Source organism: Amblyomma americanum, chromosome 1, assembly GCF_052857255.1.
Source record: "Amblyomma americanum isolate KBUSLIRL-KWMA chromosome 1, ASM5285725v1, whole genome shotgun sequence".
NCBI classification, from domain to species: Eukaryota; Metazoa; Arthropoda; class Arachnida; order Ixodida; family Ixodidae; genus Amblyomma; species Amblyomma americanum.
In genome coordinates, this window is record NC_135497.1 from 51,354,063 (window position 1) to 51,612,804 (window position 258,742).

The 258,742-nt window shown below is 46.8% G+C and overlaps 6 protein-coding genes and 1 long non-coding RNA gene across 8 annotated transcripts; 2 read left to right on the forward strand and 5 right to left on the reverse strand.

Moving 5' to 3' along the window:
* Window positions 1-4,851: 4,851 nt before the first annotated feature.
* Window positions 4,852-53,925, reverse strand: LOC144112811 (WD repeat-containing protein 91). 2 transcript variants are annotated; one of them, XM_077645626.1, is made up of 17 exons: window positions 53,502-53,862; window positions 48,492-48,756; window positions 47,359-47,481; window positions 46,622-46,704; window positions 45,746-45,834; window positions 40,800-40,933; window positions 39,419-39,507; window positions 39,231-39,306; window positions 39,094-39,125; window positions 38,923-39,014; window positions 38,727-38,826; window positions 36,086-36,192; window positions 34,453-34,585; window positions 32,158-32,257; window positions 30,053-30,165; window positions 18,769-18,936; window positions 4,852-7,843 (listed from the first exon to the last, which is right to left on the reverse strand). In XM_077645626.1, exons 1-17 carry the CDS (start codon window positions 53,619-53,621, stop codon window positions 7,688-7,690), a joined length of 1,980 nt encoding a protein of 659 aa, XP_077501752.1. In that variant the 5' UTR covers window positions 53,622-53,862; the 3' UTR covers window positions 4,852-7,687. The 2 variants fall into 2 exon arrangements, with proteins under 2 accessions (XP_077501752.1, XP_077501753.1); XM_077645627.1 differs by having other exon boundaries at window positions 7,405-7,843; window positions 53,841-53,925.
* On the reverse strand, window positions 50,980-53,255 carry LOC144112809 (propionyl-CoA carboxylase alpha chain, mitochondrial-like). The gene has a single exon (XM_077645625.1). The coding sequence runs from the start codon at window positions 53,182-53,184 to the stop codon at window positions 51,043-51,045; it is 2,142 nt and encodes a 713-aa protein (XP_077501751.1). The 5' UTR covers window positions 53,185-53,255; the 3' UTR covers window positions 50,980-51,042.
* A 649-nt stretch (window positions 53,926-54,574) lies between the features above and the next one.
* LOC144112808 (zinc metalloproteinase-disintegrin-like protein F1) lies at window positions 54,575-184,468 on the forward strand. Its single transcript, XM_077645624.1, has 21 exons — window positions 54,575-54,764; window positions 124,779-124,873; window positions 125,095-125,244; window positions 125,327-125,409; window positions 126,535-126,638; window positions 126,821-126,864; window positions 126,970-127,059; window positions 127,158-127,229; window positions 127,477-127,646; window positions 130,105-130,189; window positions 137,429-137,565; window positions 139,886-140,057; window positions 143,101-143,196; window positions 145,480-145,611; window positions 146,779-146,951; window positions 153,678-153,879; window positions 158,949-159,026; window positions 159,360-159,471; window positions 160,347-160,488; window positions 163,904-164,267; window positions 179,021-184,468. The coding sequence occupies exons 1-21, from the start codon at window positions 54,665-54,667 to the stop codon at window positions 179,435-179,437; spliced, it is 3,018 nt and encodes a 1,005-aa protein (XP_077501750.1). The 5' UTR covers window positions 54,575-54,664; the 3' UTR covers window positions 179,438-184,468.
* Window positions 166,455-177,072, reverse strand: LOC144115539 (uncharacterized). The gene is made up of 5 exons (XM_077649968.1): window positions 177,037-177,072; window positions 174,351-174,917; window positions 172,917-174,263; window positions 167,730-167,810; window positions 166,455-166,484 (listed from the first exon to the last, which is right to left on the reverse strand). The coding sequence occupies exons 1-5, from the start codon at window positions 177,070-177,072 to the stop codon at window positions 166,455-166,457; spliced, it is 2,061 nt and encodes a 686-aa protein (XP_077506094.1).
* Window positions 184,469-193,968: 9,500 nt separating the features above from the next.
* Window positions 193,969-196,747, reverse strand: LOC144112812 (tyrosine--tRNA ligase, cytoplasmic-like). Its single transcript, XM_077645628.1, has 2 exons — window positions 195,247-196,747; window positions 193,969-194,658 (listed from the first exon to the last, which is right to left on the reverse strand). The coding sequence occupies exons 1-2, from the start codon at window positions 196,617-196,619 to the stop codon at window positions 194,442-194,444; spliced, it is 1,590 nt and encodes a 529-aa protein (XP_077501754.1). The 5' UTR covers window positions 196,620-196,747; the 3' UTR covers window positions 193,969-194,441.
* A 15,841-nt stretch (window positions 196,748-212,588) lies between these two features.
* LOC144132724 (uncharacterized) lies at window positions 212,589-213,602 on the forward strand. Its single transcript, XR_013314919.1, has 2 exons — window positions 212,589-213,313; window positions 213,405-213,602. It is a non-coding gene; the product is annotated as an uncharacterized LOC144132724 (long non-coding RNA).
* Window positions 213,603-227,714: 14,112 nt separating this feature from the next.
* LOC144112813 (uncharacterized) lies at window positions 227,715-229,057 on the reverse strand. Its single transcript, XM_077645629.1, has 2 exons — window positions 228,485-229,057; window positions 227,715-228,401 (listed from the first exon to the last, which is right to left on the reverse strand). Exons 1-2 carry the CDS (start codon window positions 228,671-228,673, stop codon window positions 228,021-228,023), a joined length of 570 nt encoding a protein of 189 aa, XP_077501755.1. The 5' UTR covers window positions 228,674-229,057; the 3' UTR covers window positions 227,715-228,020.
* Window positions 229,058-258,742: the final 29,685 nt, after the last annotated feature.

Consider the following 258,742-nt stretch of genomic DNA (forward strand, 5'->3'; position numbering starts at 1 on the left):
GGCTGACTTCCGGGACATGCTGCCCAACTTCCGGTGGCTTCACTTTCGGGCGCCCGATGCGGCATCCAGCCCCCTAGCGGAGATCAGTGCGTTTGATGGACGTCGCTCTGCACCCTCCCGCAAGCGCGGGGTTTTCGAACGGCGCGAGAAACAGCCCAAATTACTTGAGCCACAGCGGCGAGGGTAACCGCGTTTTCTAAATTCTAAAAAACTGATATGGCTATTGCTAACGGCTGGCTACAAACCTCTAATTGCGATCAGGCACCTCTCAGTAACAGTTAATAATTAAGTGGCCAAATTTAAAGCGATAATTTGCTGGTGGTTTAGCATTACCAGAGTCCTTCAATGAGCATTGAAGGACTGTGGCATTACTAAGCACTAAATACTGTGCGAAAGTCCGGTTTTTTTGCGGGTGACACCTGTCAGTAACAGTTAATAATTAAGTTCACTATTGTACTAGATAACATGATTTGCCTGTTTTTCGAAGCCCGCGAACACTGGTGTACTATGCCGCAAAAAGCTTCTCTTTACGTGAAAAGCCCAATTTTTAAAAATTAGTGGCGAGCTTCCCTGAAAAACCTTCCCTGAAGCCCTGTGCGGTTAATTGAGATGCATCCGGGGTCACGAAAATCCGGTTTCTGCCGGCCACTTTTAATTGTCCTATGTTTTGCCTAAGTGCATGACTTAAAATCTCAAAGGGAGTACTGCGAATTTTTAATAAGAGATTCACTCAGCGCCGAAGTTATGTACTGCAAATTCCGCTCTTATTCGCAATATTTATTTTCAGTCGCGCAAAAGTGCCCTGCATGGTGTTCTGCTGCACCGGTGGTTTACTTTCAGGCCAGCGGCGCCGATATCTTTGGTTGCAGTCGAAAGCACAAGTTTGAACTTTATTTTTTCCTGCATTCACGCAAAAGGTGCAGCTGTGATAAGCCCCTCACGGATATGGGTGTGAGTTGTTGCATGCGTGCCGCGCGGACCAAGATGCTTGAGCAGTAGCCGCTCGTTGCGCTCATGCACCTAAAATAAAGATTGTGCTTAAGAATTTTGGAGAACTCGCGAAAAGGAAAGAAAGAGAAAAAAATATGGAGCCAGGTACTGATCGGGGTGCGTATACGTCAAGCATGCAGGCCCCCAAGATTCCACTGCGCAGAGCGGCTGGGGGCTTCCGAGGCTTGCTTACCGGTTTGGCCACGCATGCGGCGCTCGAGGTGAACCGGAAAACACGGGCGTCGTTTCCGCGGGCCATTTGTAATTTATACGGACCAGAGAGATGTCCGCGCTTTCCATGCAGAACACGCACCGTTATGTGCGCGCAGCGTGCACAGGTCCTCCAGCGAACGCGCCCTTGCAAACGTGTACATAGTTTCATGCGGGGGTTCGATGTTGTATACCAAGCACGCAAGTAAAGAATTTCTTTTTAAAGTGATACTCATATTCGGGCACATATTTCGCGTATGTCCTCACAAATGCATTTCAGTGCGAAAGCACTGCTAGCCGCACTCTCTGGGTTTCAGCGGTGTCCGTCTGCGTGAAGCCTGCAGGCCAAGTGAAACCGGGGAAAGAAGGCCAGCACCGCCAACAATTAAACACACAACGGCGCAGCGTGTGGGACGCGCTGCAGAAACCGACGAAGAACGTCAGCAGACAACTCAATCATGCTGTGAGTAGGTGGCGTCCACCTACAAATTGAGGCAGTTATGCGCCTTTCCTTTTCTCAAAACCAGTGGAAGGTTCGACTCCACAGCCACGTATGCTTTGATGTACGTGTCGGTGGTGTCCACCAGCAAAAAACCGTACTTTCGCACAGTATTTAGTGCCAGAGTCCTTCAATGCTCATTGAAGACCTCTGGTAATGCTAAACCACCAGCCAATTATCGCTTTAAATTTGGCCACTGACGACCGCAGGCATCACCGAAACTGCAGTCTAGAATTGCTTCCTGAGCTGAACGCACCGCACCGCCTGGATTTTTGCTAGCAGAAATGAACGAAAAAAAAAAGAATGCTGTTTCATTCTCGAAGCTCAGAGAAGACAATGCTCGATCAGTGACAGTTTGCCCCCACAGGCCTTTCTATCCAAGCAGAGTGGGAGGATACGGCGACCAGCTGATAACTTCAAACCCAACAGGGGGCCATGCATCGGACTTTGTAAGTTGCATGCCACTTCACCAATCCCCAACTACAGGATGATACCACTCGAAGATCTTGCGTACAAATGATTGACTGCTGATGAAATAAGGTTTTACCATCATGCCCAACGTCCAGCACCTTTTGCCCATATTACAGAGTAACGTGCAGTAATTCATGCCGTCATTTTTTTCCTTCATGTCCACGCCGCGGACGCTTTTGTATCACCAGTTTGGAGGTTAACCTGTTTCGTGAGTCATGTATGGCAGTTTTAGTCTGCAGTATACCCCGTATTCACAAACGGACTTATCTTTTCCTTTCCGTCACTTTACAGTACCTTGACGTGTTTCAGAAACCAACCTGGAACGTGCTCTCTCCCCGCTCGCCGCTACCAGTCGGGTGCTGCGAAAGGAGCGCGTGGCATCCTGTTTGACACGGGCTTGTAGGCATGGCTAGTGCTCTTTCTGCAGCCGCACGGTTTCGCAATTTCCCCGTGTGCGGCCCCAAAACTGCTTACGCTGCAGCGGCGACGAAAACTGCATTTCCGAAACTCTAAAAACTCATATGGAGATTACTTATGGTGGGCTACAAGCCTCATAGCCTCAGTAAATAAGGTGACTAACAGTAAAAGTTAACTATATGTATTCAATATTACAGTTTACCAGCCTGCTAGTATGTTACAACCATGTCTTAGCTGTATTCTGATGCACTGCATTGCTGCCATGCTGTGCAAAGATGCCTTTGAGCTGGTTTACTACATGGCCACTAGTAGTAACTGTAAAACGAGCAACGTCTGGATACCGCAACAACCAGATAGTGCACAACTTTGATTTGGCAAGGTTCAATGCCAACTTTCTGCCAGGGCAGCTTTGGGGAGTAGGAGGATGAGATCACTGCTTCTGCAGCCTTTTCGTCCGACATACAGCACTCTCGGTAGTTTGTTACCGACTTTGAAAGTTCCGAGCTTAGTCCCGACCACCACACGAACTCGCACGCATGCTCTGGGTATTCAGTGGTGTCTTGGTGACCATCATGTAGGTAACATTGCGGTATAACATAGCGCACGTCTTTCATCAAAACACCATTGCAAAGTGTAATTCTTGCTCTAGCTTTCTAGTATGGTTGCATGCACACTGGAAGAGAGAGATATTGTGGCCACCTGTTGCGACAGAAGCGAACCAAAGCTTTACAGACGTTATCCGCTGCCTGACCCTGCTTCACCTTCTCGAAGCTGCCAACTTCGGCAACGGTACCAAAGCAGCCTTCAACAATGAGTTCGACTTCACATACAGACAGTGCTTCAGGACCTCGATCCTGCCTCAATCAGAGGGGAGCCCTCGACAAGCATCTGCAATGGCAAGGCTTTTGCTGGGCACATACACAACCCTGAACAAGAAGTGCACTAGCCTCGTCCAGAAGTACTCAATATGCGGGGGAAGCAAATGAAACGGTGCTTCACCCAGCAACGTTACTAGTGGTTTGTGATCAGTCTCAAAGTGTACTTCAAGTCCTCTAAGATACCCCTCAAACCTCTCCACTGCCCATGTCACGGCTACTGGAGCTTCCTTCAGTGCGCTTGCCCCGACATGAAGGCAGCAATGCAACATAATGCTTGTGACATTCTACATTGCCAGCTGGAAATACGCTTCAAGTGCCGTCACCCAGTTTAGCGCTTAAAATTTCTCCTTCTATCAATATTTTATTTAGGGGATATGCTGCCTTTTTTCTGTATAGGAGACGAATTATGGAATGATCAAATCACAAACCTATCACAAACATATCAATTAGCCCCATTCCTATGGTCGATATGTCCGCCAGAGCACATATAAAACTTTGTGGGATTCATCGTGCTTACTGATGAATATGACGAGGTCATGAAAGAGCACTCCAGAAAGACTCCAGAGGTCTGATGGCGAGTTCTTGACATTCCGAGTGCTGGATATTCCTTCCACGTGTGATGTTGCTGTACATGACGCGTGTGAGCATATATTTCGCCCTTGTGCACAACACGGATATAAAGTTCATCGGTGATTTTATTTTTCTTGTCTCCATACTGTACACAGGGAGTCGGCGAAATTTAGTTTCAGGTCTTGGTGGCTAGTGGTGCTTGGAGATTTGTTTTTGTGGATTTGTGTTCGCCATATGTATTGTAGATTGATTTTCATATGTTGCACCGACATGCAAGCCACAGATCACGTGCTAAGGGCAAAACAAGCTCTTATGAACAATAAATGGCTGCGAACAAACTTATTAGTGAGGTGTTGATGCTAGTGAGCAGGATTTGATCTGGTACAGTAGCAGCAGCAATTTACTGTACTCCATTAACGAGACCATGAGCGCGACGATGGGGCTGCTTTAATTTTTCTTGAAGGGGCATGTGAATATAGTGCATTTTCCAAACCGAACCGAATATGAATAATTTAGCTAAAAACTGAATCATATATTAGTGCTAATATTCGCTACTTATGCATGTATGTGAATGTGCATTTTGCAGAGTGGCTTCCTGTTATCATTTAACATATGTAGCGTGTTGCTATGTGCCCCTTACAGTGTATGACGTGCACTTGCGCCTCATTTATATGCATTACATGATGCCTGGTATGGATCATATTTCTTGTATAATTACCTCATTCAACATATATAATCATACTACACCATGTCACCCCCCTGGAGACTTAACTTGTAGAACCAAGCAAATAGAAAATTTTGATACAGGGATTTTGTGACTTATTTGAAGCCATGTCTGTATTTGTTCTATAAACGCTGTGATAAACGATACCCGACATGGAGCATGTTTAATGCACAATGACCTCATTCATTACTAGTACACAATGAATCTTAATTCAGACCATAAGTTACACTCACATTTTCGCATGTGCCTTTCAAGGTAGCAGTTGCAACCACTACTGCAACTTCGGTTTCCACAGGAGTTTTCAACATGTAGGAGAACACCATGCAGCTGACATCTTTACCCTCAAGATTGTTGGCATAAATCCCTCTAGAGGAATAGCTCGTAGTCACTTGCCTCAGTGTTTGGCTTCTTAAAAAAAACAAAAAAACATTAGCTTTAGGGCTTGCAACTGGCAGGAAGAAACAGAGCAGTACTCTCGGTCACCACCACCTCTCATTTGCCGCGAAGCAGTGAGCACGGGCGAACAAATTTTGTTGTCTGGTACAACCATCTGCAAATTCTTCTTAAGCAAAGCAATGGTTTAAATTTATTTTTCTTGTGACGCAGGGAAAACATTTAAAAGAGCAAAGCCCTGCACTTTCTTTCTATGTGATGGTAAATTGAGTGCCTGAGTAAGTGTCATTTGCCAGTAACAGGAGGGAGGGTGATGACTGGAGAGTCGGCCCATACCTTGCCTGCCAGGCTGGCTCGGCGCCCGACCTGTTGGCCTTTACATGAGCTCGACAGCCTTAGCATGCAATGTGTGATTGACAGCAGCGCGTGAAAAGTATCCACTGCAATTGTAGGAATAATGAATGCTAGTTCATGCGTGTAATACCATACTGAGCCTGCCCAACACCGGATGTCCGTAGGATGTCAGATTCAGAACACTGCAGCCTTCCATGAATGAACATTTGCAGGACTTCTGATGGAGCAAACAAACCAGACACCAAAAAATATGTCCGATGTTAGCGCCATTGGTGTCCCGTTTGGGACGTACACATTCAGACCTTCACCAGACATCCGCCAGAAATCTGTGGTCCAAATTGGCATAAGATGCCCGTGTGCTGTGCAATGTCACAAAAACCTGTTAATGAACCTTGGATAGTCGAAATTAATCTGGAGCCTTCCACTACGAAGCCTCTTCCTTCTTACAGTCGCTCTTTCGTCCTTTCCCTAACAGTGCATTTCAGGTGTCCACTGAGAAGTGAGACAGTTTACTACGCCTTTCCATTCCTCAAGAACAAATTTCATTTTATGTGCACGGTCTGCACGCACGTGGTGGTCACCTGACCGCTTGTCAAGAGCTGTGTGTGGTCGGCGGCTGTGAAAAGTAGCACATCGTGTTAAGTGCTTCAGAAAAAGCTTCAAGGATGTAATATGCCACAGAAAAAAGTTTAGAAGAGTGAGCTGGCGGGCTAGTTGGTTCTTTTGCATGGTGAGGGAATAGCACAAGGACGAGACACAAGGAACATTGAGAGACACATGCGGACGCAGTGCCCGTGTGTGTCTTTCAATGTTCCTTGTGTCTCGCCCTGTGCTGTTCCCTCACTATGCAAGAAAACAGTTCTTTAAAACAAGGTAGTGTACAATGGAGAAAGCAGGTACCATGCAGTCTTTGAAACATGCCAACATTTATCAAATTATAGCTATGGCTGTTTATGGCACATAGCACAGCTTTCATATACAAGTAGCTAATGCACGTAACAGTGTATACTGTTGGAAAATGATATTATATTTCAAGTGTAACATGGGCACTGAAATGAAGTAGATTCTGCTAACATTATTCTGTCTAGAATGATCAGTGCGACTCAAATAGCTGCTTAAACGTAACAACACTCAGTGACAAACTGGTTTTCATCATAAGAGGGCATACTTCCAACAAAACGGCTACACTGACTGTGTTACCCATATTAAACGCAAGGTAATATTTCTGGATGTTTCAAGAAGTGGTATACAGTACTGAAAAAGGAATATATGCATCAGGGCACATACATGAGTTGAATGTAGTACCTTCTGCACAGACATGAAACTCCACATCATTCACTCTAAAAGGGAACATCTCATCTAAGTGCCTTCTTAACAAGGACAACAGTGTATGTGATTTTGAGTATCAAAGAAAACTTCTGAAAATGCGACTGATAGTATGGCGGACCCTTGCCACAATAACATAAATAGATATCGCAAAGTGTGCCTCTCCACCCCTCGCAGAGGTTAACAGTGTCACTGATTTAGGCACAACTTAGCATGGGAGAGATTTTCTTTATGACACTGCACTGCAAAATGAAATGCAGAGACTGAAGGTAGCAATGTGCTCACTTGCTCAACTTTGATGATAAGAAGGTCAGAGGTAACTATTAACAGAAATTAAAAAACTAACATGCATGAAGCTTCCAGAGGGTTTTGTACTGCGAGACTCCAAGGTATAGAACTTGGCACAATGAGGCACAGTGCTGGTCAACTTAAATCTGACAAAAATGAAAATTGATCAGAATAGCCGAGCTGGTACAGCCGAAACCATCTCTGTATGAAGTTGCTTTGACAGTTCACACTATACACCAGATTAGAATGGCCTGTCCCATGATATAAACAACAACACAGCATTTACCAAAGTAACTTTATACATGAGAATTTATACAGGTGCGCAGTACATCACTGCTGTACACTTGGCAATAATGCCTACTAAATCGCACAGTGAGCACTGCTGAAAACAGGACCACTCTTTTGGGAAGAGCCCATAGTAAGTAGTTGGCCATACAGTGCTCAAGTTGGAGGATGGCAGCAGTGGTAGTGATACAAAAAGAGGTCATGCTATGTAAAAGTTATATGCTGGTACATTTTCTGCCATCTGTGTTCATGTCTAACACTCAGCAGTTGCGAAGACCAGTGTCAAACATGGCTGAACAGTGTAGCCACTGTAATGGACCCATCCAGTGAAGCAGTAGCACAAGTGCTGCAGTCCACAGCCAGCGACCAGTCCACAGTGACAACATGGCTCTTGTGGTTGCCAACACACAGGACATTAGTGAAGCTGCCATTTTCTTCCTGCAGTTAAGTGAGGATGTGAACACATGTGCGAGAAAACTGAATTTTACAACCATAAAGATACAAATATAAAATTAAATATGAAACTAAATTGTGTTTAAGTTACCCAAGCTACCACATGTATGCTACAGTAGTTGCATGCGGTGTCTCACCAACGATGGCCAGAAGCTCGATGCTTAGGTGTTGAAACCGTTTTTAATGTTATGATTAAAGGTTGAATGATTAGGTGCTAAAACGATCTGTAATACTTTTTCCACTGGGCAGCTGAAGTGGACAGTCTGAATGGCACTTCAGGCACCAAACACAGGCAGGTTCAGCAAATTGATAAGAAATTGCTGAAGGGCATGATAGTTCAGAAAAATGCACATGCTCTTCCATGATACTGATATGCAAACTTGCCAAACAGATGATACATGTGCTCTTAGTTGATATAACAGAAATTAGGGCAATAAATGAAGCAAAGGCATTGCAAGAATGAAATTAATCCATGCAAACAATGGCCTGTAAACAGGGTTTGCAGAACTATGGATGCCACAGCAAATCATGAACCAACTTGCTAAAAATCTCTCAGCATGTAAATGCTTACAAAGCACCTTTTTATGAGCCATATGAATTAGACTGTGCTTCTGTGAAATGTATGCATCTCTGTAATCATAAACATATGTACTATCGGCAGCAAAAGTTTGCGGGACGCAAATTCTCAGAACAACATTTATTATAGCTCTGTCTAGCAACAAAATCGCCTGGTATTATTACCAGAGGAAGGAACATGTACGTTTTTTTATATGTGCATACATTTCAGGCGGTTGGTTTGGGTTACTGCACCAAAATAATTTTTTTTCCGCATACATACTTCCCGTAAACTTTTGCTGCCAGCCAGTGCAAGATGCAGTTGAAATACTGTTCAGCTAGCTTATGCACATACTGACAAGCTATGTCTGGCCTTCTGATGCAGAAGTTATCGCACTTCATATTAGCGAGTGGGGATTATCCTGTTTGTAGCATACTGTCATGGTTAAAGGGGCTCTGAAACACCTTCTGCTCCGATGAAGATTTCACAAGTGGGACCACTTAAACTGGGTTATTTAAAAGGGGCAACTTGGCAAAGTGGGACCATTTAAATGGAACCACTTGACAAACGGGACCATTTGGAGCTTCCCAGTTTGAAAAAAAAAAAATTGGAAATTTCAATTAGAACCATGCGATTGGATATTTCAGATGGTTCCGAAAGGATTTTGAAACAGGTTCAGATTATGCCTTTAATCAATTTGCATATTATTAAGGTTCAAAAGGAAAATTGATTTATGAGGACTGCAGGGCAATGCTGAGCCTGGTGCCAACATTTTCAAAGGAGAATTGAAACTGTGAGAATTGTATATATCAAGAAACACACACAAGCATACATCACATGCAAGAAACACATACTATAGTCAAACACTAATAACATTAGCTCATGTATACACGTCCACAGAACACACTTCTGCTCCCATATATATGCCCCACTTATGAGACTCTCCTATTGGGGTCAGTGGCACTTGCTATTGAGTGCAGTTATTTCATATAATTTCGACTGCAGTGATTGATCAAATGATGAATACAATTTAGTAGGTTAAGCTGCTGACAGCTCTTATTTTAAGCATCATATTATAGTTCTGCTTTGTATGCATGTTGAATATGCAAATGTTCACATGAATTGTGCCTCCACTTAATGCCCAGCTGTGACCACTTGCAGTCTAGTGGTCCCACTATGCAAACCACTTGCTTTCGAATGGCCCCACTTGAAAGCAAGTGGGACCACTTGTAAGAACCACTTGCTTAAATGGCACCACTTGAAAGCAAGTGGGACCATTTGTAAAACCTATTTGCTTTCAAATAGCACCACTTGAAAACAAGTGCGACTATTTGGAATCCCACTTCATATTTTCACCTGGGTGAGGAGAGTATATAAACTCACTCAATCTCTAGATTCTCTCGTCATGAACACTTGAGCCATACAATACACTTCTAGATGCAGCAGAGAAGCCATAATTTCGCATGAAAGTTGGAGAGTTCTTTCCAGCAATTTTTTCATGCTCTCCTCCAACTGTGCGCTCCTGCGTAATTCTGTTCAGAGATAGTTATTGATTAGATTCTTTCAGACATCACACAGCTACCATGGTCGCGGCTAGTCAGGAAGCTACCCCCCCCCTTCCCAAGCACTATGGAATTCTGGTGGGTGCCGGTGGTGGGCCGGCAGAGTGTGAAAAAAGTGATGAGAGGTGAGGGAAAGGTGCGAAGATGCTGAAATTAAAATTTTGACTAAAAATAACTCGGCTACTATAAAATGCATTAAAAAATTCTTGCTGGAAGATATTCATGAAGCAGCCTCCTTTAACATCCCATGAATACCACACCTTTATAAGTTCCCAGGAAAATGCACCCATGGCCAGAGCCAAACCCAGTTAAGAAAAAAACATTGGAAATTTCAACTGGAACCAACTGGACATTCCAATTGGTTCCATTGGACCAACCAATTGGACCCATTAGGCCCTAGGCAGTTACTGCATCCAGAAAATATTCACAAAATATACCTCACAATTAAGTTGCACAAAATACACAATGTGAAAAATATTTCTACAACATAACATATTATTAATGTACAAGAGGAAAACTGATGTGTGAGGACTGCAGGGAAACACTCTGCCTAGTGTCAATCAACATTTTTATTAGAGAATTGAAATTCACATGCTTTTACGAAAATCAAGGCTAACAATTCACGCATACGTCACACACAAGAAACACTACACATTCAGACACCAGTCGCATATATTAGCTCAATATGTCCATCTAGAGAATGCAGTTCTGCTCGAGCTTATATTTCTCATTTATGAGGCTCTCATGCTGGGGCCAGTGGCACTTGCACACTGAGCACAGTTATTTTATTTAATTTCGACGGCAGTGGTGGTGCAAATTATGAATACAATTTAGTAGGTTAAGCTGCTGATAGCTCTTATTATAAGAACCATATATTAGTTCTGCCTTGTTTATCAAATATGTAGCCATTCACATAGATACACTGGATGCAGTTGGACAGACCAAATGGATGCAATTGATACCAATTGGGCTTACCAGTTGGAAACTCAATTAGTCCCCTTTGGACTATCCAATTGAAACACGATTCCAATTGGAACCAGTTGGAAATTGAGCTGGTTCAATTGGAACCAGTTGCAAACAAAATTGGTTCAATTGAAGCCAGTTGGAAATCCAAGTAGTTCCAAATGTTTTTTCTGACTGGGAAGTGCAGGCATCTCTTGGAAAAACAGTTGCACTGAGGTGTTCCCTCAAGCTTAAATTAACCCTTTGAAGGTGCACTAAAGAGGAATCTGAACTCGTCTTTTTACAGCAGGAACTCCACCTACAAGCTCCAAGCAATCTTAGAAACATCAAATTATTGTCCTTTGCAGCCGATTTCCCCATTAAATTGAATTAAACGTCCAGGCTCCCGCCATTTTTTTTTAACCCACCTTCGACAGTAGGAGGAGTCAACCAATGCGTGGAGTGCCTTTCAGCCAGTCGTTTGGCGGCTTCGCTTTCGCTTTTATTTTGTTTTTTAGGTTTCCGTGAATAAATAGTTTCTGTCGCAGACAACATAGATGCAAATTAGGCCCGCGGAAATAAAATCATGCGTGGACTCTGCTTTACGTATCACTCCGGCAATGGCAGACACGCAAGCCGCCACCTGACTGACTGGAAGGCACTCCACGCGTTGGTTGACTCCTCCTACTTTCGGAGGTGAGTTCAAAAATAAAGGCTGCTCGGGGCATCTAATCTGATTTAATAGGGAAATCAGCCACACAGGCCAAAAACTCGAATTTTGTAAGAATGCTTGGAGAGTGTAGATCGAGTTTCTCCGGTAAAAAAGACGAGCTCAGAATCATCAGTAATAAGAATAATAACTCGGTTACGTAATATTTTTTTGTCAATGTCAAAAGTTTTGTGAATCTCCAAAACAGAAAGCGATTCCATGATCCCTCGGTGCCTACTTGACAAATCCTTTTATTTCAATGTTACTTTTTTCAAAAATTATGCCACAAGTAAGAGCTTTTGCACATCCTTGTCACAAATTTACGACTGGTAGTTTGCACTGGAAAACTAAAGAATTGTCTGGAGGCCTGAATATACTATTTAGGTGAAAAAATAATTGTTTTAGATGGAAAGAAAAAATAGTGCCTGAAAGGGTTAAATGAGTAAAGACACAAAATTTTTGCTTACATGTTTTCTTTTTTCAAACTAGTATACATCGATCACCCTGTGGTATTCCCCTACGGCCACTATACTCTGTTCCATACATAGCAGACAATGCTCCCAAAGCCAGTTCGCCTGTTCGTGCAGGCTAAGTCTGCGCCCAAAAAGTAGTTCACCATACAACTAAAGTGAACACGAGCATATTTCATTGTAGCAGATCTTAAGTACCGTGAATGGTAATTCTCCTCCAGATTGTTTTACCTCTTGCCACATTTCCATCCTGCAACTCAACGAGATTTTGAGAAGTATGAATGACATGTGCCGATATGATATGCGGCTCATAGGGCGAATCACTCTTACTCCATCTGCGCCTAAAAAGTAGTCCACATTCTGTGAAAATTATAGCCAGAGGGCCCCAACACTGAGTGCCTCACAATTTTGACTGCAATTTTCAAAGCTGCCACTTTGTTTTGTACCGCTCTTTGTTTTCGCCAAACCGCTCACCGAAGCTTCGAGAAGAACAAATGATATGTGGCGGAGTATTATGGTTTCGTGGGTGCATTACTTCTGCAGCGTCCACAGCGTTGCCTGTTATGTATGAAACGGAGTGTAAACAATGAATAATTGAATTTCTTGATGCTGTTTTGGTTTTGGCATCAACAATCGAATGATGGCTGTGACATGCAAGGTGTGTTCAGGTCATGCGATGCATGAAAAATACTGCAATATAATCTTTGATACTTAGTTTTAATTCACTGAAATGCTTAAGGCAACCTGCTTCGAGAGCTCGAATGACAATAAGTAACGTATCAGCGGTTATAATGCACTTTTTACATGCCTCATGTTAGCTAAACACATCTTACATGTCGTAACCGTCGTTCGGTTGTTGAATCCAGAACTGCAACAGCATCAAGGAGAAATTAAATTCTACAATACTTAGCAGCCATGAGGGAATACCATGGGGTGATCCATGTAGTATACTAATGTCTAATGTATCGTTACAGAGAAGAAGCTATGCAACTAAAATGAGATGTCTATAGTCCTTTAAGAGCTTATGGGAATAGTAATTCATCACCTTTATTAGCTGTATAACCAGCAAGTGGCACAGCTCAAAGGGACATTGTCGGAGACCAGCATAAAAATATTGGCATATTCTAGTAGATCTAACCACATAGCAGCATACGAGGGCAGAGCTCGCAGTTTAGGCAGGAATTTATATTTTAAATTCGCAAAGAAAGTTAAGTGTCAAGTTTGAGCAGATGGTAGAGCCATGCTGTGTTCTCTCGTAGTGGCTAACATGGCAGATGCCTGGAGTGGCCTGGAGTGAGTACACAGCATTTTATAACTACGCCCCATTATCATACAGGCAATTATTTTTGTTCATATCAATTTAAAGGTGCACTAAAGAGGAATCTGAACTCGCCCTTTTTACCGCGAGAACTCTAACTGCACGTTCCGGGCATTCTTAGAAACTTTGAATTATTGTCCTGTGCGGCCTATCACCCTAATTAGATTGGATTAAACGTCCCAGCTCCCACTTTTTTTTTAACTCAACGCAGTAGGTAGGCGGAGTCAACCAATGTGTGGAGTGCCTTTTAGCCAGTCCCGTGGCAGCTTTGCTTTTATTTTGTTTTTTAGGTTTCTGTGAACAAACAGTTCCAGCCACAGACAATACAGCTGCAAATTAGGCCCATGGAAATCAAAATACACGTGGACTCTTTGATTTACATATCACTCTGCCGATAGCAGAGCGGCAAGCCGCCGTGGGACTGGCTGATGCGTTGGTTGACTCCTCCTACCTACCGTGTTGAGTTAAAAAAAAAAAGGTGGGAGCCGAGACGTTTAATCCGATTTAATTAGGGCAATCGGCCACCCAGGGCAATAATTCGAAGTTTCTAAGAATGCCCGGAATGTGCAGATAGAGTTCCCGCAGTAAAAAGACGAGTTCAGATTCCTCTTTAGTGAACCTTTAAGACAGCCTACTTTTTGCTCTTTCAATAAATTACAGCTGCCTTTATAGTTTAACCTTGCTTGATCATCTTTTAAACTGTCTTCAAAAAAGGAATCACTCAACTTATGTTGCCGATATACTTGTGACGGCACTGCCATCAGCAGCACTGCTGCCAGCAAAAGCGGTTGCTGGCACCTGTGATAGATATCACCTGTACTATTTTGTAGATATTTCTAAAATTCACCTTAATGATCTCAACTATAGATTTAATAAAACATACGCATCTCGGTTCATGATACTCTCACTGCCATTGCATGCTGCCTAGGCGATACAGCAGTCGTCACATCTAAAGAGTTGCATAGAGTTACTATGCTATATTTCGTGTCCTTGATGTAACGGTTCACAGACGCCATCTACCATGAGAGAGCAACACTAACATATGGAAAAAATTACGTATTAAATTGTTCTGCTGTGTTTCTCAGCACCAAAGCCTGGTATTTGTTAAAAAAGGATAGGAGGTTTTATTTATTTATTTTTTTCAGTACTCTCAGAGCCCGGAGGCATTACAGAGAGGAAGGGAATATAAAATCTGTGGCAATTTTCTTGAATTCTTCAATGTCGGTAATAGTAGAGGTGAAGGCAGGAAGGCGGTTTCATTTTGCAGTGCATGAAATAAATGAATTAATACAAGGTTGGTTTGGCAGTGTAGGATCCCTACCTTGCAGCTGTGGTCAATGCACGAAAGTATATGAGATGGAGGAGGGAATAGGTGATTTTTGAGAATAGGGGTGATATAATAAATTTCGTGAAAAAGGCATAAGCGAAAATATCTGCAGCACTGAGAAAGAACTGAAAGACCAAGGGTTGAATTTACTGCATATATGCTTGCTGTTCAAGCATAATTTGAAACAATAAAACAGGCAGCACAGCTTTGGGTTGACTCCAAAGTGGTGTGAGCCACAATCACTAACTGAGACATATTGGATTCGACTGGGAAGAAAACATTTAATCCAGACTAATACCCAATCGTTAGTATAAAGAGCACTTAGTTCGAAAAACAGCAAGTCATATGAAGCAGTGTCAAATGCCTTAGCAAAATGTAAAAAAATGCAGTAAACAAGAACGTTAGCACACACAGCACGAAATAAATAATTTCTGAAGGATAGGAATTGTTTCTTGCATGAAAAAAATTTTCTGAAGCCGTGTTGGCAAGAATGGAAAAATTTGTTAGATTTGAAAAAAGCAACACTGTGAGAGTAAATTATGTGCTCAAGGAGTTTGCAGGGTACACTGGACAATAAAATGAGCTAAGAGTTGAGTGCTGAAACAGTACCGCCTGATTTATGCACCGGAACCACCTTACCAACTCTCCAGTCATGGGGGATGGAGCAACTCTGTAATGACTGTATAAAGATTTCATGAAGAATCAATGATGAGCAGACAGATGTACTGTTCAAGAACTTAATTATTATGCCGTCGATACCTAAAGAAACTGAAATATTCTGCCTTTAAACTGAACCTGACACACCAACGGAATGAATGATTATTGGATCCTTGGGAAGTATAAGGATCAGGGTAAAAGGATGACATTGTGGGTGACCAACACAAGGCAAAAAATTCATTGAACACTTTGCAAGAGTGACTCTCGTGTATTGAAGTGTTACTACCATCGGAGAGATATACCATATTCACCTTACTCTTGCTGATAAAATTCCAAAATTTTCTCTGGTTATCTCGGGTTAAGATACAGGAGTGTGTGCTGATAGAATTCCTTCCGAGTACAATTTTTTTGTACTCAGCATTGGCAGTAGAGCAAGCGTTCCAGCGTTTGGCTATTTGTGCTCCCTTGGCCTGCCAAAACAGCTTCTCTTTCTGTTCAGCAGGCATTGCAGGTGCGCATTAAACCATGCTGCACGAGCATTAGACATAATGCGTTTCCGAGATATGATTTTATTAATTAAAAATCAATGGTTTCTTTCAACAAGGCCCAATTTTCTTCAACACAGCGAGTTTAGAAACTTGGAATGAAGTCGGCGATGAAATTCATTGACAAGGTGATGGTTCGGGCTAGTGGGTATGCGTTATGATCCATAGCGCAGCAACAAAACAGGGAACAAACACAAGCGCTTGTGTTTGTCCCCTGTTTTGTTGCTGCGCTATGGATCATAAATTCATTGATTCAAAGGTTATAGAGTCGAAGTCCACGTTTTTATGGTCATGGATAACTTTTACCATTTTGGTAGTGGGAACAGAAGTGTGCAGTTCAAAATAAATGAGGCAGTGATCACTTAAACAAGGCATGCATTTTAAACAGGAAACAAGCTGAGGTGTGGTAGTTAGAATAAGGTCAAGGATGTTAGCAGACTGATGTATAGATTGTGTAGGTTGAAGAGCAAGCTGCTTAAGATTAAAATCTAGGCAGAGGTCAATGTCAGTAAGAGCACTCGGATGAAACACCAAAGGAGGGAGGAGAGTGATGGCAGTTAACTGCAAGAAAATTAAAATCACCAAAAAGAAAGAGTGGACTTGAAGGGAACCGGACAACTAACTCGTCCAATACAACATGTAGCTGGGAACTAATCGTCATGAACGAATTAGGTGGTTGATAACACGCAAAAAATAAAATCATGATATCCTAGAGTGACACATGCACACACTATTTCTAACTGCGAAGCAATGTCTAAAACATAAGAACTCAAACTTTATCACGTACAGCGATCAGCACACTGCCACCGGTACGCAAGACATGGTCACAGCGAAAAAACTTGAACACATTTTTACATTAAAAGATTTCATTATCGGCAATATCACTCAAAAGCCGAGTTTCTGTCAAGATAACAATGTCAGCTGAACACGTACCATTAACTGCAGACAAGTCATTACATTCGTTACGCACACTGTGCACATTGGAAAAAAAGAAAAGAAACTGGCTTTGCAACCGGGCATTCAGAGAGCTATTGCAAAGAATTGCTAGCCCAGGCCATCTCTACGCCATGATAACACGTATTGCAATGCCTTGTCAGTTGAAAATTCGGCTCCCAAGTGTTTAAGCCCTAAATCAACAAGCGGCTGCACTCTGCGCCTACGCAACTTTAAGTCCGCTGGTGGCAAAGCGCAGCACGTGACACAAGCATGATTCCAAGATCTCTGTCCCTTGCACAGGCAGGAGTGAAGATGCCCTGCCTTTTCTGCATCGGCAAGAAATCTTCCCCGCAGGGAAGAGCACCTCTCCAATGAAGGTTCCCTGCACAATTGTGCAAAGTTGCACGGAAGCTATTTTGTTAGGGTGTGCTTTCTTGCGTAGAAGCATTTTATATACTTTTCCATTGCTCTACAGAGCCGTGCAGAGACCCCGTTAGTGTCGTTGCGTGGGTTCGCCGGGGTTTGCAGTTACTGCGAAAGTTCTCGTCTTAACTGAATCACACGCAAAGCAGTTCTTCTTAAACAAAGTTTTTTAACACTGCATCCTATGGGGAACCAACCAAATTGTCTCACACTGTTCATCTTTTAAGACGAGAATCTGTCTTAATAGGAGTCTACTGTAGAAGGTGTATCTAGGTTTATTTTTGTGAGAGAGAGCTGTGGCACATTTCCATGCTTAAACTAGCAGTGAGCAAAATTTATGATGCTTTCTCTGTCTTAGTGACCAGATATTGGCCAAATAATCCACAGAATGGGATTCTTATTTCCTCCAGTGGGTATGGAATAATTAGGTCATAATTTATTTAAACTGGCTTTAGCTTCGATTGCAAAGCACATCAAGTATATTGTAACTTGTAACAGTGTACTTGAAAGAAGGCACCTTGGAAAACACAGATGGTGATTACGTGGACTCACAAACTACTGATATGCCAGCTATGTACCAACATCAAAGACGAGTTACTAGGTGTAGTTCAGTCCCTGATCTCAGCACCTGTCACAGAATGTGCTGAAAGCCTGTGGATGTCATAATGTGTACTGAGTAAAAAGCCTTCATTACAATGACAACAGTGTCACAAAGTGCTGCTTTTTAAACACGATCACAAACTATCTTTAAAGTGCGTGTTCTAAGCTATGTTCGATGGTAATACTTTGTGGAACATAAGTATATGTACACAAAAATCAGTTTAGTTTAGTTTAGTTTATGCGGGTTTAACGTCCCAAAGCACCTCAGGCTATGAGGGACGCCATAGTGAAGGTCTCCAGAAATTTCGACCACCTGGGTTCTTTAACGTGCACTGACATCGCACAGTACACGGGCCTCTAGAATTTCGCCTTCATCGAAATTCGGCCGCCGCAGCCGGGATCGAACCCGCGTATTTCGGGTCAGCAGCCGAGCGCCATAACCATTGCGCCACCGCGGCGATGTACACAAAAATCAGACTACACAGATATCTCAACTTAGAGATTTATGTCAGTGCTCCTTTAGGTGCATTGCATTTAAATTAAGAGCTTATGGATTCAGCAGGACTCCAGTGGTGATCCACCTCTTAATCACTGGTTCTGATGAATGTACCTGACAAGTGCAGGAACTTTGGTTTTGATTACCACATTGTGTAAAAAAAAAAAGCAACACATATTGAACATTTCTTCCTACTCTTAGGATGCGTGCACAGCTTGTTAGCCTGAATTACTGTTGCATAAGTAACACAACTATACTGAGATCATTGTGCAGGCTTCTTCTAGCCGAACTTACCAGAAAACTTCTCACTGCAAGGCACCACAGATTAGCAAGTAATCAAAACAAAACTCTAAATTAACTGTTACGAACCTTGTATACAATCCCAGAGCTAGGTGCACAGGTCAAAATATGCTCACTGTCAGCACCCAGTGAAAAGAGTTTTCCAACTGGCCGGAATCCTGATGGTCCCATACAGCCAGCATGGAGAGGGAATTCAGCCACTTTTTGACCTGTCTTGTACACATTCCATTGCCTCAGCTGCGAAGAGAGAAACAAAAACGTACTTGCAGTGACACTTTCAGATTTTATTCACAGGTCACCGAGTAAAGACCTAGTAATGATGACCAGAAATATGTCAGTCCAAGAGCTGCATACATCTGCATCAACGCTTTGTGAAGGGATGCAGTTTCATTTTGAACAAGTGTGTGTACCCTTTAGCCTCGCTGAATTATCAAATAGCTGCCCCCTGCCACACGAAAAGATAACTCACAGAAAAAATCCCTGGCTTCAGATGCATATAGCCAAGTACTATTGCACTCAGTATGACATCAAATGTATAAACACTGACCGAAATTCATTCTAGAAAAAACTCATAGCAGCTGCGTGTGGTGTGCCTGAGAATGGAAAAAGTGGGGAACCCCAGAGTGATACTAACGATGCCCTACAGTGATAGTTGCAAGAAACCCTTTGGGATTTCTCTGGTAACTGCTGTTTAACCTTCCTTGGGAGATGATGAAAGGCAGGGTAAATGCCATGCAAAGCCTAGCCCCCACCTCCTGAGGCACCTCCCCTCTGTCCCGCAGCCTGATGGCATTGCAAAAAGACTCGGCCACTATGCGTGCATGCACCTCACCTGTCCTGGACTCACTGGATATTTTTTTTAGAGCACTACATTCTTTCTTTCCATGCTGCCAGATTTGGAAGGGATATGGCTGCCACCAGTTAGTGTTTGATATAAAGCATGCTTCACGTAATTTGAACCAAGGATTTAGAAAGTGGGAAATCACAGCTGGGTGAAACCAACTGCACATTAATTGCTGTTATGAGGCACTCCTCAGAGTATTTTTATATTTTCGTAATTAATTACCTAATTAACTGAGATTAATTATGCAAAAATTTTAATATGCACTTTAGGGCCAAGTGCATTTGGTTGAGTTGTGGAGGGGGTTAAGAAACAACTGATCTAAGTTTTTTTTACAAATGTACCTTCTGCGTGATCCTTTTTTTACGTCTTTTAAAGGAAGCCTGCAAAATATGAAAAAATGCCATGTGGCTTTGCTCATGCACTACCATATTGAAGCGCTCCCAACTGTGGTTCGAACAAACAAACGCATGCTGACCGTGCCCAAGTGAGTGGCTGCCGCTCAGTTCGATGGGTTGCACAATGATACGGATAAAGAAAACAGAGGCTACTTCGAACTACGCAGCTTGACTGCTTTCCTTTCTTTTCTTTTTGTTTTGTCAGTTTGACTGCTCATAAAGGCTCCACCTGAATTGTCTCTCGGTGGACTTCCTATCGCTTATCGCAGATCACAGTGCATGCTTTCCATATTCCAGGAAAATGTGCTAACACACTTACAAACTACGCGGACAGCAGCGTCAGCCACTCACTTCACGACGGTGGGCGCACACACTTCGTTCATTCAAAGCGCATTTGGCAGCGCGACAATACATTAACACAAAAGCAGTCACTTTTTTTTAATTTCTCAGGCTTTATATGCCGAAAAAAAAGACCCATGTATGAGATACATTGGTAGAAGGAATTGGATCGGATGTTTCTTAATTCCCTCTACTACCTCATGAAACTCGCTTGGCTCTAAAGTGAATATTAAAAGTTTTGCGAAAATAATCTTGGCCAATGAACTAAGCTCAATTTAAAAAATACTCCGAGGAACACCATACAGCAGGAAACAACGTGTCATTGTTTTCACCCAGCTGCGGTGCACCGCTTTATTTTAAATCCTTGGTTCAAGTTACATGAAACACTGTGTATAACACACTAGGTACCTTCACAGTAGTCTGTCTCTGCATTTGCAGTGCCATTATTGTTGTGGTAAACATAGGGACTAGCATAGATGGTAAGGTAAACTTCTGTTAAATTATTTACCATCAGCATTCATACAGAAGTGGGAACAGGAGTTCTGCGCCTCGTGTAAACAGCAACTTGTGCACCAATGTGTGTTCTACACGATAGAATAGATGTGCTAAAAAGCTTTTGCTAGTGGAGAGGGAAATGGGCTACAGTGGCTAGCATGTGATCATCGTTACTATAGCACATGCCGTGGCTTGGATGCGTGTCTAAACTTTTCTTCTTATTTCATTTGTTGCTCTTTTTGCTCGCCCTCTCCTTTATGCATGTTGCAGTGGTAGTGGCCCAATTGGCACCATTTGAAAGGAATGCCTACTTTCCCCTTCATTTTCTTTTACCGACCTACTACTACTACTGCTACTACTACTACTACTACTACTACTTGGCAGGGGGGTTAAGGTGTGGCGGAATGCATGCAATCATCATTATTGTGACATGCAAGGTAGCTACAATGTGAGTCTAATCCTTTTCTCCTCTTTCTTATTCTATTCCAGCCGCCGCGGTGGCTGAGTGGTTACGGCGCTCGGCTGCCGGCCCGAAAGACGCGGGTTCGATCCCGGCCGCGGCGGTCGAATTTTGATGGAGGCGAAATTCTAGAGGCCCGTGTACTGTGCGATGTCAGTGCACGTTAAAGAACCCCAGGTGGTCGAAATTTCCGGAGGCCTTCACTACGGCGTCTCTCATAGCCTGAGTCGCTTTGGGACGTTAAACCCCCATAAACCAAACCATCTTTCTTATTCTCTCTACTCTCCTTCTTCTACCTGCATGCGGCAGAGACACTGGTCCAGCTGATGCCAGTCAACAAGCCACAGTCTTCCCTCATTTGATTGAAGGACAGCGCAGAGAAAGAGGAGACACTTGAAGGAACTTGAAGAACGAGCTCGTTGTGTGCTCCTTCAAATGTCGAAGGAACTTGAAGGAACTTGAAGAAAGAGCTCATGTGTTCCTTCAAGTGTCTCGTCTTTTTCTGCGCTGTCCTTCAATCAAGACGAAACAGTGCCACACGCCCAACTTCTCGCTCTGCTTCCCTCACTTGGTGGTTTGTGACATGCACACTAGCAAGTGCTGCAGTTTTGCACCCAGACGCCAGACACAAAACCCCAGGAGTGCAGGACATGTAGCTACAGCTTCAAGAAAGTGGCATACGCCCATTATAAAGATGCTCATTCATTCCCTGGGCTTCCCTCCCTCTCTTCCTCCTTCCCTTGAACTTATGGGAGATTACTGCAGCCTCCATACTTTGTGCACTTTAAAGCTTCATATTAAGGTCTGTTTACATATTGCAGCAAACCGTAAGTGCTTCTTTAATAATTCTTACGTGCCCACTGTTTGGCATTCTGGACTTTGCTGCATTAGGTGCAAGTGCTGTGAGCTTTGTGTAACTTCTACTGTTCACAGCCTCGCTCACAAATCATCTACTTATCTTATCACGTGACAGCAGTGTTGCTTTTTATTTGCTCCTTTTGAAATGAAGCCAGTAATTGGCAAAGACTGAAAAGACAGATAGCAGACCATCGTGTCAATTCGAACTGTGTTGACCATGTGAAGCATGCTTATCAGTGTGCACGTGTCCAATACTGCTTGATTGAATGTTCGCTGTGCCTTCAAGGCACGGACAAAGTGAAGAAAAAAGCTCAGGAATTGATCTGCATCTTTGCATTGGGAAGGTTCTCCTTTACAGTGCGAACTGCGCTGCATGTCGGCACCACTAGCTCACCCATAGCATGCAGCGGCCGTCATGCGCATGCTGCAAGCCATGCTGAATGTGATAGTACATCTCCACCATTCAATTCTGCAAAATAATTTAGCGGTGTTATGACATTATTCGGCAGAAATATTCACTGTACACATGCAAACACCTAATACATGTGCAACTATACACTGAGATGCTTTTGTTACTGTATAATTCAGGACTGACATTTTGCAAAGGACATTCTCTATTCATATTAAGCATCTTCTTAATCTCCATTTGAAACATCTTTATTAGTGATTGCAGATGCTTCCTCGAGAAAAAAATTAAGAAAAGAATTACCACCATGATCCGAATATTTTTGGATATGCTCTCCTTTTATCTGAAAGCAACCGTCATGCATTTCAGAGAGATGACTCTTTTATTCAGAAGAATGAAATTTGTATCAGATCCTGTTTAGCTCCAATTCTTACTAATATATTTTTAGCATGTTATGACAAGTGCATTGCTGAGTGTTTAGATAAGAGTGTTGTAAAATGTTTTAGATATGCACGTGATTTTCTGGTTAGGTATTCTAAAGCTAAACAGCCTCCAGGAAAGTGTCTGCACTGTTTCTAGTATTTTAGAGGTTTTAACAGGTGTTCAGATGGGCTTTGGTTCACTCATGATTCACGAACTTCTGGCGAATGGCACTATATAGTTTTTAGCATTGTCCCCCAGCATCACAGACGAGTGCACATGCTGGGCCTATGAGCTGCGATATAAAAAAGATGTTCTAAACCATGCTTCAGCTCATTCTAAGCTAGAGAAGCGCGGCACTGTGATGAACAGCCTGCATGCAGCATTGCAAAAGTCGTGCCCGCATAACACAGAAGCCAGTCTGCGAGAGGAAGCAGAAAGTTTGGCCAAAGCGAACTACTCCCAGAAAACGGTGACTGCGGTGGTTCCAAAAAAATAATAAGGGACCTTAATGATGACCTTGCTGCTGCCAAAGTGAACGCATTTGAAGAAAGGCAGAAGTGGCGGGTCACAATCCCTTGTCTCTACCGTCTATCCCATCGCCTCAAAAAAGTGGCAAAGAAGCTTGTGGTCTTAGTGTTTTGTTCACAGCTCCTGATAAGTTGGTACAGCGATGCTCAGCAGTCATAGAAACAAAGCACTGCAGCAACAAACTAAGTTTGTGGCTTGCAGAACAAGAGTTGTGCACACCATTCCACTAGCCTGTGGCAAAGTTTACATAGGCCAAATGAGAAGGTGAATAAATGACCGGATAAGAGATCACCGAAGGGCTGTTTCATCACTGGCCGGAGGCATGGAATTGGTGAAGAATTGCAAAAGATGCAAAAAATCTTCCCCAGTACATGACGTTACATCTGTGATGCACGATGCATGAGAGAGCACAGCAAAAGGAAAGGAAAATTAAAGAAGCCTTTGAAATTCACAAGGTGGACGACATGTATGATAGCACCTCTTCCCTGGAAGTGGCAGTGAAAGAAATCGATTATCTGCGCAATCACATGCCACGCACGAGGGTGAAGACAGCAGTTAGGCCTGTTGTGAATGGGGAGGCACCTATGTGCTATGTATGCCGTGTATGCGTCCAGTAAAAGGTACTAGTTGAAGTCTAGCGGGTGTCCCTTGCGTGTTGTCTTGGATGTAGTGTCTGTGTTTTAAAAAGAGCTAAGGAAATGAATTCAGTAAGATATGAATAAAATATAGCACTGTACACAAACTACACCATGTATACAGTTCTTACGGCAACACTACATTATGAACAGCAGTGTTACATTGTGTTCTGGTGGTAATAGCCTTGTTGTGTGTCATAGCATTGGCCATTTACTGCAATAACACTTCCTGTAGAGGAGCCCCCTTACACTACATTTGCTTGCAAATGGCATGTGAAACTGCGACTAAGCTACACAGACAAACTGGCTTTTCGTGAACACAAAGTGCTTAAAGGTCAGTACCCATAACAGCTGCAATTTTCTTTGAATTTTCTTTGACTAGAGAATGCTTGAATTCTCTAGAATACACATGTTGTTGTAGAAGTACATGTTGTTAGCTAAGCCATTGCCAAATCAAGCGAAAGAAATGAATTCTAGCATACAGTGAAAGCTCGTTAATTCGAAATTTTGGATAATTTGAAATAGTCATCGTGGTCCGGTCTGCAGTGCATAGAAGTCTATGCGCATAACAGCTCGTTAATTCACTCAAAAATTGGCGCCGCCACCCATAATTCGAACTGCGCGCCATCGTTGGAAGCTTTCACGGCAGAACGATAGATGGCACAACCATCGGGGTGCCGCCGCTAGGGTGCTGGAACAAGTACTAACCAGTCTTTCCTGCCGCGACTGCTTCGAGAAACGACGTTTTAGTGTTTTAGCCCTCGTTTTGCACGCCGCCTGCTGTAAGCTTGTGTCCGCGAGATGTATTCGTGTGAGAAATACTGCGCCAAGACGGTGGAGGAGAAAGTGGCGATTTTACGCGAGGTGGACGAACGGAAGGCCAGCAAAGTGGAAATCGCGAAAAAGCACTGGATTCCACCAAGCACGTTGTCGACCTACGTCCGAAATAGGAAGGCCATCGAGGATGCCTACGAAGCCGAAGATTTTGCCAGCAACAGAAAAAGGCTCCGATTAGCCAAGTATCTGGAAATTGAGACCGCTGTGATCACGTGGGTGAAGGAAATGAGAAGCGCAGACATTCCACTGAGCGGCCCAATTATCATGGCGAAGGCGGCCAATTTCGCCCTGCGCATGAATGTGGAAGATTTTGTCGCCTCCGAAGGATGGTTTCACCGCTTTCGAGACAGACATAATCTTGTCTTCGGGGTGTTGTCCGGAGAAGCCAAAGAAGTGGACGCAGAAACTTGTGCCACGTGGCGAAGCGGTGCTCTGCAGCAGTACTTAGAAAGCTACTCGGCACAAGATATATTCAATGCTGATGAGACGGCTTTGTTTTATAAGCTCCAGCCCGACAGAACAGTAACATTTAAAGGAAACAGCTGCGCTGGCGGCAAGCGAAGCAAAGAGCGGATTACTGTTCTGGTCGCCGCTAATATGACCGGGACGGAGAAGGTCCCTCTTTTTGTTGTCGGAAAGGCACAGAAGCCTCGGTGTTTCAAGAACATTAGGACACTGCCGACAGATTACGCCACCAACAGCAAGGCGTGGATGACGGGCGAATTGTTTAAAAAATGACTCCTGAAATTCGATCGGAGGATGGAGCTAGGGAAGCGTCAAGTTCTCCTCATTGTGGATAACTGCTCGGCACACAAAGTCGACACCGAGCTGAAAGCCACAAGGCTAGTATTTTTGCCCGCCAACACGACTGCGGCCTTGCAGCCAAAGGATCAGGGGGTGATCAGAAACATTAAATGTTTCTATAGGCGCCACATGATCGAGCGCAAGATTTTGTGCACTGGAAACCAGAAGACCAGCACCATCACATTGCTCACAGCAATGCACATGTTGGTGCGTGCATGGGAGCAGGTCATGCCGTCCACAAGTGCAAACTGCTTCCACCACTGTGGCTTTGCTGCCAAAAGTATGGAAGAAAGTGGCGACGATGGGAGTCCAGAGCCTCTGCCTGTGGCTGTGCATGCTGTACTGCAGGACATTAGTTTTGATGATTACGTTGAAGTAGACAGCGATGCAGCAGTGTGTGGTGCCCGAAGTGATGAGGACATTGTCGCTGAAATTGTTGGGGAGCAATCTGTCCCAGAAGAGGCAGAAGACGAGGACAACGACGAGGAGCAAGAGCCTGTGCGTCCGTCCGCGGCAGAAGTTATGGGAACGCTGAATGTCGCGCGCCTTTTCTTCAGCTTCGAAGAGGGGGAAGAAGACTCCCTGCGTCGCATTCGCGCGCTAGAAGACCGAGTGACTACGGTAGCCCCCAGAAAGAAGAAGCAGAAGATGATAACAGATTGTTTTGCTAAATAAATATTTTTCGTGCCCTCCGGGCATCAAACGCGTCCATTTTTGCTCACTTTCATTAGTTCGAATTTTGGTTAATTCGAACTGGCCTGGCAGCCCCGTGGAATTTGAATTAACGAGCTTTGACTGTAATAAACTCCACCACAAACTCACTCATCAGGAGTTTTTATATGATGCCAAAGGATATGCCATCAACAGAACTGAGAGCATAGGAAGCACAAACCACCTCCTTGGAGGCACAATGCTCATTGAAACATACACCTCAAGTGCATGTAACATGCAAGGGATTATGGCCTAGAAACCCTGAACTCCACTTTATGAAAAAAAAAAAAAAACGGATCTTCTGCAAAATTTTCTTCACTGTGTCTTCAATTGAACACACTGAATGCATTAATCCAACAACAAAATCCAGGCAGCTAAGTGCAAAAAATTTTCTATCTCCAAGAGGCAACAGCATTATTTAGAAAATACTAGAGATGTGCGAATATTGAAAAATAAATTTTGAATACAAGTTGAAAGTTGCACATTTAATGTATGTATTCAATCTGAAACCTGTCTCTTGTCGATTTAAAATGTTTGAAGGGACCTAAATAGTCCTGACAAATCAAATATCCTGGAATGCATTCATGAACATTAGTTTTCTTGTTTGTGAACAACGCTTGGCGAGTTTTGCTGATGGCATCAAAAGAAGGCGGCTCCATGCACCGTGGAAAGGTAAAGGCACAGTGTACCTTATGCCTTCCAGAGCTCCTTTGAGAATTGGGGACAATATGATGTTAAAACAAAATGGCCACTATGGTAGCACTTAGATTTGTACAATAGTCTTGGCTTCACAATACCTGTGACCGATTCCGTTGCTATCACTTTTAACTGAACTCCGCACTTGCATGTGCGTTTATACCGTGCATGTATGGTGAGCAGCAAAAGGAGATGGAAGCATATATAAGCCGGGCCTCTGAAGACTGCTACATACAACTGCTGTTTTTACCAGCAGCATGTGAACATCACATGCTAATGAAAGTTATACGAGTTTCCTCTCCTCTCTTCTCACTGCCCAAGACTTAAGAAACAGCTCACATAGCCATTAGTTATTGCGCTTATCTGTTAAAACTGCTATTCTCTTCGATAAGATGTGCAATTAGAAAAAAACTGCCTAAACTCAAAAAGTTCAGAGCAACAGATAACCATAACATCATTGTAGTAGTCAGGGGGGTTCTATGGATTAAAAAAGCCCTCTTTTCACATACTCTACTCCTTACTGCTGATGACAAGATCCTTGTATGGCAGCCACTATCATCTGTGCAAGAAGGCAAGACAGATTCTGGACTGCCACAAGCACAGTTCATCAGTACAGATGAGAATGGAGGAGTACAACAGGAAAATCAAGCATTAAATGCTACATGTGCTGCAAGCCGTGGAGACTAAATGGAAAAGGCAATACCTAATCTTGGCTCATTCTTTAGATTTCAAAGAGGTGGAAAGAGCAGAGTTTACTCCAGACTGTAGTGCCTATGGTCTAGTCCAATTGGAGATATGTACCTTAGAATAAGCAGAATCACTGAAGCCAGTACTGCTTAATGCTACTCTTGCTACCAGCACTCAGAAATATCCGTCGCTGTCTTCCTTACGTCTAGTGATCTTTGACAGGGTGTTACCACATAGGTAAACTGGGGAAAACCATCATCATCATCAGCCTGACTGCACCCACTGTAGGGCAAAGGCCTCTCCCATGTCTCTACAATCAACCCTGTCCTGTGCCAGCTGCAGCCACCTTATCCCCACAAACCAGCTGCAACCTGCCAACTATGGCAGGCAGCAAAGTGGAGAGAGAGAGAGAGAGAGAGAGAAATCCCTCCCTCTGCTTGTAGGAGAGAGGAGGGGTGAGGCCGGAAGGTGGCTACCGTGGAAGGAGGAGGTTCTGATGTGGACAGAGGAATGCGCTACCTAAGGGTGGTTGGCATGCTGACAAGGTTCTTATGCTATCGCACTGTCACAACCAATGGTAGTTCACTATCTTCCAAGTTTTTTGCTTAAACCTGCAGCCTTACTAATTCAAACCATACCTTCAGTATTGAGGCTTACCAGTACATTCTTTAACAAATTTCGATGTCCCAGCATGTAAAAATAAATATAAATAATAAAGGATCACGCTTAATTATTTGGTATTCAATTCAAATTTTCGAGCTAACAGTATTCAAATCATGTTTGAAATTTTGATATTCAAACACCCCTACAAGATACCATTTGAAAAAAAAAAGATATTCAATAACAACAGCTGTATGCTTTTCAACTATGAGTTGAGAAATAATTGCCTTGCATGCCATAAGCTTTTTTTGACAATGATCATCTTTTCATGCACCTTTATCGATGCAACAAGGGCTGTCTTCATTTTCCTTTCACTTTAATGAATCTGCACGCTACCTTATACAGTGAAAGTAAGCCATTCTTTGTAGGGGATATCGTTACGTCACATGTGACAAAGTTCTATGTCACAGAATGAAACTATTTCTATTACGATTGCGATCGTGCTTGCTGATTATGTAATATCTCACTTAGTGCCTCACCCATGGCCAGAAAAATAAGTAGGAAAGAGCATTCAGCTGATTTCAAGAAGATTAACCAGCACAAATTAAGCCAACTGACAACCGGCCTACTGGCGATGAAGCTCAATTAGTAGTAAACAGGCTACAACTAGTAGTTATACTAGTTTAGTAAAAATTTATGGCTGAACATTTGCCATTCAGTGCTTGTCTCCTTTTCATGAGTTTTTGCTACGAAGCAGCGTGCAACAACGACAGACAAGAAAGGAGAGGCCACGCAATTTTCCTTTCTTGTCTGCCGTCACTGCGCGCTGCTCCCTAGCAATGAATCCATACCAACTTACCCAAATAAGCCATTCTAGCATTTTTCATGACTCTGTTCTCTTGATCTTACAATTCTTATGCATATGCTTGAAATGCAGGCTTTCTGTTTGATTTTAAAAACAACGTCTGTGTTCAAGTGGCTCAAAAAAACTGACTGTTTCAAGGTTGAATTCAAAAGCTTCAACCAGAAAGCTTTCTTAACACAACGATAGAGCACTGCAATCTGCACCATATGTCTTTAAAGGGGTACAGACACAAAGTTCTTGGGTGTCCGTTTTTTTTTGCCTTGAAAGAGGCCTATGGGCATAGTAGACATGAAAATCAGCTCAAAACACCAGAGCACAGCATTAATAATTCATTAAAAACGATTTTGTAGCAGCTGTTTCGGTCTCGGTCGGCACCAGCTCTAAAGAGCACCTTGATGTCATGGCCAACCGCAAACCTGGACTACCACATTCCTGATGACATTGGTGCCGCCGGCAAGCACTAATTGTTCCTGTGAACAATCACTAGATTTGGTGACATCGCAATAATTGGGGCAAGTGCACCTTGACGTCACTTGATGCAGGTGGAAATGCCGAGCGCCTCCTCGGACAACATTCAAAATCATATTAAATTATATTTCACTCAATGCCTGCGACTGAAACTTGCTAGAAAGTTTCTCCTTACATCCATAAAACAAATCATATCATTTATTTACGTTCAAAACTTTGTGTCTGTACTCCTTTAATGCAGTGAACAAAGACAGACAGCTACAACGGATGCCAAAAATTTCATGCATAGAATTGATACGTACAGTGCCCTCTGCTCCTATTGTAAAGCATGTGGCTTCATCACCACTGAACTGCACAGAAAAAGTTTCCGTCTCATGGGCCACCCAGTTTGTGATACATTCATGAGTTCTGACATCTGCAAAAAATCAATTGAGAGCCGCGTAAAAATATGGAAATAGAAAAGGCTATGAACCATACAAAGTCTGTACACTGGCTTAGAAATAGCCAAATAGAGACAATGAGCTAGAGGTGTATTTTTGCTTCTACAGGTTGAGTCTAATCATCCATACACATTGCACTGAAAAACTTTTATGAGTGAAAGTTCCATTTTCTTATGAGCCATGTGCAAAATATTTATGTCAGATATAATGGCAGATATAATGACACATGTGCTTACATAACTGACTATTTAGCAAACTGAAGGTCTAACCTTAATAATAATGTTCACTTTGTCAAGAAAGGCCCACTGAAATGGAAAGACAAACAACTTGTTCCATTTTTACTAGAATGTCAAGTAGCTCCAATATGAAACAGAACAGCCAGTTTGCATAAAAGAACTAATTCTGTTGTTACTTGGCCACTGAAGTTTATACTAACCGCCCAGAGGAAAGCTATTTAGGACAAAAGAAAAAATGAAAGAAGCTACAAAAAAGGCATGAAAGAGACAATGAATAGGACAGGTATCCACTGCCTCATTCATGTCTTTTTTGTGTAGTTTATTTCTTAATGATGAACAATGCCCAACAACATCCTATCTTGTACCTTTCGCTCATACTCAAGGTGTAATCCAAGACTGAATGCGGTTAATATGTTCCCTTTCACAGTAACGCTACCTGTGCATGACCTACAAAGACGGCATAATAGTTATGGTGCTTCCCTCTGCATCACATGGTAGTCAAAGGTATTTATGCATTAATGCACATAGTATGGCTTGCAATGCATGCACAGCAGCCAGACAATGCCATGAGACAAGATTGTGGCACCAATTTATGCGATGCGCCTGAGAACACAAACGAGATGGCAAATATGGGCTCAAAATGAATGAATTAATGAATCAGAATGACAGGGTTCTGCCATTCCAAAAGATATGAATTACTTACTGAGCTTTCTTCACCACCTTCTCCTTTTTTTTTTAACTTTGTGTGGTTTAGAGTTTCACATTCCAATCGCTTGTAGTTTGGCAACAACTGCCTAGTCAAGAGCTCATGCACTCTCTTTTGGGACAATGACTCACATATATAGTAACTAACATTTAAAAGAACAAAGAAAGAGAAAAAGGGCAGTGCTGTGCCCTATGTTAGAAAATGTTGGTGCACTCAGAGTTAGTGCTTCGCGTTACTTCGCATAAATAAGAAATTACACAAGCACCATGAGCACCAAGGTCCCTCCAAGTTCACTATGGACAAGTCAAGCATGGAAACACTTTACATGTTTCTGCATTATGCTTGCACTGTAACCGTGCCAATGACACACCACATAGCGCAGGAAATAAAGAACAGAAAGCATAGACAATGAACCCCACAAAGCACTCCAAATACTAGAGGACAGGCACAGGATACAGGAACAAGTAAGTAAACATGAAAATCAAACCACAAACAAACACTCATCTCTGCACAAAAGCCTGGCAGTTGTGTGAGACATTAGACTTGTCAAGATATGCTATTATTGCTCCTGTGCTCATGTGCTCCTGTGATACATGCGTTGGTCATGCAACCAAGTTTTTTACGTAGAAACGGAAGTCTTTTAGTTAGGGCATGTAACTTTCCTCACATTCTCTGGCGATGGACTGCCCACTGGTGACAATGTAAACAAAGGTCCTTAAGATCTCCTGATTTCTCATAGGAGCATACCGTGCTCTTGCACTTTCTTTGTGTAAGCCATGTCAAGATGTACCATTGTTTTTTCAACACTGAACCCTACAAAGTGGCTGCTTTTGTGTTGTTAAACAATGAAGCACCAATATGTTGTTAGCATGTGCCTTCTGAAATAATACCTTCACTGTAATTCTGAGACCAACAATATGACAAAACATGTTGACATGGTTGATTTCTCATCCAAGGCACTTTCATTATTGCAGTAATGGCAACTTTAATGGTCGTAATTCCTTCAGAAATGAGTCACAGCTCACCAAAAAGACATATGTCACCTCCTGATGTGCCACAGAGTAGAAGCTGGCCATTGTGACTGAACACACAACAGTTGACAGATGAGCTGCATTTGAGGTGCCCCTGCAAAACAATGCAAGGATAACGAATATTACTGCAAAAGCACTATTCTGATGGGTAAGCCCTGAGCAAGATTTTGTGATATTTGTCAGTTTGTGCCAAGTATCTTGAGATGTTTGTGGGTTTGTGCAAAGAGAAATTAAATAAATAAAAATAAATGAAACAAACATTGCCATGACTGGGATTTGAATCCGCAGCGGCGCGAACAGATCAGCTTCACTGGCCAGAGCTCGAGAGCACTAAGCTATCACCGCAGCCGAGCACGCCTCATGTTAAACTGCAACACACTCTCGCACTGTGCATTGCACATCGTCATCTTCAACTTCCATATGCGGCGTGTAGACACAGAATTCTCTGTCTTCGTCGTCATTAGCGTTCATGCAATTCTGCTTTTGCTCGTTTATAAAATTTAGGCAAAAATTCTCTGCCATTTTTTGTTCCAGGTCAATCTTTGCACATCAAAATGCAAATTTTGCAAAATTACAGCATGTATAGCCCACCAAATCTTTAGCTATTGTGTGCGATGGCTGCCTTTTCTGCGCTCCTGCACCTTACGACAAAGGAAATTCGCGGAAAGCTCATTATTAAGCACAGGACTGGTAAGCGTGTGCTTAGATTTGATCCTTTTGCACGTTTGCTACTCCGTCATAAGGTGCAGGAGAATAGAAACAGCAGTCGTCACACATAACAGCTAAGAATTTGGCCGGCTATACACCTGACTAACACTGCTGTACACCTGACTAACACTACAACACTCCCCATTTTCCCATGCAGCCAGTATGAAAGACACCACCTGAATTCATTAAACCATACAAATTCAAAAATATAAATTAAGGTACAGTTTTTCAAGGCTCTTTAGTCTTTCGGTGCTATATATTTACCACCACACTGTATTACTTGAATGACTAACTGCCATTTTGTCTCTTTGCTTGTTGGCTCAATTATATACTTACCTTCTAAATCAATACATTTCTTTCAGTGCATGCAGTGTATTCATAAGTGGGAAACAATAAGAAATGCTGATTTACACTGAACATAACACACAATTGAAGTTGCAGTGAACCTGCATGATATCATTCATGTGTTTTTATATACAGTACAGAAAAGCTGTATAATCAGCCAAAGCACACAGCACAGTCTGACAAACTATTAAACTGTCATACTTAGGCTTAATGCATTCAGATGTACTGAACTACTGCCTACAATGAGAGCTGTAAGTAAAAAGTAAAGCTTTCTTAAAAATCACTTTGAAGTCAGCTAGCTCCCATATACAAATTTGCACAAACAGCCCAGCTTGAAAAGGAACAGTAGACTCCCTTTGATATGAACATAATGGAACTCGTAAATGCATTCAACCTATAGCAGAAGTTCAGCTTAACACAAGTGTCCACAACGTAAGGTCGTGTGGGAATACATAGACCCTATTAAAAAATCCAGGAACCATACAAACATAAATGAAGAGGATTTCACAAGAAAATATTAATCTGGCACTTTGAAAAAGAAAGAATTTTCATAAGACTAACACATCACTGCAATCAGTCATTCAATCGTGAACTTTAGGCTTTTCTGTGACAACCACTTTTTTTTTATGTCACAGAGAAAAATAGAACATCAGCCGAATGTTTGCTAAAGACTGTTCACATATTCTCATGCTCGTCCACATGTGGAGGACATGAGCTTGGCTCCAGCAGGTGCAGTGTTATCTTTTCTTCTACACCGTTGCATTATCTGCAATCCAAAAGTATTCAATAGCCTTTCTTTGCTAACAAAAAACAGAAAACAATAAAAGTAATATTCCATATGCCTTCCTTGGTATCAAAGACTGTTGGCTGCTTTCGTATATGTAACAAGCCCCTCATGCCCACTGTTCTTTCATCTTGCTGCTTCCCTTGGCAGAAGTGTTGAGTGATACTGTGCGGTAGGGAGACAGTGAAGCTGAACTTCAAAAGCAAATAAGTGACAACGACACTTATAGCTAGATCATTTATAATCTATGAAGTTTCCACAGTTCCCATGAAGGATGAACGACTGCTCCATAAAATGAGGCTTCATGGATAAAACTCTTCACCTTGTAATATCGCATAGACACACAGACAGACAGTTGCCTGTAGGCTCTAACTTGAAGCTTTTCAGCATATGTCTCCCGTTTTTGTTTCAAAGAGTCTAGTTTCAATACAAAGCAATAGGTGTCTACTCACTTGCAACTGCTTGCTTTTCAGGTCCCATAGGAGCAGTTTCCCAGGGACCGGTGCAGTTGACATCACTGAAGGCTCCGAGTGGAGAGAACTAACCACCACAGGTTCCACTGGACTGCACGCTAGACAGGCAACGCTACAAACAATAGCAATTTTTTAGATATGCTCACATTCTAAAGAGAAGAAAATGTGTGCTGAAGGATGAAATCACTAAAAACACATTCATGCTTATGAACACAATTAGAAAAGCGACATTTCCTATGAAGCCCTGATATGACTTGAATGTGCTTAAGTTATGATGGCACGTAACATTTTTTGTCAAAAAACTGAAAGTGAAAAAGCAGAATGTTCAAAAGCACTCACTCACTATCTTCGAAGATAATTTTCTGCTTTCCCATTCTTTTCCTCATACATGATAAGCCTGTACTAATCATGTAGCATGTCAAAAAAATTTAACATTGAATGTGGTGTTATGTGTATGCTTTTTTTTTATGTGTATGCCAATATAATGTACTTTTTTTTTTTCCTTGGAACATCTAGGGCTTATTTTGTTTTAAATAAAATAATATTCAGCTGAAGTCAGCTAATGAAGAAGTATCATTAATAATGCAGTGCAACGGCTCGAATTTTAAACATCTATAGTAGGTTATTTGCGACAGACACTGCACCCACTAGCCAATTCCCCTTCCTGCCCTACTCCCAGTAGAGTTGGATTGCTCCATCTGTGGACCTCCATTTGATCCTATGGTCAGTGCTGGTGGCCACTGCCAAGCACAATAAAATTATATTACCAAGTAGATACAACACGACAGCAAGAGATAACAACGTAAAGTGTGTGTCAGTCTTGTGAAGAGTGCTCAAGACATGCACTGCGCAGCAAACAAAAAGATGTCTGGTTGCAGCTGCTAGCTTCCATAGATGACATTTGCTTCAAGGCACAGCCACATGCATCTACCAGCCAGACAAACATGAGCACCTAACCTAGGGCCCAACACTTGCAGTCTAATTTAACTTTTTAATTGTGTGCAGTAGAGTGCTTGAGCACTCTGCACAAGGATGATGTGCACTGTACTCAAGACTAGTTTTGAAATAAGTGCTGCCTCTCTCCTAGGCGACACAATTTTTAGTTGAAACACTGGCCAAGAGGCAGAGTTGAGCAGACTGCGTAAAATAGTAAATAAAAATTCTGAAGCTGTAAGATTTCTTTTACCTCGAGTTTGTACTAAGGGGACATTTCTGGCTAGTGCAGAACCATATTTTGCAACAGTGCTCGCTAGTTCTGTTAGCAACATTGAATCATTATAGTCTTGTTTGACGCAAAGAGCAGTAGTTTAGAAGCCATGAATTCTCACTGCTGCAAAAACTACTGTAAATTTCTTTGCACTGCATAAGCCAGCCAACTGACCTCAATTGATACAGCATTTCACTTTACACCAAACAACTGCACAACAGTTACCTCTGCTGAAAGCTTGAGAGCAACTAAACCGTTTTTTACTTAGTTTTTCGAAGACAATTTGTACTAAAAAACAAGAAAGAAAAAATGGTGGCAGTTAGAGTAGTCGAGGATCTTCAAGAATCTTGAGCACCAAATTTCACTGTTTCACAAGAAATTACTACCCACAAAGACTACACTAACCTGTGCTCTTTAAGAACTGATGCAGACTCTGGCACAATATCAAACAGGGGTCTCCGCTCCTTGGTGTCGTACAACCTCAGGTTGCCCTGCTTAAGCCCGTAAACCAACTGAAAAGAAGACAGTAACAGTGCAGGGGCACATTATTTTCTCAAAATTTAAAAGACTACTCTAATTTTGCATTTCAAACAGAAAACTGTGCCAGCAAAATTGCAATAGTTAAAATTTTCAGCTGAAAACTAAAAACCATCGCTCATGTTCAAAAGCCGCTATACTGCATTACACTTTTACTCAATTTATTATTTTTTTTTTCCTGTTTTTCTCACCCCTTAGCATCTATCAGAACCCTTCTGCAACACATTACCAAGATACCTAGAACAGTATCAGTGAAGTGTTCAGCCTTGCAATCCTACTGCTTCAGTAGAGGTCAGTTATCTCACTCTATGAGAACTACATGTTCTGCAAGGTCTTATCTTTGCCATGATAAAACACCAAGATAAAAGAAGCTCCGCATTAATACGCAGTGCTTGAGATCCCAGTCTCAGGTAGCGTAAGCCAAAGCTTTCTCTCTCTCTCTATTTAAAGAAAACCTTCACTGCAAAACTGATTGTTCTATAACAGAGCAGTAATTGAATTGGGAAGTTTACCCCACATCTTGCCATTCTGTCGCAACCAGCATATGATTGTGGCAAAGCAACTTATGAGTATTTATTTTCTTTCATGCTTTGCCTCCACTCAGCGAAACAGCACAAGCTGCTAAATCTCCCTTTCACTGCAGCCATCAACAAGGAGTTTCTGCTGTGCCAGTGTTGAAAGTATTTATTTGGCTGACGCTTACCTATGAAGGGTTGATAATGCAACAAATTTTTTGACTAAACCAAAGCACGTCATAATAATGTAAGATCCCGCAGGTCCTTTGAGCCTCTCACAAAAAGAATTGCCCAATTGCACAAGCCTCTCCCCACCTCCTGAAATGAACAAATATCCCTTAGCATATTTGTCCTTTAGCCCTCCTTCAGGCTGGTCAGTGCCTCACCAAAAACATATTCCCTAAGGATATGTGCATTTTATTTTACCACTATTAAGACGTCAACGTGACATGCAGTGTAATTTGTAATTTTATTATTTCATCAAATAGCACATCACAGTGTGTACCTGTCCGCTACAGCATGCAGCGTATCCATGTGATACACTGGAAACAACTAATGCTACCTGTGGCAGCAAAACGAAATGGACCGGTACCGGTGCCTTCCACGTGACAATACTGTATACCATTTTGCGCCACTACATTTTTTAGAAATCATCCTTGCTACAGTCAATGGTTTCTTTTGCTTGGATTGAGTAGCTACAAGAGCACTGAAGCAGGAATGCAAATACCCCAAAAGTTTAAACCTGCACTCCAGCAGTGACTCTGAACCTGTTCCATTTTGCTCTTGAACAAAATGCTTCAGAATTTAAGTTCCAAAATTGATGAAGCATTTCATTCAAGGACAAATTTTAAACAGGATATCTCTGCACCTTTTGCACGGCACAAGCACGGGCTTGTATTGTCCTCATGGCTGTTGGCATACCTTATATATATTATAGCTTGTTCCAACAGAAGAAATTGTGTCAGGCAATATTATTCCTTTCATGAGTTTTTTTTTTTTTTTTGGACTGCACAATAAATTTCAGCCTCTGCTTCTGCATACTGCTGCTACCAGCAACTCAGTGCAGTTCCATTTTAGTCACTAGTCTACAGCCCATTTTCTTAGTATGTATGTTACCTTAGGCCCTGCAGATGCAAATTCTCAAAGTTTGGGAAAACATTAAAATTTTCAGACTTCATTGAGAAGCACGCCAAAATTAAAATTGCACAGAAAAAGTTTCCACCCACCCAGATGCTTAATTATGCAGAGTCTGATGAAACTTCGTATCTACACGTCGTGACTCAACACTGGTTTCGGGGTCTCAATTATACTGCCTTTGACTTATTCCAGTCAAAAGAACTTATGTAAACAAGTGAGCACATTTTAAGCATTTTAAAAATCACTCATCCTTGCAAAAAAAAAAAAAAATGCACTGGCAGGAGCTCTGCCAGAGGCACCATGAAACTTGAAGGCACTCATTTAAAAATGATTTTTTGCGTTCATTTTGCATGCTTGGCTTGATATGGTTCTGTAGACAATTTTGCACATTTCGACACTTTATTTTAGTGCCCACATTCTGCACACTGAGCCTTATATACGGGAATTTGACAGCATTTAGGATATGTGCACAAATGTATAGGTGCCAAAGGTTATTGCAGGCACTGCATGTACAAATGTTCACGCAGTGCTTGAAGGGGTTATCGTGGTGTCATTCGTGTACAAAAGACATATGCTGTGTGGATCAGCCAGCTGCCGCAGTCCACAGCACGACTGCTTGAACACTGACCAGCAAAGACAAAACCAATTCCACTTCAGCCAACCGTTTGCAAGAAAACATCAAGGACTTTGTCCCTGTTGGCATGCACTAACCACGCACACAAAGTTCTGCCCGACGCAGAGCTGCGAACCGTGCAGTCTTTGGGTGCCAAGCCAGAGAAATGGTTTAGTGCAGCACTACCGATTATTGTACACTTGTGGATGCAACAACAGAGCACTTGAACATAATCGCCACTTGCCAAGTGATCATGCTTGTGCACCCACTCCAGGGCTGTCACACTAGACTTGGATGACACAATAGTGGCCAGTGTTCTTGGAGAGGGGTTGGAACTCCAGACCCTACAGTGCAGATGGGAAAAGACTAGCATTTGGAGTCTCCAATGGTGCATGCAAGGAAAGCTTAAGTAAAAATTCGGTTTTGAAATCATAGCCCACTTTATTACGCCAGCTGTGTCAGCACTGGCCAGCGTGCCCGAATTGCTGAACTTGCAGTGGGTGATGCATGACTGGTGTTCATTGTACTCCTCCTAGAAATCGGGAAGAGTTATTCTGCATGGTGGCGGCACAACCTGGCTGACACACACAAAAATGTAACACGAGACTCACTTGATTAAGCAAGAGTAACTTGTCCTCCTCACCTGCCAGCAGGGAGTAGAGTCAAGGCATGGGTGGCATTATGATAAAAACTGGTTTTATTCACAAATGACAAGCTTTTTTTATATACAAGGAAAGTCAGCTTTTACCAGAGGAGCTCTTCAAGAAAAAAGTTGACGCAGTTGCTCGTTCCAGCTTCTCTGCAAGCCGACTTAATGCTACATCCTGAAATAGGCGCATGCTGTAGCAGTTCATTCCAGTGCTAGGTAAAAGATGCATTATGCACATGCAACTCAGTATACTCGCGACATTCTTACAATGGCAGTGCATTACGCACCTTCAGTTGTAAAGAAGTTGCTGCAGGGGAGTCTTGGGAAAATGTTTGGTTTTCAGAAGTGCTATTGGCTGGGGGTCGTTTTGTTTTGTCTGCCAGAAAAAAAAAAAGAAAGGAAGTGGCAACATTCAACAAATAAAGAACTTGAAGGCATCTCCTTTACACATGCTGATGCAACTTGGCTACCAAATATCATATGCATCTGGTAAAACAAATAACATCAATCTATACATATATACATATACATATATACATTTGTCTATCATTGTAAAGTTCTGTTGCATGGAAGTGTTGCTACTTTGATTGGTTAGTCAGTGTGCAAGCACTTTAGCGGCTGCTGCATGAGCAATCAATCACTGCTGCACTGATCATAATGAGCATAAATGAAATTGGCCTGGCCCATTGCACTGACCACACACTATCAGGGCCCATATTCTACCTTCAGTCCCTTGGACTCCAACAGCTCACCGATTGGTTGAAGCAGTGGAAGCGGTTCTTGCTCCCAGATGCTATGAAAAGAGCAGTGGTGCAGTCACGTCATCTGCATCCATGGCATTTGTGGGTTAAAAAATCTGAACAGTCTGCTATGCAACTGCTGCCACAAGCGATTGTTCCAGAACTGGCGTGTCTTCGAGGCCATCAACACTGTAACCCAAACTACAGTGTTAGAAGCCATGCAGCAACAAATAGGGTTGCCAAATTAAACTGTTTCGGTAGCGACGCGCACCTCGCTATCGTCATGGCTGATCCAATGATGCTCTGCATGCAGTGCAGCTGAATGCCACATCCATTTCCACTGCCTCAGCCAATTGGTAAGTGCTTCGAGGAATTGATCCCTTGAGAAATCAAAGTTAGAATATGGGGCCAAGTTGGAAAATCTACACCTAAAACGACATCAAGAGTTAAAAACAAAAGCCTGCTGGGGATGAATATGTGACAAGATCAGCCTGAAAAGAAATTAAAGTGTAAAAAAATTTATCATAATAAACAACAGAATCCACATCTTTCAGACAAGGTGTACCAACCAACAAGGTTATTCACAAAAGCATACTGTGTGCCTTGCATTAACTCCATAGGCTCTACAGTGTGACCAAAAAAGGCCCACAATAACAATGTACACATGGCACTTAACAAAGGTTCATAAAAAGCATGAAACGTTACCACAAAAGCCACACCGCCACTCATGTAAGCCATTCACAATTGGCCAATGTGTATTTCACTCCAGATGATGGATACTATTGCAAACAAATGCATACCATTGCACACCAAAGAACAAGAGGATAAGTTTAACCGTCACTTCCAGAGATCCCAACACAGTAAAAAAAAATGTGACAAGAAAGCCTGAATACAGCATCTCAGCACACACCATAAAAGCACCACTAACTTTGTTCTTCTAAAGGCGGCTTTTTGGGCTCTGTCTGCAGTTTGCGGCCTGTGACAGGTGACGTCTGAATGTTGCCAAATGTCCGCATCAGTGCAGGTAGAATCCTTCTGCCCCCCTCTGCAACTGGAGCCTCTCTGGAAAATAATGCAGCATGCAAAGTAATCAACAAAAACATTTCATTCATTACGTTCACAACTAAAGAACGAACACAGCAAGCATGGCCATAAACCAAGTAGCTAATCAAGTTTCCTGCCAATGGCACACTGTCATTTGCAGTGCCAGTAAATTTGTTCCAGGTTGTGCTAGAATGGCAGGAAATGGTTTAGCAAGCTAAAATAAGAAACACAGTATTACTTCCTTTTTAGAAGATGCCCGACAATCATTCCATACTGGTGCTGTTAATACACTTTGGGTAAGGTTTAGGTCTCTTTGCCACTACTGCTTGCACAGATTTGTTCCAGATAGAAAAAAGAAGGTAGACAAGACTAATCCTTGGATAACTAGAGAAATAATCGATGTTAAATGTAAGCTAGAACGTTACTGGAGACAAAAAAGTGATGCCACTGTTATCATTAACCACCTAAAATCAAAGCTTCCCTTTCGTCAAAGTTGCATAAATCATGACAGCGCTACTTTGGTTAGACGCTTGGTCGCTTCGTTACTGAAAATCAGAGCAAATTTTGGCAGTTTCTGTCGAATAAAGGAGATCGAAAACTTGACAAGATAATCGTTAATGACTCTGGCAAAAATGAGATTGCTGATGCTTTTAATAGTCACTTCCAAAGCGTGTTTACCAACTCTAATGTGACGTTCAACAATCATTTCCTGACCAGTCCCCACAGAAGTATTACTATTAGCAGAGAAGGGATCGTAGAGCTACTCTTGCGGCTAGACCCAAAGAAATCCCCCAGCCCAGGCAATATTCCCACTACCTTTCTTAAGACGTACGCTCAAATAATAGCCCAGTTTATGATAATACTATTTAATAAGTCTTTTGAATCAGGTATTGTACCAGACAAATGAAAAATTTCCAGTGTGGTTCCCATTTTTAAAAATGGCAGCCGATTGGAAGTTGGTAATTACAACTTGACCTCATTGATTTCTACTTGCTATAAAGTGATAGAACAAGCACTCACGAACTAAGTCAACAACTTTTTAGTGCAATCAAAAATAATAACTAGTGCTCATAATGGTTTCCGACGAGGGTTCTCAACTACAACACAGCTCGTGGTCACTGTAGATGAACTCGCCAAAGTGATTGATGGTTGTGGTGAGGTCGATATGATTTTTTAGACTACTTCAAAGCTTCTCATTGATTCAAAGCTTCTCACATAATAAACTAATAACAAAAGTGAAAATGATAGGCATTACGGATGATACAATTAATTGGGTCCCTTCATGTTTATCAAAACGGAAGCAGTTCGTCGACATCGATGGAGCCCATTCACGTTTCTTAGAGGTTTACTCAGGTGTGCATCAGGAATAAGTTTTGGGTCCAGCACTGTTTAATAATTATATAAATGACCTTACAGAAGCTCTTGAACCCTCTGTTTCTATTAAGCTGTTTGCTGATGACTGTATTATTTTTAACACTCATATCAGTGAATGATCAGCTTATTTTGAACGCAAATCTGCAACTACTAGCAAAACAGTGTGAGAAATGGGAAATGGTCATTAGCTTCGATAAAACAGTCACTCTGGGCATCAGTAAAATTAAGCAATTTAATTATGCATACAACATAAATAATGACTTGATTAGAGATGTTAGAGAATATAAGTATCTAGGTGTCACAATAACTTCCCGGCTGAAATGGACAAAACACATTAATGACATATGCTCCTCTGCCTGCAAAAACTCGGCTTACTTAAGTTTCGGGTAGGCAGTTGCCCTAGTGCACAAAGTATGGAGGCATATAAACCCACTGTAAGGCCCAGCCTCGAATATGCCTGCATTGCATGGCACAGCAGATGACAAGCAAAAACTCGACAAAATCCAGAGTCTAGTGGCCCACTTCATCTCCAACCTCTATAGGCACGTAGACTCTCCTTCTGCCATGTTGAACCTTGAAAATTTCATTCCACTGGTAGACAGAAGAAAGAAAGCCTGTCTCAAGTTCTTACAGTCATTACATTCCTCCTGACTTGGTATATGACCCGAAAACCCCGTCATCAAAGATTCCACACGAGCCTCCCGCCATAAGCATAGCTTCAGCCTTAAACCTATTTTTGCGCGCACCAATGCATACAAGTTTTCATTTTTTCAAGGACCCCATTCCACAGAAAATCCAGCGTCGGCGTTGTTGGCATTGTGAGCGAAAAATCATGAGCATGACTCTGGCAGGTAGTCGTTGTGGTCTATGAGAGAGGCCGTAGTGGAGGGCTCGATATTATCCATTCCTATGCTGCAGATCTTGAGCTTTTTTCTTCAAAGGCACTAGGGCTAGGCCATCATGTTTACATTTCAACATGAGAGTGTTTAAGGCCCTGTTGTCCAGAAAATCCGGTGTCGGCATTGTGAGCGAAAAATTATGAGCACGACTAAGGCAGGTGGTGCCGAGAGCAACCTAGGAGGCAGGCGGGCCACCTAGGCCATGTGACCTTGCGGCGTCATCACAGCCTGCCCACCGGATAGCGAGCAAACTTCCCACCGCGGCAGGTGGCCGTTAAATCAATGATTGGTCGCTCGGAAAGTGCAACCTGGATCGCACAAGGCCCACCGCTTGGAAGCACGTGCCATCTCGGGGCCGTGTCACAGCACTGTTCCGCTGCACCACTGCGCCAGGAGTGGTATGGGGACTCCAAGGGATCTATGAATGTAAACTAGAGAATGACCTTCTGCATATATAAGAATTAACCCATTGCGCTATCGCATCACATCCTAAAGGCAGAGCTTAAGTGTCCCCTCCAATTTTCATTGTAGTGTTTATCTGCCATGTTGTTCCGTGTGGCTGTATGGATTGTACAAATGTAGCAGTTGCAGTTTTTTTTTCTTCTGTTGTACGATGCCATAATCACTGGTATTCATTTATGCATTTTTTTTTCCTCTCCTGCTTGAACATGCAAAACGTACGCAGTATTGAATAAATAAATAAATAAATAAATAAATAAAATTCTTCTGCCCAACTGCAAGGATTACCTATCATGTCCTCAATGATATGTAAATTTACCATACGTGTAGTTAAAATAGATCAGCCAAAAAAAAAATGTCTTTGGCCAGAATTTGAGGTCAGTAGCCATCAGCATTATCTTGTTATTCTGTAGAGCATCACTTTGGGCTTAAGAGATTTTTAAGTGCCAAAGTAGGCTATAAGGCACACCATAATGAAGGCCTCTGGATTCACTTTCACCACACCAGCCTTCAGGGTGCTCCAAAATCTTGAAACACAAGTATTTTGCATTTCACTTTCAATGAAAAGTGCCATGGTCAGGATCAAACTTCTGATCTCATGTTCATACTTAACGCCATAACCACTGAGCTGCAGCAGGTGAGCATGACCTTACAGACCCACCATGGTGGCTCAGTGGCTTTAACATTTGGGTGCACAGCGCGGAGTTGCACAATTGAATTCCAGCCATGACAGCTGCATTTTGATACCAATGGATGTTTAAAAACCCTGGACTGTTGAAATTCATCTGAAACCCTCCACTATGGTGTCCCCATTAGCTCATTATGCAGCTTTTAGATGTTAAATCCCACGTACTATCAAACATCACATTATGAAAAGCCTTAAAAAAGGGTATTTTTTCAGGATTTTTGTAAATTGGTGACCACTTCTGATCATTGGTGATATAATAAACATGTGGCGCACCACATCTGTAATAAATCAATATACTAAGGTATTTTGCACAACACTAAGAACCAGAAGAAAATGGGCTGTCTGAAGCTGTCTAGAAAAAGAACTGTGGCATCACCCAACACCAAGAAACAAAGTAAGACACCAAGCGTATATAAATTCTCAGTATATGGCCGCCACCACTCCTTATTTTTTCCCCCGAGTGTTTCAATGCATGATTATTTCTGCCCTTCCATATCTAATCATGCACTGTAGATATTGAAACTGCTTACTATCATTATGCAAGCTACCCAAGAAAATAGGCAGGAGAGCTTCCCAAGAATGCACTAGTTAATGTTACATTAGGATAAAAAATGCTTTTAAAAGTGTCATCATACCTATGGAGTGCAGCACTGACAACATATGCACCTACAGCTAAAAAACTATCCTAATCTATGGCCCCACAGAATTTGGAAAAAGCAACGTCACAATACAAGAATTTTCCTTTCAGTTCTCCATGTCGGTCATGAAACAAATTCCTAATTTCCTGAGAGGTGCTAAATGGTTTCATTCACATTAATAGGAAGTCCAAAATTTAAATATAAAAATATATTTACATAAGCTCAAATGTTTGGTTTATGGTTTGGTTTATATGGGTTTAACGTCCCAAAGTGACTCGGTCTAGTGACTCGGCCATAGTGAAGGGCTCCGGAAATTTCGACCACCTGGGGTTCTTTAACGTGCACCGACATCGCACCGTACACGGGCCTCTAGAATTTCGCCTCCATCGAAATTCCACCGCCGCGGCCGGGATCGAATCCGCGTCTTTCGGGCAGCAGCCGAGCGCCACAACCACTCAGCCACCGCGGCGACTTATAAGCTCAAATGTATAAACTTACATCATAACATATAAACTTAAAAATATAAACTTAAATAAAAAATTTTTTAAGACAGCATGAAAAACCAAAACATCTCATATGGGTCCTGACAAATATTGGTACAATTACAGTGATTAAAGGGCTGCCGGCAGTTTTAAGTACAACACACTACAATGGCTGCTATACATAACCACTAGAGATGTGCTCATCACCGCTGCTTTCAATCCGTCCAGCAGGCATTTTGAGGGCTACAAGCATCGCATGACATGCAGGTAATGAACACAACTGAACTCACTGTGCTATCACATAAAAGTCATCCATAGGCTCTTCAGGAGCAACGAGAACATCTGCTGCTTCGCATGCTTCTGGCCTGCCAGCTGCCAGCTGCATCAAAAATACAAAGGATAGTCGTTTAACAACTCTGCATCCCAAAAAGAAAATGGAATAAAAATGCAATTCATCAGTGCATGCCTTTGTGCTTTGCATTATTCTTTCAGTTCACTATACTATGAATTAAATAGTTTTCCAGTAACAAATAAAATGAAATTCTGCGCATCTGATCAGACATTCAAAGGGCATTGTCTATAACATAGGCAGAGGTCAAATTAACCTTGCTATGTCGTAGGAGCAGGCATACACTGTAAATAAATTAAAGCAATTGACCAATACCACTGCGGTCTTCCAGCATTTGCTTAAATTTGTGACGAAATACTTCTGTCTTTTTTTATATGGAAGTTGAAAGCTTACATGCAAAAAAGCAAGTTAAATGTACTAACATTAAAGGCTAACGACAGTAATGATGTCTCCAGCCACAGCACTGTGGAGTTCTAAGAAATTCGATCTTTTTTCACACATTTATGACATTAAATTTACTTACTTCTAAACAACCAGAAATAAGCAATCAAGTATATCACTTTTGGTTTGTATTATAAAGCAAGCACGATAATGCTGAAAGTAGAGGTTTGCTTAACGTTTGCATGACTAAAAACCAGAAATTGAGGTAACAGAAGGTAACCATACTCTAAATGATGAGAAACATTTGTCAAGACACAAACTATACCAGGCTGGTTTATATGCAAGATGCAAAACATCTGACCGTATATTTTTCTAAACATATGCACCTTGGTGGCAAAATCATATAGTATCAAAGGGATGCTTGGAGGGCACTGACCTGTTGCTTCAGAGATTCATTTTCCTCTTGCAAGAACTGCATCTTGTTCATGTCCTCATCATAGCTCAGAAGTGTTGGAAGAGCTAAGTATACAAAAAGAAATATCAATAGCTCTGTGAACACACTGCTTCCAATAGCGAAAATAGAGCCACTGACAGACAACAGAAACAGAGTTTCAGCCTTCAGTGAGTCAAGTCTGTGTATTACATGCCTTTTTCTAGCACTAATTTTTGAAACTTCTCGATATTGTGATATCAAGAAGTGTCATGGTAATCAATGTCCTACAATCATGTCACACAAATACTATCAGGAAGTATGATAACAATGATAACCAATGCTACCAACATGACACCAAAGCAACCAGCAATTAAATGAGTGCTTCACAATGTAGCCAATAGATTCAAAACTGCAAGTCAAACCCCCATCAAGTGCGCTCCATGAATAAGCTGACGTAGTTATTCCAAACACTTAGCAAGATGTAATCACCATAATAAAGCGAAGTTGGAATGACTTACGTACATAGGTTGTTATGTTTTTTGTTTTCTTTGCATTAAGTTACTGCATAAGTACATCTACAAGGCAAAGAATGTTACATACTAGATAATTCTTGATTTCAGAGAACTCTGAACTGACACTGTACAGACAGCATCTATGCATTTGTTTCACAAACAAACAAACAAACGAACAGCAAGCATTGGCATAAACACTAGACACAGGACTATGGTCGACAGACTAACCCATGCTTTGATACACGACACTTAAGAAATTCCTTAAAGAGATTATCATCATCTCTTGCCACTGGCGTGTGAAGTAGACTTGAAAATTCGGGTTGTCTTCCACACTCTTCAGAAATGGGAGAGCTGAAAAAAAAAATGCACCAAAAGCTCAAATTCTCAGAAAACGTGAACAAAAAATAAGCATGGCCACCATACCAAATACGACATTATGTCCTTGTGACAGCAATGTTTGAGCACACTTAACCAGACAAATTGCTAAATGTATATGGCAATTTGCTACCTTTTTGTACCCCCACTGCAAAACTACATCTATGCTTAGCTCAAATTTTTTCTGTATTCTGCACGTTATTACTTCTGTTACTTTAATAGCCTTTTTCTTTATTTCTGGTCTCCAAACAAATAAACTTTGAATGCCAATCAGCCCTGAAAGGTAAGACATACAACTGAAAATTTTCTGGGCAGAAAGGTACAACATGGGTTGGGCCAGCAATCTATTATGCACTCATTTTTCACACTAGTACATGTATATTATGTGCCACAACTCAATTGGGGCATGCAAAGCTCCCTACAGGTATTACTGCTTTGTGTGATTGCAGCTGTGAAAATTCGCAACAGCTTTAGTGTTAGTAAAATGAAGACAAGACAAATTCTGGCCTGATGCCGTACAGTTAATTCATAGCAGTTAACCATCAAAGTTCCTTCCTAACAAAGTTAACAAAGCAGTTAATTATCAAGACAGAACTAAAACTGATGGCAATTCATGTGAAAGGCTGGAAATCAGAGAGAAAACACAAGTGACACAAAACGCTCATCCTGCTCTTTTGTGCAAGGTGCAACAGTTGCTCCAGTGGGCAAATACCCTGGGACAAATAACATGACCTAGGATATTCTAGCAGGTGTGAATCTGAAGGTTTTAGTCTACCCAAGTGGCGAAGGAAGGCGCATCACTAAACTGCTGCACTGCAACACTTTACTCTTTCAAGTTGTTGGCACGAAAATGAACAGTAATACATTCAGCTGTCATCCTTCCATTTCTGCTCAAATGCGCAGAATTTCTTGCAACAACTGTCACTGACCACTACCACGCAACATCCATAATCTCATTCAAGCTTCATGCATCAGAGGTTACGCACCAAACCATTCTTTCCACTCAGCCTGGCCATGCAATTCAGGAGCCATCTTGTCGAAGAACTCTGTAAGCTTGTCTTGTCGGCTATTGGTGACACATGTGACAACATAAATGCGCAGTAGGGCCATCTCCAGCTTCCTCACAGTAGGAATAAAAGACTGCTCAAGGCGCCGAAAAATGTGGCTGTCTAAGTGGCTCCAGGTGTCTCGCAGACCTACCAAGTCCATTGATTCTATGCAGCTGCTCAAGTGTTCCACTACACGGTCAGGCTGCAAAGAACAAACATGATCATGTACTAATGCTGAAAGAATGAATGCGATAACAATTCAATGGTATAAAACAAAAATCCCAGGCCAGAAAATTTTCAGTACAGCTGACCAACTTCAGTGAACTAGGTAGCTCTGAAGTTGTGGTGATTAACAAAACTGCCAATGACATTCACATTACTGAAATAAGTCAGAGTACTCAATGGTGAGTGTACAGTACAGATAAGGGAGTGTAGTGTACAGATAGCAGGGCATGAGATGGAGTGATAAGTTAAACAAAATCAAGGCACAAGAGCGGCAGCAGTCAGCACACGTTAAGGGCGACCAAAATTCATGAGGATGTCTCTTTAAGGTGTCTTTTTGACATTGGCGATGGCGACAGTGATGACTATGGTGGTGAAATGGATGACGTTTACAACTATTAACGCATCTGCAAACCTCACTTGAGGGTCTTTACTCAAAGAGGTATTATGAAAAAAAAAAAAGCCAGAATGCCTGACATTAACACAAAAAGCACAATCACACATTGATTTTCTTATTGCTTGCAACATTCAAAATTCTTCAGCACTCTGTGTTCACACAACACACCCCTGTAAACCTTTTCATGCCATTCCATCGCAGTAATCAAAGTCCTGAAAATGCTTCCAAAAAGTATCAGTGCTGCATTTTATTTTGCAGCAATGCAGAAATGGACAAAAAAACAGTTAAAAAATAAAAGTTAAAAAATTATGGAAATTAGTCAAAATTATGGAATTAGTTAAAAAAGCATTGTCTCATCCTGAGCTCCATTACAAGGTTCATCAAAGATTCCTTTCTAATGACACACCTGTTCATTAGCATACAGTTGTAAGGAAACGCATACACTAGGTTCACCTTTATTCACCAAGAAGTATCACAATTTTGTGGCCTATGGGTTGCACGCTTGCCTCATAATCTGAAGATCCTTTATTCAATTCCCTACACCTTTGGAAGAAATTTTTTTTCTTCTTTGCTGTAGACGTCGCTACCTTATGGCCTATTGCCGACATCATGCGAGAGCATGGCGACGTCACTGAGGAATTTCCTGCCACGGACGGCGATGGATGCCGGTTTTTGTGCTAATGGGCCATACAGTACTTTCACATTAAAAAGTGAAAGAGAGTATGAAAACAGCAGAGCAATGGATGCAAACAGATGCAGCATTGTATATGTGCATCTCTCTTACTTTATCCCATTTTTCCCTCAGGCTTCTACTATTCCAGCTATGTAGTAGAAGGTGGAATAGTAGAAGCCCGAGTGAAAAATGGGATAAAGCAAGAGAGATGCACATATACAGATGCGGGTTCGATCCCAGCCGCGGCAGTCGAATTTCGATGGAGGCGAAATTCTAGAGGCCCGTGTACTGTGCAATGTCAATGCACGTTAAAGAACCATAGCTGGTCGAAATTTTCGGCGTCTCTCAAAGCCCGAGTCACTTTGGGATGTTAAACTCCCTAAATCAAATTCCAGCTATGTGCCAAATGGCCAAGTCAAGAATCAAGATTTTTAAATGAATCTAGTGCAAAATGCTTCTCTGAACATAAAAATTCAAGGAACCACTTCGAGATTAAGATTCCCAGAGTTCTACCATGCAATCTATTGCTACTGCTGCGTTACTGTTTCATCACCAAATCTCTGCACTTACATGGAAGCTAATGGTACAAAGCTAGACCACTTCAGTCCTACAATTGCACCATAGCTCTGCACATAATGTTCTGCAGTTTGAAAAGTAAACATTGTATTCCAGACTCATGAGTTCGAGAGACAACAGGCATATGTGGCCCTCTAATTATGCAGAACCAAAGCATTCGCTGTAAGAAAACGCACTTGGGACAACAAATCGCAGCCCCATGCCATGCTCCATTTGGCATGTAATGACAAGTGCAAGCATGCTCCTGGGACGTGCATGGCTAGCAATAAGCATGAATGCCCCAGAAAAACAATTGCAGTTCTTGACAGACTCGGCAGAAAGCATAAAGCCTGCACAGCTGCTCTGAGGCAGTTGCGTGAATGTGCAATAAACGAAAGCAGATGATGGAACAGCTTGCATGAAGAATGCAGTCTACTATGACTATGCAATTCACCGTAGCGTACTTCCTTACAGAAGTTTTAGTGTTGATCTAACAAGTAGAACTGAAATGATTTACAGTGTAGTAAATGCACAGAAGCCTCTGTAGCCATTAAGAAACATTACAAACAGGAACAAAATAGAAATTTTGATATCTTTATTACAAAAATGCCCTGCCAAGCAAGGATAAACTGCAATGCACATCACTCCAGCTCAACTAGCAGCTGGCCCTCATCAACAGTCTGGCCTGGCTTGACGAACACACTTTTGATTTTGCCCATGGCGGCAGACACCAAGCTGTTCTGCATTTTCATTGCTTCAATGACACACACCTCTTGATGCTCTGCAACCACATCGCCCACTTTCACAGTCACGTGCTTGACCACACCAGGCATTGGTGCCTCCACAATCTTGCTTGTGTCAGCTTTGGGCTTTTCAGGCATTTTGCTCAAAAAGTCAGCAGCCTCTTGTAAAAGCACTTTTGCATTCAGCGATGTGCCTTCAAAGGAGATCTTGAAGTTGCCCGAGAAGTCACGCTGAAGAATCTGCAGGATGTACTCAGCACCAGAGACTGAAGCCTTCACCAGAGGCTGGGAAAGATCAGCTGGAAGAATGACGTCAAACTTGCTGCCCCCAACATGAACACAGTAGTTGCCGTTACCTTGGTGATTGAGCATAACGGAGGTCTTCTTGCCATCCACCATCACTTCCACATCCCAGAGGTCAAGCCTCTCTGCAGTTGCAACCTTATGTCCATTCAAGAACTTGCGAGCAAGCAATTCATCCTGTAAAAACAGAGCTGCTGCCAAGCACGAGAAGTGAGTGGCCTCTTTTTCAGATAGTTCTTTGCCCTTGAAGCCATCAGGATAGATTCGTGGCAGGTATCCAGTGTCAATGTCACCTTTTATAAAATGAGGCTCTGAAAGAACTGCCCTCAGCAGGCTAATGTTATGAGTCACACCTCGAATGACATAAGCATCCAATGCCTTCAGCATTGTGTGCCGTGCAGCCTCTCTGTCATCTCCGTAAGTGACCAATTTGCAGATCATTGGATCATAGTAGATGCTGATTTCACTGCCTTCAATGATACCACTGTCACAGCGCACATTTGGAATGTGGTTTGGCTCAATATACCGATGCAACCGACCTATTGAGGGCAGGCCAAAATGCTTGAAAGGATCTTCTGCATAAACTCTACACTCAAATGACCAGCCACGGAGAGGAATGTCCTTTTGAGAGATTCGCAGTGGATGACCTTTGGCAACCCGGATCATCTGATGCACAATGTCCACGCCTGTAACACACTCTGTGATTGGGTGCTCCACCTGAAGACGAGTGTTCATCTCAAGGAAGTAGAAGTTCTTCTTCGAATCCACAAGAAACTCGACAGTACCTGCAGAATCGTAGCCCACCGCCAATGCTAGCTGCACAGCTTGCTCGCCCATGGCCTTGCGTGTGTCTGCGTCTAGGAACGTGCTCGGGCACTCTTCAATAACCTTTTGGTTCCTTCTCTGAATGGAGCATTCTCGTTCGTTCAGGTAAACAGCATTTCCATGCTTATCGCACATCAGCTGCACCTCGATATGGCGCGGCTTGTCAATGAACTTTTCCACCAGCAGTCTGTCATCCCCAAAGCTTGACTTGGCCTCTTCAGATGAGAAGCGAAATCCGTCGATGGCTTCCTTGTCATTCCAGGCGATACGCATTCCTTTCCCTCCGCCGCCGGCGGAAGCCTTGATCATGACTGGATAGCCAATCGTTTGCGCAATCTTGACGCACTCCTCGGGTGTCTGGACCACTCCGTCAAATCCTGGGATGCAATTCACTTTTGCGGCATTTGCTATGCGCTTGCTTTCGATCTTGTCGCCCATCATGCTAATGGCTTTAGAATTAGGGCCAATGAATGTGACACCGGCCTCGGTGAGCTTTGCGGCGAAGTCCATGTTCTCGGACAGGAAACCATACCCAGGATGAACAGCATCGGCGCCGGACTTTTTGACAACGTCGAGGATTGCGTCGACACGCAGGTAGCTCTGACTAGTAGGCGCAGGCCCGATGCAGTATGCTTCGTCGGCGAGCTTCACGTGCAAGTTGCGCGAATCAACATCGCTGTGCACGGCTACGGTCTTAATGCCCATCATCTTGCAAGTGTGAATCACTCGGCAGGCTATCTCGCCTCGGTTCGCAATTAGGATTTTCTTGAACTTGTCCTCTTTTGGATCTATCGGGTCTGTCGTGTAAATAGACGTCCATGACTGATTCCTCACCAGCGGCGCGCAGAGCCGCAGCCTGTGCCTTCCAAGCAGCGACAACAAATTTGACGTGACGACGCTGCAAGGAGCCATATTGCCGTCTACCAGCGTCGCCGGCGGTCTAGGCTAGGCGAACATGCAGCTCACAACAAACCGGATTAGCTAACCGCGCATGCGCATCGGCGTGGCAACCACTGCACGAACATGACACATGAAAACGCCCCCCCTCCCTCCTCCCCAATTACTTTCCCGCGAATTAGTACAACTCAAAAGGTTTTCAACTGCACATCCCAGGCATTCAACCGCGATTGAAGACAGTAACATAGCACAGTAGTACTCAATACAGTGTCATCGCGAAAATAACAGGAACCGTCCTGAGACGGCTTATTATATGCAGTGAAGTTACTTACTCGGAACCCTTTATCTTTGTCAGCCTTAACTTCGGAGTCAAACGCTTTAAGGGACGTGAAAAAGCCACGGTAGCGCAAATAATCCCGGACTAAATCATCTGCGAATTGTGACGCCGCCATAACAGTACACGCACAAGCATAAACCGACGCACAACTGCTCAGTACTCCGTGGGACGCAGTGCGTGTGCTGGATGTGCGCCGACATATGAACGGTATACAGTTATGAGGCGACACGTGAGTTCCTGAAAGGCGGACTGCGTTGCCGCACGCACACAATACGCCCCAGACAAGGCAATCGATATTTGTACTCTCAGGAGAAATCTACTGCTCCCTACTCACGTTACGTTTCTCTTTCCTTTATTCTGAGAGCACCAAGTACACACCATAATCACCGTGATAACATGTGCACCTGGGGAGCAGAGATAATACTGACGACATTTTTGTTTTTTGTGCTTTTAAAATATTGTGGGAAAAGGTAGAACCTATAAAGATAACGGCTGTGAGCGAAAATTTAGTCTTGCCACTGCTCAGTAGAGGACGCATGAAGCGCACCGACTACTTTTTTTGTTTGTTTGAGCTAGCACAATTAGTGAACTAGAATACTTCCAGTTAACTAGCAGAATGCGCAGAGTCGAACCGTTCACTGGCCTCAATATACTGCATTAAACATTTTTGTGAACCACGTGTGGAGTTAGGTATGGACTTTTAATTTGTATGAAATCGCCTTAATTATGCTGATATGTGCAGTTGTTGGACCGTTCGTCAAGCTTTAAAAAAACGATCGAAAGGGCAATTTTCTTTTGCATGGAAACATTTAACGTATGGAAACAACCTGTAACGTTTTCCCAGGAGATCCATAATATTCCTAATATTGGCATGACTTGATTTGCGTCCACACAGTGGCGCCACAGACACAGCGCGCGAACGTGCGTATGGCGCGCGTAAAGTACGCGCGCGCGAGTGGTGTGGCTAGCCAGGCGTTTTCAGCGCCAGTCATCTGGCCACACTGCTACACAGGAAGTGATGTTTAAAACGGGTGTGATGTCAAGATCTGTGAACACGCCTGGTGGCGCCGTTGGCGACTCGCGAGTGTTTTCCTAATAATGGCTGGGATGTCGGCGATGTGCTGGTGAGGTCGGTGGTGAAGTGTCTTGTGAGGCACGATGTGGGGACGCTTGAAGTCATCTTGGAACAGTAGCTTCATCGTGCTTTTAGCGGTGTTGGACTTTGCCGTATGTGCAGTACTGGAAGAGGAGACGGCAGGTAAGGAGCAGTACATTTCTTTCTCTGGATTTTTCTCCACGCACTGACGGGAGCATCCTTGCGCGTCCCACTGGAAAAAAAGTTTAAATATCCGGAACGTCAAATGACTTGACATTGTCACACCCGCTCCTGTCGCAGTAGTAGTGCTAATCACAATCATATAGTACCACTAGAGAAAGAAGCGAATAACTTTCCAGTCATTTTCTCGATCATTTTTCAGCATAGCCTTCCAGAGCATGTCTCTTTTGTCAGCAGCCGATCATCCCAATTCCTGAATGAAGTCGTTGGTCATTCGGTAATAATCATTTGAGCGCTTATTTGCGTCGCGGCTTCAGGTACGGCGAAGCTCAAGGAAGGCGTATTGCTATAATACCCGATGTAGCATATAGGAGTGTCGTGTAGCGCTTGTGTCCTCAGAGAAATTAGTTGGCTTAAATTTGTCGTTTTGTGGGCAATGAAAAGTGCTACGTTGCGGACTTGCGTTTACAGTAATAAGTAGGACTGCTTGAGCCAGGTAGCTCGAAAAGCGTCTGTGGCGTGTGAACTTTTATGCACGAAAATTTGCCGAACTGGGTTTGATGGTTATGCATTTCGCCGGAAAGTAGTACACAGACATTTATGATGTGATTCTCCTTTTATATTGATGGTAGCGATGCAAATGCAAAATACGTACGTGATACTCAAGATTTCAATGCTGGTTATTGAACGGGCCACCACTCTGTTATCTGATGTGTGTGGTGCGGCTCTTGCTTGAACTTAATTGATCCAGGCGTGTGAGGTCGCTTACAGTAGGTGTTCACTTGTTCAGTGTGCGAACGTGTCATCCTAATTGATGTGTACAGTACGCTGCGCATGACGACCACCACACAACGTCGCTGCTCGTGGCGGGTCGCCCGTGATGACATGGTGTCCCGTCTGTAGAACGGTCGATCGTTTCTCATCGCGGTAATGTTCGCTCTTGTTCATTCTGCCGTGAGATGCTGCGCGCACGGAAGGGAGCAGGAAGGGAAAGCCGATGGCAAGCGTATTAATCACGGCGTCTGTCACGGAGGAGTGATGCTCCGGAGAGAGGCCTTCCCTTGTTCTCCGTTCTGTTGCGGCAGCTCGCGCATCACGGTGCTGCGCGCCGCGGGCGGCTTGTTCGCCGACTCCTCTCGGCGAGCAAAGGCGCGTGCGCGCGATAGCCATGCGTGCGCGTTCGACCGTGCCGCGCGGGGTAGCGCCCCTGGTCTTCCAGGTGAACGTGACTCATCATCCGGATGGTGGCCGCTGCCCCCCCCCCCCCCCATCCCCCCCCCCCCCATCCCCCTGTCGACCGGCTGTGCGCTTCTTTGACGCATGCCTCTCTTATGGTGCAGAGGCCGGTTATCTCGCTTTGCTTGTAGCCTCGCGGCTGAATCACCGCGCCTTGAGGGCGTGCGCGAGTGAGATCAGCGCGATAACGACGAAATCGTGGGCGAAAGGGTAGGGTTGAAATTTGCTCCTCGCGACGTGTCGGTCGTCGTTTGGAAGCTGGACGAGGAAGTCTCGACATGCGGCTCTGAGCAGTGATTTGAGGCCGGTTACAGCAGTTTACCAAATGCTCACGCCACTATCCTTAGTCTGGATACGTTCGCGCGGTGGAAATTCATTCTCGCTCTACTTCCATCTCTAAATTAATGTCGGATGTTGACACCTGTCGAAAATGGGCAATTTGTTTCGGAGAGCTCGCGATGTTCTGAAGTTTTCACCAGGTTTTAGCTTCCTGAATATGTTTGTGTGTTCGCTTTCACCGCAAAGGCGCCTGCATTCAGTAAAATTGCCATCCGACGTTACTCGACTTGTAAGCCACTCACCGGCCCATACCAGTTCGGATCGTCGACTTCGATTTATCTCACGCAGTTATCGTGGGTTGTAAACACCTGCCTCCTGATTCCAAATATTTTAAAGCAGGTAGTTAAAGTCGAATGTATTCGGGTTGTATTACATGATACTAGTCGCTAGCGTGACGTGAACGCAGTGTCAATGTGCGACCACCGCATTTGTTCCCAGACCGTGACTCATTTCGTTCGCGCTTCACAGGCCAGGGGACTCCCAGACCGCTGAAGCTTTATTGTCTGTTCTTTCCTGCGTTCAGCAAAAGCCGTGTTCTTTGACAATACAAGGAAAAACAAAAGTATACTGTAGTACAGTTAGTGTCCCTTACTAGACTCTCCGTGACATGACGCCGCGGTCATTCCCCCCCACCGAGACAAGTTACGCTTTCTTAACCAAGCGGCACTTACGCTCTGCGCGCCGCCGACAGCACAGCACTTGCAGGCACGTTAGTGATACAGCTCGCTGTTAAGGGCCCCTTGCTTGCTTATACCAGATAGAGCGCGGGTTCAATGTAGCGCCTACATCAAAACTTCTTTGGTTTGTCTTAACAACATTATTTATCTCCCTACCGGGCCTGCCTAGAAAATACGCTTGTGCATATTACGGGCCGGGCAGCAGTAAATGCTTGCTATTGCGGGTAAGTTCCAAGCAAGACCAGGTCTTTAGTACCAAGCAGCCGGTGCATTTAGGCATAACCAGATACCATTCCGTGATGGTCTGTCAGGACCGACTAGTCTTTTATGAAAACATAAATCTCGCTTTAAAAAAAATATTCACGTCCTGGCATTGAAACAGAGTGCAGATAAGTATCTCAACTGGATATAGGAAGAGATTGTCTATTTACTAACAGATAGGTTAAACCATGATTGTCTGACTTGCTACAGAACGAAACAAATGGAGCGGGTACTCCAAGTGGGCACCATGTTAAAAAAAAAAGAGAGAAATGCCTTCTTTTACGCCTTCAGGCTAGGCGCCAATGCAAGAAAGTAATATAAACAACGACGTGTAGCGCTGGTTCATTGAACCATGTGATGACCGGCTAGACAAACTTGTCACAGAGAAAAGCAAAAGGCTTATCAAGTTCTGCCCATATAGAAGAAAAAGATTAGAGGCTGTTTTTTTTTTTTTTTCACTTGAATGTAGTGTTCTCCCGTATGTATTGTTATGGGTTTGGCGCACTTGGCACTTGCTATTCTGTCTGATGTGTTTTTGGTGTGGTGCATATTTGTTGCCTTGCCGTATTCACGAGCCTGACCTAAATGACGCGGTCGTGCCTTGGAGCTGTGCCTGGCGATGTTTGACGCAAACAGAGCACATCGCGAGCCTGATTGACGTAACCGTTTTGTTTTCAGTTGAAGGGGCATTGCTCTGTACATTTCCGAAAATCTGCTTGCTCGTTGGTTACCAGACGTCCTGGGGCTGTTTCGAAGTTCTTTGCGTTGGAATGGGACATGTGCCCACTGTTGAAACTTCGTTTCAAATGTCAGGCGCTTGAGCGGCTGTACGCCCCCAACTGCTTCGCGCTCTCGGCCAGCACACGTTGCTTGCTTCTGGGCCTTTTATACGTTGTGGAATAAAGGCCTAGCCATAGGCTGCATTTGTGTTAACTTGGGCATTGCGTATGTATAACGCGTACTCAGTTGGACAAATTCAGGAGGAGTGCTGTTTTGCGATGCTCGCGCTGCCGTTGGTGACGCAGGTGTGAAGTCTACACTCAGCACATCGCGCTGCAACGATGCCTTGACGCACTTCTCTCAAGCCCTAGGTTAGCTGTCACGGCGTCAGCAGATTAATGCGCGGCTCATCCCTAACGCTTAATTCGGCAGAGGCACGCCACCGAAACGCGTTGTCGTCGGGGAAAATGTGGTTCTAGGCAAAACTGACTGAAATAAATAGACGGGAAAGGTGGGCATTCATAATTAATTTTTTTTATTGAACAAAACTTAGCGACGCCACTTGCGTGGTAAATGCGTCGTGTATTTGTATTGCGGGGGCAGCTCGTTTTTTTTTTTTTTTGTCAATCGTTCTGTAAGCGCTAGCTAAACTTTCCGTTTATATGTTTAGCCTCTCGCAATGTTCAGTTTGTGGCGAGTTTTCAAGGACTTTCTTGGAGAAACGAAAAGGAGAAAGCGCTCGGGCATCCTTCAGTCCCGGCTGCGACTTCGTTTTTCGCCCCACATTTTTTGTCTTTTTTTTGCGCGCGCGAGGCGTGTCTACGCGTTAATGTTCTACGGTGCCAAACCTAGGCTTTCTGGACCTCGGCTGTGTTGTACGAATATCGGCTTCCGAAAGCAAATCGAACGCGTGAACTTTCTTGGTCATAACATTGTGGCTCGTGTTGATATTTAGCGGCCATGTCGATGCTGGCACCGCTGGGCAGGTGGGACCATTCTGCTTTCCGTCCTGGTGATGTGGTAGACATATTCGTTCGAAAGCTGGCGAGGTGAGTGCTTAATACTCGCTGGCCTGTAATGCTGCGTGTCCTGAACTCCCCTGTGTCCATTAAAGTTTTCACCACCGCCTATAATGCTGGGAGAAAGAAAACTGTCGGTGCATTCCGTCATACTCAAGTCCCCTGGTAGGCACTACAGGGAGTTTTACGTCATGCGAGCAGTTCGCGTGCGGGAACGGGCCGCCAATCTATTTGATGAGGTTCGAACCTCGCAAGGTTGCGTGTCCGGTTCGGTGACCTGTTTGCAAAGGTCTTTACGCCTCATTTGTGTGCTGAAAAAAAAAAAAAGATTGAGAGGGCACTTAAGACTTCTGACGTGCTGTGAAGTCGAAAGCATTAATTAATGTCTTCGTGAGCGTTCGACCTCGACGCAGTTTGCGCACTGAGAAACGAAAGGAAGACCCGTCGCGGTGGCTCAGTGGTCAGGGCGCTCGGCTACTAATCCGGAGTTCCAGGGTTCGAACCCGACCGCGGCGGCTGCGTTTTTATGGAGGCAAAACGCGAAAGGCGCCCGTGTGCTGTGCGTTTCAGTGCACGTCAAAGATCCCTAGGTGGTCGAAATTATTCCGGAGCCCTCCACTACAGCACCTCTTATTCTTCCTTTCTTCTTTCACTCCCTCCTTTCTCCCTTCCCTTACGGCGCGGTTGAGGTGTCCGCCGACATATGAGACAGATACTGCGCCATTTCCTTTCCCCCCCAAAAATTATTATTATTATTACGCGCCTCCCAACGCTGATTCCACAAAGGTCCGAGTGCAGCACTCGATTCGGACACCTGTGGCGAGCTAGCCTCCAACCTATGGAAGGAGATACCGTATGACACCGCTCGCAACGGTGTACGACGAACGGTTCGAAGATTGGTTTTGAGGAAAGGAAATGGCGTCCTAACTCTACGATACCAGTTGTTATGGGCGAGTTGGCGTTCACGGTGACCCATAACCACAGCGCGACAGACGGGACAGAGAAGGGCCACCACACAGAGCGCTGACTCACAACTAAAACGTTTTATTGGCCGCCAGCCAGTATAAATACTGCCCCATGGTGGTGCTTGACTTGCGTGAGACTCAAAATCGCCAGTACATCAGGCACGTGTCAACAGGCAAGTGTCATGCGTGGGAAATGTCACCGCTACAGCAGGCACAAGTGAACATTCACAATCAAGGTAACGGTGTTCCTTATCTGACAGTGCTACAGAGGGAGTACTGATACATTGGTCTGAGGTCCTAGCTATCAGGTGGGCTTCGATTATTTCCCTTGCTAGCGAGACGCGGTTCTTTGCTATCACAGAGCATTCCTTGTACAATGGAAAACAGACTTTAGTGTCGTCTTCGTCATTTTTGCAGTGTCTGCAGTGTTTCGCTACGTGGCCTAGCTGTGATAGCGACACGAGCGACATATTCGTGCTCCTTTCGTCTTTCGTTAACACATCGGCCAGTTTGGCCGATGTAACACTGGCCACATGACAGAGGCAGAGAATAAATTATTCCTTCCTGGCAAGGCGCCAGTTGTTTCGCGTGCCTTATCAAGCAGCTGCGTGCTTATCTTTCCTCTTATTTTACTCTTTTGACCAGGCTAGACAGTTGCTTAGGCGCCGAGAAGACACTTCGACCCCCAGCACGTTTATAATAATTGGTTTTTGGTGGAAAGGAAATGGCGCAGTATCTGTCTCATATATCGTTGGGCACCTGAACCGCGCCGTAAGGGAAGGGATAAAGGAGGGAGTGAAAGAAGAAAGGAAGAAGAGGTGCCGTAGTGGAGGGCTCCGGAATAATTTCGACCACCTGGGGATCTTTAACGTGCACTGACATCGCACAGCACACGGGCGCCTTAGCGTTTTTCCTCCATAAAAACGCAGCCGCCGCGGTCGGGTTCGAACCCGGGAACTCCGGATCAGTAGCCGAGCGCCCTAACCACTGAGCCACCGCGGCGGGGCCCCAGCACGTTTCCAAATTCTTTTTTCAAGTTGTGCTAGACTTGGTGCAGATACGGTACCACGGCAATCTTCTTTCTTTTCCCCTTTTCTCGCTTGACCTGTGTCCTATCAAATCTGAGATTTTTCTGCAACGGAATCTAAAACGTCTGAGAGGTATAGCCAGCCTTTGTCAGGCGGTTTAGTTGGTTGCAGAAGCTGTGCTCCAACCTGTGCGCACAAGATTTCTTTACAGCGTCGTGTAGCACAGAATAAACAATTGCTCTCTTCACCAGCTTTGAATGAGCTGATGAAAAGGGCTTTGCACCACGGGGCTTAAAAGGCTTTTGAGCCCAGTGGGGCTCAAACGCATTTGCAAAAAAAGCCATTGCATGGGTCCAGTAAAATGTTTGTGGGTGACGAACCGGATGTAGCGGCTCGCCGTCGATCTGCGACGCTTACACTGCGCATGCGGCAGAGCTGCCATACAGGGGGACCCCGGCTAAAAAGATTCATTCTCAAGTATCGACCACGTAAGCGCGCGCGTAGGGACAACGTGAATGCGTACTCGTGGTGTTAGTTTTTTTTTTCTTTCGTAGTAAGCTGGGCACATTCTGCGGCGGCGGCACTCTCGGCCTCGACGGATGTGCACGATATGTATTCAGGACGCGCTACGAGGCGTGTGTGTACGTCGCCCCTTTCCGCAGCTTCTTGGCGGCTCGCACGATATGTCGTCGCCAGGAAACGGAGTGACGGGAAGTGTCGGGAGCGGTGGGCCAGGTAGAGCCGTCTAGCGCTCCTACGTCCGGTGTCTGCGACGACGAGATAGTTGCGGGGTCGTGGTGACACCGTCGGACAGTTTAGCGCTGGCGAAAGCCCAGGTACTCGCTGCTGCCTCTCGATGCTGAGGTTCCTGAGAACTGTCGGAAACCGTGCCGTTCTGGAAATTTGCCGGCGCGTAGCCATTTTCTGGGAGGAAAACCTGCGCTCTGATACTGAGCTGTGCCGCGACGGGCCTTGCGCAGGTAATTTTAAGCGCGACGTTTGGGCCGTTCGGTCTGTGGGGAAGGGGGGGGGGGGGGTGGCAGCTGCGGTCGCTGCATTCCGTTCCTCTCGGAGCTGCGCAGTGCCCAGCTGTGCTGCGCGGGTCGCCCTGGGCGTGAGGGACCTCCCAGTCATGCGCCGCTCTTCGGGGCACACGGAAGCCGCGCGCTTTGGCTGAGCGTGACTTCTGGGATGCGCAAGCTGCTTCTCCCTGCGCGAAGGGTGTTACGCAAGCGCAAGGCACGTGCAGGTCGACCGCGCGGGGGGGCCGGGAGTTGCGTTGACCGGCCTTGTTGCGCGGCGTTTTATCTTTTCTTTTCCTTCCCTTCACGACGCGGACGCTTTTGCCCCGCTGCCTGCTTCAGCGGACCTTGCGAAAGTGCGGCGTCTGAAACCAGGGCCGGGAGTGTGCTTGCTTCCGTCGCGGTGAATTCGGGCTGGAAGGCGCAAAAGTGGGCATCTGTGCCAGTCGCATTGGGCCTAGGTCGCTGGTATATAGTGCGAAGGTGATGCAAATGCGAGGCGGCAAGTAGTATGTTTGAAAAAAAAAATGTAGCTCAAAAGAGACGAGCACGGGAGGGAGACACAAGGACGAACGCTACTAACAACTGGCTTTATTTCCCGTAACACATGTCTATATATACGTGTACACATCGCATGCGCACATGACACTAGGGCGGCTCTGGGCTTCTTGGCAGAAAAAAGAGAGTGGAAATTTGATTACATATCTACAATCGAAGAAAGAACGAGTACCAAAATGTATCATCTGCGAGAAAGGGGGAGGGGGGGGGGAGGGGAAGGCAAACAGGCAGTGAATATGCACCTACAGAAAAAACGAAAGAAAAACCAGCACACACTTTTTTAGGCGGTGTGCTTCTTGCAGAAACCTTTCCGGAAAAGCGCGCTCGGATGAGAACAAACTTATTGACGCGTCGCTGATGCAATCACTCGAGTTTTTGTTAATGTAGAAATCCTCCAGCAAATGTCTGGCTTTTGTGCTTGCGCTCCTGCCCATAATCTTTGCTTCTTTAAAGCGGGATTCGCACTTGAACGTCACAACGTGCGAAACTAAATTCGCGAGCTAATCTTGTAGTATTAAGTTTTGAGCATGCTCCCTTAAACGGTCGTTGAGACAGCGCCCCGTCTGCCCTATATAGCATTTTGCGCAGGACAGGGGAAGAATGATGTAGACCACTCCCAAGGCAGATTTGATGAAGGATTCTTGATGTTGCATCTTGCAACCGCGCTCAACAACCCCGCAGATACGGGGAAGTTGAGCGCGTTTTTTTTTTTTTGTCGAACATGTGTCACCAACTCGCCCAGCAACAAGTTTTATTGAAGTATTAAAGATTTGTGCGGTGGGGCTACGCGAAGTTGGATGTGGCTTCTATATTTTATTTCGTGTACCCTCAGGGCCGGAGGCATTATTGCGGGGTGTGGTTGCACAAAGTTGCAAAAAACAACGTGCTGTGCAGTAAAGTACTTAGTATAGTACAGAAATGATGGCTCCTAGTCATACAATATTCGCCGCCGCGGTGGCTCAGTTGTTACGGCGCTCGGCTGCTGGCCCGAGAGACGCGGGCTCGATCCCGGCTGCGGCAGTCGAATTTCGATGAAGGCAGAATGCTAGAGACCCGTGTACTGTGCGATGTCAGTGCACGTTAAAGAACCCCAGGTGGTCGAAATTTCCGGAGCTCTTCACTACGGCGTCCCTCATAGACTGAGTCACTTTGAGACGTTAAACCCCCATAAACTAAATCTGTTATACAACATCTAATGGGTTCTTGATGCGATGGTTGATAAAATATAATACAGTGCAGTAATACAGTATAGAAATTGACAGTACAAATGAAATAGATGCTCCTGAGGTCTCGGATCGCTGCTAATAATGCTTCCTTTTCTTTTCTTTTTTTTAAGGAAAGATCGAGTAGTAGTAGTAGTGCGAAAGCACTACATCCCGATGGGCAAACCCCGAAAACCCCGATCAAGATCTTTCGATGTTTGTGGGTTTGTGCCAAGTGAAATAAATTAGTAAAAATAAATATCCGTGAGTGGGATTCGAACACGCGGCGACGCGAACAGATCAGCTTCATTGGCCACTAGCCGCTGACTGAAAGCGCTATGCTATCGCCGCTGTTTTTTTTTATCTTATTGCATGGAAATAGTGCCTAAAACAAAAGTCTGAGCATGCTTACGCAACCATACCCCTGCACGACCCCACCTTCCAAAACACCGAACATGGCTCGTGTTAAACTGCAACACACTCTCGCGCTATTCTTCTTCTTCTTCTTCTCCTCAAGTAATATGGCACATACCCACGTGGGGGGGATTGGCCAAGGTATAGGGTAGAATGCCAATGAAGCATTTGCGCGGGGAAGGAAACGTCAGAAGACTGAATCAAGATAAAAAAAAAAATTGGGAAAAATAAAATGAATTCAAGAGGTATGAGTCATCCGGAATAGAATCAATCTAGCCTTTTTTGGACATGCGAAAGAATTTTGTGTATAGCTAACAAGATAATCGATTAGTTGCACTTATGTAATCGTGAAGGTAGCCGCATACACTGCTTAACGGGAATCCCTTGGCACTCGCACCGAACGATAGAAGAACTGTAAGAGACAGAGGCAGTCCTAGTCTCGAAAGAGGAACCTCCAGATATTGCTTTCTCTGAACCGCGAACCGCCGGCAAGAGAGGAGAAAATGATCGATTGATTCAACTTGCCCACATGATACACAAAGGTTTGTCGCAGCGAACCCGCACCTGCATAAGTACAAGTTTAAGTGAGGGATTATACATCGCAGGAGCGTCATGGACACTTCACAAAGCCTTGACTTACACCACCGGATATTCGATGGGTACTTTAGGTGTTGAAAGTCCACGGTATTCAGCAACGGATCACTCAAAGTGGCTGAAATATGTTGGAACCGCCGGAAACGTGAAGCTGCTAACAGAATGAGGTGAGGGACGGGATATATTACAGGTACGCTGAGAGCTGACCTTGCCAATAAATCAGCCACCTCGTTAAAATAGACGCCTGAATGCCCAGGTACCCAGACCAAACGGATCTCGCGCACTGTGCTCGGAACAAAAAACCTAAGTGAACGAGTCAAGAAAGATTTTTCCGAATTTTGGAGAGAGACAATAACTGAAAGGCAGTCTGTGAGAATAAGAACCCGTGCGACATGTCTGGGAATTTTGAGAAGAGCCAAACCAATGGCCAAAAACTCTGCGAAGAATATAGGAGTATAATCAGGGATACGAACGGAGTAGCTCCAATCTAGATCCTGCGAATATATGCCAATCGCCGCCTTCTCACAGCTGCCGGAGGCATCAGTGGAGAGAACAGTATGATGTGGAAAATTCTGTAGGTGTTCAGAAAGAAGACCATTTAGGGTATGTGCGGGCATATGCTTCGCATGGGACGGGAAAATAAAGTCGTAATAGAAGACGGGATCAGCCTGCGTGTCAGCAACTCGTTGCAAGGAGATCAGATCAACCTGAAGCGGAGCTAACAGATTCTGCGTGAACCTAACTTGCGGAAGCTGATAACGTGGCCAGTGATTAGTCAAAAAAAGGTGTGGTTTGGATACAAAAATTGGAATACTAACGCCTGGGGCCGGGTCAAAAGACTTGAGGAAAGTACGCACTGTTAGAAGTTGGAAGCGGGAATAGAGGTTGGGGATACGCGCTTCCAGATAAAGGACAGCGTTGGAAGCTGATTTTGGGAGCCCGAGGCATAGCCGTAGGGCACGTCTTTCCAGTAAGGCTAATGGCTGCAGCTTGTAGTTCGCGCTACCAGAGAACAAGGGGCAACCAAATTCCAGAATCGGTCTCATATAAGCCTTATAGAGCAACAGTAGCGTGTCACGACGCATGCCAAACTTTTTATTGCCAACTCGGGTCAAACGGCCCAGTGCACGTTCCCCTTTAATAACATTATTCTTAATATGGTGTCGCCAATCCAAATTTTGGTCATAAGTAACACCTAGGTATTTAACCGACTCCACAGATACTGCGTCATTACCTTTCCTCAAAGAAAAAAAACAATTATTATTATTAAAGTAAATAGCGCAGTATCTATCTCAGACATATCTATCTCGCACTATTCATTGCATTGCACATCGTCTTCTTCATCAACTGATACAATTATCAAACTAATATTCGCGCTTTAAGCTATGTGACAATAGTGAGGTGTGCGCTGCATGCCTTGGCGTGGACAACGTTGTGGCAGAAACAAGGCACCACGGCAATACGCTTTGGCGTTGACAAGATTGCATCGATGTTGAAGCAGTTGAAGACTCGCATAACTGGCTCCCTGGGTCTGTGGACACCTCAGTCGCGCTTTCGGGCACGTGGCGAGGGTCTCCACCTGAAAAAAAAACTGTGCTTTCCTGCAATATTTTCGTGCTTAACAATGCCAAAGGGCCAGCAGTTTTTTTGCATAATTATCTTCGTCGAGTGTAACGTACGTACTCATCGTAACGCTAACGAAGCACTTAATAGAAGGCTTTTGTAGCTAGTCAGCGTGCTCATGGTCGCACGTAATTTTGCTTGCTGCGTAGGTACATTTTGGCGGGCTAGATGGTTAAGCGTTTGTAGACAGCAAAAACTGCGCAAAGAAACTTTCTTCTTTCACTCCCTCCTATATCCCTTCCCTTACGGCGCGGTTCAGGTGTCCAAAGATATATGAGACAGATACTGCGCCACTTCCTTTCCCCAAAAACCAATTATTATTATTATTAAAACCAGTGCGTACAGCAGCGTTTGCTTTTTTGGAGCTAGTTGGCTCATGGTTATAGATGAACGCACCGGTGGACAGGACGAGGCCACAAACATTATTTATTATTGGTTTTGCACCTCTCTCTTCCTCCCTTCTTTCACTCCCTCCTTTATCATTTCCCTTACGATTTCCCTTACGGCGCGGTTCAGGTGTCCAGCGAGGTGTGAGAGATACTGCGCTATTTACTTTAATAATAATAATTGTTTTTTTTGGAGGAAAGGAAATGGCGCAGTATCTGTCTCATATATCGGCGGACACCTGAACCGCGCCGTAAGGGAAGGGATAAAGGAGGGAGGGAAAGAAGAAAGGTGCCGTAGTGGAGGGCTCCGGAGTAATTTCGACCACCTGGGGATCTTTAACGTGCACTGACATCGCACAGCACACGGGCGCCTTTTCCTCCATAAAAACGCAGTCGCCGCGGTCGGGTTCGACCCCGGGAACTCCGTATCAGTAGTCGAGCGCCCTAACCACTGAGCCACCACGGCGGGGGAGTAGCGCTTGCTCCGTAGTTCTATAGCTCCTCTTCCGCCTGTCGTCTTTTGCACAGACGAGGTGCCTCTTTGTGCGTGCGAAGTAAAGAGGGCCCATTTCGGTTGACGCATGCCTCGCAGCGATGCGAAAGCTGCCGGAGTGATCTGGGCCAGGGGAAAATGCGGGCTACTAAATGAATACTGCGTAGAGCCGACCTCTCCGGGAGTGTGCACTGCCCTGGTACAGCACGAGCAGCCCTGCACTCTGTTCTTCTCAAGCGCCGTTGTGCAATGCGGCGCGCACGCGTCACGAGACGTCCGACCATGTCTCTCCGATCGTGCGACCTCCCATTGTTGCAGGGCTGCAGCAATCCCAGCAGCGAGCACTGTCGCCACGAGCGCGGCAGCTTTAGGCGCGTCGGCCTTGGGAAGTGCACGCGATGTTCCGAGCTTCATTGTTCTAATTGTCTTTTGGTGGCGCTTCTTGTCGTCGACGGTTTCATGACGCCGGCGCGGTCTCGTGTCGGCAGCCTCGTTCCCTTCGCGCCGCTCCTCGTGTGCGGTGTCTATAACGCAGTCAGCTGACGCGATGTCAGTCGGCGGCCTCTGGTGAATCACCGTATGCGCCGCGTCGTCGAATGGGCAGAGAGCGCCGTGCCGTCGTCAGTCGGCGCGCGATTATGCGAGCCGGAAGTGGCCTCGAAGAAAGTGGTTCGCGTATAGAGCGGCAGCCGTTTGACGCACAGGCGCAGGCTGTCCGTCGTCTTGGACATTCCTCGCTGCTGTGTCCGGTCTGGATGCCCGGCGGACCTATAGATTCATTCCGCGGGTCGTCTGGGGGAAAGCGGCCGACGGCTGAGCCTCCTTGTCAGCCTTGTCTGCGTCGGCTGGACCGGCGTGCTGGCGAACGGTTTGCGCAACCGGCTGTCGCCAATAAGCGCCTCGGCATCATTTTGACATCAGCTTCTTGATCGCGGCTTGTAAGCGTGGGCAAAATGTCGCCAGAGTGCGCCGTCTGATCGATATCTGCGACAACACCGTTGTGCCCCCGGGCTCCCAGCTTTCTGGGATCGCGCACTCGTTAAACAGGAGCTGAAGCATTCCGTTGTCAAGACTGCACATTGCAGGCAACAGTGGCGCTGAACTGGATTCGTGCTATAATTTTCTGTTGTTGCCGTTGAAATCGCGGTAGCTGCTGTAAGGCTGGTTCATATGCAAGCTATACTGAGCGATTGAGCGGGGCGTCGCAGCGGAAATTTATAATAATTGGTTTCTTTGGGGGGGGGGGGGAGGAAATGGCGCAGTATCTGTCTCATATATCGTTGGACACCTCAACCACGCCGTGAGGGAAGGAATAAAGGAGGAAGTGAAAGAAGAGAGGTGTAGTGGAGGGCTCCGGAATAATTTCGGCCACCTGGGGATCTTTAACGTGCACTGACATCGCACAGCACACGGGCGCCTTAGCGTTTTTCCTCCATAGAAACGCAGCCGCCGCGGTCGGGTTCGAACCCGGGAACTCCGGATCAGTAGTCGAGCGCCCTAACCACTGAGCCACCGCGGCGGGTGCGGAAATTTGTAACTTGGCGGACCTCGTCGCTGTTGCCGCCGCGGCGACTCGAGTGCTGCTTGTAGCATGTGTACACCTGTGCAGCGGAAATTGGATGGGACACTTAAACTCCGTCTTAAGGGTATGACGCGAGGGCGGTAATTAGTTAATCCCCATATATGCGGAGTTGGTCATTCTCAACTTTATATTCATAGGTCCCTCGGAGTCTTCGTGCCACTCCTTGCGAGCCGCCGCGGTGGCTGAGTGCTTATGGCGCTCGGCTGCTGGCCCGAAAGACGCGGGTTCGATCCCGGCCGCAGCGGTCGAATTTCGATGGAGGCGAAATTCTAGAGGCCCGTGTACTGTGCGATGTCAGTGCAAGTTACAGGACCCCAGGTGGTCGAAATTTCCGGAGCCCTTCACTACGACGTCCCTCATAGCCTGAGTCTCTTTGGGACGTTAAATCCGCATAAACCAAACCACTCCTTGCGCAATGGTGCAGCGGTTAAGGGATGCGCCACTGCACTGCAATGGCTGGTGATGTCCACCTATAGGTTGCTTAAAAAGCGAGGGGTGGCCACCTGCGCCACCCTGTTTTTCGCTCACAACGCCGCCGCCAGATTTTCTGCACAACAGGAGCCTTAACGCTGTTGCGTTAATGCCGCTGGAGAAACATGTATCGCGGTAACACACCACAGTTCTCGAGGTGCGCCCGGCCGGCGCGTTTATCGCCCCTCCCGGTATACAGCCTTCGCGTCTGTCTTGCGCCTCGCCGCGCATCCGCCAAGGGGGCCGCTTGTGCTGTGAGCTGCCATAAATCTGCTCGCCGAGGTACGCTTAGAGCGGCTCCTTTTACTGGCGTGCGTGCGTGCGTGCTTCAGTCTGCATACACAGCCGTCTTTTAACCGTTACTCTCTTGTCTCACCTCAAACTTTTTTTTTTTTTGCGTGTTCGGCGTTCGCTTTCCGCTAGCCGTGACCGTTTTTTGTAGTGCAATCTATTTGCAAGACCTGCTTTACTTGCCTTTTGCGCACCTCTGCAGCATGGGTTTTGTTCGCTGTGGCAGTGTTCAGCAGCAAGCAGTTGTTCCCGCGTTATAATCGTAGACTTTGTGCTAGCTCTGCACTTGTGGCAGAATAGTTAGCGTCATTGGCTTTGCGCAATGTGATTTGAATGGTAATGAGAATGGAAGTACTAAATCCAGCGCTACATCAATTTTTTCTACGAAGCTACAGACGCGCTGTAAAAACTTTCGCACCTCCACACACACACGCTTAAACTTTCTTGCCTTTTTTTTTACCTTGTTTAAAGTAGGCCATTTCTCTGTGTTCTCGTTCTACGGTCAGTGGACGCACGCACTGACGATGGCCGGTCCCACTGCCGAAACTTGAAATGTTGTTGTTGTTGTTGTTGTTAGGCTATCGTTCATACGGCGGTCTTCTTTTTCATCCTATTTGACCGTACCGATATCTCTCATTAGATAATATACCAGGTGGTTCAGGCATGCCCGCCACTAAATTTTGAAAATAGCTTTTGAGGTAGAGAAGTTTTTTGAGGCGTAGTAATAGCAGTGTTGGCGGACGTCAAAACACAGGCGAATCGTGTTAACTAGTAAAGTGATTAACTAAATTCTAATAGTGAACTTTTTGCCTATATATTGCCAGTGGGCGCTCGATTGCAATTAATGATTTGTAGCCGGCCGTTAATATTTGCCATGTAAGTTTTTACAATTTCGAAAAAGCGCTGTCCGCTATGGCTCAACTAATTACGGCCATTCGAAAACCGCGCGCCTGCGGAGAGCGCAAAGCTGACGTCAGTCCAAATCGCGTCACTCCGTGACGCACCTACGACTATGTGCCCCGCCCGCGCTGGAGCGGCGAGCACAGCAGCATGGGCGGGGCAGAGATTACTCAAGTCCCTTAAACTTGGTCTCAGGGGCATTACAGATTACCTACGTCTGAGAAACAGTTACCCCTAACCGCGAAACCAATGAGCATTTTTTGGTTAGTCTTTTCTCTAGTTCCGGTCAGTTTATCCCCATGTTTGTAAACGAAGCCATGCGTCATCCCCGCTCTTTGATGCAGGCGTTTGGAAAAGCCCAGACAAAAAGGCGGCCTCTATGCGCGTCACATGGGCGTCCTTTCTGCGAGGAACGGCCCTTCACCCCGGCGCACACGCTGCTTCTGCAGGGAGAGCGGTGCTTTCGCAGCCAGGGCACGCTCAAAGGAGGAAATGTGCGCGAGAAATGTGCCGGCCGCTTGACGGAACGCGAGGTGGCGAAGCGCGATTTCTTTCTCGCTGTCCCTCCCTTTTCTAATTCCAAGGCGGCCTTCGTTTCGCTGTTGCTGGTTGGCTTACAGCGCACCGGAAACTCCGTGCTCGATCCCCGGTCTAGCATGTCGTCTGTTGTATCTCAATGTTGTGTCCTCTTTCACCGCTTCGACCTGCACTTGTTTGTTCCGGGCCTATAGGTCACGTAAAGGACCGCCTGTCGGATCGATTCCGTCCTTCGCCGCATTGACGCGTCTGTGCCGAGTCGCGTCCGTCGGCCGCTTCCATACGCCGCACAAACGCCTGCGTTGTCGAGTGATTGCCGCCGTTGGAAATACTCGCTGCAGGCCACGAATACGATGCGGCGGCCGCCCGTGACGCATGCACCGTCTGTCGTGTAGTGGTCCCCTTTGCGCTTACGTGGCTGGACTGTTCCGAGTGCTCTTTGCTGCGCGCCCCCCGCCAACGCGCTCGCGTTCGCACTGACCCGTGCCGTTGTCTGGGTGGCGCGGGCAGTGCCAGCCCAGTCGGCGGGTCGCGCATGCGTGTTTTCCGGTCGAGTGACCTCGGCAGCGCCGCGGTCAGGGCTGAGCGGTGGATCTGTCGCCAGCGGTGGTGCGTGTTCATTCCTCTGCTATGTAAGCGCAGAAGGCTCTCCCGAGGCAGCAACGCATGTCACTATTATTCGGTAAACTGAATGTTTTTTTTTTGTGCAAAATTTGATGCTGTGAGAAAGCATTGTGTAACCTGATCGCACACGTCAAACGCGCCTCGCGTTCCGGATTTCGGCGGCCGCTGTGGTATGCCTGTTCGCTACAGCGTCTTTTAATTTCCGGCGCGCTCTCTTTAGGGGGCGAAACATCGAAAATGATAGCCCAGTCTCTTTCATCCGGTACCTCTTTGACCTCGTGGGAGCGCTGACCGCTGATGCTTGTGTATCAGCGCGCAGAAGCTGCCGCAGATGGACCGTACTACACTCTGCGTACTCTCGCCGTACTCCTTGCGCGGTAACCACCCTCTGAATACGCATTCCTACGCTCTTGCCATACCCTCCTCCTTCCAGTGTAACTACCCGATTCCCACGTCGACTGCTGCTTCTCCGCGAAACCCAGTAGCTTCGTCGCCCTTACACTCCGTGGCCCTGATCTCGGTCCCACAGCTGCACGGGAGAGGCGGCGGGGCTCGCGCATCCATTTTTTTCTAGGGCGGGGCGTCCGCTGCCGTGCGACACATGTGCCTCGGCTGCTGATGCACCGACACTTCTCGCGAGCCAAGGTCGGGAGGGCAGGCACCCGACGCGCTCTCCTAATCCTTTTGACCCTTCTTGCTTGTTTTCCCGCTGCGGGCGCCTGAGAATGATCCCTCCGTCGCAGGCTAGGGGGTGCACGAGGTTCTGTATATTTTAAGCCTTTCTCTGGGAACATTTACCCCTTCGCAGCGAAGGGGAAACCGAGCACTTGCGCGCGTGTGGCTTCCCGCCGGTCAGGCGTTGCCGGCGGGGCTGTGTGGCAAGTGACCGATTTCACTGGGCTGCGTTCGAGACGTCGCGCGTACGAGGCTCGGCGGCGCACTGCGCCACGACCTGGCTTTACAGTCGACATTCTTGGCTCTAATCTCGCTCTTATCAGCGCTCTCCCTCCCTCCCTTTGGGCCTCTTAGAAAAACTGCGTGTGTGGTACATTTACTGTCCTGTTAGGAATCTCTAGTCCAAGCGTACTTTATTGGTAGCGTTTTGTTCGTAATGCTGTCGGTAAGGTTTGTTAAATGTGTCAGGAGTCAGTGAATAGAAGGGGGGAACTACTCTTTCAATACTTGCTGCTGTCCGGCCGCCCGTCCTAAAACGCACTCTCAGACCAGAGTAGCCAGATCTTTGCGAGAGTGTCGCAGAGGTTAATCGATTGTGTATTGGCCACGGAGCAGTTGTGTTCGCCACCTTCGTGTTCATTAGGTCCCTGTACTGTCGCCAGCTATTCGACCTCCGCTTGTACGTAGTTCGCGGGAGCTACCTTTAATACAGAGTAAACTTCACCTGTCGCGTGTGAAAAGGGGCTCTCGGTGACTTCATGCACGCGGCATGGGCCATCATCGATCGTGGACCGTGCTGGGACACTTGTGAGGCGTGTGGATGGAGGGGATGACGAGGCCCAGGCGGCGGCCCTGAGTGGGCTGTTTGTTTCTCGAGGAGATCGCAATGGTGGAGAGGGGGAGCAGGATTGACGGCCGCAGGTGCAGCGCGTCAAGGCAGACGAGATTGGAAGCATAAGCAATGATATTGCAACGCTGCTTTATTCCCGAGCTCAGGATTCCGTGACGTGAACCGAAGTCTGGGCGGCGGAGCTTTTTCATTTAACGCTCGTGGGCGAACCAACCTCGTGTGCAGCCGTCCGGCGGTCCGTCCACTGCTGGCGCCCTCGGGTTCTGCTGGGCGCCCGCGTCTCCCGCGGCCTCCGATTTCATTTCCTCTGCCCGAGGGCGTGGAGCCGTGTTTAGTCTCGGCCGGCGCGGGTCCCAGATGTGTGACGCCGCCGCGGCTCGCGGGCCATCTTGAGGCCCCTCGTTTTTTGTTTTTTGTCGCTCGCGCTTCTTCAGCGCTCTCCCCTCGAGCCGCACAGTGCGCTCCGAAGAGGAGCTGGCGGCATGCAAGCGCTGCTGCCGCGTCGGCGACGACGGATGATTGACTCGCGGCGCGTGTGGCCGCCTTTGGGGTGGGGGACCATCTGGCGGTCCAGCACTCGAGGCACGCTTCGTCGTCTTTTGTTCGTTCGCCTTCCCGTGACGCGCCGCACGCATCACGATCAGGGGCCACGAAATCGGGCTTTCGGCCAGGTGGTGGCCCCGCAGCTGATTACGCCAAGGCGTTTACGGTGGCCGCGCGCAGAATAGGAGGACCGAGAGCGAGTATCGCGCAGCCCGCCTCTCTCGCGCGCGAGCAATTTTGTTCGGAAACCGGTTCGGGCGACCCAGGCGCCAATCACGCAGCCCCGAAAATTAGCGCTCCGGGTTGCTTTTTTTTTTCTTTTGGCGCCGATGAAAAGGCGGCAGCGGGCGCGCTGCTTCCCGGGCTCTTCGTTTATGATGGCCTGCCTCAGATTTCATTGTGCGGTCTTCGGCGAAGCCCTGTAGTCAACTCGTCCGGCCGCTGTCATCCTCGCAAGACCGCGACCGAGGTGCTCGTGACGGGCCTCGTCTGGTCTCTCTCCGTCAGTCACTGCTCCACTTTTCATCCCGGCCAGGATCGGGCGGGTCGTTCGCATCTTCAGAGGTTGCGAGCGTTTAGAACGGCGCCGACGACGTCTCCGGAGTTTGTGCGTTTTATACGGGTCAAATTTTCGCTGCCTGTGCGGGCGCTGTACGCGTTTGCTTCGAATTCGCCTGTGCCGCAGTTTTGCGCGTTGCGGACGACGCCGTGACGAAGGGTTTTTCTGACCCCCCCATGTTCTCCCCATTTTCGCCAAACTGTCGACAAAGGAGCGTTTACTTTCTGCCTTTTTTTTTTCCTTAAGGGGCCATCGGCCCCCTTAATACTTTACTAGTCTCATGCCTAGTGATGTGACCTGGTCACAGCTAGGTAGGTACAAAAAAAAAATCTTGAGGAGACAAGCTCCGCCCTAAAGGTATGATGCGGTAGCGTTAATGGGTCCCTTCAGCGGCCTGGGGTTCTCTGCGTATCACTTCCCAGATACGGACGCTATTATATATCTTTCACCATCAAATAACGCTTAACCTGCCCATCGGAGTGCAATGCGGTAGCATTTGAGATCCCTCCCGCACAAGTACTGCTTCTGTCGCCTGGTTTCTCCGTACATGTCAATATATGCGCATGGTCATTCTCTACATTACATTCATAGATCGCGCAGAGTCCTTACACGACTCCTGGCGCAGTGGTGCAGCGGCTAAGCGATGCGCCAGTATGCCCCGGCTGGTGGCTGCCACCGGTGGGGACTTGTGAGACTCAGGTTGCGCTTCCCGAGCAACCTCTCGCGTTAATTTAACTGTCACCTATCACGGTGGGCAGGTTGTGATGACATCATAAAGTCACGTGATCAGGGTGGCCGGTGGGCCACGTGCTTTCCTCGACACGCCGACGCCAGGGTTGTCGCTGGCCGGAACCATTAATGTTATCGCGTTGCAAGCACGTTGCGGCGAAGCCGGCTTTGTCTTTTGGTTTCGACGATATGCTCGTGAGACCGGTTCGCAAAAAGTGTCCATTTTATTGGGCCAAGTTCTGACCCTGCGGAATGTAGATGTAGTGCCAGTATAATATGGGATAGCGTGGTTTTTAAGTGCGCGCGCCAAATGCCACTTTAAATCTAGCCTTAATGTACGCTCGCTTAACGTAGGCTATATTTCCCGAGTTTATCGTGCGCCACTCTTGGATAGTGTTTCCAATATGTAGCAGAGCGCTTCGAGACGCTACCTCTTGCTTCGGGGCGAATTCTTTGTTACTGAGCTTTTCAGTGCGTTCACAGGTCATGAATGAAGCACCCGCGTTTGGTTTTGTCGCCTCTCACCTGCAGAAAATATCCATTGGTGAAAATCTGCTTTATTTTTTATTTTGAGCGACGAATTCTGCTCTTCCTAGGTTTAAACAACAGCCTAAGCAAGAACCTTGGTTTGCTGAGAAATGGTTTACGTTCTAAATATTAGATGGCGCCACTAGATTGAGGTTATCGTTTTTCTCCGTTTACATATGTGGCAAACAGCGTAACATCGCACGAAATGCTTGCTTTTAAGCGTATACGTAAGCGTTCATACGCAATTCTGAAGCAGCGTAATGTTCCTTTAGTGTTCGGTACGTAGACGGCGTCTATACCTATACTCTTTTCAAGCCATATATTCATACGCATGCGAGCATACAATCAGACGACGAGGCACGGAGGAACACGTTTAACGCACTCTCCTGATTGGCTGAGCTCGGAGCTTCCATAGTGCTGCAAGGAACTCGTGAGATGAGCGTAGTCACTCTGATTGCATTCGCGTCATTTTTTTTTTTCGGGAGTTCTTATAAAGGTAGGAGACAGTGCATGCGAGACGGTCGTGGTCGGAAAAAAAAAAAAAACTCTGGTGAATTCACGCGCATTCCAACATGCTCCAACGCTTTTTTGAGCACATAAATAGCACTCGTAACAGTGCAGCCAACGCATATATCAGCACGCGCGTCAACGAATATCTACGAATAGTATATAATTGGTTTTTTTTTGGGAAAAGAAATGGCGCAGTATCTGTCTCATGTATCGTTGGACACCTGAACCGCGCCGTATGGGAAGGGATAAGGGAGGGAGTGAAAGAAGAAAGGAAGAAATAGGTGCCGTAGTGGAGGGCTCCGGATTAATTTCGACCACCTGGTGATCTTTAACGTGCACTGACATCGCACAGCACACGGGCGCCTTAGCGTTTTTTCCTCCGTAAAAACGCAGCCGCCGCGGTCGGGTTCGAACCCGGGAACTCCGGCTCAGTAGTCGAGCGCCCTAACCACTGAGCCACCGCGGCGGGTAAACTCTACGAATAGGACATTTCCCCTTCGAAACGGAGAAGGGGATGTTTCATGCGTGTTTCGGAGCCTCAATTATCTTATCCTGAGCGTTTCCACAAAACCACTGTGCAACCGCGGCAGCTGTGCCTCCTCAGCTTCTGCACTGAGGCCTTGTCGTGGGCGAACGTTTTCCAGGGGCGCTGTAAACTTGGGTGCATGGATGAGCCGTGACGTAGCGGCTGCGTCAGCCGCCTTTTGGTGTGCACGCGGCGGCAGCCGCGGTAAATGCAAAAATACGCGACCTGTAGCGCTGAACGCGTGCTTGTTTACCTTGCGGGCCGTTGGGATCTGCTTGTATATGTATATGTCATGTGCCGGCTAAGTATAACAGCGCATGCTTTTGTTCAGCGCTTCGCTTGCGTACGGAATGTCACGGCGGCTGGGTTCCTGTGGGCGCGCTCAAATCCGCGTGTTTAGCACTGCCGGTCGTGATTGTTTACTGACCGCCTTACCTCTCCATACAAGTCGAGTTACACTTCTGTAAACGTATACGTACAGCTGCAGCTTCTGTATGCGGCACGCCGCGTGGAGGCCTGCTGCGCAATTTGCGACCCAAAGCCCCTTCCATGACGTTTTCTGCCGAGCAGGGAGAAAGCGCCAGTGACAATAGAGGGTCTTTATTCCCACCATTTGGGGCTCGTTCTAACGCGCACAGGAGTCGCGCGGTACACGAGAAATTTTTCATTTCGCCGAAGCCCTCCACTACGCCACCTTTCTTCCTTTCTTCTTTCACTCCCTCCCTTATCCCTTTCCTTACGGCGCGGTCCAGGTGTCCAACGATATGAGACAGATACTGTGCAATTTCCTTTCCCCTAAAAACCAATTATTATTATTACTCCGCCTCGACGCGGCGGCCATCGGTGCGTGCATTCCGTGTATCAAGCGAGCGTGCGCGTTCATTCTGTACCGAAAAACTAACAAAAAAGAAATCTGCAAGAATGGGTGAAAGGCGCTCCAAAAGCGCCTGGTCAGGGTTAATAACGTGCATTACTAAACTAGTTTGCGCGTTGTTAATAATAAACTGCAGTAGAGAAGAACAACGACAACGAAGGGACACACGGACAAGGACGGTGTTATAATAATAATAATAATTGGTTTTTGGGGAAAGGAAATGGCGCGGTATCTGTCTCATATATCGTTGTTCACCTGAACCGCGCCGTAAGGGAAGGGATAAGGGAGGGAGTGAAAGAAGAAAGGAAGAGAGAGAGAGGTGCCGTAGTGAAGGGCTCCGGAATAATTTCGACCACCTGGGGATCTTTAACTTGCACTGACATCGCACAGCACACGGGCGCCTTAGCGTTTTTCCTCCATAAAAACGCAGCCGCCGCGGTCGGGTTCGAACCCGGGAACTCCGGATCAGTAGTCGAGCGCCCTAACCACTGAGCCACCGCGGCGGGTACGTAGGACGATGTTGCACCGACAACCCAATTTTATTTAAAACCCCCGCTTACTTACACCCTAGATTCCCGCACTTTCTTGAGTTCATTTCCTTATATTTATCTGCCGGCATCCTCGCGCATGCAGGAAAGTCGCTAGACAGTTTTATTACGCAAAGGCTGTGCGTACTATGTGTAGCTCTTGCGGGTGAGCGGTGCGCATGCGCTGAATGCAATGGGCTTGCGTGAGTCTCAGGGACGTATACGTGAGATCCCGATGCTTGCGGGCGTATACTTAGCGCACGTATAGAGAGCTCCGCGGGAATTGTCTCGCGAGATCTCGAGCAAACGAGAGTGCGCCAAATGCAAGACGGCAGCCAAATCTTTGACATGAGTGGGGCAGCTCCGTGCCTTCGTTTCTTTTCGAAAAGCGACGATTTGGATTTGTTGCGCGATGTAAGGGTGCAACCGTTTCGATGACTGCATGCGACATGCTGGGCGGTAGTCTTGAAATCGCCGTGCGCCTCTCAGATGCGAGAAAAAAAAGCTCCTGCACTGTGCGGGACTGCACGGACCTGCATCTCGCGTCGTCCAGCGAGCATTTAAAAAGCTGTGGCTACTCCGTTGTCATCAGGAGACGTATTTCATCCCAAGACAGCGCTGACAGTAGATTACATATGGCACTTTCAAGTGTTGCGCGAAGCTCAGTCGGCACAAGCAATAACCACACGTCTCCCGCGCTAATGCAGCTCGACTGGCTTGGCTTAAGGACTCGTCTTGGATGATATTGGCTACAACAGTGTCGATACTCAGATGGCACGGAGAAGCATACGCGAGCAACTCCGTGCAGCCAGTGCAATAGGTCCAAATTGCCGCTTGCAGCATACGTCTTGTACGTGCAACTAAAAGCGTTACAGGCGACATGCGCGGAGCCCTCCACTACGGCACCTAATTCTTCCTTTCTTCTTCTTTCACTTCCTCCTTTATTCCTTCCCTTACGGCGCGGTTCTGGTGTCCAACGATATATGAGACAGACACTGCGCCATTTCCGTTCCCCCCAAAACCAATTATTGTTATTATTACGCTAGGGCCACTTTCTTTGCTCGCATGACATTGCCTCATTTTTTAAAGGGGTACTCGTGTTTGTGACATGGTGAAGCTTTTGCCCACTCTGGCCCACCGTCAGCCTGTTAGACACGATGTGCCGTGTTTTCTAAACTCGGGAAAATCTCGTGTTTTGTTGTGGCTGCGGTCAGCACGAAACTGCATTGCACGGCGCTTCTTGCTTGACCTTGCTGATTACTTAGCGCTCGTTCTTGCCGAGCGATTGTTTAGCGCTTAGTCATGTCCTTGTATGGGTTACGCGATAATTTTGATGTTATTTCTTAACGTTGTTTGTACGCTAAAGCTATGTTCAGCCTTGGTACATGGATTGACTGGAGAACATGTGGTGCCAGTAGCTGCCTGGTGACCGCTTGGTTGATAAGGCATTTTCCTCTGAATCGCTGTTGCACTGCGGTATCGGAGGAGGAGATTCTTGTCGAGGACCTCTTGTATAGACTGCGCGGATGGTGCTGCCGCCTTGTGGCAGCAGTGAGCGCGCGCGGCGATCTCCTCGGCCGTGGCAGCGCGCAAGGCAGCGTTCTGCTCTGGCGAGCATCCAGCGGCATTCCTCTCACGGTAGCCTGCAGTGTGCGGCGAGCGTGGCCTGGCCTCTGTCGGCCCTCCGCGGTGGTCTGGCCGTCGCAGTCATTGTGCCGCCGCCCCTTCTGCTCCGCATTCCCCGCGCGGTGCCGATCGTTCCGCAGCCGTAGCGTTTGGCCCCCAGAATGCTGCGGCAACCTCATTAGCGCCGCCGTCACCTTCCCGGCAGAAGGGAAAACGGCGCGCGACGCAGTCGAGCCGCTATGTTTGCGCCTCGTTGACGGCCACTTGACCCGCGGGAGCGCGATGCATGCACGAGGGATGCTTTTCTCGCGGGGAGGAGGAGAGCCCGCCAGCGGCATAGCTGGCGTGTTCGCTCGGGGTGCGCCAACGGCGGGTTTCCTTTCTCTGCCGCCTCGTCTGGCTGGACGGACGAGACGAGAGAAAGCATGAAAATGGACGCCTTCTGCAAATTTTCCTCTTCTCCCCCCCTTGCGCGGTGCGCTTGTTTGTTTGCCCGGCCGTTGTCTTCCTGGGCGATTTTTATGCGGTTCGACTGCATGGTGCCTTTGGACGGTCTGGGTGCTTTTGTTTGCTCTTGTTGCACCCGCGCCCCAACAGTTCCCTGAAGGAACTCAATCCCCCGCAGTGCATTTTGCGCGCCCGACGCAGAGGCTGCTATTCCGCCGGCCCGCGCGGCGGAATTGGTTCACTGGGGCTCCCACGAAGGACGCTGGCATAATCTGACGGCTGACCTGGGAAGCCGCGGCCCGACGCCGGACCGCATCATTTGGGGCGCTCCACTGAGCTGTCGTACCTCTTTTCTGGGTCGTGACAGAAACGTGAAGAAAAGGGCGCGCTCGAGCCAGCCGACTTTGCTGGCGGTCGCAGAAGAGGGTCGCGGCGGCGGCCCCGCTGCTGCTGCTGCTTCCGATGCTAATTGCCGTAATCGCGCCCAGGCGAAGACGCCGTGGCTCAGCTCGCTGTTTTTGGCCGCCTTTTGGGCATAGCGCGGCTTTTGTCCGGGCCCTCCGGCGAGCTGCGCCTGAGCCGCGCACAGCACGTCGCCGTTTGCGGCTGGTGTCAAGGGTCCGCTTTGTCACGGGTCGGGGAGGAGCGCCGTCGCGTGCGCCCTCCCTCTTTTGCGGTTTCGCTTTCTGGGAGTTTCCCCCGAGCCGTGTTTCACGCTTGCGGGTCCACGCGGGCCTGCTCGAGAATCCTCGCCGACACGTGGAGCAGCGGCTTCCGCCGTGGCCGGAAAGTTGGGCGCGCGTCGTCCTCTCTGACCGAGTTCCTGTTTATAGTCGAGGGAGCAGATGGCGGGCCTTCGCAACACGTCTTTCGGCCGAGTGGCGTTACGCGCCACCCCTTTGTTCGTGGCTGCCAACGAGAGCAGATCGGTTCGTCGATTCGCCGGCTTTCTCTCGTCGACGAGGCATGTGCTAACGAGAAAGCTTTCGCCTCGTGGCGAAATTGTCTCTGCCCCGGGGCCCAACTAACGAGGGGCCGCGTGCAGTTTTCCTTCGCGATATCGAGAGCAAGCTTGCCCAACGGCCGAGGGGTCTGCGTGCTTTCGTTGGTAGGAAACACGGAAGCCTTGCCATTACTATTAGGTCGCGTCTCGCTGAAAGAGAGCCGCACCTTCGCCTTCAGCGCGAACGTGTCTCGCAATATGCGCGTCGAGTACAGCCACGGCTGTGGCTGAAACGCGCCAGTGCGAGCGCATCGTGGTTGGAGCTTCGCACCCTGCCAAAAGTTGTCGGGTTTGACTAGTTGAGGTTTGTCTTTGCTGTGTCGGAATCTGCGCGTGACCGCCTTTTTTTTTTTCTTGTTAGGCGTTCCAGTGAGCTGCAGCGGTGATCTTACGTAGTGCGCGCTAGTCCTGCTCCGCGGATGTTTCCCACGCCCAGTTTCCGCCACTCGAGCACTCTGTTGCGTTTTGGTATCAAACATGGAAAATGTCTGAAGCGAGCTCCTCGGCTCGGTCCAGAGATTATTTTTTTTTCCTTTCCTATTTTTGTGACATTTTTCCTTGTGGATTCCGTGTGGATTGCGTAGCTAATGGCCAGTGACCACGGAGAACTTTGCCGCAGACTTTGTCGGCTGCTTTCGTTTCAGGAGGATAACACCAGTACACATGCACCTTCGTGACCTGACGATAACTTTCTCACGAAGGCCACATTGCATTTATTTTGTGAAGTTAAGAGCTTGAGCCGTGCTTGTGAGATCTGTTCACGCGTCTCTGGCGGGCGGGTGGTGTACTCGTTTTCATTGCTGCGCAAAGGGCACTGCTTATGACGCGCCTCAAGAGTCCGTATAGCATCTGAATCAGTTAACTTTTATTCCCCTTGCTGCTGTGTTTTTTTCGTCCCTTTCGTGTAAAGTGGCTGCCGCGCGATTCCTGGGACCCGTGTGTGGCCCCAATTACCTTTTGTCCTCTCCCACGTTGTGACTGAACGCAGCTGTTCTCCTGAACCCGATATGCGGGCGGCATTCCGGACGGTCGCGTTGTTTGCGCCTGCCGGGAATTCGGGATGAGTCAGGTATATCCGTCGTGCGCCGCTGCTTTACCGCCGTGTGTCGACCTTCGGCCGTGTTATGTTCGGTTCGCGCGGCCCCCCGCGCCCTCATGTATATTCCGCCCCGCGAGCACTGCGCGGAGCGTGTATATATTCTCGCTTTTTTTTTTTCTCACTTGGCCGCTTGGGGGCACTGCCTTGTGTTTTTGCCCCGCGCAGGATGCACGTGCGCGCTTTCCCTCGCTGTATTTGTTTTCATCTCGGCCCGTGTTTCTCCCAAGTCGGGGGAAGGAATGAAATACCGGCGCGATTCTCAGCCGGGACGGGTGGCTGAGACACAGTCTGTATCGCAGCATGCTGGCACGCACGCATTGCTGCTGCTCGGCAGGTTGATTGTTGGCGGGGGAAAGCCGAGCGCCTGCGGAACCATTAGTCACCGCGGCTGGCGTGTGATAGTTCAAATGGGAGGGAAACAGAAGTGCGCGCCGTCTCGCAGAAAGCCTCCGCTAATGATGGGTTCGTGTCGGCTGCGATGACAGTGCTGGATCCGATGAACGTGCTCGTCGGCCATGTTTGGCCTGTCGAGCAAAAGAAGCGCGGTCGTTCGGGGGCTGGCTCGTTCGGAGGAGGTGTCTTTGCAGTTGCTCGAAGGGTTGGCGGTGTTGTCGCCTCCTCATGCACCGACACGTTGGAAGCCGCGCAGGAAAACGCTCCCGCTCCATCCTGGGGCCTCGCGATTCGAGCTGCACGGTTCTCGCGCCATCGGTGGCATGTATTCCCGCTCCTCGTGCTCTTGGTCCGGATTGCTCCGCTTTGGGAAATTTTGGTCATTAATGCGGCTGCTGTGGGTGCGTGTCAGGCGCTGTCGCCGCCACTGCGGGGCGCGAACGGTGTACCCGCCCTGTCCAATCGCGCAATGACGAGCGCGTGCGGTCGCCGGCGCGGAACATCGGGCCTCTGCATCTTTGGCCCGGTGCAGAGCTATTCTGGTGCGGGCTGCATGCGCTACTTTTCCGCGCCTCACTTCACTGGAAGCGACGCAGTCTCTTCGGTTCGTGCGCGAGATGGGCGGGGTCGGCCAGCAGCGAAGTGGGCCAGCCGGCGGACGTCGCCGAGTGCGCGCACTTCGACGAGCAGCGCCGGGGACGCGGTGGCGGATGATAGGAGGCGTATTTCATGACGCGTGAGGTCTTATCGACCGCTGACCACGGAATGACCCTGCTGCAAGCTTTGTATCAAATTGGCCCGCGATTAGCGGACCCCGCCGTCCGCAACGGTGCAGTTTTTTTTTTTTTGTCGAGCGTGGGGTGGGTTCCCCCGGCGCTGTCGCCCAAGCAGGAAATGACCTCCCCGAAGAAGAGGGGGACGATCTTTGGCTGTTGGGGGTGGTGGTGGTTGTTGCTATGAAGGGAGGGGGGGTCCCGACCTATGTTGGCCGAGAGCGCGATTGGCGATGAAGAGAGTCTCCCCTTCCACTTTCCGTGCGCGGCCCAGTCTCCTCCTGTGTTTGTCCTTTTCTTTCTGCTCACTCTGGCCAAACCCTGCGGGCTGTTTCCGAGTGACGAATGGCCGCCTTCGCCGCGAGGGCGCGCTTCCCCCGCACGGGGGGATTACTGGCGCGCTATTTATTATTGTAACGAATGGCACTACTCGGGTGGGGGGGGGGGGGGCATAGTTTTGTACTTGTGGGCCCGCGGATCGTCTCTGTCGCAGCAGGACTGTGCAGCTGTGCTTGGGCGACAAGTGCACGCTAGGAGTCCGGAGTTTGATTCTTGGGCCGCCCGTGGTCAGTGCCTGATTTCCGCGGACGGGTTCCAGGTGCCATCGCTCGCAGACATCGTCGCTATCCTGCAATTATCTGCCATCGTTGCCAAAGTGTGGGTTAGAGATGGAGGCTTGGGTGACAGTTACCTCAAGCGTATGCTAAGAAATGCGCGTTTCTTTTTTTTACGTGGTCTCATCATGCGGGTCGAAATCTAAGCGTGCTGCCCGTGTTTCGGTCCGGGAGGAAAATCTCGAGAAATGTTTGCGGGTCCCGTGCTAAAGCGATGTGCCGAGTTTGACCCCGCTTGAATCTAGCCGTTTCTGCTTTCTACAACTAGCCCTCTATGCCTGCTCCGACGCCCCCCTCGGCCAGTCCGTGGCGGGGAGGCGAAGCGCTCCTCACGCATGCCGCGCGTGTCGCGTTTTGCCCCGGCGTGTCTGACCAACGCGCCAGGTGTCGCAGCGGGCGGCGCTGGGCGCGGTCGCGTGTCGTCGCTCCGACTCGGTCGCACGCTTCCTAACCAACGACTCGGCTTGGGCCAAACTCGCCACGGACAGAAGCCATTCGCGAAGGCGCTGGTGGCTTCCCCGCCTGCGGCGGTCCACGGCGCTGAAAGTTTGTTGACCGCACATGGCTCGTATCAGAAAGAGGGGAGGGGCCGGAGAGCGGACAGCTCGGGAAAGAGCGCGCCTCTTGACGACAGATCCATCGCGCCGGAGGAGGAGCCTGAAAACCGCCTCGGAAGGAGCAAAGTGCGCGCACAGCGTTTCTTGCGTGTACTCGGGTGGAAGGGCATTGGAGTCGAGCCACTCGGCTGGCGTTTATGCGTGTAGGGTCCCTGCGCTGTCATGGTTGTGACAGCTTGTTTCACAGGGCGTTTTGTTCTTTCGTGGTTGTTCCTGTACTGTAGTAGAGGTACACTTGATGCTTCGGTTAGATCGTTTTTCGGTGGCTGGCCGCCTCAGTTGCTTGCTGGGTAAAATATAAAAATGACGTTTCGCAATGCGGCTTTTGCCGGCTACGGTGGCTTGCAATGGAGACAGCTCGGCTGTCATTGAATGAAGCGACTAACATTTGTCCCGGTCCCGCGTGAGGTTTCTCTCCTTCCTCTTTTTTTTTTTTGTTGCGCATAGTGTCCAGAGAGCGCGTTTAATTGATTCGTCCGTTCCGCTCGCACTTTCCGCCGTCCACATAATCAAGTCAGTTTGGCCCAGCGACGGTTCCCCCCCCTCCGTACGGCACATGTTGAGCAGCGCGTGGTGTCCAGGGGACATCCCGATCACGTGAATCGGCTGCGCTGTTGACACCGGGAGCGCGGCCGCCTCGCCTATCGACCGCTGCCCTGCGGCCGCCGCAACAGGTCGGCCGGCGGGGGGCGCGGGGAGCGCTTCCTGGAAGGCAGCCAGCTGGCCTTGGTCGCTAGCTGCTGCGGCGGTATTGACCTGCGCCGATTCGATGGAAGGCACCCTCGGGCGGAGGCGAGCAGCGGCGATGTGACGAGGCGGGGAGGAGGACAGGTCGGGATAAATTACGCGCGAGCGCCGACTTCGTGGAAAGCTTGCTATGTTCTCGACTGCTTCGCCAACACCGTGTCTGCTGACTACCAGCGTTCGTCCTCCTGCTTCTTCGCAAAAGGAGCAACACGCCAGTCAGTTGTAGAGTAATTCTGAGCATTCTAACGTCCTGTTTCGTTTATTAACTTTAGCTCCCTCGGAATTGACGGCTCTTTAAATTTAGCGGCTTGTGCAAGAAGTTCGAACCGTTTTCGTTTAATAAAATGAACTCTCCTTAGACGTTGTCCTAAGTTATTTATTTGCACCCAAGGGGTGGAAATTTCTCTAGTCTTCCTCGGTAGTGCCCACGTAGAGTTCGGCGAATGGGAGGGCCTTCACGGCGGGTTGCCTGCTCCCGTTTCGCCCAAGTCTCTCGCAAGCCGGGCCCCGGCTGCGGTGTCTTGCGTTAGCGGGCGGGGTGCTAATTCTGGACTCCGCCGCAGGCCCGCTGTTCCCACTCCACAGCCGGTGTGCACCCGCATTCCGTAACCAGCCTTCGTTTTGAAAAAAAAAAAAAAAAAATTGACGGGCTGAAAAGAGGGCGCTCAGGTCGCTCTGCGGGAAGATTATACATTACTGGGACGAACAGTGGCCATACCAAAATTCTCGTATTACGACTCCAGTTTGCGCACCTTTTGATTCAAAACACGCCTCACTCCCACTTTTGATTTTTGACGCCTGTTAATAAGTGCCGCATTACCCCCCTCCCCGCCGCCGCAGTTTTAACGTCTGTGATTTTGGAATAAGAAGAAAGGAAACACGCAACTTTGTTCTTGATGTAGCAAGGGTGGGCGGAAAGTGGCAGTAAATGTTTTTTTAAAAACCTTTCCAGATAAAAGTGAGCGCTGCTTTACGCCAAGCTCAAGTGGACATAGTTTCTATGAAATTCCTGTGGAGGAAAAAAAAACGAATTATAACTGCTGATCTGTCGTTTGTTATCATTCCAGCTATTGAAGCAGGCTGGTTTAAGTGTTGTAGTGAATTAAAGCTACTATCAGCGTTTATATTGCAGGTTTTTCGTGCCTCACGTGACCAAAGTGTCATCAACACGTCACAGCCATCGTTCGCTCAATGACACCGACGCAGCATGAAAGAAGGAACTCAGTTATAAATTTTTTAGCAGTCGTAGGCGAATGCCATACGGTTATCCATGTGTTCTAAAGTCTATCGCAAGACGCAGCTAAAATTAGGTGTCTACTTAACCTTTCACCGCCAACCCCGAACTGTACTCGTCACGGGAGATTGTACCGACATTGCCAATGACGAGTGACCCTCGTCCGGTCCTGTGTTGCGCTGCACCCACCGCAAAGTCCATTTACGGCCGGGATTGGCGTTGTTTGCAATTTTCAACACTAGAAGGCGGTTGCCCTTGAAAAAAAAAATGACGTGTTTCCACCTGTTTCATGCCTGACAGCCATTTAATAATGACGTCACACATGAAGTTTGCTGGTGGCGGCGATGTCCCGAGAAAAAGGGCTGCTTCCTAGAGCAGTTGTGACAGCAGCGTGGCTGACGGTCTAGAATTTGTTTCCAACTGCGACTGACTTCGGTTGCGAGCTGGCGACTGCTTCGGATAACGACCAGCGCGACGACAACGATGGTGACACGCTTGGTAGTGCACGTGTACTAATGATGAAACTTTATTGTTTGTGTTAGGACGAAGCTTCACAGTGTGTTGCAGCGCGTCGTATCAGACAAATACGGCGCATTTCAGTACGGTGTGAACCATTACTACGGCAAGGGGAAAGCAGCCCTCAAGACCAACTTTTTCTTTTTAAAAAGTTTGTGTTAATTCTAACCAGAAACGAATGAAGTAATAGATTTTCTGAATCAAAATTACTTGGTAAAATTATGACCACTTAAAAAAATTTGGCGATTTTGTTACGTTTTTGGGTATTTTGGCGGTTAACGGGCTAATGGATCGACCACTGACCAAAAGGTGTAGTGAGGTTATGACGAAAATTAGTTTGTGCCTCATATTGTAAGCATTGATCTCTGCAGTATCGAAGAAACGAGGATTTATAACTTTAATTTGCCATTGAAAATTCCATAAAACAAACTAAAGTGTCATATTGAGGTCAAACCCTACCATTATCATTGTATATCACCACGTGACCACATTTTGGCAAAATATCGCTGATTTGTTTTAAGTTCGCAGCGTCTTTTTCATTCATTCATTAATTCATTCATTCAGGAGTGTTTTAGCTTGCGCTCTCTTCAGAGTGCCCTTCAATGGAAGAAACGCCCCCATCACATCGCCAACGATGTGCATTCAGCTTTTGCCACTAGATGGCGCCACTGTGTTTTCCATTTCTAGGATGGATTCGACAACCACGGTCCTCAGAAACATACATCGACGGGGCGTACATCACCGAGCCGCAACAGCTTTGAGTGTGGAAACTGTAATGGGCGCTACTGTATACTAAAAATATCTGTCTGGCGGGCGAGGTTTAGTTTCGTATTAGCTACATCATTTTTGCCGACGTGCAATCGCCATCGCGCTTGCTGATCATGGTATCCGGCGTCGGGATACATGAACACTAGCGCATGCACTGATCGAGCATTTCTCGATAAAAATATTTTACAGAGGTTCTAACAAAACCGTTGCAGAATCAACACCCTTAGACAGCAAGCTTTCCTGAGCCAGCAGTACTTTTGAAAAAAAAAAAAAAATAGGCCGCCGCGGTGGCTCAGTGGTTATGGCGCTGGGCTGCTGACCCGAAAGACGCCGGTTGGCAGGATAGAGCAAAATGCCCTTGGCTGTAGTTGCAACTAATCAACCCACGTCGGCTCCCTCGACAAAGAATACGCGTCGTGACATGATGGCTGCCATGAATGAATGCTGCTAATGGTTTGTAAATTTTGTCAGGATGCTATAGGGCAATTTCTAAAGCATATATATATAATCAGTTGCCCATGCATGACTTACAAATACAAAAGACATGCACGGTGCCGCGGTCGGGTTCGAACCCGGGAACTCCGGATCAGTACCCTGTCAGTACCCTGCCAAATTCAAAGACCGATTACTGTCTGTCTTTGAACATTGATTTTGTCTATATTTCTTTCCTCGCCCTTAGTTGGATGTGCTTGAGCAACTCGTTTGTAAATCCCCTTCTCTACTCGATTGTTTTTTTTTGTGTAACTGTTTTGTGTTCTCATTTGATGTTACTGATTGTATTCGTTGTCCTAATTGCCCTCATTGTATGTTTATATATGTTTTACTAGATTTGTTTTCCTTTTTTTCAACCTCTTTGGCTTTGTTCTTGTATTGTCCTACGTACCGCACCCCCCCCCCCCCCCCCCCCTTATGTAATACCCCGTGAAGGGTCCTTAAGATATCAATAAATGATGATGATGATGATCAGTAGCCGAGCGCTCGAACCACTGAGCCACCGCGGCGGGTCCATTTCCTTTCCCGAAAAACCAATTTCATTCATTTCAATTTCAACCAGAAAAATTGAGAGTGCCGACAGCGGAAACGGCCATAATTCCTCAGACACTTGACCTGCAGCCGGCTGAAAAGGCTGGGGTGAAAAATAGGCACTTGAAACAAGGTTAAGAGGGACGGTAAGAAAGTAATGCGGAATGGGTAATCTTTAAAAATATAACGAATGATTCTTCTTAATCTCCGCTGCTTTATATAAAAAAAAAAATAACGCTCATCGTTACGTGAATGCTGCCTTCCCTTCGTCTGAGTTGTGCTCGGGACACAGCTAACGAGATAGTGTTCACGGTTATGCTAATGATTAGCCTAAACTACTCCCCTAACTGTACTGATTCGAGACTAATCAAACTTTCATAAATTTCCAAAATAAAATAGGTATTGAGATATTCATCATTCAATTCCCTTCAATTGCCACTCAATTCCCGCGCCGGGGTTCAACAGCAATGCTGTGACGACCCACGCTTCATCGGCTCTCTCCCAAACTGAATTCGTCATAGGATAGGAGCCCCGCCGCGGTGGCTCAGTGGTTAGGACGTTCGACTACTGATCCGGAGTTCCCGGGTTCGAACCCGACCGCGGCGGCTGCGTTTTTATGGAGGCAAAACGCTAAGGCGCCCGTGTGCTGTGCGATGTCAGTGCACGTTAAAGATCCCCAGGTGGTCGAAATTATTCCGGAGCCCTCCACTACGGCACCTATTCTTCCTTTCTTCTTTCACTCCCTCCTTTATCCCTTCCCTTACGGCGCGGTTCAGGTGTACAACGATATATGAGACAGATACTGCGCCATTTCCTTTCCCCAAAAAACCAATTATTATTATAGGATAGGATAGGATAACTTTATTAAGCTCTAGCGCAGGTGCTTTTATGCGGTTCAGATGAGTCCATCTCCGCAACGGTCGGTTGCCCGTATTCCAGGGCCCCGCTGGATGCTGCCGTCAGCTGAGCTCGCCGTACCAGACCAATCTGGTCATCGCGGCAGTCGCTGGAGAGATACCCTCCCATTGCTGCGCACTTGGGTTTGGCATAATTGGAACGACGTCGACTTTTTGACATGCCCATGTTATGTGATATAGTTTAGGTTTTTCATGGCAACACGGACACTTGTTTTCGTAAAGTGTGGGGTGGATTTTACTTAGTGTGTTTAGGTTTGGATAAGACGCCGTTTGTAGCTGTCTCCATGCGACAGCCTCTTCTTTGTTTAAAGATTTGTGCGGTGGTGGGTACCGCACCCTGCCTTCTTTGTAGCTGTTTCGTATGGCCGAGTATTCCTGAGGTATACTGGCAGGGACAGCGGTTCCCGACCACGTGGGTTTTTAATTTAATTTTAATTGGTTTTGGGGGAAAGGAAATGGCGCAGTATCTGTCTCATATATCGTTGGACACCTGAACCGCACCGTAAGGGAAGGGATAAAGGAGGGAGTGAAAGACGAAAGGAAGAAAGGGGTGCCGTACTGGAGGGCTCCGGAATAATTTCGACCACCTGGGGATCTTTAACGTGCACTGACATCGCACAGCACACGGGCGCCTTAGCGTTTTTCCTCCATAAAAACGCAGCCGCCGCGGTCGGGTTCGAACCCGGGAACTCCGGATCAGTAGTCGAGCGCCCTAACCACTGAGCCACCGCGGCGGGGGACCACGTGTGTGCAAGATTGCTTCTCAGTGTAGCTCGGGAAGGGCACTGACAAGCCGCCCAGGGACTTGGCTACCGGTGTGTGCGCTTTTATTCCTGCTGCTTTTAAATTTTTCGGGCCGCAAGAAGGTGAGCCTAAATCCGTACTGAAAATGACAGCAAGTTAGGCGTTCGGCTACTGATCCGGTGTACCCGGGTTCGAACCCGACCGCGGCGGCAGCGTTTCGATTATTGACTGACTGATGTTTCTGAGAGGAAGAAGGAAAAGGAAAGTGCACGGGCCTGCCTACTGGCTCAAGCCGAGCCACGCTCGCTGCCACGTGCTGAAAGTAGGAGGGGTAAAGGATAGGAGAGCAAAGAGTGAAAGAAAAGACGCGCCGCGCTAATATGCCCCGGGTCGATCCCGGAGGCAGTGCAATACCGCGCCGACCCGCGCCAGAGTGCTTCAAGCCAAGCACTCCGCCATATTACAAAGATAAGTTTAATATCTTAGGTCCAAGGACCCGCTGCAGATACTAAAACAGGTATGGAGGCGAAACGCAAAGGCGTCTGTGTGCTGTGCGATGTCAAGTGCACGTTAAAGGTCCCCAGGTGGTCGAAATTATTCCGGAGCCCTCCACTACGGCACCCTCCTTCTTTCAATCCCTCCGTTATCCCTTCCCTTACGGCGCGGTTCATGTGTCCGCCGATATGTGATAGAGACCACTGCACCATTTCCTTTCCCCCAAAACCAATTTTCAATGCCGAAAGGAACTCGTCCCCCACGTGACCAAGAATAATAATAATAATTGGTTTTTGCGGAAAGGAAATGGCGCAGTATCTGTCTCATATGTCGTTGGACACCTGAACCGCGTCGTAAGGGAAGTGGGAAAGGAGGGAGTGAAAGAATAAAAGAGGTGCCGTAGTGGAGGGCTCCGGAATAATTTCGACCACCTGGGGATCTTTAACGTGCACTGACATCGCACAGCACACGGACGCCTTAGCTTTTTCCTCCATAAAAACGCAGCTGCCGCGGTCGGGTTCGAACGTGACCAAGAAGAAAAGACGAATCGGAGCGCGCAGGGGCGCGTGGTCACTTGTGCTTCGCCTGGCCCATCGTCACGTCACCTTTCCAGCGGGTATATAAGGAGGCGATCCTGCAACCCCCAATTCGTGAAGAAGTGTGGAGGCTGGGCCCTGCCCAAGCCTTCGATGAGGCAGCACAGCATCCGCCTCAATATATCAAAAACCAAAAGAAAGGTCCAAGCGTATTTGTGGCTACACTGACCGCAGTCTCAAGCCTTAGTCGATGTTTGTCCCAAGGCTAGGTCTTACCAGTGGTGCTCCAGGAGTGGCGTAGAAAGACCAATTGTGCATATTTTGATAAGTTGATAAAGCTGCAACGAACGCTTTATTTTCATCAGAACGCAAATTATAAACAGTTCGTTATAACGAATCGCGCTCTTGACAGGGCAACGCTTCGATTCATTGTTCATCGTACACTGATGCCACCGGGAAAGTGCGAGCGCCATTGTTTTTTAGGACGAGAGCGAAGGTGAAGGCAGCGACGGCGCTCGTGTCTCGCGGTTTCTTTCCTAGTGTCCTCGTCCTGTGTACGCTGTTCGATCCTGCAAAGTAATTAAGTGCACGTTAAAGATCCCCAGGTGGTCGAAATTATTCCGGAGCCCTCCACTACGGCACCTCCTTCTCTCTTTCTTCTTTCACTCCCTCCTTTATCCCTTCCCTTACGGCGCGGTTCAGGTGTCCAACGATATATGAGACAGATACTGCGCCATTTCCTTCCCCCCCAAAACCAATTATAATTATTATAATTAAGTTAATCTTCAGTACACACAGTACAGACTGCCAGAGCCGCTGTTTTGCAATCCATAGGCATACATAGATGCGAAACAAAAACCAAACTTAAAAGCACTGTAAAAAATACAATACATTAAGGCGTATCCAGCAGCACGGTAACGACTACCATTTCCCTTCAAATCGTTAATGCGTTCACTTCCTGGCACCATGCATGTCCAACATAGCACGCAAACTCTTACCGTTGTAAGACACCCATATGATGAACTCTGAGGTTATGTTTACTTTTATTTGGCTCCGTCTTTTTTCCTTTGGCTCGCTTCTTTTGCTGTCCTAATTTGTGATTAGCAAAAGTTCAAGTGACTAAATGGGCGAGGCACGTTTTCAAAGAATGCGCAAAGGATAATGAGGAATTAGGCTGCTCGATACTTCGTTCCAGCTTTCCTTCACTGCTTGCCTCTGTCATCGAAGTCGTTGTACATGCGGGCATAATTTAATTACAGATGCATTTAAAAATTTATTTGTGCTTCAACATTACAGATAGCGCCGCGTAATCGCAAGGCCAGAGCATGTGAATGATTTGACCGCAGAAATAGACAGTCACGAAAAGCACGAGCTGAAGAACATTGAGGGGCTTTACACTTGGCGGGCGTACAGTTTTTCTGAGAAGTTTAGAGCCCGGGTTGGGGGGTTAGAGGTGTATTTAAGCCATCTGGTAGGGATTCAGCAGCATCCGTGGAAGTCGTTGCCTTTACTGTCGTTACCAAACTGCCATTGCGAGTGTCGGATGTACTTTGTTCATTGTGACAACTACGTCTCGTTTGATTTATTTCTTCGTAAAATGCTAGAAAATAAAAAAAATCAACAGTTACTACTGTCAGCACACAACTCACAGGCAGTGGAAATAAAAAGTCGAACCGCTAAGAGCAGCTATATCGGCACTTTTTGGTGTACTCTTTCTTTTTGTTTTTCGACAAATACGAGAGTGAGTCAGATGAAAGTGAGCCAACCCACCTAGCGCAAGAATGGTTCGGTCCATTTTCTGCGGGGCATGCGGGGAGCACACAGGCATCTATTATTTTTGAAACGGACACTCAGGTGTGACGATCCATGTTTTTCAATGCTCACATACAGAGGGATGAGCACGGTTGTGCGACATAACGGACGCTCCAAAAGTTGAGGAGCATGGTGACGTGAGGTTTTTGACAGCTGAAGGTGTTTCCCAAGAAGTGATTAGTCGCCGTGGTGTTGCCTTGATCGGCGAAGATTGCATTTCATTGGCCACTGTGAAACGTTTGGTAAACGGTTTAAAAAAATAACGTGGAAGTTGCAAAGACAATCCAAGACCGTGCAATCACCCCCGACAAAGTTGCAAAAATTTATGAGCTGATGAGCCGTCATATTCGCGCAGAGGTTATGTTCACTTGTTTATTCGATCGTCAGGGACCATTACTGCTCGAATTTTGTAAACCTGCAGGCTACCAATCTTTTCCGATATTGTGAAAAGCTGCATCGGCCACAGGTCGCAATCAAGAACAAACGATGTGGAAAATTGACGAATGGGGTCATCTTGCTCCACGACAATTCCCGTCCCCATGTCGCTGATGTGGTTACCACAAAACTGGAAAACTCAAGTGGGAAACGCTGCAACATCCGCCATACGGCCCAGACCTGTCGCCTTGAGACTTCCACATTTTCGGGCGCTTGAAAAAACAGCTCAACGTAACCAGATTCGTGCCGGACGATGACGTGGAAGAGTCAGTTACAGACTTTTTTGAACCAGCAGTCAAATGAATATTATGAGACGGGAATCACGTGACTCGTTAGTCTGTGGGACAAAAGTCTAAATGCTCGTCGAGACTAGTTTTAAATAATGTACCCCGTTTGACATATCTTCGCATTGCCTCACTTTTATGACCCCCTTGCCCTCGTATTTGTAGCTCGTAAATAAATTATCATTCTGTACAAGCCATCGCTTTTTTTAAAACGAAAGCTTCACGGCGCTACCTCATAACGATTTCGTATTGCTTGTGGCTTTGGCCTTCAAGCGAGCCAGAGGTAAAGCCTCTTATGGCGCGGTTCGGGTGTCGCCGAATCAATCTTTTTCGAAAGCAAAGAAAAGGCGAATAACTGGCCCCCTGGGACGGTTGACACCTCAGTCGCGCTTTAAGCTATGTGGCGACAGATGTGCGCTTCATGCGTTGGCATTCACAACGTTGTAGCAGAAACGCGACACTGAAGCTATAGGCCGTCGGCGTTCTTTGTTCATTGGCGTTAGCGTCGACAACACTCATTGCACTTTGCTCGTTATGGCAAGTAATAATAATAATAATTGGTTTTTTGGGGAAAGGAAATGGCGCAGTATCTGTCTCATATATCGGACACCTGAACCGCGCTGTAAGGGAAGGGGTAAAGGAGGGACTGAAGGAAGAAAGGAAGAAGGAGGTGCCGTAGTGGAGGGCTCCGGAATAATTTCGACCACCTGGGGATCTTTAACGTGCACTGACATCGCACAGCACACGGGCGCCTTAGCGTTTTTCCTCCATAAAAACGCAGCCGCCGCGGTCGGGTTCGAACCCGGGGACTCCGGATCAGTAGTCGAGCGCCCTAACCACTGAGCCACCGCGGCGGGGTGGCAAGTACGTCTCAATTTATTTATTTCTTCCTAAAATGGTGGAAAAAAAAGTCACGAGTTCCTACTCTAAGCGCCCAATGTCCAGGCAGTGGAAGCAAAAATATCGAACCGCTAAGAGCAGCTATATCGGCGCTTGTTGTTATACTGTTTTTTTTAGACGAATACGAGGGCGAGTCAGATGAAAGTGAGCCAACTCACCTCAGTAATAGACCGCGTTAAAGATCCCCAGGCACCTCTTCATTTCTTTCACTCCCTCCTTTATCCCTTCCCTTAAAGCGCGGTTCAGGTGTCAGCCGAGATCTGAGACACATACTGCGCCATTTCATTTTTCCTAAACAACCAACCAATTTTCAACGTTGTGGCAGACGCACCACTGCAGCAAGAAGCTGGATCAGCGTTCATTGGGTGACCAACCTCTCGCGGTCAACCATTAATTTAACGGCCACCTGGCAGGGTGGGCGCGTTGTCCATGGTGCGGAAAGCACTCAGAGGCCAATGCGCGTCTACTTGCCGCATACACCACAGCTTTCGCTCTCTAACGTGGTTCAGCGTAAATGAACAGCCGCAATTTTTGCCTCCTTTCTTCCTTCACTCCCTCTTTTATCCCTTCCCTTACGACGCTGTTCGGGTGTCCACCAAGACTTGTGAGAGATTTACTGCGCCATTTCCTTTCCTCTAAACCAATTTCCTTTTTTTTTCACTGCCTCGCGCTCTGCGCAGAGATGGAGGCTCTGAGAAACGTCAACCTTCAAAGTACTGCAAAAGCAACAGCCTATATTAGTTTTGTTTCGTTGTGAGGTTCTCTGCCTAACCTCTGGATTAAAGACTAAGACCTTCTTTTACAAGCGATTCCGTTAAGTCTGCGGGATAATGTGTGTATTTTAAATACCACACGTAGTGAAGCTCAACTTAAGCTGGAATCCAGAGCGCCTTTGCGCTTTCCACAGAATGGCATGGCAGAGCAGCTGCCGTAACAGGCGTGGTTCAACATACAGTCAGCTTCTGCCTTTCGTAGTGCATACACTGAAGAGTGTATCTGTTCCGCTGCACATGCAAATGTAGTCTTTTCACGCGAACGTTTTCTACATCAATTTACACAAAAAAAGCTGCACCTATACCCCGTTTCAAACATCAAGTGCAACGCTGTGAAGGCTACGGAAGTTGTGTGTAAAATAAAAACAGAGAGAGGCGTATCACTCCGCGTTGTTCTGTGGCCGTGTGCTCCAGCCAGATACACCCTTGTTGCCAGATAAAATCACGGCATTTTTGTTGGTTTCGCCTCTGAGGCAGGAGATGTGTGATGGTAATTTATATTTAGTGCGTCACCGCTTTTTGCTGTCAACTGTGAAATTGTTGAAAATTTCTGTCTAGCTATAGCTATAGTCTACCTCAGCTTTATTGGGTCAGTAGCGCCTTCTGTCGTGGTGCGAAAGTGCCGATGTTTCGGTGATAGAAGGCATCAAGATTGTTCCAGCTGTTTGTCCGGTATAGAACGTATTTCGCGCGCGTCGGTGTGACATACGCGCGATATCCGGCCGCAGTTTTTTTTTTGTGTGTATGTGTGTGTGTGTGTGTGTGATGTGATTTCTGCGTGTAAGCGAGTGTGAGAGGTATGCACCTCCCACACTCGTCCATTGTAGTGTGCGTCGTGGTGCGCGAAGTCGTTTGTCGGACTGTCCGACGGGAGGGCAGCGTAGCTGACGAGTCTGGCGATTACCAGGATGGTCGTTCTTGTTGCAGCGTCGGGCCCCTCGAACGCATCGCGTCCCGCAGAGATGAAATGTGTGCAATTAGCCTAAATTTCCCCTCGAATGTGCGTCTTTAACGCTACGTGCGCTTATGCCGACCTTGGCGGAAATATTTCGGACGTGGTGAGGGGAATGCCGGCGGTTTCGCAGGAGGGGATCGTAAGGAAAATTCGTTGGGAGCGCTGCCGCGTTGCCGCGGCCGTCGAGTGTCGGCGGTTTTCCCCACGTTTTCCCTTCCTGACTTGGCTGTGGCGATCACGCGCAGCTGTGCTCGCGGAGGGCGGTTTTGTTTCTTCCCCTGAGTTGCCGTCGCAGCGGCCGGTGCTGGGTGAGGCCCTTCGTGCAGATGTATGGTAACTTTAATTACCATACAAGTGCGGACACTTTTGCGGAGAGCCTTTGTCTACAACTTCATCAAGTCCACGCCAACTTACTCATGAGCCAAGAAAGGCTTTCGCCTTAAAAGGCAACGAAGAGCACAGCACTAAAAGTGATTGCCAGTCCGGTTCGAACCCGGCCTGGGCATACACTTTTTTTAGTGAACAATCATTCTAAATGTTAATGAGTAACTCTTCCTTTCTGACGAGCCATTAGAAAGGGAGAGAAAATTTCGAAGGTATAATAATAATAATAATAATAATAACTTTATTTGCATCACACGTACATGATGCCGGAGGCCAGCAGAAAAAGCTGTCATTAAGGCAGCTTGACAAGGCCGCAGGCCCCCACACTGGCAACTACAGGTAGCGGTCAGCAACCACAAAACAAATGCATGAAAGTGTGAAACCGCAAACAAAAGCTATACATTGAAAAAAAGGAAGTTTCCACGAAAACCTGACTGCAACAAGAGGGCACACACTTTCAACAAATCTCATCGCCGGAGATATATAGACAACATAGCAAAATGAAAGTGACGCTATTAGAAATTAAAAGGTAATGAAAAACAATTCTTTCGCATTCAAAGCACATAAGTAGCCTGAAGTGCCCTCCGTAATTTTTTTTTTCTTACTGAGAGGGACCGCAAGGGTATACAGCGCGTCACTGAGAAATTACAGCGTCGCATTCTCTCTCTAGACGTCGCCTGGCCTACACGCTAGAGGAGGACTGAGTAAGTGGTGGTAGTGGTGGTAGTGGTTTTATTAAAAATAATAGTAAAAAGGAAGGAAAAGATTTTTGCTAGCCCCGGCATCTGCCATCGATACTGAAGCACCTGAGCTGGGGCAGCGGAAATAAAGGATAGCAGGCAGAATGGAGAAATGAAATGAAAGAGGTGAGGGGACAGGAAGAGAGGATAGGGGGAGAAGTAATATGTACAAACTATTTACACAATAAGAAATGTGTCCAGGTTGTCCGCGTGATTAGTTCATTTTAGAGGAATTAAATCACACACGCGCACAGCACTGTGTTGGTTACAACTGGAGTGGGGCGTCCAGTTATTAATCGTTCAAGGTAGAACTCGCGGAGCGTTCGGTCACTGCGTGTAACTACCTGACGGAGAACAGACGGGACGTCAAGCCCGTGTGTTCGAGGAATGCACAGAGGTCGCTCACGAGTGCGCGCACTGCCCTGCGGCCACAATAGCGCCTTGATGGAGTCTGGTAGTATGCCCTGCGCCCTATAGGCCGCGAGCACGTCGCGACGAGCATCGGCGAACGTAAGTCGGTTTGGTTTCTTCCGGCTGTGTTCTGGCGCTCCATCATATTCTCACGAGGAGGCGAAACTGAATGGATGCTCCTGACGTGACTGAGGAAGACTGATGCTGTGGGTTGTCACACCTGGAAGGGATGAATGGACCGGGTGTGGGGGGGGGGGGGGGGGGTGTGCATGTCTCGCTGCTCTTCGCCCATAGTTTCGTAATTTAATTACTCTCGCAGCCCTGCAGCATATGTGTGCGGAAATTTCTTTTTATCATTCTCATTCTAACCCGGCAACAACGCGATGGAAAACGCGTGAACAGTTTGCATCGGAAAAGAAGCATAAACAGGGTGGGGGTGAACGAAAGGCGCCGGCGTTTTATCGGACCGACGCGGGGCGCACATGCATTCGCACTTCCGGTTCCGCTGCGCCTTCCGAAAGGGGCGAGCTCCCATCGGAAGAGAAGGGAATGGAAAAGTTTTTAGGCCGGCCGTCTTAGGGTGCACGGAGAGTTGTGTTTGCTCGCTGTCTTCTCCGCGGTTCGTTTCATCCGCGCGGGACACCGTGTTATGTGCGGGGGTCGTCTCGGCGTCACGCCGCTTTTTCTTTCCGGCCCCGCCGTATTTACAGAGTTGTTTGTTTTGCTCCTTTTGGGCGCTGCCGGGGGCTCGCCTTCTATTCCGGGGCGTCTGTGCGAGAGCGGGCCCCATCTCCGCGGTCACCCGTGCGCGCACATTTGTTGCTCCGACGGAGGCCGACGAAGCGCAGAGCCCCCTTCCCGGCGCTGTCTTTCCCCTCACGTTGATCCGGAAATGCGTACGCCGTCAGCCGCGCGCTGCCTGATGGAGTCATCACCCGCCGCGGCGGCTGAGTGGCTACGGCGTTCGGCTGCTGAGCCCAAGATCGCGGCATCGAATCCCGGCGGCCGCATTTCGTTTGAGGCGGGGTGGAAAATGCGCCCGTTTGCTGTGCGATGTCAGGTGGTCGAAACTAATCTCCACTGCGGCCTCTTAGCGCATAACATGCGCAGAGCTTTCTGGGGTGCGGTGCTAATGGCATTCGATGGTAAAGTAGTTTGACGCAAAGTGGCATAAAGAAATGAGAAATTTTGACTATAATTTTTTAGTCATGTTGTACCAATTGTTTGAAGACTGGCATTCATTGTTTATTTCTCTTTTCATTTTTCTAAATTTTCCTCTCATTGCAACAGTATGCGTGATCATTGTTTTGCATGCTGGCGGTAAATGGCTGCAAGTTCTCCACCAGCTTTAAAAAGTCAGGACTGGCTGTAACCGCCGAATTCACAAACACGCCTCGACAAGAACTTCAGCTGCAAGCGTCCCTGGATGCCTATTCCGCGTTTCAGAAACCATCCTCCACTCGAATCGCTTCTTGTGTGTAGTAAAAATTCGAGGTTTCCGTCGAGACACGTCTCGAGAAGGAACGATATCGCTTTGGAGGAGCCCTAGCCTATCGCGGGGCCCCTCCTTTTTCAGAATGGCGCAAAGGGAAGTTGGCGTCGGTGATATTGTCAATAAAGAATGGTGCTAGGGCGCCATGCTCATTGCTAAAGATATCCTTGTCATAAAAACACCAAGCATTTTAGGTTCCTGTGAGAGCCTGCTGTTAGTGGGCCGGATACCACGGATAATGATAAATATTCAAACAAAAAGATTAGCGCGAACGTATGGAGACGGTGAGCAAGGCCGATGGCACTTCGCCAACAGAAGCCGCCGCGGTGGCTCAGTGGTTACGGCGTTCGGCTGCTGTCGCCGAAAGACGCGGGTTCGATCCCGGCCGCGGCGGTCGAACCTCGATGGAGGCGCAATTCTAGAGGCCCGTGTGCTGTGCGATGTCAGTGCACGTTAAAGAACCCCAGGTGGTCGACATTTCCGGAGCCCTTCACTACGGCGTCTCTCATACTTTGAGTCGCTTTGGGACATTAAACCCTCCCTAACTAAACTGTAATTACACTTCCCCAACAGAGGCGGGAGACATTTGGGACGCCCGCAGCTCTGCAACCTCTGTGAGGTAGGGGCGCTTGCTTGCGCGGGCACGTTATTTGAAGCTACACTCTTCCTCATGTTGGAACCCGCCGCGGTGGCTCAGTGCTTAGGGCGCTCGGCTACTTATCCGGAATTCCCGGGTTCGAACCCGACCGTGGCGGCTCCGTTTTTATGGAGGCAAAACGCTAAGGCGCCCGTGTGCTGTGCGATGTCAGTGCACGTTAAAGAACCCCAGGTGGTCGGCATTTCCGGAGTTCTTCACTACGGCGTCCCTCATAGCCTGGGTCGCTTTGGAACGTTAAACCCCCATAAACCAAACCAAACCATCTTTCCACAGCGAACGACCTGTATAGCTTCAGGTGGCCGAGTCAGAGCAGTTCAGTCATGCAAGCCTCAAGAGCCGCGCTGTGCTTGCAGTCTCGTGCGGCAAGCGACGCAGCATCAGCCGATTCGCGCGTCTTTTGTTTTTCAGAAAAGCCCGCACATTCACTCTGTCGACCTTGTTTCGCGTGGCTGTGAACGAGCTTCAAGGCTCTTCAACGGAAGCGGATCGCTCGTACAGCATCCGCCGCGCCTCGTTAGCGCCCCCTTTTTTGCTGGTCGCGATAGTGCGCGCTATCATCGCCAGTTGCGCGGAAGCGGGACGGTGGCCGACTGTGGTGCGTCGTCGTCCCGCCCGAGCTTGGCTGTTCGGAAGTTGGCTGCGCGGTCGGAGAAGCGCCAGGCCCTGCATCGGATGCCCTCGTGTGTCGCTCCCCGTCTATCGCGCTTTCCAAGGTTTCGGCGATAGCGCTTGGCACGGGTGCCACAATTTAGTTTGTGGTTCCGTCCTTCCGTAGTGTTTAGTTTCTGTTACTACTTTCGTAAATGCATTGTCTCGACCACAGGCGGGCATTTGACTCAAAAATCTGGACCTCACCTCAACCTCAAAAGGAATTGGCCTACCTTACTCAACCGCATGAGGTCTCCTTAGGCACCCTCACCTCACTTTTCCTGAGGCCACCGCTGACCTCACTCAACCTCAAATTGTGAGGCTGAGGTCGGCTGCTCGGCCTCAGAGAACAGAAACGAAAACAATACAAAGAGCGATTTAGAAGTTTTTCAGTTAAAAACAATTCAGAGTATTCTGTGAGACAGGAAACCCAAATTATGGTATTGTTTAATAAGGTGTGTACAGACACTATTGATGTGCACGTGATAGGAGAAGCTTATAATCTGGGATGAACCCTCAAGTATATGGCCTGCGGGCAGGGGTGTCCCATAGCGGTTACCACCAGTACGTCGGTGAGTACTTTTATGTGTCAGCCGCCGCGGTGGCTGAGTGGTTACGGCGCTCGGCTACTGGCCCGAAATACGCGGGTTCGATCCCGGCCGCGGCGGTCGAATTTCGATGGAGACGAAATTCTAGAGGCCCGTGTGCTGTGCGATGCGAGTGCACATTAAAGAACACCAGGTGGTCGACATTTCCGGAGCCCTTCACTACGGCGTCCCTCATAGCCTGGGTCGCTTTGGGACGTTAAACCACCATAAACCATAAAAACTTTATATGTGCCAATATTTGGGAGCCTGCTTCGTGTATACTAGTTCGTATTGGAAGCCTCTCGCTCATTCACGCACGAACCGGCAATTGACACAGTTCTTCTACACCATCTACCGGAAATTGGGAGGAGGGGGGACGTATATTCACGATACCGTTTTCAGGCTTGAGAAAAGTTACCGAAAGTAAAGAAATTAGTCGTCGATGTACTTTCCAATGCGACGGTTATGCAGACGCATATCAGTATATTTCGATTTTCTAGCTCTATCCGGCATAGCGAGAATGCTCTTTTCAATCCTCTGTATGTTGCCTTCGAAAACACTTAACAAGCTGCGACTGTAGTACACCAACAGAGGCACGTTGTATTTATGTCTGTGTAGAAGCAAGCGGCTTCTTTTATTAATGCAAAAGCATTAGATGGCTCACCTTCAAGGTCATATCCGGAAAAAGTGTCCGCAAGAAACGGCGCCATGCGACGCCACGAGCCGACGAGTCGCGCGAATGATGACGTCGCATAAATAATTATTGCTCATTAGTATAACTATGTAATAATAAGACTAATTAGTATAATTAGTGCTGACATCGTGTGCGTTTGACGTCATACCAGGTCACGTGGCAGCGATGTAATGTGCCATCAAACCTAGTAACGTGACGACGCTGTAATATGACATCACACCTACTCACGTGACAACGATGTAATTTCTCGTCATACCAGGCCCCCATCTACCACCCTTCCAACCCTATTTCAAGATCCATATGGATCCCACATTACTACACATGCGCGCATGACGCATTACAAAGAGTGCCCACAACCCGGTCCACATTAATGACATTCGGATTGTCCAGCAGGTAAACGCGCCAGTTCTCATGTGTGCATACTGCAAAGATCATGCAACGACACATGCCCTTGACTCTCGAGATGATGGCGATGATGATGATGCTAACAGTACATCCTCATGAGCCCGGGGAAGTCCGATATACCGCTACCAAGCTAAAAGTTGTCAGAATATTGATTAAATATTGTACATTACCCAGCAACCAAAGAAATTTATTTTGCGGGAAAATAGGAATACCTGTAGCTAATATTTAAGGATGATGATGTTGATGATTCTGGAAGGTCAAGACCCTCCCCCGTTTCCGCTACTTCCCTCCAGGTGGCGATATGGTAATGCGTTTGAAATCCTGGGACTTCATCGATGACTCGATGAACCCGCGGCATTTTGAAAGAAAGGGCTAGATTACGTTTTCGAACACTGTGCCAAGTATTAAAATCACACGGGTCAAAATAACTGGCCTAGAGTGGGTAGCGTGACCCGCTCTCTCTGTCAAGAGCACCATGGCTCTCCGCTCAAATTTCCCCGCAGCGATATCTTTTTCCAAGACCGCCCCAGGGGAAAAAAAAACCCGCCTAGGTACTCATACGCCTCAATAGAATTCTGGGTACCATTTCGTCAACCAGTCTGAGACAAGCTGCTTTAAGGCAACCACTTGTTTTCCTTCAAAACTGAACTAATGAATGGTACGTCAGCATCCTGGACGTTTTTTACCCACGAGCACCGCGCGAGCATTCTGCGTGGCCGTTTAAGGTGAACGATGGGTCTCTGCAAAATAGTTAAAGGAAAGATAACGGGTAGTGCCTGGTCGTCTGCAAGGCAGGCCGCAACCTAACACAGGCCGCCGCGGTGGCTGAGTGGTTATGGCGCTCGGCTGCTGGCCCGAAAGACGCGGGTTCGATCCCGGCCGCGGCGGTCGAATTTCGATGGAGGCGAAATTCTAGAGGCCCGTGTACTGTGCGCTGTCAGTGCACGTAAAAGAACCGCCAGGTGGTCGAAATTTCTGGAGCCCTTCACTACGGCGTCCCTCATAGCCTGAGTCGCTTTGGGACGTTAAACCCTGACAAACCAAACCAAACCAGCCAACCTAACTGGTACGATACGAGAAAAGAAAAAAATAAGCGAATGATTAGAAACATACAAAAAAAAATCGCACACTAAAAACAGAAGCGAACAACAGTTTGCCCCCATTAAACGTCATATTAGAAGGTTTGAAACAGCGACTCAGCAGCACAGCGCGAGCATGCAATCAGTTCCATGCACACATCTTCATTAAGAAAAGGAAAAGGAATCAGCTACCACATCATACATTCATTATAGTTTTGCATTTTTTCGCCGCTGCAACACAGCTATGCTGATGCGTTCGCCTCGTATTGCGGTGTTCCGGCATAAGCGAATTTCCGAGAACGAACAAGGAACCGGAGACTGAAGAGAGGGTACTCGGAAGGATAAAAAAGTGAAATTATATTTGCATCTGCTTGGACTACGGAACGGGAATATACAGAATTAGTGTGAGGCTCTAAAGGGGAAATCACCGATTTTTATCGGTGTTATACAGGTTCGACGATATTATACAGGTTTTTCTGGCTTCGTGCTTTTTTAATTAAATCAGCAGGTGTCCTTGTTAGATACAACCTGAACCACATTCTCTCGCCTTTGCCGACTACTGCAGTTTCTGTTAAGTCAGCTTGAAATGTACAGCAGGATCCCCTTTGTTCGACTGCAAGGCAAGAGCCATGACGTCAGTGCCGGCAACGAGCATGAACACGAAGCTGTCTTGCTTGGGGCCATCCGCGCTGCGACGAATTTATTGCGTGTTTGCTGGACTGTAGTTATTTGTTTGCGGCATCAAACAAGGGTACAGCGGGTCAACGTGAGTTGCGTGCTTTGCGCGCTCCCGGGAGTTTGAGCCGACCGGTAGGCAGCCGGATGCTACGCCAGCGGGGCAAGGGGGAGGGAGAGTGGCGTGCTGTGACAGTAACACTCCTTCCGGGAAGACCAGAAGGCTGCGTCTTTCTGTAGGCTCGGACTGAACGGACATTACGGCGCAGCACCGGAAGCTAAGAGGGAACTGTTGCATCGGGTTGTCGAAACAGGGGAAACCGAACACCAAGCGTCATTGCGGTGATGCGCTGCAACTCCGCTTCGGAAGCGGCACTCGTCGGAGTAAGACGTGGCAACTGCAAAAAGTCTCGACCTCAAAACTTCGACCTCACTGAATGACAACCTCACTCAACCTCAAACTGACGCGTGAGGTTGAGGTCTGATTTTCTTACCTCACTCACAAAATCTCGAGCCGTCGCCGACCTCACCTCAACCTCACCTCACGACGTGAGGTTGAGGTCGACCTCATGAGGTAGCCCACCTCTGGTCTTGTCCACTGTTGTGCTTCATTGCAGCTTGTTTTGCGTAAGGAGCAAGCGCATCGAAGTGCTGCCGTGTTTGAAGGGAACTTTCATAGGACTGCTTTGGTTGTCCCCGACGTAAAGTTGCAGCTCTTGCGGTGCGTCGCAACGCACGCGAGCGGTGTCTGCTCATGTGCCCATTTGCGTTTCTCTTCCGTTCCTTTCTGTTGCTTGCGCTGTGGCTCGTGTTTGGCCGAGCGCACTTCTCTTGCTCCCCCCCCCCCCCCCCCCTTCTGCATTCCTCGTCATTCGTTTCTTGCGACATCGCGAAATGTCCTCAGCTCGGCTGGCGTGTGACGCGACTGATGCGCATGCATGCATTCCAATGGGGTGTCCCGCTTTCAAATGTCGGGACGAGCTCTAAACATGCTTGGCCGCCAGCGGAAGCGCGCTTTGGTTTCGAAACCGCGCCACGTGCCTCTGGCGCTTTCCTCGTCGTTCCCCTTTCGCTGACGCCGAGTACGGGGCTCAGAAGGTGTCCTCACTTTGAAAACTCACCACGAATACATTCGGGACGACGGAAGAGTCGGTCCGTGAAGTTCCATTTCATCACTGGAGCAATTTCCAAGTCGCCAGTTGCACTTGAGCGACATTGACGCCAAATTAAGACGCGGTGATAGCAAAATGATGCGGCGCTCTTGCTTGCCCCTCTGGTCCAGGCTTCCGTCATTCCGCCGCTGCCGGGTGGTCCTCAAATGCATTCTGCGGCAGATTCAGCGGTAGCGTAGCGGAGGCAACTTTTTCGCGCGCTTAACTGGTAGCGAATAGTAGGAAGCGCGTGACCAGTGCCTATGCCGGATCGACGGCCGTATATTTATTGTGGTTTCGTCTCCATGGACTGGCTGCGTACCCCTGAATGCCACGTCTGTGAAAGACTCGTCACCCGAGTGGTCTCTCCCGCCCCCAACGCATTATACGTCACGTGTGGCGGTTCATGTGCGCCAACTGCCTCGACAGCCGCTTCTGTCGTGCACCGTACCGTATATAAGGTTTCGCTGGGTGCATGAGTCACGCGGCCTTCGGCGCTTTCTCTTGTCATTCTTGTTCGCTGATCGTTCGGGACGCGCACTTCTGCCCATTTCCTCCTTTCTTGTGCCGGAGTGCATGGGCCGACTCGGCACGGCGCTGACTGCTGCTGACTACAGTAAGCGCCCCGCTCCCCGCCCGGTCGAGACAGCCGCGCTTGCGGTTTCTGTTCGACCGCTGTATGAAGACGCAGGTTCGTCAGGCGGAAATGACGGCTCCGGTTCAATTAAGGGCATGTTGGTGGCAGCGTCCGTCTTATTTCATGTCGCGTCTCTCCGCTGTTACTTTTACCCCCCCCCCCCCCCCCCCGCTCCCGTCCTTTCTTTTTTGTTCGCCCAATCTTACGAATGTCGTTGAAAAATTTGTTTTGAGGAAAGTAAAATGACTATGTATACTGTCTCACATATCTCGGCGGACACCCGAACCGCGCCGTAAGGGAAGGGATAAAGGAGGGAGTGAAAGAAGAAAGGTGCCGTAGTGGAGGTCTCCAGATAATTTCGTCCACCTGAACTGCGATCTTTAACGTGCACTGACATCGCACAGCACACGGGCGCTCTAGCGTTTCGCCTCCACCGCAACGCGGCCGCCGCGGTCGGGTTCGAACCCGGGCATTCCGGGTCAGTAGACGAGCGCTTCAACCACTGAACCACCGCGGCGGGTGAATGTCGTTGCGCCAAGTTCCTTTCCAAAATGCATCTCGGGGATTCCGTTGCGTGCTTGGCTCCTAATTTTCGCCGCTTAACGGTCGCTCTTAGTTGCTTTGCAGGAATTATGGATACGTCAAACAGAACAGCCAAGGGACGCACACGTAATTTTTTTTCCCCCCCAGACGTTGGGGGATACCGCAGCGGTGGCCTAGTCGTTTGAGCATCCGCCTCGCATGCGGGAGGTGCGGGGTTCGATCCCCAGTGCCGCCGGGTACCCACCGGGGATACAATGGGTAAAGCTTTCCCCTGGTCTGGTGCTCGGCTAAAGTAGGGTGAAATGCTGGGGAAATGTGTCTTTGACCCGATCTTCAGTAATTATCCGCCGCGGTGGCTGAGTGGTTATGGCGCTCGGCTGCTGGCCCCAAAGACGCGGGTTCGATCCCGGCCGCGGTGGTCGAATTTCTATGGAGGCGAAATTCTAGAGGCCCGTTGCTGTGCGATGTCAGTGCACGTTTAAGAACCCCAGGTGGTCGAAATATCCGGAGCCCTCCACTACGGCGTCCCTCATAGCCTGAGTCGCTTTGGGACGTTAAACCACCAAAAAGTAAACTAAACTAAACCACCTTGAGTAATCGAAAAATACCTTGTGCCATGGCGTTCTTTGGCCATAGGCGCCGTTGCGCCATAAAAATTCATAATCATCATCATCACCTCAGACGTTGGAAATGCATGCGACGCGGTCGGAAGGGCGGTACCAGCGTTGCCGGTAGTGAAAACGAAAAGAAAATGCAAAAAAAAAACCGAGAGAGCGGGTGGGAGGGGGGCGATTGCAGCGGAGCCACGCGCGGAAAGGCACGAACTGGGGATGTGGAAAGCGCCGCGTGCTGCACGCTCTGCAGCGATTGCGTTCGTCGGATGAGAGCGGGGCGCCGCGCGCCAGCGGCAAACTCTGCGGCGTGGTCTCGCTGTGCGCGCCCCTTTGGCCGTCGCCAACGCACGACCTTCGTTCGCGGCGTCGGTGCCCCTCTGTGTCGCCAGCGGAACTCTTGCGTTGGAGGCGGGAGCCTCTGTATTCGGCCAGGCGGTGTTTGAGTCCAAAGAGAAGATGGGGGCTCAGCTGCCAGTGAATCTAAATTTTACTGCTACTATAGCCGTATAGAACTCGAGGGCGCAGCGGCAGATGCCGCGCCAAGGGCCAGCCAGTGGCGTCGACCGACTGTCACGACGCCGCGGTGCCAGTGACATCGCTAGCGGCTGCCAGGTGCAAGGAGATCAACTGCGACGTCGTGACGATCGCTCGACGCCACTGGCTGGAGGGCCTCCTTGGAGAGGCACTTGCCGCAGCGCTCTGAAGCTGTATCCGTGTAAAAGCCAGCACCAAAGGCACACGGGAAACTGTGCGCGCTCAAGGGCGAACAGGAAAGCACAGGCGATGCTTGCCAAGAGGTGACATTTCCTTTTGAGTAAAATACAGTTGTTAGCCCGGCAGTTAAATTATACGCTGGTGAGATTTGGTATGAACGGGCTCGGCAAATTATTATTTGCGACAACATGCTGGAACCTTTTTGCCGTGGTCATTTGTCGTGAGCGCTAATTGGCGTGCGTACGACCATCGGACCGGATAGGCTGGCAAAACCTGCTGCGCCGGTGGTGTCATGCAACTGGGGACAGTGATCGAAGCCGGCTCTCAGCGAATGGCGCAAAAAACGCTGCGTGCGTGAGCTGCTTGTGTCGGGATAAATGCGAAACATGACGGTGTCCTTTGCGAGAAGACGCGAGAGCCCGTTCAGTAACGTACAAAAACAGCGCCGCTAGCAAAGGGCGCTGTCAGGCTGTTTTAAGCTGAACACTTTACGAATCCTCAGTCATTGCGACGTCCGCGGCGTACAAATATCGCTGCATGAACGGGTTTTCGGAGGAGTGAGCACACTGAAACGACGAGAATAGAATGCGAAAAAAAGCCACGAAGGTCGCCGACTCTTCGCCTAAGTGAATTGTAGTAAAGCTCATCGAGGTAAGGGGGTATACATGATTGTTGGAGTGCGAGAGCGGCAACTATGGTCTCCCGTTTCTTGCTCTCTGGTTAGCCACCGAAATGGGCTTGCTGGGAGGGGCTTGCTACCGGAGTGCACGCCACTACGCGTGTTTCAATCAATCAATCAATCAATCAATCAATCAATCAATCTTTATTTTCATTCTGTCAGTGATACAGAAAGAAGGGCTGTGACAAAAAGCTCTTTTTCAGAACAGCTTGACTAGGCCACAGCCCCATGGAAAAATTTCGGAGCGGTAACAGCACTACCGTAAAATAAATCAAAAATTGAAACTTAACAGACTATAGGGCACACACTAAGTAAAGGAAATGCTAAGGTAATACAGAAGGCAGTTTTTACAGTCGTCAAAAATGAATACAAAACAGTTTCTTAGAAAAATGAATATCTTAAATGCTATCAAATTACAAAATGTGTAGAATAAATACAATATAGAAATCAATTTGTTACAGATAATTACATACAACCAGATGAAACAATTCAATACGGTTATGGATTTGATAAACGAGACAAAGTTTGTAGTATAACCAGTGTTAAGTAGTGGAAATATCAGAGCTATACATCACTGTGTATAACTGTGTATATTTGTGCTTTTAAATGCGACAGCACCATTGGTGGGCAAAGTCCCCGCAAGGGTGCGGGCTGGCTTCCGCCGACCATTTCGCTGCGTGGGAGGGGGCCAGAGCCGAGGGCCGAGTTCGAGCCCAGCGGTTTTCGAGAAGCGGCCCGGCTGGGAGTGATGGCGCGCCCGCGCGCGGTTTCGGGAATCGGCGTGTCCGCGCGTCGGAAGCGCCGCCATGCGCCGCTCCCGTGCGAATGATTGCGTGCGCGGACGGGCCTTCTCGGAGACAAGAGCACGGCTGCTGCGATGAGCGCAGAGCGCGGCGCGCGTGGTTTCCTCAGCGAGCAGTGAGATCGCACTGCGGCCTTAATTGTCGGGCGTGTTTCGTCCTGTGTTCGACCTTCCATCTTGTCTGCTGCTTGACGCCAGCGACCGAAACGTGTGTTTTTAGGTGTAAAAACTGCACTTAACGGGAGAGCTTAGAAAAGTTTTCATTTCAGCTCGGCTGTTACATGTGGGTGTAGTTAGAGTGCAGCGGGCTGCAATAATCTAGGAGTCGACCTCCCTGCAGAGCGATAGTTCCTTTGCCACGGTGGCCTGGCCTGTTGGAGCATCAATATAGTACGGAATGCCGCTCCTCTTTCCTGAACGCCCCTGTCGTGCGTTGCTGCCGCGATAAAGTGGTTAAGCGCAGCTCTGGCTGCCGAGATGCTGCTCGCCACTTGCATGCAGGGCTTGCAGTAGGTAGAAGTCTAAAGCACTGCACCCCGCTGGACGGGCAGCGCCGCCATGCGTGGGGAAGGCTTTTTTGCTTTGCACGGATGCTGACTTCGAGATTTTCGCTACCCGTCTATTGGCCTTACATCCATCTTAACCTCACTTTCGCTGCTAACAGCTGTAGTCACAAAATGATGCTGTGCTGGCGAACTCAAGGTTGTTCAAACCACCCAGGTTTCCAGTATGGCAGTGTCATGTCGTCCTGGCATAAGTTTTCGCAGATATCTCCGCCGTGGGAATGCAGTTTCTTATGCACATGGAGAGAGAAGCTTCCGGGCAACCTTGCTTCGCCAGCGACCTCTTTGCCAAGGTAGTGTTGCAGGCAGCCACCTGACGTACTTCGATTGCATTTTATTCTTCATATTTCAAAACTTTAGATTGGCAAAATATCGGTTCCAAAGTTGTGAAGCGTCGGAAGATATCACCAGCGACGTCATTATTTTAACGCAGGAATGCATTTAACGGCTACCTTTGCGCGTCTTTGTCCGCAAAATCTGTCCCTCTAGTCTCCATCCGTTCACCTAGAGTCCTCCTTTGAGACCTGCACAAGGCGCTGCCGGAAGGAGGTTAAAAAAAAAAAATCCTGTTTCCTGTAGACGTTTCCACTTCGAGTTATTGATCAATTCGCTCTCGCTATGCCATAAGCGTGCCGTACCGGTTAGCTCAGTTGGTAGAGTGACTGCTCCGGTGAAGCGGTGGTCCCGGGTTCGAACCCTGGACCAAGGAGAATTTTTCTTTAACTCCGAAGTTTCTGAGAAAGCTGTATAGCTTTCCTTTCCAGCCGTATGGCTGCGCTCGGGTGGATGCCAATGAGTAATTACTCCCCTATTACGAATCTACTCCACCGTCGGGGATTCCCCTAAAGCATTTGGCCAACCTGTATGCGTTATAGACTCACGCATATTGTCGATTTGAGCGGAGCGAAATACGCAGGTTTTTTAGATTATCACCTACAATAAAACGTTGCATATACGCGGTATCTGAAATGAAATTGTTGTAACGCAAGGCAGCGGCACACAAAAAGCGCCGTGAGGGCGCCAGATAGCGCCACGTGCCGGCGAGGTGGGCGCTCGCCTGCCGCGTTGGGACCAATTAGCGCGCGCGCGGCGCGAAAGTTTTTATCACCCGGCGCCTGAGATGGAGCGACCGATATGACTCGCCTCTGAACATTTCACTCGCTAACCGTACTGATATGACCCGGCACAATGGCGTCGACATCGGCGGAACCTTCCACAAAGGCAGCTGCCGAGCGCCGAGAACACGGATCGCTTTCGGAGTCGACAGGCGAGATCTTTAACCACGGAAGGGGACAGACAGATATGATCGCCTAAGGGAGCGCCGAGCGAGGACTTTGACAGCAGGCGAGGAACGTGAGCAAGAACGCCTTATGAGGCAACTGGCGTGTACATTGAACACACGAGAGCAACGTGAACAAGAATGCCTTCGCAAGCAACAAGAGATGAGCGCCAGGACCAACAAACATGCTCTTATACTTGCCGTCCTGGGCGACAGCACAAAACACGTACGCATGAATGAAAGTACATTTTCCCAAAAACCGTTCTTTCCTTATGGCAACGAAACACAGATCAGTAAGCATGCATTCCTGCATTGGGGGTTGTCTATAGGCGTAGCGCGGATTACAACGTTGCTTTCTTTTTTGTAGTGATAGCTACATTACGGTAGCATTTCGAGCCTTCAGCGTGGCTGCGCCGCCACGTTGTCACGTGGTGCGGAGCAGCTGCCGGCGCCGTGGCTGATCACGTGGTTCGTCACGTGACCAAGTACCCCTCGGCCAACCGTAGCTGTCGCGTCACTCCTGGTTTAACCAGAGCTAAACCACCGCCAATTTTTTTCCTGGTCGCCCGCGCTCGGAACAAAGTTAGCGATAACCACCGGCTACTTGCGCGTCTCCTGTGAAAATCCCTTGCATTGTCTGCTCGTCATGGTAAATCCAAGATGGCGCATCTGCAGAAACCGGCGTCACTGTCAGCAGACGCTGGTGACCGCGGTGTCTGGTGTCGTGGTGCCGGTCGTCATAGGGCCTGAGACGAGAGTAGCGAAGGCTAGCGAAGCGTTGAGGAATCACGGAGGCGAGGCGCTCTCTTAGTAGAAGCGGAATGAATTTCTTTACATGTCGGCGGAGGCAACCACGGTTTCTCACGCTGCGAAACCAGACTAGTGCTCGCGTAATGTCCGTTGGTCTTGGCGTGCACCTGTAGGCCGCCGTGTCTGCATGTTTATTTCAACCGGCGGGTTAGGGTAGACAGAGCCCCGTGCGGAGCCGGCGATGCTTTCGCCATTCTTTCGCCGCCGCGCCTTGGGTAGACCGCCGTTTCAAGGGTGGCCTCCTGTATAGCTTCTGCCGCATTCGGGTATCCGATACGACGCGAACTGGTGCACATCAGTGTACGGTCACGCGCGAGGTCAGCCCCCTCTTGAGGCGTGCTTGTTGCAAGGCCAGGGCTGCGATCCGCTTCTAAAGCTCTTCAAGGTGCCCTTGTCATCAAGGAGACCTCCAGAGTCGCACGCTCGGTGCAGTGCGCGAAAAAAGAAAGAAAACTCTATGCGCTGAGGCCGCTCTACACGGCACTGCTGAGCACTGCGAAGCCATACGTTGATGTATGCGACTTTCCTAGAAATTGCGTACTTTGTTTTTCTTTTTCTTTATTTTTTTCATACTTTACAGCCTCCTGCTTGAAACTTGACGCCTCACCTGTGGTTTAGAAATGTTCACGTTAAGAAGTGCTTTAGTTGACCGCCAAGGATCCCTCTCGAGTTTATCGCGAAACGAGCCATGGCTGCGCTCGGCGAATATTTATTTACATCTTTAGTTGACTCCGCCACGTGACTGTGGGTGATGCCTTCGTCGCACTGACTGCCGGCATCTTTGTCGGTCGAGCGCGCCTGCGCCATTCCCGCGTGCGCTCCTTGTGGTCTCGTCGGCTGAGCCGAGCGACCACACCTGCCCGGAATGCGCGGTCAGTTGGCGCGACATACGCATTGCGCTGTTTACGGCTTTGGCGGCCGCCTTCGGAAAGGTCACCGCGGCAGCTTCTTCCTGGTGCCCGCCTCCGCGTTGTCTGCCCCCTTGTTTCGTAACGGCAGATTGCGTGGGCGAAGCTGGGAGGCGTGGCCGTGGGTTAGAAACAGAGCCGTCGGTTCGGTTGGCGAGAATAACACCAAAGATGCAAAGTTTGCGCGCGTCCCAAGTTGGTGCCAAGAGTTTGGAGGCCGTGGCCACGGAGGAAGACTAAAAGGAGTGGAAATTCCGCCGTGTGCGGCGACCAGAAAAAGTCACAAGCCCGCGGCGCCACTATCCTGCTGGCGGCCTGGAAAGAAACTACTGAAATACAAAGTCACGGCGTGCCCGCTGAAGAAAACACCCGTGTCGTCTGCTTTGAGCGCCCGCCGCCGGAGCCGCCTGCCCGGGCGCTGCATTTCTTTTTTCCTGCTGCTTCTACGAAACGCCGCAAGGCACCGCCACTGCATGCGGCCCCGTCGGCGCATACAATTGTGACTTTATCTGGTCGCCTGCGCTCGCTCGCGCAGACGGGAGTTTTCACCTCTTGTGTAGTCTTGCTCCGTGGCTTTTCAAGCTTGCCTCGCTGCTCTTGGAAGCTGTACTATAGCGTGGCCAGGCCGACACTTTTTCCTGCATTTGTCTTTCGTAGCGGTTCCCATTTAAGGTAGATTATTACTTTTGCTTTTCCTCGTGTTAAAGTATGGCGCGACGTTGCTCTGCCGCTTCGGCGCATCAGTCAGCAGTGAGCATCTGGAGGCTGCGGGCGCACGGAAAGTCGCGCAAATGCATCCGGTTTTGCTGCCGTTCCTGGCGCCCGAATTCTACCGCCCCCTTTTTTTCCTTCCAACCGGGCTCTGAACTCCATGGCAGAGCTTGGCTTCTTATTAGACCGCTGGCAAGCTAGCTCTGAGCACTACAGATTGTTGTGCGTGCGAAACTATCTACGCAGGCTTTCTTTCCACGGCGATTCAGGCTGCGAACGGGCAACGGAAGTCGGGCGCGCGGTCTCGAAGAGGGAAGAATCCGAGCGCCTGGCCTGATAAGTCTTGACAGTCTTCACCCGCTCGTCTGGAGCGGATAAATGCTTAAATTATATAAACGTGCGAAAGCTGAATTGCATGAACTTTGACTTGTCTTGTTGCTTTACTGTTGGCTTATCATGCTGTTTATGTCGTAAATGATAGGGTGTTTAAGGTATTTAGGCCGATTAAATCAGTTGAGGCAACACCGCCTCAAACGCAACCGCATAAGACACGACACGAGCAGCGCGCGTCCATCGCCGCCACGCGGTTGCTCGCGTGATTCCGGCATCGATGGCTGTCGCGCGTCCTGAGCGGGGACGGTAGGAGCGCACCGGCGACGCAGTGTGGGCGCGATTATCGGCCAGGCTTGGTCGCTAAGAGTTTTAAGCGATGTTGTGGGATGGCGTCACTGTCGACACTGATGTCACAAACCCACAGACATCGCAAGATATTGCTCGGGGTTTACCCATCGAAATAGTTCTGTCAGAACATGGGCAGCTGATGTCTTTTTTTTTCCCCCGGCTTTCATTTTTCACACTTCAAATCTGTGCTCCGTATGACGTCACTGCCGTGAGCGCATTCGTTCGCGACTCGTGGGATACCCGCTGCTCCGAAACACTTGGCATCGTGACGGCCCGTAGTTCTGTTAATTAACGCCAGGCGTTAATGTGCGTGCAGTGGACGTGGAAACGCGCCAACTTCGCCGCCGAATGCGCGTTGCGCATCCGGCTGAGTGGCGCGGCAACAAAGCGCGAACGACCCGTCGCTAATTGCGCCCAGTTCTTCATCGTTTGCACTTTTGCTTTCTGCGGCTCGTTAAAGAGCGTACTTAGACGATCTAGTCGCGTCGTGCCGCGTGTCGGCATTGTGGTAATTATTGTTATCGGTGCCGGTAGCACCAAGAAGCAACTGTGGCATCTTACGCGTGGCATGCAGCGTGGGCGCAATTTTCGCGTCGAGATTTCACCCAGCTTCAAACGTTACTCGGGCCGTACGGAACAAAAAGCGGATGCGACTGAATCGAGTACCGCTGTCGTGTGGTTCGAAACAAGGTCGCCGGCCCTGCGTGCGGCCTCGAGCGTCTGACGCGCGCGCGGGAATTCACCTCTTCGCTTTCGCAGAGAGTGCACCGCGCTGTCTTCCGCTTTTTGTGCTGCTAGTCTTGGCTGCGTGTACGTGTTCGCTGTGGAAGACGTTGCCGCTGCCCGCCGTGTCGTCGCTTACTGTGCGGGCAGCTTCAGCGTCTGCTTGTTCCCGTCCGACGATCGTCGCCCGTCGCGTGCCGACTTCGTGCGCTGCGCTCGCCCCTTTCTCTGCACGGAGCTCGTCTGCCTGTCGTGTCAGCGCTCGGATGTGGCGTGCCCGATCGAGTCTCGTCTGCGCGGCCGATTGCGCATGCGCGGCTTTGCGCGCGCTCATCCCGACAGGGGAGAAACATCGTGTATCCATTACCGGAGGCGCGCGGCTGCTTGAAAGCGGAAGGGAATCTAGGTTGCGCGTTTTTTCGGCGTTCCTCGCTTTGGAGCCGTCGGCGGCGGCTCCGCGCGGGCCGCCAAAAGTCCTTCCGTCGGCTGCGTCTCCGGTGTCGTCGCGTGCGCACTTGTCGCCTTGCGCAAGCTTGACTGCGCGGCTGGTGCGTCTTGCGCCACTTGTTGACGTTGTAATGACTTCGGGCCGACCGCGTGCGCCAGCCTCGTCTCTCACTGACGCACTCTTTCTCGTCTCGCTGGCCGCCCACTATTTTGCGTTTGTTTGGTCTGGCTTTAGCGTGCACGGCGCGCGTCCTCTTGTTTTATCGTCCTATCTGGCCGCTTTTTTTTTTTCTTGGGAACTGTAGATGCGGTCCAGTACTATCTGTGCTTGTGAAGTGCATGCACTGAGCCTGGGGCACTTGGCGTTGTGAATTTCGCTACCGTGTCGCACGGTTCCAGTTGAGAGGGTAATGAAAGAGGAAGGCACCTGGGCAGCTCAATAAGGAGCGTAGAGCAAATTCAGTAAGCTATGCGACTGGCTGGTTTCGTTTCGCGACCACAGGCGCAACTTCTAAGACGCAATGATAGTTACTTCAACAGATACGCACCAAGTTTTGATATGAACCCGAGAACAAAGGAGCGTAATTTTTGCGTCATATCTTTGTGACACGCGCTGCTACCTCATGCTTTTGTCTGAGGTGGTCAGAGTCCGGTCTTTTGCAAAACTACCGCCATCACTGAGTCGTAGCAACCCGGCAAGGCTGTAGTACGGGATGAGGGGAACTACGACCAAGCTGTTCATTTTGTGGCTTATTTATCTGTTGTCTTGATATTGTTCTGAAAGTCGGCAACGGGCCACTTTAGTGCGTTGAATGCCGCCTCGCTAATTTTTATTGCTGCAGCTGCCCAACCAGCGGGACCACGTCCAACCCTGTGGTTTGTGGCCAATCGATGTTCTGCTTTGCTTGTCTTCAGACGCGCATAAAATTATGCGGCTGTCCATTACGAGAAGCTGCTCGGTTCTCTCTTTTTGTCGCCCGTGTACTTTAAAACCGGCTCGCGGGAGCCTCAGACGACAGTCTCCATGGTAGTCCAAGTCGATAAGTGCGGCGTTGTGCAGGTTTTCGGTTTTCGTGCAACTTGCAACTTGTTTGGTTGCGTTTGGTTTGATCAGCGTTCAGCTGAAGAACGTTTTGTTCATCTGATCTAACAATAATAATTGTTTTTTTTTTTGGGGGGGGGGGGAGGAAATGGCGCAGTATCTGTCTCATATATCGTTGGACACCTGAACCGCGCCGTTAGGGAAGGGATAAGGGAGGGAGGGAAAGAAGAAAGGAAGAAGGAGGTCCCGTAGTGGAGGGCTCCGGAGTAATTTCGACCACCTGGGGATCTTTAACGTGCACTGACATCGCACGGCACACGGGCGCCTTAGCGTTTTTCCTCCATAAAAACGCAGCCGCCGCGGTCGGGTTCGAACCCGGGAACTCCGGATCAGTAGTCGAGCGCCCTAACCACTGGGCCACCGCGGCGGGTCTCATCTGATCTCCCGATGAAAAAAAAAAACTGTGCCGCAGTTACTGGGCTTGTTCTGGAATAAATCCTAAATAAACCTTTTCTACGCTTTCCTGCATTTACCATCATTCGTATCGTTAGCCTGCCGTTCATTTAGTCAAGAAAATTAAGAATTTTAGAGCGTCAGAAAATAAAAATCAAAAGCAGAAGCAAAACGCTAAGGCGCCCGTGTGCTGTGCGATGTCAGTGCACGTTAAAGATCCCCAGGTGGTCGAAGTTATTCCGGAGCCCTCCACTACGGCACCTCTCTCTTCCTTTCTTCTTTTACTCTCCTTTATCCCTTACCTTACGGCGCGGTTCAGGTGTCCAACGATATATGAGACAAATACTGCGCCATTTCATTTCCCCCAAAACCAATTATTATTATTATTATTATTATTATTATTATTATTATTATTATTATTATTATTATTATTATTATTATTATTATTATTATTATTAAAAGCAGAAGCCGAACGAAAGGAGCGCTTCCTGTGCAACACTCGGCGTGGCACAACCTTCTAGAAGTCGGAGCCGTGGCTGTCGCTTTCTCCGCGTCTGGTTTGCTATCGCGCAACGGATTCGTTGTTATCGCTTGCGACGATAATTGGTTGCAACAAACGCGGAAAAGCTCCATCTGTGCGCCGCGAAAAACTTGGGCGTAGGGATGCAAGACAGCGGCGGCTTGTTTTTTTTTTTTTTTTTTGAAGCGCTTCACGCGTACTCCGTTTATTCCTTCGTTTTTTTTTGTGTGTGTGTGTCAGGAGGGGATGCAAACGAGTCGCAGGATCGTACTTGGCCATAGGATCATGCGACGTGAAATGAAGTGGCAAAGCCGAGGGAGGGCAATGTGCAAGCCAGCAAATCGGGATCTTTTGCCTGCACATCGGGAGCTCTGTCCGCGACACGCGGTGGACTGCACTATGGGGAGGGAACCTGCGCTGCCAAGATGGCACTGCAATTCTTCCATTCGGTGGCTCAAAACTGCTTTTGTCAGCCGCTTGGGGCGCTGCAAACGCGAGAACACATTCTGCGCGATTAGATACCCGCGTTTGGCTGACAGCATTCATCGCCTAGCTTCTCTCGGCCTAGCCCAGATAGCTGACGCACGGCACGTGCGCCTTCGACAGAGCGCGGAGGCTCACGCCAATAAGCGCCTGAAGGTGGCGCGGAAAAGTACTAGGAGTGCTACCCAAAACTGTTTGCTCTTCTCGCTAGGCAGTGTGTTATGGCGCTGCGATCGGCAGCGCAAACTTCAGCGCAAGTTCCCCATACAGCAGAACTAAGGGGCTCCGTCCGTGGCTTAGGTTTCTGTGCTCTTTTGATCGGTGTATCATTTAAGGAGCAATTTCCACCATCAGCGCTGCAAAAACAAAAAGCCTTCAGGGGCGTTGTTTATGTTGGTGCGTCCTTGTTGCAGTTTGAAGCGAGGTTTGGGGATTTCTGGCTTTTGCTCGCACACGGGTTTCGTCCTCTGAATGGGGAGAATGCGTTTGCGGAAGTTCATGCCGGTGTTTTGTCTGCTTCGAGAATCCACCGCAGCGTAGTACGCGAAGTGCGCGACAGACGAGTGAATCGCGCGTCTGCGGAGTAGCGTTCACGGGCGCCGGCCGGCAGTCAAGGAAGATCCTGCGTTCAATCGAGAGGCCGATGGACCGGCGTTCTTTTGGGCAAGCGGCGAGTCCTGCGTGGAGTCCCTTCTGGCTCGGAGGTTGCGGAGAAGCGCCGAAATAAACCACAGGAGAGAGAGAGAGAAGAAAGAGATAGAAAAAAAAATTCCTGGAAAAACGGAAACGAGGAAGCGTGAAAGCGCGGTGTAGCGGCTGATCGTGACACGCGCTCTATACGCGTGGCCCGGACTGTGGAGCCGGATAGCTGTGTTGCGCGAGTGCGCGCCGAGATGCTACTGTGTAAGTGCCCGGTCACGTAGTGAGCGTTATCGGATGATTGCGTTGCCCAGGTTGGCTACGCTTGTGCTGGGAGTATATTTCCGTTGCTTTTTGTTCTTTTTTTTTTCCGTCGCTGTCGTTGCGCTTTCCTGCGTTGCGTCCGTGCTCCGGCTGGCCGCTAATCTGGCGCTGTCGACAGCCTCCCATTGTGGAGAAGTGAAAGCGAGGCTGAGGTGAAGAAAGTGGCGCCACTTCAGGCAACCAACGTTCGCCGGTTGAATGGGAGCGAACGGATTCTACGCAACCGGGTCAGGAGAGGGGAAATTAACGAGGCAAACACCGCGAACGCTGCGAAAGAACTGATCGGGCGTTTGTCGTCTGGCCACTAAAAAATGTAACGTCAGGTTGCAACGCCACACCTCCGCACGCTTTCCTTATACGCGGATATTTGTGTATAGGTCGGTAGGTGCATCATCGGCAAAACGGCCGTAACGCCATCGCATGCGTAGCGGCGAGGACCTTAATGTTAACATTTTTAGCCCTTCTCGCTTAGCGCGTCCTTTTCTCCTTTTTTTTTTATTTCCTGCATCTCCCTCAAAGCCTACTTGTTTGTAGCGGTACGAGGGTAAATAAACGATCTTGGCGTCAGTGAACAAGAGTCTCTTTGTTCGTGGTTTCTGGAGGATTTAGAAACGGGAGGTGAAAGCAGTGTGTTGATACTGCAGGCAGTGCAATAAATAATGGGTAACCAGACATCGTGAAAGGCTGGGCATCCCATCGTAGAGATCTATCCTGCGGCCGTACCGGGCGACCTGCTTCCGCGAAGGCGGCTTCGTGGTGCGCGTTCATGCGCTGCAGTGAAGCGTCATGACCACGCTGCATAGATTCCAACCGTGAATACGGGGGCGCTAGTAATACGTAACAAAATGACTTAGTTCTGGTAGGTTACGTAACGCCACCGTTGCAGATTACAATTACCTGCGCAGAAGTTTTTTTGATATGAATATTGTGGAACCACGTTCGCGAAGTATGTTTTGCTGAGGGAAGCTGTGCTCTGACTCGACGGTTGTTGCTCAGTTCTCTAGTTCGCACTCGCCCATCATACAGCGTCTAACGACTGTCCGTCGCCTACGCGTCATAGTTCAGCGTATTCAGGGCCGTCAGAGTATTTGCTGTATATTATGTATATGAAAAAAAACTCAAGAGGAGCGCGCACGATTTCCCGCGCTGAAATGTCCCATCCTCTGGCCTGTATCCTGCTACCCGCGCGACCATCGAAAATAACTACAGAAAGAGCTGTTGACGGACACACTTAAAGAAGTGCGAACAAGAAAAGCACCGCGTCTCTTGAACCCGTCAAACGCGAAATATGCGAGCGGCGACCATTCCCCGATGCCTTTCCTGCCGCCACTGCTAGGACTACCCATTCAGTACGCACATTACGGGGGCGTGCCCGCGCACAAGACCGGCAATACTCGACACCCTTTGCCACCTGTCCCGAAACTTGCACCCTTCCTTTCGGAAAAGATGACTCTCCCCACCAACAAGGCAACTCCAGTGCCTCTTGCTGCCGCTCGTGCTTCATCGCGCTTACTGGGCGTAGGTAGCTCTGTGGTGTACGTACACTATACGTGGACGCTGCACTGCGTGTCGGGTACACTTCTCTCGCGCTTTTTCCTCTGGCGCGAACTGCAGTTGCAGAGCCTATGCTGTTAAAATTCCCAGAACGAAGGTTTTTTCGCGTTGTAGTGGCATTACGAGTTAAATTTAGCATTTGCAGCTGGCTAATGCTGGCTGCAGACATCACTCGTGCTCGCTGAGCCTCTGGTGAGAGTTCGGTGTCGGAGCGATGACAACAGGAAGTGCGTCTTTTTAACGTTTGTTTTGCGGCTGTCTTCATCACGGGTTCTGTGATATATTATACACGGTGTTTCGCCTGATTTTTAAAAATAGGCTTTTTGAATTAGAAGAGCGCTTTTTTTTTGTCGTCCTAGCGTTGTCAGCGGTGTACTACATCGGAATGCAGCGAAGACGTGCTGACTAGCAGGCTGGTTAATTAATATTGAATAGTTAACTTTTAGGCTCCTTAAACTATTGAGAGGCGTGAAGCCCACCGTAAATAATATCCGTATCAGTTTTTATAATTTCGAAAACGCAGTTACCCTCGGCGCTGTGGCCCAGGCAATTTTGGCTACTCCGACGAGTTACGTGCACTGGAGAGGTTGCTTTGCCTGCAAGCTTCTCGAAAGCGCACGCATTTTCTTATCTATTCAATATTAGTTAACCAGCCTGCGAGTTAGCACGCTATAGCTCTATTCTGATGTACTGCACCGCTGAAAACGCAAAGCCGAAAAAAGCGCTCTCCTAACTCAAAAAAGCCTATTTTTTTAAAGAATTGTGCGAAGTCTCATGGTGAAACGCGTATGGTGTGGTGGAAGCACACTTTCGGAATTCCGCGTGAGGCCTCTGTGCGCAGATAGTTACAGCGCGCAGCTCAAGTTCGTGAGCTGCAAAATGCTTGTTTCCGCTGTCTCCATCGTTACGTCTGGCGCCTGTGTCATTTACTGGCCCATCTTTCAGCGTGGGCTCGTACCCAACTGTACGCTTTGCGGCCTTGCAGTTTGTGGGTTCCCTGGTTGCCGTGGTGGCGACGTTTCTTCCACTTCGGTGCTCGAAAAAACAAAAAAAAAACAAAAGCAGGCGCCTTCTAATGTTTGTGCTAGAAATGGCGACTGGCTTTTTGTTGTTTTGCTGTTTGCTTTAATGTTCCCCTCCTGTAGTCAGCGCCGAGTACGTACCTCCCCCTCAACCCAAGTGCCTGCAGATGTGCGCATGTTTACCCTCGGCTTGTGTATACGTGTGGAATAAGTGCACTAAAAACCGGCCCTGGTTCAACGGTCTTATGGGGGGGGGGGGGGGGGGGGGGTTCCTGGTTTTGTAGCCGCCGCGACCGCCTCCCAGGTGCCAAGACGTTTTTTTTTTTTTAGTGATTGTAAATAACGAAATGAAAACAGGGATCTGGCAGAAAGTCAGCTGTGCTCACCCCTGCTCCCCCCGCGCCAGCTCTTCCATACGCTTGTGTCTCTAGACGGTCGTCTGTCATTTCTTTGGATTTGATGCTTTCTTTTCTCCCGCCTTCTGGGGCCTGTCAGTGGCGAGCTCAAAGCTCACGGGCGCCCGCGTGTTCTGGTTTTGTGGGCGCTCGCGCTGTAAGACACACTTAAACTTGAACCCTGCACATATATAGCTACGGCGTCCCAGCCTTCCGCTGACTGGTAAAACCGCTCGCACGTACGTTATCCCTTTAGTTTTTCGTTAAACCGCATGTTGAAAGGGACCAAGCTACTTCCTGCTTACTTTTATATCTGGGCTTTTCCAGAACAGAACTTCACCTGCAAGGATGAGCTGCAGGCGTGCAACACCCTAGCCGTGGCTACGCGACCTTTGCCCCCGATGCTTGAAACGCGTACGCGGATGTTTATTATTGCGTGGAAAACTGCTAGCCGATATTTCATGCACCATTATCTGACATGGCGACCAGAGGCCTGTTTACGATCAATTTGCGCGTCTGGCTGTCGTCAGAGTGCGGCCGCTGGAGGTCGAACCTGCGACCTCGGATAACGGGCGAACGCTGTGGTTAGCAGAGCGCCGCAGAGTTGTCGTAGCGGGTCAAAACCAAGGCTGTTGTCATTGACATTTCGCATGGCCACCGCATGCTCATTGTGTTCAGGTGGTGGAGCCACTGAAGCGCGCTTGTCGAAGACCCGTTCGCCTTGTTTTTTTCTGCTTTGCCAACGTTGGCGCTAGCTGAGGCGGCGTGCCTCGTAGCAGCAGCAGCAGCAGCAGCACAACGGTATTGTGATCGATTCCGTGCGGCGCGCGGGCGCGGAGCGGAAGGGGCGAGTTTGCGTAGCGCATGGCTGCTGCGGTGGTGGGGCATTGTTCTCTGGCACGGGCACACTGCTCGCGGGAGCGATAATGGCCTTTTGTCCCGTACGGTCGTGGCTGGGGCAGCGTCGCGTCCACGTTCAGCGCCAGCTTTCAAGCTGGCTCGCGCATCGATGCTTTTCGCGTCGGGGCTTTCGCTTCCCAAGCCGGCTTAATTGTCACTCGTTTATGACGCCGTGGCGGCAGCTTTTGTTATTCGAACTGCTTGTGCCGCGCAGAGACGGCAGACGCGCGCTGTTGGTGATGAGCACTGTCTAATTCCTTTATTGCGAATAGTGGATATGCTTTATGGCCAACCATATTTAACCGTACACGGGAAGAGACATTTAATGCGAAAGCCAAGCATTTTCCAAATTTACTTCTTGAATGAATTCCCCATTGGTTTAGCAATTTTCTTCACGCTTTTTGTGCGTGTCTTGGCTGTGTATCTGGTGCCTACTGCGGATGGTCACCATTTCTCGATCTAAATATTTGCACACCCAACCTTTAGCAAAACCTTTAGCAACATCAAAAAACAAAACAGAAAGGGAGGTAGGTCATTGAGGCCTACTTTATTGCTAAGGCAGGGGACAGGTGCATAAGCACGCCCTCAATTTCACTGCACGAGAAAGAAATGCATTTCCTTGACCATGCCTAAAGATTCCTGATTTTGCATGTTTGCCTGCCACTTCCCGTTTGCTCATGTAGTTTTCTTATGTTAGCCGGTGCGCATTCTTCTCCTCAGGTTTTTGGTGCGGCTCATAAGTGGTAATCGTCCAAATTGTGTATTACATGTGGACTGTTTTTTACCTCTTACCTTCTTGGCGTTGACAAGTTTTCTTGCTCCACTTTAGGCTGTATTCGTTTGTTTTTAGTTGTTTGTGGCATCCGTAGGGTTGTATGACGTTTTATCTGATTTTAGATTTCTGACTTTGCTTTTGCTTCGCTTGCTTGGGCCCTTTTATAGGCTCGCTCGTTGTGGCTGTTAAAGGGTTCTTGACACCGCCCTTTGGCCACGATGTTGTTTGGCACGTGTGTTTTCCTTGGTTTTTTGCTGGTTAAAGTGCTTTTTGATACGTTCACTTCATTAAGTTTCACGCCCTTTTTCATTTTTTGATGGTTTTCTTTCTTTCTGGTTCATACATGTGTTGGCCGCCCCTTGATGACTGTGGATTAGGTTGTAATCTTTGGCCCCCTGACTGTCACGTGGTTTTTTGGCTTGTATTGTGCTGGGTGTTCCTCGACAATAAAGAGTTGTTAGTCAGCGCCTGTCCTGTCGTCAGTGTTTTTCTTCTCGTGTCCCCGTCTGTTTCCGCGCTGGTCATTTCAAATCATGTCCAACCAACTCGCCCAAATGGCAATTTTGATTTAGCAAAGCAGCTGCTCAGTCCCAGTGGACATTAAAATTCCCATGGACATCCTAGGGACGTTGAGGACGTGAGGAAGTTCCAGTGCCAATTGAGGTCAAACGTTCATGCTCTTTCAAAGTTCATGATCCTGTTTGTCTGGCACAATTGAATTTATCGTGCCAACCCTTGAATGTTTTTTTCCCCCCAAATAATGTATGTTGCCATTGACAGCAGAAATGTACAACATAATTTTACTCAAAGACTACATTAAGTGGTTTGAGATGGAAACTTTCATTATTTTTAATTTTTTCTTTTTTATTTTGTATTCCAGGTGCCCGGCAAGATTTCCTTAGGTATGAGCGAGTACATCCCAAAGTTTTTAGTCATGGGCGAAGACGTCGGGACGTCTTGAGCCTAAAAAATACTGTAAGTGTTTGAAGCATTTTTTTCAATGGTCATTTGTGTATTAACAACTTCGGCTGTTAGCTAGCTTCTTTGTAGCAAGTGTGCTGTTCATATCACAAACTTGTTCTAATTGCATGAAAGTCTGTATGGGATTTAATTTAGGCTGTGAGTAGATTAGGAAGGAAGGAAGGTAGGGAATATGATTTAATTGATTAATGGTAAGGTTCAATTACTCTTTTCAGACTCATCAAGATGTTCTGCAAGTTTCATTCAAGGCATTTGGTCAGCCTTACACTCTAGACTTGCGAATGAAGAAAGACTTGTTGCCATTAAATTATTTTGAAAAGCACCATGAAAACAGTAGTCACGTCATAGATCATCCTATGAAGAGGGTAAGTTGCTTCATTGTAGCACTTATATATAGGTTCTTGTGTTATTTGTTTATGTTGTTATGCTATTCTTTTTTCCACATAGACCAACAAGCACTGCTATTATCACGGCACAGTTCGAGGACAGAAAAACTCTTGGGTTGCTGTTAGCACATGCAATGGACTAAGGTGAGCAGGGTTCTTTTCTTTCCACAGGGTCGTAGTGAGTACATTTGGCATTGCAAGTTGTTTACTGTTGCCTCTAAGTGGCAGTTTTATGAGGTTTAGTCTCAAGCTGCGACACATATATAGTAAATCTTTCAGGCTCTGGTGAGACAAGATAAGAGCAGTTCGATTCCAGTTTTAGGGCGCTTACTTAGTTTGTAAATCTGTATTATGGCAACTTTGGAGACCACAGCTTTATTTCAGTAGTGTAATTCATCATGCAGGTTAATGTTGTCATGTCTTGTTCAACCTGCATGGACTAAAATAGAAGAGTTTTCCTGCCGATAAATTTTCTGATGTAAATTTTCCCCACAGCTAGGCAGGGCACGGTGAAATGATCTCTTGGAATTTGTTATTACTTGATGCTGCACTGCTCATTTATTTTTAACCTCATGGAAAGAGAAGTTGGCAGTGTCATGTACCAAACCTTGTGACCCTCCTCAGTGATCTTATGGTAAGCATGCTGTGAGCACAAAAAGTTGCGTCACAGATGCTGGAGTACATGTGAAAGGGCATTAGTTTCACTTAAAAAGCTTGCAGCTTGCAAAGCATAGACAAGTTTAGGTTATTTAGCAATACATAGACAAAGCTTCTTATGTAGGTAATAAGTTATTCAAACCAGTACTTTTAGACATTAACAGGTTCACATTAAAGTTGCCAGGTAGGAAACACTGTGCCACAGAAGCACAGCTGGCAGTAATTGCTAGCTACTCTGAGCATACATCTTCTATGCTGTGCCATTAATTGCCCTTGCTCATTTTCAGTGGGCTTACCTACTTTCCCTTTTATGCTTGAGGTGGTGCAGATATTTTAGTAGTCCCAAAATAAGCAAGTGAGGGAATGCCATCAATGCTGAATATGTAAAACCTGGATTTTTTAACTGCCCTCTTACGTTGAATAATTCATGCAACATCTTGCTGCCATGGAATCATATTACTTTTTTTTTCATGTTAAAGTGCAGGGCATCATATTGACCAGCTTCTCTAGTATCAGCGTAATTGATATTGTCTGTGCAGTGCTCACTTTTCTTGGTTGAAACATGAATGCAAGTGCAATGTTGGCTCTTTTATTTCTCGTTTTTCCCTACAGTGGAGTTGTGTTTGATGGAACGGAGCTTCATTATATTCACCCTGACCTTCCTGAGCATTTGTTTTTTAAGGCATCTGATATGAAAGCGAAGACCTGGAGATGTGGTATGTATTGCTACCATGCCAGTTCTAGACTGTTCTTAAGCTTACTGATTGAGGCTATATAATTTATAGAAATGCGTGACAGTACATATAAACTTTGTGCGCAAAAACTGCATGGGCCCAAAAGCATCATTTCCAGCTCTTTATTGGAATCTTGGTTGACTCTATTTTTATTACCTGGCCAGGATTCAATGACTCACAGGACCTATGGGGCAATGCTCACAAGCGGGTAAGGTTTTTTTTTTTTTTTTTTTCAGCTGTCTTTTGCAAGATTTTTTGCCTTGTTTGAGTTGCTGACTAAAATGTTCATGTTTATTTTTCCAATCTAATTTAGGCTAAGAGGTCTGTTGTGATTCAACCCCCTTACAAAAGTAATGCAAGATCTCGCTATGTAGAGCTTTTAATTGTCAACGATAACAAAGAGGCAAGTTGTCTTATTTCAGTTTGCTGTGCTGGCCTTCACTTTTTTTTTTACATTACAGCACGGTGTATATTTATTTTGGGCTTATTATTTACTTACAGTTCATAAAGATGAAGCGGAATAAAGAAGCTGTTTTTGAGAGAAGCAAGGAAATAGCTAACATAGTCAATGCGGTGAGTTTGAAGGCTTCGTTTGCCAGTCTGTGTTGCTAGGCTAAACTTGCATGCAACTAAAAGCAGGACCGTCTCATTTCCTTGGGGAAGACAGCAGGGAATGGAGGCAGTGCACATGCGGGCTGCTATGTGGCAAAGTGAAATCTGTATTCTTTAATAGCTGCATCTTCCTTCATTGATATTACTCACCAGTTATTATGATTGGCATCTTTTTTTTACGTGGTTTAACATCTTGCTTTCGTTGCAGCTGTATGCACCATTGAATATATTTATTGCATTGGTTGGAGTTATTGTTTGGACAGAGCATGATGAGATAGTCATGTCATCGGATGGCGATGCTACATTAACCAAGTTTTTACAATATCGACGAGAGCGGCTTGCTCGAGAGCACCCAAATGACAATGCTCAGCTAATAACGTGAGTAATATGTCATACTGCATTTGATTTTTTCAGTTTGTTCTGTGCATTGGTATCTTGCCACTCATACAATCAACTAATAATGTTTTTTCATCATACCTTATTAATTGCCAGTGTTCATGAGTGTGGTGCCTAGGCATTGAAATGCCAACTCCAAGATCTTTTTGGATATTTTGAGTTGATGCTGAGATTATATTTCTCAGAGCCCCCACTTTTTTTAACAATGAATACATTTTAAAATTAAGATGAAGGTGAGGGGAGGTGGGCTGAGCGTGGCAGTGGGTAGGTGGGCAGCCCCCTTGCTAGGTGGGTGGGGTGGGGAGGCGGCTGGAGGGTGGCACTTCTGGCTGCCAGCCGGCTTTTGCATGCATTGCAGTTGGGCATTATCAGCAAAACCCTGGAGCATTTGTTGAATGGCTTAACTAGCGAGTGCAATTAATGACCTTTTTTATGAAACATCTGAAATTCCTGAAACAACCACGTTCTCTTTTTCTATTTGAACTGGACTCCCATAGCTAGGTCATGCTTGTGATACGGTAAACAGATGCTAGCTTGTGGGGCTACTGTCACTGATTTCACACTGCGGGAAATTTCAAAATGGATATAAACAGGTACAAAACACCCTACAGCTGCTTAATACGATATAAATGGCCAGGATAGGGGAAAGAAAATGCAGTAAAAGCTTCATTAAGATCCATGGACCTGTTAGAACACCCTGGAGTTGGCCTGTAAGGTTATAAACACTCAATGAAGCTCATAAAACAGGTGATATAAAAAGCCTTCTCTCAAATGCACTTTGAATTGAATCCCACTTGTAGCTGCCCATGCCACTTAGGCTGATGCATGCCTAGATGTACAGATTAACCTGGTTCTGATGAAACTGCAAACAAAGCAAAATTTTTATCATTATAGCTGCTGTTCTTCGTACATGTGGGTAGAGGACTTGGTACAAGAAAAGTGCAATCAGCTCTGTGCGAGAGACACTTGAACAGGAACAGCACGGTTATCTTTAAACACACCAGTGTGAAACTCATTCCTGGCAGAAGTGTATGTGGCCTTGACGTGCCCTCTTGTAGACGTTAAGAATAAATGTGGAATGGCTCTTTGTATAGTATTTCTGCAAGCTTTCTACAACCAGTCACTTTCTGCATGACGGAATGAACACTTGCTTGACGTATGATTCAGATACTCAAAAATTCTTTTTGTAAAAACTGCACACAGTCAGAAAATGCTTATGTCTGACCGGGGTAGAGTCAGGCTTCATACTCATTTTGTTGTTGCCTTTAAATGCTCGCATAAACAGCATCTACAAAGTTGGTTATAATAATGACCTATGAGCCATAATTTATTTATAACTATGGGTTGGACTTTTCAGTGTAAACAAAAAAACAATAAAAGTATGCCGAATTCACTTTCTTAAATTCGTTTTTAACCAAAAAAGTTGTATTTTTGGCTTTCAAGGCATAGCTAGCTGGCTGCTGACTGCGAGGTACACTCACTTGAAGTTAAAAAATGAACTAAGTAGGGAAGCCAGGGACATGATGCGATGATGGTATTGTAGGATAAACAGTGCAGTTATTCAATTTGAGGCACTGTTCCGTTAGCTTACATGCCTCTGTAGACCGGGAAGCATCATCTCCTCGACGTCTTCTAGTTAAGCACTGTTTCTTCACTCTCATCACCTGCTTAGAGCAGATAGTCGGTTAATTGGGCTAATCAAATGCATGTAGGGCATTGACACAAAACTGCGAATGGGCATCACATAAAAGTATATTTTGGCTACCGCACGCGACGATTGGGTAGCAGTTCCATCGTTGCCATCAGCACACAGATCACGGAATGCCCCGCCCTAGCGCTCAATGCAGCGTGACAACCCAACGATAACATGCCAACCTAGTTCTTAGAAGTAAACTTCCACTTTCATTTTTATCTGCTGGCCATCTCATTTAGCTTGTTACTTTCTTTATGAGGGTAGGAATTTTTTCTTCATGCATAGCTCCAAGTACTACCATTTACACGTTAATTACTGGTAAATAACCCGTTCAGGATGACAAAAATACCAAGATAGACTTTAAATGACTTTTGACCACATAGAATTGCTACGTTAAGTCACCAAGAAAAGTCAGTATTTCAGTCTTCGAAAAAATATTCGTCGAAAAAAACCAAATGCAGCATCCTGAAATAAAAACCAAAGTCAGCCGAATTTTCAAGAAATAAAAACCGAAAAGCCCAACCCCTAGTTATACCTGGGTAGCACAATGACTTCGTGGCGAGTATTCCGATGCTTTTCTGCTTATTGTGCCATACTGTTTCAATAATATTATTTTGAAAGTGTGTATTATTAGAGTAAGGATGCTTAAAGAGATGTAAAAACCTGCAGATGGCACCTTACATCTTTGTCTCTCTATCTGAATTGCTTATTTACTCATATTAATCGTCCTTTCTTTTTTACCTTCAGAGACATTGTACTAGACAGCAGTGTTGTTGGAAAGGCACTCAAGGGACCCATCTGCACATATGAATACTCTGGCGGTGTTAACAAGGTAAATCTTCCTAACTTATTTTTAGTGCGAGAGCACTAATTCAGTCGGTAGCGAAAAGGGTGTCAGTGTCACGATAAAGTCTGATAAGCTACAGGTGCGGAGTGGGATTGGTGGAGGCGGAGAGGGTTGCATGACGTGGTGGTGCACGCTTGGACAAGGAGAGGAAGGTCACGTTTGTTCTCGGCACGGCAGCTGCTGTATGAAGCGGATTACTCCCATGCTTTGCGCTCGCTTCACGTGCACTTTGTGTCGCTGTTAAACAGGTGTAGATGTAGCGGGCATCATGATTACATGGTGTAATTAAAAACACGAGTAAAACGAAGCCCTACAACATAAAGGATATTACTCAGGAGAATGCAAGGTGGACAGGAGTGCAACAAAAAGAGGGCAGCGACCGACTGGCATGCTGCTAGGAGAGAACACTGAAAACTGACTTGTTCAGCCAAAGTCGCTGCACACGTTCGGAGTGTACAGAGATGGCAGGGAGCAGTGGCTCTGTCTAATCGTTCACTGTGTCACCGCTGGCGATTGATGTTGCTACATAGGCCCCTGGGCTAGTGAAGGAGCCTGGTGAAAGGCAGGAGCAAGCATGATACAGAGGGCTGTTCAAGGTTGTAGCAGTGATAGGGGTCGTAGAGTGTAACAAAGTGGCAGCAGTGGAGGTGGGAGCAATGGCGTGATTGGTTGGAAAACAAGTGTGGCTTCTCTTCAACAGCTCCGCCAAACATGGTTACGACTGATAGGAAAACATGTATACCTAACTAGTCTTTCAGACGCGGCTTCAATCCCGGCCGCGGCGGCTGAATTTCGGTGGAGGTGAAGTTCTAGAGACCCGTGTACTGTGCAAGGTCAGTGCATGTTAAAGAACCCCATGTGGTCGAAATTTCCGGAGCCCTGCACTACAGCTTCTCTCATAGCCTGAGTCGCTTCGGGATGTTAAACACCCATAAACCATAAACCATCTTTCAGAACAAGTCCAAGATGTTTTCTGTTTGTCAAATTACTTTATCGATCACAAAACAGTGTTTGTATTGTTCATACCTGAGCACTGTCAACCCCATTTGGACATGGAAAAAGGACCGTGGAGATGCGAGGTCTTCAGACATTGTGCATGTTATAAGATGTCGAAATAACACGTTTACCAAAACTTCTCGGACAGAGTTCTTCATAGCCAGGCAGGGCTTCACAAGGGCGTAAAAGGCTATCGCACATATAGTGCATTTACAGACAGGGTTAAATCGTCAACAATTTTTGTTTTGAGCCAGCTTCAACATAACATAGGGTAATAAAAAGACAAGTCACAGTACACAGCTTGTGTCCCTTTTCATGTTTATGCTGAGTTTTCACGACGGTGACATATCAACTAGCAAAGTTCAGTAATGGATTTAAGTCCTACAGTGACAGTGCTGAGAATTTTTCGGTAGAACAGTGGGCTAGATAATTAATTGCTTCATATGTTTTTGCAGCATACCTGCAGTCTTTATTTCGTGCCTTGCAGTTTATTTTTCAAACGACTTATAATAACTGTGTGCTAGCTTGCAGTAATAGTAATAAGCCAAAGTGAAGTTGTTTGTAATGTCAGAGTATTTCTCATGCCATTGTCAGAAGCGGCATACCAATTTCCGGTCATTGTCATTCATTGTCCGAATTTAATGAAGAAATGTTAGTAGCCTTTTATTTTTAATACCTTGGGTAAAATGCTTGTCACATAGAGATGCAAGATTGAGTAGTGGCATCTTCACCATACAGATGTCTAATTGTTTGCAATGTTGTGGTAGCTGGTTTGCCTATACTATGGGAAAAAAAGATGTTTGTTTGGAACTTTACCTTTAATATGGTGCACTTTGCCCTGCCTCTTTGCCAAAAACAGCCCTTTTCTTTATGCTAGTCTCTTGTGTGCAACCAATTTATCCTGTCTGTCTAGAATATAGAAGCCACTACTTATACGCGAAATACATTTGAACATATTGTGCATTTGTGCATTTTACTGTGGTCGTAGACATTAAGATGACTCATCACTTATAGGTTTGCTTAGATGATAGGCATTGCAGACAAGTTCAGGCTGTGATTGGGTAACTGAGCTAAGGTGAGTAGCATGGCAGTTGCGCACTTGGCAAGTCTGCTGCAGTTTTAGAGCATAGCTCTTAAGCACCCATTCGTGGGTTGAGCCGTGTTGCTGCCGTCGGTGGAACTGATCCAAACCGTAAATGAATAAACAAAAATAAACATTACCGCGACTGGGATTCGAACCTGCGGCGCCGCGAACAGAACAGCTTCGCAGGCCACTGCACGAGAACACTAGGTTGTCGCCACAGCCGATCACGCCTCGGGTTAAACTGCAACACACTCTCGCACTGTGCATTGCACATCATCGCCTTCTGCCAATACTACTGCTATCGAACTAATATATGCACATTCTTGTGTGCTGTGCATTGCACATAGCAGTCTCCATCAACTAATACTACTATTGAACTGATAGCATCGCCAGACATGCCGATGCCTCAGCAAAGCAAAACAATGAGCCTACAGAGCCTGAGACACTGACAGAGCTGCACTCAAATTTCCCATTAGAGAGAATCCTAATCGTCTTTAGAATATTTAGTGTGCAAACTTCAGATTGGTGCTGCTCATTCTAATGCTTGTGAATGAAATGGAAGAGGAGGGGCCTCGATAATTTTGTTGAGGAACTGTATTCTTACTTCATTTATTTATCACAATACCCACAGTGCCTGTGGGCATTACAGCAGAAGGGAGGGGGGAAAGAAAACAAAAACCAATAAATAATGTGGGCCGCCACGGTGGCTGAGTGGTTATGGTGGTGTGTGTGCGTACACACGCGCACATGCACACGCGCACACACACATACACAAAATATGCTGCTTTACTTCAGTAGGTCTACTGATTTAGCAAATACCTCATTTGAGAGAATCGTAGCGACATTGGATGGAAGCTTGTTCCATTCACCTATGTTTTTGGGAAAATATGACATTTTAAATGCTTAAGTTTTACATGGTATTTCTCTGATATCTTATTTGCATGGTCCAGCCGTAGTGAAGTGTAATCAATCAGGCTTGTAAAAATACCTGTGTGGTTCTATACCTGTGTGAGAGAAATATTATGTAAAAGTTTGTCGAAATATTTCCTATGTTTCTGAAGTGGCTCCCAACCAAGGCTATCTTTCGCCCTCGAAGCACTGAAATTCCTGGTATGATTTGAAAAAACAAAACAAATCGCTATGATTTGAATTCATTTTAAACTGTCTACGTCACGTGCCAACCACGGATCCTACACAGCACAAGTGTAATCCAGAACAAGTCGCACATTTGATTTGTACAATGATACCTTTGCCTGAACTGGTAACTTTCTTGCATTTCTGCGCAAGAAACCTAGAACTTGGCATGCTTTACTTGTGATATGATCGATGTGTGGGCGCCAAGACAGGACAGGGGTGAAATATACACTGAGATGTTTGTGCTTTTGACCTGATAGTAGCTTAATTGAGTTTACAGTGTAACAAAAGTCATGACGTGTTCCTTTCCTCGAAAAGCACATATGAACCTTTTTTTTTTTTTAAAGTTGATAAGCATGTACCACTTGGTGCACCACTGAGTTACTTTGTTGAGGTCATTTTGTAAAACAATGCAGTTTTGCGGAATGTGAATAATTCTGTACAGAACACAGTCACAAGCAAACAACCTCATTTGTGATGAATTATCAGAGCAGATGTCATTTATGTAGATGAGGAACAAAAGCGGTCCTATATTTGATCCTTGAGGCACACCTGAGGACACATCAACTTCACGGGATGTTTTGCCGTTAAGCACCACTTTTTGTCTTCTTAAATTTAGGTATTCCTTGATCCAGTTCACAAATGTATTGTTTACATTATACTTTTCTAATTTTTCTACCAACAGAGAGTGAGGGACGACATCGAACGCCTTCTTAAAATCTAGAAACAAACAGTCAATAGAGGTACCCTTATCCAAAGAAGTCCATGCTGTTGGGGATTAAATAAATAGAGAGTGCGCGTTCATATGGCTCATAATATTAGTAAAGAGTACGTGCTCAAGTAACTTGCATGCAACGCTGGTGAGATAGGCTGGTAATTTAAAACACTACTTCGCTGTCCTCCCTTATGTACAGGGACAACATTGGCAAGTTTCCAGTCATCTGGTAAGGAAATTTCTTGTAAAGATTACGTGAAGATAACGCACAGATATTTGGATATTTTACATGGACATAAAGAAAGCAGAGCAGGTGATAAACCATCAGGGCCAGTTGCTTTAGATGCGTTCAGTGTTTTGAGAGCGACTTCTGTACCTCGCTGGTCAATTTTAATATCACTCATGGGCTCACTGACCACTGCAGCGGATTGCACCACAGTGTTATGCGCTTTAATGCGAGCAGTGTACACAGAACTGAAAAATGAGATAAAACTCTCTGCTTTTTCAACGTCATTATGGATGGTAGAACCATCGCTGACAAGGGCTGGTACTGATAATACGTCTTTACTGTTCATTTGAAAGAATTGCCACAGTTCTTTTGGTCTTTTCTGTATACACAGATGGAATGTGTCAAATAATTTATCTTTAGCTGTTTTTAATGCAGTTTTCATAGTCAGTCTTTTGCTTGAGTTTACCTTTAAGTTTCATTGAGAGGTTTTTCTTATAAGCAGCGTAAACGTGCGCACTCTATCTGGCCTTGCGTTTAGCGTCTCGCGAACACCACAGCTTGCTTTTGCTCCGCCACGCAGTCATAACCCGTGATGGTACATATCTTTCACGTATCTTGAGCATCTTGGCTTTAAAATTTTTCACAACTTTTCCGTATTCACAAATTCGGCCAGTGTCTCAAATACATTGAAGTAGGAATCCAAAGCTAAGGACATATCATTTGTAGGTGCTCTGTGACAGCTATAGGTATGCCGCATACCACTGTTGACAGCCTTCACATACTGCAGATTCATATCTCACAATTCAGCTCAGTAGTCACTTATGCCAGGTAGCACTATTGTAGACTGCGCCAACTGAGGCATGTTAGCGAAAAGCAAATCTAAAACATTAGTTACTCTTGTAGGCCCTAAAACTAGTTGTGTTAGATCGAAAAGGTGACAGGCAGTAAACATTTCTGTGCTAGACTGGCTGCAAGCACTAGAACTGGGGTCAGCCAATGACCAATTGATTTCTGAAGATTGAACTCTCCGCCTGTAAATAGATAATCGGTGCTCACTGTTTCTGTAGCATTGGTAAGCTCACCTAGACTATTAACCTGACTTACTGGCGGGCGATAAAACGAACATACCGACAGTGACCTGCTGTTCTTCAATCTAATCTCAATCCACAGCATTTCACTTTGACTGCCTTCAATTTCGATCTTTCGGCAGCACATTGCCGCATTTACTAAAATAAAAATGCCTACGCTGAAACAATTGTGATCCCTACGGCAGCAAAGCCCTTGGGAAATACTTCATCATCCGTGACGTCAATATCGAGCCAGGATTCAGATCCAAGAACGACGCTGGTCTAGACATATCAATGAGGCTAAAAAATTCATCGCTTTCGTTTCGAATACTTCTGCTATTCACAACAAGGAAAGAAAGAACTGACTCGTCCGTTTTCAGTCCCTGTCAATCTGCTTGCACAACTGTGTCTAGGGATTCATCATAGATGTACTTCACTTTATTTATATAAAGAGTAGTAAACTTAAGATTTACTTTGTCAGTCTTCACTTGATTCGCTTTAGCGTAATCCCACAGTCGTTTCTGCTTTTCCTCACATTTTCCGAAAAGTCCGCTGAAATGCCAATATCTGTGCCTTTTAATTTCTTTGATAACACTGCCTGCTTGTCCTTGAACGCGAGGAACTTGACTATTATTGGCCGCTTTTTACTGGAACTAAATCTTCCAAGACGATGTGCTATTTCAACTGGAAACTTTTCACATAGTAGCTTCCACTGACAAATTTCTCAGATGGGTTCTTCAGCCTTTTCATACGTTTTGTGCTAATCGTCATCTTTCACACCATAAAAAAAATTAAATTGCACCGCGTACATTGGTTTTCAAGCTCGTCAGCCTTATCAGTAAGGAACAGTAGCTGGACCTGCTGTACTTCGCTAATCTCTCTGCATTCTTTGACCACGCTGTGCAAATATTGAAGTTTTGAGAGCGACGTTTCTAACTTAGTCATACGTTCATTCAGGTTAGACATAGCAGCCTTAATTTTGGCTTGGTGTTTTCCAGTAGCCTCCAACATTTTTGTCATTTCCTTTTGACCTTTTAAACGTTGTTTAAGAACAGTATTGTCAAGGCCCGGATTCACCTCGACGTCACCACATACAAGTAACAGCAAAAAATAAAATGCGAAACAATGTAATAAATTGAACCGATAACGCCTACGAAACACAGGTTGACCGTCACATGCATGAGCTTTTACACTCACAAAAAGAACTGCGGGTGACACTGGCAGAGTAAGAATAGAATGAGTAGCACGTATTGCATTCTGACTAACCTGCATAAATATTGAAAATATTTGAATGTGTAACTCCTTTACACAGCCTCATTTGTCTGTTTTCTTTTTTCCGTACATTACCTTCTTAGGAGGTGTGAAGTGAATTTAGTTCATGGGTGTATAGTACAGAATGAGCTGCGCACAGAATTATCTCTGAAACATGGCCAAAAGTTATTTTATTTCATTAAGAAAATACATAGAGAACATCAACGGCAAATGTCACTCATGTAGTATGCTTGTTTAATGGATTGAATAATTCGTGCATGTTATTTGGTTATGATGGTTGTGTGTACTGATTGAGTTGAGTGCTACAGCACTGACTTAAATAAAAAAAACGAAGCAGCATGTGAGAAAAGTACTTATTTTCTTTCTTTTGGGTTCTGTATTTTCATGACAGAATAGGCCCTTGCTTTACATGCCACAGTGGTGATGTGGTTACTACGGATTGCTTGTTGATCATCAGTGAGGAGGGAAAAACATAGAAAGAACCAATTGTCCAAAACAGATTAAGCTTTGTGCCATTGACTGTAAGGGTAATTGATATTGTGACTACACCGAGTGGAATATTAGGCAACACAGTACCAAGAATGATCGAACACACATTCAAGCATCTGTCTTCTATTTTTCATCGCTCATTCACATATTTAAATGTGGTTGTGTTCTGTAGCAGTATAGAAAATTGATTGCCTTAACTCTTTGCCTGTTTTCTTTTTTCTGTTACTTTCTTTTTCAGGACCATCATGAAGTGGTTGGCGTTGTCGCCACTACTGTGGCACATGAATTGGGCCACAACTTTGGCATGGAGCATGATGACAAGGACACTAAGTGCCACTGCCCCGAAAAGAGGTGTATCATGGCGTCATCAACAAGGTTGGCTTCCATTTGTTGACTGTTTTGCCTCTTACTACTGCTTGTTGAAAGAAGCTTTAATCGCTGGATTATGTTGGTGGGTAATTTACTTATTAATGACTTTTGGCGTAATTTCAAAGCCTACAAAGGGTGCATTCAGGCCGAGTTTGCTCAGTAGCTCACAATATTATAGCCAGATTCGTGAACAGCTGCTCGCATTTTATTTATGCCTCACATCTGCAATAAGCTCTGGAGTCGGCAAGACTTGCAGCGCTTCAAAGTTCTGAAGAAAAAAGTATGATGTATGATGTGCTTGCAGAGCTCGACATTGATAGCTAAAAGTATACCTGGCTCTTAGGTATGTCCCGACAGAAAATAAGTAGCCGATTCCAGTTACAATTACTCCATCAGAAATGTAACTGATTACATTGATCAATTACAGCCATAATAAAAGGATTCTGGGGCCAAGACATACAACACACATGAAAGAAGACAATACGGATGCTGTCCCAGAAAAGTAACTGAACAATTACAGAAAAGTAATGGATTTCAGTTGCAATTTTTTCCTTCCAACTTTTATTGCAATAACACAAATTTACTCAGACTACAATGAATTAGTTTTTGCTTGATATTTTGCTACATGTTGTTATTTATCAAGAGTAAATGTTTTTCAAAGTTGTCGTCGCTTATTTTTTTTTTCATATTTCCTCTTGAAGCTGACTGAACGCTTTTCCAGTGTATGCACTGGAGTGAAGAGAGGTGTAACAACATATGGAACACCTTGCACTGTACTTTTTTACACTTTATTCAAGTGTAAAAAAAAACATGGGGTCTTTCAGCATTTCAGTCTAAATATCAAAACATTACTTGTGGTACACCACCGAGGTCCATTTTGGGGCCTCTGGAAGGCATTGCAGTGCTCGGAGGTTTTGATGTATGCAGGTGACACTGCACTGGTATTTAATGGCAACTCACTTCTCGTAATAGAAATGCTATAAATAACGAACTACAATGAATTTTGACATGGCTTCTCTTAACACTTAGTTAAAAAACAAAGTATGTGATTTTCTGCTCAAAACGAAGGTTTATTGATGTAAGTGTTATTTCTGTATCTGCTGATAATAATGTTATTTAGAGTGTGTTCTCTTTTAAATATTTAGGAGTTATATTTGATTGCCGCTAACTTTGGAAGGAACAGGTGCTCAGTGCCTGTAAAAAGGTTGCATACTCTGGCAAAGGCATGCCACCGCTTTTCATGCACCATGCTTTGGTCATTTTACTTTTCATAGTGTCATAGCCATCTCGGTTACAGCAGTGAATCATGGGGAGTAACATACGAAACATATTTATTGCCATTGCTGAGACTAAAAATGCACTTTGCTAAGCATAGGTCATGCTCTCTCTGAAAGTTCTAGGAATGTCATGTTTGAAGCTCATCATGTAATGTCGTTGAATGCTTTACACGATTAAAAACATCTCTCATTGTTAACAATACCATTAATATGAACTACCCCCTGCCTCTTCGTGCATTCTGTATGCCTGTTCGCAATACGAGGAAAGCCAGCAATTAATCTATCTGTTGCATTGTGTATGTAGAAAGACTAATAGAATTTTTTGGAACAAAATTTTGGAGCTCGTTACCGATTGAAATAAAAGACTCATACTGAAAAACAGCGCACACAAAACAGAGACGAAGAAAAGAAATGACAACACGAGTGCTCGTGTTTTCGTTTCTTTTCTTCGTCTCTGTTTTATGCGCGCTGTTTTTCAGTATGAGTACATACCAACTCACCCAGTCTTCTACTTTGAAATAAAAGAGGCTAGGAATTGTAAACTTGCCTGTAAGCAACACTTCCTTGAAATACAAGCATGTTTGCAACTTTGATTTGATACTCATTGTATTTGTAATGGCTGACCGTATGTGCGGTTGCTTTATGTTTGTATTGGACCTCTGACAAGCCAACAGGCTATCGGTCCAAATATCTGTGTAAAAATTTTCCTTGTTGTCACTGAATAATACCTTCTTGAATCGTAAAAAAAAAAAAATGGAGGGAAAACAATCATTGTGCTTTTTCAACGGAAAATTTTTTACTTGACTGCCCCTTCCCCTGCCCCCATCCCTTTTGTTAAATCTTCCCTTGTGCTGACTGTTCATGAAGGCAAAAAATAAGCCTATGGCATTGTGTTTGTAGGAATGCAGACACACCAAATAAAGTGCACAGTCTGCTATTTTAATATTCACTTCTGCATGGAGCGTATTATCAACATTCATTAGAGGCAGTGGTGCGCATTTTCATGATGTGTGGGGAACATCATTTGATAACCATTTTGCCCCCGGCAGCAACCCACCTAGTCCAAGCCAGTGGTCGTCATGCTCTAAGCAGTACCTGCAGTCATCATTTGAGCAGGGCATGGACTTCTGCCTCTGGAACCTGCCTGAGGACATCATGGGTCCCGTCTGTGGCAATGGCTTCCTTGAAGAGGGTGAACAGTGCGACTGCGGGCCCATGGAGGTGCGCTTCTTACAAGTTGTTGGCTATCTAGGCTTGCAAAGGTGTAGTTCTGCTAGTTGATCGCATGCTGAATTCTCAGAATTATGGTGAAGATAAGTTTCTTCATATAATTACCGTATTGTGCCGCATATAAGTCAGATTGCTCTAAGCAATAAATAGCATAGCAATGCAATCGTAAGGCTAGCAGTCAGTCAGGTGGCAATCAAAGGCGATAAAAGAGTTACATGCAGCTCCGTTGGCCAACAGCAAACTGAACTGACCTAACTGCCTAGCAGTACTGTAGTTTGATTCTAGCAGGAAGCACAGTTCAAAGCCTCCACTGCACTCTGGAGATTACCAGGAGTTTGCCCTCACACTGTTTTCCGCTCATTTGTGAATGCTACTGCCAGCTCAGGCGAGCCAGGTAAATGGCACGCAATTCAAATTTTTTTTAGCTGGGCCGATTTGCATACAAATGAACAATTTCTTTGACACATGGAACTCCGTGCTTCCTGCTGGGACTAGGCTCTGGCATGGGGCACATACTACCTGTGCCTCTGTTGAAACTGCATTAGACCCTGCTGTAGATTGCCTCTGCATATAGGTCAACCCTCCAGTTTTGGATGGCTGCTTTCATAAAAAAAGGTCGACTTATATGCGGCATTATTAGTATTAAATTTTGATTGTAAAAATGAGTAACTATAGTCAATGTGAAAAGCTCTGCTGGGGCCTCTTACAGCCGCTGCGGTGGCTCAGTGGCTGCAATGCTTGGCTGCTGGCCCGAAAGACGTGGGTTCGAACTCGGCCAACGTTTGTAGATAAGGACAGTTATAAAACTTGCACCAGGGATGCAGCCCCATTCTGTAGCCGCTTTAATCTCGGAGACTCAAGCTCCATGTCTAGGGTTGTGACAATACCGGGTTACTTTTCTTGGTTTTCTCTTCGCCGCCGTGATGCCCATTGGCTATGCTTGGTCACGTGGTCAGTTTGCTGCATAACTGGTCAAAGCTGGCTCGCACCTTGCATCGTCTACGCCAGGTGGAGCTTCTTGAAGCCCACGTAGCTAGTGTTGTTCATTGCTTGGATTTCGTCTACGTATTGCCAAATTCACGTGCGCTCTACGCCAGGGGTACGAGAGGGCAAGATGCTAGGGGTTGATCTTTGGGGTGAAGATCTCGGCCGAAACGAAAAGCCCTTCTTTCCGAGGTTCCACACGGAAAAATCGAAGAACACAACATACCGCTTGCTCCCTTGTGGTTTGGCATGATAAAATTCTTCACTTGGCTATTATGTGGCTGCGCAAAGTAGTTTGCAGGACCCCTTCATCAGCTGTGTGTATGCCACATCTCTGCTGACTGTTGATGCTTACCTTCCTCCTTATCTTACTGGCAATGTGAAGTGCAACAACTCTTGCACGTTGCTTAGAACACCTCTAAAACTGTGGCTGAAGTCTCAGTAAGAGTACTAACTTCCGCCTTGCTCATCTTGCAGCACCGACTGCAGGTGAAAGGCACCATATTAGGAGATTTTCCCTTGGCTTCTTTTAACAGTTGTGTTAAGGAATAAAACACTGACTGATTGACATTTTTGGAAGCAGTTGAAATACCTACTGAATTTCGCAGCCTCGGCCTGGGTGCAAACTCCCATTTACTTCATAAAATTACCTCGTTAAACATGAAATTTGATGTTTACAAGCTGCCACAACCAGATTCTAGGAGGCTAAAGAAACTAACTTGCCCCGGCATGCATGCAGATATGGTTAAAGAAGCCTGAACAATGAGCTCTTAAGCTTCTATGACTATATCGGCTCCCTGAAAGTTTGTCACGATGAGACGAGCAACGCGTCTTTAACGTGCCCGGCTTAAGTTATGGTTGTAAATGTTACTGAACCGTCTTGTTTCGTTAATACAAAAGAGATCAAGGCAAAAACTATGCTTGTATTCCTTAAATACATTTTTGTACGCACGCGAGGTGCTATCTGCTGACGCTCCTCAAGCTGGGAGTAGCAGACGACACACCCATCCTAAAGCAACCGCAGCGCCACCGCCCAGGCGACGATTGCGTGGGTTCGCTCTGCTCCCTGGCGCACTAACAGTGTTCTCCTCCAACTGCCCCTATCTAAAAACGTTGATCTTGGCTGCGGCGGTCACATTTGGATGGAGGCAAAATACTGGACGCCCGTATGCTGCGCGATGTCGGTGCATGTTAAAGAACCCCAGGTGGTAGAAATTATCTGGAGCCCTCCACTCCAGTGTGAATTTTTCGGTGGAATTATGTGCACCCAGAAAGCAACTTTTGAGCAAGAATTCAAGGCAGTGCAGGACACGAGCATTGGGAAATGTATAGACTGCACAGTCAGGTTATGAGGGACTCTAGCAAGTGGAATCCTTCTCCACAGTTTCTTGAAAAGCTGCTTACCGCAGGTAGCCCCCAGGAAGCTGCTCACGTCTTCTGTGCTTAGTAAATTCTGTCCGTGTTGTTTGGCTGCTGTTTTATGGGCAACGGACATGTATACTGCAGTGGAGGCAGTGGGCACTGAACATGGGATAATTATTACTTATAAAAGAGTTCATTGTTTTTATGTCTTTAATGAAATAAATTAGTACAAATTCACAGATTAAATACAGTGAGATTCCTCTTCTACTTTGTGTTTGCAAAAAAATTGAATGTATATTTTTTAATATCTTTCAACTGATGCTGCTTTATAAGATATGCATTAAAATGAACAATTTGCACAAAATAAATTCTAAACAAGTGTGTAAAAGGTTTCAGGGATTCATATAACCATATTCTTTCAGTTTGAGCTGATTTTAGTTGCAGTATCTTTGCTCAGCTGCATAGTGGTGGTAGGTTTCATCTTTCGTTACTATATAATATGAATGCATGTCATTTGGTTTAACTTACTTTAAAATTGCAAATATTTATATCATCCTCATGCATTCTGAGCCCTCAGCTGAAATAGACTTAAAGCCACTACTGCATCATTTTAATAAGGCTATGGCAGCAAGGAATTCACATTGAAAATTGAAAAGAACGTCACATCCTTTTCACTTTTGGCTTTCAGTTTTGCAAAAATCCATGCTGTGATGCAGCAACCTGCAAGTTCAAACCACACGCTGCGTGTGCTATCGGTGCCTGCTGTGATGTTTCTACCTGTCAGGTAATTTTTAGCACAAGCTGTTTTTGGGGTGTTGTCTGCTAATCACATTGTCCACACAAAACCTCTACAATGACTGGAACGGTGGCACCTGCTGAGTCAATTTATAAAACCCCTGTGTGGTAGCTGTCCATTAGCACAACCTTGCATTTATAAGAGAACTCCAACAGCATAAGCATTTTTCCTGTTGTGCATCTCGTTTACAGAGCTGATATGAATTTCTCTATCTGAAATTTTTGTTGCGCAAATGTGTGTTGAGTGAACATGTAAATAAGCTGCACTGGTAAGAGGCCTGGCCACGTGATTGTGGCAAGCAGGCCAGACAAGCTCTGCCCGCAGATGTGACGGGGTCATGTTTGATAGTGAACATCCTCTGTGCTGGTAGAGTTCTGTGGTCTGTCATTGTAATGTAAAGCAGCTTATGATGTGCCCGTGTTTGCATGCAGAGTAGGTAACAAAATAAAGCTTGCAGCAATGGTAACTCAAAATTGTGAAAATATCAGGTGGTGTCACGTGCATAACCATACTGCATTGTTACATGCAATGTCAGCTGAGGCTGAAGCCTGCATCATTGTTAACATTGCGGTAAATTTTTATTGATCACTAACGTTCTCATTAAGTTTCATCGTTAAGTTTCTCTTCTGAAAATTTGAGATTTTGGATATATCTTAGTTCATTTAAGGGTGACATGAATACTGTACATTTAAGGTAAGCCACCTACTACTCGTTTATAATTGTTTTGTTTTTTCTGCTCATGTGCACAGATTATTTTTTTTTTGTACAATAGCCAACTGATTTTTCAGACTCCAATAATTCGGACTTACGGGATATTTCGGACCTTGCTGAGGAACCGTCACACACCTCTTAGGAATGTGTACATTTTTACGACCAATATTTCGGACTGTGTGAGGGGGGGGGTGCATTCAGAGGCACGAGCAGCCTGTGGATTACCTCTCTCGGTCTTTGCAAGCCTCGTTGCCCACGGAAACGGGCTGTTCTTCCTTTGCGCGGCGCATGCATTCACTTGTGGCATGATCTGCGGCCGCTTCGCACTGTCAGGTATCGTGACATAGAGTGACTATCCGTGACACGAGGTGCTGCGGACATGATGAAAACATGAATGTGGCTCAGTTGAAGTGTAATATTGTCGCTTGCAAGTAGAACATGGGAAGCGGTGAAGTTCGCGATTTTTAAACCCGGTTTTCCACAGGAAGATTTTTTTTTTAAGTTCACAGATTTTTCGGACTGTTCGATTATTCGGACCATTTTCCGGGTCCCACCGAGTCCGAAAAATTGTTCGCCAACTGTATTCATGTACTCTAAATGCCCTTTATGGGCATTATGTAGGTGGGTTGAAAATAACGCACTTAAGAGCTGCAATACACAACACAGGGAATCATTAAACCAGAGAACATGGACAAAACATGCACTGATAAACCAGCAATAAAACTAGATGGGTTGAGAACACACACTGAAAAAAGTAACAACAGCGCTAGCGATAAAAATAACAGAATACAATTCTCGCAACAGTCTGTGAGGAGTCGGCACAGAGTAAGCGCTTCAGTTTGCTGACAAGAGTCATAATTGTTCCCGGGAACAGTTTCTTCAGGCAGCTTATTCCAGTGGTAAATGGCAAGGAACAGTGGTGAATTCTGCACAAGTTGGGTACGAGCAACCTTGGGTTGCACCTTAAAGGGGGTGGTCTAATCAGGGACAGATACGATGGGACGGTTTGAGATGAGGTTCTGCGAATAGCGAAGGGTTGTGATAAAGTCTGCGAAAGTGAGACAGCAGCATAACAAGTTTTTGTTTTCGAGTGAGCATAAATTCAGAGATGATTTATGTCAGTAAGGCTGGAGTAGAGAGAGTACTTCCTTTTGATAAATATAGCAATCTTATTCTGCAGTGATTTGAGTTTTCTGGCAAGATAGGCTTGATGCGGATTCCAGATGATACCGGTGTATTCTAGTTGTAATTTACAAAAAGTAGTGTATGCTCCTGATTTGCAAAGTGCAGGTGATGCCTAACGAAACTGGTGGTCTTTTGGACACTTAGGTGGTTATGTAATCAACGTGTTTGTTCCATGTCAAGCCTGAAGAAACGTGAACTCCTAGGTATTTTGTTGCAGGAACTATATTATATGGCCACATTATTGATAGAATAAAAGAAGGGCTCATTGATGTTAGCCATTGCAAATGTTATAGCTTTCTTTTTGGAAACTAATTCAGCTTGTTATTTTGTTGTCAGCATATGAGCAGTCATATTTCATTTTTCATTTTCATTTAGGTGGTGAAAGCAGCCACATTATGTCGAGATACTGTGACGGAGTGCGATCTGCCAGAATACTGTGATGGAGTTTCGGAGTTCTGTCCAGTAGATGTCTTTGTACAAGATGGAACAGAATGTGGAGGAGGCAAGGTAAGAGGCTGAATATTTGGACAAAGCTCTCTTTATGCTTTTTTACTAGTCGCTTGTGGAAATCTCTGTGTAATTTTATGCTAAAGAAGCCTGTAGTCTTCAGCTTCAAAGCAAGGAAAGCAAAAGGGAAAGTAATACCCTCCCTGTATGTCTCGCAGTTTTAAGGACTGAATACTTTAGTATATATCCTAGCAAGCCCCCCCCCCCTGTCCCCTTTTCCTGTTTACTCTGAACATGTAATTTTTGCTATCTTCCTTGGTGAAAGCAATGAAGAATCACTGCAAATTAAGTTTCAGTTCAATTTTTTTTCTGTTTGAAATTGCACACATATATGCTTTTTCATGCAAACTTCTAAAAAGAAGAGATTCAGCAGTTTCATCTCATGTAAATATTGTAGTACATTTTCTTCTTTCTGTACATTAAACTGTATCTGTATAGCAAAGGTTAGCTACACCTTCTTTCTGTATATTGAGTTATGTGCGCCTGCTGCCATGAATTTCTGAAATGCAACTTTGGAAAAGGAATTTAATTTCCTGGCATCCAGGATGCATTGCTTGAGATTTAATGGTGCACTCTGCAATTTGCATGCACAGAATTAGGCACTGCATATCTGTTCTAGGCTCTATGCGAGGGCAGTGATGAAATTTAATTCATTTTGCATTCCATAAACTTTGAACTGTGGGAGCATATCTGTTACTCATATAGCAGACTTGACCACAGCAGTGGCCGAGTGGTTTGAGCACCCACCTCGCATGCGGTGGGTGCGGGGTTCAATACCCATTGCCGCTGAGTACCCACCAGTGATACAATGGGTACGAGCTTTCACCTGGCCTGGTGCTCGGCTTCTTTAGGGTGAATTGCTTGGGAAATGGGTCTTTGGCCCCACCTTGAGAAGAAGAAAAATACCTTGCGCCATGGCGCTCTTTAGCCCGAGAGGCTCTTGCACCATAAAAATCTAGCAGACTTTTCTGTGCTAGTGTACTCATTAATGGCTGCCTTAGAATGTTAAGCAGTTCTAGACTATTTTATTATTTTATTGAGCTATTTTTACAGCACATTTTTCTCTAGAGCTGGAGTGAGCTGAAATTATTCGACAGTGAACTTTTTCTTCATGGAATATAGTGTGCAAGCATGAGGTGTTTCATGGTGAATTGTTTCCTTGGATAGGCTTACTGCTTCGGTAAGCAGTGCCGCTCTCATGACGACCAGTGCCAGCTGCTGTGGGGTTCCAGTGGGCGTATGGCGGATCAGCGATGCTTTGAGCGCAATGATGATGGTGAGGTAAATGCCAATTGTGGATATAACCGTCTCAACAAGACCTACAAGAAGTGCAACAAAGAGTAAGTTCCACTGGGCTATAAGTGTTCAAAACATTTTCTTATAACAATATTCAAGTGCCATGGAAATGCCAGTTCTCATCGGGTTAGCAAAAAAAAACACAAAGCAATGATTCAAACATTTTAATCAATTCCAAGCTTTGCTTGTTTCACACAAAGCTGACTGACATTTTTCTCGAGAGCACCTAGTTGCTCTACATGGTCAGGTAGAAAGCCCTTTGAGAAAACGAAGTCCCAGAGGCACTGAACCATCTGCAGGGCATCTTGCGAGAACACAACCTGGACAAGCTGATCTAGACCCAAAAGGCTCTGGTTCGACCCTGGCTTGGTGGTCGCATTTTGTTAGAGGCAAAATGCTTGAGGCCCATGTACTGTACGATGTCAGTTCACGTCAGCTCTCCACTACAGCGTCCCTCATAGCCTGAGTTGCTTTGGGACATTAATCCACATAAAACCAACAAACCTGATCTACCGTGTCGTCATCAGTGGCATCATCACTGTCACTCTTTCCCACCGCTCGCACATACCTGTATGCCTTGTTGCCTCGTCAGTGACCCTGTTCAGGACGCAGCAGTAGTACAGGAGCTTAATTAAAATGGGCGATAACACCAATATCCATGGGCTACAAGCCTGCAGCAGTGTTTGGAGGAAGAAAGAAGGCTTGCATGTGCTCTAGCATGGAACGATGCACACTGCAGTTGTCAAGGACCATTGAAACCTTTCTCTTCTGTCGTTCTGTGTGCCCATTGAATTCTGCGAGCCACTTGTGAAAAAGCGCTTGCGCCATCCATGCTTTTCCATTGTGGCAGTAGTGCACAGGGATTCTGATGGCACCTCGGAAGCTGCAGGGAAGCTTCGACTTTCCGGTGACAGATGAGATGCACTTACCGCTTGCGTCCGTACTTGCACACAAAAAAAATTGGCAGTGGCTTAGCTCGGCAATGCCAGGGTATACATAGCGAGAGGTACATTTCCCTGGCTGAGCTTGTTGTGGTCACTGTATGTTTAGCAATGAGAGACATATAGGCTCCATCTCGGTGGCCATGCTCTATTTTCCATAGGCTCCATCTCGACGGCTATGCGCCATCTATTACGCTCGGCAGTCTGGCATCTCCGTTTGGCAAGCCGTACCTCTCTCTGTTTGGGCGTCTTCGGTGCTCTCTTTGCCTTCTTACGCTCATTCTCTCTTTGTTGAGTAGCAAAGTGCCAGGCGACAACCTCAAGATCGGAAGAGTTAATCTTCTCTTGTCTATACAGCCGTTTAGCAGCAGCTAGACTCTCCTTCTGTGCATCCATGTCAAACGTTGTGATACAGCCGCCCATTACATCTCTGCCTTTTATACGCAATGCTGTGCATGCGACGTGCGGTTCAGGTGATTGAGCAGCGTGTGGCGAGGCGGCGACGAAGCGCGCGGCGCGCCTGTAAGTTCTCTCTGGTTACCATGGTATCGGTGCATGCACACAACTGCTCATCTGCGCGACATCATGCGCGGCTCCGACGGTGGAGCGGGCGCGCAGCCGCGGTGATGGCAAAGCGCACACCCGCTCCTGCTACTCCTCTCCGGTTTCCATGGTAACGGCGCATGCGCACAACTGGCCTCTCCTGGCCACTGCGAAATGCTCAACTGGTAGCCCAGTGTAGCTCTCGCTACAAAATATGGTCACATGCAACTTGCTGTGCTTGTCACCCTTGCATGGGCCCCCTTGAGCACATGGGTTTTTGAGGGAGCGTTTGTAAAAGAAGTTCAGTTTCATTGCCATTGAAGATATTTCTGTTCGCTTACTTTTCAAAGATTGTGACGCTGTTTTTTTTTCTCTGGATTGTCTTGTTTTCACATCATGTGATGCTTCCTCACTGGTGATGGCTTCGTACTTGATCCCGTGCCTGTCTTTGAACTGTGTGATCTAGCCGCCACTTGGCTGGAAGTGAACATTAGAAGATTAGAAGAAAGGCAAGAAAAATAAAAGTCAAAATGATTCACCTTTGCTGCCAGAATCGGCCTCCTGATGGGCAGATTCATCACTTGGGCACCAAGAAATGATTGGTATAAGGCTTCTTCCATTTCTTTGTAGGTTCCCTGTCGAATCTATTTTCCATGCATTGTTCTTTGAACTACTCCATTCTTTCTCAAGCAGCTTGCTTGCGGAGCATATGATTGTCGAAATTGTTGGTCGAGGCTGTCCGTATTTAAAATGACGGCTGACACTTTCTGGTCATGCTTGTGGTTCTTTACAACTTTGCACTTTGTTTCCAGCATTATTGCCATATGCTTTCTTTTCACCAGCAATGGCATTGTGCATGCCTGTGGGGAATGCACTGTAGGTGCATCTGCCATAGTTGTTCTTCAGTGGGACAATGGCTCGCTGGAATCATAGAAATGTGGCACTGCAGCCAATGCAGTCACACCATCCGCCATCCAACTGCACTCGCACCATTCATCGTATTAGCATAGGAAATGATATAGCTGCCTGTTCCATATCAAGGACACTCCCTAAAATAACAATCACGTTCATCGGCAAGAAAAAGGAAGTTTTCTTTTTTGCAACCGCATTCATTGTCGGTTTCTTAATTTTCCCTGCATGGAATTACTATTGTTCCAGTTTATGCACTTACAGTGTCAACATTTTGTTTATGCAAGAGAATGTGCATAGACAATGATGTTGAAAATTTTTATCATATTGTCTATGCAGTCATTCTAAAATTATTTAGGCACTTTGGGTGATAGGTTCTGTTGCAGCACATAAAACAGGGTTGTTAAAGATCAGTTGCTGTTTAGTCCCAAATGATTTGCATGTATATGGTTTGTGTGCTTGAACTTCTTAATGCAAAGTAAAAGCTATAGCATTAGATTTCACCACTTAAAATTCATAACAGACTCTCCTGCAAAAACAGCAGCAGTAGAAAGTCCTGCAGCCTGTTTCTGACATATAGCCGCCGTGGTGGCTCAGTGGTTATGGCGCTCGGCTGCTGACCCGAAAAACGCGGGTTCGATCCCGGCTGCAGCGGTCGAATTTCGATGTAGGTGAAATTCTAGAGGCTTGTGTACTGTGCAATGTCAGCACATGTCAAAGAACCCCAGGTGATCGAAATTTCCGGAGCTCTTCACTACGGCGTCCCTCATAGTTTGAGTCGCCTTGAGACGCTGAATCCCCATAAACCATAAACCATTTCTGACATATAGTGGTACTGTGCCTCACTGTCTGCGTAATTTGTTATGGGGTGCACATATTGTCTTAATTAACACAAATATATAATGCAAATGGCTGTTATCAGCTGTCTGGAATATTGCAATTGGAGAAAGGTCCTTTCTATCTAAAGTTCCTACCTGGACACTGCAGTTGTAGTGTAGCCAGCCACTGTGACCCCTTAGTTTACCAGGCTGCCTGCCAATAGCAGTCTGTGATTATATCAGCCGATAAGTCAATGTAGAAATCAAATTTTTTTTAAAGGATGAGCACTACGCTACTGCCGCCACTAGCCACATAGATTTAGTTTGTCTGCGGGGTAGTTCCAGGCAAGATCAACCAAAGGGTGGATGGTCGGCCTCTTAAATTTACGTGATATTTTTATATGTTATTGTCTGATGACTAGCATAAAGAGTTCTACAATTGGTTTTGTCCCCAAAATTTTTTCAAAGCGCAGAAAATTTTTTATCATGAGGTAGTGTGTCGCACTTTCGCACTCTGCTGTTTTGGTCAAATTTGGTTCTGAATAAATTAATATAGAATAACTAAAGATACCTGAAAATTTTTAGAGGGAAACTATGGATGCTTAAGTCTGTGCCTGGTTATTTTTGTCTGTTTGAAGAAATCGGTCTCTTTACTGAAATTTGTCAAACTTGGCCGAAGTAATGCTTGTTTTTTGTCTACTTTAAAGGTCTGTATTTCATGAAAGGAGTGTGTAAGAGCTGCCATAATTATACATTGTGTTCTACACAAGCATGTCTTTCAAAGTGAAGGCAGTCATATTTATAGGGTTTATGGATAATGGGATATGGTCGCGCAGAATTTCAAAAAACGCAGAACAGCAATAATTTCCGACGACAGTTAAAAAAAACATTTTGATATTTTTAAAACTTAGTCCACGTATTCGTCTTTGCACCAATGTTTATAATCGTCAAAAACATGTTCTCTAATGTTGACACTGCAGCAGTTTCAGCCTTTTAATGAGACCCTTGTGCAAGGCTCAGCACATCATGTAGCTCTGAGGAGACTCCTTGTATGCGACTACTGTAGAATGCGGGCAATACTAACATTCACAGCGCAAGACGAACACGGACAAGAGGGGAGACACCACAAAGCGCCGACTTCAACAAAAGTTTATTGCTGTGCGAGCGACTATATATGGTGTACAGCGGGCATGCGCAGCAACAAAAAGGTACAATCATGAGCATCTGGTAGCGGCGCCACATCGCAATACTAGGACAAAAATTATTGTGGGACTACAAAAAGAACAAAAAATAAAGTGTTGCTGCCCGTTCCACTACGTATAACGGGCTTGCAATACTAGAACAAAAGATATTGTGGGGCGATAAAAAGAACGAAAAGGAAAGTGGCCTTGCCTGTACCGCTAAGTATAACAGGCTTACAATTCTAGGACAGTAAAAAGATTGCTACATAAGAAAAATATTCCAAACAATTCCCAGTCTAGGCACAATTATTGGGAGCAGTGCCTGAAGTAAAGCAGCTGAAAGCATGTTGTACATCTGCAGGTTGCCATGCAATACAGAGGACAGCGCTCTTTCAAGGACAGGCTGGGAGGTTCTTGTGCTTTGGATGTATGGGTGACTTGAAGTACCAACCTGCACAAAACAGTCGCTGAGAGCTGTTCTTCCACCTTCATGGGGTGCACGTGAACAGCGGAGTAAGAGGAAAATTCCACTACAGAGTCTCGGCTGTCTCGCTGATCTGTGACGAAAGTGAATGTCAACAACTGCCAGGAGGCTTCACCCCGAGTGTGAGGGGAAAAGGGGAAGTCTACATGTGTTGTCTTCTCTGCAACAAGGACTGGGAGCGTTTGTTAACATAGCATTTGTATAGTTAATTTTTGAAAAGACAACGTGGCTGCCGAGGGCAGACAAAAACAAGCCTTGCAGGAACACGTTTGCGCTGCGCAGTCGGCTTTGAAGTTTGGGGGGAAGTGTACACCCTGTTTGTTATGTCAGTATAGCTTCCGGTGCCTTATATTTTTCATCGAAACCAACACAGTGAGGAGAACAAGAACAGCCCGGAAGGAAGGTTTGTTGCTGCCAGAGCGCGGTGCACCGTGTGGTGTTATCGTGGTGCGCAGTGCAGGGGGAGCGTTGCGTGCACTAAAAGAAAGAACTGGGAGCCAAGGACTCTTTGCTTTCACGAGCATTGCTGTATGAAGTCTGTGCTGTGTCACCCATACATCCGAAGCAAGACAACCTTCCAGCCCATCCTTGAAAGTGCGTTGTCCTCAGACTTGCTCTGCTGCCTGCATATGTAAGACGCGCTTTTAGCGGCTTTATTTCAAGCGCTGCTTGAAATTACGTCCGATTGGTAATTGTTTGGAATATTTTGCTCATTTACCTACCTATTTACTATCCTAGTATTGCCCGCATTCTACAGTCGCACACAAGGACTCTCCTCAGAGCTACATGATGTGCCGAGCCTTGTACAAGGGTCTCATTGGAGGGCTGAAATTACTACACTGTCAACGCTATTTAATATGCTTTTGATGATTATAAACATTGGTGCAAAGAAGAATATAAAAACAAAGTTTAGAAATATCAAAAATGTTTTTCTAAATGGTAGTCAGAAGTTTTCATTGTTCTGTGTTTTTTTTGAATTTTGCGTGGCTGCATCTCATTATCCATAAACCCTATAAACATGACACTCTTCACTTCAATAGTCCCACTTGTGTAAAACGCAATGTATAATTGTGGTAGCTCTGGCACACTCCTTTCTTGAGACACAGACCTTTAAAGTCGATAAAAAAATGACTTGGGCCAAGTTTGTCAAATTTTAGTAAAAAAAGACTGTTTTTGAAACAGAAAAAATAAGCAAGGCACAGGCAAAAGCATCTTTAGTTTCACTCTAGTAACTTTAAAGTACCGATTGTTATTACATTTTAATTTATTCATAACCAAAATTGCCAAGAAAGCAGAGTGCATAAGCGTGGCGCTGCACCTCTTCATCTTACAAAGTGTTCTGTGCACGGAAAAAAATTTTGGAGGCAATACCATATTGCAGAACTCTTTATTTTAGGCATCAGTCGACAACATACGATAATATCAAGTAAATTTAAGAGGTCAGCCTGTGGCAGCTGCTTATTATTGGCTATAGAAAAAATACCCTTGTGTTGAATTCAGTATGTCCCGATAGAAGAAATGTTCAAGCTGTTTGATGCTTCCTGTGGGTATATGAAATCCATTTGGTCTATTTGGCAAAGGTTTCTCGTTTTGAAACTTTTAACTGTGATGTGCTGATGCTGCTATTCTGCTATAAGAAATGTATGCATTATTGCACATCATCAAAGCCTTTGTTGCCACAGTGCATGTTTTATTGTGCACGTGTAATCTGCTGTAGACATTCTTTTCCTTTGGGATTAGTTCATGTAATATGAGAAATGGTTGTAATTATAAAGGTGGGGATGATTGGAAATGAAAATAAAATAGGAAGGCTCACGAAAACTTCTTGTGTGACTTATCAGTGAAACTATCTTGCTAGCGCGAAAGGTGCTAACTTTGCCATAAACTTTTTCAGGGATGTTATGTGTGGAACACTGCACTGTGTGCACCTGAATGAACGACTGGAGTTCGGCATAGAGTCAGCAGCTGTGCAGTCCAAATTTTACATTGATGAAAATGACAAACGATACACGTGTCGATCAGCCATTGTGGACTTGGGCTTATTCACTGCCGATGTTGGCCAGTCGCCGAATGGTGCAAAATGTGGCACCAACAAGGTTTGTTGACTTGTACTGCATATTTGCCATTATGTTGCCTGAAAGAGTCAGCTTCTTTTGTTATGTATAGGATACTACTCCCCTGATTACTGTCATCACATTTCTTCAGATCATGGTGGCTTAGCCATATACTGCTGGTGTAATTGCCATATCTACTGGTGTGAAATATGAGTGAACTGAAGGTTGGGCTTTTGCTTGAGAGTGAATGTCAGTGATTTTGTTTGGATAGAAATTCATTGCTCAGTTTTTGGAATAGACACGTTATGTTTGGTTGCATGGACCAATGGCAGAGTTCTAGAACAACGAATTACAGAACAACGCAAGCGTAGTAGTCAAGTTGAACACAAACATTGCTATAACAGGGTTTCAGACAATGCTCCAAAAAGTTGTCTCAAAATTTAGACTAAAAGTTTACTTTAAAAATAGTGGAAATCTTGAAATTTTTCTCCTGTTAAGCACTTCTATTTTGGACCAAATTGGCGTCATCCACGGTTTACCTTTTGGGACACAAGGCATCTCAGTACCTGAATGCATGAAGAGAGAAACTTTTTCGGCAAGGAACAGTTCCTGAGCAATAATTTTCTAAAAATGCCCAGACTAAGGCGATTTCTTGCACTTTGGAGCGTGATATTTGGAGAGAAAGTTTTTTTTTTCTTCAAAAGAAGGTCTGTACACTTCTGTTGGAACTTGTCTTAACTGATATAAATTTTGTCAGCCAAATCTAAGATGTCGAAAATTTGGCGCGTCTCCTTTCGCGTGGAATGACCCAAAGTCCACATGTCACAAGTACTACTACCAGCTTCTCAAAGACTTATCTTTAATCATCCAAAGTTCCATCATTTGATAGCTTCCTTGTGTTGGTCGTATATTATTTTGCTAGAACATACTGTTAAAGAATGCTACTATGAAAATGAAATTCTTTGCTCAGACTCTAATCAGCAGTGGCGTCTAACTCTTTCTCAAGAAATATAACAACTTTTCCATACCAACTATCACTCACGACAGAGTAACTCTCTGTAGCCCCCTGGAAATTGCTCGTAATTTTAGTGCCAATCCTCTGCTTCAGCTGCTCCTCTAATGACCATTGCCAACTGTTCTGCAACTGTCCCAACTGTCTGTTGTCAGCATTGAATCTTCCTCTTCCTCACATCATCTACTGAAGTGAGAAGTATATTATAAATAAAAATTTCCACTTCTGGCCTAGATGGTATCTAAGAAAATGGTAGGAAACTGATTGCAGATGTCATTGCTTATATCTTCACACTCATAATGAGCTTAATTTTTAATTAGGTGTTTCCCCAAGAGAAAAAAATTTATTTGTCTGTTTTCAAAAGGGAATAAAATCTCATCAGCAATTTTTGGGCCACCCCCAGTCTTCCCCTTTTTTTTTTCAGTAAAATAATTTAGAAACTTTATGTACATATCTAAGATTGTTTAATCATCTAGAAAAATTTAATGTCCTGCACTGTAAACAATTTGATGTTTGGCAAAGTTGCTGCACTGACATTGCTTCGATTTCAATCAGTCAGTCAGTCAGTCAGTCAGTCAATCAATCAGGTTTATTCCACACCAGAGATCTGAGAGGCGGGGACAGAAAGCCTAGGTATAGGCTTGACGTGGGGTCCTCGCCCCCTACAGCAGCTTAATTGAGAACAGAACCTAAAAGTACACAACGCTTCATTCAACACTACAGCATACAATATGCCTATCAACATCTTTATAACAGAAAGGAATGTTATTTAACAATATGCATTTACAAAGCATCAATGCAGGATATAAACATCATGTTAAAATCAAGAGAAAAACATCATAACAATGTTCAACTTATAGCTATAGAATTTAGGATAATGTGACAAAAGCACAAAAGTTGATAATGCATATAATGAAGTCTGCAGAAAATATGGAAGCAAACATTACTGTTTAATGCAAATTAGACATTAATAAATTAATTACTAAAGCTAACTACATAGGTAGTTAATGCCTTACTGCATTAGCAGAATTCCTTGAATATGTTAACTTCAAAGCTTACTTTAGATTTTATTAATGTTAATGTTTATTGGTGTTTCTATTAATGTTACGATGGACTCCTATTCAATCGAGCTGAATGCAATTAATTACATTGTTTTCGCTTCCAAGCATGTAACAACACTCATGTCCTCTATCAGCTCTTATCCCGCATGCCCTTACCATTGTTCATTTCATAATGCCAGACTATAATTACTTGAGATTAAACTTGTATATTCAACAGGTACGAATAAAAACCTCTTATGGAATTAGTTCTGTTAAATACGACATTAGTTCGGTTTATACACTTTAATTATGCTCTATACACACCTCCATTCAAGCTGCCGTGGTGGCTAGTGTTTGTGGTGCTCGGTTGCTGACCCGAAATACGTGGGTTCGGTCCCGGCCATGGCGGTCGCATTTCGATGGAGGTCAACGGCTAGAGGCCCTTGTACTGTGCATTGTCCGTGCACGTTAAAGAATCACAGTTGGTCGTAATTATCCGGAGCCCTCCACTGCAGCATTCCTCATTGCCTTAGTCGCTTTGGTACGCTAAACCCAATAAACCAGATCAGACCAAACCAAACCATTCTTTGTATACCAGAGCTAAAAAAATTTAATCTTGGTGTGTTTGCATATTGTGCGATAAATAACCATCTTGACATGGTAGGGTTAAAGGCCTCATTGTCCAGAAAATCCAGTATTTGTGTCGGCATCCGTGTTAGCGTCAGCATCGGCATTGTGAGCAAAAAATCACGGGCATGGCACAGGCAGGCGGTCCCCAGAGAGCAACCTAGGAGGCAGGTGGGCCACATAGGTCATGTGACCTTGCGACATCATCACAACCTGATCACCAGATAGCAAACTGCCCACCATGGCAGGTGGCAGTTTGCAACCAACTAATCATTGGTTGCTCGGGAAGAGCAGCCAGAGCACAAACCCCACTACTGGGAGCACCTGCCATTGCAAATTGTACTGGCGCATCGCTTAACCTCTGCACCACTGCGCAGGAGGAGGGGTATGAGGACTCCTGGGGATTTATGAATGTAAAGTAGAGAATGACAATCTGCATATATGGGAATTAATTCATTACACTATCACGTCATACCCTTAAGGCAGAGCTTGTGTGTCCTCTCAAAATTTTTTCTTCAGCGTATTCATATGTGAAGACTAAGTAACCATAATCCTGCTAGATTTTCATTGCAGAGATATTTTGTACTCCTCTAAGTTTGTACTGACTACAGAATTGAAATTTCTCTAACCAAGTTGTGAAATACTTTACCTTATAGCTAAGCCATGTCATCCCCATCCTCCTTTAAATGTGAACTTCACTGGTTCATTTTTAACTGTTGAAATTCCTTATTTTTAAAGCCTACTGCAGTAAAACCTCGTTGAAATGTTAAAACAAAAAACGCCATAGAAAAACATACGATCCAAACTGCTCAATTTTTTAAAATGTAACTGTTCAGTGAGATACAAAACTATTTATTGGCATTTTTACTTCATAAAAATTTGTTAGAATTCCTAGGTCCAAGGTCTGAGCAGCCCCTTTTAGAGTGCCCACAGAACTGATTGCATATTTGCGTTGTTCTTGGCAGGGAAGAAACTTCATAACCCATCCGGTCTATTTACGGCAGTGGCAAAATTAGCGATCTCTTCCCTGTTTATGGATGCTTTGCCCTCTTGCATGAATGCACTGCGGGAAAGCCGCCGTGCAGGTTACTGTCGCAGCATCCTTGGTTTGCATTCCCCATACCCAGCCCGCTTGCATGTTAGCGCATCCATGTAGTTCTCAGATGCTTCGCCTGCTTGCTCTAAGGCACTCTGAAAAAGCCGCTGCGTTTCTGCTTTTCATGTGGCGTCCTTGCGGGAATGACCGTTCATACGTAAATGCACTTTACTTTTTAATTTTAATGCTTCGCCCCTTTTAATTAAGGCAGTACAGAGAAAAACACCATGGCGGGCGACTGCGGTTGAATTGCAACTTTCCATGTAGCGTGCCCCCTGGTTTGGCCCAGTGGTATGTTTGCACACATGAAGCTGGTTGCTAAACATACTATGCAACTAGGATTTGCTAGAATTTTCAGTGCAGTTGCAGGGATCTGTGATATCCGGAATTTATTAACTGAAAGAAAAATAGTGAACTCTGTGGAACATTTTTAATGGCTGGGATTCTGTACTTGGGAACTGGGAGGGTATCAACAAGATTTTACTGTGTTTGTTTGTCTTCTGTTTTGTCCTTGGAATTTTCACGTTGAATTGTTTTCATTGATTGGGTATCTTATCATGCTTTTATTCAACTGTCACAGAAATTTTTGTATTTACATGTACAGTGGTTTCATGTAATTAATTACCTTTGCATTTTATTCTAAAAGGTCCCACTATAGTGGTCAAATTTGGAACCTCTTTCTGCCTCTGTCTCTCTTTTTAAGCATTTATCAAGCTTTCTATTTTTTTTTAAATTTGAACCTGACAGAAAAATGAGTTTACTTCTCTCACGAGAGAGAAACAGTTAACTCACCTTAGTTTTTGTCAGTCTTCTGCCAGGACGGTCAAAAAGGCCGTTGGAGAATCTTGCTTAAATACTACTTCACGTGCAGCTTTGTATGTTGTGCGATTTCTATGTGCAGTGGAACCCCACCATAGTAATTTTGCATATAGCAATAACACTGGTATAATCCAGTGAAACATTTCACCTTCCGTGGATGATTGTGCATTTTTTCTTTTATTTTAATGGCAGCTTTAATAAACAAAGTTATACTTAAGAGTGTTCACCCATGCAGTGTACTCACGTAACGATGCCATTGCAGCACACGCACAATCTAGGACGCCTCGGAGCAACAGACACATAACAGCGTAATAGCAAGGCAAATTAATTTTGATGACAATAAAACGGTACCCTTTTACTGATACTGATATAGACACTGATATAGCAAATGTTTTTGCTGGGCCAAGCAACTTTACTATAGAATGGTCCTACTTACCATAGCATCTGTGTGGCCAAAGAGGAGCAGGTGGTGCCTAAATAACTGTGCAAACAAAAGCATTTTTTGGATGCATTGCAGGCTTGTATGAACCAGAAGTGCGTCCCTCTTGAAAAAATCTATGGAGTCAAATGCCCTTATGACTGTTATAATAATGGGGTAAGTTGGCCTTTATCATTTTGTTAATTATCGTAGTCTGTTTTCATACTAGAGATAGGTTTTTATTATTTGTTCTTTCTATTTTCATTTTTTGTTTTTATTCTTTTTTAGCAGCAGGCCTCTTTATTAAGGCCTCAATAAAGAGGCCCGCTGCTCGAAAGGATAGTGTCACAACATAAGGCCTAGCAACATGGAGCAAGCTGAGAAATTTGTCAAGCTATTTTTCTCAGCTTGAGAATATTTCTCAAGCTGAGAAATAAACTGCCATTAAAGCTCTATTTGTTATGGTGTTGCACAAATTGCTGGCAGCATGATGACCTGCTGGTTGTGCAGGTTTGCAACAGCCGTGGCAATTGCCATTGCATGGTGGGCTATGCTCCTCCATACTGCAATTACCCAGGACCCGGTGGGAGTTCAGACAGTGGCCCAGCTTCAGACCCATCAGGTACGTACTGATGTGTGCCAGTGGATAACTTGCGTGATAGTTGTACTGTAAAATGCTCATTGGAAGCGTGCTTTCAACAGTGTTATAGAATCATACAAAATTGTCTTTATTTTTCAGTTCAGCTTTCATACTCTTACTTGAATCTTGTTGTGGATGGTATGGACAGCTGTATTTTGGGAATATACAGTGGAATCTTTATGATACGATTGTTTCTGATAGGAAATTTCAGTATGATATGTCATAAAATTCCCTGTCCTGTTTAAAGCTCACATTGCCTTAATAATTGGGCTTTACTGAATTGCACACACACTTGAGGCTGTGCCATAATTACTGTGGGGGATACCAGCGATGCATTAATCAGCGTCTGGAAGGATGGTTGGCTGAGTGACGGAGGCTGCGTGAAGCTTAGAAAACCAAACATGAGCAGTTGGACTGTTTACGGAGATGGCACCGTCCGTCCGTAGTCACGCCTTCACTCCTACCATTGCACGCTATTGTCAGAGGTGCACGAGTGACTCTGCAGCATGGAATTCAGGTTCCGAGGAGGGCTATTTCAATTATCTCTTGCCACGCCAGTCATACCTGGATGCGTCTTCTCTTTGGGAGCCCGTTCAAATTAACTGATGCGAGACCCGTAGCATCGGAAGTAGTAAGTGTACAATGCCATAGACTTATATGGCTGTTGTTGGCCAGGACTGAGCCAGCACTTCAAATTATCCTGATTTCCAATTTAACTGGGGTCAAATTAGCAAGCTTTTACTGCATACGGAAAAATAGCTACGTATTTGCGGTACACACCATATTTATAAATTAAATGTATGTGTATTGATGAGCAGATAGACTAATGTATGTTTCACTCTGTTTTTTTCTTACAGCCGGTTACAGTTTTATGGTGTCCATGTACATAATTTTCCTCTGCATTGTGCCTCTGGCTGTGATCACCAGTTTCTCCATATACTACTTCCGACGTCACCTGAAGACATGGTGGATGACGAAAGCTCGCAAGGCAGCAATAAAGTATGCCAGATTTTTGTTATGTTGCAGTAGGCATGCAGTAACGAGTCTAATTAGTGAATACTTTTGCTTATGCTGCACACTTATAAGAGCATGTTTTGCACTTTCTTTGTATTTGGCTTTTGTGCCATGATATGTTCGGGTATATGGTCATTTATGCTCTTATCGGAAACATTGTGCCCAAATCCAATGTTAGCACACACAGGATATGTGTGCTAACACAGGATTTGGTTGCATGGTAAGTAGTGTACGTGCACAATATTTTTCCACACAATTGGTTCTTGTTGCTAATATTTTCAGCTGCAGCCTAGTGCGTTTGCGCTGGTTGTCTGCAACTGTATGCATGCTCCTTGGCTTTGACGAGTACGTCTCCTTTATGCTGCTAAACTTGGTCAAGGCCACCGTGGTAACTCAGTGGTTATGGGGCTCACTTGCTGACCTGAAAGATGCAGGTTCAATCCCGGCCACGGCACTCTTATTTCAATGGAGACGAATGCTAGAGGCCTGTATACAGTGTGATGGCAGTGCATATGAAAGAACCCCAGCTGGCTGAAATTATACACAGCCCTCCACCACGGTGTCCCCCATAGCCTGAGTCGCTTTGGGACATTAAACCTTGTAAATCATAACCTATATGGGGTCAGATTGGGTTCCAAGTGTGTTGAGTTAAAGGGACACTAAAGACAAATTTCATCAATTTTAATGCAATAGTGTTAAGGAGCGTGTGTCACAGAAAAGCTGTCGTCGGCGTCTGTGGCGTCTGCATCGTTGGCCGTGAGCGAAAAACCCGCGAAAAATCTCTAGAGAAGAAACCTAAGGGGCAGGGCCACATAATTCACATGACCTTGTGGCATCATCACAGCCTGTCCACCGGACTGTGAGCAAACTGTCTACCATGGCAGGTGGCAGTTAAATTAATGATTGGTAGTGAGAGGTTGCTCGGTAAGAGCAACCTGGGTTGCAGAAGGCCCACCGGTGGTAGCAACTGCCATCTGCAGGTTTGTGGCACATCGCTTAACCACTGCACCACTGCGCCAGGAAAGATATGGGGACTCTCAGCAGTCTATGACTGTAAGTACAGAATGACCAATTCTGCATAAATGGGCATTAACCCATTAACGCTATCACGTCATATCCTTGAGGCAGAGCTTGAGTGTCCCCTCCAATTGTTTCCACTTCCACTTGGAAACCACAGTTCAGAGCATTCCAATGGCTTATGGACCCATTGAACTTGGTTTAGAGGACCTATTCCGCTACATTTTATGTATGTTTAGACAAATTTTTCTCGAAAAGGGCACTTTCAAGGATACTGTTTGTATTTTTTGTGCTAATGGTGGCGAGATTAATATGTTAGAACTTTACATTTAGCATGTTGGCAGTTGCTCCACCTGTGTCCCAGTAAAAAAACAAGTACCTTCTACCACTGTTGCAGAAGCCCAGTGATCTCTAAAAGCTTCAGGGATAGCTTTGCTACTGCATGCTTCTCGGTTTGTAAATCGTCAGTAAATTTTTGACATCGTCGTTGATGTCACTGTGAAAGTTGTCGTAGTTAAGTATTAGTTTTTAATACAACAGAAGCCATCTGTTTGCTTTGACATGGTTATTGGGGCTTATCCAATAGCATGGCTCACTGGTTGCGTGCTCAAGCCAACGTGGCAAAGATGGCCATGCGATCTGTTTTGACGCAAGTAGTTCATTCAAGCACTGATATTGTTGAGAGGAGTCCTCTCAACTCTGCATTTTTAAAGAAGTTTAGAGTATGGCTGAATCGTGCAGTGCAATTTTACATAGGCTGTTCTAGAACATACCTCCACAGTCTTAATTTATTGTACTGTCCTTCAGGAATCCGCCTTTTTTACAAGATATGGTGCTTTCTGGGAAGTGGCAAAAAATTTGTCTGCTACTGGTTGAAAACAAACGCATGTGTGAGACGCAGGTGATATCCGGTTCCGCGAGTTGCCAGCTACGGTTGTGAGGTGGCAGATGTGCTTTACAGCTGTAGTCTGTCGCATGCGCCTGTTAATAATTTAAACTGCACATGCACAGGAGAAGCTGGAGGAGGAGTGGCACGCAGGTGCAGTGGCTGTGATAGTGTGTGCTGACGGGAGATGAATTCAGAGCACCTGGCAGCGTAACATGAATGCATGCTATGCATCACATAAACAATCCTGCAAAGCCAAGAATTGTTAGCAGGTGCACGTTAAATGCTTCAGATATGGTATATTGCGCAGTTGTAAGCCGAGCCTTAAACTTGCAGCCCTCGCCGACTAAAAAGAAAAAGTTGACTCCAGATATAATCTGACACGTCCCGTCCTCCGCGGAATGGCATCGCGGTTTGCACAGTGCAAAGTAAAAAACGCGTAACGATGCAGTCTCAAGGCCAGGACTCTGAGGCAAATGGATGTCAAAGGCGGTCAAACGGTGCCCCATCCTCCCTTCCATGCTTGCATGTGGCCGGCTGACTAGCGGCAAACCGAGACAACGATCCTGTGCTTTCGGAATCCTGCGCGATGTGCACGCTTCGGAGATTACCGGAAGCTAGCTCTCGTGTTGTTTATTGCTCATCAGGGAAAGTGGCAGCCAGCATGAGTGAGTCGGGTAAATGGTGTGCATTTCGAATTTTCATAGTGGAACTGATGTGCACATGAATTAACATTTTTTTTTCACACATGGAGCTCCATGCATCATGCCAGGAATGGGCACTGGCCCGAGACACGTACTACCCGTGGCTCGGCCATGACTACCTTAGACCCTGCAGATAGGTAGACTCCATCCCCCAATTTCATATCGCCATTTTTTGAAGAGAAAAAAGACGTGGACTTGTTCGCAGCAACGTGCAGACTTCTGTGCCTTGCATATGTAGCTCCACTGAGAGAACATACTTCCAACCTGTTGCAGCACTTTGGCCAATTCTCTTAAGTTCCTTGTTACATTATTGATGGAAGAGGTATTAGTAAATAAGTACCAAAAAAAATCTAAAGCCCAGGAATGAACAGCTGAGCCAGAAACAAAAATTAGCCAGTATTGTACATGGTAGTGCTGCTGTAGGGAGTCATTATGGTGCATCTGTTTAGATGGTTGGACTTGGCCTGATTTCCTGCTGCTTTGACAGCCTTTTTTTTTCTCAAATAAATAGTAGTGCCCTTTTAACAAAGACGAAGGTGCATTTAGCTCGCTGGAGCTGAGTTATTGATAACAATATATTGATAATTTTGCAGCAAAAAAAAGAGCTCAGACTTGGAGTGCACTGGATGTACGAGTTGGCACTTTTCCAGTGCTATAGCTGCAGGCTGTGGAAAGCTGGAGCACGGCGTAGTTCAGTTTGGATTCTGTTCGGTGTTCTTAAGTTAAAGTGAGGAGTTGTGCACTGGTGCATTGCTTGGACCGTGATGTGGACTGCGCCTCTTTCATTCTTCAGGAGCCGTGCCCAGCAGGTGGGCCTTGATCGGCGTGGGGGCCGCCCCCTGTCCAAGTTTAATATAGATGCCGAGGCCATCAAGGCACTCAACATTTCGGCTCCAGTGACCCAGCCCATGGTCCCACAGCAGCCGCTAGCACCAAGCGCGCCGCCAATGCCACCTTCGCAGCACCAAAAGCCGCACCGCAGTGTCAGCCGTGAGCGTGGCAGCTTCCGTAATGTGGACATCTCGGGGCCAGTGCTGCAGAGCTCAAGCAACAGCCATGTGGCCCCGACACGGCCAGCGCCTGCCAGACCCGCACCTGCCCGGCCTGCCCCAGGGCGGCCCGCGGGTGTCCAGAGGGCTCCTTCGTGTCCATCACAGGTCGGTGTGCTCGATTATTGTTCACGGGGCCCAATTTTACAAAACTTTGCCATTGGCTACGGACATCATGTGGGGTCTGGGGCTTAGTCAGGTGACAGCAAACAGTATTGTTTTTTTTTTTTTGCTATTCGTTTATTTTTGGCAGCATAAGAGAATAAAATACAATGTAAATCGAGTTTTATTGAGCAATTTTCAGAAACTGATTGAACAGAAGTAGCTCATAGTAAATGTAGCCTTAATCAGATATATCTATAGAGGTTGGAGTTTTCTGTTTAAACCGAAAAGAAAACGATAAAAGTACAGACTTCAATTTTCGAAATTCAGTTTTATAACCAAAAAAAGGTCAGTGTCCTTGACATGCATCCTTGACAAGGTAGGGGTGCTGTGAGACATAGCACCGTTGGACTAAGTAACGCAGTTGTGCATTTAGAGGCATTGTGCTGCTACCTTGCACACATTTGCAGACGAGGGTGCTGCATCTCCTTGCCAAATGTTGTTTGCTACTGTAGCACTGTTTATTCACTGTCATCACCTGCTTTGGGCAGTTACTTGGTTAAGTGGGTTCCTCTGCTGTGTGTAACGATACTGAAGCAGAATCATGCCTACACATCTCGAAAAATTATGTTCTGGCTATCGCAATGTTTCAGCTGCAGTTCCATTACAGCAGTCAACACTAAGGTCACGTGATACCTTGTGCCCTTGCTCAATCCAGGGCAATATCCCAACAAAAAACAGGGAATTCTAACTTTTTGGAAATAAACTTCCACTTGCGTTTTTGTGTGATTTCCTTCTTAACTTCTGTTTTTTTTTTAATGGTGGAATTTCCTTCTATAAGCGCAGCTGTGTCCCAGACAACACTGAAATGTCCTGAGGACGTACTGAGGATATTTTTTGAACATATTCTTTATCCAAAGGACGTCCTCAAATGATCCTCAATAAGTATTAGAGATCCTCGTGTCTGGTCTCAGGACAGCCTCAGAATGTCCTCAAAAGGACAATTCATGATGTTTTGAGTACATTCTGAGGAGGTTTTAGGTGGATGCTGGTGTGCTGTGTGTGGTGTGCTGTGCTGGCCTCTTTACATCTCTTTTGAGCTGCTGTATTCTGTGCTGCCTAACGAAATGTAAATGGAAAATCAGCAGTTGAATATGTGTGATTCAGTTCAAGCGCACTGTTCTTTATGTCGCTAGTGCAATAAGGGGCTGCAAATATGACTTTCAGTGTGGTTATAAGTGTACACGTACTGAACATAGCTTACAACTTACAATGCAACACTGCTCTTCAGCATAGGCAACTGCTATAAAAATTAGTCACTATGACATGTATTCATGGGTTCATATTAGAATAAAATGACCGCATGCACTGAAGCAGTGTTTTTCCATAGCAAAATAGTTCTGCTGCACGACCTAAAACATTAAGAAAAGAAAGACCTCCATTCAAAGTCTACATCAGTTGGGCTTAGTCCGAAAGTCACCTTTGTGCAGGACTTTTGTCGCTTTTGCCTCTTTTTTCTTTAGCTCTTCATCCGAGTGGTGAAACCACACCTTCACAACATTATGATGTTGCACTGTTTGCCATCAGAAAAATTCTTCTTCATGGCCTGTGAAAAAATATCATAGCAGTTATATTTTTTCAATCAATTTATTTTCCCATCTAACAATACAGATGGAGGGGTTGTAGAAAAAAGCTGCCAATGAGCAGCTTGACGAGTCTACAAACCTAATGTTCAGCAGGGAGGCAGAACTGAAACTTACATCAAAGAACCACCAAAGAACATACAAAACAGCAATGTGTACACAGAAGTAAATTTAAGCCATGTTTTTTAAATACAATGTGTGAAGTTCTCGGTGCGAGCAGGAAAACAAATCGAAATTAATGAGAGCATAAATGTTAAGAAGAGATGGAGGAGTGTAATGATTGTTTCCCTAGGTTCAGTCGAGGTGTCGGCACTATCCATTCCTCGCAATGTCTTGTTGGATAGCCTAATGCTTTGTTCCTTAGTTCAGCTAATTTCCATAGGTTGGTTGTATTGTTCCTAATTTGTGTTTTAAAGGTGACACTAAGGCAATATTTATACAGAACATGTACTTCTCTAGAACGGCTAAAGAAGGCTGCGCTCGGATGTCGGCACGATGAATTATATGCATGTCTGAGATACCTTTTTGGATTAAATAAATACGTTCAGGGTTAGTGAATGTTGTAGTGCCCCACACGTAACTGGAAATAATTTAAACGAGAATTGAAGATTGAGTTGTAAATTATCATTTTAGTTTGTGTAGGAAGGATATATTTTAAATGACCTATTGCACCAGTGATATGAGCAATTTTTTGTAACACATGATTAACATGATAGTCCCATGACATACTTGAGGAAAATATTAGCCCGAGACATTTGAACTGCTCCACTATTACAAGACGCTAGTTTAAAATAATATTTTGATGCGGTGGTATGAGTCCATTTTTCGGCCTGAATATGACCTCTTTAGTCTTACACTCGTTTATCTGCATTAAATTATCTGTGCACCAATCCTAGAGAGCTTTCATTGTGGTATTAATAATAATAATAATAATAATAATAACTTTATTTCCATCAGTGATGGAGGAGACTGCGAGTAAAAGTCGCTTTAGAGGCAAGCGACTTGACTAGAGCCCGCAGTCTCCTTTACAAGGCAAAGAGCGATTGAGCAGGAGATATACATAGCAATTGACCACATGTGAAATTTGCACAAAAAATAAATGCAAAAACACAAATTACACTGATAGATAAGGTCATGGATGTCATTACCAGCAAAAAATAGACCCATATCATCAGCATAGATGACAAACTTTGCATTGTGGCTAATATTGACAATATCATTTATGTAAATATTAAAACAGTAAAGGCCCCAGCGTACTCCCCTGCGGGGAACCACATAAAAGAGGTTTCGGTTCAGACTGCATGCCATTAATCAATACCACTTGCTGTCTAAATGGTAAATAAGAGTTCATTAATGATAGTGTTTTTCCTCAGATACCATAGCACTGCAATTTATTTAGCAAGAATTTGTGATTTACCAGGTCAAAAGCCTTCGAAAAATCCACTAAAACTCCAACCACAATGCCTTTGTTTTCGAGCTGTGTTATTATGTATTCTTGCAAATCCACACATTACTTATATAACGCATCTACACCATATATATCTGTGCCATAAGCATTCATGAGTATAGCAATCGCCTGTCAAACGTGATGCAGATATGAATGTTACTTAATGTGTGATTTACCTACTAAGCCCAAAAGAAGCATTGAGTTTAACCTATGGTCTGCAAACATGGGCATTTTCAGTTACCACTGAAAATGCCCATGTAACAGGGATGCCAGTGCACAGAAAAACCAAATCAATAATAGTAGCGTACTCAGGATCGCATGTGCAACATTAAGGCTGCAAAATTTCTTTTCTTGCCCTTTTGGCCCAGCTAAATTTACAACCACTTCTGGTGTCATGAAGGACTCTAGCATATTTCTAGTGGCCTGTGGTGCAGCCATTCCCCCAAGGCCATGCAGTTGCTGCACATAGAAAAAGAAAAATAACATTATTTCAAGCTGCGTCCAAAGTGCAAATGTCGACAAAGGTGAAAATAGTGCCTCACAAATCGTGTCTTCATGCCTTCATTTTTCCCTTTTTCTCCCATTTCTCACCTTTTTAAGCTGAGGCCCTTAACATGGAGCAATAAGGGGCCCAGACTTGTGTTGGGCAGTGAGCAGTGGGAAATTTGCATCTGCTGAGCCTCCTTCAGTATGACTTCTTGCTCTGATAGTCTGTTAGTGAGCTGATCAAGTGAATGCTTTGGTTTTAGAGCAGCCTTTTCAGAGTAGACATATGGTTCTTAAATGGGAACATGCTGCATGATTTCAATGGCCCCAGATGCTCAACATCGGATGCCAGATGGTATAGTCCATGTACATTGTGTGAAACGTGCTCCTTACCATAGAGGTATTTTGCTAAGCCTTTTACAAAATGACTCAAAAACCCCCCTGCGTACTGCACTTCACTTTGTGTGGCATTAGGCCTTGAAAGAATGGTAATAGCCGCATGCAAAACTTGTTTGCAGCATAGATTCCGCTAAAGGTCTCTTGTCTATCACACAGCTGGATTCCTTCCTCTTTTTGCGATGTTCTTGTCCCAATGCACTTCTGTTAGTTTTGTTTTTGTTTTGTTGCTTGCTCATAGTAGTGCTGCGTTGCATTTATTTATATAATCATGTATAGCCCTCCTGCTTGGTCTTCAGTGGCTGCAGTATGTTTAAATAAAATAAATATAAAATTTCCATACCTCGCTAATGGAAGAGGTGATAGTAGCACAAGCCCTCCATACAGCTAGAAGAAACGAAACTCTGCCCTTCCATAAATCTAGATCTGTAAGACTGTGTGGCTTTCGGTTAAATTCGCAAGGAACAAACTGTGCAGCCTTGACATTTCTCTCTCAGAGTTCCATGTGGACTTTGCTGCCAAGCCTTCTAGCTTCGAAACACGGAACCACAACACAAGCAACTTGCGCACCACGTCTAGGCAAACGAAATGCAGGTCATCTGAAGGGACATCCCTCACAATGTCTATTGCACTACAATGGCACTTCCTCTACAATACTGCTACCAATATGATACTGCTGCTGTGTCCTGTGCCTAAAACTATGGTCAGTTCGCAGCTCACTGCTAATGTTTGGGAAACAGACTCTTCCTTCAATGTGGGCGCCCTTAACAGTGCACTTCTTCCAACTGTAATAGCCTGTGTGGCTTTCTACGCATAAAAGTAATGCCTTTGCAGGCGCATTACACACCGTCTTTTAGTACGTATGTGCGAATAGGGGTTTTTTGGTTCAGAGCGAATAGTAATTCTCTGTGAATAATTTCAAAGCGAATATTTGGAATGCTTCGGGCACACAAAAAAAGGTTGAACAGCACGATAGGCATATTCGAAATAATGTATTTTTCAAACACACAAAGCTGTTATATACTTTTAAGCAATGACTCCACGAACACTTACTAGGCATACGCACCGCATGCCCAGCAGCCCAGCACCAGCCCACATCGTCGGAAAGGGCACCCGTCTCTGTTTCTCGTGCTTGCACTGTTGTGCTTGATTCGCGAATTTCACCCAGAGAAGCGCGGCTGCGTTCAAAAGCCAACACGGTGGCTCAACGGTTAAGGTGCTCGGCTGCTGACCCGAAAGACGCAGGCTCGATCCTCGCCGCAGCGGTCGAATTTCAGTACAGGCGAAATTCCAGAGGCCCGTGTACTGTGTGATGTCAGTGCACGTTAAAGAACCCCAGGTGGTCGAAATTTCCGGAGCCCTTCACTACGGTGTTTCTTGTAGCCTGAGTCGCGTTGGGATGTTAAACCCCCATAAACCATAAACTAGCCATTTTTTTGCGAGTTCATTATATGCGAGTTCAACTGCAGTTAAGCCTTGAATGGAGTACTCTTGTTTTATTTAATGCTGGGGAGGCAGTGGATGCCTGTTAGCAGCCGCACCTGATCCCACTACCTCTGCATTGTTGCATTTATGGCAAAAGAGGAGTAAACGTTTGCCGGTGGTGTTCGTCCGGTGATTTCCAGAAACTGGATGCACCGCTTGAAGGCTTCTTGATGATATGACTTGCAGGCGAAGCGATTTAGTGAGAAACGAACTTTTATACAGGCTATTTACAGCTGGGTACAAACAAAAGTCAGTATACGGCCACAGCTATCCGCGGCCGGCCTAGCCGACCGCTTGCACAGAGGCGAGGGACACCGCGTCCCAACAGTCAAACTGGCGCGCCTTGCACCAGCTCTCAACGGTCACTCCCTCCGCACTTGGCCAGACCGAGCGCCTGCCAGCTAGGAGTCGCTAGAGACCAAAGCACACAGGCGCGGCTCCCTTCGCGGGTACACCCCGAAGATGCCCGCGCCCCTTTCCACACGTAAAAATAAACTTCTAACTGCGGCTCATCAGTTTTGACGAATAGGAAAGCTCAGAACTGATGTCAGCGTTTTCCCTTACCCACGAGTTCCTCCCTAGGTGGTCTCGCAATCCGCCAAGGGGACAGGGGTCCAAGGTCGAGGCCGGCAGATAGCCCCGCCATCCAGAGCGGCGAAGGAAACCGTAAGGACGAATGGGGAGACTAACCAAAAAGGCACGAGTTCCCTTCTAACGGCGTGCACCAAAGCAAAACAAAATAAAACAAAACTGGACGCGCAGCCTAGGTCACTGCCCTCTCGCGGAATATTCGCAACACATGTACAAAAAGATGCGACAGCGCGCCGAACCCTACACCTTCCCCCCAAGACTCGGCTAATCTATTCAGAGATAAGCCAAGACAACAAACAACAAAAAGGGTTCGGCAAGTGGCGGTTGAGTACCTCTGCACGAGCAAGCAACCGAAGCCTGCGAGACCGCATGCTGCGACCCTTCGTCACACACACAGATACATGCTACTAAGGTCCACAAAAATATAGACAAAAAAACACGCAAAGAAATCCCACACTTTCGTTCGATCGACGTGCGCCTTTCTTGAGTACAACGAGTACAGTTTGTTGTCCTAGTACGCAGTTCCCTGGTCCACTATCCCCAGCGGTCACTGCGGGACGTCAGCCAGTGCACTATCCCATCAAGCGTTGGGTATTCTAGACAAGGCATCTGCGTTAGCATGGTCGGTTCCTCTGCGACGTTCAATGGCAACATTGTAGCGTTGGAGCGCAAGAGCCCAGCGCGTAAGCTTTGCACTTTGAGGCACACTGCTCGTAAGAAAGGAGAGCGGATTGTGGTCAGTGATGACAGTCACGGGGGCGGCGAACACCCATGTCTCAAACTTTTTTAATGCCCAGATTACCCCGAATGCCTCCCTCTCGATTGCCGCCCACCGCATCTGCGATGGTGTGAACTTGCGACTGGCGAAGGCTATCGGCGCCTCAGTGCCGTTGTCAGAAAGCTGCGCTAAACAGGCACCTGCGTTAAACAGGCACCGGCTGCTACTGCCGACGCGTCTGTAAAAAGCAGATACGGCTTTCGCGGGTCCGGAGTGGTCAGTGAAACCGCCTCGCTTAGAGCTTTCTTCGGGGCTTTCAAGGCTTTGTCCGCGTCATCTGGCCACGGTATTTTGTTCGGCACGCCTTTTCCTGTCAGGTGTGTCAGTGGAAGAGCGATTTCTGCAAAATTGGGAACATAGCTACGGTAGTAGCCGCACAGCCCAAGGGTGCTCCTCAATTCTTTCTTTGTCTTAGGGGCTTGAATTCCTTCGATGGCCTCAATTTTCTCTTTGGCTGGGCCATGCCGGCCTGAGCCGACAACGTGCCCCAGGTAGCGGATTGAAGGCATCGCTACCTGGCACTTCTCCCAGCTAGCGTGCAGGCCTACCTCCTCCAGAGTGCAAAACACCCGCTTTAAATGATGGATATGCGCTTCTAGAGATTGGCTGAATACGGCGATATCGTCTAGATAGGCGCAAGCGTATTCTTCTTGCCCAGCTAGCAACTGGTTCATGTTCCTTTGGAAGGTTGCCGCTGTGTTCTTAAGACCGAAAGGCATCACCCGCCAGGCAAATTGACCTAGGTGCGAGATGAACGCTGTCGGAAGCTGAGAATCCTGAGTGAGTGGCAGCTGCCAATAGCCACGCCTGAGGTCCAGAAGTGTTATGAACCTCGCGGCTCCGACTCGCATGATCAGCTCCTGGGGGCAAACCATAGGAAATGCGTCCGTCTCGGTCACCGCGTTCAGCGCTTGGTAGTCTATGCAAAGACGTACCGACCCGCCTTTTTTGGGAACGCACACGATCAGGTGTGCAAAAGAGCTTTTACAGGGGTAGATGAGGCCTTGTGCAAGGAGCTCATCAATTTGCCTCGTTACTTCGTCTTTTAAAGCCTCTGGGATCCTATAAGGGTGGCCTCGCCTTGGAGTTGCCCCCTCCGCGAGCTTTATGCTGTGCTTGCCCACGCGCGCGATCGACGGTTCGTTCGCAAATAATGCCTGGTGCTGCTCGAACGTGGCGTGCACCAGCTCCGCTGCATCCCTGTCTAAGTGGCTTGTTTTATCCGGCGTAGGCATTACCCAGTCCTTCGGGACGTTGCTTGCGTGCGGGGTATATTCGATTTCTCCAAAATCGCAGTCGTCATCAAATATGACGCTCGCCGAACCTACCTTCCCGACGTAAGGGCGTAGCTTATTTGCATGTACTAGCATGCGGTGACCGTCACTCATCTGCACATAGTACGAGTGCTCGCGGTACCTTTTTGTCACCGCCGCCGGCCCTAGCCACTTCGGGTACATTTTCTCTGGCCTCTTGTCATCAAAGACGAGGACCGCCTCACCTTCGCGAAAGGTTTTTACCATTGCGTGCTTGTTGTAGTGCGACGAGTACGCCTCTTGCTGTTTTCTAGTCGTTAGCTCCGCAATGTCGGCCGCGATCTCGAGCTGTGCTTTCAAATTTTTCAAATACTCAGCGGGAGCACTCGCTAGCTCCCTGGGTACCTCAATGTCTCCTGCCCAGCTTTGCTTCAGGATACCGAGTGGTCCTACTGGGTTTCGGCCGTAAAGCATTCGGAAGGGTGACACGCCAGTGGTGTCGTGTGGCACCGCCCTATAGGCCCAAAGAAGAAAGGGAATGAACTTGTCCCAGTTTTTCGGTTCATTTTCAGTTACGTGTGAGAGCATGGTCTTAAAGACTCTGTTCCACCTCTCCACCGCCCCATTGCTCTCCGGATGATTGGGAGCAGAAAAGCGCGGGGTACAGCCGAGTCTTTCGAGGAACTCCTTCGTAAGTGCGGCTGTGAAATTGGTGCCACAGTCCGAACACACCACCTCGGGAACCCCAGTCCGGCTAAACACCGAAAGCAGCGCGTCGCAGGTTGCCCTGGCGGACAAAGACCTTAGGCAAACTACTTCTGGCCAACGCGTGTACAGATCTATTATGCAAAGCGCGTACCGATGTCCTCGGCCAGATGATGGCTCAATCGGACCTATGATATCCGCGTTCACTTTCTGAAAGGGAAACTTCGGGCGAGTGAGAGGCGTTATCGGTACCCTATCGGTTCGCCGGTGGTCTGAACGCACTTGACAGCTATGGCAGCTGTCACAGTGTTTGCGAATATCCGACTCCATGCCCGGCCAGTAGAAACTGTACTTTAGGCGAGCTTTAGTCTTGCGAAAGCCCAGCTGTCCCCCCCAATAGGACTCGTGTGCTAGGCTGAGTGCGGCCTCGCGCCGTAATCTTGGCAGTACTAACTGCTGTACTCCTTGGCCTAGCACCTGGTCTTTATGATACAAAACTCCGTCTACGATAGACATGCCCGCCTTTCCTTGCTTGGCGTTCTGCCAGGCCTGACGCAGAGTCTCATCCTCATGCTGCTCCGCGCGAAACTTCTGTGCCCCGCTAAGCTCAGCCGTGCCGCCCGCCTGTGATGGCTCGACCTCATTACTGTCAACTGTCTGCTGGGGCAGGGTTTCGTCTGCGAACGCCAGGACGGGCTCGGTGCCCACGTCTGGCCCTGATCTATCCGGTCTGTCTTCAGCCGGCGGCGACAGAGTTCCCACCGCCTGCACGAGACTCTCACTGTCAGTCTTGCCCGAGTCGTGCAGCTGTTCCCATGCGTCTGCGGAAATTAGACAGTCGGCTTGTGTGAGCTTGTCGGTGAGCGTACACAACACCGGTGTCGCATCGTCCACATTTTCGATCAGGGGAGCGCCACGACACAGCGCCAATGGAACTACTGCCAGTTTTGCCTCTACCTTCTCTCCGAAAGCGGAGACGAGATCGATCGTCCCATGTGGGGATACGAACTCCTCAGGTACAAGGCTTTCGCGCACTACGGTGATATCTGCACCGGTGTCCACAATAGCGCCAATAACCGCTTCCCTAGAGCAGATTTTAATGTCCCTGAGCGCTGGACGCGTGGATTGCAAGGCATGGGTGGACACGCGTGCCGTTAGCCTATCATCGCGCGGTAAATTCTCTCGTCTATCAGCTGGGTTCTCACGATCAAATGGGCACTTCGCGACATGTCTCCAGTTTCCGCATCGGAAACAGCCAGCCGACCGCGATACCTTTTTCTTTTCTCCTCCTGGCCTGACTGCGGCTATTCTGTCTCCTCGCTCTGCTCCATGCTTCCGCGTGGGTGGGGCTTCAGTTCTCGGTTTTGGGGGCGTGCCAAAACCTTTAAAGCTGTCGGCTTTCCTCTGAGCGCTTCCCTTCCCGGCGGCCTCCTCGTATGTCTGTAGCAATGCAGCTATCTCATCCACATTCAGCCATTTCTCACCCTCGCGCAGCTTGACATATTTATGTGCTTCTTCTGATAGCCCCGCCTTGAGCTGGTCGGCAACCAGTAGCTTCAATAATCCGTCAAAAGACGACACGCATCGTGACTTTAAATAAAAATTTAAGTAACTCTGGACACGTGTGACAAAAGCCTTCCAGGTTTCTTCGCGGCGCTTGGTGGCCCCAGAAAACCGCCTTTGATACTCTGCGGCTGAAAGTTTCAACACGTCTAGGACCACCGCCTTCAACTCGTCATAGTCCCTGTGCTGCTCTGCGGTGAACCGTGTCGATAAGTAGGCTACCCGCTCAGCCAGCACCGGGAACACAAGCTGCGCCCAATGTTCCTTCGGCACGTTGTAAGCCACGAGCGAGCATTCCACTGACTCAAACTAGACGGGTACTTCACCGTCTGCCGGCAATTTGGGGAACGCGCCGGCGAGTAGCTTAGCATACTGTCTCAACCGCTCGTCCTCGGAAAGCGCCGCATTCTGGCTTCGAGCACGCATGATTTGCATCTCGAGCTCTATGGCTCTTATTTTTTTTTATACAATTCCAACTCTTTCTCAATGTTTTGGCCATGCCGTGACCCCGACGCCTCGTTGCTGCCCCTGTCTCCACCGTCCCCCCTGTCACCACTGTCACTACCGCTGTCAATCATAGATGCCTTGTCGGGGTTAAGATGACCAAATCGGGTTATCATCAACTACGCAAGCCTTAGTCAAACAGTGACCGCTAAGAAAACGAAGGAACCAGGGAACTCACTCGGAGCTGCGCTCAGGGTCCTCTTTTCGGGCAGGGATGGCGGCGACCTCGGACCAGGTGCCGACTGAAGCCGCTAGCTGCTGCCTTTACTCGGGGATGCCGTTTTCTGTCCGCTGAAGGCCATGTCCGCTTGAATCTTCCAACTGCCGCCGTTGCTAGGGAATACCACTCTGTGTCTGTTGAAGGCCTTGTCTTCGGCGTTTCACGCCCGATGCGGTTCGCACCTTCGTACCCTCGTAGCCTGTCGTCCTTTCGGTATCTCGCCTTGGATGCCGAACTTCGTCGTTCTCTCCGTGGATGTCTTCGTCCGTTCCTCGGGGCCGCTGCAGAGCACCAGTACTGTCGACTGCGCCAGTAAAGGTTTGCCGATGGTGTTGGTCCGGTGATTTCCAGAAACTGGATGCACCGCTTGAAGGCTTCTCGATGATATGACTTGCAGGCGAAGCAATTTAGTGAGAAACGAACTTTTATTCAGGCTATTTACAGCTGGGTACAAATAAGTCAGTATACGGCCACAGCTATCCGCGGCCGGCCTAGCCGACCGCCTGCACAGAGGCGAGGGACACTGCGTCCCAACAGTCAAACTGGCGCGCCTTGCACCAGCTCTCAACGGTCACTCCCTCCGCACTCGGCCAGACCGAGCGCCTGCCAGCTAGGAGTCGCTAGAGACCAAAGCACACGGGTGCGGCTCCCTTCGCGGGTACACCCCGAAGATGCCCGCGCCCCTTTCCACACGTAAAAATAAACTGCTAACTGCGGCTCATCAGTTTTGACGAATAGGAAAGCTCAGAACTGATGTCAGCGTTTTCCCTTACCCACGAGTTGCTCCCTAGGTGGTCTCACAATCCGCCAAGGGGACAGGGGTCCAAGGTCGAGGCCGGCAGATAGCCCTGCCGTCCGGAGCGGCGAAGGAAACCGCAAGGACGAATGGGGAGACTAACCAAAAAGGCACGAGTCCCCTTCTAACGGCGTTCACCAAAGCAAAACAAAATAAAACAAAACCGGACGCGCAGCCTAGGTCACTGCCCTCTCGCGGAATATTCGCAACACATGTACAAAAAGATGCGACAGCGCGCCGAACCCTACAAGAGGCATGTATGGCATGTGCAGCGATGGCGCTAGAGAATAGTTTCACACAGGGCATGGACATCGTTCCTCAGACCCACTCACAGGCTTCACTGCTGAGACTGCACAGTTAGTTGCGTTTTAAGTTTATGAGGTGCATGCTGAAAAGGAAATTGTGGACTCCGAACACAGCAGAAGGACTTAGCTTGTAAGACTTAGCTTGTAACTGACTGGCCCTTTCGTGTTATGCACCATGTGCAGTGCTCGCCAGTAGTAATAGCCCAAAAAAAATTTGATGTATTTTGCTTTCACATGACAACATTGAACTGTGGTCATGGGCCACAATACTGTAGAATGTGTGCGTATTTATTCAGATAAGCACAAAATAGATGATACAGCTGGCAGTGCAAAGACCTATCAACCTGATAATCATACTCTGAAACCTCGTTAATTCAAAATCATCGGGACCGTGAAAAATATTTGAATTAACCAGGTTTTCAAGTTAACCAAGTACACCAAACAAATGGGACCCAAGCAGAAAATTCTGCTGCGGGAACGCACTACCTATATTAGATGAACTTTGCAGTTACCATATATTGCTGCTTAAAAGTCGACCCCCAAACTCATTATCCTTGCTGGGCAAGAAAAAAAAATTGACTCCAAATATAGGTCAATGCGTACCTTTATTTGGAGCACCCATTCCCTTGCCCGCCTCATTCCGCCGCCACACTTTGTTTTGTTGCTTCAAGCAATTATAAGGATAGCAGTCTGAAGCTAGTGGAGACCACGAGTGAAAAAACAGCACTCTCCTCTGCCTTCCACACTCGCGTGCAGCCCGGCTGACTGGCGGCAAACCGAACTGCAAACGGTCCTGTAGTTTCGGATTCCGGCACGATGCATGCCCCGGTTATTATCGGAAGTGAAGTCACTGGATAAGTTTGCAGAATACCACATTCCTTTTGCCCGTGCCACCAGACTTGGATCAAACATGGCTGCCACGGCCCAGTGCTGCCTAAACAGCCAGCACCAGTATTTGAAGGCAGTTTCCATAGAGCAGCGGGCTGCCAAAGCCTCTGGGCTTTCCTCTAGAACCCGCGTGCATGCACAAGGTACTGCGTCAACTGGTACGAAAATTATTTCTTGGTTTATTAGAGTATCCATTCAAAATATTTCCGAAGACAGCTATGACAACTGCGCCGAAGTTTAATTTGTCAATTATAATGAGTTGCGGCGGCAGATACGCAGGGAAACACGGATATATGCTATGCCAAGAACATCAGGCAGGGGAAGCCATGAAGCTTCTGAATCCACTGGCGAGGAGAGGAGGATCTAATACTCTAAAAACTTATCCAGTGACTCTAATCGGAAGCTTGATTTCGTGCAACCTACTACTTGTCTGAGGAAGCAACCGTTAATAAAACAAGCCAAGTAAACGGCATGCAATTTGAATTTTCTTCATCGGAACCAATCTGCTTACGAATTAACTTTTTTCAATGCATGGAGCCCCTTGCTTCCTGCCAGGAATGGGCATCAGCATGAGGGTACAGCCCTCTGCTCGTCCAAGACTATCTTAGACCCCACAATAGGTCGGCTCCGCATATAGGTCGACCCCCCCCCCCAATTTCGAATGCTCATTTTTCTGAAGGTCGACTGATGTGCGGCGGTACGCGGACACTCTCTGACGCTACTAGGGTTAGGAGATGTTTCGATGTCAGCACCTCCACTAGACACTGCCTTGATCACTGACAGGCTGGAGAGGAGCAAGGAGCGTGCACATAGCTGTTTTCAGTCTTGCCGTGCCGGGCACCAAGAGCGTGTTACTTTGAAACTGATATCCACGGTTGCATTATAGTGTAGTACATTGTTTCCTCTGCAGATGCACGCTTCAGCAATCCACAGACCATACCATAGGCTGGTTTTTGTGCTAGGAGTACTGGGGCTTTGCATCAATATTGGCCTGTCGAGCAGCTGCAACATTCTGCGGCGCCGCCTTGCAGCTCCGATAGGCCAGCATTTCACCAATTTGTGGGGAAATTGGGATCAGGCATTCCCACATAGCACCCAAGATCTTCGAATCAACCGGTTTGATGCAGGCCGCCGCTTCGAATTATCCGGTCAAATTTATATTCGAAATTATGGGATTTCAAATTAAGAGAGTTCAAATGATCCAGGTGTTACTGTAGTTGTCTTTCTATGTTCACTCATTGCTCATAAATGCAAACACTTGTCTATGTGCTTCAAGATCAGTGCCATCAAAGATCTGGAAAACTCCTAATTTTGATGCACAGCAGATGAAAGTTGTGAAAAAATACAAATTTTTTCCAAAAACGCCTTCCATATTCACTTCAAAGAAAAATTAAGAAGCACAGAACCCTATTTATACATTAATTGTGTGTGCTTTGCAGTGCATAGTATATGGCCCTACAATTTATAGTTCTCGGTCATTAGTAGCAGCCTGGTTGCTGTAAGATCATGAGCTTTGTAATTGATATGGCACGATAACCTTATCTGCATTTGTGCACACTTGCTTAGCTCTTTATTCGGGTCAGTCACCGTAAGGTCCTCTTGGGAGTAAAAACTACCTTCTTTGTGCTGGCATAGTGCTTTCTTTTAATGCTTGTCTTCAGTTCACCAATTGTGTTCTGGCTGTGTGACTTCTGTGCAGGGGAGCATGCGTGGGCGCCCGCGAGTAGCACGCTCGGCAAGCCAGCGCAGCAACGGTCCTCGGCCAGCACATCCACCCCCGCCACGGCCACCTGCACCCCCTGACGGGCCTCTGTACGATGACTGTGCCACAAGTCTAGAGTTTGCAGGCACCCCACTAGCCTTTGTGCATGATGAGCCAAACAGTGCGCAAAACCGTGTTGTGAATAGGCCGTTGCCTGCACGACCCACACCTGCCAGCTCACAACCCACACCAGTCAACTCCCGACCCACACCAGTCAACTCGCGCTCCACTGTAGGAGGGGTAGCCGCGCTGGCGCAGAAGTTTGAAAGGAATGCAACAGAGTCTTCCCAGCCACATCACGGGAGAGTACAGCCTACACCAGGGCAGCGGTCTTACACAACAACACTTTCATGAGCATCCTCATAGCACACTGGCATTGTACACTGCACTTGGCATGTGGTTGCTTGGCCTGGATTTAACTCTCTGCCGTGGCCACATCTGAGGTGCAAGGCATAGGAGAACTGTACACCTCTGCATGTCGAGCACCGCAGGTTGTGACATTGTTGCGCATTGGCTGTTGAACTCATCATAAATCCTCACTGCGTCTCATAGTCCAAGCAGGGGTCATGTGATCATGAAGATTTCATGTTTGCACAGCTTGTGGCATTACTGAAAGACTAAGGACCGGATTTGGCTGCCATGATTAGTTTTTTAATAGTATATCTTTATTTTGGCTGACACTGTTTTACAAACAGGAGCCTGCAGGAATTAGTTAAATGCAGACATCTGCATATACCAAGCTGACACAATACATGTGGCAACTGAGTCAGAATAAAAGGCAGTGAATTCCACCTATGCTCTGGCACATGGGCAATTCATTGTTTTGGCTTGGAGATGCCATGTCTCAAGTTTAGGCAATCGAACTGGACAAAAAAGGCTTGTGCAAAAAGGGCTTGTGCCCAGCTGCAGAACTTGGCCTTTATGCTGCATTTTTTAATTGCTAAATTTAATTTCACCACTTTTCAACCATTGTATACTTTTTCGGGAAGCAGTAAGCCCTGCATTTCATTGTGAATGTTGTTTTGTTATAAGGCAAAGTTATACAATAGAATCCTGCTGTTATGTTATTGAATGCTGCATTTTCCCAACTGCTACGCTGTAGTCAGAGTTGTGCGTACGGCATTACAAGTAATTGATTTCTTGTAATGCGTTTATTATTTTTTTCAAGGAGTAACATTCGCAGTAATTCAATTTTTTATTTATTTATTTTTTCTTCTTCAAAGAATCAGTTATTTGTAAAAGTTACCTTCTGTTCGAAAAACGAGTCGTAACCACCAGTATGACCTCGAGAACCGGAACATGCTGGCAAACACTAGTTCTAGTGCCGAATATTCCTTCGCGATAGAGAGACAATGGTCAGGTTGCGTAAAAGCTATGTGCGCAGTGATGTTGGGACATGCAAGCCTGAGAGGCCTGCATTTGACTAACCCTGTGTTCTGTGGTTTGCATTTCTTCATGATGGCACAACAAAATGTCAGGTTTAGTGAGCTTGAGCCTTTTCCCCTCGGAGTGCGTTAGCAACGAAGCGTGAAGCCTTGCGTAAATACAAGCTGGTACACAAGGTCTTTTTAAGTTATAACTCACCCTTCCCTCCAGTGCATACACAGAGAGAGCCGTCAGTGTCGCTGCTGATGTTGTCACAGTCACAAGGAAGCATGGAAAAAATACCGGTGAAAATTTGGGAAAAAACTGCTGGTTAAAAATTTACAGTGTATGAATTGCAATAGACAACAGATCAAGGTAGCTGCACTAGCTTATTCTACATATATATTTCCCTCACGCTAATAAAAGTTCGAAGGAAACTAACGTAGTAGTAATCGATTACTTTCTTGTAATTGTTCAGTTACTTTTTTCGGGGCTGTAATTGACCACTGAAAACAGTTGCATTTCAGATGGAGTAATTGTAATTGTAGTCGGTTAGTTCTTTTCTGGAACTTGCACAATCTTGTTGCAGTGAGTCAGTCCTATTATAGCCCCCATAGAAACTCGTGTGATACAAACTCGGCCGTCGCATCTCAATTTCAGTAGTGTTCCCACATGAAATGCTGCAAATGTAGCCTCGCTCAGGTGCTTTACTCCATGCTGGCATTTTGGCATCCAATGTTTAGCACACACGCTACAGTGATGGCACAGCAGCTCCAAAATGGAACTCCACACTCCAACGGCACACCGCAGCCATGCTGCCGCATGCACGCTTATGGGCAGCATGAATTTTGTTTCAGCAGTTGGTGCAGTCTCATTGGTGCTGCGATATGCATGCAAATAACTGAAAGCACAAAAACAAAGCTATGTCACTCGGACAGCATTGTACAAGACGCGGTTGACGGGTTGGCTCCAAGGCTTTCGTTTTATCATCCACTTTTTTCTTGTAGCCTGCAGCTTAAAGGACTAAATTTCTAAATTCCAATAGGCAAGGGTCATGTGTGGCCGCTGAGAAAACAGTGTAGAAGCAAATGTATGTCACAATATGGACCGCTCTGTGCACACTCCCTCCTTGATGCTGCCACCCTTTCACCGGCAGCTGTTCAGGCAAACAGAGCCATTATGGGGCATTTAAGGTGCTCTCGATGAAGAGAGTCGCAAAGCCTTGCAAATTCGAAAAAAGCATGTTGCGCTTACAATATTAAAAAAAAAGAAAGAAAAAGGCAGACAATGCTGCATTATCTCTTCACGCACTGTATTCAGCTGCTGTATTACCCGGCTGGTACAGTTCTTTTTCGTGGTCTCATGAAAAATGTAACAGCATGGTTCTACTGTAGTACGGTCATTCAAACTTTCCACACTGTTTTGAAGTATGCATGTGTGCTCAGTTTGACCAACTTGCAAGAACTACAACATTGGCACACTTCCAAGCACAAACACACATACACACACATGCACACCTAATCCTTGTTTATGTTCCTACACTGCTTTAAGTCATTACAAGTACAGTATAAACTCCTTAATTTTCAAACTTCAAGGGACAGGGGAAAATGTTCAAACTATCTAGTGACCCCGAAAAAGCTGTCAAGAACTGCTTGCATCAAGGTAAATTTATTTGGCGAAAGACTGGGCAACAAGTGCCTGAATCTGGGGTGAGAACAGCGCGGCAATGACTGTTTTTCACGTTTCCATCAGTGCTTTATTGCGTGCATACTTTCGGGACCAACAAAGCAGAGCTCCTTCAGAATCGTGAGCGCCTCCTGCAACCTTCATGGTGTGACGTGGTAAAGCCCCGCTGCTACCGCGTCACACCGATCATAAATGGTACTGTCATGGGTGAGGAGGCTTCACCACACAAATGCGAACGGCACATGAAGAGCACGCAGTTTTGGCGCACTGGAAGTACAGAACCACGAGTATGAAAATGAAGGCAATTGCTTAGCGGCGACGAAACAGCAAGAAAAAAAATGGGCGGGGGGGGTAGAAAACATGAGCGATGTACCAATCAGCGTTCGAAATGGTGCTCTGCTGGGCTAGCATGGCTGGCTTATGCTGGCTAGTCGATCCACCGTCGCTGCTGTGCAATGCAAAGCTTGGAAAAACGAAACCGAAACTAAGCGGTCAGACTGTTCTCTGACACAGGGCCGCCTGTTTGTTATCACACCGGCCATCACGCACACGTCAGAAGTGCACGAGCGACTCTGCAGCATGGAATTCAGGTTTTGAGTAGGGCTGTTTCGATGATCTTTTGCTGTGCCTGCACCGGTCATACCTGGGCGTGGCTTCCCTTTGGGAGCCTTCTCGAATCAACCTGTGCAAGACCTGTAGCACACGAATTAATGAGCGTCTAATGCCACAGACTTACGTGGGGGTTGGCTGGGACCAAGCCAGCAGTTGAGTTATCAGGATGTCTGAAATAATGGGGGCCAAATTTTTTAATGACCTTTTACTATACTGAGGCTGTATCTTTTGCTGTGTTCATTCCGCTGTGGCATTCTTTCACCACTTGTGACACAGTATACAGCAGTGGGCAATCACAAAAATTTTTGCAAATAGCTCCATGATTGGTTTCTAATGCTGGGTCAGGTGCAGCTGCAGCTAGAATGAACAATGGATCGTTTACTGTGACAGTAACATTTGGCATTGTGATGACCAGCACAGTGAGTGCCTTGGGTGTTCAGTGAACTTGTATGCACAAGCGATTGGTTCGACATCTACACAGCACTGGAGTCTGGCATTCGTCCTTTGAGCTTTGCTTGCTATGCTAGTAGAGTAAGGCCACGAAGTGTTATTGTGAGTGATAGGTGTTTAATACCCCAATTGAGCGGGAAATTGCTATGTCACTTTCTATGAGTGCTCTTTTGTCTCGTGGAGTGTCGCTTCGCTATTGCAGTGCTACACCGCTGAAGTATGTCGTCCAAAATTATGTTGATAACAGCAGGTAAAGCTCATACGTGCTCAAAAATTTTAGGTGCTCACAATTTCTTGGGTTGCATCACTTTTATACTACGTGCTTTTTACAAGGCCTTATTTTATTAACAAAAACAGCTGCCACAACCTTACCGATGTAATCAAACATAGCAAGCAAAGACAAGCATGATGCACATCCAGTGCTCAGAGAGGGAAAATTGTTGGATATGTTGTTTACTTTTGAGTACACTTATCGTTAATGCTTAGCAATAAAATCTAATAATTTGTCTTGAAATTTATCACCATCCTTGTTTTGAACTATGTCTATTTCAACCCTGGAAGAGCTGCTATTGAAGTTGTTCATTTGATGGGAGTTAAATCTGTTTGGGCACAACGTAAACTGCAAGCAAATGTGTTACTCAGTCACCGGTCTGCTCTTCATGGACTAGGTACTGCTCACCAGGTACCTTGTGCTCACAGTCCTCAAAGGGCATTAACCCTTTCCTGTCGGGTGTAGTTTCCCCACCAACTAGTGGTCCAGTCAGCATTCCTTTGGGCCTTGCCCCTCATAAGGAAAGGGTAATTTGGTTGTAAATAGTTATCTACAGCATTTTTTCTGCTTTGCTATGTCTTCTACGGAACTTCTTCGATGTGTGGTATTTCTAGGACCGTTCTTCGGTATATCATCATCGCTGCAGGTTTCACTGCTGCATTCCTCAGTTTCACTGTCTGAAGTTACTCTTGACATCAACTTTTTAATGCGAGAACATTAGGAGTGCCATGAAGGTGAAAACTGTCCGGCGGCATCTGTGTAAAGCCTCCACCTGCTAGGTGGTGTTTAGGGAGATGTGACTGTTTCCATCTGACCCCCTCTCCTCCTCCTCCTCCTCCTCCTCCTCCTCCTCCTCCTCCTCCTCCTCCTCCTCTCCACTTGTAGGAGAGAGGAGGGATGAAGGATCTCTCTGCAAAAATGAAAATGACTAAGCAGAAAGTGACTCGGACAACAGTAGGTCTACCTGCAAACCATACAGCCTCCCGAAGAAGTACCAGCGCAAAAATGAAGCTTGCCGGAGCTATCGCATCTCACATTGCTCGGGAAGGGCAATCTATGTCTTGCAGGTGCCGCCGGTGGCTGTGTTTGAAGCAGTCACCTGCCAGTACGGTAACACATTGCTTAACTGCTGTGCCACTGTGCCGATAATGGCATGAGGACTCTCTACGATCTGACAGTGCGATATATCTTGTGTAGTTGCGTAGTCTGAATTGGAATAGATTGGAGAGTGAACGACTATGAACTCTGAATGGGAATAGAATCGGGAACTGGAATAGATTGATAAATGAAAGAAACATGCTATCGCATTTCTTCTGTGTGGTCCAGTTGATCACCGCTAATTTTATTATCAAAGGACGCACATAGTTTTCATCAGCATTGAAGTCATCTTCGCTTTCAGCAAAATCATTTGACAGCTGTACGGAAAAGACGAGCAGTGGGATGCAAGCCACGCCGCATTGTTTTCATACTATTTCAGGGCCTCCAAAATCACCTGATAAGATATATTTCTGCATTGGTACAATGCACCCATCTATCGGGAGAAAAAAAAGAAATGCTAATCTGCAGGCTACAGCTGTCCCCATGAGATGGGGGGCTCTTTTCACTACATAAAATGCGTCAAGCAATGCCCGGCCGCTGACCGGATCCACGCTTTTCCACTGTCTGACAATGCCCGACAGATGGCCGGAAAGGCTAGCGTGTACTTTGTGTACTAGGTGCATTGGCAGGTTTCCTAAAAGGTAGCAAGCAGTTCTTCTGACATACTTTTTAAGGTTGCAGGTATATTCAAGCATGCATGCATACATTCTGAATTTGTTTGCTTTAACAAGAAAACAATTTGCAACCCGTTTCACTCGTGCCTCTTGGCACGAGTGAAAACCCAAGGTGGGAACATCTGTCACGTACATGGGCTTTAACATCATGGAGTGCACGTGCCCGACAGCTGCACATTTGTCGTGTCTTCTTTAGATACAATGCTGTAGTCAGTAGCCACAAGAACTGTGCCTTGCTGATGTGCATGCCAGTGTGCTCATGGGGACTTGTTCTGACATGCAGGAAGTCTTGTGAAGTCTCTGGGGCACCCAAAAAACTTTCCTGGTGGGAGTCCTTGTACATATGTGGCAAGCGGTTTGCTGGTGTTTGCAGTTTCCAGGGCTGGGTGGAGAAGAACACCAATACTCGGTGCATAATGGGCTGTGCCCTTGGCTTGCTGTATTTATGGCCCTGCATTTGTGGAGCATGACCTTCCCCTTACGCTGGTATAAGTTGAAGTTGGTTGTTTTGCATCCAGTGTTGAGCAGGGATCTGTTGTGAGCAGATTTCTGCGTTGAGTGTAGTGCTGCTTGGCTGTTTTGAGGATGCACTCCTACTTAATGTTCTGCCATGGTACAAAGCTCATTGCATGCTGTTTTGATGTAGTGTGCTTTCAACCTTTATAATCGTATGACAGTTTGCAAGGCTTGAAAAGCTGTACAAGTAGTCTTGCACCATAATGCCTTTGAATGAATGCTGCTGTGCTAGCTTTGACATTTCATTTGTTCATTCAAGGTGAGTCTACTATTGCTCTCATTGCTCTCGCATGGTAGACATTGGTCAGGTGATAGGTAGTGCAACTTCTGTCTGCGTTCTTGGCTTTTTTGATATCCAGTGGTTGTATGTCTTAATAAATGAAGAAGCATGTAGGTTCTTAGAATTTCCAATCCTTGAAATACAGGACAGCAAAGCTATCTGTACAGGAGCCTTACCATTCACCATAGAGTGGCTTTGTAATAATGCAGTAACCTGCAGTTGTAATCCTAAAGCGAGCCAGAACAAGACAAGGTTTTTGGGTGCGGCATGTGTGAGCCATGTTTGGTTATGCAATATGTGAAATAGAGTTACAAAGTTGGCCATATTGTGCCGTGTGCCATGAAGTGAACATAGTGTTGCGACACTTTTTTTGTTCTTCAAGTTACAGCATGTGCGAGTCCACATTGCAACATTAATTTCTGTAGAGGACAACTTGGCAGACTTCATTTTGCAACCAGTATTAGAGAATGCTGTGACTGGGAAAAAGAGCAGTCGTCGATGCTGGATTGGCACAAGTTTCTTTGTGTGTGATACAAAGACAAGTCATAATGAAGCGCACATAAGAGTGGCACTGTGTTCATTGGCAATGGCGAAGCAAAATGAGAACAAGCTTCTGGGTTCTACATCCTCCTGCCACAACTCCTAGCTGTGCATGTTTGTTTTTGTAAGTGCCTATTTATAGACATTTTACATCTATTCATTTCTTGTTTCTCTGCGCGTGAACAGGAGGCATGTGTTTCCTTCAAAGGGCTTTTCCTCAGCCATTGTTTCTGACTGGCATGTGCAGGCCACGCATTTCTAGTGCATGTGGCAGTTGTTACAATAGAATGCTGTAGTAGGTTAGAGCACACAATGACTTAAATAGCATTCAGTCTTGTGAGATAACTGAAGTTTACACCCATGCCCGTGTGCAATATAGACAAGCTGTACATTTCTTGTGCAGGACTACCACTAGTGCAGTTTCAAAGTGTGAATGTCACAGTTTTATTTTTTCCCTGTACATATGTATTTACTGTGTTGAGCAAAGGTTGCTTCTGTGAACAAGCATATATAAATAAGTATATATATAAATATATATATATAGACGTATACATATGTACATAATAAACCGTTTATTTATGAACTTTGTGTGGTCTGACTGGTCTCTGCTTCTTTGTAGACATATTGATGCGGGAGAAGATCGGAAAATGCAACATTTTATTTCCTGCTTGTCCATGGCTCTCATTCTCTGAGTGGCTTTTGCCTTGCATTGTACGTACACTGCTGCAGTCTGAATGACATTTCTGTACATTTCACAGATGTCCAGGCATGCGCAAAAGTATAGACCACGTGAACTGAGGCAAAACTGCTTGTTAGGGCTATCTGGCGGTGGGTGCATGTTGTTGATATATGCGCTGTAAGCCCTCCCTAATATGCTAGCCTGCTTGCCTGTGCATTTCCGTCGGGCACTGCTTTTTCGACAAAAAAAAACACACTCTATCATTTGTGTGGTCTCTCCTCATTTGCACATGCCTGCACATTTAATTCAGCCTCAGTGACTGCCACATAATGGCTGGCTGTTGCTACAAATTTATCATAAAACTGCTGGTATTGCTTCGTGTTTATATATCTTATTTCTTCAATCCCTGTTGTTTGTCACAGCTTTAAGTGCTTACCGGATACTTGGTATGGATTACTAGTTAATGATGTAAGTACTTTATGTACCGCATTTACTCACATAATTTGTGCACTTTTTTCTTGTATGTTACGGCTTTAAAAAGGGGGTGTGCAAATTACGCAAAAATTTTGTGAACGTGTCCGAAAAAGCTCTACAAAGCTCATTGCGCACAATATGTACTATATATTTCCACCTATACGTTGACCCCCCAACTCTCCTCACTGGCTAAAAAAAAAAACGATTCCAAACATAAGACTCGCACCCCTTCCCACTCTGTCGCATGTTATGTAGTTCCCTGTCTGATGGCATGACTGCATGTGCGCAGCTCAGAGCAATACACGCGCAACGATACAGTCTCGAAGCCAGCAGTCCAAAGAAAATGGAGATAAAAAGCAATGGAACGACACCCTCGCGTGCGGCTCTGCCAACTAGCAGCAAACTGTTAGGTAGTTTCAGAATTCGGCACAAGCTGGAGGTTACCGGAAGTTTGCTCTTGCAACTGTACGCCCAGGAAAGTGACTGCCAGCGCAAGCAAGCTGGGTAAACTGCACGCGGTTGACCTCTCACCAATCGCGCCTTTCACAGCCGCACTGCCCTGCGCGAACCCGTGTGCATGCTGGTGGTCTGGCGCAGCAGGGAGCATAAAATATGCATTTTTTTTAGGAACCCAGGTAATAAATTAGGGGTGCACAAATTACACGAGTAAATACGGTATGTAACACCCTTTGTTTTGGCTAAAATCTAATTTCTCTCAACTTGAAATTATTCGTCGATATCGTAATCGATACTTATGTCACTTATGCATCGCCTGAAAGTAAATCTGGCAACTGTGGCCATAAAGCCTGTAATGCTGCACTTAGCAGCAGAATGACTTGCCTCCTTAGCCAGCAGGGTGAATGGTAACTGTAGGAGTGGTCAAACTTTCAGCACTTGATTTTTACAAAATTCAGCCGGTACTTCTCGGCATTTCTATTTCATAACTTCAGCATTCATAAGCACCCATTTTGCGCCAGCACAATTTCTTGGCATTTTCAACAAATTTTGACTAGGGGCTTTATGTGTCCATTTACAGCAAAAAGGCAATGGTAGGTACTAACGAAACTTTGTCGCAGATTTAGTGCAGGAGATCCTGACTTGAAGATGTGGCATTCCTCTACCACCAATTGCTTCCAGAAGGCTCAAGACCTTACCACAGCAGAGGAAGCTTGGGGGCATCTATCGGCTAATCCTTTACGCAGCTTTTCCGTGTACATATCATTATTATGCCTCCCTTGTTCAGAGGACAGCTGGCACTAGCAGGCATTGAGTCCTTGGTTACTCGTGGTCCCTCCTCACCAAGACTGCTTCATGGACACTACCTGTGATCTCTCTACATTTGGAGCGTGTCTATCGAAGGGAATTTATCTCTCTTCACTTCTTATTACATGTTAATTTCAGCAGAAGGTAAAAAGCAGTAGATTAGCAAAAAACAATGCTATGGAATGCATTTAGCAGACTCTTAAGTTCCCAGAAGTGGCCTATCAAATCCCTCAAAAGGAAAGTATAAGTGACGTAACATGTCGGAACTCTTTTATAGGGGCCAAAACTTTGAGGCTTGCGAAAAAAAAAAAAAACTCATAAGGACAGCTCAACAACCTACAGAAAGAAAACTGATAAGGGTAATTGACAGCAGCATAATAAATGGAGAACAAAAAATGTGAGTTGATATCCCAGCTGAAATAAAGAGGAAACTAACTTGCACAAAACTTGTGATGCAAATGGCAAATATGTGGCAGTCTTCAGTTAATAATGGATATCAAGGCAAGGGAAACAGCTGTGTCAGCATATAATCGGGTGGGGAGATGAAATCGGGCAATTTTCTAGGGTAGGCTGCATATGGCTGCCAGAGGATGGGACTGAGCAGAAAGCAGTTGGTCTTGGTTCTGCATTGGATTTTACATGGCCATAGTGATAACCATTTCCTACTACGACCTTTCTCGGTTGTCTGTGTGTCCACTTTTTCCCAAGAGCAAGGAGCTCTGCAGTTAATCATTCCGGACTGCCCTTAACTGCGACAGAATCACGGCTGGCAATGTGTGGCTTAGCCAATGTGAATTATGCACCTGTTTGCCTTGTGGCACTTGCAGTTGGTCACATGTGCCGAAATGTTCGTGCACTGAGATCTCCAAGCCTTATTTTTAAAGCATCTCTTGCTCCAATTTCATTCTGATATTCTGCTCAAGTTTAAGAGGTTGATTATATAGATGCCTTGGTTAATATTTGTTTGAAATATTAAAGTATTGAATGCTTTAATTAAAATTAGTTCTGAATAAACCAAATTGGTGAAGTGAGCAGTCCCACACGAAAGGCTCCTTTTTCCTTGAGAAAATAAAATTTCAGGGCCACCCTCGTCAAGATGCCAGAAGGAAACCAATACCATTAGATCAATGTCATGTATAGCATCCAAAAGCACACTGAGGAAAGGCAATGCCTTGGATGTGCTACCGCTAAACTGCATCGCACCAAATCGAGGCTTGCAAAGATCATCACCGACATGCAGCAAATGCATGCTTTGGCAATTCTAGTGCTGTTCAACCACTTATGGAGGATGCAGGGATTACAGGCAAAATTAATTTTTTTGGTGTAGAGCAATGAAATTTGGTATGCTACGTGGCAAGTGGACTGAATGCCTAAATAAAAAAGTTTCTCTGCAATATTTTGAGTAGTTCTGACATAAAATTTTTTATATGCTTTACTGCTATACCAAGCTTGCAGAAAGACTGGCGTGACAGCAAAACATGGTAGGAGTCTGCAGTCACTCCTCAGTTTTACCCAAAGAATTTTTTGATGCAGTGAAGTTCTCCAAATAGTTGCTGAATAGTTTTAGCAACCTTATTTTTTTTCTACACAGAATGTATATAACCATGCTTTCATAATGCACTCGTTATCGTCATGTGAAATTAGTGACAGAGTGAAAAAATGAGAAAATAATTCAGAAATATAGGAATGTTTATTTATTTACTTTAAAATACTGCCAATCCCAATCGGGATCATTGCAGGAAGGGCAAAAACAGAATTCAACAAAGCACGTACATAAAACACAGCGTTGCAACTATATGTGAACACAGGCTGTTAGGTTAATAGCAATAATAATCAGTGAGAAATAACTTGGGAGCAACAATAAGGGAAAAATAAGAACAGCATGACGCATTACACTAGATCGAAAGAACAATTTTCATTACTTAGAATGGAGCACTGGAGCTGACGAAATGGTGTTCATAATGCACATTGCAGAGCTAGTAGGTGCGCTTCGTATGTCGCTGAAAATTTTTCTAAAGATGAGCTGGTTACAGTTGATGGTAGCTTATTCCATTCTCTAATAGCTAACGGAAAAAACGACTGTCTAAAACAGTCTGTGCTGAATCGATATTCTTCCACTGTTTGTGAGTGCTTATGTCTCGTTGTTCTTGTTTCTGGTTTTGAAATATACCTTGTACTACCTATGTTCACCATGTTATGAATAAGTTGATAAAGTAGTTTCTGTCGTGCAAGCCTGGCACGGTTCTGTAATGTGAGTATTCCAGTGTTGTTTATCAGTTTTGTGGGTGATTCAGTTTGTCTGTATTTATTGTAAATTTTACAGCTTTCCTTTCAACTCCGTCTAGTTTCTTTATTAGTTTATCTGTAAACGGAAACTAGGCTATATTCAGATATTCAAGTACAGGTCTCACAAAAGTATTATAGGAAAGTAATTTAATGTCTGACGGCACCTCTTGAGAAAGAAAAGTCGTTTCAGTGCAGATGACATAATGCAGTTCACGTGCGAGTCCCATTTAAGATCAGATAATAAAATTAAACCTAGGTATTTGTGCTGTGTAACTGCGGGAAGCGGGATATTGTTTAGTGTGTATGAAAAGTCCGATACGTTATGTTTCCTAGTAATTTGCAAGATGGCTGATTTTTTGATAATACTCACTTGCCATTTAGCGAACCAATCATATACTAGCTTCACTGCATAAAGAATTTATCGAGAAACACAATGCAACAAACCGCATGAAAATCTGTGAAGCCATTGCCATGCTGTGCTTTCTGCAAGCAGGGAAGTCTAATCAAACTCCTGGCACTTTCACAGATATCTCAGCCAGTTTTTGGCTACCTATGGTAACATTTTTTTAGTCAGTTTGGGGCTCTTTTCACGGAAAATATTTTGTGACGTAATTAAAGAGACTGTATAGATACCAAATCTGGTGTTTTCTAACATCCATTTTTTTTTTTTCAAGATTTTCATGATTTGATTCCCACATCCCCTATTAATGGAACGAGCAAGATCAACTAATCAGAAAATTTATGCTTTATAAAATCATCTATATTTTGCGATGCAGAGCTTGACACAGCAGTCACACATCTCTTATTCTTTTGTTGTAATATCACTTCAAACTGCTTTTGTTTTGCTATAACCCTTTCACACTACATTATTGTTCTCCAGATGAAGCGCAAAAACATGGCGTATGTTTATTTTTTTTTAAAGACATGGCGCTACAAGTACACGCCAAAAAGACGAGGAGACAAAGGACAGGCGCCAGCTTCCAACTGTTTATTCTGAAAGTGAAGCACGTAGCATCGAGCTACGCCCACTTTCACACGCAAAACCAACTAGCCCGGCAACGTAACGTTACTGAAATGGCATGTCTACGTTGCATGCCATCAGAGTAACATAGCACCTCAGGGCTTTGTGATGAAGGTGCCAAGGAAGCCCGTTTCATGCAGGTGATTTATTTAATTATTTATTTATCGATACTTCGAACGCCCCTGTTGGGGTATTAAATGAGGGGTGGATCATTGCAGCATTGTCAATTTTTACAATGAATGCCTTAAGTATGCTGTATTAGCGTGATGAACTGCACCAGTAGGAAGACGATTCCATTCACTGGTTATCTGGTGAAAGAAAGCATGGTATGAGCAGATGTTGAGTAAAACTGCTTTATGATTATTAAAGCAGTCAGAAGCATGCTGGGCTGGTGTGATAACACAATTTCCAAGCGAGGAGTGATAGACATTGTCTGGCTATTTTGCAGCATGAGATGAGGGGTGCAAGATTTTATTCCAACTTGAGTTTGGTGACGCAGTAAATTTGCAGGTATATGCATTTGAAGTATTGGAAAATGGAAGATGTGAAAAAAGGAGATGTACCTCTGCTAATTACGTGTCAACAACACAAAATTAACTAGCACGTTGCCAATCCATATGGCTCTTGCCTCATAACAGTAAGGTACACAACACCCATGCCACCCCAGCAAAGAACATGGAGCGCCAATACCTTTCACTTTAATATCAGTTGTGCAGTGCCTGGCAGCAAGGCCGATTACAAACCCCCTTATGCCGGCTGTGCCAAGTTCTCTACACCTTATTTAAGCTGCGACCCTATAATGAACAGCTTGCAATAATAAAGATTATTGATAATGGCCAAACATAAAGCTATGCCAATAATTACAATCGTGCCGTTTCTGCCTTACTCGTACCCACAAACACCACAGTGAACAATGAAGGTGGGAATGTGGACAACATGGAGACATCCCTGCTGTAAACAACTTTTTGCTGTAATAGGCCGTGTTAAGTTAGTAGCATAACAATTTGTGAATTTTTTTAATGTAGCAGAGCCAGAACCACTAGCTTTCCATTTCCACTGGTCAGAAGGCATGTACAACAACCATTCTGAAACTTCATATCTAGTTAGAATGCTGCCACGCACTAGATAAGCCAAAAACCCTGCACTACTTTTGTTCTAAATGATGATATTTGATGATGACATGCACATTGGGCTTTTAAGTATAAAACTAAACACTGGTGATGCTACAGTACAGATGTCCCAAAAATGCAGCCCTTGGGCTGCATTTCTGCAAGCCAAGCGACAAGGCCTCACCTTGTCACTTGACAGAACCATCTTTGTTAATCTTTTCTGATATCTTTATCGCTATCCACAACACCCACTCATCATGCCATGCTTTTATGTCAGTGCCTAGACATACTTTGCATAAAAACCTGGAGGTAGGAATCGCCTATCTTTGCACTATTCAATAGACAGCAGGAGGGGTGCACTGCCCTGTACCTTCCTTTTTAGCTACTGGCCTGTGGGTGACAAGAGCCCCCGTGGCAAGATGAGCTGCTTAAGACTTCTGCCTGCGAGAGCACCATTTGATGTGCCTTGTACGGGGACAGAAAAAAAAATTGTGTAATACAGGCACAATGGCATGTCGGAGTGCATCACTTCTTGTGCAAGTCAGCAAGGTAAAGACAATATTCCCTGGGAGCACGCCACTTTATTGCAGGAGTAGTAGAAATACAAGCCTTTACAAGATATATGAATGCATCTGTCAGTGTAGATACCCATACAAAGCATACATTTGATACAAAATTCCTGCAAAAATATTCTTACTTGCTTAACAAGTAACAGGTACAAAATATCAATGCATGCATGTGCGTTTACTCCTTTGGTATAGTTCCCAGGTGCAGTGCAAACGCATAACAGATGGAGTTCTCACATTATAGCCGTTGTTGCTGACCTTGATCAAAGAAATCATTGCAAACAGTGAAAGGGCTTATACTTGACTCTGAATTTACTTATCACAATAAACACAGACCAATCAAAGACCAATGAAACCAAATTCCACCAATTCTGATGCTTTGAAGCTACCCAGAGTAATGGGACTCGGGTAAGATCAACTTGAGTGTAGGATGCATAAGTTAAGGTGTTGCCCTATAAGTGAAGGCTCTTATTTGATGGGTGCTCCCTTGAGTGAAGTACAGGTGACAGGTTGACCATTCACTAGGAATGCACAGCCTCTCCACTCGGCCACCAGGGATGCGGAAACCTTCATGTCCACCTGCAACTTCTCCCAAATCTTCTTTTTGGGGTTTAGCTGGCCATCTGGCTGAATGCTGGCATCCTCATAGCCTTCAACAAACACTCGGTCTCCTGGAGTGCAGTTGCTGCAAACAGAAGGAACACATTTGCTTCAACACGTTTTGGCGGGCTAGTTGGTTAAGCATCTTGAACAAACAGCGCGAACAAAGACGAGCACAAAAGACAAGAAGGCGCCGTGTCGTTCGCCTTCTTGTCTTTTGTGCTCGTCTTTGTTCGCGCTGTTTGTTCAAGACATTTGCTTCAAATTTCCACATTAAAAATGGACTCCTCTGAGCTACCATTCCACTAGAGGCTAACGTCGGTGACCACTGGGGCAGCATTCCACTTAGTACTCGTGATAGCATCTAGAGAGAATGCATGTTAATATCTGGCTATGCTTACTGCTCGCACTGCCAAAATAAACTTGCTGCAAGTACATTCTGATACAGTAACAGGCACTCGTAACAGGAGCACACAACACTGAGATGGAGATGCAGAGGACAGCATGGTGTTGTGCAATTAATAAACTGCTAGTTTATTTAATTGCATAACACATATTTGTTGCACACACATTTTCACCGCAATGCTAAGTAGCAATGTCTGTCATTAGGGAAAGAAAGCACTAGTGCACACTAAGCTTGCTGCAACACGTCCAAAAGCATGCTTCTGCTCACCTTGGTGGTTTGAGGGGCTCGACCTGCCGTGGCTCCTGGACTGAAGCACAGAGAACCATGGCTTGTGATTCCGCGCCTCGCATCTTTGATGGCTTCAAGTTGCACAGGAAAACAAAATTCTGGTTGAGAAGCGCCTCTTTTGGTACCAAGTTCCGCAGGCCACTGACCACAGTGCGGGGTCCAGCAGGTTCACCCAAGTCCACACGAGACACATACAACGTGTCCGCGTCCGGGTGGTCATTCACTTCGATGAACCGTCCAACCCTCAAATCGAGGCGCTGCGGAGTCACTTCATCAAACACAGCTTTCGTTGGCGGAGGGTAGGCATCAGCGGCCAGCTTCTGGAGTTTCGGGTCGCTGAATGTTTCCCTGATCGGATCTAGAAGCCGGTTCAAGTGCACCTCGACCATGGCCTTCAAATCACCCGGGTGCAACTTCAGATTCTTGAAGTCCTCTTCTAGCTCTTCGTAGCTCGAATAGGTGATGTTCCCGCCATGTGCCTCATCACGCACGATGACCAGCTCAGCGCCCTTCTGAAGAGGCACCAGCACATGCTTCACAAAAGCAAGAACGCCGTTGTCCTCCAGGTTTCCCGGCTCGCAGAAGGCTTTCTTCAGCTTCTTTTTGACAGCCGTCGGCGAGTCAAGCAAGTCGATCTTTGAGTCCTCCTCCGATGAGCTCATCTTGCCGCCCGACAGGCCAGGCACCATGGGATTCATGAAATGAATGCGCTTTTCATAGCCCAGTTGAGGCAGATACTTCTCGGCGAAAGTGAAAATCTTGCGCTGGTCAACTCCCCCAAACTGCGCATCGACATGCAAATATTCTTCGTCCAGGGCTTGTAACAATGGGTACAGCATACTGCTCAGAAGGGGATGCTCGACTTGCTTAACCACCTCGGCCCCAGCCTTCTTTGCGTCGTGCTCAGTTACCAAAGACACAAGCCGGTAGACGTCCATTGAGAACTCCTTACTCAGCTGGTACGTGGAGCCTTTCACAAACTTTAGCTTTTCCAACGGCACCCCGATCGACTTCAGCATCGCCTTAATTACTTGCTCATAGTATTGAGTACGCAGTTCTAGCAGGCCCCAAGGAGCTTTCATGTTGTCCAAGTATGCATGCAAGTCAGCGAAAAGAATGGTTACCTCGCATCCTGCTTTCAAGAAGTCGGCAATCTTCGACATAGGAACGAAATAAGCCACATGGGGCTTGCCGGTTGTGGCTGTGCCCCAGTAGATTTTCAGATCTCGTTCCTTCATGATTTCATTCATTCGGGCTTCACCGAGCACTTCCTGGAGGTTTCTTGTAACAAAGTTCACCTTTGCCGAAACAGCTGCGCTCCCGCCACTCGCTTCAACGGTGTGTTCTGCCATTGTAGGCGGTGAAGTGCAAAACGAGCGAGGTGAAATAAATCTAACCTACTAATGCGACAACCGCACAACGAACATACGGTACGTAGACACGTGTGGCAGCTGTTCCACGCAACCGACGCAACACTCGAAAGGCATTGACGTGAACACCGATCGTGGGCGGCGCCTGAGGGCGCCCTGCGCAATAGTTCACGGTGTGTTATATGGCAGTTAACCTAAATAATAAACTACTTACTTTACTGCACAATGTCTCGGAAACGTTTTGCAAAACAAATAAAACAATCAAATAAACGCTAATTTTAGCACATTTGTTTCCAAAACAGGTCAGCGACGCTGCTCCGATCGGTGAAGTGGCTGTTGCTCCCTTGGAGCGTTGGACGCGGGAACTACTGGCGCTGTAGTCGAGCTTTTCTACGTCGTCTGCCAGCGCGGCACTTTCGTTCGCTGCAATAACAGCGGTAACAGGCTAGTCGGATTTTCAGGCTAGTTCTTGCATGGATGGGGCTCGTAGGGATTGGGAAAGCATCTTTGTGGTGAAATTTGTGCACCAAATGACTTCAAGCGAGTGTTACACATGACATCCTGCTTTGCGCCTATCTGCATAAGTGGCAACAAAAACGATGCCACCGATCATTTTCTCACACCGCCACGCGATGACAGCCTATTTAAAAAGTGAAAGTGGAAGCGGATATTGCATCCTAAGAACAGCTGTCTCGCACGTCTAAGATGTGGGAGCGTCATTTAGAGCATAATGATATTATCAATGACTACAAGCGCATGTTATAAGCGGTCAGGAGATGCGCATCCCTCGCAGGACGGCGCGCTGCCCGGTGCCATATCCCTAAACTCTTTCCCTGTCTTCTAGAGCGATTCTCAAAACAAAAAAATGTGCAGTGCAGGCCGAAGTCATCCAAAAAGCGTGATTTCATGCAGGCTTATAAGTCCGGAGATTCTTGCGTCGGCAGTACTTTCGTCGTTTTCAAGCGAGCCGTTCGTATGCACTCATTCCGAATGAGTTGGGGCCACTTTCCTGCTCGGCTGAAACAAGTATTACGTCTGCACTGAAGCTTGGTGGCTTGGTGACCTGCCGGCTGTGACGCCACCCTCTACGGACAGGTGACATGAAGCTATGAACGATGAATTAATAGGGAAATTATGTGGAGTTTTCTGCACCAGAAAGCTAGCGGCAGGCCGTCTTATCATTCAGGAGGCTGTTTTCAGGAAAATGGTAGCTGCGTCATGAATGGCTGCAACAAGCTGCACAAGCAACAGTTTAAAACTCCAGCCTCGGTCACTGTCCTTGAGAGAATCATGATGGATGTGGTTTAAATTATGCGCAGGTGAAAAGACAAATCTTGGCGTACAGGCAGTGAAATTGGAAACTGTTCATCACAGACAACTGCCGCGTGGAAAAAAGGAGCAAGGTCCTGGCTCTGAAAGGAGCACTCTCAGTATTTACAGACCAAGGAAATGAAAGGGCACTGATAGTGAACAGCTCATCGCCTCTGCACTGAAGCAATTCTGTAAAAACATCCGATTGGTGTTGGGTGCTATAACCGCTGAAAAGAACATAGTGACAAAGTACAGTGTTTTTAAGTTATCCGACACGCGCAACACGCAGGAGGGCGAAGCGTGCCTCGTCCAGTACCATGTTGTTCGTCCCAATCTCAATGTACACCTGAGCCCTCCAAGCAGGATGGTTTTTTCATCATGCACCAGCACCTGCCCCGGTGTGGATCCACCGGATGTAGAAGACTGTATTTTGGGGCCGCGCCACAGGACGTCACACTGGACTTCCTTCGAGAGTCCAGTGTGTATCTAAACTTAGATAATACATTTATGCCAGGAGGCGCACTCGCAATAAAAAAAAATGCACCAGCAAAGCCAGATTCTTGTTTTGTTGACGCAAGAAAAAAAAAAGGATTTACCGGCAGATAAGGGTGCCGCTTTCCAGAGGTGTAGAAGACGATGCGCGAGACATGTAGGAAAGCCGGACTGCGGCACCGTTAGTTTCAGTGAAATCCACGGTCTTCGCGCGAGCTAGCGGACGAGTATGGGAGGCTGCGAAACTGATTACTGTATGAACGTTATGACCACGTCGGCCATGATAGAGCCAATAGACCATGCAATAGAACATTGGCTGGGGTGGCCTGACGCGTTTATTGAGTGCATTGTGTGTATGACATGTCGGCAAGCGAACCACGGCTTAGGCTTGCCGCGCCATGGAGACGGGAAAAGTAGGGCATCAGCATCTACGCCGCACATCTTTTAGTGACCCAAGGCAACGTCACGGTGGAAGGAAATCTTCAATTGACCGAACGTTCAAAGGTTGGTGCGGAACTTCGATTCGGCTTTCAGCGCAGCGACTTATTGGCGTCGGAACTATAGGACTTAATGACCTGCATTTAATGGAACCTTCGCCGGCCGTTCTGATCGAGGAGTGGGACCAGCGCACCTCAGCCGGTGTGGTCGGCTCCGTTTGGCCTCCCTTCCCAGCTGCATGCACCATGAAGCCATGCGCCAAAGTGCAGTTTTCGACGCCACTAGGAATGCGGGAGGGGAGGAATCCGTGCTTAAAAGCTCCGCGGCCGCTCTCTGCTTTACTTTTCTCGCCTTTTTTACTTTTTTACTTTTACTTTTTAGCTACGTTATTTATTGCTGATGTCTTTGAATCATGTTGCTTGTATGGCTAAACTTGTATACGCTTCACCACGTTAAACTAATAATTTCATTACAGTGCGCTTTATTTTCATGTATGCTCATATTTGACTTGTCTGTGTTGTGCTGTCCCGTAGTGTTTTACCTGACAGCATTTTCATTTCTTATTTATTTTTAACCACGACAGAATATAGCTGTACATTATGCTTAGAAAATCTTTACGCTGTAGTAGCAGTTTTTTTTTTCCTCCTACGTTGCCTTTGCTTACCATGTATTGGGGTACGGGCCTTAGTAAAGCCTTCTGGCTTTTTGCCCGTGCCCCAAACATCCCTGAGATCTTCAATAAACATTCTATTGCATCATGACAGGTGCGTCAAGTTAGCTCAGCCGAGGGCCACGCCAACGTATCTCATGCACTAAGAGCTGCGACTTTTCAGGTTGGCTACGGCCGTCCAGCTAACTGAAATGGTGTATATATGTACTTCGGAATGGGGTCGTCCGCTGCGGCCTGCGACTCCCACAACAGCTCGACTCCATCCCGAAGACCACCCTCATTCACGGGGGCACACATTGGCTTGGAGCAGCTGCCACATCTAAGTGGCCACAACAAACCGACTCAAGGACTAAAGGAGAAGAGGAACTTCCTTGTCATTGGCGGGAGCCAACCAACGAGTGTAGGATAAACGACTTTTCAGATTGGTTACGGCCGTGCAGCAAACTGCAATGGTCTATATATGTACTTCGGAATGGGGTCGTCCGCTGCGGCCTGCGACTCCCACAACACCTCGACTCCATCCCGAAGACCACCCTCCTTCACGGGGGCACACATTGGCTGGGAGCAGCTGCCACATCTAAGTGGCCACAACAAACCGACTCAAGGACTAAAGGAGAAGAGGAACTTCCTTGTCTTGGCGGGAACCAACCAACGAGTGTAGGATAAACGACTTTTCAGATTGGTTACGGCCGTGCAGCAAACTAAAATGGTCTATATATGTACTTCGGAATGGGGTCGTTCACTACGGCCAGCGACTACTACACGCCCACGACTCCATCCCGAAGACTGCCGTAATCTACGGGGGCACATGGGCGCAGAGCCAGCTGGCACATCTATACGCGGCCCCATCGAACCGAGTCAAGTACTAAAAATGAACTTCTTTGGCGGGAACCAATGAGAGCAGAATATACGTTTTGAGCCCCGTTGTGCAGACTACCCCTTTGTGCCAGATTATAATATTTTCATTGTATTTTAATAAATGTGCTGCTTATGCTTTGGATGGCGCAATAATAAACCATGTTATGCAGTTTTACGCTGTGTACGTGTCATATCTTGCCAGTGGAGCCGGTGGTGTCCTCGCTCCGCAGGGTTTTCTGTCACTTCGGACTGACGCAGAGTCACCGCCTTGCTCCGTACTGTTCATGGCGGCTTGTGAGATCCTCGTTCCCTGGCGACGCCACGAGACTGCGCGGTCCGCGGAATGCCGCTCCAGCCTCAGCAAGTACGTAAAGTGAGTTTTATGCGAAGCGTGTTGGCAAGTTCTGGCGGCTTTTCATAGCGTCTTGTCCTCTGATGAAGATAATCGCATGCAGATTTATCATTCCTTCTTTGAGACGGTGGTGCAGCCATGTGAAATTTCTTTACGCTTGTTGTGAGCACCTTAAACGTGGTTTCATAAGCATGCAGCGCTAAATGTATTCGGAGTCGTTGTGACTTATAAGAATAAAAGATCCGCTCGATCATGTTCTATCCCGCGCAGCATACCTGGAATATGAGGCGTGCCTCGGTCCACTTTCACCGAGTGACGCGCGGGGAACAGGCTGCGCAAAATGACTGCTGCGATCAGCCAAGACGCGGGTCTTTGCTGATCATCAGAGCGAAACATTGTTTCACCTGGGCCGAAATGAGGGGATGGTTGACTGGGCTCCTGATGGCAAAGGCAAATGCGCAGCACCCGCCTCGCGACTGTGGATACCTGAAACGTGAGGGAATTAAGGGAGTGGACGTAGTATCGGAGGATTCGGATCGAATTTAATTTCAATCTCCTTGGGATTATCCACATGCGCAGGCCGGCGCACTCATAACTGTAGTCGCCTGACAACGAAGCCAGTTGATGTGAGTACAAGTAAGGAACTGAGCGTACTCCGTGATCCACTGTGAATGTGAGGCCTCGTGTGTGTCAGTGCATTAGTAGATAGTATAGCGTGAGTGCAAGATGTGCGTGTATCTGAGCACCTGTTAGTGCGAAAACTCTCAGCGTCTAATGTAATGTCCCATTGCAATGGTAAGTAGCCTTTTTTATTTTTTTCAAACGCCTTTCCCGAAGACTTTGCTGATCTCTCATGCAGTTGACGGCGCATCAGGTAGGCATTGTAATGATAAGAGACGATAACGACGGAAAGGCGAAACGCCAATGTGATAACGGAAAATGAGACTGAAAAACTGTGCTGGTGTTCCGTTTCGTGCACTGCCAAAGTGGCCAAAAGGACGAGGCCGCTTACTTCCGGTGGCTTCACTTTAGAGCGCCCGATGCGCCATCCAGACCCTGAGAAAGCGATAGAGTACGCCACTCATGACTTTGGAGGACACGACTGAAATTGCGTGACGAAATGGCATGCACTTTCAGCGTCACATGAAACGCGAACGCGAGAATTGAAACGCGAACTGCAAAACTGGGAGGCATTATACACTATAGGGAAGCAGAATACTAGAGCTGTTGATTTTCGCATTGAAGGCGTAAAGACCGCTCTTTGCAATTGTTAATAGGCCACGCCTGTATATCTTCTCCGGCCGCTAATATTTTTGACCTTCGTGCTCGCGTTTCAGCTGTTTTTTTCGCGCTTCATTTGACGCTGATGGTACACACCTTATTGTTCGCCGTCCAGTACACCGGCTCCGATCGGGACTCGGAACATGCTCTCTCACTGTGATTTTTGTCAAGTCACGCGACGCCATCAGTGAAGAAGTCGACATTTTAGCGTGTTTACCTGATAATTGGTAATTAGGAAATGAAAGGCGCGGTACTGTCTCACTTCTCTGTGGACACCTCAACCGCGCCGTGAGGAAAGGGATGAACGTGGGAGTGAAAGAGGAAAGAGAGAGAGGTGCAGTAGTGGAGGCCTCCGGAATAATTTCGACCACCTGGGGATCTTTAACGTGCACTGACACCGCACAGCACGTGGGCGTCTTTTGCGTTTCGCCTTCATCGTAACGCGGCAGCCGGGGTCGGGTTCGAACCCGGCTACTCCGACTCAGAAGCCGAGCGCCTTAACCACTGAGCCACTTCGGCGTGTCGATAGAGCAAATGAGAGTTATTCTTGCAATAACTCTCAAAGAGATAGACGCGGTAGTCGCCATCTGCAGCACCTCCTCACAGAAGTGACGGCATCCTTGAATTTACTTATGTTGTGTTTATGTAAAACTGATGCGTCCTCGTTTCCTTAAAGGGAAGCTGAAATGTTTTTGAGAATTCGAGGTGAATCGAGAATCCGAATGTATGAAGCTTCTAGTTAAAGCATGCCAAGCAGTTTTGCGCTAGCATTTAAAATGGCCACGTAATCGCCGATGTTCAGGCTTCTCCTCACGGCGTTGGAGAATTAAGTGCGCAGAAACTGAAGATGACGTCATTGCTGCCGAAATTTCAGATGTCCTCTGCCTTTGCCCACATGCTGCCATGAGTCGTCCGTTACCGTCAAACAATGCTTCGTGGGCTTCACCTTCGGTGGCTTTGGTTTCCTTCCTTGGAACAACCGTTTCTTCTCTGAAAACATGACGCCGCCGTAAGTGACGTCATCACTGAGGCCTCTGCTCGTCGCTGTGCACTGCAGAGAAGCCTGAACGTCGGCGTGGCTTTATTCGGCAATTACGTCCCCATTTCAAATGCTAGCACCAAAAGCCTTCGCATTACCTACCTGCAAGTTTCACACATTCCACCCTTTTAAACTCGTCTAATTCTAACGCCTGATCAGTTGCCTTTGAACATGCGTCCACGTAGCTTGTATATATGTGTCTCCGGTTCGGTCATTGAAGAAATCAATAGTACGAGCGCGTTGTTCCAGTTGTGGTAGTTTCTTCCAGTCAGCTCACCCGCTTCCAGTGCATGGGCGAGGGCGTACGTGCTGCTTGTTTTGTCTCTCACTATTCCGATCAAAGTCACTCCTACTACAGCCAAACTCTCGAGCTCCATTCGTATACTCGCAAACTTTTCTCGCCTGCAAGACGACCACTAGCAGGACGGAAGTCGTTGGCGTACGTGTCTCCTTTTTTTGCTGTGCGTTGTTTTTTCTGCCCCAAAGTCACCCCATCCAGAGCCAAAGCCGTGTTTTATTTATCTGTCACTTTTTGTCAGCTTCAACATGGCAGCCATGCAGTAGTACTAGTCGAAATGTGGTTTCTACGTGGCCCCTCTTTTGTGCCTGTAGTATTTGGTGCGCTTTTTGGCGTGCGCTATAAACGATAATTTCACATAAAGACTGCTGAGCATAGGTAGGCGGCAGGATTTTTCGTACGGATACCGTCAATCTCCCTCAGGAGAAGAAAGATCTGATTAAGAAGCCCCAAAGCATGAAAGCAGCAAACCCGGAATATAACTGGCAGAGCTATCATAGTTAATCAATAAGCGCAAGGTAACTGACATAAGGAAGTTTAATATGGATAGAATCGAACGTGCTGTAAAGAACGGAGGTAACGTAAAAGCAGTGGAGAGTAAAATATGTATAGGCAAAAACTAGATGTATGCGTTAAGAGACAAAGAGGGCAGTTTCATCAGCAATATGGATAAGATAGTTAAAGTAGCCGAAGAGTTCTACACAAATCTATACAGTAACCAATGGAATCAGGACGTAAATGAGATATGCAGTAGCACACAACAATACGTCATCCCGCCAGTAACGAAAGAGGAAGTGAAGAAACCGAGAAGGCCTTACGAGCAATGAAAATAGGGAAAGCAGCTGGTGAGGATCAAGTAACAGCAGATCTGTTGCAGGACGGAGGGGAGATTGTGCTAGAAAAACTAGCCACCCTGCATACGCAATGTGTTATTAACTCGAGCGCGTACCAGGAGCCCGAAAGAGCGCTAACATTGTGTTAATACATAAGAAAAGAGACGTCAAGGATTTGAAAAATTACAGACCACTCAGCTTACTGTCCGTTTGCGATAACGTATTTACTAAGGTAATCGCTAATAGAGTCAGGACAACCTTAGACTTCAATCAAACAGTTGATCAGGCAGGATTTCTTAAAGGATACTCAACAAATGACTATGTTCAATAACAATCAGGCAATTGCGAAATGGGCAGAGTGTAACCAACCCCTATATAGAGCCTTCATAGATTACGAAAAAGCATCTGTCTCAGTCGAAACCTCAAGCGTATCGGGGTGTAGAAGAGCCTTATGTAAAAATACTGGGAGATATCTGTAACGGCTGCACAGCTACCATAATCCTCCATAAAGCGAGCCGTAAAATTCCAATTAGTAAGGCTGTCAGTCAAGTAGACACGATCTCGCTAATGCTATTCCCCGGCTGTTTACAGGAGGTATTCATAGGCCTGGATTGGGAACAGTTGGGGATAAGAGTTAATGGAGAATACCTTGGTAATCTGCGATTCGCTGATGACATTGTCTTGCTAACTCAGGAGATGAACTGTAAAGCGCATGATCAATGAGTTAGACAGGCAGAGCAGAACGGTGGGTCTAAAAAACTGGAGGGGACACTTAAGCTCCGCCTTAAGGGCATGACGCGGTAGCTGATGAGTTAATGCCCATATATTAAGAATTGCTCATTCTCTGCATAACAATTAGAGATCGCTGACACCTCATACCACTCCTGGCGCAACGGTTAAAGGGACTATGCAACGATTAAAAAGTCACTTGTAAATGTTTTCAGTGCTTAGAAATGATGCTAAGAGGCATTCACACCAAGTATGAGTCTTCAGAACTGAGCTGGTAATTTATTATGACCTTTTAAAAACCGTGTTTTTTTAAAATTCGCGGGCCTATTGGTGTGCTCGTAGTGACCGATTTTGGAACTAAAATCGTGAAACAAAGACGTCACACTACCCATGACGTCGCCAGGCCACCACACGCTCTCATTCGCTGGAGCCACGGCAGCCACGACGACACGGGCACACTTCCGGTAGCCGTGAAAATCGTCTTCTCGTGCCGCCGCACGACAAGCGTTTCGGTGCAGGCGGGCTGGAAACGCTGATTGGTCAAACAAAATGTGACGTCACTCATAAAACGTCACGTGACGTCATAATCACGTGACTTTTAATGACGTCGTGTCCGGTTGGGAAGAGACATATTTTCCCTAGGTTTTTCTCGGAATTCCCCACGTTTTTGACAGCGCGCGCGGGTTCAAAAAGCGCACCTGATGCGCCGCGCTTTCACACACTGCATGCGCGTTTCTGTCCAGAATGGCGTCAGTGTTTCCAAACCAGAGTGAACGTCAACCTGAGCACGGTGATCATGATCGACGTTGCGGCGTCTGCGACAAAGTCTTCACTCAGCGGAAAAACATGCTGCAGCATATGAGGATGGTGCACAAGTTGGAGACGAAAGGAGCCTTTCTCCACTGCGACCAGTGCAGCAGCCTGCTATCAACACTCGAAAATTTGGTTCATCACTACAACGTGGCGCACAAATTCCCAGCCGAAAATCTGCAACTGTCCTTTGGGAACGACAAAGGTAAGGAGACATGTTTGCAACGCGACGTGCATGAATTTTCCTGCGCTGCCTCTTTGGCTTTTTTTTTGTTTGTTTTGCTTTAACGTTCTTAGCAAGTCTGTGCGAATGCATCTATATATGTGCGCAGCGGGCGAATTTACAGCTTTTTGCAGCGAGCTAAATCCCGCATTTTATTTTTATTATATATGATATCCTTGAACTGCTGGTGTATTATTTTAGTGCGCTCGAACGGCGCGCTTCGTTGTGCATTTATTATAATCGCCACTGCCTGGCGGACCCGATACAGCTTTTGCAGACCTGAGAGGTTAAACACGTACTATCCATGCAAAGCCACGCAAATGCGCCTACGGGTGACCACGCCCGTCTATCAGCGCTCCGTCGAGTGCCTGCATTTACAATCGAGTGCTGTAGGACTATGAACCTGACCTAGAGCATACATATTATAATTTTTCCTTGTATTCTACATTCTCTACATGCAGGAGACTACACTCATAGCTTTCGTTAGTGCAGAAATTTCGTACAACCGTGTCAAAATTTGGCGGTCCGGTTTTGTTCTACACGACGTTTTGGAGGAGAAAAGCATTGGGTCTTTGAAGGACGACAGTCTATATAAACTCCTATTCACTGTGTCGTCGTACCCATCGTAATTAATGACGACATAAAAGGCTTTTGATACAACTCTCGTGATTTAAAACAAAACTGTTCGTTTCACTAACCCGCGAAAAAATATTGCGCGCAATCATTCGCCACAGCCCGTTGCTGCGTAATTTTTGTTTTGTGCGGATTTTCTTTTATAATATGACAGCTGCACGCGATAGCTTATATATATAGTTGCGCAGCCGACCACTGCAGGTACCAGTAAACACGTACCCCGTTTAGAATGAATTTAAAAACGCGGTCGGGAGTTGGAATTATTTGTCCGGGACGCTGCGGTCAAAGTTCGCAGTTTTGAAAATTGAAACACGGAAATTTTTGCGCATAGCTAGTCACTCTTGCATAAGTAAATATCTTATTCCTACCCATCATCCCTTTGTCAGAACACATATATTAATGAGAAAAACGACCCATTTGATGCAATTAAGTTCACAGTCCTACAGGGTGGGTTCCACAACAAAGAGAGCAACGGGAGTCGTACTTTATTTACAAATTTGTAACAATTCCTCACGGCATTAATGAAAGTCCGGGTTTATTGACCTCCATCGCCCCTTTCAGAGCCAGTGCTGACCTTAGGAGTGCCGGCGCGTCAAACCTCGGTCGTTTGCCGCCAGCGGCATCTTTTTCAAGCTTCGCTGCCCGTCCGCTTACACAAAGCTCATAATTCATCCCCACCCCTGTCTTCCCAGTTCGACGTACCACCTTGTCGAGCGGGGTGCAATTGAAGAACCAAGAACCCTTGATTAAATGCTCCTGCCATTCACCTTTACCCCCCCACAGGACACTTTCGCGAACTCGTATGTTTTGCCGCCTTTTTTCTTTCTCTTTTGTGTGTGTGTTTCATGCACAGTGCACGTGTGTGTAGTTAAGCTAACTGCGCCGCTGATTCCGCCTTCACTATTCGTACCGAAGACGCTCCTGGAACGTCTCCTGCCCTGTCTGAATTTATTGTTTATTTGTTTGCTCGTTTTGGCCGGCGGCACGGGCAGTACATGCATCTATGATTCTTATCTGCTCCGGGACTCCGCCAAAGTCTGTCATTGTTGCTTTGAGGGCCCGGATGCCCTCCCTCCCCTCGTTATTCCTTTTTTCCCCCGTGCTGGCCTCCCGCGCAAGCTCGCTGGGCGGCAGGGGACAAAGCGTTTTTCTTTTTCTCTTTATTTCTTTCTCCTTTTTCTAGTATTTTTCTTTTGTGCCCATCAAGGGTTCTTGGTTCTTCAATAGCACCCCGCTCGGCAAGGTGGTGCGTCGAACTGGCAAGACAGGGGTGGGGGATGAATTCAGAGCTTTGTGTAAGCGGGCAGCGAAGCTTGAAAAAGATGCCGCTGGCGACAAACGACCGAGGTTTGTCGCGCCGGAATTCCTAAGGTCAGCATTGGCTCTGCAAGGGGCGATGGAGGTCAATACACCCGGACTTTCATTAATGCCGTGAGGAATTGTTATTAAATTTGTAAATAAAGTACGACTCGCGTTGCTCGAGATCTCTTTGTTGTGGAACCCACCCTGTAGGACTGTTAACTTAATTGCATCAAATGGGTCGTTTTTCTCATTAATATATGTGTTTTAACAAGGGGAGGTAGGGATAAAATATGCGCGCGGTGGTTATTAAAGCGAATTCGTATAAAGTTAACGGCCTGCCCAATGTACTGCGTACTGCACACACTGCATCCTAGGAGGTATATTACGTTGCAGAAATCCCAATCAGAGTTGTCATTAATTTTCCATTTGAATCCTGAAGCTGTCCTTATTTCACAGCTTGATGTTTGTAATGTGTTTGCAGACGCGGAATCTACTTTTTCCACAAGGTCGACACCCCAAAACCGGCTCTTTATGTGACTGAGTGTATTAGAATGTTTCGAATGTTTTTCGGTCGTCTGTAGACTGCATGAGGGAGAGCAGTGAAAATTTTGGCGAGGCGCTAGCTCGCTTTGTTTGAGAATGTTGAAATGTTTTTTTGAAGATTTTGTTTACGTACGTTAGGCGGCTGGGTTACTGGTGAAGGGAAGTACGAGATTTGCCTGATGGTCTGTTTGCTCGCTGTATCGACGTCACTCCAGTATTTGCTCTCGGTTGGGTTTAGATGTCCTTTGAATGGCATCGTCGGCAATGGCGACGGGTATCGCTGCTTAATGAGGACTTCTTGCATGCGTTTGGAATTTTTTACGAAGTCTTCATCTTGGGAACATGTTCCTTTAGATCGATGTGCCTGAGAGTATGGGATGCTTGTTTTAGATTGACGAGGATGGCAGCTTTGGAAGTGTACGTATTGTTGACGGTCCGTCGGTTTTCTATATACACTGGTGGTGAGTGAGCTTTCGTTTACCAAAATCTCAACATCTAGGAAGTTAATTGTGGTGTGGGCGCACGTGTAAGTGAAAGATATGTTGGGGTGGACGAGGTGTGTCAGTCCAAATTAAAAAGATATCATCCAAGTAGCGTTTGTATAGGGTGGGCTTAATGGGACAATCTTTCAAAAATTTAGACTTATTACTATGCATGAAGATGTTGACGTAGGTGTGGGCCATCCTTGTACCCATGGCTGTGCCGTTAATTTGTGAATAGTGTTGATTGATGAATTCGAAGTTGTTATATTCGAGTACGATTTTCAACAGTATTTATAAAACACGTGGAGCAGGGGAGCATCAAATCACTGATCGAAGCGTATGAACAAAACAGAAAGGAGGAATCCCCTGCTGCACGTGTATTAGATATGTTGTTCACAGCAACATCTTGCATGAAGCTGCAGGGAAGAGAAAAGTCGATGAGACGTAGCCAGTTGTACTTGAGCCGTCTACATCGAAGGAATCACCACCGATCCTCTCACCAGGTTTCGTGAAGCTTGCGCTTTATCGTGCCGGTTTACCACTGTCCTTCTTGCTAATGAAGCGATTATTTTCTTAATGTTCTCTTTTTGCCCCATTTGCCATCTGCCATTTTTGATCGTGCCATCTTCTGGGCAAGTACTACGTTTGAGGTTCGAAAAAGGTGCATAAGCGATCACGACCTATGCAAACAATAACAAAGACGAAACACGCTACAAGAGCACCACTAGCTGCATATCTGCTATAAAAGTAAATATTTCCAACAATACATTATCTTTTAGTATGCACCGTTTACTTGCCATACATACACACACACAAGCAAAAAAAACACGCCATAATGAAGAAAACCGCGAAAAACAACGATAAACAAACCGGCCTCCGAACTCCACTTGCACTTTTACACGCCAGGGCGCGTGGCACATTTCGGCGCGACATCTGAACCGCGCTGTGTGTGTCTTGTGTGTCCCTCCTGTGTCCGTGTCTTTTGCGCTGTTTAAAACAAGTATGCAGCACCAACTAGCCCGCACGTCTACCCTTGTAGCCTTCATTTAAACCGCTTTGAGCGGGCGCTCGAGGCCGCGCTTCCGCAGGACTGTTCCGCATAGTGTAGTCGATTTTTCTGTGCCAAAATTCCAAATTTGATTTTTGGTGGAGGGTTACCCTACCATACTCCCTTAAAAACGCACTGATATCATTGCCTTCAATACCTTTGATATTACTTTATTCATCGGGCGCACACGTCCACAAGACAATAACGATAACACGAGGGGATCGCATTCCAGGATTCCACCACGCAATTGCATGCTTCAGCGTTAAAGTGGGTATTACGAGATAGTAACTAGGGCCACATAGCAAACACGCGTGCAGATATTGAGCAAGGTGATGGCAACAGAAGCATATAGCGCAAGTATCGCAAACCTTCGTGATATTGTTGAATTGGGCATTTGAATGCTGTATTTTCTGCAAGGTACAAAGTTCCGCTTTTTGGTATGTACAGTGTAAACATGAAATTATGGTGCACATAATCCTCCATGTTTTTCGAATATTTTTCAAGCATTGTTCATTCGTCACTGACAATGACAGTGCCTTCAGTTTTAACACCTTTCTACACAATATTTTCTAAAGTATTTTTTATGCATTTTACAGAGTTCCATGATTGGAAAGGACAGGAGGAAGCGAGCCAGGTGTGCAAGTTCGTAATATCCACAGGTGAAAAAAGGCTCACCAACGGATGTACGAGGACCTACTACGCTTGCAACAGGTCAGGAGTGGCACGACATGCCTTTCTTTTCTGATCGTTACTAGAGACGAGGGTACTGTCAAGGTATCGTACCAAAGGACGCATTATGGGCATGATGCAGATGTTGAACACCTGAGTATGACTGACCAGGAAAGGGCAAGCATTGCGGATGACCTTTCGAAAGGAGTGCCCATGAGGACAATATTGAAGAAAATAAGGGAATCGGTGACAAGCAAGCTAACTCCTCTGCATTTGACAAATCGCATGGACTTGCACAACATCAAGCGGCAATATAACCTCACAGTTCCTGAAAGATGTCATGATAATGATGCTGTGAGTGTAAGCATATGGGTGCAAAGCATGAGGAACAAGGGGCAACCTGTTGTTCGCTTGTACAAAGAGCAGGAAGTTGTTGACCCAACGAATACCTTTAGTACAAAAGACTTTGCTCTTGCCTTAATGACGGAGCCACAGGAAGAGCTGCTGAAAGTTCTAGGTACAGGAACAGTCTGTGTTGATTCCACACATGGAACAACGGGGTACCAATTTGAACTGGTGACTGTTCTGGTGCTGGATGAATATGGAGCAGGATTGCCTATGGCTTACTTCATCTGCAGCACGATTAATGAGAAAACCCTATCAGCATTCTTTGAATCCCTGAAGTCCTCCACAGGAGCCCTGTCAGCTAGAACTTTCATGACAGATGATGCATCCGAATACTTCAAGGCCTGGTCAACAGTCATGGGCCCACCTCAACATCGACTACTCTGCACATGGCATGTGGACAAAAACTGGAAGCGAAGGATTTCTGAGAAGATAAAAGGAAAAGAACTCGCAGTAGATGTTTACCATGCTGTTCGTACACTGCTAGAGTGCCCAAAAAAAGACGAAGTGGCTGAGCTTCTCGAGTCATTTCTTGCCAACAAAGATCCCAGGCTTCAGGAGTTTATTCAGTACTTCAGAGGAAATTATGCTCACCGCCTGGAGATGTGGGCCTACAGTTTTCGAACTGGACTTGGCATCAACACAAACATGTACCTTGAAAGGATGCACAGGACTTTAAAGCATAGTTTCCTGGAAGGTAAGAAGAATCATCGTGTTGACAGGCTCATCACTGCACTGATGGACATGACATACGAGTCTTTGATGAAGAGGGTACAACACATTGTGAAAGCAAAGAGAACGAGCAAGATGAGCCGGATCGAGAAGAACCACAGATCTGCTGTGGCAATTACTACGCCTGCCAAGAGGAATGAAGATGGAACATGGACTGTGCAATCCCAGTCCACAAGAGGCCTCACATACAGGATTTCAAAAGAGAAAGGTAGTGCCTGCTGCCCTCTGAAGTGCAGCGAGTGCATGGTGTGTGTGCATAGCTATTCATGTGATTGTGAGGAGCACCGAATGAGCTTGACGATCTGCAAACACATTCATTGTGTGGTCATCGCTGGCGCACCTGAAGGAAGAGATCAGAAGATCCTGAAAGCTACTGAAGCAGTGTCATCCAATTCAAAGGCAAGCGAGGCTTTCCACATTTTGGAAAGTGTTCAAACAGCAGAAGCCTCTACAAGCATGACAAAATCTGACTTGGTCTTGGCCAAGATGGAATTGCTCAAAGAGTATGTCGCAGAGCAAGAAATTCCTCAAGAAGTGCACAACAAGGCCAGCAAGCTTTTGGACCCTGTACTGAAGATTTATGAAGGCACTAAGAAGCAAGAAATGCCCCACACATCAAGGGAGCCTGCAAACAAGAAAATCGAACACCAAGTCAGGTTTCATTCCACTAAGAAGCAGAGGCTGTCCAGCTCAGGTACAAGTTTTTCAAAGCCAACTGAGCTTCAGAAGGAGAACATAAAAAAGCAAATCCTTAACAGCAATGATGAGGCAACTGTAATAATAACATCTCCAGGACACAACTACATATGAAAGATGAGATCGACTCTATGGCCCTCTCTTCTGGTTTACAACCCGTCTACAAGTTCATCTGTGTACTTATAGACCTCGCCTATGAGGTGTGCAGCTGTCTCGAACCAGATGGATGGTGTGTGCGTTAGAGCGCGAGAGGCACCTCCATACTGGCCATATATGCTGCAGGTAAGTATATTTTCCTTTCAGCAGCAGCTTTGTGGTACCAGTAGGATGGTGTGTGCGTTAGAGCGCGAGAGGCACCTCCATACTGGCCATATATGCTGCAGGTAAGTATATTTTCCTTTCAGCTCAGTGTGTTGCACACTTAAACAACTGAAGCGAAACCTACAGCACAATGGTTTCTCTGCATCTGGCTTAGCCAGACCATTTTTTTCTCTCGGCAGAACCTGACTGCTAGAGAGCGCGTCTCCCAGGTGGCGGATAGGGAGGCTCTTACCAAGCACCTGAAGTGTGCAGCTTGCAAAAGGCACAATAAGTTTGATTAAATGAGGGAACCTTCTGGCATGGTGTGTCTTATAAGTACAGAGTGCTCGGTAAGAGTGGTGCGTGCACCCGCGGACCAACAGGGGTTTCACTGCCTTGACACATTCCCCACCTGTACATGCTTCCTTTTTCCTCAGGTCCATGGCTACACATTGCTGGCAATTCACAAAGTTGCTGTTAGGGTGCAACTTGATGCAGACATTTTCTGAACAACTCTGCTAAGTGGCACATGGTACTATTATGCGCTGTCAAATAAGAGTTCGGTGTGTGCAGAGCTAAAAGCGACGACTGTTCTAATTTGCGCTGTTGTGATTGTCTTTCAGGTGACAAACAACCAAAGAGACGTGAAGACAACATTGATGGCCTTTCATGATTGTACTGAAGATGTCATTAGCATCAGTTATTGAAATACTTGGAAGATCGCAACTTATACTATGCCTTACCTTTCCTTCAGATTCTAGTATATTGCAATCTGCCTGTCATAGCACAGAAATAAACCTATATTTATTTTGTTCCTGCAACTACGTTGTCGTCCAATCTCTTTGCAGGTACATGCATCCAGAGATTTGAATTCATTACCAGCATTGTCTGGCGTGCAGTGCAGAAATAAACAAAGCTGCAACACTTTTTAAAGATGCATTGTCACCACAAGCAATCGTAAATTATTTTTCCAATAAAAACAATCTATACATTGTAGATTGTTTACATATTTTCTTAAGCACCCACATAAATTAAAGTAGATAAACTGAGGTGTGACAACTGAACAGATGTGTGAATTGAGATATGGTTAAGTGAGTGCACAAAATAGACAAAGGGACCACAATAACACTGTTCATAACACTGCTCAAAATGCTATACTGTTGCAGTACTGTAGAATCTGCAGAAAGGGCCACACAGCATTTCACTGAGTTAATAGGTAAGATAGATTAGCCTGAATTCATAGTGACAGTCATTAGAACAGCTGCATGGCAAACTCTTTAAGAATGCATCCAAGTCATCAGAGCCTTTTTTTATTAAATAATTATTGCATTAGCACTGCACAAATATTTACTGTTTACATTACAATAGACTACATTGGTAACAATAGCTTGGATTATCATCTCCTGATATGCGTATACAGTTGAGCTTAAAGTGGTATAGACACAAAATTTTTGCTTACATCTTCTTTGAAATGATGCATCAAACATTAGTATAGACGGGTCATCACTTGACATTTGCCTACGGCCGCTAAATAATTTGTAACAATGTCACTAATTAGGTTACATTGTTCACGATACAAAATGTGTGATGCATGTTCTAGGTTTGGGCTAGGATTAGTGTAATGTATGCAAGTCATTTTTCATTTACAGGAGCTTATTCTAGATGTTCAATAAAGCCCAGGAAGGTGTTAGCAGAACACACAGTTATTCTTTTGATTCCATGACAGGTATGACTTAAGATGAACACCAAGATATTTATATCTTGTGATAAGCACGCTAATAGCTGTTATCTGGAAACTATCTGGAGGATATTCGGGTACTCTGTGAATGATGAATTCAGCATTAGAGACATTAAGGAGCAAGAAATTGTTTCATCGAGATGTGACCTTTAATATTAGCAGTCCATATGAGCAATCACACTGAGGTAAATCAAAGCATCATCAGTGAATAATCTAGTCATGCAGACAATCTTATATTACGTGTCGATCAACGACTGGTTCCATGTGATGAGTATAGGGTAAACTGTGCTTGATGACCTGCTTCAATTCGAACTTCCTCCCCCATGAAAAGTAATGCTGATATTCATATGCCCATACACACGCCCATGCCAATATTCATATGCCCATACACAGAGTGTTTAGCGTGGGAGAGTTGAGATGCAAATATGCAGCAGTATGCAGGCCTCCATTACATTTCTGCTACAAAACAGCTCGAATGAGTTCTGCACCAATTGCGTGAATTAATTATCAACTCTTGCAGGAGAAAATATACAATTTAGATTTCAACAACATATATCATACAAATGCTCACACTGAATTCGAAAATTTTGCTGAGGCTCTTGAGTCTGCCATATCGAAATGCACATTATGCACTACCCGTAGGTACGAACAATTCTTTGTGCCTGTGGATGAATCAGAACATACTTGAGGCTATACAAGAGAAGGATCAATGGTATCGTAAGTGGAAACGTCAAAAAGAAAACATTTGTTATTCAAACAAGTTCAGATCCTCCAGAAACTATGGAGTGGCATTAATACAGATGAGAAAGAAAGAATACAACTGTATGCTAATACAGAAAGCAGAAGGAAACTCCTGAAAAATGTGGGATGTGGGAAATAGCGTAATCGGTAGACAGTTAAAACAGCGCGTAGTTCCTGAACACATTGATGAAAACACAGTTGATAGGTTTGATAATTCCTTCACAAACATTGGCCCTGAGTTTGTAGCTCATATCCCTAATCTACCATGCTCTGTTAATGACCCTTGTGTTCATGACACCTTCTTACCGCAAGCTGTTGCCGATTGTGACATCACAGCAATCAAGAAAACTCGTTGCAAACAAGGCAACCAGACATGACGGGATTACTTTGAGAGCATTAAAGAGAACATCCACCAACTTGCTCCACTCCTATCAATAATAATGGATCATGCAGTTTACGAAGGTATTTATGCAAATATTTTGAGGATCGCTGCAGCTATACCAGTTCACAAACAAGGATAGTAATGATTCAGGCAGTTACCGTCCAATCTCGGTTTTGAGTATCATTAACACTGTGTTCGAAAAACTTGTCGGAAAGCAACTAAATTACTACTTGGAGAGAACTAGAATCATATCTCACTGTCAACAAGGCTTCAGAAATAACAGAAATGGCATTGTCTCAAGAGTTATGTTCATCTTTGCATAATTATGAAATGTCTGCAGCCTTGTTCCTAGACTTAAAGAAAGCATTTGATACTGTTAATCATAACATTTTAATTCACAAGCTAATGAAATATCTGCAGCCTTGTTCCTAGACTTAAAGAAAGCATTTGATACTGTTAATCATAACATTTTAATTCACAAGCTAGAGCACTATGGTTTTAGGGATTCCACTCTTGATTTCTTTACAAGCTACATTACTAACAGAAAACAATTTTTCCACATAAAACACTTAAAATCATCTCGACAGCCTGTGTGTGCTGGAGTGCCTCCAGGGGTCAGTCTTAGGCCCTGTGCTGTTGAGTGTTGCTTGCTAATACTTTGTTCACTGATCATTTATAACCAAGTTTCATGTTGGCATCTTCTGTTGCTGTAATAACAAATGTGTACATTGGGCCTATACTAGCTTCGGCTATTGACCCAGCAGTTTTTGCAAACGTTTTGTAGTATCTGAAGTTAAAAGAAAGTACATGCTCTGAATTAAGCATCTGTGATCACGACCACTGGTAGAGCCGGATCAAACAAGTGCATTACGTCACAAGTTGAAAGTAGTTACTTCACTTCATGAAAGCTTTGAACTGCCTCAGAGTCCCAAGCGAAAGCAACGTAGTGTCACAAGAGCCTGCGCAGAGGCTCAACAACACCTGCATAGTGAGACCACAATTGGGACCACTTGTTAAAACCACTTGTTTTGAGGTGGCACCACTTGAAAACAAGTGGGACCATTTGGAATCCCACTTCATATTTGGAATCATTGTCTATAAAGTGGGGACATTTGGAATCCCACTTCATAGACACCTCGAATTGCCATGAACTACTTAAGCGCACACTCCAAGGGAATGTTGAAAATCCGCTGCAGCACGAAGAGGCTCATGACTGAAAAAATGCAGATGCAGGAACCATTGGAAGCAAGCTGTTGTCAATGCACAGTGTTTAGAGTAAATGGTACCACAGGCCCACAAAGCGCAGATTTTGTTTAAAAAATCGGCCGTCTTGTTAGCATCAATGCCGCAGTGTCCAGGTATCCAGTGAAAGCGCATTTCTTTAACATGTAGTGGAATGAAAAATCTTAGAGAATGGCCCAGAAGAGCGTCCTTCGAGCCTTCGAGTGAGTCAGGACAGAAAGGCTGTCAGCAAGTATAATGACATCAGTAACGATGCAAGAGACCTTATCTATAGGGCCAACTGAACCCCTAGAAAATGAACAGCGAATATAGGTGTATAATCAGGGGCCCGAAACGAATAACTGCAATCTAGAGCCAATAGCTGCCTATAGGCGACTTCATGCAAACATTTAAAGCGAAAGCCTTTAATGGCTCTCGTTATCCATCCGTCCGCGAAATCTGTCACACTATGACGTCATCAATGGTATAATAATTGATATAACCCATATAGTCTTAGCAATTAAGAAGTAATTGGTGATTAGAAATTGCGCATTAGTTTGTAATTACACATTAATTTGTGAAGTAAATTAATAGCTCAACACGAAACGTTAAAAATAAAAATAAATAACAATTTTAAAGAAACAAAAATAAAAAGGAAAAATTAACTTATGTGACAATGCAGTTTCAGAAGCGAAAAATTAAAAATAATTAAATAAAAATTAAAAGAAGCAGCCACAGTGGGCGCAGAAAGGCTTTCGCCTCGCGCACTTTACATCGCCAAAGTGACCACTGAATTTTAAAAAAAAGTGCCTCTTCGTACAAGCGATTAATCGCCTTTTCCCGGTTCGCCCTGCACCTTCGAGCAACAATTCCATCCTATGAAGTTGTCCGACGCAACGCCAGAAACGAGCTGATCACGAACAACAGTGTTCACGGAATTGTCGAAGTCGCAGTTCTACGCAGGTTCGCGTAACTGAGCAATGTAAACCTGCAGCTGACAGGCTCGCCAGGGTTCTGTAAACATATCTTGAACCGCGGTAGCGTTCCGTCGTGGCTGAGGACAGACGGTTGCAAGTGCTGAGCGCGGTTTGAAACGTATCTTCGCCTTTCGTAACTTCACTTATGGCGAATTCCACTGCTGGATCTGAAGTGAGGCGCTCGAATCGCAAAAGAGCGCCCCAAACCGCCTCGGAGCAGATCCGCCACTGGTCGGCGTATCAACCTTGTGAGCTCCGTTGGAACGGAGTTGCTCCAATCGACCAGCGGAATTCGCGCGGTCGGTCCAGGTCGACCAGTTGAACTCGAATTCGTCGTCGCGGAGCAAGAAAAGCTGCTCCAGCACGACCAGTGGAAATCGCCATTAATTTAGGTCCCTGCTCCTTCATTTTGCGCTCGTGGCAGGAGGCGTTAATTGCGGAACGACGCTGACCTTCGACGCCGCGCGACTGCAAAGGCATGGCTTTGCGCCGGGTTGCAGCAAACTCAGGCCAGACGTCTCCTGAAAGTAGGTAGAAAACAGTGCCTTCCACTGGTTCCATGGTACTGGTGACTGGCCCGGTGTTTCTAGGAATGTACGAGGGGGCGTAAGATCCCGTGCAACTCATAGGTTTACCTCGTCGACACGTTGTTGTATTGTAGATGCAAGATCGAACGACACACCGGAGCGAGCGATGTCATGATGACGCCAAGTTTCCGCCGAACCCCCCCCCCCCCCCCTCTACTTTTCTTGCGTCACGTATACGTGGTGTCAAGAGACATGCATGTGACTGAAACTCTGAAGAAGCGAAACTGAAAGTAAGACAACCGAAACTGAAAATAAGAGAAGAGAAACTGAAACTGCCGCACAGTTCATTGCCTGATGGACACATGCAGTATCACGTATTATTTAACGTCTTCATAAAACCGCTGTTTGTTCTTCTATAGGATTAGCAGCATTAGTATATGTTTGCTATTAATGACACCCAGGTAATGAACATGATTTACCAACTTAAGTAGTGTTGGTTCTGGTGTAACGCACGAATAATTTATAGACATGCCTTTGTGTATACGCCAGAAATGAAATTGTGAAGCAAGCCTTGAAACTGCCTGTGCATTTCTCATAAAAAAAAAGAAAAACATTATCTTGTTTTCAAAGCATGCGTGTCATCTATATCAGATGTGACTAATGTTGAGCTATAACTTTAAATGGCTCATGCTGGCTGCCATCAAAAATCACTTTTTTTGATTCAACAAACCTCATAACTCATTTCTGTCACGAAAGCAACGAAATGCTTCACTTATATCTCATTGCTTTGGTGCAGTCATGGTTCATTATGCAATGTAAAATCTGATTCACGAATATTTTTGTTACTTGTTGCACGATACGTTTGTTCCTGAAATTCAGCACATCCACCAGTATTGCGTTCCCGCGCGGCTTTCTTTTTTTTAACTGAGTACAGGTGAATAGCCACCGGATTCTTGGCTGATCGCCCAGTGTAGGTATGTGCCATCTTTTGATAGGCTAACAACATCAACAAAATTCGTCTTTCACTTCCAATCATGTGTGCTGCGGTATACTTTTTCTTCGACTTTGTATTGATTCCATCCGTAGTAGGCATGGGAGGCATTGGCCACGCTATCAGCTTCCGCAAGTTAGGTTCACGCAGAATTTGTTAGCTCCGCTTCAAGTTGATCTGATCTCCTTGCAACGAGTTGCTGAAGAAAACGGGTGGACGGGGCAGTGCGGGAAGAAGAGTCGTCGAAGGAAGACATTTGTAATGTTTCTTGAATATAGCCAAAGTTTCTGTTACCGTTATTCAGTTTTTGTCCCCCTGTGATTTATCAGCTATTATTCGAACCCCCAAAGTTTAAAGTTCAAAGTAGTAGCATTACTTTTAAATTCAGAAGAAGCTACTAAACATTACAATTGGGATATATTCGCAGGATCTGGCTTGGAGCTATTCTGCTTGTATCCCTGATTATACTCCTATATTCTTCGTAGAGTTTTTGGTTATTTTGGCTCTTCTCTTAATTCCCAGGCATGTAGCTTGAGTTCTCATTCTTGCAGACTGCCTTTCAGTTCTAGTCTCCAAAATTCCGGAAAATCGTTATTGAATTGGTCGCTTAGGTTTTATGTTCCGTGCACAGTGCGTGAGATCCACTTGGTCTGAGTACCTGCCTATTCGGGTGTTTATTTTAACGAGGTGGCTGATTTATTGGCAAGGTCAGCTCTCAGCGCTCCTGTAATCTTTCCTGTCCTTCACCTCATTATGTTGGAAACTTCACGTTTCCAGCGGTTCCAACATATTTCAGCCAGCTTGAGTGATCCGTTGCTCAATACCGTGGATTTTCACCACTTAAATTACCCATGGAATGTCCAGTGGTGTAAATCAAGGCGTTGCGAGGTGTCAGTGACGCTTCTGCGATGCAAAATCCCTCACTTAAATTTATACTTGCGCCGATGCGGGTTCGCTGCGACAAACCTTTGTGTCTCATGTGGGCAAGTTGAAACAATAGGTCATTTTCTCCTCTCTCGCCGGCGGTTCGCAGTTCAAGGAAAGCAGTATTTGGAGGTCCCTCTTTCGAGGTTAGGACTCCCTCTGTCTCTTCCAGTTCTTCTCTCGTTCGGTGCGAGCGCCAAGGAATTCCCGTTAAGCAGTGTTTGTGGCTACCTTCATGATTACATAAGTGCGACTGATCGGTCACCTTGTCAGCTGCATACAAAATTCTGTTGCATGTCTAAAATGCTTGATTCTATTCTCGGTAATTCATATTTCTTAAATTTTATTGAATTTTCCAATTTTTATCCTGATTCAGTCTTCTACGCCGCCGCCTCACGTCTTTTTTTTCCCCCGTGCAAATATTTCATTGGCAATCTCCACTGTACGTTGGCAAATCCCCCCGCGTGGGTATGTGCCATATATATTTACTGACGTGAAGAAGAAGAGTGTGGGCTACAAACACTGTCTGTACTTGTGCTCTTCCTTTTATCTGTTGTCTGTTTGCATTGTAAGGCATTAATAGGTAGAAAGGCATGCACGTAATGGGCATACCCTGTACGCATGAATGCGGAAGATGGTCATGGTTGTCCAAGCATTGCCATCAAAGCAACGGGACCTTCAAGAAACAGCTAGGATATGGTTGTGACCCCTCACATGCAGTGATGCTCACACAATTTGAAAATGTTGCAAGTTACAGCAGTCCCGTGGTTATATTGCTGCAAAACAATTAAGCTAGCCCATTCATGCGGAAATATTTTTAGAGGCTGCCAAAAAGGAACATGTCAAAAAGTTACACGTCCTGTTTCATTGTGTTTGAAATGAGGCTTAAGATTAAATTAATGTTACAAATACGCGCTGAAGAAATGAAACGATTAAACTCTCATGTGAAGGAAATACAAAAGGGTATATTTACGAAAACTTATTTACAAGCTAAAATAGCATCGCACACACACTCTCACGGGTTCCTTGTCGTCTGTCACTTGACTGAGTCGCCTCCAAGCGCTGCAGGTTACCGCGCACCTGCAGTGCACCGGAAGCGCACACACACACAAACACACACACTCTCACCCGCACACGTGCATGGGTCCACTTGAAAGGAGACGCCGCACGGCTCTCCGGTTCGTACTTCTGGCAGCGGCGGCATTTCCCGCGGCCCTAACGACCACACCAATAAGCTAACGAAGCGGGCGCCCATCGGTCCGTTCGCAGAACGGAGGGTGCCGCCAAGGACGCCCTCCCGCACCGAAAGCACACATGCGGGCACAAAAGAACGCTCGCTGCGCAGAACGACACTCGCAGAGAAACACATGTATATGAGAAATGGCCCCTTCTTACAAATGATGGTGGTAAACGAAATGAACAAGCAACTGCTGTGCAATCCATGCACTGTCATGCAGTACTTACACAATCACAGTCCAGTGACTGCAGAGCGGTCTGCAACCAGTAACTTGCAAAAAAACTATACTATGCAGCGAGCTTGTTTGCACGGTATTTGTTACATTTATCGAACGATCACATGAAATTGGTATGGCTATTTCTACACAGTGCATTTCCTAAAGATTCCTTTCTGCCATACTGTACTTTTTACCCAAAATGCTTCTTACAGAGTCGTAAATTGTTACGTACGCGTATAAAGATGTTTGTAGCAGGTGTGTGAGCGTGAACAAAAAAAACTTTTTATTTTCCTTAATTCTTCAGTATTCCTGATTATGACGACATATGGGCATTTATAAGTTAGTACAATTTTTTTCACGCATCACAATTAACTGATGCACCGATGTGTTTGGTACACATTCATCTTCAGACATTTCATGTCTGTTTGGTCAAAAAAATACGAAATAATAGTTGACTGCATTAGTTTTGACTAGCATCACACAGCATGCTCTTGAAATTCCTCTAGCTGTTGTACAGAAGTCTGTAATTGGCTTCATTGCATAGCTTCATACTTGAACCATTTAAACTCTGCAAACTGTTCTTTTTACCGCACATGGCGACATGGCATGCGAAGCCGCGTGGGAACGGGCGAGGAGGATTCGGAGGTACAGCTGCAACTTCGCTGGAATCCAAAGACAGCTAGGCACTTGTCACGGTTAATTTCGGAAAGGCGGCTATGCCCCAGTAAAGTTGCGTAAGGTCTTTCCTTGCAGACCTTACTAAGTCCCTTGACTTCGCACCAGAAATGCTCACCGCCCGAGACGGTTACTTGGTTGGATGACCAAAGGCTTCTTGGCACCAAAGGTGCTCCGTCAGAGACGATATTGCGACTTTGCAGAATGCAGGTATTTCAGGGGAGTATAACTTGACTGTATTTACACAAATATTTACATTGCAAGCAGATTGATACACATGAAAGACAAGTTAAAAGTGGCAAAAAGGTTAGAAAGGTTAAACAGCAGAAAAGTGGAACTGGCTACCACTAGGGGAGGCCCCTACTCGGCATAGCCGAAGATGCATCACATCAGACCGTAGCCCAGAACCCTTTTCCATGGCTCCGGGCCCTGGTTTTAAAGACCTAAAGGCCCGGCCCATCCCTTGCATCACCCAATCACAATATACCACATGATTGGTTCATGAGCCGCGTGGCACGCCTTCAAGTTTCAGCAAATTTCCAAATCTGCTCTGAAAAATATATAGCATGAAAAAACATCAAAACTACTATGAGCAATTGAATTCCGAGAATGGACCCTCGGAATCATTGGCCCACCAGGTTTGCATGCCGTGCCCCCTACATCCACAGCATTGCGGGACTCTCTCCCCAGGTAGTACCGAACATTAGAATAGTGTTATAAAAATGTTATCCAAGTTGCAGTAACGTTACATGTTTCATTGTAATACGTTAAAAATTAACATATAACGTGTGTTATGCAGAAAACTCTATTTTAACGCTCTAAAGAAGCGTTTTAATATAGTCTTCAACAAAAATGTAGCATTATTGCAACGTTTCGGTGCTACCTGGGTCCCTCAGGAGAAGGCAAGCAAATACCACCCGGCGTCGTGTCCGCATGTGCACTCGGTTAGCTCTCCTCTCGGAAGGAAAGCAAACACAAGTGCGGTTGGTTTCGTCTTTCTCGGGAGACGAAAGCACCAACGCTTCGCGCGCGCACACGTGCGACTGATTTTCGCTGACGATCGGCCGCTCCCGCTGTATTCAATTAGCTGTGTCGCCAGATCGTCTGTCGCGAGGCGCTTTCGCTGTGCCCGCATGACCGCTTGTCTTGACCTTCCAGGGGAATTGCGCGTTGCTCGCGCGCGGCTTAGCCCGAAGCCGGTAAACCGGCTGGCCACCGCCACATCTGGACCTGGTTTGACTCAAATTGGTCTCAGCCGCGTCTTGTTCGGTTCGGGCGCGAACAATACGCGAGATTCAAAGCGCTCGGCCGTCTCTGTCTCTATGGGGGGGGGGGGCACTTGACCCCAAGGGCGCTCCTTTTCAACACCACCCCGCCGTCGCCCGCCTCCGATTGAACAGGCGGGGGGTTCAAAGGGGAGCTGCCGCGGAGAGGCCGGGCGGGCAGCTCGTCCTAATGACAGCGCAGAACATGCGTCACTGACAGCCCCCTTCCTTTCGCCGTCTTGTCCATCGTGCGTCGCGCCGAGCCCGAGAAAGAAAAGGCCGTCACCCCCCCCCCCCCCTTCCCCTTCTGAATCGGGGGGCGGGGGGCGGAAATTCCGCAAATAGTTTCCCAGAGGCATCCTTTTTTTTTTTCATGGGGTCAAGAGAAGCAAGCTTACAGTGCAAAATTAAACCTTGTCTTTCTCTTCCAAATGCAATTAACTAGGAGTCCTGTCCAACCATTCCAGCTTGTTATGGGGGCACCCCCAACCATTTTTTATTTCCGTGTAACTCGCAGCCCTTCTTCACCTTGGTCATTGTAGCCGCTATTGTTTCTCAAGTACCATGCAACATCTTGTTATTAGCAGTTGCTAATTCAAGCCTTCTGCAGGGTTTGAAGGACCTTTTTAATTGGAAATGAGAACATGTGCACAGGGTGGAAAGCGCGTGATCTGCCAGGAAACACTAAAGCGGCCCCGAGAAGGGATCTTTATTAAGGATGCCAGCCATCTTGCGCCTCTCCACTTGGCAACGACGACACAGCGTGTGCGGTCCCTATGGTTAGGCCCCAGCTGTGGAAGCCATCCTCGGACACGACCATGACCTTCGACATCTGATGTTTTTATTTAAAAACACAGGGACCAAAGTCGTGCTGTATGCAGTGCGATCGCCATGTGGTTCCATAATCATCCACCTAGCCCGGCTCTTTGGACGGATTCAGGAAACGACTGAAAAGAACAAAAGTAACGAGCAAACAAAGGTGCGCTGCATAAAAGTTAGAACGCAAAGAAACGAAGGCGCGCTGCGCTGGGATAATGCTGTAGCGAGGTCTAATATGTAAATTTTCATGGCTGGCGTGGATTTCCACAAAGCGCAAGTAGTCGCTACGGAGACAAACAAAGGCGCACTGGAGCTGGGTATGTATCATGTTTAACTGCGAAAAGAAACGAAGACAGAGAACAAGAAGGCACGACACGAGCGCAGACTATCAACAGATTTTTTCTTCAAGGAAAAAAGGCCTATATATGCATCTTCATCCCGCGAAAAACATGCTAAAAACCCGAAAGCGCAAACCCTATCACACACCATCTTGGCACATGTAACGTGATGCCACTGATCACAACCTGAAAGCAATCTCCGCATCGTCAGAGACAAGATACAAAACAAACAAACAGCGAACTCACAGGCACACTCCTGCCAAGCTAGCGCTCCACACCGCCTGCTTGCGCTAAAGAAACTGCGCAAAAAAGGTATCTCCCCATCAATGAGGCCTACAGATGGTGATGCTACACAGTCATCTGATTCCTTGATCTGGTACGCTTCCACCAACTCCCTGCAAACCTGATCCCTGTGTTTAAACAAGACGCTGGTCTTGTTCAATCGTGGGAAGCAATCTTTGCACTCTTTGCAGTGCAGGGCGAGATTAGAGGAAGGTGCGCCCTTCAACGACCTGCGATGTTCTGCTAACATCTCGTTAATACATCGACCCGTCTGGCCGATGTACTTCTTCCCACACGAGAGGGGGACTTCGTATACGACTCCAGTCTTACACTCTGTGAGCCTGGTTTTCTGTCTGTGCGCTATCGAGCACTCAGCTCCAGCACGATTGCTCTCAGGCTCGAGCTTCTTTTGCACAGCACTACAAATCCTTGAAAGCTTATTCTTTGCCATGAAAATCACGTCCGCCCCGTATCTCGCCCCAACTTTTTTGAGCCGGTGTGAAATTACATTCCCTGAACGTTCAGGACAATCATATCCGAGCGCAACACTTGGCAGCATGTTGTGTCGGGATTTCTACAGCGACATTTGAGCTCACTCAAGCTTTCGGATCCTTTCTTGGTGAACAATTCCGCAAGTGTGGTTAAGTACCTGTCTGGGTTGGATAAGAAAAAGTACTCTACCTTCAGCATCGATGTGGAGGACTTATTTTATTCGCTACCCCATGCTCAGCTCATGCAGAGAGTGAAAGACTGCATTGTAAAAGACAATGACGAGTTGGTGTTCGTGGCGGGGTGCGGGGGTTTCCATAGAAAGTTTCCTGGAGCTGCTATCATTTTACCTAGAGTCAACCGTTGTTGGGCGGGGCGAAAAGGTGTACGTCCAAAAATCGGGTGTGTGCATCGGCTCCCGTGTGGCACCCGTTTTGAGCGATATTTACTTGAGCAGGATGGATCAAGAACTGGCACAAAATCTTGCTGACCTCGCGCTAAAAGTGTTCCGTTACGTCGATGATTTTTTTATCATTCTTAAGTCGAACTCTCCCAGGGCAGTTCCGGACGTCGTCAAAATCTTCAAAGATACAGGTAGTGGCCTGCGATTCACCTTCGAACTACCCAGCTCAGCTACCCTACAGTTTTTAGACCGACCGCAGCGGTGGCCAAGTGGTTGAGCATCCGCCTCGCATGCGGGAGGTGCGGGGTTCGATCCCCAGTGCCGGGGATACAATGGGTACAAGCTTTTCTCTGGTCTGGTGCTCGGCTTATTTAGGGTGAAATGCTTGGGAAATGGGTCTTTGACCCCACCTTGAGAAAAAGAAAATACCTTGTGTCAAGGCGTATTTGGCCATAGATGCCCTTGCGCCATAAAAAAAAATTTATACCTCCGGATCCATTATCTAGAGAGCAGGGTCTGTTGCGAATATCACCATAGGACAAAAAAAAAACCTCTCTTGAACGTCAGTTAGGGGCATTCCACACTCGTCAAGGCGGGTATAGCGACTTCATGCTTAAAAGAGCTCTTGGGAAATCCTGTACACACAGAGCGGAGGCTAGCTTCCTGGGGCAGGTAGAGAGGCTGAAAGAAGCCGGGTATCCTGATCTGAGTTGGCTCAGATCTCCGAAAGGATCCTGTTCAAAGGAGGGAGGCCCATGCTAGTAAAAAAGAGGACGGTGGACGTAGACAAGTGGTGTGGGCATTCCATACATCCATTGAATTTCACACCGGCTCAAAAAAATTGGGGCGAGATACGGGGAGGACGTGATTTTCACGGCAATGAATAAGCTTGCAAGGAATGTTATCGGCGGTCGCACGTGCATGACAATCCTTTCGACATGCGTGACGATGCCCACCGAAGGCATTTCAGGCTGTCGAAGGGACTTGTACGCTGGCTAAGCGAAGAGCGCGGAACATGCGTCACTGACAGCCCCCTTCCTTTCGCCGTCTTGTCCATCGTGCGTCGCGCCGAGCCCGACAAAGAGGAGGCCGTCACCCCCCCCCCCCCCACCCACCCTTCCCTCCTGAATGGGGGGGGGGGGCGCGGAGATTCCGCAAATAGTTTCCCAGAGGCATCCTGTTTTTTTTTTTTTCATGGGGTCAAGGAAGGTGGCCCAAGCAGTGTGAGGCAACGTTCTCTGTTCATTCTAGAGAAGCAAGCTTACACTGCAAAATTAAACCTTGTCTTTCTCTTCCAAATGCAATTAACTAGGAGTCCTGTCCAAAACCATTTCAGGTTGTTATGTGGGCACCCCCAACCTTTTTTATTTCCGTGTAACTCCAGCACTTCTTCACCTTTGTCATTGTAGCCGCTATTGTTCAAGTACCATGCAACATCTTGTTATTAAAGGACCTTTTTAATTGGAAATGAGAGCATGTGCACAGGGTGGAAAGCGCGTGATCTGCCAGGAAACACTAAAGCGGCCCCGAGAAGGGATCTTTATTAAGGATGCCAGCCATCTTGGGCCTCTCCACTTGGCAACGACGACAAAGCGTGTGCGGTCCCTATGGTTAGGCCCCAGCTGTGGAAGCCATCCTCGGACACGACCATGACCTTCGACATCTGATGTTTTTATTTAAAAACACAGGGACCAAAGTCGTGCTGTATGCAGTGCAATCGCCATGTGGTTCCATAATCATCCATTTAGCCCGGCTCTTTGGACGGATTCAGGAAACGACTGAAAAGAACAAAAGTAACGAGCAAACAAAGGTGCGCTGCATAAAAGTTAGAACGTAAAGAGACGAAGGCACGCTGCGCTAATGCTGTAGCGAGGTCTAACATGTAAAATTTCGCGGCTGGCGTCGATTTCTACAAAGCGCGAGTAGTGCCTACGGAAATAAACAAAGGCGCACTGGAGATGGGTAAGTCTGTATACAAGCACGAGTTTTTGTCTCTACCAGCGATTTACTAGCTCACACCACGCGATTTTGATGTCTGGCGTCGATTTCGACAGAGAGGGAATACGGGCACGAAACGGGACGCTCGCGATCTGCCAGGAAACAATGAGGTGGCCCTAAAAAGGGCCGTTTGCAGGAGCACTTCAACCGCGACCTGCAGCGGCGTGGCGGCGAGCAGTAGGCCCAGCAGTGGTCCGTCTTGTGCCCTTTGGCTCCGCACCGACGACACCGGTGCACGACGTACACCTCTCCTGGTCTTGCCCTTGAAGCCGACGCTATCCCTGGTCCGTAGATCTTGACGAGGGCCGCGACGATAATCTTTGACATCTGGTCGATGCCCCGGTCTGCGGCAAACAAGGACAGCATCGGCTCGCCAGAAGCATCCAGGAAACGATGCTGCAAAAAAAGTTACGTTACAAGCGCCGCAATTTGGCGAGTTCTGCACGAGAAAACTTGCGAAAACGTTGTTCAACCCTTACCTCGTGATTGAGAACGTGCACGCCCGACAAGCGCTTCATCGTGGCTGTCAGACGGCGGTTCAGATGGCGACGCCGGCGGTCCTCAAACCGCACCTTATGTGGGTCGTCGTAATGGAGTTGCAAAATTTTGAACACCAGCACGACGTGCTCCTGCAGCAGGAAAACGAGGTCCTGGAATGCGCAAGGCATGTAGGTAAGCGGTACAGCACTTCATGAAGCGAAATTTGAGATAAAATGCGTACCTTTATGTCGCTGGCGATTTCTCGCGGGTCAGCGCCTTTTGGGGGTCGTCGCAATGTCGTGGAAGCAAGAACTGTACAGAAATTTCAGCTGGCTGCGCCGACGAGCGCACCACGCAAAAAAAAAAAAAAGCCATACCTGGACAGCTTCCGAAACGCGCGCGCCGCCGCCTACGCTCACGAAGAGAATGCCCGCAGACCACGCACGCCCGGCGGCCGGCCAGCCGGCCCTAGCGATTCCCTAGGCACTCTAGGGACAGGCCGAGAGAGGCGCGGCGAACCCACGTCCGGTTGAGAACGAGGGAGAAGCAGAAAAACGTCACGGAGAAGCGCATCCCATCGACCAATCAGCGTTTCCAGCCCACCTGCACCGAAACGCTTCTGCCGCACGACCTTCTCGAGCAAGCGCGAGCCAGGGCATTGCCTTCGCGCATATGGTTTCAATTTTCCTCTGCCGCCTCCTTCTGTCGGGAGTTCCGGAGCCACTCGCACGGTTCTTCGTGCGCACGCATAGGGCTCGATGCCCGTCGCGGCCGTAAAAGCGAGCAGTCGCACCTCTAGGTCCGGGTTTAATACTGCTAATTACCACAGATGACAAGCAAAGAAACCCGACGCGCGCCCCAATCCAGGAAGGAGAAGAGACCGGAGAGATGCCGCCACGCCGCCGACGCTGCTGCTGGGGGGCTAGGAGCGACAACCGGAAGTTGCAAAAGGAACGTCAGCGGATGACGTTTTCACGGGCGGGGCCCAGTCCCAGAGCTGTTTTCTTTATTTTTTTTCTGGTGCTTCTCGTGTACGAGTTGAGGGGGGAGAGGAGGAGCGTAATTTTTAATCGTCTATATCTTCGCTGTAATTGATGATAGCTCAAAAATTCTTGCACTGGGTGACGAGTGATCGAATGCCTATCTCTGGTCTGCTTTACGTAATGTGAATTAATTTATTGCATAGTCCGTTTAAGTGATGCGCCGCTGGCTTGCGATGACAGTTGCTGCCAACGGAGGGACTTCTGCGATGCTGGCTTCTCTTCCCAGCAACCTCTCGTGACCGATCATTAATCTAACAGCCACCTGCCACAGTGCACAGTTTGCTCACAATCCGTTGGGCAGGTTGTGATGACGCCGCAAGGTCACGTCACCTAAGTGGCCCACCTGCCTCCTGGGTTGCTTCTCTGTGAATTTTTCGGGGATTTTTCGCTCACGCTCAAATACGCCGACCACTTACGATGCCGAATTTTCTGCGACATGCGCTCCTTAACGCTATCGCGTTAAAAATTAACATGCAGAAAACCAAGGTAATGTTCAACAGTCTCGGAAGGGAACAGCAGTTTACAATTAGTGGGCAGGTGCTGGAAGTGGTAAGGGAATACGTCTACTTAATAAGGGCAGATAGTGACCGCAGATCCGAATCACGTGAGCGAAATAATTATTAGAATAAGAATGGGGTGAAGCGCATTTGGCAGGTTCTCTCAGATCATGAATGGCAGTTTACCAATTTCCCTCAAGAGAAAAGTGTACATATAACAGAGTTTTGTATCTTACCAGAACTCACCTATGGGGCAGAAGCGTGGAGGATAACGAAAATGGTTCAACTTAAAGGGCACTGAGGAGAACTCTATCAATTTTTTATTCTTAGCAAAATCTGATAGTTCGGCATTTCATGGCTTCGTTGCCGCTTGTCCGGGCGCGAAAGATGCATTTATTTCAAAGAAATTTGGATTCGAAGATGAAAAAGTTTTTCCCGCCGCTCTGATTCAAACTCAGGAAACTTATGACGCCACGGCAACTCTTACGACGTCTCAGAACGGAGTGACGTGACACGTGATGTAAACGCAGACTCCGTGATTTCTGACGGCTAGCGGTTCGGTGCGCAACCTTCCTTTGCCAGCCTCAGAGATTCGCGACTTCCATGAAGTAAGGAGAACTCCTCCAAGGTGGCGCCTCTTGTCCTAGGAAGTCATCACGCTTGTACTTGCGAGATTGGCCTGTGGCGGCGATACCTGTATTTTGGTTCTTGCTATTTTCTACATTACAAGAGCTTTGTTTTCAGTAAGAGTGGCGTTTTTGGGATCAGGAGCTGCTGTTCTATCGATACAAGACAACTTCAATTTCTCCTCAGTGTCCCGTTAAGGACAACGCAGTCAGGCAGGGAAAGGAAAATGGTATACACGTAACGTTAGAGACTAGGACGGAGTGGGTCAGGGAACAAACGCGGGTTAATGACATCGTCGAAATCAAGAGTAAAAAATTGGCTTGGGCAGGGCATTTAATGCGAAGGCAATATATCCGATTGTCCTTAAGAGTAATTAACGGACTGAATTCTAGGAGAAGAGAAGCGTAGCAGGGGTGGCAGAAAGTTAGGTGGGCGGATGAGATTAAAACGTTTGCGGGGATACGGTGGCCGCGGCTGGCGCGGGGTACGGTTAATTGGGAAGATATGGGAGAGGTCTTTGCCCTGCAGTGGGCGTAGTCAAGCTGATGATGATGTCGATGCTTGGACTACAACTCCGTGCGCAAACAAGCCCCGACGAGTGCCTCCTCCTTTAGCGCCCGATGGCTTAAAAAGGGTCCGAATCGACACTACCTTGAGTCCGCTCGTCGGGGGTACAGCCTCCGCCGCGCCGCTCCGGCAGGACGGTCGCCTTCGAGGGCCGCTCCGCTCGCGTTCTCTTTGTAGACGGACTGCCGCCGCACTCCCCGCCCAGATGTATGTGTTTGCTCCCTTCAGCTTTCTTTTCGATTGAACTAGTTGCGCACATGTCTTGATCTGTGTAGACCAGTACTTATTTCAATGCAAACTGAATTCACTGCGTTTACGATTCGCAGTGTTACCGTTTTGTAAAATATTCATTAATCCGCTCTTTCAAAACCTTTTGCATTCTTCTTTCCGAGTCTATAAAAGCAGTTGGGGTATTGTTACCTGTTAATTAACACGGCATGCGTAGCTTACCGGCTACGCCTGGCCTCGAACGACGACTCCTCGCGTAATCACCGAACGCGCGAAACACCTGCATGCCAGCCCGAAGAGTGAGAGCTGTGAGCCCCAACCCGCGATGCGATGAGCCGCCACCACAGCGGGTTCGGGTCAGAGGGGATAAATGTGAGTCATCTACTCGCATTTACTGCTCTCGGGCAACTGTACCCAGCGCAAAAATGCAGGCACACCGAGGGAGGGTCGCGCACAGCGTGAAAGAGCCCAAAACGTTGGCTGAAATGGGCAGTGGCCCAGTTAGACAATCGGCGTGAGCAGCCGGCAGATGGGCGATGCTCCCGTTGTCGGGGCCGCTCTCGCTGCGGCGAGGTCTTCGTCGCCTGCCGTTCCTCGCTCTGGCTACGCCGACGATCGGCGTCTCGTTCGGCAGCAGCCCAACTGGGTCTAGCCGACGGCGAGCCTGGCGAGCACGAGCACGACGAGCGTCCTTTTCATTTATTTCGCACAAGCGTGTCCATGTCCCTCTCTCTTTCATTTATATGACTTGTCATTCTCTTGAGAGAAAGATGAGTCTTGGCTAAGTCGTACTATACCAGCTCCCTTGACCAGCGCCGTGCAGACCAGTGCGAAGCGACACGTACGCGTGTGGCTGCGCAATGAAAAAAAAAAAACATGTAACGTACCACATACAGCTTTCGCTGTAACACGAAAATGAGTACACGGCAACGTCGCGCACTAAAATGATTCATTGAGGGGAACGTCGTCTTTAAACAATAAACCGTTCCCCCACTACCGCCTATCGCATATGCAATGTTTGGAGCCTTACATGACACAGCTTTGTTAATGTTATGACCAAGACCTACTGAACTAGAGACCTGCACACTTGGCGGGGTCCTATGGGACTGCGTGCGCCAACTTTCGTTAACTTTTTGGCCGTTGAGGGCGTTCGGTTGCCCTGTTTGTTAAACAACGGGGAGTAGGGAGGTTAGCTTTCGGAGCACATGGCAATACACCAAATCAAGGGGTACAGGGTGATATGGGATGGGTGTCGTTCGAGAGCAGAGAAGCTAGCAGTAAGATAGATAGCATTTGAGGAACGATTGAGAAAGATGGAGGAAAAGGAGTAGGCTACGAAAGTTTCCAGATACCTGTATATAAAGAATGTTGACACGAAATGGAGAAAGCGAACTAGAAAATTGACAAGCAAATATCTGGACAGCAGCACGGGGGCAAATCAGCAATTATCGGTTAAGAAAAAGGTTAAAGAAACAGAGTTCTGTGGAAAACAGGAATGTTGACGAAAGCGGCACTGGGAACATACCGGACCTTTAAACAGGAAATTGCCAAAGAAAATATCTATGATAATTGTAGGGGAAGCTCTTTGTTATTTGAGGCCAGGACGGGAGTTTTGCGGACTAAGACATATAGAGTGAGGTACCACGAGATAGACAGATTGTGCGTTGCGTGCGGAGAGGAGGAGGAAACGGCTGAACACTTGATACTTTCCTGTAAAGGGCTTCACCCTACAGTGGAAAGCAGCGGGGCAGATTTACCCAAGGCATTGGGGTTTGAGCTGAGTGAAGGGATAGTAGATTTTAAGTGGGTAGAAGTAACCAAGCGCAGGTTAGACGATTGGTGGCTAAAAGCAAGACAGGAGTAAAATTTCACAAGACATGGCTAGGTGGCTTGAGCCACCACCCGATTTAAAGGGTTCAGCCGTATCCATCCATCCATCCATCCATCCATCCATCCATCCATCCATCCATCCATCCATCCATCCATCCATCCATCCATCCATCCATCCATCCATCCATCCATCCATCCATCCATCCATCCATGTTGTCATGATCATCATTACCGTCTGCTTTGATGCGCCGTAGTGCCTGTTGTGCGCATGCGCCGTTGCCATGGCAACCGGAGAGGAGCAGTGGCTGCCCCGCGCGCTTCGTTGCCGAGGTCGCGCGCCCGCTCCACCGTCGAAGGCATCGAGTTTCTTACTATTAACTAGAGGGAAAGCTGGCGCCCCGCCTATGGGAGTCTGCATGGAGCTTCCTCGAGACCACCTGTACCACCATGGGCGCTATAAGCATCATGGGGCGGAGAGCTACCGACTGCTGAACTGCAACTTTTGCCCAAAAAATAATGAAAAACAACCGTTGCTCGATAATCAAGAATGTCATATCATTTAATATTCTGTCTATAAATTGCAAGAAACAAAAAGAAAAACACGTGAATGTAAAGTTTGCCCAGAATAACCGATGGCTTGCTCTCCTATTCGCCAAGCATAGCAGACCACAAAAGCCATCATTTCGTGCTTAACAGGCGCACTTTTAAAAAGAAATATGTTTTTGAAAAAATTGTTGTCACTTCAACAATTTAAAAGGTTTTCCCACAGCATTTCGGAAAACAATAACCTTTTATTGGCGTCGTGTGCTGTTGCGTTTTCGCTACTATGGCTTTAGCACACTACTTTTACGCCGACGTCGTCTGCGCGCGAAGCGCGCCGTGGATACGGAATGGTACACCTCAGTAACGCCACTCTATATTCCTGAAAAAACCTACTGTCCCGCACCAAGTAGCTCATCGCCCCATGATGCTTTGCGCTCCCATGGAGATACAGGTGCAGCGCCGCCAGCTTTCCCTCTAGTTAATAGTAAGAAACTCTATGGTCGAAGATGAATTTGACGTCATGCAGATGAGCGGTTGTGCGCATGCGCCGATACTATCGTAACCAGAGAGAAGCCACACCTGTGCTGCGTTCGTCACCACCGCCTCGCCCCACGCCGCTCAATCACCCTAACCGCGCGTCGTCGCATGAGCAGCATTGCGTATAAAAGGCGGAGATGTATCCAGCGGCTGTATCGCAACGATTGATATGGATGCATAGAAGGAGGGTCCAGCCGCTGCTAAACGGCGGTATGGACAAGAGAACAATAACTCTTCCTATTTGGAGGTTCTCGCCTGGCAGTTGGCTACTCAACAAACAGAGAATGAGCGTCCGTCAGAAGGCGAAGAGAGCAGCGGAGACGACCCAACAGAGAGAGGAACGCCTTGCCAAACGGAGACGCCACACTGCTGTGACATTCCGTGTGTGCTACGAGGATCCACGTTCGACGGCGCGGCGTAGACGGAGACCCGTGACAGCGGCATCATCAATTACCCAGCCATGCTCTTTGAGTGACGACCAGAAAAACCGGACCCGCCGCCGCCCCGGGGAAACAGGCTTTATCCTCCCCAATTTCCGGTTACATTCCAGGACAAGGGAGCTGTCAGCGGGCCAGAGCGCGCCGTACCACAGCCGACGCTATGCGATACCGCGAAGACGACATTCTTTCCCTCCCCCCCCCCCCCCCCTTTGTCGTGGGCTATCGCCGGGAAGGCACCCACAGCTTCCCAGAAGGGCCGCGACGGACACCTGTCATGGCGGACAGGCAGTACTCGCCAAGAATGTGGAAAGACAGGCGCTAGTGAATTAGCTCCGAAGAGAGAGCCTGTGTATACTCTCACTTGAGAGAGAGTGGTGGCGTTTTTGTTGTTTATTTAGTTTGTATTGTTAACAGACTCTGGGTTCGAGGCTAAGCCCAACCCAAAGGGGTGGTCCCCATCTCGCATGTTATTTTGGATTGGAGAATTGATGCTTTGGGCGGGCCACTGGAAATGACCGCCCTTAGTCCTTTGTTAATCAAGTGCTTAAAAGCACATGTAAACGGATGCAGTCCAGTCTGAGCTGGGGCTCCATGCTTAGCATGTAATGTGATGCTACTTAGGCACTAACCTGCCCGGTCGATGAGTAAAGTAGTGCAAAGTTTGTTCTTTTGTAAATTCAGTTCTGCTTTTTTCCAGTTTAACTCTCTGCATATGTATGTTGTAAAATATGCTCTGCTGTCATCATCTACAAGCTCGCCTCCTGTTCATCTTCCAAGCCGAACGACACTAGAGGAAGGGTTTGTGAACCATCCTCGAAGAAACGGACGACTATTGAAATTCTACTGCATAGAGCTGAGGACGACATCGGTCGCCAAGAGGACCTTCAGCGCCGAAGCCCGACGGCGTGCAGCTTCTGCCAGCTCTGCATCTCTCACAACCTTGAAGAGCTCTGCTCTGCCGTCATCGACATCTGCCAGCAACCGCTCGAGCCCAACTCCGGAGCCACTCCATCGCCCCCATGAAGTCGTCGGCACGTAAGCTCGGACGCCCCAGCCTCTGATGTATAATCTTAATCATGTGCAATTATTGAATATACCTGTTTGTTTAAACTGAGCCATACGGTGTCTCTTTGCCTCTCCGTCCCGTGTGGACCTGCGCATTATGGGGTCATCACACTGGTGTCAAAAGTGGGGTCTCAAAAGCAAATGTCCTCTGAATGCTGTGACATTCATGACTTCAAAATTGTAATCAAAAGGGAATCACGGGACTGATTGTGGGACTTTTACCCCCATTTGAGAGGCTTGAGGCACTGGAGGGCTTGAAAAAAAAAATGACTGTATCTGAGGGAGCTCCCACTCCACAGCCGTCGCTCGGAGCAAGCATGCTGGCATTAGGAAGCGTCATTCCGACGTTTACGGGAGATAAGTCAGGGGTTCCAATCTGCGATTTCTTTTCCATGCTAGAAGAGATTGGGAAAATGGGGGGATGGTCCGATGCTCAAATGCTGGGAATGGCGAGGTGTAAGATGGCAGGAGCTGCTCATGATTTTGCATGGCGAGACGAAAAAGTAAAATCCACAAAATCATTTGCGGAATTTAAGAAGCTCGCGTTTGAGCATTTTGACACTGAACCACGTCAGGTGCGAGTACAGAGGTTCCGTGACGCCGGACAGATGGTAGGGGAGGACGTGCGAACGTTTGCGTCGCGGCTTCAGCGCTTAGCGCGCGATACGTTAAGCAGGGAGGAGGAAGGAGACCAGCTTAAGAAGAAATACGCGGAGGATATACTTAAAGAGGAAATGACCGCTTTGTTCGTGGCTGGTCTGCAAGACCCCGTGCGCCGGTTCGTGCTCTCGCGCAAGCCGAGCAATTTCGACCAAGCCGTGGAGGCCGCATTGGATGAGGAACAAAATGAGGCGTTAACGACAGCCGCAGCGAGAGTACGCGTCATAGAGAGAGCGGTGCTCAACCCTGAGGTTGCTCTCTTGACAGAGCGGTTAGATCGCTTAGAACAGCTGCTATCTCAGCAGGTAGAATGCCAGGTTGAAGCGCGCGCTCAACAGCGCCCATTCGCTGGAAACCGGAGACCGCCACAAAGCTACAGGCGCGGTATGCGAGATTTTGAAGAAATCGTATGCTTCGCTTGCCAGGGTCGCGGACACATCGCCAGGTTCTGCCAAAACGTGCGCCGTGGGGAGCCACAAAGAGAAGCAGGCGAGACACGCCCTAAGCAAGCCTACAGCGGGGCTCCAGATACCGAGTCAAAAAACTAGTTAGTCCTCCCCAGCCTGAGGAGCGTGGGGAGGGAGCAGTAGATGATGAGGTGGTGGTAGTTTGTGTGGCCGACGAGGCATGCCCTGTTGTGCGTTGCAAGTTAAATGGTTGTTGTATGGAATTGTTGATAGATACGGGGTCAAAGGTGACATTGCTTAAGGAGAGCAGTTTTAACACGCTTCGAAGGAAGGGGGACCGCGAGGTGTTGGAAGCGTCTGGTGGTATGGCAACCAAATTTGTAGGCATAACGGGGGATCCTCTTGGCATAAGTGGACTCTACCGGTTACACTTCTCTCTCGGCGGAATTGCATTGGAGCACCCCTGCTACGTATGCCCGGACACGGTGTCTCTGCCAAACGGAGTGTCAGGTATATTAGGGCAGGATTTTTTGAGAAAAGGGAAGGTAGTAGTCTCATTCTCTGAGGAAGAGGTTAATGCGGGCGGCTCAAAAGTTCCGTTTTTGAACAGGAGAGGGGCTGAGATTCGCATTACCGATATTGACACCCGTCAAACAGTGGGATCATTGGAGAAGGTATATTCGCGGGTTGCCGTCCGGCTGGTCGAGGAGGCGGTCGTCCTTCCTTGGTCGGAGCACATTTTGTACGCGTTTGTGCCTTCAGATGTAGAGAGCGGCGCCGTGGGAGTGCTTGAGCCGGTCGACTCTCTCAGCAATGGCCTGAAGGCGGCCGCGTGCCTCGTGACAGTTAATGACGCCCACAGAGTGCCCCTACGGGTGGTTAACTGTAGCCAGCAGCCACTGAGCCTTCCCAAGAACAAAACATTGGCTTTCTTCACCTCTGCGATAGAGCAACGTGAGCCCACCGATACGGTACTCGCAACTGTAGAGCATGCTAGTCCTTCGGCTGCTCCAAAGGTGTCGTTCGATCTTTCTCACGTAAAATCCAGGGAGAGGGAGGCTCTGGCTGGTTTGCTGAACGACTACTCGGAGGTATTCGCCGCGTCCAACCTGGATTTGGGCTGCTGTGGCGTTATAAAGCACAGGATAGAAACCGGCACTTCATCGCCCGTTTACCAGCGTGCGTACAGGATTCCTTACTCCCAACGTGAGGAGATGGAGCGGCAGGTGCAGGACCTGATTGATCGCGGCATTGTCGAACACTCAAAGTCACCCTGGGGAGCACCAGCACTATTGGTGGAAAAGCCAGATGGCTCGTATCGATTGGTAGTGGACTACCGCAAACTAAATGCCGTAACTCGCATCGATCCATACCCCATCCCCAATATACAGGAGACGCTTTCTCAGCTGGGCTCTGCCAGGTACTTCACGGTAGTGGACATGGCGGCGGGATTCTGGCAGATAGCAATGGATCCGGCAGATGCCGAGAAAACGGCATTCAACACGCCCTCAGGGCACTATGAATGGAAAAGAATGCCGATGGGTCTGGCCAACAGCCCTGCTGTCTGGCAGAGAACCGCTGATGTTATCTTGGCAGGTCTTCTGGGGAGGCTGTGCTTCGTGTATATGGATGACATTATCATATACAGTGACAGTTTTGATAACCATTTGCGCGATATTGAGCAGGTTTTGGTGCGACTAAGAGCAGCGGGTCTCAAGCTGAAGCCCTCTAAGTGCCAATTCCTCAAAAACGAGGTGAAATACCTCGGGCACGTTGTTTCAGCTGACGGCGTGCGACCGGACCCTGAGAAACTAAGGTGTGTCTCGGATTTTCCATCGCCGACTAGCGTCCGCCAGGTCCGGCAGTTTCTCGGCCTGATCGGTTACTACCGAAGGCACATAGAGGAGTTCGCCAAGCTCGCTAAGCCGCTCACCGCCTTAACAGCCAAAAATGTCGCCTTTCGCTGGGACGAAAACGCGGAGAATGCTTTTGGGGCCCTGAAAAGGAAGCTAATGAGTGCACCGCTGTTGCGCCACCCGGATTTTAGTTTGCCCTTCGTTATGGCCACAGATGCGTCAAAGTTCGCAGTTGGTGCCGTGCTATCTCAGGTTATCGAGGGCAAAGAACATCCCGTTGCTTTTGCTAGCCGACAGCTGAGCCCCACAGAACAAAAGTACGGAGCTACGGAAAGGGAGTGCCTCGCCGTTGTCTGGGCAGTAAAGCACTTCAGATGCTACCTTTACGGCCGCAAATTCAAGCTAGTCACAGACTGCCATCCTCTGAAATGGGTGATGAGTGTCAGGGACCCTAGCTCGCGACTCGCTAGATGGAATCTACACCTGCAGGAATACTGCTTTGAAGTTGAGCACAAGTCAGGAAAGACACATCTGAATGCTGATGCACTCAGCCGCACAGCTGCCGTGGCAGCTATAGATGAGTTTGTCCCCGTAGTCGACCCCGCCGAATTACGCACAGAGCAGTGCAAAGATCCTGACCTGAAGCGAATAATCGAAAGCTTAGAGGGCGCACCGTCTCACCCCGAACAGCTAGGTTATTTCATTGACAAAGACGGCACCCTGTGTCGGCGCACGAGGCCAACCAGGAAAGGGAGACCAGAGAAAACCGCTTGGGAGAGAGTCGTCATACCTCGGTCGTGGACAGAAAGGGTTCTTCGCGAGTTTCACGATGCGCCATGCGCCGGTCATTTTGGCGTAGCAAAGACACGCAGGCGTGTGGAGCGTTTGTACTTTTGGAGTGGCATGCGACAGGATGTTAGAGACTACTGTGCGAAGTGTCATTCCTGTCTCGAAAGAAAAACACCCAAGGGACGAAGACCAGCTCCAATTCAGCCGTTCCCTGAGGTTTCGGCTCCCTTCGAGCGGACAGGTATGGACATAATGGGCCCATTGCCCACGACCACTTCCGGAAACAAGTACATTTTAGTATTTGTCGACCACCTTTCAAAATACGCGGAAGCGGTAGCACTCCCAGATCAGAAGGCAGACACGGTTGCAAGAGCATTTGTCGAACAGATCGTGCTCCGACATGGACCCCCGAGGCAACTCTTGACAGATCGGGGAACGAACTTCGTGTCGCAGCTAATGAGGAGAGTTTGCGAGCTGCTTAAGATCGCTAAGAAGCAGACAACACCGTACCATCCGGCTTGCAACGGCGCGGTGGAGCGACTGAACCAAACCGTGGCCGGGTTCCTGTCGCATTTTGTTTCGCGCGACCAGCGGGACTGGGACTTGTGGCTCCCGTATGCAATGTTTGCCTACAATTCCGCAGCACACGAGAGCACGGGCGAATCGCCATTCTTTCTTCTCTACGGCCGAGACCCGGACCAGCCTAGTGAAGTGCCAGAGGGCCCCCGTCGTGTCCCATACGCTTCACTGGACGACTATAAGGTTGAGCTAGAATCGCGCTTGCAAGTGGCGAGGGACATCGCAAAGGAGTCCTTAAAGAAAGCGGCGAAGCGCAGGAAGGAGGTGCACGATCGCAGTGCTAGAGACGCGCCGTTTGATGTGGGAGACAGCGTGTACATTGAAAACTGCCAAAGGCAGATTGGGCTAGCTCGTAAGTTCCAGACGAAGTGGAGAGGACCGTGCGAGGTTGTCGAGAAGCTTTCTCCGGTAAACTTCAGAGTCCGAGACGTGAACCGGCGTTTGATAAGGATACACGCAAATCGCCTCAAGTCGGCACCGGTTCAGTATTCACGAAATGAGGAAAGGGAAAGCGCGGATTTTGATGGGGACAGAAGTGAAGCGGAGCGCGCAGATAGTTCGCAAGAAACGCCCTCTCCTGCATTTGTTCGGCAGGCGCCCGAGGTGACGGCCGGAATGCCACCGGATTTACTTCATGCATTGCTAGAAGAAGAAGCGCGCGAGGTTGCCGCGCAGATAACGCCAGGAGAGGCTCCTGCCACGAGCCCTCGCCAGTCCCAAAGCAGACAAAGGGGCACAGACTTACTTAGTATGACTCATGAAGGCCGATATCCGCTGCGAAATCGGAAAGCTAAGTCGGACTAATGGCGTAAACAGAGCGGAGTTTTGAACTGGTTAGAATTGTGTAATGCCACAGCTCATAACATTGCTATGTGCTTATGTGTTAAGTTATCGGAGTTGGTAGTTAAACCTTTCTGTCATTAAGTAACACCTTCACAGGAGAGCATGCAGAGCGCATGCAGAACCTGCCCTACTTCCTTTCGTTATCTATATTTTTGTCTGTGCCGTGATCGTGCTAGAAGTGGGAGCTCCTTTGTAACTGTGGAAAATTTATTTCGTCCAGTTTGGACTAGAAAGGAGATGCTTGGGTGCTGAGTTTCATGTTTATCTGTAAAAGAAGATCAGTGCTGCCCCTGGAGACGCCAGTATTGACAGCGGAGGCATATGGTGTTGTGCAGTGGTGTTGAGTGCAGCGAAAAGTGTTTTGTCGGACGCACTGTGCGAGGCGATTCAGAAAGACAAGGGGAGCTGCGTGGACTCAAATGTTCGGAGAACATTCTTCTGGAGGGTGAGCGAGTGTGACATTCCGTGTGTGCTACGAGGATCCACGTTCGACGGCGCGGCGTAGACGGAGACCCGTGACAGCGGCATCATCAATTACCCAGCCATGCTCTTTGAGTGACGACCAGAAAAACCGGACCCGCCGCCGCCCCGGGGAAACAGGCTTTATCCTCCCCAATTTCCGGTTACATTCCAGGACAAGGGAGCTGTCAGCGGGCCAGAGCGCGCCGTACCACAGCCGACGCTATGCGATACCGCGAAGACGACATTCTTTCCCTCCCCCCCCCCCCCTTTGTCGTGGGCTATCGCCGGGAAGGCACCCACAGCTTCCCAGAAGGGCCGCGACGGACACCTGTCATGGCGGACAGGCAGTACTCGCCAAGAATGTGGAAAGACAGGCGCTAGTGAATTAGCTCCGAAGAGAGAGCCTGTGTATACTCTCACTTGAGAGAGAGTGGTGGCGTTTTTGTTGTTTATTTAGTTTGTATTGTTAACAGACTCTGGGTTCGAGGCTAAGCCCAACACAAAGGGGTGGTCCCCATCTCGCATGTTATTTTGGATTGGAGAATTGATGCTTTGGGCGGGCCACTGGAAATGACCGCCCTTAGTCCTTTGTTAATCAAGTGCTTAAAAGCACATGTAAACGGATGCAGTCCAGTCTGAGCTGGGGCTCCATGCTTAGCATGTAATGTGATGCTACTTAGGCACTAACCTGCCCGGTCGATGAGTAAAGTAGTGCAAAGTTTGTTCTTTTGTAAATTCAGTTCTGCTTTTTTCCAGTTTAACTCTCTGCATATGTATGTTGTAAAATATGCTCTGCTGTCATCATCTACAAGCTCGCCTCCTGTTCATCTTCCAAGCCGAACGACACTAGAGGAAGGGTTTGTGAACCATCCTCGAAGAAACGGACGACTATTGAAATTCTACTGCATAGAGCTGAGGACGACATCGGTCGCCAAGAGGACCTTCAGCGCCGAAGCCCGACGGCGTGCAGCTTCTGCCAGCTCTGCATCTCTCACAACCTTGAAGAGCTCTGCTCTGCCGTCATCGACATCTGCCAGCAACCGCTCGAGCCCAACTCCGGAGCCACTCCATCGCCCCCATGAAGTCGTCGGCACGTAAGCTCGGACGCCCCAGCCTCTGATGTATAATCTTAATCATGTGTAATTATTGAATATACCTGTTTGTTTAAACTGAGCCATACGGTGTCTCTTTGCCTCTCCGTCCCGTGTGGACCTGCGCATTATGGGGTCATCACACTGCCAAGCGTAGTCGACGCCTCATAGCCGCCGAGATGCAGCCTATGGAAGGCGTCAGTCAACGGGAACCAACCGAAGAGGATGTGAAGGCCCGTCGTGTGTCTGATCACACCGTTCGAGCTTCCGAAAGTGCATCTGCGACCCGGACATTTGAAGAAGACTTTGTGAACAATCCGTTTGGACAAACTGCCGCGATGGCTCAGTGGTTAGGGCGCTCGGCTACTGATCCGGAGTTCCCGGGTTCAAACCCGACCGCGGCGGCTGCGTTTTTATGGAGGCATTACGCTAAGGCGCCCGTCTGCTGTGCGATGTCAGTGCACATTAAAGATCCACAGGTGGTCGAAATTATTCCGGAGCTCTGCACTACGGCACCTCTCTCTTCCTTTCTTTTTTCACTCTCTCCTTTAACCCTTCCCTTACGACACGGTTCAGGTGTCCAACGATATATCGGGCAGATACTGTGCCATTTCCTTTCCCCCAAAACCAATTATTTGTAGTGTGTGCGGCAGACTGTGGCACCAAAAGGACTTGACACCAGTGAGTGATCCAATGTATGAAAACGCATTACCAGAACAACAAGCTCAGCCAGGGAAACGTACCTCCCGCTACGTATATCCTGGCATAGCGGAGCTAAGCCACTGCCAATTATTTTTTTCTCACAAAGCGGCGTAGGTGTCATGGCTGGCACCCGCTGCGGTGGCTCAGTAGTGAGGCGCTCGGCTACTGAGCCGGAGTTCCCTTGTTCGAACATCAGCCGCGGCGGCCGCGTTTCGATGGAGACGAAATGCGAAGCCGCCCGTGTGCTGTGCGATATCAGTGCAGGTTAAAGATCTCCAGGTGGTTGAAAATAACCCACAGACCTCCACTACGGCACCTGTTTTCTCTTTCTTCTTGGACAGCCGAACCGTGCGGTTCGAGTGTCGTTCCGAAAGATGAGTTAATTACTGCGTTATATATAATTGGTTTTGGGGGAAAGGATGGAGGCGGCCGCGTTTCGATGAAGGCGAAACACAAATGCGCCCTAGTGCTGTGCGATGTCAGTGCACGTTAGAGATCGCCATGCGTTCGAAATTATTCCGGAGCCCTCCACTACGGTACCTCTTCCTTCCTTTTTTGTTTCTCTCCCTCCTTTATCCCTTCCCTTAAGGCGAGGCTCAGGTCCCAGCCGAGATGTGAGACAGATAATGCGCCATTTAGTTCCCCCCAAAACCAATTTTTTACGTGTGCTGTACGATGTCAGTGTAAATCAAGATCCCCCATTGTCGAAATTATTCTGGAACCCACTCACTGCTATACTTTTGTTCTTCCTTTCTTCTTTCACTCCCTCCTTTATCCCTTCGCTTAAAACGGTGCGGTTCGGGTGTCCACCAAGACGTGGGAGAGATTTACTGCGCCATTTTCTTTCCTCTAAACCAATTTCCTTTTTTTTTCACTGCCTCGCGCTCTGCGCAGAGATGGAGGCTCTGAGAAACGTCAACCTTCAAAGTACTGCAAAAGCAACAGCCTATATTTGTTTTGTTTCGTTGTGAGGTTCTCTGCCTAACCTCTGGATTAAAGACTAAGACCTTCGTTTACAAGCGATTCCGGTAAGTCTGCGGGATAATGTGTGTATTTTAAATACCACACGTAGTGAAGCTGAACTTAAGCTGGAAACCAGAGCGCCTTTGCGCTTTCTACAGAATGGCATGGCAGAGCAGCTGCCGTAACAGGCGTGGTTCAACTTACAGTCTGCTTCTGTCTTTCGTTGTGCATACACTGAAGAGTGTATCTATTCCGCTGCACATGCAAATGTAGTCTTTTCACGCGAACGATTTCTACGTCAATTTACAAAAGAAAGCTGCACTTATACCCCGTTTCAAACATCAAGTGCAACGCTGTGAAGGCTACGGAAATTGTAAAATAAAAACAAAGAGAGGCGTATCACTCCGCGCTGTTCTGTGGCCGTGTGCTCTATCGCGTCGCTCCGGAGAGTCGACATGCAACTGGGGGTGCGTGGGTTCGAATCCCGCATGGTGAAACTTTTTTTCATCGCAAGTTTCATTTCGCGTGACTTGAATGAGAAAGCTCGTTTTGTTCAGTATCGCTTGAATATTATGCCGCGTTCTGAAATGAACTGCATGCACCTGTTCATTTGATGCATACCGCGTTAATGTGAGCTGTCCGAAATCCGTTGTCAGTGAGCTCGCACCGGCTTTTGGCCAGCAGTGGCGGTTTTCTTCCCGATTCTGCAGCATTGGGACTTAGATGCAAGCGAGAGATTTGTGCGAAAAGATGATGTTCATTCGTCGGGCTTAATCAATTAGCACAGTGGTGAGTCCTCCGCCGTGCCCCGATTAACAAGTGGCCGTCTGCAAATTTCGATTTTGCAATTGACCCACTCCTTTGTGGGCCTCTCTTGAGGTATCTGGCATGTCATGAATTGTAATGCTAGGGACCGGCTCGTCACCTATCATGAAATAACCCTCCATTACAGGGAGCAAAGACTCGTCTATTCCCCACCACATATGTGCCTCTCGAAAGAACAACAAACTGTCTGGAGACAGCTCCAGGCTCGTACATTCCCTTCACCGGCTTTGTTAGCCCTTATCCACCCAGGCCAATACAGACCCGAATGCTCTCTTTGTGGGGCTCCGAGAGCCAACGTTGACCACATTTTATAGCTCTGCCGAGAATTCCAACCACCATCTCGCTGGAACCTCACGGACAAAGAGGGTTGGGAGATCGCGGTCTTCAGCTCCGAACCGGCCTCACAAAGGCGGCTGGTAGAGTGGGCTGGAGAGGTCGCCGCACGTCATGGACTGTTGGCCACCACCCGGGATCAAGAGCCAGACCAACCCTAGGCAGTGACTCATCCATAAGGCTCATCAATAAAGTTTTCACCTACCTACTTCCGTGCAACAGGTTAGAGGCGGATCGTTTTCGCCAAAAGAGTCTGGGACCGACTTTGGCACTGTACTGTAGAGTAGCCCAAAGGACTTGGCGAGAGCAATTATTTTTTACTGTTCGTAAAGTTCAGAAGGAAGATGTCTGTTAATTTAGAAAGCTGGTTTATCATACATGAGCGCAGAAAACATATTCTAGACTTCTTAATCGCCTATTTTCTGACTGTATATATGCAACATTCTTGTGCATATCTGCAATTGTTTTGTCTTTGGTAAGATATTTTTCGTTCTTAAGCAAAGCGCATTTTTCTTTGTCATTGAAAAGAGAGCTCTATAACGGGGCTATGATATGCGGAAGAAGGTCAGTATATTTAAATTGATGGGTCAAATTATTTATACACACACCACCCCAATGTGGCCTGTTTTCCCGTGTTAAGTGTTAAATTTAGAACATAGTCTTAATTCACACAGTGACAGAAAATAGTACTGCCTCAAGAGTTACAGATTTGTTGTTATGCACAAATGTATAAGAAGGCAATACAGAGGAAAGTCAGCTTGTCTCGATTTCCCTGCTCTGCTATAGTGGGATACAATTTAAGTCTGCAGTGAAGCTCCGCCCACATTCAGGACCGGCGCACAGAATTCCTCCACGACAAAAATGTAGGCCGTTGTTAAAACTTCTCTTGTCACCTAAACAAGAAGCTAACCATGAGAAAAAAGTTATAAGCTCTTGAATTTCGATACCTGGCTTGCTTAATAAAGTCAAATATTAAAAAGCTGATTTCGTTCACTTTTGTGACTGGCTAGCGGAGTAATACAGTACGTTGTGGACCGTGGCCCAATGTTAACAACTGCTGTTTTTTAAAATTGTATCCTACTATAGAAGAGCAGAAGCTGCTCAGGCAGGATTTTCATGCAGCCAGGCAAGAAGAGTTCCGAGCTGTGGAAGCGCCAAGTAAGAATGCAGTAAAAGTTGTACAACGCTATGAAGGAATATTTCGAAAGAGCAAACAATAAATAAGCCAGGGCAATTAACAATGTTGACCCAGCAATGTTTGCGAGAAATGTTTTATTCTGGAAACAGCCAGTGGCATGGAACACAGAGCATACAAATTAAAGGACACGTGCAGTGGAGGTACACCAAGGCACAATCAGTCAAGTGTTCCCAAATTGAAAAAAATGTGCAGGCCATTGAACAACATTATTTCATAAACGAGAACCTGACCAATGTCTGGACAGGGTTCAAAAAGCAGTGCATTTTCAGTCAACAAAATCAAATTCCTGGGACATGTACTAACAATGACATGACTCGAAACAAATTCACACTGAACCGAGCAAGAGCCAGCTTGAAATCATTCACAGCCCCAAAAATTAAGGACAAAACATACAGTACTGGCTACCTCAAAACTGGCACTGCAGCATTGCATAACATGTCAAAACGACCCGAGATTGACAGTATCGCAAGACAACACCAAACCAGGACTCCCTTTCCAGGACATGAAGATCAGACACCCATACCATTCCCAACCCTCACACACAAAATGAGGTCCATTCTTAAGGGTATGGGAATGTTCGAAATTTCTGGACTGCAAATTGAATAAATTCCTGTTAAATTAGTCGAATGAATCAAACAGTACATGTTCAAAATTATTTTAAACGAATCGAATTTGCTTTCAGATTTTCAGATACTTTTCGAATAATTGACACAACGCTTGATTAAGCTCTACTGTATTTTTCTGCAATGAATCTCCCAAAAATTGCCCACATTGACGGCGTGTAACACTACTCATATTCTAATTGGAAGAAGTACTATTTGCACTCTTCTTACAAATTCTACTTCTATACAGATACTATTAACACGACCACACACCACCAACACCACCACCACGTCCTTCTCATCCACCTCAACACCTATACTACAAGTTACTGCCTCATACAATTTGATGCTAATGAACATGTGCTTTTACACACATGCACACACAAGAGTGATCACAGCATGCCGATGAGTCTTCTCTCTTTCCTCGGTAGACTGGTCAACACAAACACCCACATGCACACATATTTTCTCCTTTCCACCCACGCACGCACAAAGGTGATCACAGCATGCTGATGAGTCATCTCTCTCTTCTCAGTAGCACGTGTATTACACATCCATTTGAAGTCAAACAGGTTCCTTTTTTCCTCTGAAGAAGTCAGCAGCGTCTTGCACGAATCCTGTTGCACTGCTCCCAGCATGTACAAGGATCAAACGGGACCCTTTGCCCCAAGGCGCTGCCAATCCTGCTGTTAAACCTTACGGGAAGGCATCCTGAGATGAATTCAGTCTTGTCCTGCCAGAAGTATTCTTTTGTGTGCCCTGCGTTGACCCAGGTTTCATCTAGGTAGATGATGCACCTGTAAATGCGAAGCAACTGAGCGCACGAGTTATGCTTCTAAGTAAACAAACACACTGCAGCATGTAAGTAGGCAACGCACTGAAACAAACACACTGCTGACCACTGTCGCACAAACAGCCGCTCAAAGACAATCGAGAAAAAGAATTATCTCTGCTTTATTGCTCCATTGTTCCGGCTTATATTTCGCGCCCAGGCGGCATATGGTAGCCAGTTTATATTCACTGTATGTTTGCATGGGGTGCTTGACTAATTCGGCAACATTTGAAATATCTTCACTCGCGGCGACTGCGAACAAAAACTGCCAACGTTCTCAGCAGTAGCGCCAGTAACTCGCACCACCGGATCAACGGGCAGCGTACAGTGGGCGTTCATTCGTTCCTCCGGTGACGACGAGATAGCACTACTCATTGCAATGATAAGACAATTTTGGCAGTTTTGTTGTTTTTGCTTGCCGCACCAACTGGGATTTAGCGATTAAATCTGACTCGTGCAGACACGTGCCCCACACAAACGTGGCGCAAAACTGGTCGTGAAACGTCACCTGTACGAAAAGGTCGGCAACAGCAACGTGGTCAAGACGACTTCTTTTAAATGTGTTATTCTGAAGCAACACTCACTGTTAGGACTACGAGGTTGCAACGCTAACATCAAGCTCTATATGAAGCCAGTCTAAACGTGGCGCGTAAGAAAATAAACATGGAACGACTCGTACCAGCCCTGTCTTCGGAATTCCTTGATCGCCCGCAGGCACCTGCGATGCCAGGCATGATTCAATTCGCTCGATCAGCGCAAGGTTCCGTTTTCTTTTTTCAAATGTGAATCCGACGTCCTTCATCAACATCCACAACGTCGTTTTCTTGAAGTTTGGCAGGTTGCCGTTCTCACTGACAGCCTTTAGCACACTGTCCAGAGTTGGGAGTTCCCTCTTGTACATACTGTGCACTTTCAGGCGGATGGCATGGACTGTGAAGCTGTCATTTTTTACTGTTCGCTAGCTTGAAATCTTCACGTCGCGAGGTCTTTTCTTCGGAGACGCCAAAGGCCCACACAGACGCTCCGCCTTGATTTTGGCAACGGTATGGGGAGACACTCCGGTATCCTCGCTCGCAGCACTCAGTGCTCCTCGAACAGACTTCTCCGGAAAAAGGGTCCTGGTACGGGAGTACACATTTGCAATTACTTGCTTGGCGTGCCTTGACAGTTTGGATGTACGAACCTTCGAGAAAATGCGTACAGGAGAGGTGGCCGCGGCTGCTGTGCTGGACACCATTTTCTTGTGCCGCTGTGCTGGACACTCGACCGCGGGGGCTGCGTTTTTATGGAGGAAAAACGCTAAGGCGCCCGTGTGCTGTGCGATGTCAGTGCACGGTAAAGATCCCCAGGTGGTCGAAATTATTCCGGAGCCCTCCACTACGGCACCTCTCACTTCCTTTCTTCTTTCGCTCCCTCCTTTCTCCCTTCTCTTACGGCGCGGTTCAGGTGTCCAACGATATATGAGACAGATACTGCGCCATTTCCTTTCCCCCCAAAAACCAATTAAAAATTAAGAGTGAAAGGGAGCCGGGAAAGTAAACACGGCGGTAACGGCGGCCAGGGTTGCGGGGACAGCGAAAACGTGAAATGGAAAAAGACGACAAACGCAAAATACAAAATCACAGATCTCGATCGATTCGCTCGCAATAAAAGCGTTTTTTGTCACGCTTATGACAAATGTATTATCTACGAAGCCTGCCGGCAAAGCATTTGTTATTTTTCGCTCACCATAAGCAACGCAAAATTTTGTGTCGGGGATGCAGGCAGCGCAAAAAAGAGCGCTAGCTTTGGCAGCGTTGCACATGATGTTTGAAACGGAGTATATGGTCACGCCTTCGCATACGCATTTCTGCACGTTTCGGCAATCTATAAGTAGGGTCGTCCACTGCTGTGAACTCGTACATCCCGAATTCAGATGACTCTTATCGTCATGAAAGCACCGAATTGCGTTGCGAATTCCTCGCGGTAGATAGGATCTGCTGAGTCGCGTTAGCGTGCACCATATATCCACTCGCGGCCCGCGTATGTACTGCCGGACAGAAAACCGTAGCGTAGTTCACGGTAGCAATGTCCATTGTTTGGTGGTGTGTAGGCTCAATTTTTTGTACCGAAAGCTACATTGGCCACGAACTTTTGATTTCGCTGTGGCACTCCTGAGAAGGAGGCACAGAGCCGTTGCTTAGCAACGACTCTAGCTGGCGGACGCCGCACGCTCGCCGCGCCCTCTGACATGACGTCACACTGCGCGCTTCGCCGCGGAGCCCGCCCTTACGCGCTTAACCGCTAACCAACGTATACGGTGGCGCTATCTATGGGAGCCACTGAAACCTCAGCACACTCACTGAATAAAAATAAAAAAACCTGCGTCGAGGCTGGGAATCGAACCAGGGCCTTTGGCGTTGGAAGCGCTACCAATTCACCATGACGGCTCTTTTTTTCTTTAATGCATGGAAATAGTGCCGAAAAGAAAAGTTTAAGCGCGCTTGCGCCACAAAACACCAGGCCACCCAGATAGGGGTGCCAGCTAGGCGGCGCTTGAAGGACCGCATATACTCCCCGCACCAGAGCGCATTGTTCACGATACAAAGATTTCGACGACACGGGTGATTCGGCGTGACGGTCCATCAAGCGGCTTTTGCAGAGACTAAATAGTGCCAGCAACATAAATAGATCATATGGCGCCACACAGTTTTTCTCCACACGCAAAAAACGGGTACCGTAGAGTGTGACGTCAATGTTCTTCTTAACTGTTCGTTGTAAAATATCCCACAAGAATATAGCATCAATGCACAGAATAAAACAATGGCCAGTTGTCTCTGGCGTATTGCACAGGCGGCAATTCACCGTCCATGGCGCAAGCATCTCCATATAGCATGAATCCATGCCTTCACAGGCAGCGTGGATGTGTGCAGTTTAAAGAAGAATGTTTTTGCGGAGAAAAAATGCACATTCGCCTAAGACGTTTTAAAACACTGGTGTCAAGGAACTCCAGAAAAGGCTTCTGATACAACGGTACAGAGAACAAATACTCTGTAAGTGCCTGAGTCATCTGCCCTCTGGAGAGGCTATAGAGGTAGTCTAAATAAAAGCACACAGTGAGGAAATAGAAGGTGTCAGCAACTTCCTTAAGGAATCCCCATGATCATTTCGCTGTGGTCTGGAGAGGAAAGTTGTGTGCATGTGCCGTTACCATGACAACCGGAGAGGAGCAGCAGGTGCTCTGTCACCGCGGCCGCGCGCCCACTCCACCGTAGGAGCCGCGCGTGACGTCACGCGGATGAGCAGTTGTGCGCATGCGCCGATACCATGGTAACCAGAGAGAGCCCACAGGTGCTCTGCGCGCTTCGTTGCCGCCTCGCCGCAAGGCGCTCTATCACCCGCACCGCGCGTCGCATGCGCAGCATTGCGTATAAAAGGCGGGAATTTAATGGGTGGCTGTATCACAACGTTTGATATGGATGCACAGAAGGAGAGTCCAGCCGTTGCTAAATGGCGGTATAGACAAGAGAAGATTAACTCTTCTCGTCTAGTGGCTGTGCTGTGCTTGGAGGAGGCTCCGCAAACCCCCCTCCGCCCTTTCGGGGGCAAAGCAAGTTTCGAACACTCAGCCTGCAAAGGTGGTTCGTGTTTCACTGCAAAGTGAAGAGTTCGGCTCAAAGCTCGTACGGACTAACCAGCGTCAAGTTCAACAGTGCTGAAGCTCGATCCGTCTGAAGGGTCAACTTGAGTATCACTGCGGTCCTGGACAAGTCCGGTTTTTTCGGCTGTCCGACACTGTGTCCGACAGACGGCTCCGGACACGGACAGCCACGGACAGCCACGGACGACCACGGACAGCCGGAAAAACCGGACTTGCCCAGGACCGCAGTGATACTCAAGTTGACGCTTCTGATGAAGCTTCTGAGGAAGCATCGCTTACAGCAGTGTTGAACTTGACGCTGGTTAGAGCGTACGAGCTTTGAGTCGAACTCTTCACTTTGCAGTGAAACACGAACCACCTTTGCAGGCTGAGTGTTCGAAACTGGGTTTGCCACCGAAAGGACGCAGCGGCGTTTGCGGAGCCTCCTGCAAGCACACACCTCTGAAGAAGCCGGGCGCCGGGCAGGAGTGGCTTGTACCCATTTTTACCGGTGGGTGTCCGGCGGTGGGTTTCGACCCAATCACCTCCCGCAACCGAAGCGGACGCCCAGGCCACTAGGCCACGACTGCTTAATCTTCCGATTAACTCCGGGGGGCCTGTGAGCTTGGTCACCGTGTTTTACTGCAACGTGGTTACGCGCTCATTGCGGCCTTGCAGGCAACGATCACGCTGACGGTGCAGCGAGGTCGGAGCATGGTGACACCTCCTTGCTCCTACCGATACCATTTTCTCGCAGTGATGGCGCGAGGCTCCTAGCTAAAAAATCCTGGCAGACGCAACGCTCCTTGTGGTGTGATCCGCAGCGTCAATACAGACCCCTTCTACGTATCGACCCCACTTGTGACTTGCGCGTGCCCCGCAGTATAGACAGACGTGATCGAAATTGCCTCCACCGAATTCGCCTGGCCGTTGCCTTCACTAAATCCTGTTTACATAAAATTGGTGCATCAAGTAGCCCTCTGTGCCTCATATGTGGCGTGCCCTAGGATATTCAACATTTGATCTCCCGCTGCCAAGTCTTCAACAATCATCGCAAGACACTTTTAAGTGATTTAGGACTCCGACAGAACGGCCCCGTGCACCTGGAGCATGTCCTTGGACCCTGGAGGTTCGCGACTTCGGGTGTGCGCGGGACAAAATTTTTAGTGTCTTTAAGAAACACGGGCTTGGTGGACATTATTTGATAATCGTGTGCGTGCGTTTGTGCGTGTGTATGTGCGCGCTTGATTTCACCATTCACCTTTTCTTTTTCTCTTTCCTTCTTTTTTCGCCATCGTCTTCCCTAATCTTCTCACAGTGGGCTGGCAGCAGCAAACAAGGCAGCATGCTAAGCAATCCTTTTTGCTTTGCCATGCAGGCTAGTGATTCCAAATCTGCACATTGCTACAGGAGTGACGATCGCTTTCTAGTGCTGCTGCCATGCTCACTCTGTGTTCAGCGTTTCCTTTCTTGCGTGATCGCATTATCAAAAGATCTGTTGTCTTGTGGCGGTGTTGAAACAAATCTTGGCCCGATTGAAAAACAAATGCGATCGGAATTGCTAGAAGGCCAGAGCAAGATTAACCCAACAATTAGGGGTCTGAAGACGTCTCAAAACATAACTGAAAGTAAACTTTCCTGTTTAACTCACTGAATTGATGGCACTGAGAAAAAGTCGGGCCTAAATGTCTTAGCCACGAAGGTACAAGACATGAAATTGGCAATATCGAAATTTCACGAGCAGCTTAGTGCTGTTAGAAACCAGATAGACGGTTCAGAAAAGAGAGGCAGGGGAAATAACCTGATCATTTACGAAATAAAAAAGCTTAGCGAGGAGACTAGCGAGGAACTGGGAAAGGATGCAATTGATGGTGTTTTTTTCTGGAACAAGGTTTAGCAGTGAGTGGTGTCGAAAGATGCCACAGGGTGGGAGAAAAAGAATAAATAAGGCGCGAAAGGCCGTTTTGAAACTCCTCGACTTCTGTGAAAAAGCTTTAATATTACGATCATGCTTTTAGCTCAAAAACACCAAAATCAGCTCAAATTCCAAACACCAAAAAAAGGTCAAAATCATTAGCTGAGGACTTTTCTAAACGAGTTATGGAAATACCGAAACAGGAGTTGAAAATCTGTGAAGAAGAGGGGAAAGAGGACGCCAGACTTTAAAGCTAATCTATTATGAGCTAAGCGTTAATAGCGTACTGTAGGGTTGGGATGAAACAAGAGCTCCTCGATTCAGGCTTAGAAAGAAATGAAACTGACTCCGGAATAAAAGACTTCGGACCCTGTAAATACTAAGTGTTAATTGCAGAAGTGTCATAAACAAGACAACTGAGTTGGAGGCCCTTCTGCTTTTGCACGACCCTGAAATAGCGGTTTTGACAGAAACTGGGCTTAACAATACAGTGTTTGACAGTGAGTTTGTTCACACTGGCTACAGTTCGTACCGAAAGGATCGTGACGGTAGAGATGGATATGTCAGAATTTTGTTTAAATCATCCCTGTGAATTTTACCAATGCCTGATGTACCTGATGTATCCAATGCAGAGTGCATTTTTTGCACAAAATAGTGTGGAAGCATGAGATATATTATTGGAGCAATATGCAGGCCCCCAAACTCTACCGTTGCAGCAGTATAGAAACTGAAACAATAATTTTGCACGAATTTTAAACCCGATAATCGTATTATACTCTCAGCATATTTTAATTTGGCTTAGTAGACCGGTAAAATTTTTCACTTAAACATCACGACCCCCAAAGTGAAGCTATGTCTGGCAATGCTTTTCAAGTTTCCCCTTCGACTTATTGCAGATTGCAGAAAAAAAATAGCATATTTCAGGGCAATTCTCATCAATGCTCGACCTCTTTTTTGTTAGCCGATCAATTACTGCCAAAACAAAAAGCAAGATAGTAGATAAAATACAGGACCACAAAGCTGTACTGCTCACTACTACAGACGCCACTTTAGATAAGAAACCTGAGCATTCATCCTATCGAAACTTTTCTCGAGTTTTTATCGAGATACATTATAAGTATCTCGGACTCTTGATCCCTAATGACTTCACTTGGACTAAGTACTTGACTACATAATGGCTAATGTTAAGCACAATTGTTGTTCTTTCTGGGGAGAGCTTTTAGACTTCCTACTCCTTCTGTTTGACCGCTCGCATAAAAAAAAACAATCCTGCTGATGCTAGATTATGCATGCGCTATTTGGGACACTTTCACTAAAACTTACACTAATAAGATAGCAATAGTGCCAAGAAAACAGCTTCCTTCATTTTAAATAGATTTGGACGAGCGTAAGTGACATAACTGTTAACGAAAGCGAACTTGCCCCATTAACGCAAAGAAACCGTGTGTCACGACTAAAATTCATCTTTCAATTTATTAACGGCCACTAAAAGACAGATAGATCTCAGGAGAATAATTTCTTTTTGATCTGATTACGCTACTAGGCAAAGACATAGCCGCACTGTAAAGCCATTTGCCATGCGTAATAGCCTTTTTGGGTATTCTTTCCACGAACTGTAATTGAAGGGAATCTCGTAACCAAAGACCACGTTTCGAAATCAGCTATGTCGACATTTCAATTCAGTATTGTTTAGAAATCTGTTGGGCATGCTTATTCTCCAAAATTTTCAAGCTACTTTATTCTACTTTGTTCTTGTGTCCATTTCTTGTGCTATTACGTTGTGTTTACTTATCTGTATCCCTCCCTGTTAAAATTGCCAGTGGGGATTACAGTATAAGCACAATAAATATAGATAACAATGAAGTGCAGGGCACATGTATGCATGCAGTGCGTGCCAGAAGTAAAGGCAGAATGATATTTTAGGCCCAACTCGTAACTGTCTCGGTTTTGCCTCACGTATTAGCTCAAACACCTCACACACACGTACCCGCACACACACAACAATATAAGCATCCAGCCTCTTGTTCAACAGAGCCTTGAGGGCTTGCCTTGTATGTTTGTTACTAAGTAATATTGCGAGAAGTTGCAGACTAGGAAAAATAACTGGAATTTTACAATGACTGTTAGTGAGGGTGAGGGAGGGCCGCCGATGTGAGGGTGAGGGCGAGGGAGGCCCCGCAAATTTTTTGTAGTGAGGGTGAGGGCGAGGGAGGGCCGGATAACTTTTCAAATTGAGGGCGAAGGTGAGTGAGGGCCATGGATTCAAAAGTGAGGGTGAGGAAGGAAAAGTAAAAATGAGAGCATTTGCCCACCTCTGTTTAGGACACGCAGGAACTTGGGCACCCGCACGGCCCAAATGCACTGAAACCTTCATGTCCCGGGGGCTCATGACGCTGGCAGCCCGACCTGTGACGATGGCTTGCTTGGCTGGGTCCTCGGAGCGCAGTAAGGTCGCCCAACCCTCCCAAGTGTTAAGGTGCTCCAGGCCCCGCGGCAGAGAATCCGCAGGGCAGAGGAAAAGGATATGATCAAGAGTGGCTTTGGGGTGGTGGCAGAGGGTACAGGCGGGGTCTGTGTGGACTTGGTGATAGCGCGAGCGTATATAAGGGAGGGTAGGGTGCGTGTTTGGAGGCGCCTCCAAAGTGTCTGAAAGTAATTGTTGAGGGAGGGATGGGGTGGGGGGTAGAGCCGACGCTCGCCTTTGCAGGTCTGCGTCAGTTCACTAAATGAATGCATGCGCTCCCGAGAGAACCTTAGATCGGAAGCCGTCGGTGCCCGGTTGAGAGAACCTCGGGCTAAAGCATTGGCAGCCTCGTTTCCGGGATTCCCGGAGTGGGCAGGTACCCATATGAGCTCCATGTGGTGGGGCGGGAGTGCGGCGAGGGAGTTCAGTATGCGAATTGCAGGGACGTGAACTCTCGCGCGAGCAAAATTTAGTATGGCAATTTTGGAGTCTGATAGTATACAACAGGCATCCGTGCGCGTGATGGCTAGGGCAATGGCGGCCTCTTGAGCCTCCTCCGAAGTGGCAGTGGGGGATATGTGAAGAGTGGCAATCGGTTGTAGGGAGGGGTTCGTGATGGCTACAACCGCGTACTCGCCTGTGCCTGCGGCATCCACCCACACGACATCCGGTTCCGTGCCATAGTGTATGTAAAACGCCCGTGCGCGAGCTCTGCGGCGGGGTTCTTGGTAGGTGGGGTGCATGTTTTTGGGGAGAGGTTTAATAAATAGTTCGCGGTGAATACGGTGGGGGACCTGGAGCTGTGTGGGATCGTGACTGGTATCTTGATGCCGAGGGTGGTTAGGATGTGTCTGCCGGTGGTGGTTCTCGCGAGACGTATGTATTGTGTCTGTCGGTGGGCCTCGATAAGCTCACTTATCGTCTTGTGTAGGCTTAGCTGGAGCGGTTTTTCGGTTGAGGTATTTAGGGGTAGGTGTAGTGCTGTTTTAAATGCTGTTCGGATCATGGCATCCAGGGTGGAGATTTCTCTGGCTTGGAGGGTAAGGAAGCGTGAAGAGAAAGCGGCTGAGGACGAAGGCATGAATGAGACCACATAGGTCATGCTCCTTCATGCCCCGGTGGTGTGCAAAAACTCGGCGGATTAAGTGGGATATCGACATCGCCGTCTGCTTGAGTTTGTCGATGGTGAGAGTGTTTTTCCCGTTTTTCTGGATCTGGAGGCCCATTACCCAGAGAGTGTGTACCTCCGGGGTGTACCGGTTTTCGAGTGTCATGATTATGGGGGCTGTGGGGCAGTTTCGGGTTGTGGGGCGGAGTATTAGTAGCTCCGACTTCTCCGGAGAGCATGAGAGTCTGATACTCCGCGCATGTGTTTGAGTGAGGGTAGCTGCCGACTGCAGAGTATTGCCGAATGCAGGTGTACATACGTTCAGCAATGTCCAAAGAGGAGAGCGCCGCTATGATTGCTTGATGGTCTAGGCGACCAAAGGCCTTGGAGAGATCCAAGGCGAGGACAGCTTTTGCGTGGCTTGGTATGAGGGGTTCGAAAATATCCTGTGTGAGCTGGAGTATGGTTTCCTGTGCCGACAGGTGGGGACGGAAACCCACCATGCTGTGCGGGTAGAGGTCTTGCTCCGCCATGTGTTGGGTGAGTCGGACGAGTGCGACATGCTCCAAAAGCTTGCCCAGGCATGACGTTAGTGAGATGGGACGATGATTTGTAGGTGTAAGGGGTTTGTGTGGCTTGTGTGTGAATAAGATTTTGGCGTGACGCCAGGATCGCGGAAGTGTGCTCTCCTGCCAGCATGTGTCGAAGTACCTCGTAAGCTGGGCAATCGACTGATTGTCCAAATTGCGGAGCATGCTATTGGAGATACGGTCTACTCCAGAAAAGGAGTCAGGGCGGGGAGTCAGGAGGGCCGCTTTGACTTCTTCTTTCGTAATCTCCGCGTCAAGATTGGCAAGTTCCATTGCAGCACTGATAAGGAATTAGATGGCCTCCCCGCCATACTGTAGCTTGGGTAGTGTGAGGGTAGGTGGTTTGGGTAGGGAGTTCTGCGGCGTAGGTGGGTGGGATTGATGGTGGATTGGGTAGGTGCAGCGATGGAAGGGCCTGCTCTATTGTTTGGAGGCAGGTGTTGTAGCGTGCAAGACCCATCTCAAGAATGTGCACCATGCGCTTAAATCTCGCTTCAATTTGTTGCCCGAAGCGTTGGGACAGGTGGTCGATGAGGTGATTGAATTTGACCTCTAGACGCGCGTCTATTTCGGCGAGATTAGTTTCCATGCGGACCTCTAAGGATTGAAGGTCGGTCTGGGTGACGGGTGGGTGCTCTTGTACATTTTTTTCCAGGGTGGGGGTGAGGTGGAGGTTTGGGAGTTCGATTGTTCCATGTTTTGAGTGGGTGTTTGAGGTAGCAGCGTAGGTTGCGTGGGAGGGACTATTGGCGGGAGCGGTAGAGGGGTGGAGGTGGGGTCTTGATGAGAGAGGTAAGACGACTCACTCTCAGGGCCTGGAGCTCCCAGTCACGGGGGCCGACCTGTGTGGGCGGGGGAGTTGAGGGCTTGCTGGTAGAGTTGAGTCTGTTGCCTGCTACTACTTTGTCCGCCCAGGAAAGTTGTGGAGACTCTTGGTCCTGGCGACGATGAGACGATGAGCGAGACTTGGAGCGACCGACGCTGGCGCGGTCCGCGTCTCGCTTCGGTGTGCGGGAGATGTGCTGGTGCGGTAAAGCGGGCG

What these genes read in the sequence shown, in the direction of transcription:
- LOC144112809 (XM_077645625.1), bottom strand. Translation starts at nt 53,184, where the DNA reads ATGGCTCCTTGCAGCGTCGTCACGTCAAATTTGTTGTCGCTGCTTGGA.
- LOC144112811 (XM_077645626.1), bottom strand. Translation starts at nt 53,621, where the DNA reads ATGGCGGCGTCACAATTCGCAGATGATTTAGTCCGGGATTATTTGCGC. An exon ending in GACACAGCTGGCGTAATAAA is followed by an intron (nt 38,827 to 38,922) that starts GTGGGCTATGAT and finishes TCTGCACTGTAG; the next exon opens with GGTCTGGAGTTCCAACCCCT. An exon ending in GCTCTGGGATTGTATACAAG is followed by an intron (nt 7,844 to 18,768) that starts GTTCGTAACAGT and finishes ACTTAACTGCAG; the next exon opens with GAAGAAAATGGCAGCTTCAC.
- LOC144112808 (XM_077645624.1), top strand. Translation starts at nt 54,665, where the DNA reads ATGTGGGGACGCTTGAAGTCATCTTGGAACAGTAGCTTCATCGTGCTT. An exon ending in GGGGCAATGCTCACAAGCGG is followed by an intron (nt 126,865 to 126,969) that starts GTAAGGTTTTTT and finishes AATCTAATTTAG; the next exon opens with GCTAAGAGGTCTGTTGTGAT. An exon ending in CCCAGCTTCAGACCCATCAG is followed by an intron (nt 159,472 to 160,346) that starts GTACGTACTGAT and finishes TTTTTCTTACAG; the next exon opens with CCGGTTACAGTTTTATGGTG.
- LOC144115539 (XM_077649968.1), bottom strand. Translation starts at nt 177,072, where the DNA reads ATGAGGCGGGCAAGGGAATGGGTGCTCCAAATAAAG. An exon ending in AATGGGTGCTCCAAATAAAG is followed by an intron (nt 174,918 to 177,036) that starts GTACGCATTGAC and finishes GTACCCGTCTAG; the next exon opens with TTTGAGTCAGTGGAATGCTC. An exon ending in CAGAGCGAGGAGACAGAATA is followed by an intron (nt 174,264 to 174,350) that starts GCCGCAGTCAGG and finishes CATGTCGCGAAG; the next exon opens with TGCCCATTTGATCGTGAGAA.
- LOC144112812 (XM_077645628.1), bottom strand. Translation starts at nt 196,619, where the DNA reads ATGGCAGAACACACCGTTGAAGCGAGTGGCGGGAGCGCAGCTGTTTCG. An exon ending in GAGCCCCTCAAACCACCAAG is followed by an intron (nt 194,659 to 195,246) that starts GTGAGCAGAAGC and finishes TTCTGTTTGCAG; the next exon opens with CAACTGCACTCCAGGAGACC.
- LOC144112813 (XM_077645629.1), bottom strand. Translation starts at nt 228,673, where the DNA reads ATGCCTTGCGCATTCCAGGACCTCGTTTTCCTGCTGCAGGAGCACGTC. An exon ending in TGCACGTTCTCAATCACGAG is followed by an intron (nt 228,402 to 228,484) that starts GTAAGGGTTGAA and finishes CTTTTTTTGCAG; the next exon opens with CATCGTTTCCTGGATGCTTC.